Source organism: Chrysemys picta, chromosome 7 (assembly GCF_011386835.1).
Source record: "Chrysemys picta bellii isolate R12L10 chromosome 7, ASM1138683v2, whole genome shotgun sequence".
Taxonomy (NCBI): domain Eukaryota; kingdom Metazoa; phylum Chordata; order Testudines; family Emydidae; genus Chrysemys; species Chrysemys picta.
In genome coordinates, this window is record NC_088797.1 from 75030421 (window position 1) to 75318778 (window position 288358).

The window sequence follows — 288358 nt, forward strand, 5'->3', positions numbered from 1 at the left end:
TAACTTCCCCGACTGCAACATTAGTCCATCAGCACTCTCCATTTCTCAGTATTTTGAATTCAGCACCAGAAGTGCCTCTGGCTAGATAGCGTGCTCCAGAAAGTATGGATGATGCTGATTGGGTGGGAAAGAAATTAAGATGTAGAGTGAATATTACACTGACCTAAAATTATCCTTTTGGCTTTGATGGAACATCCTGGACAGTTTAGTTTTCTCTCAGATTAGAAGGATCCTGGGAATATAATGCTCTTAACAACTTCTTAACCATGTGCTATGTTACTTCAAATCTGTACAAGTAAATATAATCTTTATGCTGCACTCAACATTACATTGCAAGTGCCCTCACAGTATTCCCCTTCAAAGACCAAGTACATAAGGATACAGGAGATATTACTTCAAATTTTTCAGATGACTATATATAAATTAAATGAATTCTGTATCAACCGGTGAAAAAGCAGACAATAGTTTAACTACATTTTAAAAAAAATATGGAGGAACATACATTAAAGAACTGAGCTTGAATAGATTGCTCTCTGCTCCACCATTATTTAATTCTCCAGGATTTTAAGAAAAAAATCATCATAGATGTGATCACATGGATTGTCCTGGAAACATCTTGTTCTCTGAATTGAATACACTATGGTACAGTCAGAAAATGAACTTGAGAAAATCATCCTATAGTTACAAATATTCTCCATTTTCATGGCTGAAGTAGACTTTCTTGTAATGACAAGACATTCATTTGGTAGAGTTTGATCTACAAAACTGATATTTTCCCCCCAAAGATGAACACAATGCTTGTTTTCATTAAGACTTATTTATTTAAAAAAATGGGAAGTTATGCCCAACTACAGGACTTGCTGCTATATTTTCTTCCAGTTGTTTTGGCCAAATCCTGTTCACCTTTGCCATAAGTAGTAAAGTGAACAGGATTTGACATTTAGCTTCAATTTTCTGTACACAGGTATGATCAGGTTGTGTTTATTATCAGCAATGCATTTGAAGTCAAATCCCAAAACATGATCCTTAGAACAAAATGCCTGGAATAAGAGTTCACTATGAGCATTAACATCTTATAGTCAGAATCTGAGCAATTCCTGGAACAGACACATTACCTTTAGCTCTAAAGCCACAGGTATAAACAAAATAAAGGTGCTGAAATGCTATTCCAAGTCTCTTTATCAAGATTTCTTTTTCAATTTGCTCTTCAATGGATTTGGATGGACAGAAAGTACAACAGTTGGGAACTGCAGGGTTAAATCACCTGTGCCATAATGTATTAAATTACAAGGAATGCTGATGTTTCCTATTTGAACTATTAGCATAACTGTGAAGATGTTTTTACAGAGCCTGTGCACTAATCTTTTGTCAAATCCCAAATTCCCCACTAGTTCAGCTCCAACAGTACGAGCAGCAGCAGGAGCTTTAATGTAGGCTGGACTCTGAACGTGCACCAGTATTTAAGCACCATGTTGTCTAAGCCCACTCAGAGGAGATCTACCAGACCTCATGCTGAAAATGTTGGTGGCCAACAGTGCTTTATCTACTCTACAGCTTTCAGTATTACTACCACCTGTGGAGCTTAATTGGTAGCAGCAGCAGCAATAATGAGATTGGACAAAAAAAAAAGCCCAGTGGAGAGAAGGCCATACTTTCCAACTTGAGACTAAATTGCAGACTGCTTACTAGAGGCAAAACTTCCACTGAAATCTATAGAGTTTGGCCAGTATACATTCCTGGGATGTTATGTTACAGTTATGTTCCTGAAGCCTTGAAACTCATTCGTACATTTCTTTAATGTACAGCAGCAGTATGCATTTTGGACTCATGAAGATGTTAATAGCACAGTTTCTACACTACTTCCTATGACATACCCTCCACTGTTATCGCTTCCATACTTCAAAAGGCGCGCGCGCATACCCCTCCCCCCAACAGTTGCTGTTTTAATTTTTTTTTTTTTTTTTTTGTAGGATGGAAAGATTTCTTGCCCACTGATGCCTAAGTAATTATCATATCCTCGTTTAATTTCTATTGTGTGCACATTTATACACACCTACGTGCGTATATCTGTATATATTCTAGGTAGGGGATCATTGATATGCTGTTGTAAATCTAACAAATAGCTGAATTCCAGCAATATTACAAATCACTGCAGCAAACCTTGAGTAATTTTAGATACATCATCAAGTTTAAGAACTTGTTCACTGTTTTATATGATACTTGGGTCCTACTATAGCTTTTTAAGAACGTAAGTAAACAATCTGAACTTGTTCCCTCTGCTTCCTCTAGTTTTAATTTTGTTTCTCTTTTTTCCTTATCACTCAGCCCCTCTTTTCCCTTTCCCAGTCTAACTTCCTGTTATCCTGCTCTCCTCAGAGTGCCAACACCAGAAGAGTAGTTGTGAGTGCTGCTTTAATTTTTGCTTCCCCATAATCCTTGCAGTTTTTAAACTTTTACTTTTTATTTAAAACATATTTAAAATTGTGAAGTTTTTAAAGCTGCAGAAATTAAGAAGTGAAAATTAAAGGCAAAAAAGTACCATGGTAGTTTCAGGGATGGACTGGAACTGTTAGAATTTCCAATAAAATGGATAATTACAGGCTTTCCTAACATCATGCCCATGAGTTACATGGCTGTGGGTTTACTAGTAATCGCTTTATGCTGGAAATCGGTATATTTTATAGGTTCTCTTAAAGAAAGTTTTCACATAAACTGGTATTTATTGATTCCAAAGGATAACAAATATAGACCAAAATCTGCCGATGAACAAGACGACATGCAAATAGGATTTACAAAACAACTCTTTATATATGTGGATGGATGGGGTTTACATTGTATAAACAGAAAATCTCACCTCTGAAAGTTTGGTTTTAGGTTAGGAGAGTTTATAGGATTACAAATGCAGTATTATATACATTGATATTAAGTTAAGCCAGTCCATATTTTACACCCAGCAATTCAAACAATATATTAGAAGGAAAGGAAAAAATCCTCCTCATAAATTTTTATTTTAGTCATCAAAGCACAATCCTTTCTCATCTTCATCGGTGGAATCTGCATAGGATTCAAGGGTATTATATATGAAAGGGTAAAGCTTCACATCTGGTCCTGGAGTAGAACAGCTTCTGCATTCTTCATTATAATATCTGAGCAACAGCCTGTAAACATCCCCTTGAAAATGAAAAGAAATAAAACCAATGCACGTTTCTAAAATTACTGCATCATACTAGAAGTATGTATATATTCACAACCAACAACTGTGTACTGGGTACAGGCCAGAGGATCTGCATTTACATGGATTTCAATGGCAAGGAACATTGTTTAGGGGAAGTGAAGGGACAGCAGCTCTTATTTCAGTGTGTAGACTGGAAGTGCAGACCAAGAGGGACTGTGCCATAACCTGTGGTTTGCGAGCTATTTGAAAACAAGGGTTTGGGTCCCCCTCAACTTCAGTCCCTTGCACGAAATCCATTGCTTGCACAACTCCTTGCACAAAATTACCTGAGCTCTGAGCAAGGAGTGGTGAATTTCACAGTAACTGTATGTATATACACTTTCTAATTTTAAACAACAAAACCATTACAGAATGGGTTATTTTTTCAACTGGTTTGGAAAGACCTAAATTTAGAGTTCTGTTTCCCACAAAAAGTTAGAGACACTACTATCAGCAGGGCAATGAATGTAGCTTCTCCTGTACTGCGAGTCCCAATGACTTCAAATCTGGCTACTTAGGTGTATCAGGGCTTGTACGATAGGGATCATAATACCATATCAGAATAGTACGAGGGACAAAAATGTGGGTCTTATTTCAAGTTCTATTTAGAGCTCTGGCAGGCCTTTAGTTACCATAAACTACCTTATATGATGGCACATGTTTATTATCTACCACTTTTTCAGGAATAGCTTCTTGCATAGACCTTTAATGTTGAGGTTTCCTTTACTTAAATTCAGCACTTTTATGATCCTAGTGTCTACATTTCTTACTGTTCAACTTTCACTGGAAATGGATTTATTCCCCTTCGTATTTCACAGGGGAGGGAGATTGTTTTATGCTTACCTACAGTTTGGCCCTTTTCAGTGAGAAAGGTGTGCATGCTGTAAATATCTCTCATCAGCTCAGCATCTCCAAATGTAAAATAAACCACATCTCGCCCAGCCTCCGCAGCTGCAAGGATTTGTATTAAGGCTGCAGCACATAAATAAATACATAAATAATAATTAAAAAAATAGGTAAATATAGACAATTTATTATAGAAGTAGAGTAATTTGTGCTCTAAATTTAAGGTTGGGAGCTTTCACAACTAATAATCACACCATATAGTACTCTTCATCTGGAGATCTTAAAGCCCACTTTTTGTAAAATTGCAAGCATCATTCCACTTAAAACAAAATACAACCAGAAACTGACGCTCAAAGCAGGTTTTTTCATATGGAAAATAGGGAAAATACTTCCTTCTGAAGAGTAAAATGTGTAAGTATTCATGTTAAGAAACCTTACTTAGCTAGTAGTGTGATAGGCACTTTACGTATTATTTAATCACATGTTTAGCTCAATCAGCCTACAATGTTCCAAAGGCTGGATCTCTATCAACTGCTGAATCTATGGAGGGTTACCATTATTTCTTGTCTCTGGACATATACCTGTCTGAATGCTAATCTTTCCATTCACAATATCCGTCAGGGATATTATCCACTCTATGCTCACCAGTAGAAGGTGATGAAGAATTTTATGTTAAACAAAAATATGACCTAGGGAATTGTCCTTGCATTCACACCTGGCAGGGCAAAGCACACTAGTAAGGTATTCATTGTTCAACTAGGAGGAGGAATCTTTCCCATTTTATTTAATACAGACAAATTTAACATAGTATGCTCTTTAATCAAAGGGCCCTTTTAAACCCAGAACTAAATTATTCATTACACTCATCACATACACTATCAATCTCAATTTGGGGATGATATTTTAATTTAAATACTTAACCAACAGCCTATGGATTTGGAAACACTTCAGTAGTTCTGTTTTATAAAGGGCCTAATGAAGTAACCTGCATAAGAGAACTGAATCTAATGACTCTTCACATTTAGGCCAAATGAACTATGCAACTGCACGTTGCACTAGGAGCATGAGAAGGTACTCTGTAAACTGCTTTCCACCCAAGTTTTTACTTTTAATTGCTAAAAATCTGTAAATTTGACACTCATGAAAGCGAGGGACAAACAGCGGTGACTTCAGTCAGACTTCCCACCATGCAAGCCTTCCCTTTCCCTTCTCTCACCTCTGCTAGGGCCTGATCCATGTCCTTTGAAGCTAATGGAAAAAACCTCCCTTTGGTTTCTCACTTTATTTTTTTGAACAGATTTTTTCAGGTTAGAGAACTTTTTATAAAAACACTGATCTGGGTAGTTGAGAAGTACCTTACAAATAACATACCCCATTAAAATATATTTTCATAACACTATGAAGGTACTGAACATTTAGCATTTATTTTAGTTATCTCAGACCTTGCTCTTCCCTTTTAACTGGAACATACTGGAAAACTGGGTAAGTATTTTAAAACAATCAGGAAAGAATTCCTTTCTATACAAGAAGCATCACTTCAGATTATTCCCCCTAAATTAGCACAATGGAACCATGAATCCTAAATGAAACCTTTCGGCAGTACTGCAATATAGGATTATGATTTTCTATTAGATTTTTCTAAAGAAAAAACTAAGTTGGCCTGGATAAAGTGTTCCAGTAGGAATCTACAGAATTAAGGGCAGATCTGCTTCATGGAACTATAGAAAAGAGTGTACAGGCCAAACAGCTCTTGTGCAAAGAAATGTAGAGGACATGGGAACAACGCTGATGACTATGGCTGTTAGACTGTAGTAAGTCAGAGATCCACAGGATAATTGTATGCATATCCTTAACCCTTTCCAGTACATACAGTACATAAAATGAACAAAAGAAAATTAGAGAATGGAAGCATGCAAATCCTCTGTGAGAAAGAATCTCAGCATTATGTGCCACACAGTGCAGTTCAGAAAGATAAACAAACAAAGCCCACTTCACAATATTAAAGCAGAATTTTTTGAAGAAGACAAAAAAGGGGCATTTCTATGAACAGCCAATTCTGTGGTGACTTTAAATCAGTTATAGCCCCACCTCAGGCTGATCACGTTTGATACAAAGTAGAAATTAATCCAAATCAAAACCTTGCCTCCAAGCACCCCAATCTTTGGGAAGATTTAGATGTAGATCCAAACTTTGTAGCTCAGTTGTATCTCTAGCTGATAAACAGACCGATATTACCACATATGTGTACACAGCCAGATAAGCTCATCTTTTAAATATTCAAAATATCTATGCTCATAGCTTAAGATCACTGAAAAAAGTCACAAACAAGCTGAAAACTACTTCAAAAAGTCTTATTTAGCCAACATAGCATTCCTCTATTTATAACCGGGATAATTTTCTTTCTTTATACTGCAGTTTGCTGCGTTCTCAGGTCACTCACTGTGACCTTGATTCAGACTGTATTTTCAATACAATAGCTTTTCTTTAATGCGTGACACTCAATCATGCTGGAGTGTGATTAAGGCTTCTAGAACAAATGTACTATTTTGTTTTTAAAAAAATATAAAATAACCAAGTTGTCCTGAAACATCTGCAGAATCTCTTGGTAGAACATTTGGAGATGAAGACTATTTTCTTTTTTAATCATCTGTGAAAATGAATTCATATCTCAAACTCGAATCTTTGCATTTCTGAACACACATAAAAACACTGGTCAACACCAGACTAAAAAGGGTTATAAAAATACATATACAAAATATAGCCAAAAATGTCATATCAGTACACAAGATCCTCATTTCTAAAGTTGCTTTCTCACTGCCATATATTGTCAGATTTAAGACAGCCTGTAAAGTCTATAATATCAGTTTCTTTTAGTTAATGAAAACTACAGATGACATTGATAATCTTACATGTATATACTTCCTTCCATCATGAAGGATCCTAAAGCTCTTTACAAACTTTAACCAATAGACTTTTCCCCACCACTAAAAACTGAGCTACTATTGAGATAAAAACATTCCCAAATTTCATAGTGCAAATAATGGTATATAACATTTTAGAACAAGAGGAGAAAATATCTTTTGCACTTGAAATCATATAGGGAATTTGCCCAGGCAGAATGTAATAAGTAGTTTGAATTTGGCCAGGAATTACCACTTCAATTCTCAAAAAGAGAATCATGGGATTTTAAATGACCAGAAGTTGGTCAAGTTCATAGTTTTGCCCCATTTTTTATTCAAAAAGGCTGTTTTAATCCTTCAAGTATCATATCAGCACTGACTCAGGGGAAAAAAAAAATCACATACTGAATCATAATACCTCTTGTGCATCACCTAGCTGTTCCCTAATTCTACCAACCAAATACTGACACAGCCACATCAGGTTAGAGCCTGATCCAACTCTAATTGATGTCTTTCCACCAATTTCAGTGGATCAGCCCCGAAGTTTATAATATCTGATGGAAGCACAGCATAAGATTAGAGCAGCGGTTCTTAAACCGTGGGTCACGACTCCCTTTGAATGGGGTTGCCAGGGCTGGCTTAGACTTGCTGGGGCCCGGGGCCGAAGCCAAAGCCTGAGGGCTTCAGCCCTGGGTGGCAGGACTCAGGTTGCAGGCCCCTGCCAGGGGCTGAAGCCCTTGAGCTTCAGCTTTGCCCCCTCCCACCCAGAGTGGTGAGCTCAGGCTTTGCCCCCCCCCCCCCAGCGCAGTGGGGCTTGGGCGGGCTCAGGTTGTGAGGGTGGTGAAGTAATTTTTGTTGTCAGAAGGAGGTCGCGGTGCAGATTAGAGGATACATGTGTATATTCTGATCTATATTCTCAACACAGTACCAGCAGCAAAACTTGTTTTCAAATGGTACTAAATTGAGAATCTCAGCTCTGAAAAATCATAGATGAATACAGAAAGTAAGGCAAATTCCACCAGTAGGTAGAGAAAGTGGCTAGTTTTCTCTTGCCAGACTAGAGATAATTATAGCACTTGGCTTACTGGAGATCAGGTTATAAACATTTTCTAACATCAGAAGGCCACAATGTTAGTGAACAAAAGCCAAATAAAATTAAACTTCTGTGCATATATTGTAACTGAAGAAAAGCTTATTTATGCTTCATAACATAATTTATATTTGTTTAAACACACACTTAGAATTCTACCATGCCCTTATACTCTCACTCTCTCTGATGTCCTCCTCTAATTTTCATCTACTAAAACACTGGAGATTTTTTTTTTTTTTTTTATTAATGTAATGCTTCTCTCCTCAACAAATCTGCTGGGACAGTCCTGCTTAGCCATCCCCAGACTGGACCTCTGCATGACTAGAAGAAAGGTATTTTCAATAGAGGACCATCAATTGTAAAGTTCATGTCCACTGTTGGTCCAATCATGCCTTAGTCAAGCAATCATTATTTCTAGCAGAAACCCATACATTTTGGGATTACACTGGGATATTGCATTTCAGACTAAAAAGAGCTCTTATTCAAATTAAAACATTTATTAAAACTCCCTAACTTGAACTGTCTATCAAAGATGATCACAGATTGCAGCAGATTTGGCTCTTTGTATTGATGGCCTGAACCTGGTAATCTATTTTATTTAATGGAAAACAAAAAACAGTTGTCACGAAATCAATGAGCACGGAGTGAAAAATAGGCTCTCGCTGAGTAACACACATTTGGGAAAAAAACTAATGAAGCTGGCAGCCTGAAGATCATGATGCTTACATTTAGTTTCTAACATAACCACTTAAATATTCACTAGGCCATAGTTATAAAACTAACTTTTGAAAATATTTTTTCACCCCAAACACCTGACAATAAGCAGCAAAATATGCCAATTTCTGTTTAGATTTAAATTATGTTAAATTATAACTACGCAGAACTAGATTTGGGGATTTACTAATCCAGAATCCAAACAAGTGCTTGATTTGCAGGTACCCACAAAGTGGGAAGCAGTCACAAATTAATCCAGGACTTTGGGGTCTGCTACAGGCTGAGTGCCTTGATTAAGGACAGTGCAAGAGAAATTGAGGGATTTGGTTGCAAGGAAGGAGAAATTTAAGAGACTGCAGGTCCCAAGAATACATGTTGCCTTTTAGGAAGGCAGAGATCAGGAGGCATTTATAGAGGCTTCAAAGGAAGCTATGTTTTCTGTCCTTTTTTGAAGATATCAAATACGTTGCACTGGCAATTGGTACCCTGTGATGAGGCAGAACCGCCCCGCACCAGCCCTAGCAGCGTCAGGCTGGTAGCACTGACGGCGGAAGTCCCGCCCCGTACGTACTGAGCATGCTCCAAGTGCTCTGGGAGTATAAAAGGAGGGAGCCCAGCTTAGTCTGGGCTGGCAGCCGCAGGGGAAGGACCTGACTGGGAAGCGGGGAGGCCCGCAGGGAACCTGGAGACTCGTGGGAGACCTCAATGCGCAAGCCGGTAGGAAGCGACCCGTGGGTGGGGTGATGGACTGGTACCTTGCCCCCGGCAAGCGTCAGCATGTTTTGGCAGGGGAACTCCCCCCCCCGCCGCCCGAGCCAGGGGCAAGGTCCTACGCTGCGGTTAGGGCCGGAGGCTGGGACCCGATGGAGTGGGAGGGACTCTGGCCACTAGGCCATACTGCCCTGCAACCCGGGGTGACCCTAGAGACTCTGGCCACTAGGCCGCATAGCCCTGCACCCAGGGGTGATTCTATGGACTCTGGCCACTAGGCCATACTGCCCTGCAACCTGGGGTGACCCTAGAGACTCTGGCCACTAGGCTGCATAGCCCTGCACCCAGGGGCGATTCTATGGACTCTGGCCACTAGGCCATACTGCCCTGCAACCCGGGGTGACCCTAGAGACTCTGGCCACTAGGCCGCATTGCCCTGCACCCCGGGGCGATTCTATGGACTCAGGCCAACAGCCGTATTGCCCGGTAACCAAAGGCACATACCTTCACATACCCTCAAAGTGGTAGGGGACAAAATGGGGCATAAGTTCTCCTAGAATGAAACTCATTCTTATCAGCCAACAATCTCCAATATCATACTTAACATTGTACATCTTCAGAGTGCTATACAGACATTAACCCTTGTGTTGGGTAGATGGGCAGGTATCAACCCTGTTTTGCTCAGATTAGGAGTTTGCTTAAGGCAGGGGTGACTAATGCTTTTCCTGTAAAAATCGGTGCAAACATACACTGGATAAGCAAGAAAAGAATGAGAATAACTTGTAACAGATGGAAGAAACTGAGGGCGAGGCAAACTGTGCTTGCAAATAAATGCAGGCACTATTTTGCAACCAAAATTATTTGCGCCTGCATTTTAGGGTCATTTAGGTATCTAAGCACTCTACCTGCTTTGTGAGTACAACTAGGTAATTACAACAGCTTTGTGGGCCCATAAATAAAGGTCCACTTAAGATCGGGCTCAAAGTTTGGCCCAGAGAGGTTTGGCCCAAAGCCACAGAGTGTGCCAGTGGCAGCAACGATTTAAAACTCAAATTCTTGGCTCCCATTCCCATGCTCATTCCATTTGACCTTTCCTGTCACAATACAATTACACCCTCCTCCCACTATAATGTGCAAAATACATGAATTTAAGATGGTTAGTACTACTCCAGCCCTTGGCTAGCAGCAGTTTGCTATGAAAACTCATTTCAATTTTCGGGACTTTTAAAGAGGGAGGAATAAAAACTTATTTCCTTCTAAACCAAAGTGTCCAAGCACCTAAAATAGAAAACTTACTCCAACTTGACATTTGATTCATTCGGTCCTTAAAACATTGCTATTATTTACCTTTCAATCTGGAATCGCCACCAAAGGCACCACATCCCCAGTTTCCTGTGGCTACTGCTGAAAGATGCTGAGGGGGAACAGCAGGTCGAGCGAAGCCACAGTATGCCTGCAGGCAGACAAAAGGCACATCAGAGGAGGTTTTTGACAGTAGTTCTGATGCTATATTCTTAAGCTTAGTGTTAGATAACAGTAATCTGCATTTTTATTCTACTGTTTTCTGGTAACCTAAAATTCAATATATCTTCAGGCTGGCTTAAAAGTGAAAGTTAACACACTAGTTTGTTGGCAAATGAGCAACGATAGGCAATGGAAACATTTAAAGTGAAAATTAGATAGGAAAACAAAATCCTACTTATTTCCCCAGCACTAATGAGGAGCAGATGCCCTAGGTAAAATTCCAAGAATATCTGTAAAACAACACTTTACATATTTAAACGTAATGTGTACTTTATATTTAGTGAAAGCTCACTTGGTCCACTTGAAACCTTTCTGGAGAAATAGCCACTATGCTACAGTTTAACAAGAAAGAGGATACTTTGTACTCAGTTGAAACTGGAGGGCCTATTTAGGTAAATGGGAAATAATTTTTTGAATGGAATGTGGCTGAGACACTGGGATTAACCCTACTTGTATGGAAAATGCCATGGTCTCTTTAAATTACCATACTGGTCAGAGCCTAGTTTTCGTGTCTCATCTGAAAGCAGTACAGTACTAGGGGCTTCAGTTCAATATCTACTCAGACGGAAGAGTACCACCTCCCAAACTATTATGCAGGTTCCTTAGAGGGCTTCCATCCAAGCACAGGTATTTGTAGTTTTTCTGCATAATCCCCTTTATCCTATGCAACTCCTGCTGTCCTAGGCCCTGCATAATTGTCACCTTTCAAGGATAAGGAAGCATTTCATTTCTGGTTTTCACAAAACTAAAGGTTAGATTAGCTATAGGTTTAAAATGGTAGAATCCTTCCTTACTGTGCCTCTCTCATATACCAGTACTATAAAGTTAATACAAATTCTGTCCTTTTTATTTTTTAAGGTTTTTGTTTGTTTGTCTTTTGACCACCCAATTGTTTCTCATAAAGGTGTAAAATCTCTTCTCATCAGAATTTAGAGAGCATGACCAAAAAAGGACCAACTTGTGATTTGCCAGCTACCATAGCAATCAAAGACAAAAGAAACTCATCTGAGCCAAGGAAACAGAATGACCTTACAAGAAAAGGAGACAAATTTTCCCAGCACTAAATTAAATGTAATGAAGCATTTTTGTGATTGCTTGTGAAGTGAAAACTTGAAAAGCCTATCACTGATCCACACATGGAATATTATGAGACCATTACAGTAGGTTAAACCACTATGTAACAGCAGGACTAATTTGTCCCATGTTCTTTAAAGCCCTGAAAATAAAATACACAAAGCCATCTTAAAATACAGGTCTTATATAATATGAAGTGAGGGAAAGAGGGGAAAAACCTGATACACACTCACAAATCTTGGATAAAGTAAGATGCTCCTACAAAAGACCCAGGGGAGAAAAAGGGCAAATCTCTCCATGAAATTTTTACAAAGATAAAAAAATTATTGAACACATTGTCTGGTACGGATTAGTAAACATGGTTTTTTCGCCCCCAAGTAGTCTGTAAATTCTGACAGATATTAGTTATGATTTGGCAGTACACCATTATTCAAAGTTTACAACAGAGAGCTTACACAACAGTTCACAAATTACCTGTTCCATCAGATGCATGTGGCTTTTTAAAGTCTCTCTCAAGTCAGAAATATTGGTGTGCTCAATGACTGGAGCAGGTTTGTGAAAAATGACAGCACCTAGCAAACTATTACACAGCTGTGTGGAAAATAAACCTCCCCAGCTGAAAGAACTGGATCTGTAGTGGAAAAAGAGCCATTTTGTTTCTGTGTTTGGTTGTTTATTTGCGGGAAGGAGTGGGACATGTATTTTTGAAGTACACAGAGAGAATACACGGAGAACATAGAAACTGCCTTTATATTCTCTCTCACTCTCCTATCTAACAACAGATTGAAGCCTCCAGAAGTAGCAAACTGAGTGCCTGGAGTACCTCTCATTGCTCCACAATGACCCTTATAGCCAATATAAGAGTGGAACTGTCTTGGTCATAAAATATCTCAAATTTCTAAACAATGATAAGTGATGCTCTGCTGGAAATTAAAAAGATCAAGTTGCATCTTGATAATTAAGCTATAAAGTATCACCAGGAATAGACTATTATTAACTAGCACTATTCTCAAGAGAATCATGATGATAATGCAGTAGCCCTGTGTACTATCTTACTATTCCATTTCTTACATTGTGTATTTGCAAATCTTAATATTGAAATCAGGCACAATGGATGCCTTAAAATTCTAAACAGCTGATCTCGGACAACAATCAGTTTTTTCAGGGATGGGTTAAACCAGGTGTACAGCCAGTTATATTATAGTTATCTTAAGTTTGGTTAAAAAATAATGTATTTGCTTTATAGTTTGTGGCTAGTAAGCCGAAAAAGACCCTAATCAGCAAATAAAGGAAGGCTGTGAGAATAATTAGTAGTAGTAGTTGTAGTGTAGGAAGGATGTATGGTTCAAAAATAACTAATAAGCAGCAGTAGCAAGAAAAACTGCCTTAAAACCTTTTCTCTTCAAAAGAAACAAGCACAAACCTTCCCACTGTTCTGCTGGTAAGCAAGGAGATGGGAGTATACAAGAAAGGAAGGAAAAAAGCAAGGATAAACTGCTTCGAACTGGGCTTTTGCTACAGCTACCAAGTTAGCTGGTGGGTATAAAGAGAGCCATGAATCTGAAAGTTCTTTGTCAGACCCTACCTGATCATTCTGGAGCACACTAGGATGAGACGGTTTTCCCTCGGTCTGACCTGTTTTTAAATATACTGATCACATGCTTATGAATAATTTGTTACTTTATTGGTGTAGTGACTGCTTATCTTTAGGCTGTTAGATATGTTTTGAGCAATTGTATAAATACCATTTGTCCTTTGGACTTAATAAAGAAATTTATGGTTGAATTAGTGTTTGGTGATCTCCCATATTAATATTAATTTCAAATAATATGAATAATTCCAACACCATGAGTAGGTGTCAGTCCCAACAAACTGCCTCTTGGGAAAACTGACTGACAACTAACATCTGGTCCCACCGAGATAAGTGCAACTTAAAAAGGAGATACAATACCAACTTTTAAGAAAGGCTCCCTTTTAAAAGATAAAACCACTCCATTAAATATCTCTCTCAATTATTTCCTAATTCTTAATAATAGAATAGAAGTATAACAGAACTGCAGGAGTCAATGGATACTGATCCCTATCCTATGATGGGGTGCCATTCTTGCATAAACAGATATTTGATGGCCTAAATAAATGGTCTAATTAATTAAATCATAATACATTTTAGATAAGAAGAAATTGTAACCCTTATTGTTTGTTTCCACACCACACAAAAAATATAATTGACTGAAAACCAACGTAGACAAATACTGTTGTATACTCTAGCAATATGTTGTCTTCAGAAGGCATGGTGATTTCTAGTATGATTTAGTACAGAATTCCTCCTTACATTTGAGTTTACCTTACTTAATGGAATGTAAAATCTATTTCACTCAGCAGTTGGCTTAGCATTTTCCTCAGATATGATTAACCTGTTCATGTTGAACTACCGCTGCCTAACAGGAGTTCTAAACAGAAGAAAATGCATGCATTTATCCTAATATATGAAAGGATTTGCATCTATCAATATGATTGATAAGTTTAGTCTGATCTCAAATGCATTGGGGTGGGCGATTTAGTTTTCCAATTAAACTGTCACTGAAGTTTACTAAATTCATTTACTGTCTTTTTCAGGGCTTATTTCATTACCATCAGTGATGGAATGATGTGATATATGTTACTTTATACAGGAAACAGGTTTTTAAACTAAAATTAGTCTTGATTTTTTGGAAAAATTACCTTAAAAGTGGTATTTCCTTTTCAGTTGGAAGATTAATGAAAAGCTTCCTGTACTTGCTTGAATTTACTTACATATCTACAATAGGACCTGATCCTGAAATTTGCTGAATGCTTCAATTCCCACTGAAGTAAAATGGAAACTGAGGTTTCCCAGTACCTTTCACAGTAGGGCCTATACAGTACATATGTACACCTGCTAAAGATTAATTACAAGGCATAGAAATTAATGAAAAACCTGCCATGTTTATTAAAAAAAAAAAAAAAAGAGTTGCAGCTAAAGATACCGGTAGCAGGAAAGGTATACCAATAATGTAGAGTATCATCAGAATTCAACGTTTACTTGGTTTCTAGATGGGGCTAGGATCTGATCCATAATAAAGCAAGAGACTTCCCTCTCCAGTGTTTGATTGAAAATAGAAACTTAAGTTGGATACTCATTTAGAAGAGAAAAAATTAGTCCAGAATTTGGTCATGAATTAGAAACTGCGGGCAGGGGAAGGGGAGGACGGGGAAGAGAAGGAAATAATATCAGTATTAACCATCAATCTATAGAAATATGAGGTACTGTACTTTTTTTTGTTTGTTTCTTTAAAATCATAGGGTAGACTAGATTCATTACAGCTAACCAATCTTAAATATAAATTGCAGAAAATATTGGTAGTGGTAACTTTTTAGTTCTGGCCTTAGAATTTTTGAAAAACATTATTGGGAAGATTTGGACAGACCTATTAGTTTCCATTTAGAAAATTAAAAAATGTATGCCAAGACAGAAACCATTTTCCAACAAGCATTCTATCTGGCATGCTTAAGCTTTAATCTTACTATTGCAAAATATGAAGGATACCTATTATGAAATGATACTGCAATTAAACAAGATGTCCCCTTCAAAGGAGTTGCTGATGCTGCAAGAACGATGGGAAAGCATAACTCCAACATTAATGAAATGGCTGTAAATAATGGGCCTTAGAAGTTACTGGCCTTGTTGAGTTCTCTTCTAATTTTCTCAGGAACAAACTGATCAAGAAAACGTCTGAAGTGAAATGCATCGATAGCAACAATTTCAGTGCAGCGCCTCTGCCATTCATCCCTACATTGGGAAAAGGAGGACAGCAAAATTTTGTGTAGTCAATAATATATCGTCAAAGAAACAATTCCAAGAATTGAAGTGTGACTCAAAGCTTTATAACTCATTCAGCAGGTTAACTCTTTCAGTAAGCGAAGCTACAATTACCTGTTCTGAAATGCAAACATGGCGGAGATAATAGCACCACCTTATCTCGCACTGATGTGAAAATACATTCATTATGTCTGCGAAGCACTGATATCATGCTGATGAAGGCCATAAAAAAGCTCTTTCAATGTGTTACGATATTTTTGTACTGCAGACTCATAACTACACTGTAGAAGTTATGAGAGTATAAAATGGAGTCATAGGTAGCTGTGGCTTTTGGCACCTAACAAGGTAATGCTCAGCAGTGAAACAGTAAAATAAACTGTCATCTGATTTCAGAGTTAGCACCCTTTCTGAATAGATGCAATTTATGCCTCTCAGAACTACTGTTGCAAGCTGTACAGGCTAAGGAAGACAATACTGTTACAGTTTGCACCTGGTTCCTCTTTGAAAGGTTTTCTTTGGAACCATAACAGCTTTAAATTAATGAATAATTAGTTTATTACCTTAAACTATCCTGTTGCAAAGAATAGATTCTGTAGTAAATTGCCCCTGCCATAAAATATATGGGCCTTATCTATAACAAAGCACCTACATGCTTTCTAGCAGTTTTTAAAAACCCAATTGGTCAGATCTGTAAAAGAGAAGCTAAAAAGTGCCTCTGAGAGCCGCAGTTCAACATTCATGATACTTTCCTTACTCTTTTTTCAGAAATAAAGGCTAAGCTTTAATGGTAAAAATGATCTCAACTACTCAACAGTGAATGCATTACCTTGGGGTATCATCTTCATGGCTTCTCGCCCATCGGTATGTTTCTGCATAGCCTGTATAGTCACTGTACTGCTCAGTACCTGAAATAAATCATTTGTCATGTTAAACACGCAATTTGCAGATTTTTCTCTTCTTAATACATCACCTCCTCCAAGGAGTCTTCACTCCTCTGAATACATGTGCAACTTATGTTAATACTAATGGGAGCTACATATGAACATTACGAGGCAAACCAAACCCTATGTAATCAAGATGAGTCTCTTTTCGACAGGGGGTAGTAAGTGTCCAACACAGGCAGTCACAACTGCAAGTCTCTTTCACCTGTGTCCACAAGTCCTAACATACATTTAACTACCTGCAGTTCTCAGCCTCCCCAGTCCAGAGTGAAATTCAACAGGAAAGACACCAGGCTGATGGCTAAGGATGCAGATCTTGGGAGTAGCAAGTTATTTTTTGGGGGGGTGGGGGGGAGGAATGGAAGGACATGAGTTTTTCCAATAAACTATTTTTCCTTTTACTGGTAAATGTCTATTTAACAAAGATCAGATGCCTTACTGACAGGGTTTTTTTGTTTGAGACACAAATAAAGAAAATTAGCTTGCAAAATTTAGTAGAGAGAAAAGACTGAGAAAAGTGTCTGGTTAGCATTACTGTAATGCACTGACAGCGTTATTATAAGGAAGGGAGCTGTCATGCTTGATCAACACAGAAGACCAAAATAAGGGAGCATCATCTCTGTCACTTTTCTCTGTGATGGACATAGAATAGTTAACTGTTCTTTCATACGAGCAAGAATATTTTCCCGAATTTTAATAATCGGACAATGATTTCTAATCTATATTGTTCAAAAGGTCAGAAATTCCATGTCAAACTTTTATTTTATATATATATATATATATATATATATATATATATATATATATATATAAAAACAAGGTTTAACATATTAGAACCCATTTATATATAGTTCAACTCCTTAACATGACATGAAGAGGAGGTTACTCACCCTGTGCAGTAACTGACGTTCTTCGAGATGAGTGTCCCTGTGGGTGCTCCACTCTAGGTGTTTGTGCGTCCCTGCGCCTTCATTCGGAGACTTTTCGTAGCAGTATTCGTACTGGCCACACATGCGCAGAGGCTGCCCCCCGCAGTGAGTCTAGGATAATAGTGCGCATGCGTGGCCAATCTCCTCAGTTCCTTCTCTACAACGGAGGCTACCCCAACTCCAAAGTAGAGGGGAGGAGGGTGGGTAGTGGAGCACCCACAGGGACACTCATCTCGAAGAATGTCAGTTACTGCACAGGGTGAGTAACCTCCTCTTCTTCTTCGAGAGATGTCCCTGTGGGTGCTCCACTCTAGGTGACTTAAAAGCCGTGTATCTTAAGGAGGTAGGGACTTCGGATCTGATAGGAACGCCGTTGATAGTACAGCCCTGCCCAAACGTATATCAGATAGAGGGCCTTGAGTAAGGGCATAGTGTTTAACAAAAGTGTGCTCAGAGGACCAGGTAGCTGCTTTACAGATATCAGCCAGGGGAACTTTGCGTAAGAATGCTACAGAGGCAGCCATAGATCTAGTGGAGTGTGTTCTGATGCCGTCTGGAGGTGTAACTTTCTTCATCTGATAGCACAACCGGATGCACTGAGAAATCCAGTTCGAAAGTCTCTAGGTAGAAATAGGTGTACCTCTGGAACGCTCCGCAATGGAAACAAAAAGTCTGGAAGAATTTCTAAAAGGTTTGGTTCTATCCAAATAGAAGGACAAGGCCCTGCGTACATCTAGTGTATGCATTGAGGCTTCGAACGAGTTCGCATGTGGCTTCGGGAAAAAGGTTGGTAAGTGAATCGGCTCATTAATGTGGAACGAGGAGTGTACTTTAGGAAGAAAATTGGGGTGTAACCTGAGGGTAACCTTGTCTTTGAAAAATATCGTATATGGTGGGTCTGCCATAAGAGCTGCTATTTCTCCTGCCCGCCTGGCGGAGGTAATTGCCACTAAAAATGCTGTTTTCATCGAAAGGTGTAAAAGGGAACACGTGGCTAGGGGTTCAAATGGTTGTTGGGTTAGGCAAGAGAGAACTAGATGAAGGTCCCATGGGGTGGTGGGTGGTTTTATGTCTGGGTATAGGGTTTGGAGTCCCTTGAGGAAGCGCTTGGTGATAGGATGAGCAAATACGGAAGTACCCTCAATTTTGTCATGAAAAGTTGTAATAGCAGCTAAATGGACTCTGATGGAACTGGAAGAAAGGCCGGATTGCTTAAGGTCCAATAGGTAGTCAAGTATGAGCGGAAGAGGTGCTGACGTGGGACTAAGTTGTTTAGTTGAATACCAGTGTGTGAATCGTTTCCACTTACATAGATAGGTGGTGCGAGTAGATTGTGTTCTGCTATGCAGGAGCACTCTTTGAACTTGTTCAGAACAATCTAGTTCATTTTGGGAGAACCATGTAGGAACCATGCTTTGAGGTGGAGCATGGATAAGTTGGGGTGGAGAAAACGGCCGTGTTGTTGTGATAGGAGGTTCGGAATGAGAGGCAAAGGGATTGGTCGTCGAATGGACATTTTGGTGAGAAACGGAAACCAGGGCTGTCTGGGCCATGATGGGGAAATTAGGATCACTTTGGCTCCATCTGTTCATATTTTATCAGGACCCTGTTCAGAACCGGTATTGGGGGAAACGCATACAGTAAGTTTTGGTGCCATGGGATCATGAATGCGTCTCCCAGGGAATGTTTGCCTAGCCCTGCTCTGGAGCAAAAATTGGGACATTTCTTGTTTTTTGCAGTTGCAAAGAGGTCTATTACTGGGTAGCCCCAAATGCGGAATATGTCGCGAATGATGTGCTCGTTTAATTCCCATTTGTGATCCCATGGGAAACGTCTGCTTAGTTCGTCCGCTGTGGTATTCATCACTCCAGGAAGGTAGGCCGCTGATACCCGGATGTTGTTCGCAATGCACCAGTTCCAGAGTTTCATAGCCTCTGTGCACAGGGACTGGGATCGAGCTCCCCCCTGTCTGTTCACGTAGAACATGCATGCAATATTGTCTGTCATTATGCGTATGTGTTGGTTCTTGATCAGTGGTAGGAATTGACGGCACGCATTGCGAATGGCTCGAAGTTCTAGGACATTTATATGGAGAGAGGTCTCGGTTGAAGACCAAAGCCCCTGGGCTGTGTGGTGAGACATGTGTGCACCCCATCCTGTCAGAGATGCATCGGTCGTCAGTATGAGGGATGGAGCCTGCTGAAGAAAGGGGACTCCAGAGCAGAGGTTGGAGTGAATTGTCCACCACTGTAGAGAATCTTTGACTCGGGCAGGTATGGAGAGAGTCTTGTTTAGAGGGTGCACATTCGGTCTGTACACCGTGGCCAACCACGCTTGGAAGCACCTCATATATAGACGTGCATTTTGAACGACGGAGGTGCACGAGGCCATGTGACCTAGTATTTGTAGGCAATCCCGGACAGTCACCTGGGGACTGTTGCGAATCCTTGTGGCTAGTTGACTTATAGAATTGAAGCGAGCTGGTGGGAGAGATGCCAACCCCGTCCGGGAGTCGAGGTATGCCCCTATGAACCCTATTATGGGTGGGGTATAATGTGGATTTGTTTTTGTTTACTTGCAGGCCTAAAGATAGGAAACAATCGATGGTAAGCCGTATGGATCGGAGAGCTTCGTCGAACGTTGAAGCTTTGAGGAGGCAATCGTCTAGGTAAGGAAATATTACGACCCCTTGTTTTCTGAGGTAGGCTGTAACTACGGCTAGGATCTTGGAAAAAACACGGGGGGCCGTGGCCAGTCCGAAAGGGAGAACCCTGTATTGGAAATGTGTGGAGCCAAGAGTAAAGCGTAGGAATCGTCTGTGGGATGGGTGTATAGTCACATGAAAATAGGCATCCTGTAGGTCGAGGGCTGAAAACCAGTCGCCCTGCTCCAGCGCTGGGATTATAGTGGTGAGAGTGACCATCTTGAACTTTTGCTTTTTGACAAATTTGTTGAGCTGCCTGAGGTCGAGGATTGGTCGCCATCCCCCATTTTTCTTCTCTGTTAAGAAATAATGGGAGTAAAAACCCTTCCCTCTGTGTCGTTCTGGCACAGTTTCTACTGCTCCCAGTTGAAGGAGATGCTGCACTTCTTGGAAGAGTAGTTGCTCATGAGATGGGTCCCTGAAGAGGGACAGGGAAGGTGGGTGGGTGGGAGGGAGGGAGAGGAAGGGGATGGCGTATCCAATTGTAACTACCTCTATGACCCATTTGTCGGATGTAATTTTCTGCCATTGATGAGAGAATGGTCGTAGGCGGTGTCCAAAGATAGGTGTGCCAGCTGAAGTGGGAACGCTGTTTTCTAAACCCTCGACCAATGCTTCAAATCTGCCTATTAGTTGGAGGGGGTTGCAGCGCCCCTGTAGAATTAGGACGACGACGCTGGAATCTTGGTCTTTGGCGTCGTTGTTGCGGTTGTTGTTCCTGTGGTCTATAGGAGTGTTGTGAAAATGTGGGGTAGCGTGGTCGGTGATAAGGTTGATATCTATATTGTCGTCCTCTGGTCGCAGGTGGCTGGAGGCCTAGGGACCGGAGGGTTGCTCTTGCGTCCTTCATCGAATGCAGCATGTCGTTTGTGGTGGAGGCAAAAAGTTTTTCCCCATCGAAGGGAAGATCTTCAATGGTGCTCTGGACCTCTCGAGGGAAGAAGGAGGAAGAGAGCCATGAACCTCGTCGCATGACCACTGCTGTGGCGGTCGACCTTGCTGCAGTGTTAGCTACATCGAGGGCCGCTTGGAGAGCGGTGCGTGATATGGTTTGTCCCTCGGAAACCAGAGCTGTGAATTGTTGTTTCTTCTGTTCTGGGATGTGATCAATAAAATCCATGAATTTATTATAGTTTTTGTGGTCATATTTTGCAAGGACTGCGGTATAATTAGCTATGCGAAATTGTAGCGTCGAGGATGCATATACTTTACGGCCGAAGAGGTCCAGGCGTTTACTGTCCTTGTTGGCTGGGGTGGAGCGGGCGTACTGTTGTTTGGCCCTCTGGTTTGCTGCGTCCACTACCAATGAGTTTGGCGCTGGATGGGTAAAAAGGAATTCAGAGCCCTTTGAAGGAATGAAGTACTTCCTGTCCGCTTGTTTACAGGTAGGTAGGCTAGTGGCTGGATTCTGCCAGATGGATTTAGCGGGTTCTAAAAGGGCTATGTTGATTGGTAATGCCACTCTAGATGAAGAAGAGGGCTGCAAAATGTCTGTTAGTTCATGCCGTTGTTCAGTGACTTCCTCTAAGTTAATTTTCAAGTCACCTGCAGCTCTTTTAAAGAGGTCTTGGAATTTGGCATAGTCATCCGACGGGGTTGGAGGAAGGGGAAGTAAGGCTTCCTCAGGCGTTACGTCGGACTCTGCTGGAATAGGAGCAGGACTCAGTTGCTCCTGGGAGTGTGACGGTGCTGCCTGGTATCTTAGGTCACTGACAGGTCCGTCACGAGGCAGTGCTAAACCGGTGTTGCGCCTGGTCGAAGTGCCGTAGCGCATGTGTTCTCGGGGGTACGATGCCCATGGTGCCCAACATTGCCAAGGTGGTGGGTAGGGCATAGGTGTTGCCATCCAAGGGTTCACTCCCCATGGGGCAGGATACTGAGGACAGGCTGAGATAGTTTTTTTGTAACCCCTGTTGATCTGGGTCTGGGAGTCTTGAGAAGGAGAAAAAACTGCCTGTGGATCAGTTTCCTCCTCACTGGAGGAAGGTTGTTCTGATCCTGAATCCAGCATTGGAAAAAAACAGGCATTTATCAGGGGAGACTGCAGAATAGGTGAGACCAATAGATCTGCTGTCTGAGTGAATTGAAAAGGTGAGGCTCCTGCATGAGGTGAAAGCTGCGGAGGAGGAAGTTGCCCTGAGGGAACATTCCTCTGAGCAGTGGTTTTTCCTTTGATCTCCCTGTCAGCCTGTGCTGCGATTGCCGGTGCCGTGGTAGGTGCCGGGGGGACAACATCAGCCCGCACAGGATCAGGCAAGGCTGGGAATGTCGGCACCGTGTTCGTCTCGGTGCCGAACGGTGCCATAAACGAGGCAGGCAACTGAAAGCCTGAAGCCTCGGCACCGGAGCTTCGCGCAGCCGCCGCAGCCTGAGGCGGCTTTCGTGCGGTGCCTGAGGAGCCCGGCTCTTCACAAGTGCTGAGGCGAGGAAACACAGGCAGGGAAACTGTTGACCTGCCTGAGGCACTTTTGTGCCTCACCAACTTCTTTGCTGGCGAGGGCTGCCCCTTTTTTGTAGCTTTCTTCAGTTTTTTTGAAGCAGGGGGGCTGTGGCGGGCAGTAGAGCTGGAGTCGGCTCCTGGGTCTGAAACTGACTCGATAGACTTCTGCAGGAGGAGCAGTTTCAGTTTAAGCTCCCTGTCCTTTCGTGCCCTGGAACTGAGTTTGGTACAGTGGGCACATTTTTGGGAAATGTGTGTTTCCCCCAGGCATTTTATACAATGAGAGTGGCCATCAGAGAGCGGAATAGCATCCTTACAGGTAGAGCAGCGCTTAAAGCCTGTGGAGCCAGGCATGGTAGAAGCGGCTGCGGCAGAGAGAATTTTTTTTTTTTTTTAACAGATAAAAGAACTAATGAGCTACACTAACAAGAACTGACAACAAACTAACTACTAGAACAGGTAATAGTAACAAAGTGAGGGATTTCCTAACGAGTCTGCTGAGCTCCGTCTCAGGCCGGGGACGGTAGAGAAGGAACTGAGGAGATTGGCCACGCATGCGCACTATTATCCTAGACTCACTGCAGGGGGCAGCCTCTGCGCATGTGTGGCCAGTACGAGTACTGCTACGAAAAGTCTCCGAGTGAAGGCACAGGGACGCACCAACACCTAGAGTGGAGCACCCACAGGGACATCTCTCGAAGAAGAATTATTAATTCATTTAGACCAGGACCTACATGGGCAGTAGGTTCACAGGTACACAGACATTGAAACAAGTTGACTCGCATACATATTACAATGACAATAAAATATTCCGCTATTCAGAATACGTATTAAGCACCATTCACTGAAAGACTGGAATATACTCCTAATGAAGGAAACACAATAAGAGGAGGAAAATGAGATCTTAGGCCTGGTCTACACTGGGGGGAGGGGGGGGGAGGGAGAGGGGGAAATCAACCTAAAATACGCAACTTTAGCTACGAGAATAGCGTAGCTGCAGTCGACGTATCTTAGTTCGATTTACCTCGTGTCCTCACGGTGCAGAGTCGATTGCCGCGGCTCCCCCGTCGACTTTGCTTCCGCCTCTCACCAAGCTGGAGTTTAGCAGTCGACAGGAGAGCGATCGGGGATTGATTTATTGCATCTACACTACACGCAATAAATCGATCCCCGATATATCAATCGCTACCCGGCGGGTAGTGTAGACGTACCCCCAGAGAGAAGTACATTTTCACAGGGCAACATACATTTCTCTGAAAGAAAGTCTAGAAAATGCATGAAGGTGTAAGGGCCAGAATGAAGCAATTATTATTGCCCTGTGCCAGGAGTGGTGCAGAGCTGCATCGCCCCAACAGGAGCCTTTGGCATCTAGACTGCACACCTTAAAATCAATACATCTGGTCTAGGGCTGTCTTTCACTGGATGTTTGTCATCTTGGACCTCAGAGACCCCTGACTGCTACTCCCGCTATGCCCTTACCCCCTCTTGCACTCTGAGGGCACGTCTTCACTAGTAACGTTAAAGCGCTTCCAGCATTCAATGGCTTCCTCTTCCACACTGCCTGGTTGCCAGCAGGGGGTCACTGACAGCATAGAAGAGAGAGTTTCCCTGCTGTCAGTTCTGGCGCCTGGCCCCACCTCAGCTCAGAGCAGCTGGGAGCAAATTACAGAAAAAGTCCGTCTGATACCCTCAGTCTGGAGCTGGAGCATGCTCATTTCACTCTGGGGAGAAGGCAAATAAGCAGTCCAGATAGCAGACAAGACACCCTCTGCAAAATTTCAAATCACTGCTCCAAAGCATGGGGGCATTACAGCCTTTCAAGAAAAGGTCTCAAGAATTTTTTTTAACATGTGCAAAACAACATTTTTTCCTGGCTACTTTCTCTAAAATGACAATCTTTTTGGCTAGACTTTTTCAAAAAATCAGCCTGAGACAGACACCCCCATGGAAAATTTCAGCCCAAATGGTTAAAGTTTGTCAAAGTTATAAGCAATTGAACTGGGTCTTAAACGGTAAATGTTGGACAATCTTTATAATAGCCAGTATTACTAGCCCCGCCTATAATAAAGCCGCAGAAAATGAGATTACTAAGTAAACTGTAGTCCTCTATGCAGTTAGGTACATCAATTCACACTTGAGTACTTCCTTATATGAACTAGACCAGGGGTGGGCAAACGTTTTGGCCCAAGGGCCACATCTGGGTATGAAAATTGTATGGCAGGCCACGAATGCTCATGAAATTGGGGGTTGGGGTGCTGGGGGGGGGTGAGGGCTCCGGCGGGGGGGAGGGGGTGCAGGCTCTGGGGTGGGGCTGGGCATGAGGGTGCTCTGGGCTGGCACCGAGGAGTTCGGAGGGCGGAAGGGGGATGAGAGCTTGGGCAGGGGGTTGAGGCACGGGAGGGGGTCAGGGGTGCAGGCTCTGGGCAGCGCTTACCTCAAGCAGCGGCATGTCCCCCCTCCACCTCCTACACAAAGGTGCAGCCAGGCGGCTCTGCGTGCTGCCTCATCAGCAGGCCCCACCCCTGCAGCTCCCTTTGGCTGTGGTTCCCGGCCAATGGGCGCTGCGGGGGTGGCAATTAGGACAGGGGCAGCGTGCTGATCCCCCTGGCTATCCCTACGTGTAGGAGCCAGAGGGGGGACATGCCGCTGCTTCTGTGAGCCGTGTGGAGCAGGGCAAGCCCCTGACCCCACTCCCCGGCTGGGGCTTGAGGGCCGGATTGAAACATCTGGAGGGCCGGATGTGGCCCCCGGGCTGTAGTTTGCCCACCCCTGACCTACATTGTGATCCATCCATATACCCCCACATAAACAGAGCCCGGCAAATCCGCAGATATCCACTTTATATCTGCAGATGGATGGATGCGGATCCACATTTTATATCTAAAGCCCTGCAAATCTGCAGATATCTGCTTTATATCCTCAGATGTCCTCCTCCGTGGATGCGGATATCTGCGGATCATTTTTGTGAATCACGGATCAGATGCAGATACAAATTTTGTATCCACACAGGGGTCTATTCATAAGTACATTGTATGGCAATCAAGCCCACAATCCTGCCAAGCACTGAACCCTGCCCCCCAAATTAATTAGCCCCTTTCCTCCCCACAAACACACACTTAGAGGTACTACCTCCTCTCTTCCATTGGGCCATGCAAGTCCATAACGTGGGAGCACAAAGCACCCCTGACTTCTGTCGCCTCGGTGCCTCCAGCTCCAGCTGTGGAAGGTGCCCTTTCTGGCTGAGTATACGGCTTCAGCGACCCCTCGCTGTCATAGCTCCATTCAGGGAGAAATGACTCACCTCTGGCTTCACAAAGATTGTGAAGAGCACAGCAAGCCACAGTAATGAGGACAGTACTGATGACACTGTAGACACCGCCAACAAATTTTAATCTGCCTGATGCACATTCAACCATCATTCTACACCTGCTGAGAGTGTAATTAAACTGTTTTGCCAAGGCCTCTGAAATCAGGGTATGGTTTCATAAGCCAAGGAAAAAGAGGGTGTGTGAGGTCCCCCACAATCATGGTGGGGACAGTGACCCCATTTATGACAATGTCATTTGTTGAAAATAGTGTCCCAGACTGTCCATCTATAGTGTCCATAGACTCCCAATCGGTGAAAAACTCAGGCATCATGAACGTTTCCAATGCACCCACGTTGACATTCATAAATCAGCTTCTGTGGTCCACCAGTGCCTGCATAACAATGGAATAGTCCCCTTTCTGATTCATGTACTATGTGCTCCTTGACGAGGACAAACAATAGGTACACGAGTCCCATCAATGGCCCCAGAGCAGTTAGGAAACCCAATAGTCTCAAAGCTAGCAAATACTTCAGGAATATTTTTAATGCCTGCCACCTTGGGGTAAACCACATGCCTGATTGCCTCAGAAACCACCATCACCATTTTATCCACAGTCAACTTTCCAACACCAAACTGGTTGGCAACAGGCCCGTAGCAGTCTGGAGTAGCCAGCTTCTAGATAGTTATAGTGACCCGCTTCTGGACTGGCCAGGGTGACCTCATTCATGTCTCTTCATGCTGGAGGGAGGCAAGCCGCTCACAAATCTCCAAGAATGTTGCTTTCTTCATGTGAAAGCTCTGGACCCACTGCTGGTCATCCCAGGTCTGCATGACAACATGATCCCTACAGTCGGTGCTTATGGCCCTGCGCTAGAAGCAGCAGTCTATGTAGGGGGCATCAGCGGCTATGCCAAGTGTATTGAGCAGCATAAGGGAGTGCGAGTCTGCCATGCCAGGGTACTCCCCCTCCTCCATCATGGAATCAGTCAGGTACCTTTGATGGGTCAGAAAATGCTGTCAAAACGTCAACAAGTGCCTCACTGAAGCTTTGCCCATTTCTTGACACATGAGTGAAAGTGCAAGCAAGAGACGTTCTTCAAAGGCACCTCCTCCACGTTACTGACTCTTAGCTGGGAGCATACAGACCAAAATCACTCCTCAGCAGGCTGTGTTGGTAGGCTGTTCAAACATCCTGTAACATGCAGGGTAGGCAGTAAAGTTTTCCCATAGCGCATCACGGTGAAAGGGCTAGAGAAGTCACAATTCAGGAGAACACTAGGGACTCTGGGATACGATTGGTTTGACTCGGGTGTGCGTACTGCAGCGTGGATGCCAGAGCCCCAGGGTCAAGCCTGGGTTTGAAAGTCTTAAACTCAGGTTTAAGAATCAGTGTAGATGCTCAGGCCCAGGAGTTTCTCCCACAGGTCAGCTAACTCAAGTCCCATTAACCCTAGGCTTACACTGAAGTTTAGACAGCTCTTAAGAGTACGCATACCATTAAAAACACTAAGAGTCACAAATGCAAGTGAATCTGGCACAGACAGTGCATTCAGTCATTCATATACACACAAATGCACACAGAAAAGACATAGCTGTGTACAGTTTATAAAGTATTAAATACAAAAGACAAACCTTATTTTGAAACATACAGACTATCAGCTTTCAATACAGGCTCTTCTTGACTCGCTTAAAATTAATATTTATTGATATGCCTGGGGAAAATGTCTGCACAAACAACAAGAAAAGCAAATGAGAGCTGACAGCTCTGTCAGGACAGCCTAGGAAACCTTCAACTTTGAGAAGAACATGTTCCCTTCAGGTATAGCAGTTAGAAGGAAAGCACTGGGTTATCAGGAATGAGAAACTATACCATAACAGGATGGTTTAAAGAGTGTAGAAATATTAGTTTTGTTTTTTAAACGGTCATTTTCATTTGCTTTTTATGAAAATGCAACTTCTGATGACCAAAGTATGAAGAGATGAATTAATCATCAAGAGGCTCACAGAAATCACACAAAATTTAAACTCATGTCCCAGAAACCCAGCATTAATGAAAACCATTGATTTTCATAAATGAAACTCTGGAAAGATATCAGGCAAAAATTATTACTTGACAGGCAGTAGTCTCGCCTGTGACTCTCAGGCTTCCAAGCGGAGGTTGGAAAAAGAATCGGATCTGCAAACATTTCTGGAGAATTTCAGAGGCTACTTTATCTTCTGCCCTATTTTTTGGGTTAATTGATTAGCGTTTCCAACATCTGAATTCAAATGAAAGTATACATAATAGCACACTGCAGAACGCTAGGGAAAACAACAAGCAGAGAAATGCAGGAGGCTAATTTGCCATTTACAAAGCAGAAAACAACCAAGAAAACGAGAGCAAAGAAAGAAACAAAACATGTAGGCAGAGTGCCAAGATTCAGAGGACAAGCTACAAAATAAGATGAAAGTTGTGCTTATAAAAAAAGAGAAAAAAAAGAGATACAATGCAGTAGCAAAGAATATTTCTTTAGCACTTCTATGAATTACAGAAGTCGAGGAAAACTCTGCTTGCCATATGCTAGAGCCTCTAAAAAGAATTGTGTAGGTTACTAGAAACAACATAAGGACTCAGGATCTTACTATTCTTAAGATCTAGCCATGTAAATTAAATCACTGAGCTATAGTGGGAGGAGGAAAAGGGCATTGCCCCACCTTTCTTTCCCATAGTGTCTGAATGGAAGAGGATAGAACATCATACCCTCTGAGGGAAGAAGGTTAGTACCACTCGTAACCAGTAAAGCAGCAGAATAAGCAGCCTGTTTTTACTTTGGTTGAACATACTTGGTCTCACATGGTAAAGAGGCTGAATTCAGAGTATCAGGACTTGTTCACAATCTGAGTAGAAACCATAGTCTGTTAGCAGCAATCGTGGTATATAAGCCAAACAAGAAAACATAGTAGAAATATCTCACGGGAATCTCTAGCATTCCCTCTAACATTTCTGTAGGCAGACAATTCTCTGTGTGTTGAAGAACTACTTCGTTTGCATGACCAGTTTCATATTCATTACAGTGATGATCTCAACCAGATGTTGCACAATCAGAACAAATTTAATTTCTTTCCAATTTCTCAGACTCTTCTGCAAATTTGAGTAGCACAGTTACATCCATTAGGCCACTGCGTCAAGATGCATCATAAAAAAAATGTAATTTATCAGGAAGATAGTGGCATACAGTGCAGACTTGCCTAAGAACCAAGATGGAAGAACGCCAGGGATCAAATGAGGATGATGAAATGGCCATTTCCATTAAGGGAGCAGAACATCACAGATATTAATTAGGAGGCACTATAATAAAGTAAAGAGGATTGAAAAAAAAAATTGGGAGAATACTGGCTGAATGAAAAAGTCACACTTGTTTGACCCTAGCAACAAATGCTTGCATTTTTGAAGGTGAATGACTAGCTGCCCCACCATTTTGTTTACTGTATCCAGAGATGTAGACTTCTCTTGGGAGGACTCTTTCTTTACGATCTCTTTTAGTAACCTTAACCTGGAAGAGCTAACCCTTTCCGGAGGGGAAGTAATTTAGTGCTTTAATCTGGTTAGTGCCGAACACAGGGCATTCGACGGAGAATCTGAAACTCATATCACCTTACAGCAAATGTGTTACGGCACACGAACTATATTCTTGAAGATATTTGCCTACTGACACAACTGTATATAAGATAATCAAATTTAAAATGAGTAACAAAACAAAGCTTCAGAGTACAACAGAACCTGAAAAATGGACATTGTACTAAACTATCTTTTGTATGAGTACATTCTTTCATTAAGCATTCTTTCAGAGGGTTTTATCAAATATGTATTTAGATGTATTATAAACTGATAAAAAAAATGTATCACCTCTGGTCTGAATTAAAATTAAAGGGAAGCTGGGTTCCAGTAAACTGTAGACCCCTCACACAAACTTTGATTTCTTCTCTGCCCAGAAGAGATTCTTCCTTCCTTCCCCATCCCCAGATCCCCGACAGACTCATCTTCTACTCCTGAGCTGCCAGTCTACTTTTCCAATGATGCAGATCACCCAAGCCATCAGTTGAGCACATCATTATTGCGGGAAACCCTACATAGCTCAAAGCCCCAGCTCAGCCTTCCTTCAACTCTTTGGGGCTCAGAAACCGGATTTAATCGATCCTGGTTTGGTGCTAGAAACTGTATTAACATGAGTAACAGTAAACTCCAAATTCTAAAAGGTGTAAGAGATTGCACATTTCTGTAAACAGCCTCAAAACAACATATTCCAGGCACTGTGCAGACCCTGAGCATATTCTGTCTAAGTAACTTGCAAAATCAACAGTCTGAGAAGGACTTCTTGGATTGCCTGGTCTTGCTCTGCTCTTTGTGTTGATTGATTTTTTTCTTTTTGTGGTGACTATAAGCCAATTTCTTTCTTCAGACTGAGTTTTCAATCTCCCACTTTAATCAGGTTAAATGTAGCTGATTCCAGGAAGGAATTGGAAAACTGTTTTTTGACAAAATAGAAGTATTTGCTAATGGTAACTGATTGTGGCTTTTACTTACTGACTCTTCTTTGCAGTGCTCTTTAGTTAAATCTTAAAAATAGCCATGGAGACTGTTTAGGAGTCTCCAGAGACCGGTGTGTAATAAATGAGTTTTATTTCTCTTGTAGGCCTGCTGTTGGCCACTTTTTTAGTAGCTCATTCACAAAAATATTCTATGATGTATACTGGCCTTTTTCTCTGGAAATGCACAATGTGTTTTTTTAAAAACACATGCACTATGGTATCATTTTTAAACTTCAACTTGAAATATAAACCTAAGTGAAATATTTTCAAATCCACATTCAAATTTAAAAAAAAATTAAAAACATTGCAAACTATTAGTTCATTTTGTTTCCACTGCTCTTTGTCTCATACAGTGACAGATGAAGAAATTTGAGATTAGGCCATAAAAAAGAAATAGTAGTAGGGAAAAATATTGCAGGCTATAGATAGTTTGGTCTCTCCTACCAGTAATAATAAAAGCTGCATTATATTTAGTCCATGTCTAAGGCCTGGTCCACCTCCCTGTGAAGTCAATGGGAGCTGTTCAACAGACTTTAGTAAGAACCGAGACCCTAAATTAATAACTTAAGTATAAATATTCTCCTTTTATCCCTGATATCTTGGCCAATACAAATTTGGGAAACTATATTCCTGTATAGTTTTAGATCTATTTATGTATTCATATTGTGTTCTTCACAGGTATATTTAATCCAGAAAAACAGTTAACTCTTAAAGTCCTTTCCTAAATTGTTGCATACATTTCTGTGTGCTATTAAAACAACTCTGCAAACATTAAAACAGCTGTAATTTTCCAGCCCAGATGTAGCAGCACTTCAAACGACAGATGAAGTGAGGAGTGCTTTTAAAGACAGTGAAGTGCTTTGGACTCCTTCAGGATGAATGTTACAATTTCACTAAAAATATAAAGGCTTAATATGTAAAACACACCAGTTGTTAACAATCTGCATATCAGTTAATCATAGAATACCAGGGTTGCAAGGGACCTCAAGAGGTTATCTAGTCCAGTGGTTCTCAAACTTTTGTACTGGTGACCCCCCTCTGAGCTAGCCTCTGAGCATGACCCCGTTATAAATGAAAAACACTTTTTTATATATTTAAAAGCATTAAAAATGCTCGATGCAAAGTGGGGTTTGGGGTGGAGGCTGACAGATGCGACCCCCCCCCTCCATGTCATACCCTGGCGACCCCCTGAGGGGTCCCGCCCCCCTGATCTAGTCCAACCTCCTGTTCAAAGCAGGACCAATCCCCAACTAAATCATCTCAGCCAGGGCTTTGTCAAGCCTGACCTTAAAAATCTCTAAGGAAGGAGATTCCACCACCTCCCTAGCTAAACCATTCCAGTGCTTCACCACCCTCCTAGTGAAAAAGTTTTTCCTAATATCCAACCTAAACCTCCCCCACTGCAACTTGAGACCATTACTCCTTGTTCTGTCATCTGCTACCTCTGAGAACAATCTAGATCAATCCTCTTTGGAACCCCCTTTCAGGTAGTTGAAAGCAGCTATCAAATCCCCCCTCATTCTTCTCTTCTGCAGACTAAATAATCCCAGTTCCCTCAGCCTCTCCTCATAAATCATGTGCTCCAGCCCCCTAATCATTTTTGTTGCCCTCCGCTGGACTCTTTCCAATTTTTCCATATCCTTCTTGTAGTGTGGGGCCCAAAACTGGACACAGTACTCCAGATGAGGCCTCACCAATGCTGAATAGAGGGGAATGATCACATCCTTCAATCTCCTGGCAACGCTCCTACTTATACAGCCCAAAATGCCGTTAGCCTTCTTGGCAACAAGGGCACACTGTTGACTCATATGTTGAATCCTATGGATCTCCTAGATTTGCTAATAATGGAACCATCCTGATAAGTGCCACTCTGTTCTTGACCACAATACTAACAACCAAAAAAAGAGACTACCTCCAAAAGAAGCCATTTCACGTTTTACACTGGGCTCACTGATTTACTAAGATGGAACTTTGTGAGCACAGTGAATATTGTGTACATAACTGTGCAGTGTAGACATCTCCAATAACTACTAACTTCAATATCAAATCTTAGAATTTTAATTCAAGAAACCCACAGTAAACGGAGACATTATGTAGACTGAGTATTAATGTAGGTATTATAGCCAAGTTACAGCAGACCCTAAGAGGAATTTACAATCAGACCATTAGACTCAAAAGAGGTTTGCTTTTACTATAAAGCCTGTTCCTGAGTTATTTGAAGTCAGTGCGGTTTTTAGCATAAACTCACACTGGAACATAATTAGGCAATTAAACTCTTATCACAATAATTACTCATTTGAGAACTGTCTACAAAGAGCATTGCAGTGAGTGTGAAGACTAGGAGATAGGTACACAGGACGCTTTTACAATTTGTGATCTAAAAGAAAAATAGCATGAATAAATCAGGGTATGTATATGACTGTTGACAGTGCTTCAGCTTCTATGATGTTGGAGATGTCAATTGAAATTTCTTGGCACTACACTGATTCCATATATAATAGGAAGATAAGTATTTGAAACTTTCTGCACAGAGTTAACAAAGACTAACCTGTGATTATAAGACATTCATTGTGGTCCAGGACTTCAGTGATGAGCCGAGATACTATCAGCTCTGGATTGATTAAAAAACGAATTTCTTCTTGTACCAGTCCTGCACCAGTGACGCCACCTCCAACAAAACGATTTGCAAAATCAACCTAGTAGAAAAAATGTCCTAGATGATTACAGAATAGGCAAACATCTTTACATCCTTTCTTTAATAAGATAAATAAATTCAGCGTGAGATTCATCTTTCTGTTCAGCCTTTGTTTTGTTTGCCCACTTGCATTTAGAAATGCAACTAGCAGGACTGAGCCACCTTGCCCTCACTGCATATTAAGTGGTGGGGACCTTTGTCCAGCTTGTGAAAGAAAGTGAGTTGCCCCTGTTTAATTGCAAAGGTGGCTTGTCCAGCAGGCTGATAGGAAAGAGGTTGTTGCCCTCATAAAGATGCCTCGCCCCCCGGTTACCTTCTTCATCTAAGAAGCAGAAAGCAGTTAGTAGATCATGTGGGGTGGGGGTTTATTATTTGACAAAATGCTCACAGCCAAGATTCTTAAAAGGAACACTTTCTTTCCAGACATTTATTGGAGTAAAATATAGTTGTTGTTTCCATTTTTACATCCCTTTACAATTTTCCCATTCTATATTTTACAGAAGTTAGAAAAATCACACATTTTTACATATTTGGCCATCAGCTGCATGTCCTAAATCATTTATAGATTGGTAATGCAACTGTACCAGCAGTTCTCTACCTACAGAGATTCACTGTTAACTATGGCCGAAGACACTTGAATGGGATGAGATTTTTTGTTCAAATCAGACTGACACACTGTTTGAAATAGATAAGCTTTAAGCTCTTGGTTTTTTTTTTTTTTTTTTTTGCAGGAGTAGCATGTATTTCACTTTAAAAAAAGCCTCCATCCACAGAAATAAAGGTGGTGAACTAACACCTGTATATTAATCATGAGGTAGACTGTAAAGAAATTAAAAGTGATGGAATGGATAAAATAGAATCTATTTGGGTCAAAAGCACTTCAGGGAAAAAGGTTACCAGAGGTTCCTCTGGGTTAGTGCTTGGGGTATGCTATGGACCTCTCAGAATCTGATGTGGATATGGATAGAGACATCGTTAATATTTTTAATGAAATAAATATTACTGGGAATTGTGTGATTATGGGAGACTTTAATTTCCCAGATATAGACTGGAGAACAAATGCTATAATAATGGTAGGGTCCAGATTCTCCTGGATGCGACAGCCGACAGATTTCTCCACTGAATAGTCACCAAACAAACAAGAAGTGATGCCATTTTAGATTTAGTATTGGTGAGTAATGAGGATCTCATAGAAGAACTGGTTGCAAGGGACAACCTTGGTTCGAGCGATCATGAGCTAATTCAGTTTAAACTAAATGGAAAGATAAACAAAAACAGATCTACAACTAGGGTCCTTGATTTCAAAAGGGCAAACTTTCAAAAATTAAGGGAATTAGTTAGGGAAGTGGACTGAACTGAAGAACTCATGGACGTGAATGTGGAGGAGGCTTGGAATTACTTTAAATCAAGGTTGCAGAAGCTATCTGAAGTCTACATCCAAGCAAGGGAAAAAAATTCATAGGGAAGACCAAACTGGATGAGCAAGCATCTCAAACAGCTTACTAAGAGAAAGCAGAAAGCCAAAAGCCAATATGGAATGGAAGATAGGATGGATCAGAAAGGAAAGCTACCTTTTGGAGGTTAGAAAGTATATGGATAAAGTGAGAACTGCCAAAAGCCCAGCAGAGTTAGACCTTACAAAGGAAATTAAAACCAACAGTAAGGCTTTACAGCCGAATAAATAAAAAGAAAACAAGGAAAGAAGTGGGACTACTAAACACTGAGGATGGGGTGGAGATTAAAGATAATCTAGGCATGGTTTAACTTTGCCTCAGTTTTTAATAAGGATAATGAGGAGTTTAGAGGTTGTGGCAGAGTGGCAAATAGAAATGTTGATTTGGAAGAAGAACTTATCACATCTGAGGTAGAAGTCAAACTCAAACAGCTTAATGGGACCAAATCAGAGGGCCCAGATAATCTCCATCCAAGAATATTAAAGGAACTGGCGCATGAAATTGCAAGCCCTATTACAAGGATTTTTAATGAATCTGTAAACTCAGGGGTCATACCCTACAAATGGAGAATGGGTAATATATTACCTATTTTTAAGAAAGGGAAAAACAGTGATCTGGGAAACTACAGGCCTGTTAGTTTGACCTCAATTGTATGCAAGGTCTTGGAACAAATTTTGAAAGAGAAAGTAGTTAAGGACATAGAGATAAACAGTAATTGGGAGAAAATACAACATGATTTTACAAAAGGTAGATCGTGCCAGACCAACCTGATCTCTTTTTTTTGAGAAGATAACTGATTTTTTAGACAAAGGAAATGCAGTGGATCTAATCTACCTGGATTTCAGTAAAACATTAGATACAGTTCCACATGGGAAATTAGTTAAATTCAATAAAATGGGGATTAATATGAGAACTGAAAGGTGGATAAGGAACTGGTTAAAAGGGAGACTAGCATGGGTCATACTGAAAGGTGAATTATCAGGCTGAGAGATGTTACTAGTGGAATTCCCCAGGGATTGGTTTTGGGATTAATCTTATTTAACATTTTCATTAATGACTTTGGCGCAAAAAGTGGGAACTTGATAATAAAATTTGCAGATGACAAAAGTTGGGAGGTACTGCCAATATAAGATGAGACTCAGGGAGCTCAACTTAGTTGGCCTAACCAAAAGAAGGCTGAGGGGCGATATGATTGCTCTCTTTAAATACAAGCGGGGGATAAATACTAGGGAGGAGAAGAGTTATTTAACAGCCAATGTGGGCACAAGAACAAATGGATACAAACTGGCAATCAACAAGTTTAGGCTTGAAATTAGACAGGATTTCTAACCATCACAGGAGTGAAGTTCTGGAACAGCCTTCCAAGGGGAGCAGTAGGGGCAAAAAACCTAACTGGCTTCAAGACTAAGCTTGATAAGTTTATGGAGGGGATGGTATGATGAGACTGCCTACAATAGCATGTAACCCATCTGCAACTGCTAGTAGCAAATATCCCCGAAGGCCAGAGATGGGACACTAGATGGGGAAGGCTCTGAGTTGCAATAGAGAATTCTATCCCAGGTGTCTGGATGGTGGGTCTTGCCACTATTTGGGGTCAGGAAGGAATTTCCCCCCAGGTCAGATTGGCAGAGACCCTGGGGTTTTTTCACCTTCCTCTGCAGCATGGGGCACAGGTCACTTGCAGGTTTAAACTAGAGCAAATGGTGGGTTCTCTGTAACTGGAAGTCTTTAAATCATGATTTGAGGACTTCAGTAACTCAGCCACAGGTTATGAATCTATTACAGGTGTGGGTGGGAGAAGTTCTGTGGCCTGCAGTGTGCAGGTCAGACTGAATGATCATGATGGTCCCCCCCGTCCTTAAAGCCTATGAGTCTACATTATAAATTAGTGACCAGCATATAATTTATAGTTTTGTTCTTTTTATTAAAAAAAAAAGGATGCTATTTCATCCTAATCTTTCAAATGCCACTATATTTTTCCACATCTCTCTTAAGACAACTGAATTCATAATAGATAATAAGAGTTCAACCAAAATGAGAGGGTGGCAGAAGAAATAAATCCCCTTGGACCACAAACTCATATTAAGTGTCAAGTCTAAAGTGATTTTTAACCTCTAAAAGGCAAGGCTTTGAAACAACTAGCCAAAATAACAACAAATCCCTACTGAAACTTATGATGAAAATGTTGATAGACATTTAGCGGTTGAGGTGTTGCTAAAAGTGACTGTGGTATATAAAACTCAGATGAAAATTCTCCAAAATCTTTTGTCAGAGTTCTTAATCCAAGCAGAGGGATTACCTGCTCTGTTTATTCAGACTTAAAAAGCTAAATAGCTAGAAAAAGGGAAAATCACCACCCCTCAGGGTATATTTGTTTTAGCTGAGTGTAAATTTATACAATACATAAAAGGCATTATAAAAGTATCAGCATAATTTCCTCCTCCCTCCTGGGGTTACAGGATGGGTGACTAAGGAGAAGGAAGAAAAATTAATATTTCTGTGTAGTTTTTAAGTTTATCATCTCCATGCAGATTCTGGCTGCTCGGATTTAATGAAGGTACGAAGGGCTTCAAGGAGAAGAATTTTCCTCATGTTAAAATATCAGCAATCTACTTGTGGTGATGCTCTCACTTGAGACATAGGATATGCCGTGCTGGGTCACATCACTGGGTACAGTATCGTGTGCCTGCTTGTGGCTAATATTGGAACAGCACTAATGCCTACTGGTTAACAACTAAAATATCTTAGAGCTGCCTGGAATAACTAGTTAATTTACTATTATTGATAATTTGAAGAATAATAGTATTATGTGCATACTGCGGTAGCACGCAGAGACCCCCAGTCAGGATCAGGGGCCCATTGTCCTAGCTGCTGTACAAGCAAAAAGGTAGAACATGGTCTCTCCCTACTCTGAAGAGCTCAACAGTTTAAATTCAAGACAAGACAAAAAATAGGAGGGAGGTGAGGAGAGATAAGGGTAACACTAATAAGTTCATATGGTTACACAGGGAATTTATAGAAGTATAAATGTTTGGGAACCATCCTGTTGTGCATTTGTTAACCTAGCAAACCATTATCTTCTGTGCACTCTTAATATTTGCTGTCCCATAGAAAGAGTAACCCTGGGCACATACCTTTTTATATTTATATATTTCATCTCCCCCCTTCTACTTTGCATTATTGATTTCTGTTTATTATATTTTTATGTGTGTGTATATAGATGTACGTATATGCACACAAGATTTTATATACAGTAAACAGTGTGTACACACACACACACACACTGGATATTAGCCAGGATGGGCAGGGATGGTGTCCCTAGCCTCTGTTAGCAACAAGTTGGGAGTGGGCGACAGGGGATGGATCACTTGATGATTACCTGTTCTGTTCATTCCATCTGGGGCACCTGGCATTGGCCACTGTCGGAAGACAGGATACTGAGCTAGATAGTCCTTTGGTCTGACCCAATATGGCTGTTCTTATGTTCTTGCACAATTTTCATAATGCGCTCAGACAACAGATGTAATGATGCCCCCTTCTTCCTGGGAGGCCACTGGGGCCCGGAGGGTTTCCTAAACTCTGCAGGAATGCATCACTGCAGGTGTCAGGTGTGAATCAGCATGGAACAGCTGACAACCCTGGAGCCTCTGAGGCGATAAAGGCACCACCTCCCTAGCGCTGCTCCACAGGAGCAGGACAGACTTTCCAGACTCCATCTGGCCACTAGTGCTGGTAAGCAGGAGATGCTAGGACCTTTTTAAAGGGTCACTCCCCGTGGAAAATTCTGTGGAGGACTCCAAACCACATGGAGCTCCCCCGTTGAACACATTCCCAGATATTATCTAGCAACCTTGTAGTTCCAGTTACAAACTTTATGGATCTATTTTCTCCCCTAGGCAAGGACTGTATTTCCCCTTTTCAAGTGGGATTGCAAGAACTAAAAGCAACTTCAAATGACAGGATAATGTAAGTTGATAAAAAGGACAGAACACAAAGTTTTATACTAAACTCTAAAAGCTAAACTTGTCACCCCTTCAAACAAAACTAAATATTTCTTTATGGATATGGAGGAGACATTCTGCTTATCAATCAGTTTTAGCTGACTGGCTCTCAGACCAAAACAACTATGCTGGCAGCAGAAAGAGCCTCTTGAACTACTGAACTGGTCACCAGATGGGGCACAGCAACAGCTTTTAAAAAATAAACTGAAAACTGTGACACCCTGTCAAGATCATACCCTGGAAACTCCTCTCCTGTCAATCTTCAATCCATGTCTGAACTGAAGGACCTGAAGCTGTCCAGGTCTTGTGATTTTCTGTCAAATGGTTTTGGAAACAGGGACACATGTGAAAAACAAGGTGAGCTGGGGAATATTGACACTACTAAGGCTTTCAAAATGATCAGTTTTGTTGTTTCTTTTATCCGGTATAATATCACTACTTAAAAACAAAAACCAAGGAGGTATATGAATAGCTTTGCTAAACTACCCAGTCATCAAAAGCAGGGCCAAAAGCACAGCATAAAGCCATATTTTTATTAGACACTTACCTGTAGCATACCACGTCCATTGCTTTCTATAGTGCCCTCATATGTGACATACAATCTGGTCAGTTTTTTATGAGATCTATAATTTTAAAAATATATATAGATACAGTGTTACCTTACAGAGAATCAATTAACTACATCACCAAATGTAAAAGTCTCCATTATAAAAATCTGCAAAAAAATAAATGAACAAAATTATGTTCTCAGTTACATTAGTGTAAATCCAAAGTAACTCCATTGACTTCAATGAAAAAGCTTTGTTTGCTTTCCAAAGGGATACTCCAGATATACAACTAAGACCAGGATAATTTAGAGTAGAATTTGGCACAACGTGACAAAAGTCAGATATGAGTTAGGGAAGTGGGAGGTGAAGAAAATGAATACTCTGCATTTACATAGTACTTTCCATCCAATGATATCCGCTCCCTATGATCACATCAGTCAATCCTCACTACCACTTGGTGAATTGGGTTTTATTATTCTCATTTTATAGATGGTGAAACGGAAGTTAGGTTCCTCACCCAAGGCCACAGAACAAGAGAATAGCAGATCTGGGCTTAGAATTCTGATACTCCTAGATGTCGCTGAGTGCAGGGGCACCACCTGTGCCCCAGTACACAAAAGATTAACTATAGCTTCCCTTTTCCTTTCTGTTACACAGTAACTCATGTGAACAGCTACATAAGCAGGAATGCTGGAAAAACAGAAGAGAGGAATGTCTGTTGGAAAGCAGGGCTCCACACAGGTACTGAGGCTATGGCTACACTAGAGAGCTTACAGCGGCTGCAATAAACAATATGTGTAGCCACTCTAAGGCGACGGGAGAGAGCTTTCCCATCAGTTTAATTACTCCAGTCTCCATGAGTGGCGACAGTTCTGTTGGCAAGAAAGCTTCTCCCATAGACATAGTACTGTCCACACCAGCACTTAAATCGGCATAAATTATGTCACTTGGTGTGTGTGTGGCTAATTCACACCCCTGAGCAACATAATTTATGTTGATTTAAGCTGGAGTATAGCCATAGCCTGAGTGAACCCCACCTGGGGGGATCTTTTTGTTGTTGTTTTATGCTAATGGTAATTTATTTTGATCTATGCTGATAAAGATTTGCTGCTGTTGAAAAATCCTGTTGCTCGCTGCCATGTTATTTCTGCTGAACTACACTCTCCAGCTCACAACTACTCTTTGGGTTTTCACAAATTTGGACTTATTTTGATCAGAATGATCATTTTTGATCATTAATTTCCATCCAGAATTGTAAAATTAAAATAATCACTTAATTTTATGGATTGATCACCAGTATTGTGGACAGAATATTCTAATCTACCATATACTTTTAATAATAGTATTAAATCTTTTGACTTACTGAAGAAAGTCACTGACATTTAATCATAATATAATGGAATTTAAAAAAAAAAGAGAGAGGTTTAAATTAAGCTGTATTAGTTACAATCATCCATTAATAGATTTACAAGGGACATAAATCTACTCTCTACTTGAGCAGGATATTAAGAAACAGAATATTCTGTATGAGAAGCTAGTACATAAACTGATGTTCATTCATATCAGTGATGGCTTAGATTCCTCACTTTAACAAACAAGAAATAAAATGATGTTTCACCTTTCTGTTAAAAAAAAAAAAATTAGCCATTCAGCTCCCATTGAGATTAATGTGAAACATGTCTATATCCTCAATCACCAATTTTAAAACCTTTAATAGCATACAATTACATATTTTATACCCCTAAATAGTAGTTACACAGATAGAGCAAAGAAGCAGTATGTTAATATGACAAAATCATTTTACAGAACATTTAGACAGATTAGGAAAAATAATTTGGGGTCAGATCCTCATCTGAGTACATTGGCAAAGCACCAGTCAATGTCAATGGAGGTAAACTGATTTACACCAGCTGAAGATCTGACCCTTGACATATACAATTGTAAGGGTATGCAGTTTCCTGGAAGACTAGGAGAAGCATGTGTACTCTGTTATTACTAAACATGCATGAATTGATGTACTCTGAGACTTATAAAAAATGTTTTAGACCCCAAAATGCCAGCATCTTTTCTGCCCAGCACATATATACCTGTTTACTTCTGCAATTCAAGGATTCTGCATTCTGAATTGGCTCATCTTTTTTAAATGGTGGCTTAATTCTCCTTTGTCATACCTCAAAGTCTTTCTCAGTAATCATTGCATATTTATCCTGAAACCAGAGCAAGCTAAGTGCTTTTTCCTTACAATTCACTGTGCCACCATCACCTCAAGAAATCAATCTCTTTGCAAGAGACAGCACAAAATTACTCAAGCAGTGAGTGCCAAGGGAATGCAATGTCAGCTCCTAGCCTGAGTAACTACTTTCAATGGGATTACCTTCTAAAATAACTTTTGTTGTATGCCCTTTAGGGCTTGGGGATCCATTTATCATATACTAACTATAGTATATTTAAGAACTGGTAAAACTAACAAGAAATCCATGACATGCTATTTGCAAGACACAGTATCAGACCTTGTGTGTCTAACAAGGGTGCATCTTTTAGATTATAGTTAATATGCATTGTATAGCAAGTAACTTAAAAGTGAATGTACACACTAGTTATTTTAGCACATTTTAGGGATAGTAACTATTATAACTACTACAGTTATAAGATTTTTTTTTTTTTAATAAACACCAATTATTAAAGTAAGTCTAAAAAAAGAAAGAGCATGGAATAGCCAGTAATTCTACACTGTGCTATTTACAGTCTTGGATACAAATTTAATATATAATGTTAAATCTTAACTAGTATTTATATCTATAATCCTAAATCTACAGATTTTGATTCTAGGGTTACACACCTAATTCCCCAATTTCTTGCCTCTCTTCCCAGCCCCAAAACTCCAACATCCAAAAACTTCGCTTAAATCTAAAACTTCACATTCCCAGACAAGCAGCCACCATCTTACTTGGACTGTTTGCTGATGACATGGCACGAGCCAATGAAAAAGCTAACAAATCAAATTTTTCATGCTGGCTGTCAGCCATATTGCATCAGAGTTCCTGTCATTGCTGCTTCAGATGAACCATCACACCCAGGCTAACCTCATCCCCACATATATACTTGCAAATTTTCATGGAAATATCACTGTTTAAATATTCATTTAAATCATGAACAAACAAAATGAAATGAGGTAACTGAAGCACATAAATATGCTCAAGTTAGAAATTTATTTTACAAAATTTTAGCACTTTTGACAAAATTATCTACTTCTACGGAAGACTGAAACAACTCCCTTTTTGCTTTTGCATTGGTTCAGCTGATATTTTTTCTAGACTTGATGAATAAAAATAACAAAGATCCATACAAAATAGTGTCCCTTGTAATGATTAAGAGCCTGACCCAACTCCCAATGAAGTCACTAGGAGTCTATGACTTTATTGGGAGTTGCATAAGGCCTTAAGTCATCACAACCAAGTAAAACAATTACTCACACTGAGAGATGTGTTTAACTTACCTTTCCCAGTCTGGAAGGTCTTGAAGACTTTGTCTTGTAAACGTTACTAATCCAGTCGGTTCTATTTAAAAAAAATAACAAAAAAACAGTAAAACAAATTATTACCTGTATATTTCAAGTTTTAAAAGCTCACCACTTAAAATCATTCAGAAACTAAGGCTACAACACATGTGGTTCTTACTCAGGAACATTTAAAACCAATTTAAAATAAAAATGCTCGTTAAAATAAATGTTTGTTTCTCCTAAAAGGAAAACTTAAGTTTGATTTCCTCACTGACAGGGCCAGTGTTCAAACTGAAGGAAATATATATGATGATCAAACTTTCACCTCCTTGTCTCCACTTCTTTTTTACATCTATTTCTCTTTTTATCAGCCAGCAGAAGTAAAGTGGGGGTATGACATGTTGTTTCTCAGCTATTCCACTTAAACTTTAATCATCATCAGACTAGCTTGGTAGCTCAGGTGAGAGCAGAATGTGTTGCCATAGGAAAAAATCAGAGTTCAAGACGCTGAGCAGGCTTCAGTGAGCAGGTCATGAAGCACTACATGCTTGTAGTAGGGCAGCACCCTATGTTTTCAACCAAGAACCATAACTAATTAACATGAAGGACTGATGGATTCCAGAGGAAGGAAGTTCATTATCTCTTGAAGCATATGAGATAGGAAATAGGAAGATTCCTGGAGGTCTCCAGCCCTCAACAGAAAAAAAGATGTGTCACTAATAGATGCATATTATAAGAGATTACCTCTATTTCTGTGACTTCCTTTTATTTCACTAAAAATGTGTTTTAGTTGCAGCAACAAAAAAATCAGTTTTTGAATATTTGGAAGAAACTTATTTTATTCAATCTGTTCTTTGTCTAGAAAGAATTTCCCTGTTTTCTATGGAAAAGCATTCTTAGAGTAAGAGATTAGAAACTATTAGAGACAATGGTGGTGTCATCTCAATAAAAACATATTTTAAAACCTCTATTCTCTAAGAACTCTTACTTTTGTGCAAAGCATAACATATTCCTCAGAAAGTGTTAAATATTCCTGTAATACTGTTAGAAATTTTATGAGGCTATAAAGACTTTTACAAAAAAAAGGTTAGCTTAATTTTTTAGAGAGAAGGTCTTGTATTAATCAAGTGTTTCCCCACAAGGGTTCTGTGATATTATGGAGGTGACGTTTCACAAATTAAGCATACACTTTGAGTACTAAGCTTTGGTTTACATATACTCCAATGTATTCTGTTACAAGGAACTCAATTACTATTTATAATAAAAGGGCTGGGGAATTAAACATTTAATTTCCACTCATTTCCAGAGCTAAATTACTTCAGTCTTAAATCATTATACAGAGAGAAAAAAAAAAAGGGGGGGGGAAAAGAGAGACAGGGTCTGTTTGAAAGTGAAATACAAGTTACTAATTCAAGGAAGAACATTTGAGAATCCTATTAAATATTATTTGGAATTATATTGTAAAAAATTCAAATTAACCCGTTACATAGAACATAATCCCAACTGATTTTAAGTATATAGAAAGAGGCGGAGCAGCTGTATAACCTAGAAGTAAGAGGTTGCTGTAATTCAGTTTGCATGTAAACATCTTTTCACTCACGTGTAAAAATGCAATTACCTATACACAAAAAGTTACATGCATGGGTCACATTCTACTCTTGATCTGTGTGAATAACATCTATTGACATCAATGAGACTTTGGTGGGTATATTAAGGATAGGATGTGGTTCTACTAGTTTGCATGGTGGAAGAATAAGTCAAAAGAATGACTGAGTCAGATAAAACGGCAACCTTTTTTAGGCCCAAGTATGGAAGTAGTTTTTTAAATGCCATTTTGCACCTGAATACCTTAAAAATGTCTTTTTAAAAAAACCAATGCTTCTGACTTGGTATGAGTTAGTTATGAAGGAAAATTAGTATTCTTTACATGTTAGAACAAATGATTTTCTAAAATAAAGTTTTAAGAGTAGAAAACATCATGATGTTTATATGGAGTATGCCATCAGAAATTCTTTAACACCAGACCAAGATATGATACTTCAGATATAATTAAGATATATATTATATGAATGATTACTAAGGCTCCGTATTTGTCATGGAGGTCACAGAAGTCAGGGATTCTGCAGCAGCTGGTGTGGCTGACCCCAGGGCTACTCGAGCAACTGGCCCTGAGGCCAGTTGCTTGGGTGGCCTTGGGATAGCCACACCGTCCGCTGCTGGAGCAGCTCTGCAGCTAGCTGCTTGGATGGCCCTGCAGGCAGTCGCACCAGACGCTGCTGTGGCGGCCCCGGGCAGTGGCTGATGTGGCTGGCCCCGGGGACCACCTGAGCAGTAGTCCCAGGGGCGGCAGGAGCAGCCACAGCTCAGGGGCTCCCAGCAGTGATCCTGGGGCAGCCGGAGCTACCGCTAGCTGCCCAGGACTTTCCTCCCTTCTCCAGCAGTGGCCAGAGCTGCCACTGGCTGCCCAGGGCTTTCCTCCCCCCATCGATTTAATCAGAGGTATTTACGCTATAAGTCATGGACAGGTCACAGGCCGTGATTTTTTGTTTTTTGCCCTTGACTTGTCCATGACTTTTACTAAAAATACCCATGATTAAATCTCTGCCTTAATGATTATGCATACAACTAGAGCATCATAGGTACATGTTTATTACAATGAGTGCTCAGCCATATATATGTATTTTCACAAGTTTATGTGAATGTGCAACCCCATGACAATGTAAGAAGCTTCGATTAAGCACACTTGGTATATTAACTTGAATCTCAGATAGCTTATATAATCTTACTGGAGTGTCCAGCTACACAAATGCATTCTGAGCATCATCCTGCCAGGTGGCTGCATGCCTTAAAATCCAATTAAGTTCCACGGGAGTTGAGGGAGCCCAATATCTCGCTGGGTCGCTCATTTAGTGGGTTTATTTTAAACGCGGGTCAGCTCTCTTATGAGCTTTTGGGGGAAGAAGGGGATAGAAGTGTTTGGGGAAAAAATGAAAAAAGCTGCATTATTGCAATATCAGAGCTGAGATTTTGGATGCACTTAAGTCAGTAAATTCAAAGTTATAGTTCCCTGGAAACCATTATTTTGACAGAGAGTGTGTATTTATATGCTTCTAACTGCTGCTATGTGCGTGAGTGCTCTCTCTCTCTTTTTATGGACAAGAAAGAGAATGGCAGTTAGCAGCATATGGAATAATTAAGATAATATATATATTTCAATTACTGAATATTCTACTAACTGCCATGCTCTCGCATATTAGAGAAACAAAGTGGCTGAGGTAAAAATCTTTTATTGGACCAACTTCTGTTGGTGAGAGAGACAAGCTTTCGAGCCACACAGAGTTCTTCTTCAGGTGTGGGAAAGGTACTCCTAGCTGAAGAAGAGCTCTGTGTGGCTCAAAAGCTTGTCTTTCTTACCAACAGAATTTTATCGAATAAAAATTTTTACCTCACCTACTTTGTCTTTCTAATATCCTGGCACCGACACAGCTACAACTATACTGCATCCTCTCACATACACATACACAAAGTGTTAAAGTAAGTGTGTGTGAGAAAGAGAGAGCATGTGCATGGCAGTTAGCATCTTACATAATAATTCAACACTTTATATATTCTGTACCTCAGTGCAAAGCTACAGTTCCTGTGGGAACCAGTATTTTCAATTTCTTGACTTCTTTGTTCAAAACCTTCTCCATAACATTGTATTGCTACAGATTTTTCCATTTATTATACATTCTTTATGTGTTTGCTTTGCAGCTCAAACTAAGCTGCATTTTTCACAGCATTCAAAAGAAATGAACTAATAAGAGGATATACTTTTTTCTGTGACTCTTCTAAAGTAGCAGAAAAGGGTTTTAAGCTTCTCAGGCTTCCTTGGTGACCGCCCTTCAAACAATCTGAATAAAAAGAAAGATATAAAAGTGATTGAATTAGTTTCAATGGCACACAGAGTAATAATTAAGCTGTTTAATAACAGTGATCTGATTGGATTTTGAAAGTAATAGAGGCTTCTCTAGATGTTTAATAAGATAAAAGTGTCACACTCATTTAAGTTGAAAAGTAACATGGAAAACAAATGTGATTTCTCTGTTCAAAGAGGGCTGTAAATCAGAGGTTAGTTACATAATTTTCTCTCCTTATCAATTAGTACTACTTACACACTCTAGTTAAAATCCACTTTGCCTGCATAAAGCCCAAATACGTTAGCCTTAAGCAGATGAAGTAGAGAGACTGAGGAGAAAAAAAATCCATCCAACAACTAAGTGTCAGGTTCCAAGGCCCCTCCACAGCCATTATTCCAGTCTACAAGTTCGAAACCACAGACCTTCCACAGCATTTGTATGGGATGTGGATATACAGCCTTCCCCTGGCCTGCCCTCAGTGTTGTATTCACATGCTGGTCTATGCAGGCTGAGTGCAGAGACCTTTTCAGTAGCACCTTGGGGGCATGAGGCATACTTGCATGGTTGCTCAGCCAGTGGACAGCCTTGGGGAACCTCTACAGAGTTTAAGTGGTGCAGATAGCCTTGCACTGGCCCTCCAGAGTGGGGTTAATTTAATCCCACTAGTATTAAGTGGCTCAAACAAAAAATTATTTTGGTTGATTAATTAAATGCAAGAATACTACCATCCTTATTTTAAAGGGAAAAAAATCCTTAATGAGATAATGGTACACAACTAAAGCTTCAGATCTCCTTGTAATCTTCAGTCCTCCAAGCCACTAAACCTTTTAATATGTTATCAGTTTCCTTAGAAATAGGTGCCCTTAGAACTAGAAGTTCAGAGAAATCTGTTAAAAAACCTATAAATATATTTTTCTGTTTTTCCTCCACTTATCCTCCATTACATTATTATTTATATTGCAAAAGCACCCAAAATATACCAGGAGTTGTAAAGACATACAGGAAGACAGTCCCTGCCCCTAGAAACACCTCTAATTTTTCTCAGAGAAGTATTCCCCATAGATTTCAGTAGGACTATTCAGGTGAGAAAAGTTACATGTTTGTTTGCAGGATTGGGTCCTAAAATGACAAAAGGCAGATGACAAGTGAGGAAAAGGCATACAAAATACAAACAAAGTGGTCAAGGTAACAAAGGGCATATGTTTCACTAGTTCTTTTTCATTCTATTTGGTTTGTAATATACAGATCATCTACAACTACTCCTCAACATGGTTAGTTCCTTCAAAATGCAATACAATATACATAAACTACCCCAATTGCTCTAGCATTGGTAAGTTTATAACAGCAGCTTGTAAGAGGACAGTTGTGGATAACAAATCACTTACATGATAATAATTAAAAAGTAAGTTATCCTCAACTGCCAAACTAGCTACTCATCTATGCATGACTCACTCATTCCCTAACTTGGGTTAATTAGAACCACATGTCCCACTGCCTCCCACTCCTCAAATGCCCCCTTGTGCTACCATGGACCACAAAATGAAAGAAAGGACTAATATATAAAAGATAACATATGGAGATATACCTATCTCATAGAACTGGAAGGGACCCTGAAAGGTCATCAAGTCCAGCCCCCTGCCTTCACTAGCAGGACCAAGTACTGATTTTGCCCCAGATCCCTAAGTGGTCCTCTCAAGGATTGAATTCACAACCCTGGGTTTAAGGAGGCCAATGCTCAAACCACTGAGCTATCCCTCCCCACAGCAGAAGCCCTTGGGGCTTAAGATCTCATTTCTGAAAACCATTCTTAAAGTATAGCAAAATTGGTTGGGAATGGGAATGCAAAGTGATTGAAATAAACTCCTTATTTGCTTCTGGCAACCAGAATCTGCCATCTCCGTGTTTCCTTACTGCTAACTAAAAACTGGCACCAAGGCCAATGTTTGTTCCACAGAAAAGCTGGTAAAGCATTTCTTGGACAACAACCCCATCCTTACAAGACTAAATACACCATTTCATAAAGAGACAGATCTGAGCTCATGTACATCTACAAATTCAGAAAATGGCAAACCCAACACAAACTCAATATTTTAAATTAGAGATGAATTAACTCACCGAAATATTTTAAGAGACCATAAATTTGGGGAATTTTTTTTTATTTTTTTTGAGAACTGAAAAACCAGAAGTTTCCAATATGTCATTCTGTACCTGGAGCCACGTGGGTGGACACAGGGGCTTGTGCAGAATCCCATTGGAGTCAATCTGATTCCACACAAACACAATGGTCTACCCATACAGATCCAATAGCAGAACTGGGACCAATATTAGCACACACTTTGTCCCTTGCACTTAAAACGCAGAATTTAAAAGCAGCACAAATTATGGAGTCTACCTTCTTTTCTCCAAGCTCAGGATTGACAAATATTGATGGGAGAAGATTACAGTGATATTGTTATTACTTTGCTCGTCCATTTCAAAATTCTTTCATGAACTTAGTGCTCATGAAACGTACCAGACTGACAATCGTGGAAACTAGAATCTATCTGCAGAAGAGCTACAGCATGGGCAGCAGGAATGCAAGCTTCTATGTTATACCACTAATACTTTTGAACTCTGAATTGTAGAGATCACGTCTGGGGTGAAAAATTCATTTGCTTGTTATATCTATTCCAGGCTTGGGATGTCTGATGAGATTGCCAACAAGAACACCAATTAGTCCTATTTACAGGGATTTTGTAATGTTAACAAAAGAAACCTGTCCTCTGGGAATTGCAGCTGAAACTACTAACTCATTACATACTGGCTGCCTGGACTAGCAGATATTAAAGAGGGTTGGTTTTTGTTTTGTTACCGATCTGGACTGGACTGGCACTAGGAACTAAGAAGTGAAAAGCTGCAAATCCAAATCCCAATACCCTCAGCCATCCAACTCCTCCAGACAAAACTGAATTTTATCTACTTACACTTGTAATAATCATGTTAGGAATGAAAATAATGTAACATTGTCCTTCAGAAATTTCATTGCATGCGGAAGACACCACCAGCTACCCTTTCTTCTGGATTAAGAAACAAAACAAAACAAAACCAAGAAAAGCTCTACTTTAAATTACCTAGAGAGCTATTACTGACATATAGAAATCCATTTATGAAAATCTAAGTTATAAAAAGAAACTTCCATACTTTTAGCTATTAAGTGAATGCATTCTTTCAGTGTTAACCAAAATACTATTTTTACTGAATCATCTAGCTTCCAATAACCTGCACTTGTATTGCTTAATTTGGTTTCCTATAAAATGACATGGCATTGTTATTGGTAACACATAATGCAATTTGTCTGGAGGGAAGAACATAGGGGGCTTTGGAAGCAATATGCCTTGAGTAAGAAGTTCACTAAAAGATGTCAGATACAGTAGAAGCCCTTGGGGCTTAAGATCTCATTTCTGAAAACCATTCTTAAAGTATAGCAAAATTGGCTGGGAATGGGAATGCAATGTGACAGAATGTTATTCATCTACTTCCACATAGCGCAAAGACAATCCTGCTTCAAAAGCAGAAAGCTTTAGGTGAATTCAGCCTTCTAGTATTGAAATGGGTTAGATTTTTCATATTTAGAAAAGACTTACATAAGAACTATGTGAAGAGGGTGTATTCAATGTGAACAGATTAATTTTACTGGGAAATTATTATTCAATAAAAAAATTAATTGGGATGGGGGAAGAGAAGGGAAGGTTAGCCTCTAGTCCTGGTTTCACTAATCTGGGGGTTGGGGGGGGGGGAAAAGAGAAACCTGTAAACAAGGACTTCAGGAAAACAAATTTTACTTGTACCCTCCATTTTAAAATGGTGTTACTGCAGGCACTAATAAAGTACAGAGCTTGCAGAGCTAAGGAGGCAAGTTGAAGCAGCAAATCAAAGCAGCAAAATAAAAATAAATTAGGTATGTGTTAAAGGTTTTTCCTCTAAAACCTTGTAATTTTATTTTAATGTTTGTTCCCTTTATCTGAGACAGGGCAAGACTAATAATGCGCACACTAGTCTTTTTCTTCTTCTTCTTCAATTTAAATTGAAATAATGTTTCGGTTGCAAATAAATTTGTTAATCTCAACCAAATGTTCAATGGATGGCTGTCCACCTCACAAAGCCAACAATGATTCAGCATAACAGACAGCTCCTGTATAGAAAAAGCCAAGAACTGGAATAGCAGTCCTCAGTGTTGGCCTAACTTTCCCACTGAAGTAAATGGGATTTTTATCATTGATTTCAATGGAGTGGAGTTCAGGCCAACGCAGAACATCTTTTCAGAAGTATTTGGGTGGATTTCCTAAACATGAGAGACTTGCTAATCATCAAATGGACCCTTTTGGCCTTAGAATCTATGAACTGATTTCCTATTTCCTTCTCCCATTTCCAGTATTTTTTTCCATTCTTAAAGCAATGGAGAGTTATATTTACAATCAAGAAGTTCGTGTATATAAAATATTTTTTTCTTTGAGTTTCCAATCTAATTGTTTATATTTAAGATAAAGCCTTCATTATTAGAGCTTTTTTCCATGGCGATAAGTGGAAAAAAGGATTTCATGGGCAAAGGCTAGTTAGATGAGAATATAAATCAGTGCATCTCCCTAAGCCAGTGGTCCCATACTTACTTGTGAATAAAGATGTAACCCTGACACTAGCCCCAAATCCATGCCCACTCCAATCAGAATAATTCTGAATTCATCACAATTAATGTTGGTTCAAATCAAAGAGTTTCACAAAATGAAGTCTTGGAGTGGCAATTTAAGTGGGGGGGGAAAAAACCACGAGTGAAAATACTGGATGAATATGCTATGATTCATTTCATAATCTTGTAGGCTTATTATTAGTGAGTTTGTCAGTACAGATCTAAAATATGGTATAGCAGCCATACTTTTTTAAATCACTTAGCAATACAAAACATAGAATGAGAGAAACATTTTGGTTCTTTGCAATGTTGAGACAGTTAGGACAGGAAACTTCTATTCATCGGAGGCTCAAACATCTCTAGAAACTCAGAGCCTGATTCAAAGGCAATGGAAGTGAGTGAAAAGGTTCCTATTTTTTATAGTGGTCCTCGGATAAGCCCCTAAACCAGGGGTTGGAAACCTTTCAGAAGTGGTGTGCGGAGTCTTCATTTACTCACTCTAATTTAAGGTTTCGCATGCCAGTAATACATTAACGTTTTTAGACCGTCTTTCTATAAGTCTATAATATATAACTAAACTATTGTTGTATGTAAAGTAAATAAGGTTTTTAAAATGTTTAAGAAGCTTTATTTAAAATTAAAATTAAAATGCAGAGCCCCCCAGACCGGTGGCCAGGACCCGGGCAGTGTGAGTGACACTGAAAATCAGCTCGCGTGCCGCCTTTGGCACACATGCCATAGGTTGCCAACCTCTGCCCTAAACCCTTACGTTTATCAGTTTATGAAAATGCATCCAAATGTAATCTCAGTATGCAGTTTAGTTCATTTTTTTTTCACTGTCCAAAGATTAAATGATCAATTTAGAAGACTTCCAAACTGCATTAAAGTTGACCTGCATGCAGAAGGAAGGAACAGGGGAGGGAAGGAGATATATGCCTTATTTTTTTTTTTTGCAACATTGTGATGAATGAAGATCTGAAAGATTGTTGGGGTTTTAAAGTGTTTCACATTTAAAAAGAAATTACATTGCTGGAGGGTTCCTTGAATGACTACAGAACTAGCTGGATTATAATATCAAAAGCAAGCATGAAATCTTCATGAAAAAAACCCCAAACCAATGTACAAACAACCTTTTAGGCCTTCCCTATAAATTATAAAGCAGCAGGTCATTTTTATGGCTGTAAGCTTATTACCATAGTAATAGAGAGTGAGCGTTTCAACAGCACACACCATTGCCCTAACCAAGCTTCCACTGAAGTTGGGGGAGTTTTACAATGAACTTCAATTGGAATAGAATTATAGGACAATGATGAATGCCTCTGAAAATCCTGCCCAAAAATTTATTGGAGAGCTAAATCTCAAATTACATCTATATTAATATGTACACCCAAATCTTAACATACACTAAACAGTCTCAGTTTATTAATTAGTTTCCAAAAACAATTTAAATCCACCTACTTTTTCTTCCCACACCAGACTAGTCTGCAAGGTGCTCAAAAGGGCTGTAAGGTCAGCCACCTTCCACACATGACAAGCCAAAGGCCCTATTTTCAGAGGTGCAGAGATCCACATTTTCCCATTGACTTCAATCTGAGTTTTAGGTGCTTAGAACCTCTGAAAAAAAATAATCAGACCCTAGAGTTCATTCTCTGTCTGAGAACGCGAACCTATTCCAGAGCCAAGTTTTCAATTGCAAGAGCAGAGCTTTTTTTCCCTGAAGGCAGGGGATAGGAGATGGGCTAAAAACACACAAATATTTTCTCTAAATAAATACAACATTCACTACTCAGTCCAAACAACACATGAACAAATCATGTCTCAATTGTATGATGCATATCAGGGCTGGCTCTACTGTTTTTGCCGCCCCAAGCAGCGCACCGAATTGCCGCCGCAGAGGGCGGGGGAAGTCCGTGTGCCGTTAGGGCGGCACGCGCATTTCCGTAGCAGCGGCAATTCGGCGGCAGATTCTGGAAGACAGAAGCTGCCGCCGAATTGCCGCTGCGGGCAGCTGAACATAGAAGCTGCTGCTGAATTGCCGCCGCCACGGAAACGCGCGTGCCACCGTAACGCACACGGACGGCCCCCGCTGTCTGCGACGGCAATTCGGCACGCTGCTTGGGGCGGCAAAAACACACGGTCTGCCGCCCCTTGCAGATTGCCGCCCCAAGCACCTGCTTCGAATGCTGGTGCCTGGAGCCGGCCCTGATGCATATACACTTAAGTATCTTTCAAATCTCCAACATGGAGACAAAGCATTAATAGAAATTGCTAGAACACTGGGAAAACATGAAGACATTTGTACAACCACCTTGAGCATCAACTGTCTCTACACAGAACCAGAAATATCAAATATTAATTTAATGGTGAGGACTCATTAATATCTGTACTTGCTAACATGAAGCTTTAAGTGAATTGGTCAATATGCAACATTATGGAAACATTTATTTCAAATACAAAGTTTTGTAGTTTTAAAAAGAATAGGTTTAGTTACGGCATGATGCATATTAACTGGATTTTTTCTTGAGCTCTTTATGGCAAGATCACAAAAAAGCAATTCCCTGAGTGGAATGTAGATTATCAATTTACCAATATAAGAATCCAAGGCAAGAAACCATTAATACAAATTTTAAGAATTCATCCAACTAAACTGCACTGTAAATCAAACTCAAAGCACTGCAAGCCCCATTTTAAATTGAAGTAATTGATAAATTACTTGCAACTGCATATTTTCATCCAGTAAGCCACTTTTGCTTTGTGCAAGAATTCTGTCACACTGCCACACAGCTACTTCAATTTAGTGAGGAGACAGATGCAAAAAGTCTGCTGAGCTGACCACTGAGGCAACCTACGATTTATCTTTGACCTTCTAGCTTCTAAGCAAATGCAGCAGGATTGCTAATCAAATTGAAGCCCTTTATATTTAGGTATTCTGAGGAACCAAAGAACAGGCAGGAGTGAAGGTCAATAATAAAAGTAAGCAGACTTGTGGGAGCAATATAACAAGATATTCAGTTAACATTAGCAGCCAAACAAAATGTTCTTTCTGATTTAATCTTCAACTGTTTTCAGTGTTTATGTTCTGAATATAAATCCTACACTTGATAAGAAAAAACAAAAAATTACAGTGGTTATGTTCCAACTAGGGCTGTCAAGCAATTAAAAAAAATAATCGCGATTAATCGCACAAATAAAATGAATCATGATTAATAACAGTTAAACAATAATAGAATACCATTTATTTAAATATTTTTGGATGTTTTCTACATTTTTCAAATATGCTGATTTCAATTACAACACAGAACACAAAGTATACAGTGCTCACTTTACATTTATTTTTGATTATAAGTATTTGCACTGTAAAAAAAACAAAAACAACACAGCAAAAGGTTGATTTACTGTTTTGGTGGTTCAGTTCTGTAGTTTCCACATCGGAGTGTTGCTCTTTTAAAACTTCTGAAAGCATGCTCCACACCTTGTCCCTCTCTGCTTTTGGAAAGCACTTCAGATGCTTAAACCTTGGGTCAAATGCTGTAGCTATCTTTAGAAATCTCACATTGGTAGCTTCTTTGCGTTTTGTCAAATCTGCAGTGAAAGTGTCCTTAAAATGGACAACATGTGCTGGGTCATCATCCAAGATTACTATAACATGAAATATAGGGCAGAATGCGCGTAAAACAGAGCAGGGGACATACAATTCTCCCCCAAGGAGCTCAGTCACAAATTTAATTAACACTTTTTTTTTTTAAACGATCATCATCAACATGGAAGCATGTCCACTGGAATGGTGGCCGAAGCATGAAGGGGCATACGAATGTTTAGCATATCTGGCATATAAATACCTTGCAATGCCGGCTACAAAAGTGCCATGCAAATGCCTGTTCTCACTTTCTGGTGACATTGTAAACAAGAGGGCAGCATTATCATCTGTAAATGTAAATTTGTTTGTCTAAGGCCTTGGCTACACTTACCCGCTAGTTCGACGGCTGGAAATCGAACTTCTGGGTTCGACTTATCGCGTCTAGTCTGGACGCGATAAGTCGAACCCGGAAGTGCTCGCCGTCGACTGCGGTACTCCAGCTCGGCGAGAGGAGTACCGCGGAGTCGACGGGGGAGCCTGCCTGCCGAGTGTGGACCAAGGTAAGTTCGAACTAATTCGAACTAAGGTACTTCGAACTTCAGCTACGTTATTCACGTAGCTGAAGTTGCGTACCTTAGTTCGAATTAGGGGGGTAGTGTAGACCAAGCCTAAGTGATTGACTGAACAAGAAGTAGGACCGAGTGGACTTACATAGGCTCTGAAGTTTTACATTATTTTGTTTCTGAGTGCAGTTATGTAACAAAAAAATTACATTTGTAAGTTGCACTTTCACAACAAAGACAGTACTTGTCTGAGGTGAATTGAAAAATACTATTTCTTTTATCATTTTTACAGTGCAAATATTTATAATCAAAAACAAAATACACTTTGATTTCAATTACAACATATAACAAAATATATGAAAATGTAGAAAAACATCCAAAATATTTAATAAATTTCAATTGGTATTCTATTTTTTAACAGAGAGATTAAAATTGCGATTAATAAGGATTAATTTTTTGTTAATTGCATGAGCTAACTGCGATTAATCGACAGCCCTAGTTCCAATATATTAGTGTGCCACAAAAATATATAATATGACAGAGTACGTGGCGGGATAGCGATAGTGGTGAGGAGTATTTAAGATAAACAATTTCAATATTATATGGTTAGAAACAAAGAATATTTTAAAGACTGTCTTTAATTTTACACTTTGCTTAAAATTTTGATTTGACTGAAAAAAATGAAATCTCGTGATGTCGTTTTTAGTGTTTATTGTGTAATTACTTCTACATAGAATTTACAACTTTACAATTTGTTTACAAGTAAACTTCTCCCACACCATAACTGTTAGGTCTGCAAACTGCAGCCACAGTTCAGGAAAGTACTTAAAAATGTGCTCAATGCAAGCAGTGGACAAAGCAGGCGGCTGCCAAACAACGTTATAAGGGAGCACTGCGCAACTTTACAAGAGCATGTTCCCTAATTGATCAGCAACGTAACAATGAAACAGTGTTAACCGTAACGACTTTAAGTGAGGAGTTACTGTATCTTGGTTCAGTTTCCTGACATATTTTATAGACCTTTCATGGCAAAAATATTTGAAATATAGTGGGTCATCATGTCAATACAGGTATATTAAATGTTGTAACATTACATTATTTGCTACAAAAAACTGACAGGGCATGGATTTTGTCTAATGGAAAGAAGTTGAACCTTTGAAGTAAATGGTTCTGAAAATGTTGTCTGTTTCATCAAATCAGAACAAAATCATTTAATTTTGAAACTTGGAATTCAGGCAAAAACGGGGTCCAAATTCATAGATTTTTTTTTAAGGCCAGAAGGGACCCTTTTGATCATCTATTCCAATCTTACTTCCTATATAACAAAGGCCATAGAATTTCATCCAGTAATCTCTGCATCAAGATCATATCTTGTGGCTAATCTACAGTATATTTTTTAGAAAGATATCCAATATTCATTGGAGTAATGCAGATTCCACCACATCCAGAGGTGAAAGTAAGCCGGTCCAGTCTGTTGTACCGGCAAGAGCTGGTGCGCCGTACCAGACCGGCTTCCCCAGGCCGGCAATTTAAAGGGCCTGGGGCTCCCAGCAGCGGCCAGTGCCCCAGGCCCTTTAAATTACCACCAGAGCCCCACTGCCGGAGCCCCAGGCCCTTTAAATTGCCACCAGAGCCCCACTGCTGGAGCCCCTGGGTAGCGGAGGCGGACGGGAGCCCCAGGACTCGGGCGGTGATTTAAAGTGTCTGGGGCTCCATTGAGGTAGCGGCGGCCAGGAGCCCCGGGCCCTTTAAATCACCACCCAAGCCCCACTGCCAGAGCCCTGAGGTAGCAGTGGTGGGGCTCCAGCGGTGATTTAAAGGGCCAGGGCTCCCAGCTGCCGCTACCGCAGTGGAGACCCAGGCCCTTTAAATCTCTACCAGAGCCCTGAGCCCCGGGGTAGCAGCAGCAGCCAGGAGCCCCTGGGGTTCTGTTGGTGATTTAAAGGGCCCAGCGCTCTGCTGCAGTAGCGGTGCCTGGGAGCCCCGGGCCCTTTAAATCACCACCGGAGCCCCGGGGCGCCACCACTACCCCAGGGGCTCCGGTAGCGGGGTTCGGGCGGCGATTTAAAGGGCCCGGGGCTCTGGCTGCTGCGGGGAGCCCTGGGCTCTTTAAATCGCTGCCCGAGCCCCAGGGCTCCCAGCCACCTCTGCAGCTGGTAGCTCTGGGCATGATTTAAAGGCCCCACCTCTTGCAGTTGAGGCCACACCCCTTCCGGTTTAGGCCCCGCCCCTGCTCAGGTCTCAGGTGTACTGGTAAGTCCTTTAAGTTACTTTCACCCCTGACCACATCCCTTGGTAAATTGTTCCAGTGGTTAATTACCCTCATAGTTAGAAATTTGCATTTTATGGCAAGAATGGCACAAACATAAAATCTCAATATAAAATTTCCCATTCACAGATGCATGGTATTGATTGTAATTCCATGAGATTTACATGTATCCAAACACACCAGTTATGGTTCCAAACAACCTCAATCTGTAAAGTTATCAGACAGTGCAATTTAAATTCTGCAGTCAACCTTATTCATCAAGAAAAAAAATTGATCTCTGCTGATGCAGTTGAATATGAAATCAGATTACTCATGCTGTTTCCTGGATTTTAACATGCTCTCACAGTGGATGATGACATTTACTCCTGTCCAGAGGGTCAGCACATGGGGTATGTACCACCAAAGTCCTACTTAAGCCCTTAAAATGAGATTTAAAATATAGGACTTAAATGGCGCTGGCCATCTGCATAAAGATCCATTTCATCCTTTGAGAATAATATGTTATTGGGACAAAGAAAGCAGCCATGCACATAAGGAATATTCACTTTTCCATTTCAAAAATATCAAAGGATACAACACATCTTTAAGCAAAAGTTCATTTGAATGCGTAGGCTGACCAATTACTTGAAGCCCAAATAATAAACTATTAGTTTTCATAGTCCATCTTATTGGGTGGATCTGCTTAGGAGTTAAACTATTATGCTTGTATGTACTTCGTGAAGACTGATTTAAGTCTACATAGAAATACAAGGTGGGTTATATTGGACCAACTTCTGTTGGTGAGAGAGAGAAACTTTCGAGCCATATAGAGCTCTTCTGTGTGTTTCAAAAGCTTCTCTCTTTCACCAACAGTTGGTCCAATAGAAGATACTACCTCATCCACCTTGTCTCTCTAATACCCTAGGACCAACATGGCTACAATGACACTTAAGTCTACATAGGTATTAAGAGCCTTATTCTTTACTATGCTAAGCACACTCAGATCCTACTGATGTCACTGGGAGATGTGGACACTCCACTTCACAAGGCCCTAAGAGAAAAACCAGGGGTCAAATGGGAAAACACTAACAATTTATAGACTAGGCTAACTAGTGAGCATAGAAGCACTTGCTTTCAACTATCATTGCCTATTTCTTTGAACTATGCAACTTGATTTCCGGTTCTTCCTCCCGCCCCGTCCCCCTGCCCCCAACAGACTTGCTTAAGGAAAACAGAAGTGTTTTCTCTTTTCAAAACCATCTTTTCTTTCACTCATTAAAGATTTGTTAGACTTCAATTTGCATTGCTATAAACATTTGCCTGAAACCTTTCAATAAGTATTCTGTCACATCAATAACGTTATCTGACCTTTTCATTCAATTGTACTCCAAGCAACTTTAATCACATGCATCTCCAAGACCAGGGGTTCTCAACCTTTTTCCTTCCTGAGGCCCCCCCGCAACATGCTATAAAAACTCCACAGCCCACCTGTGTCACAATCGCAGGTTTTCTGCACATAAAAGTCAGGGACAGCATTATGGGGTAGCAAGCAGGGCATCGCCTGGGGCCTGATGCCACAGGAGCCACCGCAAAGCTACATTGCTCAGGCTTCGGCTTCAGCCTCGGGTGGCGGGGCAGAGTCTGGTCTTCAAACCCATGCGGCAGGGCTTCAGCTTTCTGCCCTGGGCCCTGCTGGGCGGCCCCCCCAACCTGCTCACAGCCCCCTAGGGGGCCTCGGACCCCGGTTGAGAACCACAGTCCAAGACCACATACGGTTGTAAGCTTTTTGTATCAAATGTTTGGGAAAGTCAGGAGAATCTCTCTACAGAGTATTTGCAGATTGCAATATTTCTTTATATCAGTGCAGCAATTACCTTTGAAATGTTTCAGGCTAATAATAAAAGCAGTTAATTAGTATAGTGTTATCATTCTAGTCACCCTTAGGCAATAGGAGTTTATTTTTTAAACAAATATTTTCTATTTACATTTTAACATATTTTGTGTTCCATCACAGATATTGATCAAGTTCTGTAAGATGAAATTGTGCTGGAATCAGTTATTGGTCAAAGCCATCATGAAGAACAAACAGCTACAATAAGTGTTTGCTACTGTTATTTATATTCCCATCATCAAGTGAAATGGTCTCCACAACATTCTACTAGGGCTTTTGTGGACAACAGTATGTTGGACAGCTCTGAAGTTAAGTGTCAACCACAGAGCATAGGATGGCAGTCTATAGAGATGTTTAGAAATGTAAAGAAATTTAGAATTGGAAATTCTAATCTCCAATAAAAAAGATAAAACACAGCCATACTTGCTAGCATATGTGTAAGTTCTAGAGCCACAGTAAACACTTAAAAAATGGGAACTACAAAATAATGTAGCTGAATAAAATATTTTAAAAAAGCATCCAAGTGATTTGTAAACCTAAGTCTCACTGAAAAATCAGGCTCCTAAATTTCTTAGAGTAAAATTTTCAGTAGTATTAATGTACAAGCTGATACAGATTTTAGTAAATCACCAATACAAGGTTTTTATGGAAAAACAGGTCTCAAATGGATTAATGATAAGAATGTTCTTTTACAGTGTCAAAATGTTACCCAACTAATTGATCTCTAATAATCCAGGTGATAATTCTGAGAAAACCTGTCATGATTCTGAGAAAACCAAGCAGACTGCAAATTATCACTCTTGTGGTAATGCAAGAGGAAATGCAATTATCTAACGATATTATGTTTTCTAGTGAGGAAAAACCTCAGAGCAGACTTATACAAGTCAAACACACAAGGCACTGTGAAATAAATAGATTTTGTGCTGCTGTATTTTTTTTTCCCAGTTAATTAAGTAAATCCCACCTTTCTACATTAAAACCTGTCTTCTATTCCTCTCTTTACATAGAAAGTAGCTTAGAGGTTTGGGATTCCCCTTGGCCTCCAAGAGAAGAAACATACTATACTTCAACAATTTAACCTCACAGACAATTTCTTCTCTTATTTACTGCAGACTATTAACTGTCATAGGTGTAAAATGCTGTCAACAAAACAGACAAAACCAGAGCACTGAACAACCTAATGCATAATTAGAAATTTATCTTTAAAACAAAGATTTTTTTCCACTAAGGTTTGAACATATATACATGGAGCAATGTAATTTTTGTTGGTCAATCCAATTGCAAACACTGCCCTCCCTTACTACACCCCCAAAGAAGAGGCATTTCTTATTTCTGGGTTTTTCCCATGTTGGGTAAGTAAACTGGATCAAAGAAAATAATAGCAGCTTATTTTTTTAAAGTTACTGGGGATCTTTTTTTTGTCTTAAGACCCTCAAATTTACACTAAGGAGCAAACCTTGCTCTTCCTGAAGTCAGAGGGAACTGTGGGAGCTTAGTAACTGAAAGTCAGGCTCTAGATCATAAGTTAGGCACCCAAAAATTGAGGCTTTCAAAATTAGTAGATACTTGAAAATTCTGGACTAAAGGGATGTCTACACAGAAAAGAAAGACCTGCGGCTCACCCAGGCCAGCCAACTCGGGCTGACGGGGCTTGGGTTGCAGAGGTGCTTCAGTGCTTTGTAGACTTCCGGGCTTGGGCTGGAGTCCGAGCTCTGGGACCCTCCCACAACGCAGGACCCTAGAGCCCAGGCTCCAACCCATGCCTGGAAGTCTACAAAGCAATGAAACAGCCCCACAGCCCAAGTCTCACAAGCCCGAGTCAGCTAGTATGGGCCAGCTGCAGGTGTCTAGCTGCTGTGAAGACATACTCTAAGTGACTTAACTCACTGTATCACCCTGGGTTATAGGAAAACCAGGAATAGAACCCAGAACTCAGTTTTTAAGCTTTAAGCATTAAACCAAATTCCCATTATCCAAATATTAGTTTGCTCTACTGATCATTATAAATAAAACGGATCAATATAGTTTTAGACTTTATTATAAAGAATACAAGACTTTTCATTTTAAAATTCAGACCAATTTTTATAACCCAAATTCACATGCGTATTTGTAAGTTGTACAGAAAATTACACATTTAAAAATAAACATTTCCATCCACAGTGAAGGTTAATAGAATACACAGCCACCCTCCTAAGGGGGCAAAAAAATACTTAAAAGCAATATTCAGTTCTTTGCAATGAAATGTTGATGGTTAGGAGGTAACTGGAGCCACTTTTTATAGAAACAATATATATTCCTATTCCCTAACCAGATCACCTCAAATACACTGGATAATTTACTCCACAGAGAATACTCAATGCTATGAAATTGATGTTGTTTATGGTAAGAGAATTGCATTATTGCTAAATCAGATTTCAGTTCCCCTGTATAAGTGTCTGTACAGTTTGTCCATTTCCTTTCCTATATTAAAAAAATCCATAAAAGATGCATATATCTTAACTAGTGTAAATTTTTTCCTATTTCCATTCACTAAAATAATTAGCTTAAAGATCCTGCCTGACATGGCTGGAGTTAAATTTAGGATACATATTGGCGGTATCAGTATTTTTATTGTCACTATTGAAAAAGTGCACCATAATTTAGATGCATTTTTTTATATAACTTCATTTTACCCTCTCACTTGTGTGTCAAAAAATCTCTAGGTGTATGCTGTGTATGTACTGCTTTAAAATATGAAACTGAAGCCTATGATCTGAGCTAAGCCTATTTATGACTGGGGGGCCATGCGCTTTTAATTTGCTTAGTCTCTTGTTACAGGAAAACGGGGAAGGAACTACTGTAGCAGCATACCATAGCTAAGAGTCAACAGCTGCTAGCAGATCAGAACCACATAAGTAAAGTGTATGAGCTCTTGACAAGCCACTCAACCCCTCTCACAGTTATCCGGAAAACTAATTTGAGAAGAAAGCTTATTTTACCTTCATAACCTGCTTCAAACTCCATTATATTTGGGCAGTTTTTAAATAAAATTAAGGGGCTTCCCAAAGTGTAGGAATTTAAGAGGCAAGTCTGATAACTCTCAATAGGAACAACAGGCAAACTCAACAGTATCACAATCACTACAAACCCTCGTGACAGAGACCATTCTCATCTACAATCCTCACACAAAAGTAGTGCAACTGAAGAACAAAAGGTTCAGCCATGCATGTTTTATTTCTTTATTTTACAAGAGAGTGAACGAGGAGGAATATTTTGTTCCCCAAAAGGTGCTAGATCAGGGTGAGCAAACTACGGCCCGTGGGCCAGAACCAGCCCCTCATGGCTTTGGATCCGGCCCACAGATTGCCACCGCCGTGGCGCCGCTCCCGGAAGTGGCCAGCACCACGTCCCTGTGGCCCCTGGGGGATTGGGGGGGGGGGAGGGAGAACAAAGGGCTCCACACGCTACCCTCTGCCCCAGGGGCCGCAGGGACATAGTGCCAGCCGCTTCCAGGAGCGGCGGCGCGGAGCAGCGGCAGGCAGGGAACCTGCCTTAGCAGTGTGGCGCCGCTGCCACCCCGGAGCTGCTCCAGGTAAGTGGCGCCAGGCCAGAGCCCACACCCCGAACCTCTCCTGCACCCCTCACCCCAATCCCCTGCACTGAGCCCCCTGCTGCACCCCTCCTGCACCCCAACCCCCTACTCTGATCCCCCTCCTGCACCCCAACCTCCTGCCCTGAGCCCCCTCCCGCACTCTGCACCCCAACCCCTGCACCCCAACCCCCTGCACTGAGCCCCCTGCTGCACCCCAAAACCCTGCCCTGAGCCCCCAAACCTCCCTCAGGCCCCTCCTGCACTCCACACCTCTCCTTGCACCCCAACCCCTTGCCCTGAGCCCCTTCCGGCACACCGCACCCCGTAAATACACACACACACACCACACTCCCTCCCTCCCGCACTCCAACCTCTTGCCTCAGTCCTGCGTGCAATTTCCCCACCCAGATGTGGCCCTCAGGCCAAAAAGTTTGCCCACCCCTGTGCTAGATAGATAAACCCTGGACACAACTCAGATTCTCTATCTAGTCACAAAACAGATACACCATGAGCAGAAGCAGCATATGTTTCTTCAGCTACCCTAACAATGTGCCTCAACTATGTTCTAGAAGGATCACCTTTAGGATTGAAAAATGCAGTTCATTCTCTAAGCACAGTCGGTGTTTGACCTCTCTGCAGAGTCTATCAACAAGGGTGTCACACAATAAACTTAATAACTATTTATTTTGTGATGGCATTTCAACCATAACACCTAAATTCCCCAATTGTCTCTCTTTAATTCAGACAAGTTAAAATGCATCTTTTCCATGTCAACTTCATCTCTCTCTCCCTTCTAAAATATTGCTTACAATATTTTTATTCACATTATGCTGCTTCTTTTCAAAACATTTAAAAACATTGTCCTAATTACAATTCTAAGGCAACATTTTAGCATTGTAATCCTAAAAGAGTCTTAGAGACAATTCCATTTTATCAGATATACTTCTAATTTATATATTATACTATTAACAACTTTAAAAGCCCACAAAGGCACATCCTTGCCAGGTTTAAAAGGGAATGTATTTAATCACATTGGCAAGTGTTTTACTACTTTGTTATATAATTACTTAATGGCCTCTCAGTTTGTAGGAGGAAGTACAATCTATATTTACATGAAAATGTTACAATGTACTATAAAATTAAGCACCACAAAGTCAAAGTTGTACTGACACATATATATTTATTTTAGGTGACAATAGCAAGAGTTGGATTGGAAAGGACAAAGTGTAAAATGGCTTATGTTACACTGACGTATAAGCAGTCTCCCTTCCAGATGACCATAAAGTTGTCAGCATGCACAAAAGCACTCAGGAAACTTGCCTTCATCACCACATAACAAGCAGTGGCACATTTGAGATGGTTTACAGGAAATAAAATAAATGGTACGTTCTCAATCTCTTGTACCAAGTATGGCTTGTTTGATAAAACAGATTGATAGCCTTGTCAAATCACAGTAGGCAAACAGTGACAATTTTTATTTAATATGTACATACCAAGTGTACCATTTCATTTTATTACCTGAAATGGCCAAGCTCTAGAGTGGAAAAGGGGGACATTTTCTGACAGCAGATTTAAAGTGTTTTAAATTAGACTTAATACCTTTCTCAGTTTAATCATCTATGAAGTACCAATTTTTAAATGTGTTTAAAATGAAGAGGTGAAAGGGGCATGGTTCATTCTGCAATTTGACATAAAAATGAAATCCACACAACTATGAGGGTACAGATCATTTTTACTTTGAAACAAAAGTCCATCATTGTTAACTATGAGGGATGGATACTGTGAGGTGCAGAGCACCATCAACTCCCATAGACTCCGGTGAGATACAAGATTGAATAGTAAATCATAGCATCAGGTCCTAAAATTAACAGGGTTGAAAAATACCTATATTTGGCCCATGATTCTATAGTCCTTTCCAAAACAATCACTGAGCATGTGCATACCTAGTCATTTCTTTGTAGAATAAAACAAATTAATAATAAAAGATTAGGAACATGACTGTTGTATGAAGTTAAAGACATTTGATTAAGAAATTTCTTATGCACGTGTATTTTTTACCTTAAGCTGCAAATTTTATTATTTAAAGATTTGGTAGGAAGAAAAATTTGCATAATACACATGTTGGGAAGACGGAAAGTCAGTTTAATTATGGAATAATGCATTTGTTAAAGAAAAAAATCACAAAAATTTGCTAGTATGCACACAATTATTCTGCTTCATTAAAGGAGTATAGTACATGAATTTCTACAAGCAATGGAAGTAATTCATTCAGTTATACAGAAAATAAAATGTAGTAGTTTCCACACAGTTTAAGTCTCGATGCCGTAGCATACTTCTGTGGGAAAGCAGGGTTGCTGAAGCAGAACAACTTCTAATATAGCGTTCTCTAACCACATTAGGAAAAAAGCCCCTAATATTCCTCAAAAGTGGAGTGCATTGTTATAACAATCACAAATTATGATTTTGGACACTGCCCAGTACATTCTGTACATATGCTGCCAGCTCGTGAATGCTTGTTTGTATTTTCGAGTCTTAGAGAATGTAATGGGACAAATTCTGTCCTAATTACAAGCATGCAATACCACTAATGGCTAAGGACATTTATTTTATTGCCCTTTCCTTCCTACCTTCAAAAACCAGGAAATGTGGAAAGAAGATGACATTGGCATTGAGGGTAGGAAGAAAACGGTGCAGACTCTGCCCTTTTCTTTCCCACCACTCCCCCTTTTCAAAATACAAACAGGGCCACCTTACAGTTAAAGGTGAGGTAGGAAACAGTGTTACTCCTCTCGGTCAGTTTCTCCCACTGCTCATTGTTGAATGCCTCCATCCTTCAATCTGCTTTTTGCATCCTTTCCTCTGCAGCTCTTACCTTATTAATCTTTCCCTGTCTCTGCAATATTTATTCACTCTCTCCTTATGCATTGTCAGCTGCTTCCCTCCACACCAGGTGCCCTTCCCCAGTCTATTCTTTACTGGTGCAAGGGAGATAGGAAGAAGAGTTCATGGTGGCCTAGGATATGACTACAACTGCAAGCAAATGGCTGCAGTACAGCTGATCTTTCTGTAGACATGTCACTCACAGCACTGCCTAGAGTAAGAGTGAGACAGCGACTCCATGTGGATTGGACTCTAATGCAATGGAGGAGTAGCTCAAGGACTTATGAAGGATTGCATACCCATGGTTCCACTATGTAATAGAACTAGTGGGGATAGTGGTGGGATACCTGTTCAGCCAGTTTGATGTTAATTGCACCAGCTTCAGTGGTCAAAATTTGCAAGTGTTTACAAAAACCATGACAAAACATGTTTTTTGTAAAAAAATCAACAGGGACTCTGATAAGCCCTGAGAACAAAGACAGTTCCACTTTTCAGGGACACTGTATGTTCTCTTCCTTTCCAAGCATAGCATCAGTAGCCTTGCATGTATGCAAGTAAGGGCAACATTCTGTCCTATGTAAATAAAGGGATTAGTTTGTTTTAGGGTATGACCTGAGCAGGAGGTTCGAGTGGTGATGAAACCATGTAGGAATTTATATTGGTTGATGGGCAGAGAGTTTAAAGAGAAAAACGAGGGGCAGGCATGGCATAGACCAATATAATATTTAACAAAAGGTGTGAATTAAAATCAATTTAATTATTTCAGTGCAAGTTTGAGCCCATGAAGGGGAGAATAAAGGCTTGTCTACACTCAGAATTCCACTGGTTTTAGCTAAAGGTGCAATTTTAACTGACATAGCTAAAACAGTGTACAAAAGGCTGTGTGGACACACTCAGTTTAAGTCAGATTTATTTCAGTTTCACTTAAGTCTACTAGGAACAGGTTGAAGCTAAAAAGTAGTAAGGCACTCTTTAATAACAATAATTATACCTAGCTCTTATATACAGGGCTGCTCAGAGGGGGGAGGTCAAGTGGGGCAATTTGCCCCAGGCCCTGGGCCCCACAGGGGCCCCCAGGAGTATGTCAGAGGCTCCCCTCCGCCCCCACCTTCCCACATCCCCGGGCGTCTCAGCTGGTAAGGGGGCAGGGCTGTGAGCTGCAGCTGAGCGGCGGGACCTCAGGTCCCACTGGAAACACCACGCCGCTGCAGCGCTGGACGTGGTGCACTCAGGCTCCGGGAGAGGGGGTAAGCGGCATGGTAAGGGGCCGGGGCCGGGCAACCCCCGACCCCATCCCCCCACAGCCCTGACCCCCAGCTCCGAGCCTGACACCCCCCGACCCCATTTCTCCTCAGCCCTGACCCCCAGCCTCGAGCCCAGCCCCTCTGAGCCGGACTCCCCCCGACCCCATCCCCCCACAGCCCTGACCCCAGCTCTGAGCCCAGCCCCTCTGAACCGGACACCCCCCACCCCATCCCCCCACAGCCCTGACCCCCAGTCCGAGCCCAGCTCCTCTGAGCCGGACACCCCCCTGACCGCATCTCCCCACAGCCCAGAGCCCAGTTCCCCACCCAGCCCTGGGCAACAGCAGCACCACCCATCCCCATCACCCAGCAACAGCCCATTATGTAATTGCAAATGTATACATACCATTAAAGCATTTAATGTTTTTAAATAATGTATTTAGTGTATTTTCAAATTATTACAAATTAATTTTTGAATGTATTTCATTAGTTATTTTTTACATTTCCAAATACATGTTACTATAGTATTGCAATTTTTTTTTAAATGGAAGGGCCCCCAAAATCGCTTTGCCCCAGGCCCCCTGAATCCTCTGGGCGGCCCTGCTTATATAGCACTTTTCATTAAGCTTATAAATGTTCATAAATAGAAATAAGAGTGTCCACACAGGGGGTTGCACTCATTTAATTAAACCAGTGCGTGTTTGTGAATAGATTGGGGTAGGTCAGCCTTGTTATCAAGCATTAACTTTTCATCCACGAGACCCTCATATTTCCCATGGATAATGTGATTAAATTGTTTCCTGTTTTTTCCTTATAATTTTAGGAGCAAGAAACCAACTACTGAATTGGTGTTAATTGCCTTTTAATGATGTGAAAGAAAAAACAGGATTCTCCCCTAAGCAACTACAATATTTTCCTTGAAGGGTCATCTGCTCCATTTATTCAAAAATGCCATACCTGTTGAAGTTAATGTCTGGATAACTAGAATACTCAGACTTCATCTTGGCATTGCGTCGTGGAAACGTGCAGAAAAAAGCATTGGCTAGAAAACTAGCGATCTGCTCTTGTGACATTGTGATGGAGTGATTCATCTTTTGTTTCAGTAAAGGTATTGGCTACCAGAAGGGAATGAAGAAAAAAAAAAAAGAGAGAGAGAAATAATTAGTTTAGCAATTCAAAAAAAAAAAAAAACAGGAGCACAAAATTACATTTGCTAAATTAGAGCAAGAGTAATTTAGGGCCATTGGTTGGTCCTTAAATCAGCAGCACCATTAAAGTCAAGGGTTGTTCAACTAAGATGATTGGGAACAAGCTTGTTTGACAAATAGCAGATTTCTAATCAGTAACAATAAGGCCAACAAAGCACAACTTATCAGAGAAAAAACAGACTCCAGAGGTGGAAACAGACGGAATGTAGTAGTAACCGGGCAATCTTAAAATCAAGAAAGATATATATTATATTTTATTTATTCCAGCAGCTGGATTCTAAAGTTATTCTTGTGGGTAGTTCACTACTGTCTCAGCAACTCTTGTCAGGCCTGACATACTCTCTTTACCCCACACATTGGTGTCATGAGCTGTATCTAAAAGGTGTTATGTAAGATATCTATACAAACTGGTAACATACTTGTCCCAAAATCATTGCATGGTGTATGTAAGAGGTGTATACAAAGGGTAATAAATACGTTCCAGAATTATGTTCTTAAAATGTATTTGGCAAGCAATGCTTAAGCTACAACTGTTCCAAAGAAATACAATTCTGATTGCTTGAATGTCTCCCCGCTGAAAAGTAGGCAAAATGTGACCAAAGACAAAGAAAAGCACATTGACGTGCAAGATAAACAAAGCCATCAGGAGAGCAAGTGGAGGGAGAGAGAACCATTTAACAATCTCAATGGGGGATGAAGACTGCACCCCAGGAAGCCTGCCTATCTCTTGAAGCAGAGTCAATGAACTTTGGAAAGATATAAGCAGAGAGAAAAGGCCATTTTGGCATTCTTCACCTGAAGGGACAAAGGAACTGAGCAGTTTGAGATCTATAAAGGGTCCTGGCCAGAGAGTCTGGTCAGCCATGCTGGAAAAGAAACTTGAGAAACACTTCTTTGAACAAGAAAGTCTAGTTTGTTGAATCAGGTTTTAGTCTTAGAAGTGTATTTTTACTTTTGTTTGTTTGTTTGTAACCTTTCATCCTTATTCCTTATACTTAGCACTATTCAATCCTCTGCCCTTTTTGTTAAATAAATTTGCTCTGCTTTAAAACAATTCAGTGCACTGTTTGAAGGGAAAGGAGTGTTAAACCCACTTAAGCTAACAGGCTGCAGTATACGGTCTCCTTAAAGGAGCAACAAATTTAAGAGACTAAAGAGAGTATTACAGGGAGATGTCTCTGGGGAAGTTTGTTACCTGCAAGGCAAGATTTGGACTGATAGAGTCCTGAAGTTTACTGGGAAGGCTGACAAGCTGGTGTGTCAGGGAGTTGTCACACTTCTTAGCAATAGCAAAACTCTCACCCGCTGAGGCGGTTAACACTAACTCTCAATTCTGGGAACCCCAGCATATTGTCACAATGCTGTCGCACAATTTAAAGAAAATGTATAATTACAGCAATCACCCATTTACAGCTGTAAAATGAGGGGACAAATGTCACCTTAACTATAAAAGATTTAATTACTCGACGATTTATTTTGACTCCCTCGTCCAATTTTGTGTTTTAGATAACTAGAAAAGACTCAAATATAATTTGAATTAAAGAACAAACACAAGAAGCCTCATTATTATTATATATTTATTTTATTACTGGCTTATCAATTTGAAAGCTTCCTTTCTGTCTCCCCACCCTATAAAATATGTGCAGTACATAAACTAGAATTTCTGTCTCTATGATATGCCTGAAGAGGAAAATGTTGGAGGGAGTGGAGGAGTTGGAAGGAACTTAGTTCACCATTTTCACTCCTGTGAGGAATCACTGTTAAAATCTTATTTGATCACAAGTGGAAATCAATTTGGAGAATCTCATTCTACATGGGCATCTGTCCACAGCACAAAAAGCAGTCCATGATATAAAAAGGACCAAACTTGGCAATACATTTACAGGACAAGACTAAAGTAAATTAGCAGAGCTGTGAATAGGCCTGGGATGAGATCAGGAATGACATGCACTGGCAAGAATGAATCGAGAAGGTTGTACAGAGCCTACTTACAGATTATCCACATTTGTAACTTGTGTGAGTAAACCTTCATTGACACCATTTGTTACCACTTATATTCGATCCACCTTAATCTCACAATTCCATGCAACGTCCTCAGGTTGAAGATGCCTCTCTCCAAAGAATTTACAAGTCCACATAATGAATGTTATGAAGACCAGGACACCATAATTAAAGATTTAATACTTTAAGGGAAGTATAATTAGCCAGAGTGGAATAGTAACTTTTTTTTTATTATTAAAATACCCCTAATGAAGACCAAAACAAAAAAGTTTGGGGGCCAGAAAATGAAAAGAAATACTGAAAATATGAGCCACCAACTTTCAAAGTTATCCATGAAAAACCAGAAAGTCTTAAGTAAAGACTAATAAAGAACAGTGTCTTACAAAGAATATTTCCCCCCCTCCCTACCTATAAGCTCACATCAAGCAAAACTAGCCTTTGGCATTGTCCAGTACAGTGGCAAAGCTGCACCACGGTAGCACGTCAGTGTAAACACTACCTACTCCGACAGGAAGGGTTCTTCTATCACTGTAGGTAATCCACCTCCCTGAGACGCAGCAGCAAGGTTGACAGAAGAATTCTTCTGTTGACATAGTGATGTCTATATGGGGACTTAGATCATCTTAACAACGCCACTCAGGACTGTGGATTTTTCACACCCCAGCCTACGTAGTTAAATCAACCTAATTTTCTAGTGTTCACCGTGTCTTTGAGTCCGCTCACTATTCTGACAAGGCACTTGCTCATTAGTAATGAAACATCTGTGGCCACTGAAGATGGTCCCTCCTTCTTATCTGAACACCAAACATGGCTTTTAAACTCATGGGAGTAATGTTAACAGATGCCCTAAGCATATTCTACAAGTTTTCCCTTCCACAAAATGTTCTATAGTGAACAGGAGAGAGCCCCATGGATGTCAACTAAAGAAGAGACTAAAAAGGGGCTATAGCCCAAAGCAGACTCTCCTTGCTGGCAGCTCCATTTGGGTGTTCTGCCAACAAATTAACAGGGGTCATACACTACAAAGAATCTTCAGTTTTATAATCATCATGAGCTGCATCTATGAGTTCTCTACAAGATCTGGAGAGGGGAGCAGGTTTCTGCCCCTTTATAGAAATAAATTATAGATTTAGGGAATGTCTATACTGCAGTCACAGGGTGTGACTACAATTTCAGTAGACACATACTATATTAAAGCTAGCTTGGGTCCTGGAGCAATGAAGACATGACAGCACATGTTTCAGCATGAGCTGTATGAGCCCAAGAACCTGAAGTGCACACTGTTGTGGCTTCACTACTTCAGGACCCAAGCTAACTAGATTAAAGTTAGCACAGGTATGTCTACTTGAACTGCCATCACACCCTGTGGCTGCAATACACACACACACTTAATGGAAGCATCTCTGAAAGGGTATCTTCTTTCCCTACTCCCTGCAAGCAACACACCTATAGTGAGAGGGAGATAGCTGGAAGTGTGAGGGGTGGTAAGTGCCGGAAGCTGGTCTTCATCCCAGCTGGCAGCTAGGCGGGACAGCCATTTTACTGGGAGGGCTGTAGGAATTCCAGAAGGCTTGAGTGGGTAAAAGGAGAGAACCAGGGTAAGCATATTGGAGCCACTGCAGAGACTGAAGGACAGAGAGATATATATAACAGCTTCCCTCTCCCTAAATTATTTAGCAATATGGAGCTGCAATAAGTGGGAAGTGGGTGTTTTTAATTTGTTTGGTGTGGGGAGGGTTGAGGGAGGTTGTCTCCTCTTGATAAATAAACCTACTGCAAAATGAGCACCCAGTTTGCACAGTGCAATTAGAAGTTTACACAAAGCTCAAAGGTGGACTATAACATTTATATAAAAACTAAGCTTTTAGTTATTACTGTTCATTATTTTATTAAATTCCACACCATTCAGTGAAAAAAATGCTTCCATTAGAACCACACCCATTTTTGCTTTGTGTTTCTTCCTCCTCTATTTTTCTGTTTTTCTCCCTCCTCCTGTCTTTCCTTTTTTCTTCAATGCACATTTCCCTCCTTGTGTTAATTTCCAGTTCTCATCTCCCACAAGCTTCACTCCCAAACTCTTCCCCATTCAGTCCATGAAAATGATCAGCAATTAAGTAGTTAATGCTGACATTTAAAGCATCATCACTAGGTGTTAGAGTTAACCAATCAATTAAATGAATGGGGGCGAGGGAGTCCACACTTCTCCAAGCTATTGTTTCAAGTTCTGTGCAAAGTGATCCATGTTTTCAATGTCTACTTTCTAACAATGAGAAACCAACTTTCCTCTTCCCCAGTAGAAGTTCAGATTCTACAGGATGTGAACATGCCATCTCTCTCTCTCTCTCTCTCTCTCACACACACACACACACACCCACCCCTGAATCCATGCCAGGGGCTCTATTTTTGACATTTCTGATTTAGAGTAAATATTCAGCATTAACTAGGAAATACTGTTGCAGAGCTATAAGAATGTCTTGAAAAGTTTTGTTAAAGAGGAGAAACTGTGTATTGCCAGAACAGAATGTGTTAGAATAAAAAGTATCAGAGATGTATCACTTTAGACAACACAAGAGAAAGCAAACCCTCAGATGTATGCAGCATTTTCACTAATGTATTAGCAGATCAATAATCTCTGCATTAAGTCCTTGGCTATCATTCTTAGTTTCTAAGGAGACCTCCAAAAAGGGGCACAGATTCCCATTCATCTCTAGTAAATTGACCATTTTGTATTTTTACTAATCTATTGGCATGTCTACTATAATATTAGGAAACTAAATTGGCCCTCATCTACCATTTTGGTTTGGTAACTTGACTTCAGGAGATGCAGATTTTGCAAAGCCACATTTTCATACGAGCAAAAGCAATTACATATCTGAAAATCAGGATGAAATTAATGCTCTTACATTTTAGAAACTGAAATCAAACTAGCAGACCCTGCTATCCTTTCATCATAGTTGACAGCATGAAAAATTTAACTGTGCATTAAAAGAAGTCTGAAAAATTTCCTTAATTGAGTTTTTCCCATAACACCCAAGGGATTTTATTTTAAGAACCACTTTTATATCTGATACAATATTACAAAATAAGTTAAAATTATTTAAGTAATGGGCTAGTAGCTATTGTAATAGTCATTTAAAAAAATAATCAAATGAAAATACATTTCTTCATCCCTTCTTCTAGCTCCTCCCTCCCAATTAAACAATTGTCATCTTTGCTTCTGGTTCTTCACAAATGCAACAAGAACAGCTTCAGTGGAGCTGGGTCATTATATTTTAGCACTAAGCTGTGAAGATAAATTTCCTGTGTGAACAGGTGCAATAAGTAAAATTATTGGACATACAACCCTAAGAGACATGTAGTAAATGAAATCTTCATTAAGAATGTTTTGATATATTTTTATAAAATGTGAAGTTATCTAAATTAAGTGATTATAAATTTAATCTCTCTTTTGGCCACAGGTTTTTCTTTCTCCATATATTCATCTGTCAATCTATATTAGGGCTTTGTAAGACTGGGTTATGATATCACAGAAGAAAAAAATGGAAGAAAAAGATTGAAAAATCCTGTTTCACAGAATTCAGTTTATCTATCTAAACTATACTGCTGTTGTAGATTAAGTCATTTCGGTGTATAAAACAGATTTCACTACTGCATCTTAAGTCAGCTACATCTAAACTCAAAGAGTGACCTAGAGATAGTATACAATGGTCAATAACTCATCTCTCAAATAGAAACATTTCAAGGCAGTAAAACTCCTTTAAAATATGCATAATTTAATCATCTTGGTGTCCTGTGCATGCTGTACTCACTTTTAAAAGCTTTGTAGCTGTCAGAAAAGTTCTTCCAGCCAAATGACTGGTAAAAAGATCAGAAAATATTTCAATTTTCTGCAATTGTGTCCTCTGTAAACATCCTCTTTAGCATAACTAAGCAGGGCAATGCTTTTCTATTCCAATACAACCCCCTTACTTTTGAAAAAACTATTTAAAAAGTTGAGACAGTCGTGCTTACAAATCAGAGGCTCTATCCTGCAAATGCTTACTCATCTAAATAGTCTTTACTCACAGTCCTATTGAGTTTGAGGTGACTATTCCCAGCAGTAAGCATTATACCAACTAAGAAGTGCCTGCAGGATTTGGCCCTATTACAATAAAGTAAAACATTCATGATCATTATTGAGAACAGTATATTCACAGATACTGTGGAGGTGTAAATATAATCATGTATTTTTATAAGCAAAGAAGAAAACCTTATCAGAAGCATTATTCACATGATTAAAATAGCTTTAAAAGTGGTTTCAAAGCCAAAAGGGTATAAATCCACTAAAATATTTTGAACGGGGGAATTAATTCAAAGTTTAAAAATTGCATGGTCATTTCATTAGAAAGAACAACAAGACATTCCAGTATATATAGAATTTTGATTGATGGCTTAAATTAAAGGTTCAGAAATGGGACAGTGAGTTTTTAATGTTCTTTTGTACCATTATGGATGTGTATTGTCCTCCCTGTTCCCTAGGCCTCAGCTAAATGTGACAGAACCACCACAGAGTTCAATAAGAAACATTACATGGCTATGTCATTTTGACCCCAGCGATTAGTTATAGTTTATATGAAATTAATCTGCCCTGGGGGGTTTACCTATCTGCGCTTACTTACCTGAGTGCAGATACTAGGAAGACAAAGTGCTAGCTTCACCATATCAGGCAAGATGGACTGGAACAAATGCTGAGACTCTGCATCTTCGAGCACCTACAAAAAGAAAGATTTCTTTTGCACCAAAAATAGGATTGATATTAACAAGATAAAGACTGCACAGGTCCACTTTTCACATTGGAAAATAGTTAACATTAGGCAAATTAATCTTAAAAACTATTTTGTTTAATAATTTCTGCATTCCTATAGCATCTGTCATCCAAAGTTTTCAATTAACTTTACAAACTAATTATCTTTCTCAATAATCTGTAAGGTACAGAGTAGGTAACCATTATCCATCCACTTATATGTATGATGGGAGGAGAGGTTAAGTGACTTGTCCAAGACAAAATAAGAAGTCAATGACAAGGTGAACATAGAATCCAATTAGCCACTAATTGCTCTCTAATTTAATAAAAGACAAGAAAATGGTTATCCAAAGACACTTTATAGAGTTAAATAATAAATTTACTAAGAAATAAGAGCCAAAGGATAGAGAGACCTAAGATGTATAGGCAAGGGAGAAGAGATGTTTCTAGCTGTAATTTAAAATGAAATGAAGAATTGCTGATGGAACATCCTTCCTGTTTCTCTCTCTCCAAAACCTCCCAACTGTCCTGGGTTTAGCTGGACGATCCTGCTTTGATCCCAAAAACCCTCTGTCCTGGTTGAAGTGAACAGTTCCTCCATTCAGGGCTGCCCAGGGGATGGAGTTTGCCCCGGACCCCCCTTTGAGAGGGGCCCCAAACCTAATGGTGGTGGTGTGACCTGGCACACAGGGTCTCACAGCACCACTCACATTTGGTCTGTCTGCTTCTCCATCTCCGCTTCTCCACCAAGGGTACGTCTATACTTACTTCCTGGTCCGGATGTAAGCGATCGATCTTCTGGGATTGATTTATCGCGTTTTGTCTAGACGCGAGAAATCGATCCCGGATTGATCCCAGAAGTGCTTGCCGTCGACGCCGGTACTCCAGCTCAGCGAGAGGAGTACGCAGCATCGACGGGGGAGCCTGCCTGCCGCGGCTGGACCCGCGGTAAGTTCAGACTAAGGTACTTCGAATTCAGCTACATTATTAACGTAGCTGAATTTGCATACCTTAGTCCGAAGTGGGGGGTTAGTGTGGACCAGGCCCAAATGTGATTGGTGTTGCAACCCCATGTGCTAGGTTGCAACATCAATCAGATCTTGCCAGTCTGCCCTTCCATCTCTATGTGGATGGACCAAACCTGAATGGTGCTGCATCCCGCTTTAGCCCCTTGAAATGTTGGGAGGTATATGTTCCAGAGGGAAAAAGCTTCAGAAGAGAAAAACTAACACTAGCTAGACTGTGTGGAAGCTTAAAGGGGGGGAGAGGGGGAAGAGAAAGCAGGGAAATCCCAGGAACTTTTCACTCAAGATAACCAATTCCCCAGTTGGCATAAACTGGTAAAGCTCAACTGAAGTCAATAGAGCTACACTAATTTACAGCAGCTGAGGATGTGGCCTACAATCTTTGAGGGGAAGAGGCAGGTCTGAATACATCTGGTAGTTATTCTCTGCTTTTTTTTGCTCAGCCACTCCATCCATGTACATTTTTATTCTAGTTTAACACAGGGTGCTGAAGGAATCTGAGAGCAAGATGGTTGGGTCCCTCCAGTAGGCAATTAAGATCATTACCTTCACCAACAACAATCCCCAAAATCTAGAGATCTAATATTCTATAGTTTTGAAGCCAAACTGTAAATTTATAACATCCAGAATTGCTTTCTAAATATTTTATATATTGTACACACCAAAAGTACGTATAGTAGATAGTGGACTTAATATGAAAAACACTGATGAGTGTTATTTACTTTAGACATGCATAAGAGTTCAAAGATTAAATAATCAAAAGTTACAAAGAAAATATTTCTTTAGTCATATATTCAGTGCTTTTCCTGCTTCAAGTGTTCATTATATGATTTCACTACACCGTCTCTTTGAAACTTTGCCGATAGATTTCTTGCAAAGGAGACACTTTAGCTTCCACTGTTCCACAATATACTGCTTTAGTTCTTCACCTTTGTGGCTCGTTTTCCCCCCCTTAATTTGGAGAAAACTGAAGGCAAAAGTTTTATTTCTACAGCAACTCTTATTTTAGAGTCTCCCTCACATCTTCATGTACAGGAGATATGAAGGAATGAATATAAGTGCTTGGGAAGTTAAAGGAACTTATGGAACAAACTGAATATGTGAAAGAAAGGAGGATAATACAACCTTAAAAAACACATAGTGTGGTTCTAGTTTATTATTTATAACTAGGTGAAAGTCCGTGCTGCCATTCAGGTGTAAATCTGTAAAGTGTAAAAAAGCCAAAAATGGCTGAAAACTTAAAAATTGGACATAAAAGTCCATGAATTCCAGTAATGATAATATTCTAGACAAAAAGAGCGCTCAACCATCCTTGAAGCTTTTTCCTTTGCTTTGCACTGACTCAGACATTCTAGGTTTCAGAGTGAGACACAGACAGAATGAAAATCCTGGAATCTTATAATAAGATGTTCATGAAAAAAAAAAACCCTATGATGTAGAGTTTTAAATTTCCATTTAACACCTTGAATTAAAGCTCTGGTTTTGCAAAGATAGTAGCAAGTCTGAGAAATCTGAAGGAAATTTGGCTGCAGTGGAGCAATTGAGCCCAAGCTATACATCATAATCTATTAACAATACAGTATATTTTCAGAAATGGGACATTTACTAATAAAAATTGAATAAGGCACTTATTTCTCCACAGTGGCTGGCTGTTGGCTGCATGTACATTTGCATTTTTCTGCAGTAAAAAACCTGGATATCAAAGATAACATCTAAAATCTAGTACCCTTCTATTTTAGCAGGAAACTTTAAAGATGGCTTGTACTCCCACAGCACAAACACCTCCAAGTAATAAGATAAACAAAAAAAGTGTTGCAAGCCTTGAATTTCAGACTTCAACCCATAAAATAAAATGAATACATATATAAATTAAATCTATTCAAAAGAAGACATTTAACCTTAAGTGTCTATCAGGCTGTCAAATTCTGATATTCTCTCCCCTTTGGGTAACACTTCCTGTCTTTTAAAACTGACACATGAATAGTGGCCGCCATGCTTTGCTGACTACCACAAACTATACAGTATCAGTTATCGGGTGACACACTATGGTACTGAACTTTGTCATAGCTGTCAACACTTCAACCTTTTGTTTATGCTCCTTTGCAAAAAAAAAAAAAAAAAAATGTAATGATAGTATGACACATATCCTTTCTGAAACAGAACCAAGGCCAGCAACTTCACAAGTCTGATGGCAAATGCATAATTAAATGAATATAAGTGCACATTTTAAACTCTGAAATTCTGCTTTCCTTTCTCCCTTTCTTTTCCCTCCTTATGCCCCTACAAGAGTATCTTCCTCTGTCTCTCTTACCTACCTATAAGTTTGATTAGGAATCCTCCTTGTACAAATCATGGGGCGAAATACTGACATTTATGCACAGGAGTACTTTCACTGGGACTACTCACGTGCATGGAATAAGTGTTACCAGCATCAGGACCTAAAGGCCTAGTCTTGCAGCACCTACACAGGTGAATAATGCCAATGATTATTTTAATGGAACTCATTTACCTGAGTAAGGGCTACAAGGCTGAGTGCTAAATCCACAAGCATGCCAAGGATCTCCCAACTTTTTCTCTAGGGATCATCATTGCTTTCAACCCTCTCCTTTTTACAAGGCAGAGTTCCCTAAATAGTTTTCATTATGGATGCACCGTGCTTTTTACCTAGAAAAGGGAGAGAAGGGGGGTGATGAAGGTACTTCCCCTTTTTCCCCAGCCCACACTAGATCTTCTCAATAACATTTCTTAACTAAACCATCAAGTTTTCAGGAGGAAATAAAACACGCTAATGGGACTGTTGCAGGATGCAGACCAAGAGCACACCCCCTTATGGCCTGCCAAGGCATTGCAAATACTGTGACTCAGTTTCTCTCCTAGTTTTACCAATAATTCTCTTGGCCATCAGCACAATTCCACTGCTGAGGTGACTTAACCCTCTGGCCAAGTCACAAGAACCCCTTCTGGGCTCTCAAAGTCCAAACACACACAAAAATCTTCCACCTTGGTCCCTAGGCACAGCCATTCCTTCCCGAGGGTCTGTCTTCTCGTCACCTTAATTCCAGCCCTTCCTTCCCAGGCTCAGCAACAAGACATCCAGGGCTCTATTCAGTTCAGTCTTCCCACTTACATAATGGGGACATTGGAGGGTGGGAGAGTGCAAATAGAGTGGCCCTACAAGTGGAACTGACACCCACCCTCTATGGGTTCCTGGCCTGGGGAACACTAAATAATTGGACTGATTGTCCCCCATAACCACTACTTGTCTTGCTTCTCTTTCCCAGGGTTTCTTCTATACTACCAGCCTTCCTGACTGCCCTCCTAATTCTTTATAGAGCACAGACTCCTAAGATTCCTCTCCCTGGAATTCCTCTCTACTTGGCTCTCTTCTCCTCTCACTGAGATACTGCCTTTATATCTCCCAGTGCACCCAGCTCCTAGTCATCTGATTGTCACATGACTTTATTCATTTCTTCCACCTGGGGACAGGGGGTAGGGCGGGTTCAGGTTTAGATGAACTCTAACCTCCTTACAGATCCACTCACTCTGTGCAGTGGCAATGAGAAAAAGTGATACAATACTTCAATTATAATATTGTGATCAGATTCAAATGATGAAAATCCTATTCTTCTTGAGTGCAGATGCCCAAATTTTGGAACATTAAGCCATGCTCATTTGTGGATACATTTACATTATTTCCTCTTTTTCTAACTTAAGGTACAGAAGCATAAAAATTGTTGCCAACATTTTTCTTGATAGGGAGAAATAAAGAACATTAGCAATAAAAACCTATAGTTGACCAGTTAGGTCCTTACTTTTTAAATATGTATTTACCCTTTGCGGCATCTTTTGGGCAACTGGATTTGAAACGAAGTTATATAACTGAAAGAAATCTATAGTATATTTTACCTATCAAAAATTTTGAAGGAATATTTAAAAAACTTTAAGATCTTTTTAGGAGGGTTTCATTTCCCAGGAAAGCTCCAGGGATTATTATTTACAAAACATTGGCTGCTATTTGCCAAATATAATTTGGTAATTTCATCAAGGTTTGTACCTGAACGGCTGACTAAATGACTATGACTTAGTGATGCAAATGGTTCAATGAGTTGTAGCAGAGGTAAGAGCTCCTGGCCAAGCATACTTGACTTGCAATTTAGCAAAATGAACATTTATACTGCAGCAAAAGAAGCTTGACTAAACACTGCCATAAGTAATGGCTGCTTGTCAATATAAACTGGTCCTCCAAATATAAACGAACAAATGTGCCTGACAGCCCAAATGAGAAGAGGTGGAGGTAGCATGTGGTGGTAGTGATGGTACGAAGTTTAAAATCTAAATCTGACAGCCCATCAAACCAAACAAATGAAACATACGAAACATGCACTTAGACAACTCTATCCATCACATAAGAAGGCCAAAAAGGCAAAAACAACATGCAGAGACAGCAATAGCTTAACATTTTCTACTTGGTTGTTTTCTCTTTCCCATATTAACTTGCTGTGACAGGATGCTGACTGACTGAACAACACTTCAGTAACAAAATGAATGCTTCCTTCAGACCTGATGAAATCTGTTTCCCAACTGTAATGTATTTTGGCCATTTTATTCTTTTCTGCTCCTCAAACTGCAGTGGTATTGTTTGCAAAAAAACATTTTTCCTGTTTTAAAACACATTTTTTCATATTTGGAATCAGTTTCCACAATAGTAGTTACTGTCATGACCTGCCTTTCCAGCTAAGCAGTTTCCCTAACTATCGTAACAGTAGATGCAATATAGATGGAGGTGGTAACCACCCTACCGCTGAAAAAATTATTGTGGATTTTATGTGACATTTTAATATTATTGCACCTGCATTCAACTTAAGGAGTTTTATGTTTAAATTTAGCAGACTATAATATTTCCCCCTAAACAAAATACCCTCAATATTCCTAGTGCCTAATAAAAATCAATATAATATTCATTTCTGGATTTTACGTCTCTCTAAATAAAATAAATAAGTAAATAAATAAAAGCACACACTCAGTAGCCACACATACATTCTGAAGCCAGCATCAGAGAGATTTTGAATCAATAATGTAGTTCCAAGAATGAACAAAAAATATGAATGAAGCAGATTTTATTCTTGTATTTACAAAGTAAAAGACTGAAATTCTGGGTTAAAAAAGTTTAATATGAATTTTACCCCCATAAAAGAAAGTCATTTGAATATTAAGTCACATTCATAAAATTCAGTCCCTTTTTGTGTATCGAAGGGATAAGGGCATGGAAAAGAAAATAAAGCAGAGCAATAATAATTAAAAGTAATACACATCTTTCCCATTTATGGAAGGGGCAATAAGTATTTAATTTGTCACAATCTTGTCCTGCTTATATCCATTCAAAATGCTGCTGCAAAGATCATTTTCTTAGCTCATCGCTTCGACCATGTCACTCCTCTTTGCAGCCCTTCACGAGTTCCCCTTTCTCCATTAGCTAAAATATACGCTGCTTGTCTTCATTTTCAAGCCCTATTCCCAAAGTTACCTAATCATGTCTCATATATTACTGAGATGCTGACTCTCGCCTCCCTTCAGCCAATGATGCCAACCTTCAACATGCACTTGTTAAGCTTCCAAAAGAGTACCTTTCTTGTGCTTCCGAAGAGTTCCTTGTATACATCTGTAAAGCTACCTCATTGTCCTCCTTCAAATACCTCCTTAAAACTATTCTTTGCAATGAAGCCTACAAAAAAACTTGAAAATGGTTACGCAGCTGGAGTCCTATGAGAACTGCCTATCACATTAACCAATACTGTCTCCTTGTTTTCTTGTGCTTCCCCTATCTATTGTCTTTTGTCTTATACTTCAGGCCCTACTTAACTTTCGATATAGCAGAAATTGCAGATTCACAATATTAGACTTCCACAATTTTGACAGTGGGAGCCCCCGCTCTCAGACCCAGGAGGCCGACAATGGGAGCCCCAGGCAGCTAACAGTGCAAAAATCGAGGAAAAGTAATAATGGACTTTTCCGCAATTTTCCATGGCTTGTCCACAACTCGGCTGCAATTGTTTGACAATCATTCTGCAGTTCAAGTTGGGCCTTACTTAGACTGTAATCCCTTTGGAGACATCGACCATCTTTTTGTTGTGTTTGTACAGCACCTAACACAGTTGGGTCCAGTCCATGACTGACAGTCCTAGGTGTTACCACAATATAAACAAAACAACAATTTTCTATCATATATAAATATTTTACCAGAAAGAAGAATAACCTCATCGATAACCATTCAGGACTCCCCAAGAGGCAGATGATAAATGCTAAAACAGAAGTGATTCAAAACACTGGGGATTCCTAAAAGTACTTGTGCCTATGAGTTTATTTGTAAGAACTAAAAAACATCAGACAAACTCTTTAAGTAAATTCTTATAAACTACATATTAATCTAATCTGTTCCTGGTTTGACTGAGAAGAGATCCTTAGGACACTTTATAAACAGTGATTTAACTCAAACTGCTGTCAGTATCACATAACCCTGGCTTCTTGATTGGGAGATGATTATGATTCCACTTTGACTGCATTGTGCCAGCACACACCTACACATTTTATTAATGGTTTGTGTCAGAGACTGATGCACAGATATGAGGGTGCAGTTCTCTAATAAGTATAGATATATATCCTTGTATCATGTAAAACAAACTATTAATCATTGTCTTTACCCAAAACACTGTAGAAAGCATGACAAGAAAGCCTACAGCCTGGCAACAAAAATACAGTAAGTGTTCAACAACACTTAAAGTAAGAATAAAAATAAAAGCCTAATGAACTTCCAACACTATAGGAAAACAAAACAAAAAACAGCCAAACAAATGAACTCTCTCCTCTCCCTTTTTAAGTTATTACATGAAACTAATTAAGTAGGAAACACACTCAGCTGTCAAATTCATCCCATTACTCAGATACTTTTCTGATGAGAAACCATAGGAAGGACAAAGTAATCTTTGGAGGGATGAGAAAAAAAATCACAACACAGGATTATACAGAGAATTTTATTTGAGAAAAAGAAATGTTTCTGACATTTATCAAAACCACAAACTGACACTTTGAAAAGAGAAAGGAAGACAGGTTACAAGAGAAGTTAATTCATTTTTGTTTAATTTTTTTGAAGGCTCATATGTGTCTCCTGCCAACTGAACCCTGAAATGCTCTCTCAGGTGTATCAACCTTGACAACTGCAGCCTCATTTTTACAGTTTTTCAAATTTTTAAATAAAGTCTAAATGGTTAATGAGAAATAATTATAAAAAGTACTAAATTTATTTTTAGGACTCATTTTAATGTCCTTTAAAAAAAAACAGTTTATATTTCACCACAATACTGGAAAGATACCATTTCCCTCATAGGTATGGACAGGATTATCATCATCGATTTGGGTGTGGGGAATGACATACTATACTTTTTACATCTCAGTAACTGGTCTACATCAGTAATGATTCAAAGTCATTGACATCTGAAGGTCACTTCCGTTAAATTACCGGCCATCTTTCTAGCTATGAAGGATTGTTCACATCAGTACTTTCCTTTGTCCAAGTGATGGGGCTTCCAACACTTACTTTGAGACTAGTCAAAAGCTTAACAGATTTCATCATCAGGCACTCTGATATTCAGTCTATATTCCCCACCACCACCACCACTGATTTTGGTTCCATTATCCTTAAAATGTTTAATGGCTTCTTTAATATATGGCCCATGAGTGGATACTAAATTTACTCAAGAAGCTTTTCTGTCATCATGAAATTGCGAGAGTAATTTTATGAGCACCAGCAATCATTTTATGAGCACCAGCAGAGCCCTATGAGTGAAGCCCAAGTAATTATGTACTACATTTGAAAGATACTGGATTGAAATCATGGAGTCCGAAGTCATTATCCGAATAAGTTGCAGCATGGGCAGCAGCAACAACGCAAGCTTCCCAACATTGACCATCCAATGTGCTCCAACCCTCACTAGAGCAGATCTCTATAAGTCAGCTTCCATTTCTACTCAAATATTTGACACGTGTACTACTGAAACTGCCAAGAAAGCTGAGATACATCCTCTCCCACTGGCAGGAATAGTAGGTTCAACCTATTACCCTTTTGACTGTAGAATCTCAGCAATAATACTGGCTACCAGACAAGCGTGGGCCAGTTTCTCTAGAAATGTTAAATTCTATTTCTTCTGACACATTCATGCTGTACTTGGGTCAATCGTTGTTGAAAACTGACAAGAAACCATTAATGGGTAGAGTGGATGGGTAAGGGGACAATTTGGGTGTCTCAGTTGATCGCAGAGATCAGTTTCTCCTATTCCAAGAACTCCAACACTGCAATCTATTTGGTCCAGCTGCATGACATTACCTGCAACTTACGCATCTCTTTAAGGACATTTGACCCTGATGTGCTTGGAAGGACCAGAGACTCCAGAATTATTGTTGTTGTGGTGAGAGCTTAGTAAGTTCACCCAACCAATTGGAGTCCATTATGTATTTAATACTTAGTCCTGCCTTGAGTGCAGGGGACTGGACTAGATGACCTCTCGAGGTCCCTTCCAGTTCTATGATTCTATAACTTACAGGCCCTAAAGACCCTCCCTAATTTAATTGCCTGCACCATGCCAGGAACAAAGATTTGTGTATATCCTTGAACACTAGCCAATGGGGAGGTGCCTTGCAAAACATTAAAAACTCTATCCAGCAGAGAATTAGATTTCATTGATACTGGTCCCCATATAGGTTACTGTGGACAGGCCTTGCCAAAACAGACTCCGGCTGGAAATGTGGGTTTCCTGCAGCCTGGCTCAAAAGTTTTGCAACTGATACAATTCTTTTGGCTAGAAGTAAATAGGAAGATTAATAAGATTATAGATATATCCTTAAAAATTACTTCCCAGCACCGTGTTTAGTAATTTATCCCTTCATCTTGGAAAATCTCCATCTCACAGAAAGCTTGGTTCTCCAGAGCAGTGCTTGAAACCAAACTACCACCTCACATCTGAGATACATTTGAAAAGATTTGCTCTAACTTTTTAGAAACTTTGATTGATCTCTATAAAATAGAAACCAATATATCACTTTTTTGCTTCCCCTCCTCCCTTTCTTTAACTACTTTGCTCTTTTGTCTTTATTCTCTGTTTTTCTCTCATGGGGGTGGGTGGAACCCAATAAAATAAAAATTTTTGAAAGGGTGTTAGAAAGCATTGTAATGGTGTAGTTTTTCAGAAGTCTACCAAGAACAGGCTTGACACCACAAACTTGATTTGTGGATGCCACGAAAAAGGCAATCTATATTAACAAATTTCATTCACTATTGACATGGTCCATTTTTGAAACAGTGTTCCCAGCTGCCAGCACTGGACACCTAACATGACAGAGAGCCCTCCTTGAACAATATCTCCAGTAATAAAGATGGCATGTGCCTAATCAGAACCTCTAACACTTGGTGCAAACTCACTGCCTTCAGTAAGTAGACAGCTCTTGGTAAGCAATTCTGTTGAGGATACTATAAGGAATAGAATCCAACTCACTTTCTAAGATGAAACAGCAGGAGTAAAAAAGCAATTAAAAACCTTCAGTTACAAGACTAAGCAGATAGGACTTTGAAGACAGACTGAAATATCTGTAAACGGCACGGCCATTTTCCCCACAGCCACTTTTCAAGGTAGCACTGCACTTCAAAGTTTTGAAAGATTTTACCTTTCAAAGTTTTTCAGTGGCACAACTACTCCTGACACCTATTATCTGGAGACACTATGAAATAAAGCAAGAAGAGGAATGTTCTGATGAAAGAGCATGTAGCTCACTCATTTGTGACAAGGAATTGCTGTGGATAATGGCATAGTTTTCATACAACCTAATGATTACAGTAAAATCTGCCTAAAGCAACCACTCAAAAGAGCTGACAAAAATCTGACTGATAAGCAGAGGTGGCTTTCAAATGAAGGTTGCATATATAGGTACCTTCAAATTAATTAGATATCTAATAGAAGCAGTCTCTTGCATAGTTTCACTGCATTTTAAAAATCTAAAATACACCTTTCCGTATGGCTCAATGCATATGTACAAACTTTATGCACACACAACATAATTATAACTCCACATCTGTTACAAGTGAATAGCCTAATTTCCTCCACACTCCACCTAAGGCAAATCTATTTCTATGCCAGGCTCATCACCATGGTGCCTGCATATGCCATTTTTAAATAATCAGATAGATATGGAAAAAAATCACCTACATGCCTGTAATTCAATCCTTATTGCTATTGTCTAAAATGTTTAGCCTCTACATTTTAAATCTGTACATTTCAGATAAATGCACTTCAATATTTGAGGTAACTTTTTTCAGTTCTTCACATATTAGAGATGTTTATAGTTTGTTCAGTATGAAGAAAAATTTATTTCTGCTACTCTGAACAGAAAACCCTCCAACGCACATTCACAAAACCATTTCAGTTTAGATTACTCTTTTTTAATCTGATGTAATGAAATTTTTTCAAAACATCTGGACTAAAATGAAATCCAGACTGGAGCAATGGATAGGTTATTTCAGGCCTTAGGACATGTTGTTTCTTGCTTAAAAAGCTTACATTTGTAGTGCTGACCTCTCTCAACAATACTTACTTCTGTTAGCACTGTCCAGCCAATTACAAAGATAACTTATCAAAAACCCAGTCATCAGTACAACAAGCCTGTACTTCAGATTTTCCTTTATTCTGGTTTCACTGATTACAGCGCTCATTTATTCAAGCAGTTGGTTCAAACAAAAAACATATCAAGGACTATTCCAGTCTTCCCTATGTGAAGGCCTGTAGTTATACAGAAAAGTAACAGCATGAACTCTCTCTCTCTCTCTCTCTCTCTCTATACACACACACACACACAAGTAAACAGACACTTAACTAATATTCGGTACATTTATCTTGCAAGAATGATTTATGTGTTCTTAATGATTTATGTGTTCAAAATTAGGGTATAGTCTAGAAAATAGGACTGCTGTCAGAAGTTCTAGGTTCTAACTAGACTCTGGTACTGAATGACCATGTGACCTTTAGGCTTGTTGTTTAACTTGAGTCTTCATTTCATCATCTGTAAAGTGAGGAATTTAACACTTGTATAAAGGATAAATGAGATGGGGGGGGGGCGGGGAGAGAATTAATTATTTAAGGTTTCTGAAGCTCTTGGTAATCTTCCAGTGAAAGACTATATAAGTATTCAGTATCAGGGGGTTGCCGTGTTAGTCTGTATCCACAAAAACAACAAGGAGTCCGGTGGCACCTTAAAGACTAACAGATTTATGCCCAAATAAATCTGTTAGTCTTTAAGGTGCCACCCGACTCCTTGTTGTTTTTATAGAAGTATTGTTATTACCTGGACAGGACTGTATTAATTTCATCCATATAAAGGAGGAAGCAGCTCACCGATATTTTTGACCAGACCATTCCTCTAACAGAAGAGCCATGCAAATTTGACCTTTGCTAGTCTGCATACCATCATCATTTGCACACAAGATTTGCTCCTTACTTCTAAAAGAGCTGATGGAGTGATGGCTACTAGTTGTTTAACATATTACTACTTAAACATCAGCACTTCTACAAAATATACTGTCACATGTACTAGTACATTATGTAGCAGTATAAATCAAATGAAACTATCCTTTATCAAATACATGAACAAAGTAAATTTAGTAATGCATTATCTTGGATTGTGTGTGTTTTTTGTCACTAAATTAGCCAACTCAGTAACAGGTTTCCCAGAAAGTGTGAATTCGCAAAGATCTACCTCAATAATAAAATTATGCCATACTTTACATTTGTAAATAATTCTGGAGTGCAAAATATTGAATAATGGAATCAGAGGCTCATTGCAGTGGGTTCCACCACAATGAACTTGAACTTACATGGAGTTTACACAGAAAACTAAAAGAAATCTTTTTACAAGCTTGTTGTAAACGAGTACTTTGTGCACATATCTGCATAAGTATTGCAAAGCCAAAATTTAGATATTGAGATCCGTGTAAATGCAAAATGTTTGCTAGTATGGTACAACATATGCTATAATTAAAACTGCTAATAAAGAACAAATATTAGTGAAGAAAAACATGTACAGTATTTGCAATAAAGCAATTAATTTTAATTCTTGAAAATAGGATGTAGGGCAATGATGTTCTAGTGAAAATTCACAGAGATTTGCATGTAGAGAAAGAAAACAAGGAACATTACACCATGACAGATCCATACTTTTCATAAAGATCCAGTCGCCAGAACTAAAAGATGAGCAGGTGAAGATTAAAAGAAAAAAGAACGAATTCTTTCTTCAATCTGAACGACCAGTAGGACAGGTCATTTGCTTCTGCTGCTACAGCTACTTAAAGATTTACCTATTTCCATTAACCTTTGACAAGTTATGCCATATTGTTTTAGTCTGACAGCTGACACACAGTTTTCTATAGATTTTACCAGAAATTATATAATGGTGCAGCCTTTGACTGATCCTAAAAATAAATTAAGAACAGCAGATTTTAGCATCTTAAAGCCAAAAAAAAGTACATCCGAGCTGCACAGGGTCAGGAAAGAGGGAGGACTGGTTTTATGGCATGATCCTCCTTTCCCTTGATTCCAAAGATTGAGCTCTGCAGCTGGGAAGGGACGGGCCAGAAGGTTAGCCCATATCTGGGGCAATGTCACTGTCCCCAGCCTCATAAAGAATACCCAAGTAAGTGATGAATGAGTCAACACTCATTTATGCAGCTTCCCCCGCACAAAAAAGGGAAACCCTATCATAGAGGAGGATTGGGAGCCATAGAGTCCCTCCTAAAGGAACTGTGTTTAAATGGAAACTGAGAGCAAGAATAGAGGCACCTGGTCTTGAACAAATTTCCTGAGACTCTAGGCATCAGGCACAGAAATCCTCCCTTCCTAATCTGCATAACCAAATCCAGGGCTTGCAAACAGCTGGTATGTGCCCATACACCATATTGGCATCTCTCTGAAAAACCATGAGTAGCAGCAAAATCTCATTTTTTTAAAAGGTTTCTAGCTTTTATAATTGCTAACTAAGCCTTAAAAATTTGAACTGAGTATAGCAGATGTGAGCCGTAGAGAGCCTGGAACAAGAGAGGTGTGAGCTGCCCACTCATCTCAACTCAGATGCCCAGTGATAGTAAACCATGTTGACATTTAAATTATTTCATTCCTCATAAGAAAGGAGAGGGTAGATCACAGGTTTTCTCCGTTTCTTGAGTGACATCATTTTGGTTCTAAAAGGGGCATTGGGGTGAACCCACCACTTCCCTTCTAAAACATCAAGAAGGAGCCCACCAAAACATGTACAAGCTCCACCAAGGGGAGCCAAGCTCAAGGAGTCTGAGCTACACTCATTTTGATTACTCACACGGGAGAAGTTTCATTTTTGTGGATGAGCTTAGAATAGTATCACCACCACTTCCACTCCCCACCTCAGTCTGACTGCTGGCCAGTTCCCACTTCTCATCTCTTTTCTCCTCAGAAAATCAGTCAGGAACTTCATGAGTCCAGACTTTCTATTTACAACCCCCTATGTAGGAATAACCTACAAAGGTTTCAATTTGTCTTTTAATGGCATGTTTAAATATGAACGTTTAACCCTTTTTTTTAACCGAATGATGTAACACAAACATCAATCCATTAAGTGTGCTTACTCAGTGCAACTAGACCAGGGGTAGGCAACCTATGGCACGCGTGCCAAAGGCGGCACACAAGCTGATTTTCAGTGGCACTCATACTGCCCTGATCCTGGCCACCAGTCCGGGGGGCTCTGCATTTTAATTTAAAATGAAGCTTCTTAAACATTTTAAAAACCTTATTTACTTTACATACAACAATAGTTTACTTATATATTATAGACTTATAGAAAGAGACCTTCTAAAAACGTTACAATGTATTACTGGCACATGAAACCTTAAATTAGAGTGAATAAATGAAGACTCGGCACACCACTTCTGAAAGGTTGCCGACCCCTGAACTAGACATTTGGAGGGTCCTGAAGTACATGTACTCATTGCCTACATGTATAGAATGACAAGACCACAGCAGACAACTGGTGTTTCACACTCCGCCCCACTCTGCAGTAGGTGATAAAGCAAGATATGATCACTGGGTCTTTTGGTTTTGATTCCTTCCTTTCATTTAAGTATAATAGGCAAGTAGATACTTATATTACTTAGCAGTGGATTTAGTCTGCAGCAAACTTTAGCAGTGGTGACACTTATTTTCTACTACTAAAAATCAAAATTTAAACCTGTAGATTTCCTTCTCAAGGAAGGAAGCCGATTCTGACTCCAGTCCTGACCTGTTTCACTAGCGGCTTTATTGTTAGTTTAAATACTGCTACTATGATTGCTCAGTTTTATACAGAGGCCAGAAGCCTCTGAGCTTGACAACTCTCCTGCACAATCAGTGTAACGAGAACTTACAACAAACTCTGTGCCAACTCTTCTGCTGGTTACTCTGGCAGAGTTCCAATGATTTTACTGAAGACTGGGTTCTGAAGCTGGAGAAAGCCTCCAATTTGTGAAATCAATGGAGCGCCAATTTGGCCCTCCTCGTTTAAATCTCTGCTACATTCTATATAACCAAAACTAAATTTGCAAGCTGGATTTTGTTTTCGCACTGGTCACTCCAACAGTTTGTACAATGGTGCCATGTCTATTTAAAATTCAAAAGTTTCTCCAACTCTTCAAAGAACAGCATAGTCACAGGCAACAAAAGAGCAATTCACAAAGCAGCATCAGCAGTATGCTTAAGCTCAAAAAGTTTAAAAATTGTAGGAAGTAACAAAGGATGTCTTTACAAGATATAACCCTCTTTGTCCTTTGAATTAACTTCCTGAGACAAAGCAGAAGCAATTGGAGGTGGAACCTTTCACAGATCTTGGGATTTGGCTCAGGCAATCCCTTGCCCACTCAGAGAATGACAATTTGAAGTGGGATGTAAATATACACCAAAGGAAAAAAAGTTACAAAAAAAATGAGACCATTAAATAAAACCCACTGATCTGTTGTCATATAGTCAAGCCCCACCACCATTAGGTTATCATCTCACCAGGGGACTGCAACAGCCCTAACCCCAGCAACATTCCCCCTTTCCACCGCCTACTCTTCACCCTTACTTTCATTGCCTACTTTTTCCTATCACTTCAGAACTTTTCCATTTCTATTCCTTGCCATTTGATTAGAGCCCAGCATGATTTTCAGGCAGCAAGAATTTCATGATCTAGATGACAATATTAGCAATGACATGCAAACAAATCACACACAAAGTTATCAGCCACTGTTCGAAAACAAAAGAAAACTGTGTGTCAATTCCATACACGTCAACAGAATTGTCCACCTAACAGATATCGATCCCAGGTAGCATCCATTAGGGACAAGTGAGCCATCTTGACTTAGCAGGAATTTTGTGCAATACTACTTACTTACATTTAAAAAACTTAAATTTTCATTTTAACTTAGTTTCTTACAAAATGTTTTAAGAAAATGTTCCTTATTTCTGGAATGTGAGTTTTGCATTCACATATTAATTGCATCCTGAAAGAGACTATTCCTAAAACAGTGTATGAGCTCCCTCTTGTGTTGGAAAAAACACTCGAGCTACTTGGAACATTTTGTCAAAACCAAAATGTTTCAAGGAGACTTGAGACACTAGGTGGATGAGGGAATATCTTTTATTGGACCAATTTTTGTTGGTGAGAGACAAGCATTCGAGCTTACACAGAACTCTTCTTCAGGTCATATTACCTCACCCACCTTGTCTCTCTAATATCCTGGTATCGACACGGCTACAACAATCACAGAGACCTATCAGTTTCAATGAAGTTTGTGTCAGGAAAGCTAAGAGAGGGAGACTGAAAGCTATAGCCTGGCGGCTAGGGGACCGGCTTGAGACTTGGGAGACCCCAGGAGTGATCTGGAATAAAAAATTCTGCTCTGAATCAGGCAAATCAGTAACTTGAATCTGAGCCTCCCACATCCCAGGCCAGTTCCCTAATCACCAATCCTCTCTTCCCCACTCACTTCCAAATCCAAAAGCTCATGTTTCAAGCCAAAAGTGGAAAATTCAACACAACTCCGGTGGCGGAGGGGGCGACATTCAAAAGATTTTCTTTTGATGTAGAACAAAATCAAATGTCAAAGCCTTGAAAGTTGCCACAAAATGAAATACCCATCCTCTGGCCAGCTCTAAAAACAAACGAACAAAAAACAAACAAACAGTCTCATTCTGAACACCTGCAGACACTCAATATGCAATTTATTTGGATTTAAACCACTTTCTTAGCCAGTGATATAGCAAAAAATACACAAGTTAAGAACATAAGAATGGGCCTACTGGGTCAGACCAAAGGTCCATCTAGCCCAGTATCCTGTCTTCCGACAGTGTCCAGTGCCCCAGAGGGAATCAACAGAACAGATAATCATCAAGTGATTCATCCCCTGTCACTCATTCCCAGCTTCTGGCAAACAGAGGCTAGGGACTCCATTCCTGTCCATCCTGGCTAATAGTCATTGATGGACCTATCCTCCATGAATTTATCTAGTTCTTTTTTGAACCCTGTTATGATTGGCCTTCACAACATCCTCTGGCAAGGAGTTTCACAGGTTGATTGTGCGTTGTGTGAAGAAATACTTCCTTTTATTTGTTTTAAACCTGCTGCCTATTAATTTCATTTGGTGACCCCTAGTTCTTGTGTTTGAGAAGTAGTAAACAACACTTCCTTATCTAATTTCTCTACACCAGTCATGATTTCATAGACCTCAATCATATCTTCCCTTAGCCGTCTCTTTTCCAAGCTGAAAAGTCCCAGTCTTATTAATCTCTCCTCATACGGAAGCCGTTCCATACCACTAATAATTTTTGTTGCCCTTTTCTGAACCTTTTCCAATTCTAATATATCTTTTTTGAGATGGGGCGACTACATCTGCACATAGTATTCAAGATGTGGGAGTACCATGGATTTATAAAGAGGCAACATGATATTTTCTCCGATTATCTATCCCTTTCTTAACGATTCCCAGCATTCTGTTCGCTTTTTTTGACTGCCACTGCACATTGAGTGGATGTTTTCAGAGAACTATTCACAATGACTCCAAGATCTCTTTCTTGAGTGGTAACAGCTAATTTAGACCCCATCATTTAATATGTATAGTTGGGGTTATGCTTTCCAATGTGCATTACTTTGCATTTATCAACATTAAATTTCATCTGCCATTTTGTTGCCCAGTCACCCAGTTTTGAGAGATCCTTTTGTGGCTCTTCATACTGTGCCTGGGTCTTGACTATCTTTAGGAATTTTGTATCATCTGCAAATTTTGCCACCTCACTATTTACCCCTTTTCCCAGATCATTTATGAATATGTTGAATAGGACTGGTCCCAGGACAGACCCCTAGGAGACACCACTATTTACTTCTCTCCAGTCTGAAAACTGACCATTTATACCTACCCTTTGTTTCCTATCTTTTAACCAGCTACCAATCCATGAGAGCACCTTCCCTCTTATCCAATGGCAGCTTACTTTGCGTAAGAGCCTTTGGTGAGGGACCTTGTCAAGGGCTTTCTGAAAATCTAAGTACACTATATCCACTGGATCCCCTTGGTCCACATGCTTGTTGACCCCCTCACATACTTCTAGTAGATTGGTGAGGTATGATTTCCCTTTACTAAAAACCATGTTGACTCTTCCTCAACAAATTATGTTCATCTATATGCCTGACAATATTGTTCTTTATTATCGTTTCAACCAGTTTGCCCGGTACTGAAGTCAGGTTTACAAGCCTTACACTTATGCCCCTGAAACCACAATTTAAGAGCTGTACATGACAAAACTGAATTAACTGCATATAAAAGTCAGTCAATTAATGACTTTTTACTTTCTGGTGGCTAGAAAATACAAAATATTCATCTTTGTTTTGTCTTAGATGTAGTTCAAAGCTGCTGTAGGAGGTTAAAAAATTTAAACTCTAAGGATCAAGTTTGTAAATAGTGTGATTAATATGACAAAGCAAAATAGTTTGTACTATATAAACCTAATGAAACATGCTCAGTGTGTATTAAAGCATGGCAGTATATCAAAACCAGACAGTGAATAAGCTGCCAAGAAAGGCTGTGGAATTACTATCACTGGGGATAATCAAAACTAGACTGTACACTACCCATCCATCAGAGTAGTTAAGGGATAATTAAATTGATCCTGCCAGAATGCAGGGGAATAATTCTAGGAGAAATGGCTAACACAAATTGTTTGATGTGCATATGGATGTGTTTAATTAATATTACAGAAAAGGGGTGTTTGTTTCTTCTAGTGGATATATTTTCCAGTTGAATGCTATGGGTTCAGTGACAGTTCACAAGTAGGGGCTGATGGAATACTGTCCAATATGTTAAAACTTGTATTTCTAAAGTTCTGTATTTGAACAGTTCAAATGAAACACGACTGGGCAGATGGTGCATACATGTACGGCCCTCCACACAGCAAAAGTCTTTTGGTACATAGGCAAGAAAAAGTGGCATTTGGGAGGAGGTGGGTACAACAACACAGACTTTAATCTATGTTGGCTCAAAACAGACTAACATGGCATTGAGCAATCAGGAGTAAGCCACAGAAAGAGGCCCTACACTGTATTTTTGAGGAGTCAGTGGCTGTAAGACTCTGGATTTCTAACACAGGAACATGGAAAGGCAACAATTGCTATTCCAGTCTCCAGGCTGGAGCAGAACAGCCACAGAGATAGTTTCTAGGTTGCCTCCCGCCCAAAAAATAAAATAATCCAACACTGCTTAGTCCTCCCACAAAGCCAGCAGGCTTTGTGCAAAAGAGGGAAGGGGGAAAGCACTAAATCTCCCCCTTTGTAAACAGTAACTCCCTTCAAAGCAAATATGTATTACACAGATGCATTGAAAGCGCAACCTATATCTGTACTTAACCTATGAAACAGTGCATGTCCAAAGAAGACACATACACCATCATGCAGCTCCATGGGCACCGCCTGCCTTAAAAAGCGTGGCACTCAAGGAGTGAAGATCCAAGGAATCAAAAGCAAAAGTTGTCACTTCTTCAGCTTATATCACAGTTCAGATTTCTTAGAATAGTACAAGTAATATATAGCAGTCTCAAATAAAATGCCGCAACTGTTTTAATAAAACACACACAAAATGTAAATGTCATGCTTCGTTAGGTCTAGCTCATCTTATCTAATGGCTCTGATTAGCTCCCTTGTGGTTTAAACAGTCCTTTTTAATTAAATTAGACTGAGCTGTAAAATAATGCAGGCTGTACTGATTAAAAAACCCTATGATTCATGCTGGGAAGGAGTCCAGAAAGAGTGAGAACTTCCATTAAATTTTAAATCTGAGATTCCAAAGCACAGAGAGAAAACAAACATCAGGTGGAATCTTGTAAAAGTATGTAATATATCTGCAGTACTGACTACATTCAAAATATCTGGTTTGCAGTCATGCCTGAGGCTGTAATAAGTCTAAAAGACCACAAAACTTGCAGAATACACACCTGAAAAAGCACATTTCGATACACAAAAGAATATATATATATCAATCTTAAGCATGATTAAAAGTCACACAAGACTGATATTTGATAACTTGCTTCCACAGCTTTACTCGCAAACAATATAAACAGCGCTCCAAGCATACATGTAAAAATCCAGTCTTTTTATTAGCATGTCTGTACTATATATCAGTTAATTGTCACACACATATATAATGCATAAAATAGTATTCTGTAGCCCCAATCCTGCTATTCTATAGTTCCAGTCAGTCCATTAAAGGCACCAGGATTCTTCCCACACTAGCATTGCAGAACCTTCTCCAGGATTAGGGGCTCAGAATGTTGTATAGGCTTTTTGTCAATGTGTGCTGATTGACTGATCTGCATTACTTGTCTTAGGCTTTGGTGACATGCATTTCATCCTGATAGTTGAGAAAACAGTCTTTCAAAGAAAAACACCACCGCTTTTTGTATTTAAAACTATTAATCAAATAAAGAACCTTAAGAGAAAATTAAACGTAAGTTTTAATGACAATAATTAGCTCTTATCTTATGCACTTAAAATTTACAGACGTGCCAGGCAAACATTACTTACACCTGTCTTTTTGGGAAAGTGAAATAACTTAAACAGTTAATAGGTCAGATTTCCTCTGAGCATGAAATCCAAGTTTATTTAAATTTATAAATGCCCTCACAGGAGCCTATTGCATAAGTATACAGAACACCAATAACATAATAATAATGGACTGATCATCCCACCTTAACAGAAATTGGGATAATAAAATAAATCCCATCCTTCGCCCACTCCAACACTTGATGGGAGAAAAAAGGCGGACTTTGCAGCATGCCCAGAAGCTTCGTATATTTGGGATGGCTCCAGAGAGTGGAAGACTGCTAGAGCAAGGTCCGAGGGCCTTCCTGAAGAGTCCCCAGATAGAATCCCCCTCCCATTTACAATAAGGAAGCTGTACCGCTATCACTGGTTTCAACTGTGATAGTATAGTACAGGAAGAGAAGCATTGAACAGGACCTTAGGCATGAAATGTTCAAGTAGTCATCACAAGAGACATAATAAGGATATTTATCTAAGCAAAATACTAAAACAGTGAATAAGTATGCCAAAATATTGCATTAATTATATAGTGAACTTTTTATGCTTGAAAGATATATTACCACACTTTAATTATCTAAAGTCAACTATGAGGTTTATAAGCAGCTTGATCACACATTCATTATCTTATAAACAATAGCACGTAGGTGCTGCTAAATGATTGCTTTAAAAACAAACAAAAAAATCAAATTTGATGTCCAGTTTATTAAAAGAAAAAATAAAATAATTCACCTGAGCTAGAACACCCAACAAAACAGAAACAGATATTAAGGAAACAGATGTCCCAATGGATTTACCCGGGGAAAATAAACATTGGATCCCCCAGTGACACATGAAAGGCAGCACTAAGTATCTCCTTCCAGTGCACATAGGTTAATTCAACAGTACATTGTTCCCCTTGCTAGTCCTACTCACTGTCAAGAGATATGTGCAAAAGTATATGCATATGCAAATGTATTTTTTGTTTCTGCTATCAAATCAGTGTTTCTCAGAGCTTTACATACGGCTAGAAATTGTAATTAAGTGTTAACTCTTACTCTGTAGGTCATCTGCCATTAAGAGAAATAAATAAGATAGAAATATTCAGGAATTCATACCACACAAGCATCTGTGTGCGTCTTTTAAAATTAGCCAGGGCTTTTATAAAATAATCTGAAAATAAAGTACAAAAATAAAGGCACCTTTATTCTTGATGGGTTGGAAAAACATCTTACTACACACTTTTCCAGATGGTCATATAATGCCAGCCATAACATAACAGATGTTTTATGCTTCAGTCCAAAATAATTAAAAAGAAACAATCTACATAACTTCTGAGGTTAGTATCTCAGCCTTTCATGCTTACATGTGCAATTAGTGCTGTGCCTCTCAAAAGCATTTTTGACTTCTTACAAAAAACATGAGTAAAAAATCATTCTAATTTCACCTTCAACATTTCACTATTTATGACTTGCTTTCTACCTTTCATTGTCTTTTTTTCTTTGCCCCTCACCCTACTGCTCCTTTTAACTGTACGATACTGCAAACAATTCCATTGGACAGGAGCATCCCTTGTGGATCAGTCAGGATGTAGAGGAAATGTAATTCCTACCATACCACTTTCTCCCCAGACCAAATATATACTTTAACATGGGTTCTACTTTCCCTCACCTCAAACCACAAAAAATTATTTTAGAACTGCAGCCTCCCCAAAAGAATCCAATACATAGATTAGGAAAAGTGTGTTATGCTCAAGATTTGTTTTAAAAGGTTTTAAAGATAAATCCAAAACACATTACATTTTTTCTTAGAAATCCAAATAAGGTAAATCCAGGAACGCTGTGAGGAAGAAAATCCTCTATTTGGAATCAGACAGTGTTAATTCAGGTTAACTGTTTTTTAGAAGCTGTCTGATATAGAGCATTATTTCAACAATGTAAATTTCACTTTCAAACGTACTAGGCATGCAATAAGTGGTAAAATCAAAAAGGACTGTCTTAAAACACAAGCTTCCAAAAGCACCCTGAATGCATTAGCACAGGCGACCTCCATTCTGTAATGTATTGTCACATATTCCTGTGAAAAATTGCCACATTAAGCATATTGATTCATTGAGAATATAAGTTATTAGGCAAGTGTTTTAGATTTAATTTAGTGGAACGCTACACAGGAGAGCCATAAAACAAAGCACATTAGTTTCTGCTGTTTTCAGCAGCTGGCGGAGAGGAAGACCAACATTAGCACTTAAAATGCAAAAAACACTAAATATTGCCACTTCAGCTCAGCACCATTTTCAATTTTCTAATCCTAGACAGAATGATAAATTGCAGTTAATATGTTCACCTTTACTTTATTCTGATAGAAATATGATTGAATCCATCACAACACACAGTCATCATTGTTTTATCTAGATAAATACTTCCTCCCTAATCCTTTTTCACTTTCTAACAACACATGAAACTGCTGAAGATTTCAACCTATTGCACTTTACAGAGTTTGGAAGGCTGGAGGGCAGTATTTTTATTTTTTAAATTCATCCACCCCTCCCTAAAAGACATCTGTATTTATAATATTAAACTAGCTATCAGGATCAGATAATAAGCCTACTATACTGATCCTACGCCACAGACCGGGATACAAGACAGCTCAGCTGACATACAAGCCACAATGAACCACAAAGAAAACTGCTGCTTATGTAGAATAAAATAGCTATTTTACATCCTTAAGACTTATTTATGTCTCTAAGGAGAAAACTTTGGGAGTTACTTAACTGCATGCCACTAGTTCTACTTATAGGAGGCTTACTTCCTATAAATTTCCTTGTTTTTCTGCATTTAAGCAAGTTCCTCTTAGCGCTGGTTGCCAGTATTCTTAAATAATGTAGATACTTATATTTTTTGTTATTGGTTTTACAACTGTGTAACGAATGTTGAGAATATAAGATACTCCCTATCTTGAAGAATTTAAATTATACTCTAAGTCAAATCCCACAACTATAAATGAGGAAGTATGAGGGTTAACTGCAATATCTAGTCCATGTAAACATGTATTCCTACATCCAAAAACTATACAATCTCAACATTTTTGCTTTAAAAAACTTAATACTTAGTAATACTCTAACACCTTTTAAGAAAAATCCTTCTATCCAAATAGATGTGAGCAAAAGAATACTAGAAATTCAAAAAAGAAAAGGGATTAAAAGACTAGGTGAATATGGCAGAAGAGAGACTACCTCTGTCAAAGATTGATTCAATAGAAAAAAAATAAAATAAAACCCACCATATTCCCTAGTTTGAAAGATTTAAAAAAAAAAAAAAAAAAAAAAAAGTTCTCTCTCTGTGTTAAACCTTACTAACCAGCAAAATATGTTTAGCAATGCCAGGCTAATAAACAACACATCCCTGCATTGGCCTTTCAGGACATCAGTTGTCAATGGCCTTAATCCCAGAATAAAGGTTGCCTGTGCAAACTTAAACTACCTCCATTGTATGTATGTATATATGTATTATAAACTCAAATTATAATCTGTTTTACAGGGCCCGAGTCATTCAGGGTGCAGAATGGACAATGAATGAGGAAGAAAGTTTCAAGTAGAGAAAAAAAGATGTTCTCTTGTGTTTAAAGCACTGGACTGGGACACAGCTGAGCTGGGACTCTGCTACTTTCATCAGACTTTCAATATGATGTTGGCCCAGTTTATGAAAAAATACACACTATGGGGTCAATTTAAGGTTGCACAAGGAACTTAAGTTCTGCCATTTCTTAACTTTCAAGTGCTTGACTTTGCAACCTTAACATTCTTATAAATGTATTTTATATATTCTCAATGAAGGCGCACACATATCTCGCAGAATCGTATCCATCTGCTTAGGGCCACCAAGTCGTAAGCTCTTGCTCCTGTCCAAGGTCCACAACTAGACTACGTAATTTACCCTATAAGAGACCAAGAATAGTCAATTCAAAAATACTTGGGTATTTTTTATGAGGGCACCACCATGCCACATAGATCTGATCACTTAAAACACATTTCAGGCTACATATTGTACTCCCATGCACTTTTCTACAAAGTAACCATCATCCCCATCTTTTACTGTTATTTAACTGCAACAAATGATCTCCAAAAATTAAGTTGCTGTATACAGGTTGAGCTGACAGAATTATAAAATGTCAATGGACCACCTGTGCATTATCATTCTGATAGCCAACAGGGGAAGTCCCTTTAGACCTTGCCCTCATTTATCACTCAGCCTTTGGCATTAGCAACACTTTTGGCAAACTAGAACTTTGAAACTTTCCCACACAAGAATGAGACACTGGGCCACATACAGGAATCTGTTTCTAAACCAGTTTAAAAAGCCAAAAGGGCTTTAATATTTAAAAACACTCATCCAAAGGTTTAATAACTGTCTTAATAAGTATTGTTGTTACAAGGAAAATTAATTTGGATTTTACATTTAAAAATTTAAAGAATTACCCTGTATTTTGACCATATAACTCAATTAAGAAAATCACAAGCAGATGCACAAGACAAGGAGATATATATATACACGATAGCATGAAACAAACTAGTGGGTGAGGTGCACCGAGCACACACAAGATGCATCGGGAGATTGCAACGCCAACATTCTTTAGAATAATATTGTTAAATATTTGTTATATACAGATATGGTCTAAAAGTTACACCCAGATACGAACGGGCCCCAATGTGCCATTACAGCAGACAGGACTATCCAGAAGACAATAGTGGAATGCAGTTAGAATTGTGGAGGCTCAGCTCTTCTGCAAATCAGACTGTACATGACTTGGGCCAGGTCTACACTAACCCCCTAATTCGAACTAAGGTACGGAACTTCAGCTACGTGAATAACGTAGCTAAAGTTCGAAGTACCTTAGTTCGAACTTACCTTGGTCCACACTCGGCAGGCAAGCTCCCCCGTTGACTCCGCGGTACTCCTCTCGCCGAGCTGGAGTACCGCAGTCGAGGGCGAGCACTTCCGGGTTCGACTTATCGCGTCCAGACTAGACGCGATAAGTCGAACCCAGAAGTTCGATCGCTCGCCGCCGAACTACCGGGTAAGTGTAGCCAAGGCCTTGGTTAAAAACACACAGAAAGTAAGCAGTGGCTGTGAATGAAAACAAAGGTTCTTGTCTCAGTCTCCAGCTCTAACGAAAAATCACAATTTTATACTTTTTTGTGACCACTGTTCAGCAAAATATTTCCTCTTCTTAGTCAAGTGACTCGCCACCCTCTGGACTTTTATTACTACAGCTAGTTTTGCTTTCATCCCATTGTCTCAAATGGACTTAGTAAATAGGAGAAAGCATCAGTCATCAGTAAAACTAAGTGCTAGCTCCCAAAGTCCATAGGTTCAAACTCTGCACTTCATTCCAGTTGGCATGTTTAGGTCAATCTGCAATCATCTCCACTGAGTGCCCACAGAAGCTCAGCTTTTCATTCAATAGCTCATGTGTTCTGGTACTGCAAAGTAAGCAAAAGAAGAGGTTTTGATAATTTATGGAACCTTTCAAAGTTTTCATGTTCCTTATTCCAAAACTGATTTAAAATAATTTCTCTATCTAAAATATATAGGGGTTTTTGTTTACAGTGTTGTTGTAGCTGTTTTGGTCCCCGGATATTAGAGACACAAGGTGGATGAGGTAATATAATTTACTGGACCAACCTCTCATAGTAAGAGACAAGCTTTTGAGCTTACTCACAGTTCTTCTTCAGACTTGTAAGCTCAAAAGCTTGAATCTTTAACCATAAGATGTTGGTCCAATAAACTATATTACCTCATTCACCTATGTTTTTGGGGGAATTCAACATTTTAACATATATGAATACATGCATTTCCATGAAGTGATTTAGTTATTAAAGGAATGGGAAAGTTAGAAAGTTTGGAGAGAGAAATTTCCCTGTTCCCTAGCTCTAGACATTTAATTTCTGAACCAGGGTATAGATTTATTCCCTTCTTGTACATTGTGATTTTCATTATTCATTGTTTAATATACCAACACACACTATTCAAGCCTGGTGTGCAGCTCAGACTTTGGTACAGCTTTCCTCAATTTCTCTGGGAATCTCAAATAAATCACTGTTACTGTGTGACAAACTGCCTTCCGGCCTTTGGACGGATTAACGCCCACTGTAGTTTATTTCCCTATTGTTCCTATTTTCTCCAGTAGCAGCTTACTGTCTCTGGCTGATGATCTCTCAGTCTGATCATCCACAGTTGTTTTTTTTTAAACTCCCACAGCATCACTTGAATGCGTTATGACAAGCTCAGAAACAATTGTAGCTATGCAGTATCAGTTTCAAACATTCAAGTGTATTCTTCAATAGTACTTTTGATAAAAAACATTGGGGATTGAAACAGGGTGATACCGGCCCTTTCAGAAGGAAGAGGCCAGGTCATCTGTAACAGGTTAGCTGACCCCAGTTGGGCTTTAAAGGAAGGCACGTGGGCCATATATTTGGGTAGAGACAAAGTGAAGGAGTCAGTCAGAAAAAGGGCAGCTGAGAGCTGCCAGAGACCAGGAGACTGCAGGAACTCCCTGAAGGAAGCTATAGGTTTCTGGGGGAAGGCTGACAGGAGAGACGTAAGAGGGGTTTGATGACTGACCACTTAGGATGGAGAGCTAGGGCTAATGGCTGAAAGCAAGAGAAGGCATTGCCTGCTGACTTTAAAGCGGGAGAGCCATGGCCAGAAAGGGATGAACGCAAGAAAGCAGTAGAAGGGTTTGTCAGCTGACCTCCCCAAGCCAGACAGCCAGGGCTAAAGAGCTGGAGAGGGATGAAGACAAGAAACATAGCAGAGGGAGTTGCTGGCTGACTCCCAAGCTGGAGTTGAAGGCCAAAGAGGGATGATGGGAAATAAGCAGCAGAGGAGCTTACCTGATGGCCTGTCTGAAATGAGAGGTTAATGGAACAGGGGAAGTCATGCATGCTTCCTGGATGAGGATGAACTTCCAGCAGAGAGGCTTTGGAGGGGGGAGAGGCGAGTGTGTTCTCCACTGGGAAGAACAGGGTTACATTCCTGCTGGGATAGCTGTCCTGGCACTACGTCAGTAGAAGACTAATGAAAGACCCAGGTGTGGTAGAACACATTGGAGTGTGATATGTGCCAAATCAATGGACTAGAAGTCATGGAATTTTTGAAGAACTATATACACCATGGACAAGTAATAGATGATGTTTTAAGCCTTTAGTCCATAACAAAATTGCACTAGATTTGGTAATAAACTGGCCCCAATGAGGATATTAGTGAGTAAAGAAAGCTTGTACGGAGTTGCAGATGACTAAAGGAGGGAAACTAAGGCAAGTAGGGTTGCCCTATGTCAGGGGTTTTCCCACCCCTTTTTTATAAGTTGTTACATTTGTTGAAATATTATATTGTTTGACAATATTATAGGGAGCATCTTCAACAGACCAGATTAATTTCTGGTGGTGCTGCCAAGGTCGCAAGCCCAGAGTGGTGGAAAGCCCACCAGGAGCAAGAAAGCAAAAAAAAATACCCACAACAACTGCTAAGCTAGTGGCGTGAAAGCTAGCCAATGCAGCCCCAAAAGCAGATGAAGTAGGACTAGGAGGGAGCAGCTCCAGAGAGGCCTGAAGACAGACTGATTCAGCACCTCTTCCAGACAAACTTGACAAGGAGGGCTCTCTATGAAACCATAAGCAGTTTTTATAGCTGCCCTCCTGCAGCAGTGCCACCGCCATGTTGTCCCAGAACCAAATTCCACTCCAATCCAGCTGTCCCTATGAGCACAAGAGAGACATTACAAAGAACAGCCTGCTTTCCCACACAGATCAGTTGATTACATGTTTTTACACATATGTACTGTATGAACTTACAAAAAAGCAAACACATGAATTATGAAGAAAACTACTAAACACCAATTGTGTAAAACCACAGCTACTTTTGGATACTTACTGTTTCTCCTATGAAATTTTTGCTTGTGCACATGTAAAAATTGGTCAACAAAATAAATTTTCTTCTATATTTTATAGTAAAGCAGGCATATTTCAAATTTCCTGGCATATCTTTGTAATGACTACCAAAAACTTCCCAACAAATCCATACTGGGGGGGAGGGGGGGAAGAGAGGGGGATAGCTCAGTGGTTAGAGCATTGGCCTACTAAACCCAGGGTTGAGAGTTCAATTCTTAAGGGGGCCATTTAGGGATCTGAGGCAAAAATCTGTCTGGGGATTAGTCCTGCTTGGAGCAGGAGGTTGGACTAGTTGACCACCTAAGGTCCCTTCCAACCCTGATATTCTATGATTTTATATTAAAAATTCTTCTTTCTTTATAAAAATTTTTATAATTATAACATTCAATACAAATCAAATTCAATTTCAACCATACCTGAATTACCTACTGGAGAAGCCCCTGGCTGGAGACCCATGCATTATTTTTATCACCAAAACAAAGATAGTCTTGTGTATTTTCCAAATACATTTCTTCCTCTCTTTGCAACTCAGAACCTGTCTTTTGTGGAGCTCTTAAACTCAAGATACAAACCCTTTCTTTGTAGTCTATTTAAGTTCTTGTACTGCCTTCATCAACATGGCATCTGAGCACTTTGCAGAAGTGCATTAAGCAATGTTACTAGCATCTGTCACCTGAAGCTCTTTCCCGCCCATCCTCTTGCCAGGGGGAAAGTTTGAAGATAGAGCAATTGCCCCAGCTTCACAAGGGTTTGTCTAAAGTTGAAAATCAAGACCTCCCATACCTTAAAAGAAAAATATACTGCTAGACTTATAACCAGTCTGCGTGTCAGGGAATGACACTGGGGAGAAACATAAAAATAACGAGTTTCTTTTTAATATAATGTTTCTTTACGAAAACACAATAGAGTTTACTAACAAATCTGGCAGCATATCAGGATGATCACAGGTTTTTTCCTGGAAGTAAAAGGTTCAGGAATGCTCTAAAACTTCTGAGCTAGTCATGCAAAATCTAGAATGAAGCAAAAGCCTAGTATGCACTAACCACTGTAGCTACTATTGCCAACCAAAGTATTACATTAGGGCCAATTATAGATATGGGCAGCTTGTGATTCTTGATAGAAGAGAAAATGAAACAAAAAAAGTTACACAAGATATATAGTAAATATAGCCAGAATTCATTGAATTATCTTTTACATTTTCGTTTTTGAAGTAAACTTTCTTTACCTTATCACAGAAGTCAGTAAGAGCAGTAAAGTCCCACTTCTTGGCATAAGCAACATTATATCTCAATATAGCCTCCTATAGAAGAAAAACACACATACTGGAATAATAAATACAGATCCTTGGTTGGCATATGACAATTCACTGAAGTTTATCTTTTTGAAGAAACAGCACCATCTACTGGCAGAAAAGTATCTTAATACACAACAAACTTGCTATCTTAGGGCCTTACCTGCAGGCTTTATATAGGCAAAAAACGCCTCTTGTAATTGACAGGGACTTTTGCCTGTATAGGGGACTAGAGAATCAGAAGCATAGCAGGGTTAAGCAGAACAATTAACACAGAAACAAGGACCAGGCCTAAACAATCTTACCAGAAATAATTCCAAGCAAAATGGCTTAGTTCTTAATTTACAATATTCTCTCTTTCTCTCTCTGTATCTGACTTTCTTTAAGACCTCTTTTTGTCTAATTTAACTCTTTTTTTTTATTAAAACAAAGAACAATGTTTTAAAATATCAATTTTACACTGCTTCAAGAAATTGGTGAGCCTCAAAACACACGCTAGGAATTGTTGACAAAAAATAATTTAATAGTTGCTATGTCATTCATGAAACATACAAAAACTGAGCATTTTCTTTAGTCATCACAGGGCATAGAGGCTTTTTTTTTTTTAAAGTTGTTTTTAAAAAAAGGTTTAAAGCCTTCCCAGCCACCTGAATTTTTGTGAAATAGAAATAGAGGCAGGAATTCCTGGCAGCCCTGAGCTCCAACAGCTTGATGTGAAGATTGGTTTTCTGAGCTGTCCATTTGCCTTGAGGCATAAGAGCATTGAGATGAGTTCCCCATCCCAACAGCGATGCATTTGTTGTTAAAGTCAGTGATCTAATTGGGCAACAGAAGAGAATGCCCATGCAGATGTTGAATTGATCTTTCCACCAACCCAGGGAGTTCCTCACTTATAGAGGAACAGTCACCTGTCTGTCCAAAGGTGTTTCTGACTTGAGGCATAGCCTTACATGATTGGTCACAAAAGTGCAAGCTGTTATGTATCGCAGGAGCTGAAGACAGTTCCTTATAAATGTTCAAGAATTCCCCTGAATTGTCCATATCAAATCTGACAAGGTTATGAACATGTCTAAGGAAGGGTAGGCCCTGGCTGTTGACAAATCCACAGAAGCCCCTATAAACAATCTTCCTTGTGGGGATTAACAGGGATTTCCTTACTTTTAGCTAAAGACCCAACTCTTGGAAAAGAGCAAAGGCCAGGAGGCTGGAGGACAGCACTGCTTCATAGGAATGGCCCTTGGAAGACCAGGATTGCCTCTGTCAGAGGTCAACAGCCACTATCACCATGACCTTGGAGAACAGCCTTGGGACAGAGTAGATACTGAAGGGAAGTACTTTGGTTTTCAGCCCTCGACCTACAAGATGCCTATTCCCATATAATGATAGACCCTTCGCACAGGAAATATTTATGAATCACTATAGACCAGGATCATTTCCAATCTCCCTTCTCCAGTGAAGTAATTATAGCTGCCAGAACCGCCATCCTGAACTTCTGAGGCTTTACAAACTTGTTTAGAAGTCTTAGATCAAAGATCAGTCTCTGCCCTCCATCCTCCTTTCGTATGAGGAAATACTTAAGAGTAAAACCTCTTGCCCCTCTGAGGGGTAAGGACTGGCTCTATTGCTCCTAAACAGAGGGGTTCACCTTCCATCTTAATAAAAGCTCATGAAAGGCGTCCCTAAAGAGGAATGGGGAAGGGGAATTGAAAGGAGGGTGTGACGTACAATGATCTAGTGTGATGTTGTGACCTCAATAGCCCACTTGTCTGTAGTAATTCGCCTCCAGGCATGCTGGAAATCAGAAAGGCAGTCCCCAAAGAGAGGGTGGAGGGCAAAGAGTTGCAACTGTAAAACCAGAGACGCAGGAGGATCCCAACCCTCAACCAGCTTTCAAAATTGTTGCTTAGGAGATGGTTGAGTGGTCATGGAGGACAGGTGGGCTGTCCTTTTTCTCTGAAACATACGTCTTTTCCTGCGGGGTTCGGTGGACCTATGAAATCCAGAGAACTGATCAGGGATCTCCAGGCAGTTTGTGACCTACTAAACTATTTCTTAGTAGGTGTATATATGCCCAGGGAATATGGCTCCAGAGTCCTTCAGTGTATGCAAGGACTCATCTGTGGTCCCCAAGAAAAGCTCACAATCATTGAAAGGGAGGGCTGCAACAGTTTTCAGTACTTCTCTTGGAAATCTCAAGAGCTGGAGCCATCATGCCCTGTGCATAACTACCACCATGGAGATGGACCTGGCAGCAGTGTCCACAGCAACTAAGGATGTTCGAAGAAAGGTTCTGGCCAATAATTGACCCTCTGAAATAGGGAGCAATTCAAGTCTATGTTCCTATGCCATGTGTTAAATAAAAACCATCAATTTATTATAGTTTCTGAAACAGACTGCCTGATAGTTCATGATCCTGAACTGCAGGATTGCTGATGAATAGGACTTCTGTCTAAAAAAGATCAAGTCTCTTATGGTCCTTGTCATGTGTAATAGACATGGAGAAGTGCTGCCTGCCCTACTTGTTTACTGCATCCACTACTAGGGAGTTTGGTGAAGTGTGGGAGAAAAAGAAATCAGAGTCCTTAGGAGGAATATTTTATTTTTTGTCTGTCCTTTTACACATGGGTGGAATAGTAGGTGTTTGCCATACAATCTTAGCAGGATCCAGGAGTGCCTCACTGATAGGTAATGCCACCTGGAGGGTGTTGTTGACAGAAGAATACCTAACAGCTTATGATGTGTTGTGAATCCCTGACCTCTTCAAGTGGAATTTGAAGAGTGTCAGCTTTATGAGGTCTTCAAATTGCCAAAAATCAGTAGCCATGGAAGACGGTGGAGGCAAAATTGCTTCGCCTGGAGAAGAGGATGAAATTGGTGTTTGAGGGTGATTTCTGTATCTGCCCTCGACTCCTGTTCCTAAAAAGTGTCATTCCTGGGGTGGGGAGATGGCTGGTTGAGGAGGAGGACAGGACTGAACAACCCTACTCTCCCTTTGAAACGGCAGTCGTGGTCTGGAGAATTGCTGTCAGTAAGCAGACCAGGGATCCTAGTATGCCCATTGAGGGGGCCCATACAGGAGGGGGGGGTAGGATACAGGGTTAGTTTCATCACCCTCGATGACGGTTGCACTTTTCCCTATGATTGTCAAAGAGTGGGTTCCTGACAGTTTATGTTGGGGAACCCTGGATTCAAATAGAAGAGACCAACCAGAAGTCCCCTTCATCCTCCTCAACATTGTCCGATGGAGGAGCATAGAAAAGGATGGAGAATCCTGCGGTACCAAGGGACAACAGTCTGGAGACAGAGGTCTCAGTACTGAGAGGCACTCAGTATCCAAAAGGAACTGGGATTCCAGCTCATATGTTATGGATAGGGCTCTACCAAATTCACGGTCCACTTTGGCCAATTTCATGGTCATAGGATTTTAAAAATAGTAAATTTCACAATTTCAGCTATTTAAATCTGAAATTTCACGGTGTTGTAATTGTAGGGATCCTGACCCAAAAAGGAGTTGGGGGGGTCGCAAGGTTATTGTAGGGGGGTTGTGGTACTGCTACCCTTACCTCTTCACTTCTGCCGGTGGCAGCACTGCCCAGCTTTGAAGGCAGAGCCACTGCCTGCAGAAGTGGGGAAGTAAAGATGGCATGGCATAGTATTGCCACACTTACTTCTGTGCTGCTGCCTGCGGAGCTGGGCCCTCAGTCAGCAGCCGCCACTCTCCGGCCACCCAGCTCTGAAGGCAGCAGCGCAGAAGCAAGGGTGGCATGGTATGGTATTGCCACACTTACTTCTGTGCTGCTGCTGTCAGGGCGCTGCCTTCAGAGCTGGGCACCTGGCCAACAGCCACCACTCTGTCCGCCCAGCTCTGAAGGTAGCGCAGAAGTAAGGTGGCAATACCATGACCCCCCCTAAAATAACCTTGCGACCCCGCTGCAACTTCCTTTTGGGTCAGGACCCCCAATTTGAGAAACCCTGGTTTACCCTGTACTATACAGATTTCATGGGGGAGAAGCACACAAAAGACCAGATACCATGGTGGGAGACCAGATTTCACGGTCCGTGATGCATTTTTCATGGCCATGAATTTGGTAGGGCCGTAGTTATGGGCAAGTCCCTCACATATCTGAACTCTTGTGGTACCGATTAGGAAAAAGGAAACGAGGGCGGTTTTTCCACGCATCCATCTATAGCTTCAGTGTCCAGCACAACGAGGCATATGGCGTACATGAAGGCTCAATGAGTACTGCTACTGGAAAAATCTCCAATCAAGGGCTTGAGAAGCAAATGTGCAAGGATTAGGGAACCTGTACCAATGTGGTAGCCATGGACATGGTAGCCAAAGCTGACAATAACATCGATGGCAGGCATACCAATGTAGACACTGATGGAGTCTGGCACCATTTCTTGCTCAGTACCGAGGGTGCCAAATGGGTAGGTGCTGACATAGGCCTGGACCTGACAGTACCGGACCATGGCGTTTATGCTTGCCCTCCTTCTCCATGGTAGAAGGTACCAAAGCCTTGTCAGAGCCATGTCTCTCCCTCGAGCTCCAGGGCTTTCTGACTCCACCGGTACCGGATGAGGAGTCTTTCAACTCAATGGTACCAAGCCAAGAGATCAAGGCTTTGGAGACTTTAGCTCTTCAAAGGGGACTGGGATTTTCAGGAGCAGGCTCTTTCAGATGAGAGTCCACACTCCGTTTTTTTAGAAGCCCTTTCAAAAGCCTTCAACAACATCCACTTCTTAAGGGGAGCCTGTGCCAAGGTAGAAGGGGCCCTGGATCTGCCTGGACACAGATGTACGGGGGGGATCTCCTGACCTGACTCAGACACTGAAGTGAGCACTAAACCATTAACAGTCTGAGCTTAATCTTCTTGTTCTTCACTATCCTCACCTTGAGGAATAGGCAGAAATTGCACTCCCCAAACAATGGATACGCTTAGAGTGGCTATTGCTCACAGGTATTGCTCTCGGAAGGAAAGGCAACATTTGAAGCCTGGAGAGCCAGGCATGTCCTGCCAGAAAGACAAGGCTCCCCAAGGAAAAAGAGAAAAGGGGGGGGAAGAAACCCATCCCCTCACTGCTAACACTTACTAAGTAACTGCAACTACTACTAACAATGACCTACGCTCACAAAACTTAAGCTAGAAATAGAATTTGAAATAACCAAGGCATGCTGAAGGAGTGCACGCTAGAGCTCCATCTGAGGAGAAAAAGGAAATGAGGGCGGTTTTTCCACGCATCCATCTATAGCTTCAGTGTCCGGCACAACGAGGCATATGGCGTACATGAAGGCTCAATGAGTACTGCTACTGGAAAAATCTCCAATCAAGGGCTTGAGAAGCAAATGCGCAAGGAGGAATGTTTGGGGAAGTTACAGTGCATCTTGCCGAGGAAAAGGCACTAGAGAAAATATTTATGAGAATTTAGAAGAAAACCACTTAAGTCTCTTACTCATTTTCAGTATATCCATTTGCATCTGCAAACTCTTACACAAGGCCTGCTACTAGTGAGTGAAAAGCAATTCAGAGTGTTAAAAATGCCATGCTGCTCACTGAGGACTCAAGAGTGGAATCTGCTCTCTGCTTGGTCCAAAATAGCCCAAATTTGGGGACCATCTTGGTATTCTGCATATGTCCTCTGTTGACTGGGGTTTTGGAGAGGGCTGAAGACGTGCTTCCTACAACAATGAAGGGGAAGAAAGGAATTTTTGTAGGTAGCTGATGACATGTTGAAATTATTATTTAACACTGCTGGGATTTTATTGTGTTATGGCATCTAGAGACTTGAACTAGCGTCTTTATTATGATTTAAATAAATACAAATAACCGCATTAAAAAGAGAAACTGCCTGGTCTGTGTTGTGGACCTACCTCATAAAAAACAAACCAGAAAATGAAGAAAGGCACACACACACACACACACACACAAGCTAAATCTGACCTAAATACTAATTTTTCCAGCTTTCTTTCATGTTCGAATGGTCTAGCCTATTAAAACAATTAGATGGTAGGTTAAGATTCTGTATTCAAATTTCAAACCCATGGGCAGGTAGGATTGTTTCTTTTTAAATTGCTAAATCAAAAGTTCCTTTAAAAAGGAAAAACAAAACAAAAAACAAAAAGTGACTTAAGGATAATGCTATTAGGCATTTATCGTGTTTAACCGGGTAGTGAGGAAAACAGCTCTGCTACTACACTACATAAAGGGACACCATCATTTAAAAAAAAAAAAATTATCACATTCCCGCCTGCTATGTTTCTTTACACTAATGTTATCAAACACACCTAAGGGAACAAAGTGATTAGAGAAAAATATCTATTTTTACAGGATCTATACTTTGTGAATTTGACAGCACATTTTGCAGAATGAGTTTCACATTTCCCCCTGTATGGTCACTTTCTTCAGTTGTTTATGTGGGTCCATCCCTCAGCAGAGGAAAAGAAAGAAAGAAAGAAAACCGGGATTGGCAAGGGCACTCCTAGACAGGACCTGAAACTGCTTATAACTCAAATAAATTGACTTTATTTTAGATTGCCGGCCTTACCTTCAAATCATGTGAGTTGGTGAACTTGTTAAGTAGTGCAGTCTGGATTAGCTCCCATCGGCTTCCAGCAGTCCTATCACCATTCTTTAAAAAATAAAATAAAAACACGAACAAAGCAAAGAAATCTGAAAACACTTCAGCTAATAAAATTGTATTCGACCCCCCAAGTCAAAAAGCATGTAGCAGTAAAATATTCAGTGTCATTGACTGTATACCACAGTACAATTGTAGAGGGGAGAAAAGGAAAAGAGGTTCTCTATTTGCCTACATTTAGAAAGAACTTATTCTTGGAGCACTTGTGTAATTTGCTAATTAAGGTCTCAAATCACACTGCATTTTGCTTTAAAGAGTTTTTTTTTTTAAATTAGGTCATTTGTTAAATGATATATCAAGTGCTCTCCTTCATACTAACCACACTCTTTCCTATACTACCCATCAGCCATAAATAATGCATTAACGGTCCTTAATGCAGGAAATGGTTGACCAAAACATTATTAAAGGAGACCACTGTTGGAGGAAGTGAGCTTAATAGCTGAAGATCCTCCACCAGAAACAGTCTGCCTCTAGACCCAAAGGTTGCACATCCATGAACAGTAGGCAAAAGTGCCTCTCATGCTCTCAACCACCAAAATGGTAAAGTGGCAAAGAGAAAGTCCCTAAATGAGCCAAGTCCCAAACCATGTAGGGCTTTACAGATTACAAACACCACCGTCAATCACACTCAGAATCAGAGGGGAAGCCAATAAAATTCACAAAAACAGAGGTATTCTATGCTCATTATACTAGGCAAGGAAAAGTGGTATGATCAAAGCAGTAGGAGACAAAATTGTTAGCAAAGATCTAGACCATATTGAAATGGAGGTGAGAAATGGGGGAGTTATAATTAGCAAGAAGAGAGAGATGACCAAGACTTTAACAAAGGTTTCTGCAGTAAGGATAAAGTGGATATTTGATTATGACATAATATGGCTAGAGTTATAAAATCCCCCCAAAAAAATCTCCTTTCACACTCAGAATATTAATTCAACAATTCATACTTCAAAAGCAGTAATTTTCTTTTACTACAGATAGGGGGATTAAGGTACAGAAAGTCTGACTCATTCTTCCACATACTCAAATTAAGGCCATATGCCTAAAGAGAGAAAAAGATATTGGGAAAAACTCCAATGCTTACTCTGTGGAAACAGGCAATTTTCATGAGACTGGTATGAGAGGGCTGAACAAGATAGTTTACCTCTTCAGAGTCATGCTAATGCTCTTGTCTAAGTGGCACCATAGGGTTTTCATGAATCCTTTTCCTATGAAGCACCAATTCATCAGTTATTAATTTTTCAGCTGCAGCAAAAATACTACAGCTGAGAAAGTCAAAAAGCCTTTAGGCTGTAAAGGTGTGCACCAGCTGTCAAGAGGCAATACAATTTGGTCTCCACACAGGTAAATCTCCAAAAATGTGTTTACCTATAACTAAGGGATCTCAATCACAAGTCTCCCAAGTGGTAACATGATACTCGTATCAAAAAATCTTTAACCTAGCAAGACTAGGCCATTTATGGTTTAGCCAGTAATATAATAAAGAAGATACACTTGAAACCTCTGAAGACTGAATACATGCACACTGAGTGACAAACTATAACTGAACCAATCATTCTGCAAGGTGTAATGATCATCCCCAATAGGATCAGGGGGGAAAAAATGGTGTCTCCTTTTTTCCACGCCCAACCTGCCCCTCTTTTTCCTTACCATGTATAGTATTCATCACACAGATTGCTAAATGAATTATTGGCTGGCAGAAGAGTTCTCTTCTTCCGTCTGAAGTTTAGCTACCAGACCAGATAGACCAGTGTTCTAATTCAGTATGGCAAACTGAACATCTAAAACTATAGCAGAAGGCAGGGTCACAACTCCTTATTGTATCTGTCTCAGTTTTATTGCCCAAACTTTCATTCATATTTGTAAGGAAATTTTTTTTGTCTTACCTCATCCTCTACAGGGTATAAGTTTTGTTCTGAACAGGGCATTTTAACATGTTTATTATCCCACAAATCTTTATAATGAGTTGGAAAAGGTTTTGGCACCTCTCCTTCCCTCAATAGATCTACCTGCAACAGAGAATAGAAAGAAAATTCATGCTATGCAAAGTGCTTGTGAAACCTACATAAACAATAAGAAACAGAAATCCTCATAAAAAGTGAATGCACAGCCAAATTTTGGCCACAAATCCTTTTCCACACGTTCCATCAAGTTTAACAGCAACTATACCCAAACATCTCAGAGCAGGCAATGGCCCATATTATATAGTCTTAGACATAACTCTTACCGCAGTAGTGTACACATAGGCAGTCAACCTAAGTTACACAACTCCAGCTAGTGAATAACGACGTAGTGGAGTCGACGTAGCTTAGGTCGACTTACTGTGGTGTTGACTCCGTGCTGGGTCGATGGAGACACTCTTCCATCGACTTACCTTACTCTTCTCGTTCCCAGTGGAGTACCAGGGTCGATCAGAGAATGCTCTGCCGTCAATTTAGCAGGTCCTTCACCAGACCTGTTAAATCAACCCCCGGTGCATCAATCCAGCAGGAGTGTAGACATAGTCTCAGATACTCACATGCTTGTGTAACACTGCTCCTGCCTGGGCTGTCTGTGAGGATTGAACCCAGGACCTCTGGATCTAAAACAGAGTGCAGCTACTGCTTGAGCTAAAGCACCTGGTCAATTAGGTCAGCAGTAGACAACTCGAACTTCTCTAGTCTAGTCACCAGAAGGGGACAAAAAGCCACACTGTGCTGGTGTGGGTTATACTTGTTTTCAGTCTAAGACACTAGGATATTAGAGTAACAAAACAATCATTTTGGTGGAGAAGACACTTTCATTACAAGATGATCATTTTCAGGTATTTATATAACATTTTCTGAAATTATTTCTTTTTGGGCTGTAAGAGCATACTTCCCCCTTTAAGAGGCAGGCTTGAGCCTACAACCAAGACAGCCTGGGTGTAATAAAGGAAGCCCCTGCCCACCTTAGGGCTTGGTAATCTAAACAGGAACAGGAAACTGAGCAGGAGGAATGGGTCTAGAAGCCATCCAGGCTGCAAAGGATAGTAGTCTCTTCCTCACTCTCCAGAGGGCTAGCCTAACCCAGCCAGAGGATTTCTTTGTGAACTTTTAGTTTGGAAATTCTGAAACAGGGTCATCCGGTAAGGGCCTATGAACTTCTGTTATAAATGCTCCCTCCCCAAGACCTTATTAAAGGGGATATACGTATGTTGTTTCAGCTTACCCTTGTTTGGTTTCTTTACAGTGGATTTACTGATGGATACGGTTGGAAACATTAAGGCAGGGTGTATCTGCTGTACATACCCAGTCACAAGGGGCACACAGGGGAAGTACACACCATTTACAGGTGAAAAGCTACTCATTTTTATACACAGCCCAAAAGTGGATTTTTTATTCTAAAAAATTGTACAATTTAGTTTGGCTTTTTTTGAGCCATTAAAACTCAGAAAATTATTTTTTTGTGTGCTTTTACAAAACGTATTATATACTGTTCTGCTTTCTAATAACTCAAACATGGATATATTTAAAAAACTCCAGGCATAGCACATTTGTAATTCTCCATGCTGGTATTAATGGGAGAGCTTCTATGGCCTGTGTTATTCAGGAGGTTAGAGTATATGATCATAATGGTTCCTTCTAGCCTAACATTCTAAAATATAAAAATAAATATAAAATAAAGTGTCATCAATTTAACTTTTACTGCACTTTGAAATAAATGTAATATATGCAATCATTCCAATGTCTGATCACCTGCTAGGGATTTTTTTCCTCTAAAAATAAAAAATACTGAAAGCTATTCTGAGCCAATATAGCTGGAAATTTACATATACGAAAGTCACACAATTATGGTTCCAAATGTAGCCATATTTATGTGCATGAACAACACACTATTATTGCACATGGGGATAACTAGTTGTGGATACAGTGGGAACCATATTTAAAATTCCTGACTTTTCTGATAGTAAATTCTATTTATAACATTGCATTAACATTTGAACACCTTATAGACCACATGCCTTTTAAGCAACACGTAAGTCAAATAAATGTCAGTTTATTGAGAATGAATGTGATTTTCTTTAGCTGTGCTTTTGTGACATGCTGCCAGTTTATCATATATTTCACTTTAAAAATTATTTTACTGTACATAAGAGCGAGAGAGAGAGACAGACACACACATATATGTGCCAGGTTAGTATGGGATGCAAGGCTAAGATTCCTTTAGACTCCTCTTCACTCATTCACTTTTATCTTTTATCCCTTGAGTCAAAAATGGAGAAATTTTGAAAACAGAAAACATCGACCAATTCTGGCTACAGATATACATGCTGCAGCTCCCAAAACTTGAAGTCAAATGGTGAGGCACAAACCTATCTAAAAGAAAAGTTTGTCCCATAAGGGCCAGAATCAAAATCTTAATCATATTTCTGAAGTCCTACTCAACCAAATTATAAGACCGCTGTATCACAGAAGGCAAGTCATCTTTAAGCATATTAGATACTCTAGGTAGCTTCCTGAGAAGTCAAAAGTTTCCACAATCAGGAAAGCTGCAAAACTGATAAATGGCAGGATATCAGTCTTATGCCATCAATTTAATAAGAAGGTTGTGTTTTCAAATATTATTTTGAATCATCATACTCTGATGGTCACTGTGTGATTGGTTGATGGTCTCAAATGAGGAAGACGAGCCCCACACATAGGCATTCTCCTCATCTCTTCAATAGGTGTCCCAAACCATTTCTTATTAGTTGGAAGTGAAGGTGGGATATATTTAGGAATCTTCCTTCCTGGCCTTTGGTGTTTGAATTCACAAGGTTCTTTCCTGCTGTTAAAATAAAAGGAATACATTGAAGCACATCTTATTTACAGTGGAATACTCTACAGCTAAATTTATGTATTAACATTAGATTTCAAACTAAATTTGTGTCACTTTAGCAGTTTCTTTTCTAAAATCCTTTTTAACTGCATCTAAAACACAGCAAAAGTTGAATCCAGAAACACCTTGTTTTCAGCAACATGCACTTTTCCATAGTGTTCAACAGCAGAAAAGCCATTCTCAAAACTGCTCCAAATATTGTAAACTTTATGGAATGGAACACAATCCTTAGCCAGATGCTTTGGTCCCATTATGGTCCCCATTAACAGGAGTCTCTAAGTATCAGTTTAATCATTAACTGTACATGTTCAATGCAATATTCTATTTATACATGATGAAAAGTACTTTTACCATATGAACCCATCAGGACACTGTAGCGGATAACAGCTTTCTCAAGATGACATTTACCCGTACCACCAGCTCCCCAGACACTACCGGGAGAATGGAACATATTGACTTCTAAGTCAGTAGTTTGAACAGCCTTTATATTTGTCCTCAAACAGCAGAAAAACAGTTCCAGTGTATTCCACCTGTATAGTATGGCTTAAGCAGACATTGTAGAGACCTGGTACAAATCACCAGCTGTAGAACTTCAGAGTGATTATAGATCTCAGTATAACATACAAGCAATATCCTATCTGAATACAAAAAAGGTATCAAAGTGAAGGCACAGACTTAAATCAGAAGTAGAGATGGATATTCAGAAGTGTTTGAGCATTCACAGCTGACATTAAAATTAATGGGAGCAGCAAATGCTCTTACTCATTTCAAAATCCAGCTTTGACTTTCTCCTTATATAGTCATTTACAGGTAATGATTTACACCCACTTTGCATGTGCGTAAGTAACTAGACAAGCTGTAGGGCAATAGTGAATTGGGCCTAACACACAAGGAAAGATTATAGAAACAAGCCCAAATTTTGTTCTCTGTTACACTGGCATTACTTCAGACTTACACAGGTAATTTAGAACAATAATTTAACTCGATTTCTTGAAGCTGGCAGGGGCTAAACTAACCAAAGAGGCTCCACAAACAAGACTCATTTTGTTGAACACTTCATTATTTATTAACTCAGTGCCCAGAAGTCTGCTCAGTGCCCAACAGATAAAAGAGATAGTGTCCTGAAGCTTTGTTTGAATCTAGATTTACTAATTATAACTATAATAAATTATATATAATATATACATTAACTTGTGAGGACATTCCCCTTGTGCAAGACTTATTTGTTACGGCAAGGTGAGCATCTCTACCAGACTATACACTGAAATACAGACTATCCAGAGGTTTCTGTGCTAACCTATTTCATATAAAATCAACAGTTGTAATGGATGGATGGCCATTTATTCCATGTTCTCATTAAAATCTGGTGTACTCATTCATTATCAGCCACTGAGGCAAAAAAAAAAAAAAATCCCAGTTTGAACTTTCTTCAGAAGTCAAAAGATCAGCATAACAATTTTGACAAACTATATTACTAATTTCTTCTGTTAGATTAGACCTCCAAGAAATTAACTAGTTCTGTTTATCAGATTTTAGCCAAGGAAATTGTTACAAATAAGCAAATGCTACCCGAAGAATGGATTCCATATCTAGTAACTTGAATCAAAGACTAAGTACAGAAAATTTCAGAAGTTTGAGAAAGTCCTGAAAAGTAAGGACATGTCTACACTGAGAGGTAGAGTAAAATAGAAACCGGGACTCAACTTTAAGTACAATGTGTACCATGAAGTATTGACACTATAATAAAAGTGTGCACACAGTTGTTAGATACATACTGAAGAGCCAAGCCAGAAAGCAAAGTCTTGAATTATACCTCTACCCTGATATAACGCTGTCCTCGGGAGCCAAAAAATCTTACCGCGTTATAGGTGAATCCTCATGATATCGAACTTGCTTTGATCCGCCAGAGTGCGCAGCCCTGCCCCACCCCGGAGCGCTGCTTTACCACGTTATATTTGAATTCCTGTTATATCGGGTTGCATTATATCGGGGTAGAGGTGCATATTATTACTCAGTAAAAAAGTCAGAAGATGCCAAGTATTCTGTTTCCACAGAATAGGCATAGCATACAATACTCTAGTGAAGCAAGGTTACTGCTGCTTAAAAAATTAAGAGCTACTTGATTAAAAACTTACATTTCTAGTTGCACAAGTGATTTTTACCAATTGCTGCTCTTTGCTATTGAGAACAGATGCAGTGCCACTGGCAAAGATGTAGCTTAATACCTAGCTATAACAGAATATGTCATATAGTCAAGCAAAAAACACTTCTCTGAACACAAATTGTTAGTTTGTCCACTTTGTTACTCAGAATTTACACTGGTGAAACTGAAATCAGAATCTGGCCCAAATTCATTCACTGTCCTCTCTGATCTAATTTCAACACAGTGTACAAAAATCTTTTGGTTAAAGGGATCTGTTCTTCCCTCAACTCCATTAATGCCAATGGGAGTTATCTGCACTTGTTAAGGAGAAACAGATTCTTTTGAAAATACTGAATTTCTATCACATTCTGTCTTTCATGTCTGTTGTCAGTGCAAGATACACATTGGAATTAATAGCACATTTATGACACAACCCTGCAGAATGCAAATTCACAGACCAATTGTTTACTTTGTTTTCCATTTCCTTCTTACTTTTTAAATTCTACAAGTAATAAAAAATTAGATCCATATGATGAAATAATTATGGCAATACACCATCAGCTCTGTCCTGTAAGTTTTCAGCATTCATTTGCACATCTTGAGGATAGCTAAAAACCCAATTACTACAGACCTGAGCAATAAATGGGCATACTACTAATACAGCTTTTAAAAAAAATTAGAGCTGTGGAAATAACATTTACTTTGGGAACATATGAAAGTACAATTCATTGTTTGAAGTAGAGACCAGATTAAGAAGGATATGCTGCAATTCCACTTAGCCAGAATTGCTGAACAGCAAACTCAACAAGTCTCTCTCTATAATTTACTAACACAGTTCAGTAACCCTAAAGGTTTGAAAAATTGCTATACAAATAGCCACTGCTCCAACCTCTTTGTGTCTGCATGAGATCCATTCGCCTTCACAACCTACTACTTCTCCAAATGTTACTTTATGAACAAGAGAATTTCAAGTAGGCAGCTATTTCTGAAGAAATTGATTTATGGCCAGAATACCCATGACTCTCATATTCAGTTTCTTTTTTTAATAGAAAAAAATATTGATTAAAGGTCATTTTAGACAACATTGTTCAAGATTTCAGCTCTCCTATATTTTTAGCCACAGCATAACACCGGAATGCTGCATTCTGCAAGTACTTTTCTAAAAGAATAGAGAATATGTCCCCACATAAAGTGAAGAGTTTGCAACCTATATGTCTTATCAGGGACCAGTCTCTGCACAATGAACACCCTCAACTCACACTGATTTCAATAAGGAGGCGCAGATGCCCACTACTTCTTCAACTCAGACCCCACTACCATGAGAAATAAAGACAGAGCCATCAGTCTTTGAATTTCAATTTTTGTAACTTTGGATCTGAAACTCAAATACTTCTTTTAAAAATGTAGTTCTTTCATCCTTAGCAGTGACTGGATGACTAGCAAAGAACATCATTGTAAATAGGGAAGGAGCGGAGGCTAAAATGGGGGGGGAAGGGGAGAAATAAGTTAAGAATTACTGGGGGCTTGTCTACACTTACAGCGCTGCACCAGTGCAGCTGCGCTGTTGTAGCACTTAGTGGATTTTCCATACCCCTCAGCAACACAGTTATATCAGCATAAGTTTGCAGTGTAGCCCAGGGCTTAGAAAAGTTAGATGTCTTCAAGTCGGCTGGGCCTGATGTAATACAGCCTAGAATACTTAGGAATTGGCTGAAGAGATCTCTCAGCCATTAGTTATCTTTGAGAATTCATGGAAGAGAGGAGAGAACTGGAAAAGGGCAAGTACAGTATCTATAAAAAGGGGAATAAGGACAACCCAGGTAATTATAGACCAGTCAGCTTAACTTGGTTGTCTAGAAAGATAATGGAGCAAACAATCAATTTGTAGGCACCTAGAACAAAATAAGGTAGTAACAGTCAACATGGATTTGTAAAGAACAATTCATGTCAAACCAACCTAATAGTCTTCTGACTGGATAAGCAGCCTTGTGTATGGGGGTGGGGAGAAGCACTAGATGTCATACATCTTGACTTTAAAAAGGCTTTTGATACTGTCTCATATGACCTCCTCAAAAACAAACTAGAGAAATATAACCTAGACAAATCTATTATAAAGAGTGTACACCTCTTTGAGGCAGCTTGTGTTTTTGCTGTATTTTTATAGCACCTAGCACAATGATGTCTTGATCCATGACTAGGACTTCTATGCTTTATGGTAATACAAACAAAAAACAAACAGCAAGCACCATCATCACTACATTTCCCAATTATGAATATCTTTCTCAATGTTTTCTGGAATGAAATTTTCCATATTGGTTTCAACCCAAAGGTGGATATTTTGGTAAGTTTGAGCAAAACTAAGTCAGGTTTGTTTGTTTGTTTTTTTAGCTGAATAATGTAAGCACTGAAAAAACAAATAAAAAAAAAAAAGCTCCCTTCCCCCATGTATTCTGATTGAATTTTGTAGCTTCTGCCTTCTTTGCATTAGACGAATGCACATACAAAAATCGATCTTTTTTTTTTTAATATTGATCATTGACAAAGGAACAAATGAAGTTTGAAGGAAATCTTCTTGATCAGTGGCTTACATTCTTTACCCAAAAACACCTCAAAAATAGATTATCAGTGTATTTAAGGATTGGTCCACTGGATCTCTTTAAAAGCAGATAAGAGCTACTAAATTGTATTAGACTGTGTTATAGCTCAGTAGGCCAGATTCATCCTTGCTATAAATCTATTGACTTCAATGGAATTACATTAGGAATTTAATTTGATCCTATGATCATACTAATTCGTTAGAAAGAAAAATTTCACTTGTATTCAAGCTCATATGTAACAGTCAGAAGTCATTCAACAATTCACAGTACTCATTTGCCAAGATATATCAAAAGAAAATACGTACCACCTCTTTATTTTAGAAGAACCCTGCTATTACAATTTACTAAACAATGAATAGTAAAGCTATTCTTTGTCACAGATGTCCTGTGCCATCATGTGTTTCCATGTATTAAAATCTAATTATTCTAAACAATTTCTTGACAAGATATACAAAGAAGCACTTTCCATTACTCTGGCTTTAGAAGGTCAGTATTAATTCATGACCTTAATATTTCTTCTGTGTTCTAGAAATGGCACAAGACAAGCTGTTATTGTGTAACCTTGAAATAAGGTTATATAAATATTTTTGAAATTATCTGCTGTTTTTATAGCAATGGTTTCTTCACTTTTACGTAAATTTTGCAAATCTGCTTAGAGGATAATAAAACAACTACTGTGTTATTACTGAAGAGAAATATATTTAAAAGGGAAAGAAGGAAGAGGACAAACAAAGGTTACCTTTTCTCCTCTGTTCTGGGTATCCTCATGAAATGGGCAGTGATTTTCGAGTCCTTCTTCCCACAGTGTTTTGCACCTTTGCATTCTGATGAAAGAGTGGGAGAGATCCCATATGACTTCGTATGCAATTCATCCTCTTTGACAGAGTCATCCGTCCCCTCAAAATGGAGGTTATATCGAGCACCTTCACAACATTTGGAAGAAAACGGTGACCTTCTCAACTCTGGGTCAGCATTCCCTCGCTGAAACCTGGAAGATTTGCTTGCAGCTTTTGATGTGTCAACATCCTCTTGCTCATCAAGAAATTGACTTGTTTCTTCATCAGCTTCTGAGCCCTGGCAGCTATTCTTGGAATTATCTACATCCATTGGTGACTCCGGTTCACTCTCTTTCTCAAAAGCATGCGAATCACCTGAACTACTTTGATATTTGTTCAGTTTTCCTGGACCTCTGATATCAGATACACAAGTATCACTGCAAACATCTGAAAGTGGGCTTTCTGGAACTACATCCACCTCATTTTGCTCACTAGTCACACAGACTACATGGACAGGATTGCAGCTCTTTAGCTGCTGTGGATTACATGAAGTTACTTTTCCTTCTGTTTCACTGTCTTTCAATGGATATTTTGTATTTGCCATCTTCACAGACCTGCCTGATGATAATTTCCTGTGAGTCCAATTGTCACTATTTTCTTCACTACCTCTGTGAACCTGCTTGCCAGTTTTCTGCATGTGATCAATATTGGCATTTTTAAACTGATCTCCAGACCCGGTCCCTTTAACAGGCTCTATGTCTGATGACTGATCTCTGCATGGCCCCTCTGCCTCCCATTTACACAGGTTGCCAGTCTGAGGCAGATTTACAAGTTTTGTACTCATTTCCACAGATTTTGTTGGATAGCTTTGTGGACAAATATTCTCTAGCTTTTTAACATCATGCTCACACAAGTTATCCTTTTTAACAGAAGTCATCTTGGGATCTGCTCCCGTGCTATTAGTTTTGCTCTGCAAACTGTGGAAGAAAAGATTTGAAAAGCTGGGTTTAACCGTTTCTTGAAAAATGAAATTCTTATTTGTAGATTTAAAGGCCAGAGGGACTACTACAACCATGTAAGACAAACCACAGAATTTTACCCCAGTAACATCAGCAGTAAAGTCCAATAACTTACAGCTAAACTAGAGTATATCTTTTAAAAAGATAACATGTCTCCTGTTAAAGGTTCAAAGTGAGATGATGAATTAGTTACTTCTCTCAGTCATCTGTTCCAGTGGTTGATTATCCTCACAGTTAAAATGTCACATCTTACTTCCAATTAAATTTTTCTATCTTCACTTTCCAGCCACTGAATCTTGTTATGCCTTTTCTGCCATCTTAAAGACCCTCATAAATGAGGTCTCTTTTCTGTCAATATAGGTCATTCGAGGCCATGATCAACTCATCTCTTAACCGTGTTTTTGATCATCTAAATACAATATGATTTAACTAGCTCAACTGAAGCTATGTTTCCCAGACCTCAAATCATTTTTGTAGCTTCTCTCTGAACATTCAGCAATTTTTCTACACATGTTTAAAAGTATGGACACCAGAACTGGACATAATAATTTAGTTATTTTCTCACCAATGTCATATATACCTCTACTCCTACTCCACATGCATCCAGTTTATACATTTATGCATAATAATTCTTGGATGTAGCAGTCCTAAACAGTCTGCATTTTAATAAAAAGTGATATTTACTAAACGTGTTATTTTACAGCTAAGTTAGTTCTAGACTAAATATTACAGTAAGAGTGAACAGAGACATGATCTGCTGATTAAATATCAGGTCTGTGATTCAAAAGATTTAGTTTATATTCCCAGCATGCACCCAAGCAGCAATGAGCAAGTCACTTCACCTTTCTGTGCCTACATGTACTCATCTGTAAATCTGTATAAAAATACATATCTATAGCAAAGAGACGGTGTAAAACTAAATAAATGTTCATACAGAACTTTAAGATCTTCATATAGAAGGTTCTATTATAGAATTGTCTATAAGTAACATAGATCAAATGTTAGACAGTAGTTTGTTAGGTTTTTCCTTAATCTTTCATCATCTAAAAGATAAAAAAGGGAAATTACTGATTGTTAAAGTTTATAAACTCTTTGACTAAACTCATTTTGATAAGCTACTGAAAGTCAGCAACCCCCTCAATAAATGATAATATTCTGCTGTTCTTAGAAGATACTATGGATGAATAAATGGATTACTTGTTGCATACTATGAACTAAGCAATCCAAATCAACAGGATAAATGGGCCACTGCTCAAGACCTGACACTGAAAGCGCAGAAGCTACAAGAACACTAGTTACAACTAAAAAGAGTTTGGTGGCTTTCATCTTACAATATTCACATCTACATCCATTAATCTGTATACCTATATCAGTTTCTCTACTCATTGAGCACTGCTTTACCGCGTTATATCTGAATTCATGTTATATCGGGGTAGAGGTGTATTTGTAATAGTGATACTGTCACACCAGCCTATGAATAAGTTTATGAAAGCAAGATTGGGCATTCATACTCAGCAAGGAGAGTATGCTCCAAACTAAACCCATATGTGAATAGCTACAACTTGATCACAGTCAATGGAGATGCACCACCTTATATCAGAACTGAATATGATCCTAAAAGCTGTAGGAACAGCAAAACTATTTGCTGAAAACATGTCAGGGGTCAGCAACCGGCGGCACGCGAGCCGATTTTTAGTGGCACTCTGCTGCCAGCCAGGGTCCCGGCTGCCGGCCCCACTCAGCCCACTGCCGGCCTGGATGAATGGAACTCCAGGCCGGCAGCAGGCTGAGCGGGGCCGGCAGCTGAGACCCCGTCTGGCAGGAGCCGTCAGAAAGAAGGGGTCCCAGCCTCTGGCCCCGTTCAGCCCACTGCAAATCTGGAGTCCTGGCCACTGGCCCCCTGTCAGCTGGCTGCCGGCCTGGGATACCAGCTGCCAGCCCCACTCACCTCACTGCACTATTATTTACTTTACATACAACAATAGTTTAGTTATATAATCTAGACTTATAGAGAGAGACCTTCTAAAAATGTTAAAATGCATTACTGGCACATTAAACCTTAAATTACAGTGAATAAATGAAATCTTGGCACCCCACTTCTGAAAGGTTGCCAATCCCTGCTCTATGTTATACCAAAATGAAAGCAGAGCCGTATCTACAATAGTCCTACTTCTATTCCGGAATAAAATGATTATGTTAGTAAATTATAATAAATCTTCTGACACAAATCCTCTTTAGAGACCGTTAAAAGAATTGTTCCATTAATTAAAAAAAAAAAAAAAAAAATCTTTCAAGCAGTTTATAGTATAGCTTTTACCTCTTTAACTCAGTTGTCTTGGGTCCTTTATTCTCCATCCAAGTGGTAATTGTCCTTTGTTTGTAAACTGAAAAACCACAATATGTATATTAGGACACAAATTGCAATATTACCAAAAACTATGACGTTTACATTTTGTATCAGCTACAAGTAAAACATCTAAATTAAGTTTTCATTACCATAACTGCTTCAGGCATCATCCAGACTAATGATGCAATATTACATCACATAGATTTCACATCTGTAATTAGTTCTTGTATTCCCTATAAACTCCAGTTTTGCTTTTAGGATACAGTCACAGGTTTCTTTCCTCCCCATCCCAGGATTATCTGCAAAGCAGGGTAAGTGCATTGGCTACTTAGTATTCACAATGAATACAAAGTAATTGGCTGGACTCAATGGAATGGGTTGGAAAATTACCTTACCCATACTGCGGCTCTTGATGTATTCACTTCTCAGACATGAATATTAGATGCTTCTGTATTTTTAGCTATTGATGCCAACATACACCTTTAGTATATGGGAAAAAGACACGCTCTGGATCCTTACATAGCAAAATGAAGATAGTCAGTCTTGCTTCTCTTCTGCCACCACTGCTCCAAATAAAACTGTATTGATCAGTGACTAGGTTTAGTCTACTCTTGAAAATTATATTGGCATAGCTCTGTCTATCAGGGGTATAAAAAACCACATAGCTATGGCGTAGAAAATTACATAGCTATGCCGACATAATCCCCAAAGCAGACAGCTACATTGAGAGAAGAGAGTTTCTGACAACTCAGTTAACATTTTGAGGGAGGCCTACCCCAACAGGAAAACCTCTTCTGTCAGTGCAGGCTGCGTCTACTATATGGGGCTATGCTGACACAATCTATGTCGTGCACACATACCCATAAGCAGTGAACACTGACAGATACATTCTAGCCACTGAACTTTCAGAATGTGTGGGGCAGGGAGTGAAGTCAAGAAGGGGTGGAACAAGATCCCCAACACCCCCACTAAGTTGAACTTCCCTTGCTCTTCATACAATTTTAGTATCATATTATACTTGACTGATAAAGCCAATTTGTAAACATTGTACAATGAAACTTGGGCCTTGTAATACTGAGAGTATTAAAAATGAGCTGGAGCAGCTTTAGTTTATGCACTCAGTCATTCCAAAGTTCAAAATAGAGAATGCATGTAACTTGCTCATTTCTTTTTTCCTTTGTGAACATGCAACCCACGCATCCTTTCATACCAGAAAATTTCTTGAAATGTATGTCCAGTTTTAGGAGGGACAGAATTTAAAATTTGTACTTTCAAGTGTATGTAACTGAATGCTACCATTTTTATTGTTATTTTATATTTTACATTTTAGTATTATGCAGGTAAGATAGCACATAAGGAAAGGTAGAAGAGAATCTGTCTTATTAACCAAAATCTTCCAACAAAAATCAGATTTCTAAATCAGAAGTAGAATTTTAAGTTCAAAATATATTAAGGTAATTGACAATCTATATATTTGTCCTAACTGGATTGCTGCTGAAAAGCCCCAAATATGATGGTACAACCCAGCAAGACTTAAATCTTCACCTCGATACAATCCACTGCATAAAGCATTTAGCTGAAGCCTTTTAACTAACTGGGCTACTCCAGTAAACAATCTGAAGTTCTGGAGGAATAAAAACCTGCAGAGCAGCCAAGAAACTCGCAAGTTGCAAGTCACAAAGTTCTTAATTTGTTGGGGTGTAGTACTTTCCCTCCTCTGGCTTCATTTCTACTTTGTCTGTATCCCTGTCTTTTTCTTTTCATTCACCTCTACAACAACCAAATCTCATCACTGCAATGGCCTCCAATGTTTAAATCGGACAGTCATTACTTCCTATAATCCCCATGGATGAACATGATTTGGATGATCAGATCTGGATGAACATGAGAAACTTTTGGCTATTTAAACAGATGAATTCCTTATAATTTAACATAACATTTCTCTCCATCAAATTCATCATGCAGATAGCACTTTAAATATTTGAAAACTGATCAGTTTTCTGACTAGGTTAACTGATACTCTCAATGTACATCTAGCAAAACTATTTTATGAAAGATTATAAAAAGTATCAAATCTTAGCAAGTCTAACTCCATGAAAAAAGGGGGAAATTAACTGTTTCTATAGGCAAGATGGTGAGAAGTAGGGAGTAGTAGTGAAGACACCATTTGCCCTGTTTATTTAAAGTACACCGCTACCTCGATATAACGTGACCCGATATAACACAAATTCGGATATAACACAGTAAAGCAGTGGGGGGGGGGTGGCGCTGCGCACTTGGATCACAGCAAGTTCAAAATAACATGGTTTCACCTATAAAGCGGTAAGATTTTTTGGCTCCCGAAGACAGCGTTATATCGAGGTAGAGGTGTACATGAAAGCAAACAAAACAATCAGAAGATCCGAAGAAGTGGGCTGTAGTCCACGAAAGCTTATGCTCTAATAAATTTGTTAGTCTCTAAGGTGCCACAAGTACTCCTGTTCTTCTTTTTGCGGATACAGACTAACACGGCTGTTACTCTGATACTTGTCTCTGTGCACTTAGTACAATCTTGGCTTCTCCGATGGACATGGGGGTGGGGGAAATCACAGTTACACACACATACAGGGAAAGGCTTCTCCCCCCCACCCCAAGTCAAACAGGAGACGAAAAACAGCCACAGAAAGAGATACACAGAAGAAGGTTAAAAGGAGGCGGGTGGCACAAACCTTTGTTCCCCACCGTGGCTGCCAAGCTTTGGCTATTACCGCTGCTTCTGGGCCCTCGTTCCCGGGGGGGAGGGGCAGGAGGCGGAGGCTGCAGTGTCCCTTTTCTGTCCAAGGAAGGGGGCTGCTCTTCCTCCGAGCCGCGGCTGGAGGACGCGGGGGGGCCCAACCTGACTCTCTTCCTGGGGGTTTCACACTCAGCCCCTGCACTCATGCTTAGGAGACCCCCCCGCTCCGCGCACCCCCAAACGCGCTGCGGCGCTGGGCTCACCAGGGAGAAGAGGCAGCCCCCAAAGGAGAGACGGCAGGGGTCCTTCCCCTCCACATCCTCCTGCTGCCGAAGGCGCGTGGAGGGGCGGGAGCAGCTCGCCTGGCTCTCCCGCACCCCAAACCTTCCGGGAGCAGTAAGCGGACAAGGAACAGGGCCCCAACTGGGGGCTGGACTCAGGCCAATGGGGGAGCAGGGGCCGCGGCCACACACCTCAAAATGTCTCCCCCTCTCCCCATAGCAACAGTTCCTCTGCCGCCCCGCCTCCTTGGACCGTAAAGCAACACGTCCCGGTCCGTCGTAAAGCGGAACAGGAGACGTGAAAGCTGCGGCGCTAAGTACTCGCTTTACGGCAGCAGTAGCAGCGGGCGAGGGAGGGGGCGCTGGGGAGGTTGTTCGTTGACTCGGTCAGGGCCAGGCCCTGTCCAAAGGCGGCTACATGGAGGGCGGCGGTGGCAACTCGAAGGGCTCAGGCCTCGGCGGCCTGTTCGGTGCTGGAGGAGCCGGGGGCCCGGGCTATTCCCACGCGGACCTGGCCGGGGTGCCGTGTGAGTATCCGCCGGCCGGGCCGGGCCCGGCCTCCTGCCCTTCCCGCCACGCTCGGCCGGGGGCTCCCGCAGCCCGTGCGCCCAGCGGAGCTCCCCCTCCCCCCGCTCTTATATCCCCGGGGACGGGCGGGACTCGAGGCCACGGGGCAGAACCGGGGCACGCGGGCGGGGATAGAGGAGGGCTCTAGTAAGGGGGAAATGGGGAAGCTGGCGGCGCAGTAACCGCGAGAACATCCGCAGTAACCCTCCCGCGGGGGGGCGCGCGCCCGCACCGGTACCTGAAACTGACTCGAGCCCTGAGAAGCAGCTAGCACCAGTCACGCGGGTTGCACGGGTACCGGGCGGGGTGAGCTGTCCTCTGCGGAATCCGAGCCTTGTGCAATCGCAGAGGAGCCAGTGCTTGTGTAGGGGGGGCGTCAAGAGCCGGCACGCAATCGAGGGTGTGAGCTGAGGCCCTGGCCACTTTGACTATCTCTGTGTTTCCATCCGCTATTACTAGCGTGATGCCTGAGCGGGTGGCCAGTATTTATTCATATAAGCTGCTTTTGGCACAGAAACATGAGTGATCACATCTTTGCTGGGAATGATAAGTAGATAAGGGGGCCTTGCTTAGTTTAAGAAAAATTTCAGCTTGAGCTGATCTATACAAAACTTTATATATAGTTGAATGAATTTGACAGTTAACTATGACTTAAGCAATTGGCTCTATAGTACACTTTTAATTACTTGTTTTAGGGAGTCCACAGGTTGATTTTTGGACAAAATATCATCCTGCCCATCTCAGCCTGGCTGTAGATTTAAAGAATAAAATAAATTTGTAACTTTTGCACTTAAGAATAATCTATACAACTTGTACCAGTCTGTCTATAGATAAATTGATTTACAAAAAATGTTTACAAAGGTAGGTAAGTATCATCATCCCATTTCACAGATGGGGAAATGGAGGCAGAAGTTAAGTGACTTTCTAAGGTCACACCGTATGTCAGTGGTGGAGTAGAGAATAGAACCCAGGTTTCCCAATAACCACTTCCTTGATCATGGTGTTTGTCTCCTCCGTGTCATGCAGTATATTATTACTGTAAAAATGTGTATGTACTAGAGATATCAAATAATAGTGATGACAGTTTTAATTAACTGAAACATGGATTTTAAATGACAGGATCAAAATAACTACTACCCTCTTTCCTCAACCATCTTCCCATCCCCGTTTCTGCCTCAGTCTTGGAGCTATTGCTCATACTGATTTCAGTAACAAAGTTCTTTTTCTTCCTCATTCAGTAACTGGAATGAGCCCTTTGTCTCCTTATTTAAGTGTGGATCCCAGATATTTAATACAGGTAAGAAGCATGTTTCTATTTTGATCCTATTAAGTCAGTTATCTTAAATGAGTCACTGTTTCCCTTGTGTAGAGCTGCTTTTCCTAAAGTAAAGAGGTCTGATTTTTCTCTTCTATATCAGCGACAAATTGAACTAAGCAGAAAACTTAAAACTTAATATGGTTCCATACAAATTTTATACTATTGATCACTTGAAGTCTGAGAACTGAGTTTCAGCACAGTACTTAGTACAACTTCTTGATGTCATAGTGCCTGAGAGGAGAAATCCAGTTTAGGGACAGAGTGTGAATTAGTCCAAATTAGAAATGGAATTTCTAGAATCTTAAGTCATGCTTCCTTCCAGGTCAAGATCTAGTACCCCACAAGGGATGTATCAGTTGTGAAACTGATACTACACTTAATCATTGCCCTTTGCTGGATCCTACACCCAAGAGGAGAGAGCACCTACATCAGAATTAGTTTAGTTTAAAAGTATAAAATAACTCACAGCTGACTTATGAAACAATAGTGTTTATAAGAAAAATGTTTTGGGAATATCCAAATATTTTAGTGTACAAGGGCAGTGTAGACTTGATGTCACCTCAAAATGCTCAACTGAGTACAACATACTTCTCAATTAAAACCACTAATATTACTAAATTAAATATAACTTTAAGAAAGCAGGATTATTTTTAAGATAAAAATTGTCTGCAAAATTAATCTTGCAGAAAGTTAACATAAGAATGGCCATACTGGGTCAGACCAAAGGTCCATTAAGCCCAGTATCCTGTCTTTGGACAGTAGCCAGGTGCTTCAGAGGGAATGAACAGAACAGGTAATCATCATCAAGTGATCCATCCCCTGTTGCCCATTCCCAGCTTTGCTATTATATTTAATCTGCCCGAGATCTAGGTAATATGCAAATTCTGTAGACCATCAGAAGATAAAATCAAACTAAACAATTACAGAAAACCTCATTTGCTTCCCAGTTTCATCCAGTTGTATTAAATATGGCAAAAATATCCCAAAGAAGATAGCTGCTTCTTTATGTCCTCAGTTTTGAACAGATGTTTAGTACAAATAGCTTGTAGTATGATCTTAATAAAGACACTTTGTCACATCTAAAATATCTAGGAGCTTTGCTGGGTCAGGGGAGGGAACTGCTACTTAAGGAAATCTGTTTGGCTAAACAAGTACAGCAGTATGTGTTACTCTTCTGATCTAGCACCGGTCTTTTATTTTGCATGCGTGTTAACACGTGCTCACTCTTAAGATAGCAAAAGTAACAACTCTCTTCAAAAGAGCTTCCATTCAGTGAGTTTGGGAATTGCAAAGATTTCAGGAGGCACACAATAAATGTTCTGTAACCTCAGTGGTGAATCAAACTTAATTTAAGTAAGAGAAAACAGCACTTGTATTCTATTCAAAGATTGTATTTAAAAGTAAAAACCTGTACTGTATAAACCAATAGAAATAGTACTTGACTTCTTACTTCCTCTTCATCTGTTATATCGACATATCTAGGGTAGTCAGTCATCTTGAATTTGGAAAATCCTAGAAGTCTTTACACCTACTGCCAGGCCCACGACTGGCAGATTTGCCTTGGTTATCTGCTCCTGGGGGAATTCTGCGCCACTGTGGATGTGCAGAATTCATGTACCCTACATATTTCCTTGCTTCCCCACAGAAAAATTACTTTGACAGGGAAGCCACAAGAGCAGTCATGCGACTCTCCCCAGCAGTATGTTTTGGGTGCCCAGGGCAGCTGGCAGAGAGGTAAATCACTGTGGGGCAGGGGTTGGGACTGGGGAAGACCCGGCTGGTGGCTCCTACCCTGTCCTGGGCTCAACTGCTAGTCCTAGCTGGGCTGGGGAGGATAGGAATTCCTCTTCCCCTGCACAGCATCCAGGGCTGGGTCAGACCCACCCCCAGATTTCTCCCCAGGCTTCAGGAAGCTCTGAAAACTCCCTCTTCCCTGCACCCATTGCTCCTCAGCTGCAGGGGGAGGGATCGCTGTATGGGGAGTTGCTCCCCCATCCGCCTATCCCCCATGCATCCAGACCCTCTCCTACCTAGATTCTCCTGCCAAGCCTCACTACACTCAGAACTTCTCTGCAGAGCCCCAGTCCCCCTGCACCACCTCTACGAGCCACCTGCACCAGGATCCCCACCCCACTGAGTCCCACTCCCCCAGCATCTGGGCCTCTACACCCAGACCCCCCTGCTGAGCCCCAACCACCTTCACCTGGACCCCCCTGCAGCGTCCCTTTATCATTGCACCCAGAACCCCCCACCACCCTTGTGCACCTGGATCCCCCACTGAGCCACCTACATCCAGATTGCCCCACACAGAACCCACATGTGGATCCCTCCCTACACTAAGTCCCTCCACACTTGGATCCTGCCTGCTCACACCTGGTGCCCCTGGCACAGAGGGGCAGGGTCCTGGGGTGTTTCTGGGGCAGGCCCGGTCCTTGCACTGTGTCAGGGTTGGATGCAGCCTCACCGCTGAGCCAGTGTCTGGGGAGGGGGAAGCTGCAGAGTGATCTCCCACCTCTATGTAGCCAGTAGCCTGTGCTCCCCAAAGCTATGCTGGAGCCGCCACATTTATTTGACAAATAAAATTTGCAGAATTTTAAATTTTTGCGCATATTTATTTTTTTGGTGCATAATTTTTAATTTTTTGGTGCAGAATGCCCTCAGGAGTAGTTATCAGTCGATATTGTGTTGCAGAAACTCACTTCAGAAAACTCAATTCAAAGTGTTGATGCAAAGATTCAGAAAAGAAGGAAGAAATGTTTTCTTCAGATGTCTTCTTCTCTCCCCTTTCCCTTGAAAAGTAAGGATTCTACACTGACTTCCTTAGTTCTCAACAAATGTTGTTGCTTTGATATAACAAACAATATTAATTGAGAGAGTAGCAGCATGAATCCACTGGATTGGTGCTATGCCCCCAGCTTTGGAACAGTGTCTTGGAGGAATCCCTTCAGTATGCCAGACTCCCCAAGGAGGCTCATTCTTCCTTCAGAGTAAGCCACCGGGCTCACCACCTCCTAAGACTGAACATCTGTGGCTCCAGCACTCATGTTTCACGCTGTGAGCTCTGTTCAGCAAATCCAACTGCGATAGACTCCTGGTAGAGACTTGTATATTCAGGGATTAACACACCTCACCAAGCATCTGCAGTGACCCTCAAATGGCATTGTCAAAGCAGTAGGGTTTATTAGTCAACTGGAACACAGCATAGGAAGCTCTTGGGGAGGGATAGCTCAGTGGTTTGAGCATTGGCCTGCTAAACCCAGGGTTGTGAGTTCAATCCTTGAGGGGGCCACTTAGGGATCTGGGGCAATCCGTACTTGGTCCTGCTAGTGAAGGCAGGGGGCATAGTGAGCCCCATGCTCAGACTCTGGGCTTGTCTGCACTGGCAATTTACAGGGCTGCAACTTTCTCATGCAGGGGTGTGAAAAAACACACCCCTGAGTACAGCACGTTTCAGCACTGTAAAGCACCAGTGTAGACAGTGCACCAGTGCTGGGAACTATGCCCCTTGTGGGGGTGGGTTTTTTAGAGCACTGGGAGAGCTCTCTCCCAGCGCTCTGCTGCAGCAGCGCTTTAGCGTTGCCAGTTTAGACTAGCCCTCTGTGTCTCTCTCTGTCTGACCTTGATCTGTTCCCAGGTGAGAGCCCAGACTCCTTTCAGCAGCTAGCTCTTATCCTCTCACTTCACACCTTCTCGGTCCTTTGTTCTCAAGATGGGGGATTTTGCTCAGCTTTCCTATTGAGAGGTGGGAAGATCCATTTCCCTCTGGGTTATTGGTTGCTAGGTGTTAACATCCTGGTGATTTGGCTTTGCCATTGTCTTTCCAGATTCTCTATTGATAAAGGCTCTGCCTGACCAATCTTTTTTTAAACGATCCATTCAAACTCAGGGTATGTCTTCACTACCCGCCGATACGGCGGGTAGCAATCGATTTATCTGGGATCGATATATCGCGTCTCGTTAAGACGCGATATATCGATCCCCGAACGCGCTCACCATCGACTCCGGAACTCCACCAGAGCGAGCGGCGGTAGCGCAGTCTACGGGGGAGCCGCGGCCATCGATCCCGCGCCGTGTGGACCCCAGGTAATTCGACCCAAAATACTTCGACTTCAGCTACACTATTCACGTAGCTGAAGTTGCGTATCTTGGATCAATCCTCTCCCCCCATCCCCCCCCAGTGTAGACCAGCTCTCAGACAGGTAGGCATATTCATACCCATCTCTTAGGCTATGGCTACACTGGTGCTTTACAGCGCTGCAACTTTCTTGCTCAGGGGTATGAAAAAACACCCCCGTAAGTGCAGCAAGTTACAGCGCTGTAAAGCGCCAATGTAAACAGTGCACCAGCGCTGGGCTGTAAACTAATCCCTTGTAGAGGTGGAGTACCTGCAGTGCTGGGAGAGCGACCACACTCGCACTTCAAAGCGCTGCTGCGGGAGCGCTCCCGCGGCAGCGCTTTGAAGTTTCGAGTGTAGCCACAGCCTTAGCCTGCCCTGAGAGCAAACAGTTCTCTTTCCACCACTGGGTAGCCAGCACAATATAGGGGAAACCGAGATACGCATAGGATTAATAAAAATATTATAGAAGATTCCCACTTTGTTACAAGTAGAAGCTAGCCTACCCTAACTCTAAAGTAAAAGACCATACTTCATTTAGATATTCAGAAAGCAAAGTTAAAACATATAAACTGCAGCAAAATAAAAGATTTTTACTAAAATATTTATGCTGAGAGCAGAATGAACATTTGGAAATCTCAGAAAAGTAGCATCTAAGCAACTGCACTAAACAAACACCATCACCTCACATGGCCAAAAAGGGGAGAGGGAGGGAAAAATCACAATTCAAAACCCAGAGAGCGCGTTGGTTATTTGGCATCTGCAATTTGGATGCCTTTGACTTCATGTCAGTATAGATACTGGGTCAGCACCAGTTTAAAAAAAATTAATTGAAAAGCTCTGAATAAAGCTTAACTTTGCTATGGATGAAAGTTTGTCAATTTTCCACTTTCATTGTAGATATTTTATTTACTGAAATTTGATTAACTATGAGCTGTTGCAGGAAGAGATTACAGGACAACATTGTTACAGCAGTAGTACACCAGGGATATTTTCTAGTATGATCTTGACAAACTAGCACGCTGCATCTTCTCTACTCTTTTGTATCATTTTGTTCTTCAGTTCTTATAACGCAGAACTAAAACTGAAGGATTATGGAGACTGCCTTTTCTAAAATACCACAAAAATTAAGTGAATGCAGTATGATCTGAGATTGTAGAAAACCTAGACAATATGCTTTGTTTATAAACTATAAAGTTGAGTGCCAGGATATTGCTTACCTCTTTAGACCATTCTTAATTCAGCCACAAACTGATGCAGCTTGCTGCCCACTAATGTCCTCTTCATCTGAATTATTATATTAAAAATCAGTAGGCTGGGCCTAGCCTCTGAGCTTACAGGTAGGTTTATTGAAACTATATTTCAAGATAATTGGTTAAATATTCTACAATACCAGTATGGCAAATTAATAATGGCTAACATGCCTAATTGCTTAAGAAATGAGAGCCTACAGACAATATAACTACTCTTAAAAATTAGTAGGGAAAAATGAATTTGCTGGCCTCTTAAACACACTTATACTATTTAGGTGTCATGGTGTATGAGTGTGGCTATCTTTCATTTTGTAATTCATAGTGCGCTTAATAACATGACTCAGAATTTTCTAGAATTCTAGCTGTTAGATGCCACATCTACTGTCTAGAGTGAAGAAGGAAACTTCTACCTTAAAGAAAATCTTACCACAGAAAATATAAATTACCAAGGAATATGCAATATTGACTCACAAAAAATACAGAACTGTGAAACTACAATTTTCCTTTTTCAAATGTTAATTGGATATAGGGTAGATATTGTGCTAGACTTGTAAACTGCATAACAAATTATATAAAAAAAAATCTATCTTCTGAATTCTTTTATTATTGATGTGCGTGCTCCAGAGAAGCAGCTGTCATGTTGTTTTCTTCTTCCATCTCACCTTGGCAGGTCTGCATGATAAAGCCAAACAAATGCTGTAATTGACCTACCTACACCCACATTTTGGCCAGGGCCGGCTCTAGGGTTTTGGTCGCCCCAAGCAGCCAAACAAAAAAACAAAACAAAAAAGCTGCAATCGCGATCTGCGGCAGCAATTTGTCAGGAGGTCCTTTGCTCCGAGCAGGAGTGAGGGACCGTCTGCCGAACAGCCGGATGTGCCGCCCCTCTCCGAAGTGGGCGCCCCAAGCACCTGCTTGGTAAGCTGGTGCCTGGAGCCGGCCCTGATTTTGGAATTACAATTGGTTGCCATTGATGTACAGCAGATTCATCTGGAAAGATAATCAGAAACACCACTGTGGAAAGACTTGTGGATTTCTTTGTGCATCACTCTTTGTACATTTTTAATGCTTAACCACCAATAGCTTTGTATTCCTTGCCCCTTAGCATCCTCAGAATAGATCTCTTATACTGCTCTAAGAGATTCTTTATAGTAACTATAAAAGTAGTAGAAAAAGAAAATGAACGCTGTATTATGTTGGTATGCATTTAATCGGAGAATGCATAGGTGCTTTCAGAGGCATAAGTAATAAACATCGTACAAATGATTAATGAATGCATACTGAGTTTCTTGACTTTTTCACTTCATATTGAGTTAGCTGGAAATACTAGTCTAGGAAGAGAATCTCATCCACTTGCATATTTAAAATATCCCTTTTTTAGAATTTGTAACTAATCTATTCCATCTGAATACTTTTCTGTAACATAATTCGTGAGAAGCAAGAGTATTACTGATTTTTTTCCTCTGTGGTGTTCAGCAGCATTTATGTAGAAGTGTTTTTTGTTTTTTAACCTTAGTACTCTGGTCAAGTGAAAAAATTATTTTAGTTAAGCCAACAGAGAGAATTTGAGATGTGTCTGAAACCATGCCTATTTGGAAAGTACAAATGTCTAAACATTTACCTTTTCTTCTGTTTCAGGATTCAGATGAGTTTATCTTACCTACAGGAGCGAACAAAACTCGGGGAAGGTTTGAGCTGGCCTTTTTTACCATTGGAGGGTGTTGTATGACAGGTATATGGGACTATTTACTGTATATCTTAATGCAAGATTGATGTTACTGTATTAAATCCCAAGTACATGAGACACAATAAAACTGAAGAGATGTTGTCCTATAGTTTTTGTTTGTTTGTTTGTTTTTTTCCCCCTGCAGACTGTATATGTATTGACATATGCAATGGCTACCTGACTGTTGTCTGTAGACTTACAAGATTGGGAATGAATGTGTTTGTCCATTTACTGTATTGTTGATAAAGTAATGGCTAGTGTTATGATTCACTAGGCGCTGCATTTGGTGCACTGAATGGTCTGCGGCTGGGATTGAAGGAGACACACAGCATGGCCTGGTCCAAACCTAGAAATGTACAGTAAGTATATAAATGTACCCACAAATGTATATTTTCACCCCATCATTATTAGAATGGCTCAAAGCTAACTTTGAATATATTACAATAACAAAACTAAAGTACATTTGCTTCTTCTGTGGGGCAAGTTGTACAAAGAGTAAATACAGTATTAGGTTAATTGAGTTGTGAAATGTCTTGGTTAATCTGTTAAGTGCTGATTTTACTTTTTTAATGAGCTTTGGTGGTGGGGTTTGACCCTTCTCAAAGGGGTATGGAAAGAGAATAAGTGAAGCATTAATCATTCCCTGGATGCTTATTGAAAACCCACCTATTTGTTTGTTTTTCCTCTTATTTGGAACAGAGTACTCTTTCTTCAGTACTCCCAGCCTTTGCAGGATCAGGCAGGGAGAGAGTTAGGCTATGTCTACACTACAGAGACTATGTTAACATAGCTATGCTGGCATAGCGCCCAAGTGTAGAGACAGCCTATGTCAAAAGGAGCAGTTTTTCTTCCGGTGTAGGAACACCACCACTCCAAGTGATGTTGTCTATGTAGACAGAAGTGCTCTTCAGTCAGCATAGCTGCATCTATGCTGGGATTTTTATTGGCATAATTATGTTGGTCAGGGATATGTCTTTTTTCACCCTCCTGACAGACGTAGCTGTCCCAATATAAGTTTAAGTGTAGACCAGCCTCAGAATAGAATCAGTCTCCATGCCAGCACAGAAAGCAAACAGCTGAGTCCACCTAGATTATTTTTTTTTCTGCGGGGCAGGAGGAAGTTCCACTGTGGGAAAGTCCAAGGCACAAAATTTGTTCTGGGGTGCTGTTACTCCTAAGATCCCTAGCACTCATCTCACCTTACAGTGTGGCACATGCTATATTCTTTCCAAGTCTCTAAATTAAACTCCAGAGGGAGGGGGAGCCTGCACGCCGAGTCCTCATTCCTCCCCCTCCCTCCCCTGCCTCCTGCCCGCAGCAATCAGAAGTTTTGCGGGCAGGAGCGATGGGGGAGGAGCTCCCCCTCCCTCACGTTGCAAGCCAGCTGATTGCCCCAGGCTTGAGGGAGGGTGGAGGAGCGAGGACCCAGCGTGGGAAGTAAGCGGGGGAAGAGGTGGGAGGGGAGAAGAGGCAGGTCAAGGATAGGAGCTTGGGGGAAAGGGGGAGAGTGGGTGGGTTGAGGGTTGAGCCCCCCCGCCCCTGGTGCTTGCAGAGTAGGGGAAGCTGCCGCTGCTGCGCAACATGCTTCTAGCCTACAGCATCTTCAGTCTCCTTGCCTGCCTCATCTCCAGTGCCAGTGGGCTGTGCCTGTGTAGGATAAGGCAGGGGCACCTCCCAACTATAGTACAGTACCTATATTAAATTGCTTGTTTAAAATGTATACAATGCCTTTTGTCTGGCAAAAAAAAAATTTCCCTGGAACCTAATCCCCCCTATTTACATTAATTCTTATGGGGAAATTGGATTCACTTAACATCATTTCACTTTGTCACATTTTTCAGGAACATAACTACAACATTAAGTGAGGAGTTACTGTATTGAAAAACGTAATTTTAAGTTGGCTATAGTACCTCTTCTTGAAATTAAGTCATCTGTGGGAGGAAATTAGCACTCACTAGTGATTACCCCCCCCCCCATTGACTGCTCATGTTTGAGCATTGTTTGTGTATTCTTTTCCTTCTTCCTCCAGTGTATAAAATGAAAACATATAAACCACATATCCTATAGTATAAATCTAAAGTTATTTTCATAATGTTTTAGAAAAGTCTAAATTTATCTAAATGATTGGTTTTTAGATACATTTTCCTTACTTTATAGATTGGGGGGGAGGAGGGCACAGTGAGCAAACTGAGGCAAGAAAATTATTTACTTTTCTTAATTGAGACTGTCATATGAAAAACTTTTACCAAGTTGAGCCAGTAGAGGGCAACAGACACACAGACTCCACCTAAGTTTGTCCTTTTATGCAAGTCCAGTGAAATAGTGTGCTCAGTTTCACCCTTTCATATTCAGCGGCAAGGGTAGACACTCCTCACATTTCTCTTTTATAAGCTGAAACTTAGTTTCATTTTGTTACATCCCCTTCAAACTACATTTTCTATTAGGTAATCACTAAGATTAAGATTCTGTCACAGATATTTTTTAGAAAAAGTCAGGGACCGGTCACGGGCAATAAAAAAAAAATTCACAGAAGCCTGTCCCTGACTTTTACTAAAAATCCCCGAGGGGACGGGGGAACTAACAGTTGGAGCACTGCCAGGGGCTGACTTCTGGTAGCTGCTCCAGCCACGCCACAGCTCAGATGGGCTGACCACTCCGTAAGAAGTCACAGAGGTCCTGGACAGTCATGGAATCCATGACCTCCGTGATAATCGTATCCTTAATAATCACCATCACAAAGAATGTGAATGAACTTTTGAAAGATGTCAGAAATATCTTCTATTACTAACGTATGCCAGGAGCTTCTGTCTGTTTCTCAGGCAACAGTCCTCTCCCACTGAAGTTGATGGAAGTTTTGACACTAGTGTCATTAGGAGCAGGACTAAGCCTGATGCCTCTGATGACTTTACACTGAAAGGTCTTTGCTTAATTTAATCTTGCTAAAATCAAATTTAATTGCTGCCAATCACTGTTTGAATGAACTACAAAGGCTTTTTCATAAATTTCTGTTCTTTGCCTGTAGTTTATTAATCTCTCTTTATACTGTTATCTGGTTATAACATAGACTTAAATCAAAACCATACCTTATTTATGAAAGGGGCTCAACGTTTACCAGATCCTTATTAGTCAGAGGTAGATATGAAAGGTTCAGAGAGCAATCTTAGCTGCTGATCAGGGGGAGAGTTCGTAGGGTTTCTACAAGTTGGTTATACCTGGAGCCAGCTTAAAATTTTATTTTTTTGTATCAGATTCTGAGGTGATAGGGTCTGAGAAAACCGAAACTTCATTCGTTTGCTGAAAGGGAGACTTTTCTTAAGCTTAGGCTACATCTACACAACAGCCAGGATCAACGCTCTGAGATCGATCCACCAGCGGTCAATTTAGCGGGTCTAGTAAAGACCCGCCAAATCGACTGCAGATCGCTCTCCAGTTGACCCCTGTATTCTATCCCCAACGAGACGAGTAAGGTAAGTCAATGGGAGAGTTTCTCCCATTGGCTCCCCGCGGTACAGACCCCATGGTAACTCAACCTAAGCTACGTCGACTCCAGCTATGTTATTCACGTAGCTGGAGTTTGGTAGCAAAGGTCAACTTACTGCAGTAGTGTAGACATAGCCTTAGAAAGTAATCCTGGTGTTCTGCCCAGTTTTTCTTGTTAGTAACAATGGCTGCATCATTCAAGCCTGTTGGAGGTATTATATGGTGCATAATGGCTGTTGTATCTAGCTACATAATCACAGCCGTCCGAATGCATACCACACTAATTTCCAAAGATTGTTGTATTAACTATCATGAAGAAATGTCACTCGTACTTACAAGATTTTTTTTTTCAATTTTGAGAGCCTTGGTATGTTCTGTGTGGCTGGTTTGCAGCTACTGTATATTGACAGTCATGATTTTCACTGGAAAGAGCACAAATTACCCAGTGCAACTAATATTGCTATAACTAAGCTAGCAAGTCACTCACAGCTGTAGTATACTAGTATTTTGAAACTGAGAAGTTGGATTACTTGGAGAGATACGAGCCAGATGGATGGGAATTGGAAGAAAGCTATTTTCCATTTTGTTTAGGACTTGACAGGGGCAAATACTTGAACAGTAACTCCTCACTTAAAGTCGTCCCAGTTAATATTGTTTTGTTGCTGATCTATTAGGGAACATGCTTGTGTAAAGTTGTGCAATGCTCCCTTCTAACATTGTTTGGCAGCCGCCTGCTTTGTCCACTGCTTGCAGGAAGAGCAGCCTGGTGGAGCTAGCTGGTGAGTGGTTGGAACCAGGGTGGACCGGCAGCCCCCCATCAGCTCCCCTAAGTTCCCTGTGCAGCAACTTCCCAGCAGGCTAGCAGTTGCAACTGTCCCTCCCCCCACTGCCATGTGCTGCTCCTGCTCTCTGCTTTGGAGCTGAGACTCCTGCTTGCTGTGTGTGTGGAGGGGGGGGCTAATGTCAGGGTGTTCCCCTGCTCCTGCACCTCGCTTACCCATCTTCCATAGAGCAAGGGAGACACACAACAGAGGGAGCTTCCAGGAAGCTGCAGTCTGGTCTCAGCTTGCTGTTCTAATTAACATGGCAGTGTACTTCTGACACCACTCTTCATACTTAAAGGGGAAACGCGCCCCACACATACACGGTGTGTGTCTCTGTCTGCCCTCCCTCCTTTCCTGCTGCCTTGTAGAGTGAGAGAGTTAACCCTTGAGGGCTCGGCCAATTGCTAGTTCATCATTTAGCAGTAAGGCATTCCCTGGAAAATATCCCACCCTCTGACTCCTCCACCTCAAACAAGCTTCACAATCATCATCACTGTGTACCAGTATTAAATTGTTTAAAATTTATACTGTGTGTGTGTGTGTGTGTGTATATATATATATATATATATACACACACACACACACACACACACACACACGCACACATCATCTTTTGTCTGGTGAAAAAAATTTCCCTGGAACCGAACCGAACCGAACCCCCTCATTGACATTAATTCTTATGGGGAAAATTGGATTCGCTGAACATAGTTTCGCTTAAAGTCGCATTTTTCAGTAACATAACTACAACGTTAAGTGAAGAGTTACTGTACTCAGTATTGAGTGGCTAGTTTTTCATTTGTAGCATTCAAGGTAGAAATGACGCAGCAAGAGAAAAAAGTATTGGCTTCCTTGTCTAATTTCCTCATCTCATCCCCACTTCTTAAGTCATTAGGGGAGTCTAAGGCTATGTCAACACTACAGTCCTTACAGCTGTACCACTGCAGCTGTGTCACTATAAGGTCTCCTGAGTAGCCGTTCTATGCCAGCGGGAGAGCTAATTAAAACATTCCTAATGAGCGACAGTAACTACACCAAGAGCTTCTCCTGCGACATGGCACTGAAGCTTATTTCTGTCAGGGAGGTGGGGTTTTTTTTTTCCACATCCCTGACTGATAAAATTTTTACTGTCAAAAGTGCTAGTATAGACAAAGCCTAATATATCTTATGTGACTAGAAGAGGATTATTATGGTATCATTTGGAAGCATTCTAGTACAGTGTTTTTCAAACCGGGGGTTGTGACCCAGTACTGGGTTGCGGCACGTAAGGCACTAGGTCACCTTGCTCCAGTCAGCACCGCCGACCGGGGTGTTAAAAGTACCGTCGATGATGCTGCCCAGCTAAGGCAGGCTAGTGCCTACCTTTTCCAACACCGTACTGTGCCCCAGAAGCAGCCAGCAGCAGGTCCGGCTTCTAAGCAGGGAGGGCCATGGGGCTCCGCGCACTGCCCGTACTCCAAGCACCAGCTCCGCACTCCTGTTAGCCGGAAACCAGCTAATGGGAGCTGAGGGGAGGCAGTATCTGCGGGCGAGAGTTGTGCGGAGCTGCTTGCGCGCCTCTGCCTAGGAGTTGGACCTGCTGCTGGCTGTTTCTGGGGTGCAGCATGCTCCACGGTGCCAGGACAGGCTGGAAGCCTGCCTCTGCACCCCGGCTGCACTGCTGACTGGGAGCCACCGGAGGTAAGTCTGTGCCCCAGCCCTGAGCCCCCCCAAACCTGGAACCCCTTCCTGCGCCCCAACCCCCTCATCCCCAGCCCCACCCTAGAGCCTGCACAACCATCCCAAAGCCCTGTCCCTCTCCCGCACCCTGTCCTAGCCCTGAGGACCCCCAAACCTCTAATCCCTTTCTGCACCCCAAACTCCTCATCCCCAGCCCAGAGCCCTGAACCCCAACTCCCAGCCCAGAGCCCTCTCCCACAACCTGAACCCCTCATTCCTGCAGCCCGCACCCCTGCACCCCAACCCTCTGAGCCCCCCCCAACCCGTAATCCCTTTCTGCACCCCAAGCCCCTCATTCCCAGCCCAAAGCCCTGACCCCCTCCCAAACCCCAGCTCCCAGCCCAGAGCCCCTTCCCACACCCCAAACTCCTCATCCCCAGCTCCGTTGGGTCACGGGCATCAACAATTCTCTTCAACTGGGTCCACAGGAAAAAAGTTTGAAAACCACTGCTCTAGTAGATGGTCATTTTCCATTTGACTGTCATTTTGCGTTTCCCAGAAGTGGAAAGCAGCATCTTTAAGTAAAGAAACAATGTTTTGAACTGAACAGCAGCACCAGAGGTCAAACCTAAGAACCTGTTTTAAACAGTTTCCAGACATGAGGACTGGCATCAGGGATGCATCATTTAAACTTGAGGCGGGCTTGTAGGAAGTCATATACATGTCTCTCTAGAAAAAAAAAAAAAAAGTTTTAAGAATACATGATCTCCTCTGATGAGGGACAGGGCTCTGGGATGGTTGTGCAGGCTCTAGGGTGGGGCTGGGGATGAGGGAAATGGTCCTCATACTATAGTTATTACTATACTAAATATATAGAATTAAATGTGTATTCCATTGTGCTTAGTACCATGCAATCCTCATCTTGATTGGGGCCCATAGGCACCTGATTAATAAATAAGGTATTTAAGTTTTATTAAACAATGCTTTTTTTTTTTTTTTTTAAATCTTCAGAATTTTAAATATGGTGACAAGGCAAGGAGCTCTATGGGCCAACACTCTGGGATCCTTGGGTAAGTCAAACTGTTATCTTAAACTAAACAATGTACAAAGGGTTTGAAGCAAATTAAAACACCTTTGGTTTCTTGGCATAGTAAATGAGTTGATGTAGCCTATGGCTAAATTTTTCAGTCAGAGCTGGTGATTTTGGGTCTCAACTTTAAGACATCTAAAAGGCCCAGTTTTTCAGAAAGTGGTGCTCTGCACTGCCTGAAAACTAGGCCCCTTTCAGGTGTCTGAAGTTGGGCACCCAAATTCTCTAGTCCTCTGATCAGAGAGACGTTTGTAGAATTAACTTGAACTTATTCTCTCAGCCTTCCATGTGTATTATGACAACTGCTTAGTCATTAGTCACCATTTTTTCTGTCTCTGAAAAATAAAGCAAACATAAAGTGAGAGAAATTTGAAAGTCCAAAATGGATTTTGAAGACCAAATAGCTAACAATGTAAAAATAACCAACTAAAGGGGGTTGTTTTAATATATCAGAAGTAAGAAGACTGAACAAAAATCAGTGGGCCTGCTGGATCAACAGGAGTAATTAAGGACAATAGACATCCTAAAAAGATTTCTTTGTATCTGTCTCTCTAGCATTGTAGATAGCAAATGAAATTCAGTGTTGCTAAATGCAAAGTAGTAATGCACATTGGAGGGACATATATAGATTAGTTAATTTAGAACCCTGTATGGTGCAAAACTATCTCAGCCCAAGAAAGGGATTTAGGTGGTGGTGTAGGAAGCTCAGTGAAGACCTCCGCTTCAGCGCAACTGTAGTTAAAAAAGCTAACAAGATGTTAGGATGCATAAGGAATGGGATGGTGAGTAATAAAATAATGCTTTTATATAAATCAATGGTGCACCCTCATCTGGAATACTGTGTACAGTATTGGCCATCCAGTTTCTTAGGATATGTCTGCACTGCAGCTTGGAGCGATCCTCCTAACCCCGGGTAAATAGACTCAAGCTAGCAGGGCTCAGGCTGCAACTCAGGTTCTCAAGCGCACACAACCCCCTAAACTTGAAAGCCTGAGCTGTAATGTCCACATTGCTATTTTTAGCCTGCTATCACAAGGCTGTCTTACCCAGCTGAGAGGCTTACTCCCAGCTGCAGTGTAGACATACCCTGAAAGGACATTGCATAACTAAAAGGACTCCAGAGGAGAACAACAAGAATGATCAAGGGCCTCAAGAGAGATTGAAAAGATTGGGGTTGTTTACCTTAGAAATAAGACTAAAGTTGGGACATGATAAAAGTTGATAAAATTAGTGGTCTAGAAAAGGTAGATCAGGAACTTCTGTTCTCCCTGTTTCACACAAGAACAAGGGGGTATTCAATTAAATTGAAAGGTAGGAAATTAAAAAAAAAAACTGATCAAAGGGATTACTTTTCACAGAATGTGTAATTAAACTATGGAATTTGACGCCAAGAATTTAAGATTCTAAAAGGATTGGATAATTTTACAGATATCCAGAGTTATAATTTACACCAATTTTTGGAAGAGATATTGAACCTTAGGCTTAAATCCTGAAGCACATCTGTAACCATTAGAAATCTGGATGACACAATGTGGGGAGCAGATTATCCCACATCTGGTACTGGCCACTGTCACACAGGATACTGGACTAGATGAACCTTGGGTCTTTTCCATTATGGCAGTTCTTTTTTAGGTTTACCTATTACCTGATTATAAAACGAAAACAATATAGATAAAAACACGTCTGAAAAAGGTGCTGCATGTTGCAGTTCAAGGTTCCAGTGTGATAAGTGATATATTAACAGATTCTTCACAGCTGTGTTTGTTTTCTTGAGTAATCTTCCTTCAGTGTTTGTTATATTGGCATGCATTCTAGTTTGCAAATTTCATCTAGAACATGACCTTCCTATTTAGCATATTATAGCCCTTAAGGGTGCCAAGCAGGACATGAGTTGGTTCTGGCTTCTCCTGTGCTAGGTGCTGTAGAAGCTCCATGCTTTTTCTCCATTTGGAGTGCTTTGTGTGTGTCAAAAATAAGGAGCAACCCTCTCCTCTTCCACCTTGCTGTTTTGTGTTAATTTTCAAGAGTCTCTGCTAAACAGAGATGGTTCCGTAATGTTACAGTTGTCCATTCATGGAGTGATCCATTTTGAAGGATTCTGTTGAACAAGATTTTTTTTCTCTAATACTGCACATTTAAGGCCAGATTAATATCCTTGCTCATATTCAGTAGCATTTTAAGTGTGGTGGGTTTTGGAGGAGTAAAGTACAATCATGTGAGCAAAGGTATCATAATCTGGCTTTTAGAGCAGCAAGAATAACTAACAGTATTGTATCTATATTGTTTTGAGTGATATGAAGTTCTTTACTCGTCTTTGCCCTATATGAAGATTCTAGATGCTGTTACGTTATACCAGGGATTAGTTTGTTTGCTGGTTTGGGCTCATGCACCTATACTATGAGTTCATAGATTCCCTTTTGCCACGGAGACAGTCCCTCAGACTGATGCTTTCCTGTTAACTAAGTGTGTAAGGTGGTGCAACACTTCAGCTTTAGGGACAAAATTATTATATGCAGACAGAAACAGAGCTTATAGTGCAGTTGAAAATTCTGAGAATCCTAATTTAGAATGAGGATAGACATAGATATCCTCCTTATAGAATAGAAGTGAGGTAATGTTAAAGACTGAAAAGGCATTAATAGCAGGAGTAAAGGGAAGTTGCAAAGACTCCACCAGAAATGGAAAAATATGAATGTAAGCTCAGGAGGGATAGCTTTGACGGCTGCATTGAGACCAGAATCAAAGGCCTGGTTAATCTTATCTCTTCTAGAACATGGATGGCAAGGTAATTTGGTGCAAATATTTTGATATTTTACCAATAACTTTAATTCCTCTTCCAGCATTGCTTTACAGCGCATTTGGAGTCATCGTAGAGAAAACACGAGGTGCCGAAGATGACCTGAACACAGTAGCTGCTGGGACCATGACAGGAATGTTGTACAAATGCACAGGTAGACTGAGAAGATAATATAAATATTTTTGCCAAAGATATGTAAAGCATGAATGTAAACTTGGGTTTTTAAAGTGCAGTTCTGCTCTGAAGAGTGACTATATAAAAAGGGCATATTTGTACTCAGCAAAGTTGTTTCCACAGATACAACTCTGAGCACACACAGGACTTTAGTGTCAACCAACACAGCAAAGAATGTGAGCGGTTTTATTCCTTCATATATATTAGATTTGTTAAAAGCCTCTAAAGACAATGTGGTACACAGGTGGCACTCAAGGCATAGTTTGGCTTGCAGAATCTATCAGTGCTGATGTGTGAGAATGAAAGAAACCATATGGAGTTTGTAGGACTGGAAAATTGCCTATGTAAACTGGGTAAATTTAACTCGGAAATCATTTAAACAAATATGAATCTCCACAGTGCTGTTTTTAAAGTCACTTTTCAGAGTAGACTTACACTTAAGAATTAGAGGATTTAGGATTTAAAAAGTATGGGAATGTTTATGGTGGAAGAATACATTCTGTGATATAGTAGATTCACAACCACTTAATTACATGTATTGTTATAATAATAACCCTAAAATCTCTGGTGCCTGTTAAGGCAAAATGAGGATACACTCAGTCTTTGGCCTCAGCCACCTGAGAAGTAAAGATTGTTTAAGGGAACAAAGTGTTTGAGGGGGTCTGACCTATAAAATTCTATTAGATAGACATACAGTACAAACTATTGTAGGTCTGGTTTTGGATTCCATCTTCACAAAAAAAGATGACTCCTTAAATCAGCTGTTTCTTGCTCCAGCATAAGTAACAGCGGTACCCCCACCCCCCCTCGATATGCCCTTCCAACTTGACAGTTAACCACTGATGATTACTCTCTGGGGACAGTTTTCCAACCAGTTATGCACCCACCTTATAGTAGCTCCATCTAGGCTATATTTCCCTAGTTTGTTTATGAGAAGATCACGCAAGACCGTATCAGAAGACTTACTAAAAATCAAGATATACCACATCTCTTTCGCCCCCCCCCCCCCCGCCCCAATCCACAAGGCTTGTTACATCTGTGTTGACATTACCATTACAGTACAACCCTAAGTACATATTGTTTATAATAGTAACCAAACCATTTCAAAGAAAAATGAAATTCTACAAAAATGAAAACCTAAGAATTTTAAGTAGCCTTTTTCCTTAAGGCAACAGGGAATTTGGTATTGTAATTAGGAGGGTTATAAAATCACATTAGTAAACAATTAGTATATTGTAGGAGGTAAATTTTGGGAATATAATTACATCACCCTTTGTAGAGACCTTATACTGTTTCTTGGGTAACTTGTTTCCTAAGCCAGTAGGACTTTGAGTCAAACACCACTATGAATTGCACACTGACAGTGAGCATTGGAAGATGAAGGGATATTTCCTGCAGGAAGCACCACTAAGCAGGCAGGCTGGCATATTTTACACTAGCAGAAGTTTCACATTGTTTTTCAAGTGTAAAGCCATAAGAATGACCATAGTGAGTGAGACCAATGGTTCATCTAGCCCAATCTCCTGTCTTCTGATAGTGACCAATGCCAGATGCTTCAAAGGGAATGAACAGCACAATTATCAAGTGATCCATCCTGTCATCCAGTCCCAGCATTTGGCAGTCAGACGTTTAGGGATACCCAGAGCATGGGACTGTACCTCTGGCTATCCTGGCTAATAGCCATTGATGGACCTATCCTCCATGAATTTATCTAATTCTTTTTTTAGTCCAGTTATATTTTTGTTCTTCACAACATCCCTAGGCAACAACTTTCATAGGTTGACTGGGCACTGTGTGAAGAAGTACTTCCTTTGGTTTGTTTTAAACCTGCTCTACCTATTTATTTCATCAGGTGATCCCTGATTCGTATGTTGTGTGAAGGGGTAAACAACACTTCCTTATTCATTTTCTCCACACGATTCATGATTTTATAAACCTTTATCCATAGCCCCTCTCAGTCATCTCATGGAGAGTGCATTGCTTTAATCCAATCTTGGGGTGGCACAGGCATAGATAACTTGTAAGGTCACCTAGTCTTTCCCTTGCCAAGACAGGATTGTTCCTGCAGTATATCTTCAGTGTACTGATTTTCTTTAAAAAAAAAATACATACACACGCCCACACACCCACCCAGTATATACTCTTTCATTAGCCCGTTCGTTTATAAGCTGACCCCCCAAGATGGTTTGGTAAAAATATCCATAACTGTATGACCCTTTCATAAGACGACCCTATATTTCAGGGGCTGGCAAACTTTGGCTCCTGGCCCATTAGGGTAAGCCGCTAGCGGACCTGGACATTTTGTTTACCTGGAGCGTCTGCAGGCACGGAGCCCCTCAGCTCCCAGTGTCCGCAGTTTGCCGTTCCCAGCCAATGGGAGCTGCAGGAAGTGGTGCGCCACAGGGAGCTGAGGGGCTCCATGCCTGCAGACACTCCAGGTAAACAAAACGCCAGTGTATTAGATATTCAATTAAATGATTCCATAGAGTTTAAAATCATCATATTTTGGTGTAGACCCATTTATAAGCCAACCCCTGCTCTTTGATGCGTCACTTTTTTACCAAAAATATTCGGCTTATGAATGAGTATATACATTATATATTACTAAAAGGCAAATAGGAAGAAAAAAATGTTGTATTCCTTTAACTTCTAATGTCCAAAGCTACTGAGCTAATGGCAGTGTAGATAATGGTTTGCCTCTGTTCACAGCACTGTATGTACCAATATATCACTTCAGGCAATTTTTCTGTACTTTGTTACATATGAAATGCCACATGCAAAAACCCCTAAGAACAATTGGGATATTAAACTCCGTTGGAGCTAGTTAAGTACAGTATTAACTGCTACACTATAGGTGTGATTGAAACTTTCCAAGGTTTATGATAAGTTTTGATTCCTTAAGTGAGAACATCACAGATGATATTCACACTTGTTGAAGGGAATGATTTCCATCTTCACTTTCTAGGCTCTACATAGCTCTGACTCTTTCCCCTTCTCCCCCCCAGCAGTGCATGGATGTAGCACTGTGACTAAATATCAGTGGTAGTCTTGCAGGATTGAAAATTTCTGTGTCTGCATTATGAAGTTTGCTTATTGACTGGATTTTTAAAACTGCATTGACTTAGCTTTTGATGAGGGGAAAACTGGTCAGAAATAGCTCACGGGAAGGCCATTGTTGGCATCTAGTGCATTATGCTGCTACTTAGAAAACTGATTCCCCAAGCTAACCCTTGATCTCACATTTTGCCCCTTATGAATGTTTTAAATGCACGTACAAAGATGTCACAAGATTAGAATAGGGAACTATGTTGCAACAAAGTCCTTTGCAGAATTTAGCTATTCCACACGGTCTAGATTAGCAAATGTTTAGAAATGACTACGCAACAAAATAAATTGAACTTTGGCCAAAGAGTGCATGGTTCCACTCTGGAAAAAGTTATCTAAGCTTTTCTGTTTATGCTGTGGCATGAAGCTTAAGTGCTGTGATTAGAGATATTTTACAACTGGAGCTAGTTCCGTGCAGTATTAACTGCTACACTACTCTTGCAGCTTGTTGGGACACATTTTGAGATCACACTTTACACGGAATGTTCTAAGTAGACAGTTAGTGATACACAAAAGGAAATCCTCTCCTGTTCCTTTTACCAGTATTATAAGGAGCAGGAGAATTGTTGGGAAAACGCTCTAGGTCATCAGGGAGCATATGCTGCTCAGTTATAGACTGACTCCTCCTCCCCCCTCCGCCCCTTGTTGCCTGCCAAAAGTGGTCTTGTAAACTGATTTATAATCTCAGAAAAAGACAGGTCAACACTTCCTTCTTCCTGTTCTCCCCCCCCACCCCCCTTGGGTTGCACGATGTCATCATAGTTTGCAGAGAAGTGGTTTAAATGAGTTCAAATTCAAAGTCTCACTTCTGTATAAACATTCCAAAGCAAAAAAGCCCATAAACATAGTCAGGTGGTGGGTCTCTTTCCGCGCTCCTCCGTTTAAAAATCTACCTATTGGGTGTTTTGCCACTTATAAATAGGCAGAAATAAGAACTGATCTGTTGTGGTCAGAATTACTGCTGTGGATGTTCTGATGCATACTGTGACAGGTTAGATCACAGTACCCCCCTTGGGAGCTGCCAACTGATGTGCCAAGACTAATTCTGCCCCTACTTTCCTGTCCCGTCAGCTTAGGACTTCAGTGCCCTGCCTGGTTTGAGCCAGACTCGCTAGCCTGCTGCAAACCCAGACCCAGGTCTACAAAAAGAACAGGAGTACTTGTGGCACCTTAGACACTAACAAATTTATGTGAGCATAAGCTTTCATGGGTTACACTCCACTTCATTGTATGCATAGAATGGAACATATAGTAAGGAGATGTATATACACATATAGAGAACATGAAAAAGTGGGAATTGTCCTACCAACTCTAAGAGGCTAATTAATTAAGAGAAAAAAACTTTTGTAGTGATAATCAAGATAGCCCATTACAGACAGTTTGACAAGAGGTGTGAAAATACTTAACATGGAGAAATAGATTCAACATGTGTAATGGCTCAGCCATTCCCAGTCTCCATTCAAGCCTAACTTGATGGTGTCTAATATGCATATTAATTCCAGTTCAGCAGTTTCTCGTTGGAGTCTGTTTTTGAAGCTTTTCTGTTGCAAAATTGCCACCTTTTAGTCTATTACTGAGCGGCCAGAGAGGTTGAAGTGTTCTCCTACTGGTTTTTGAATGTTATGATTCCTGATGTCAGATTTGTGTCCATTTATTCTTTTGCGTAGAGACTGTCTGGTTTAGCCAATGTACATGGCAGAGGGGCATTGCTGGCACATATCACATTGGTAGATGTGCAGGTGAACTAGCCCCTGATGGTGTGGCTGATGTGATTAGGTCCTATGATGATGTCACTTGAATAGATATGTGGACAGAGTTGGCAACGGGCTTTGTTGCAAGGATAGGTTCCTGGGTTAGTGTTTTTGTTCTGTGGTATGTGGTTGCATATCCCCTAACAGCTGTAGGCTTACCTGAAAGCAGCTAACAGAAGTGTTCTTGTCTTTAACACTCAGATGCCCAACACCTAATGGGGTCTAAACCCAAATAAACCCTGTGTAAGCTTTATACAGGGTAAACTCATAAATTGTTCGCCCTCTATAACATGGATAGAGAGAGATGCACAGCTGTTTGCCTCCCCAGGTATTAATACATACTGAGTTAATTAATAAGTAAAAATCATTTTATTAAATACAGAAAGTAGGATTTAAGTGGTTTCAAGTAGTAACAGACAAAACAAAGTGAATTACCAAGCAAAATAAAATAAACACGCAAGTCTATGTCTAATACAGTAATACAATGGAGTACAGATAAGATCTCACCCTCAAAGATGTTTCAGTACGTTTCTTTCACAGACTGGATGCCTTCCTAGTCTGGGCACAATCCTTTCCCCTGGTACAGCCCTTGTTCCAGCTCAGGTAGTAGCTAGAGGATTTCTCATGATGGCTGCCCCCCTTTGTTCTGTTCCACCCACTTATATATCTTTTGCATAAGGCGGGAATCCTTTGTCCCTCTGGGTTCCCACCCCTCCTCACTGGAAAAGCACCACATTAAAGATGGATTCCAGTTCAGGTGATATGATCACATGTCACTGTAAGACCCCAGCCTGACTCACAGGAAGGCTTGCCTGCAAACAGAGCTATCCACAGTCAGTTGTCCTGGTTGATGGGAGCCATCAAGATTCCAAACCACCATTAATTGCCCACACTTTGCATAATTACAATAGGCCCTCTGAGTTATTTCATATTTCTAGTTTTAGATACAAGAGTGATACATTTATAGAAATAGGATGAACACACTCAGTAGATTGTAAGGTATCATTACAAAGCTTATAAAGACACCTTTTGCATGAAGCATATTACGGTTACATTATATTCACTCATTAGCAAATTTTTATAAAATCATATAGACTGCAACATCGCACATACATGTTCAGACTCAAGCTTATATTGACCCTATCTCTGTGTGGGCTCATTCATTCAGCAACATTTCTTTTGATTCAAAAACAAGGGTCACTGAAAACTTCAGTCAAGCTTAAAACAAGTTTGGCAGTTTTCAATTTACCTGTTTAGCTATAAAAGCAAAGCTCTTTGCACAGTGAATTGAGTCAGCGGGAAACTTAACCTTTAACATAAAACATGAGCCGAGTTTGTAAATGACTTTCCTTTCCCCTCCGTATGTCTTAGTGTATTTAGCTTTTTCTTTTGGGGAGGCAGCAAGGAGACCACTAACATTTGGGAAAGGGACTCTTTCCATGTATACGTACACCTCCTAGTACAATGGGGCTGTGATCCTGATTAGAGTCTCTGGATCCTAAATCTATTGCAATAAATATATATTAATTTGTTGCAATCAGGAGGTCCATACATGTTAATAGCTAAAATGGACCAGTCATCATTTTAGAAATACAGGACACAACCCTGAAAGTCAACAAATCTTAAATTCATTAAACAGGACTAATCACTTTATTGCTACCAATACAAAGTCTGACCAGGCTAGATCTAGAGAGTAATTTGGTGTAGTTGTAATGGGCAGAAGTTCAGGCAAACTGGTCTAGCTGTAAAAGAAGCCACACAGACAAACCACAAGACAGTGAGCCCTGCAAACTGCAGCCCAATTTGTTAGTTTCCTTGATCCAAGTCTTTTTTTTTTTTTTTTTTTTTTTAATGTATCTGCTAGGAAGTAGAGGTTCTCTTGTTTAATCCATTATGTTTCTTCAGGGAGAAACCCTTGAGGTATTTTGCAACCTGCTGCAGATACAGGCTCTGTGATATCTTGCTTGTCTTCAGAACATACATAAAATTTATTGTAGAAGATTTTGCTTCCTAGCTGTAAATTGAAATCCATTCAGATACTTTAGAAATATAGTGAACAACCAGTGTGGTCTGCCTTCTTTATAGTGTCAGCATCTTGGATGCCACCTTGAGATGAGTTCTAAATGAATAAACTCAACCGAATTAGGTTGTGGACAGATTCACTCTTAATCATGCTTTGATCCAACAGATGTTCCACATCTGGTACAAGAAGGGAAGGGTATTTTTCACAAGGGAGGAGGTTCAAATACAACCCATTCAGGGGTTAAACAGTTGCCTCTGATTTATGCCTGATCTGTTGCTACTTGAGAGAACTAAGCAATGTAAAATAGAGCACCTACTCAGTTTCACTGCTGCTTGCTGGGTTCTGAATATCACCAGTGGAAACACAGGAGCTAACAGACTCAGGAAGATAGCACCGCATTGGTTAATATATAGAAGGTGATGTTAACAACCATGCAGGGGCTGTAAAGTGGTTTTTTATTTTATTTTTTTTTTTAAATGAAAATTTAGTTTCTTTAGAAAATGAAGTCTGTCTCCCTTCCACCACTGCCACCAAACAAGGAGTTTCCTAGTTTCAAGTGCTGTAGCTGTGCTGTTGTAGTGTAGATACTTCCTATACTGACATAAGGGGTTTTCCCATTGATGTAGGTAATCCAGCTACAGTGAGGAGGGAGGTCAACCTAGCTGCATTGCATTGTATAGGGTGTGAAATTGTTCACAGCCCTGAGAGATGTAACTAGGTCAACCTAAGGCTGTGTCTACACTAGCACTTTTGTCAGTAAAACTTGTCGGTCAGGGGAGTGGGGAAAAACCCTCCCTGACCAATGTAAGTTTCACCGACAAAAGCGCTGATGCAGACAGCGCTGTGCCAAGTCCACACAGAGCGGCTACATGGGAGACCTTACAGCAGCACATCTGCAGTGGTATGGCTGTGCTGCTGTAAGGTCTGTCGTGTGGACATAGCCTGTGTTTTAAGTATAGACCATGCCTTAGCGTCTGGCTACAGCAGTCTGAAATCGGAGCTGCTTCTCTAGAACAGTTCATTTCTTCACCTCTGCTTTCCCTCAGTAATTTCTATACTGACGGGCCTTTGCTACCCTGGAAACTTTTAAAAACTCCCAGGGGCAGTAGTGACCTTTTAGAAAATGTTCCTAGCATAGACCTACATTTAACTACACAAATGTGGGTTTTTGTTTTTGTTTTTAAATGAAAAGCAGTGGGCTAGATTCAGAGATGCCAATTAACTACTGCTTCATTTTAAGTCTGTGGGAGGTGAAGGTGCTTATCACCTCTGGAAATCAGGCCCTTTAAAGCTATTTCTTCTACAGGCTGCAAAAGAAAAAAAGATTCTCTCTCATTCTAAGTTCTTGGGAGGCAGATACTGGAAGCCATGAAATATTTAGATTTAACTATCTGCCTTGTTCTACTTGACATATTTTCTTGACATATTTCTTCGGATATGCATCCGAAGAAGTGGGCTGTAGTCCACGAAAGCTTATGCTCTGATAAATTTGTTAGTCTCTAAGGTGCCACAAGTACTCCTGTTCTTCTTTTTGACATATTTTGTATGTCTAGATTTCAGGCTTAGTGTTTTTAATGTCTACCTTTTAAGGTAATAGGCAGCAGTTATCAATGTTGGCATTTTCTTTTCTTCAGCTCCTGACCCCTAGTTTTCTTTTTTTAAACTTTCAGGAAATGAGGAATTAATGTTGCCTGAAACTCCTATATCTATTTGTCAGTGAAAACAATAGGCTAAAAATGTGCCTGTCCAGCTCTTTCAGCTTGAGCACATAATTTCCCCTGCTCTGTCAGCTCCACTTTTTGTGAAGAGGCAGTGAATTGGTATGAGAGTTGTGCTCTGAGTGCTGCAAGTATGCTGTACAATAAAATATAAGATGAACTGGGACAGAATGAGTGGTATGGTAAGCAGACAGGATTCTTTTGATAAGCTGTATCAAGCTAAAAGTATACATCAGACAACAGCTCATCTAACTTAAGGCATGGGAAATGTATCCTTAGAAACTTTGGCAATTTCCTTAAATAACTTTTGTTACTTGGCTATCCTTTAAAGATACGGTTTAATAGGATTCTAGCAAATTAAGCCCCTTTTTTGACTCTTTCAGCCTCACCTTGCACATGTCAACGTGAGATAATTGCATAACTATGTATGTCTGATGGGGTGTGCCACAGCAACTTGCTATCAAGAGTAGCAGAAAGTGATTGTAGGGGAGGAGTGGGAATTCAGCCTATCACTTAGTTTGCACCCTGGGGATGGGGGTGGGGTGATTTCTAAGCAAGGTCATCAGGTCAGAACACTTCGCATTTCCTGCCCAGTAACTTAGTTTTGTTTGGTGAAACTACAGTTTGCTGGCTAGAGCAGAGCAGGAAGGGTTTAACGTCTTACTCAAATACAAGTCTACCCACTTGGTGGAGTGGGAGAATAAACCTTTAGCATTGCGCTCCTGTGTATGTGAATGCTTTGGATAGAGAGGCAAATTGCACCAAACAAGTAAGCGTGAAATTGCAGAACTCAATAGTGATATCTGGAGGCTTAAGTATGCCCAGTTCCTGTGCTTTCCAGTTAACAGGAAGGCTCATTGTACAAACCATATGTATCACTTTCCATTACATGAAACAAGCTGTTCTGCTGAAACATACTCTAAATCTTTCAGCAAAGTACAAGGGGCACCAAGCTGCCCAAAAATACCCACTCTGCACTGAAGCATGTGGTGGTTAGAGGATTGTAAAAGCTTGTGTGCGGCTTCGTTACTCAACTGCCTGACCTGCCTATATGAAAACTTTGGCGCTGCCTCAGATGCTCTAAGCAGTACATTACCATGAGAATTGGAGTCCAAACCTGCACAAAAAAATAGCTAGACATGGCAAGTGACTCATGGCAACAACCAAATAAAATGTCTGTCTTTAAATAAATAGCTTCCTACTGTCAGAAATCAGCTCAGACCCTCTTGCAACCTCCCTCAATTGGGAGAATGAGATTTTTAGAAAGAGGAGTTACACTGTGGTTTAGCTTCTGTAGTATTTGTTCCGTGAATAGGTGAAACCTTGCAATGTCCTTTCATCTGCCTTTACACCTAACTGGTTAACGCCTTCCCTTGTTTATTCTCCATGGCAAATCCTTTCCCACAGCATAAGCTAAGGTTTCATTTGAGTTTTTCCCTAGGATGGGGGAGGTTGGGGGATATTGTTCTTTCCCCGAGATGATTATTTTTGCACAAATTTCCTGTCAGCTCTTTACCTCCTCTTGTGTTATGTACCCAAGACAAATTTTCAAAAATAGGAGTCGCTCCTAAATCCTGTTTTAGGTCAATAAGGATAACTTTTAATGCTGCTGAGCATTCGGCACCTCCCAAAGACTTCATAGGGAGCTGCTGGGGGCTCAGTACTTATTTAGGAGCCTAACTAGAATTGAGTTCTTGACCCACTTACAAACAAGAGATCTTGTAGCTAGGTAAGCACAGCTCGTCTGGCTGCAAAGTTATAGAAGGTAGGACTGGAAGTAAGGTTGGGTCACCGGTTATCCCTTCTGCTGTTTCCTTGTTTTATTACATGCCTAGGCCAATGCAAATAGATTTAAGACATAGTAGCTTCAGAGGGATTCTGCTTAATCTTAAAGCTCAAATAATGCCTCAATCTAGGTGAAACTAACAATTTGTCCCACTAAAAGTAACCTACAAAACCTTGAGCAGTTTAGGGGGAGACAGCTAATGACCTAGGAGGAACTAAATATCAGAGGGGTGGCCATGTTAGTCTGTACCATAAAAACAAAAAGGAGTCCAGTGGCACCTTAAAGACTAACATTTATTTGGGCATAAGCTTTCGTGGGTAAAAAAAACCACTTCTTCAGACGCATGGAGTGAAAACTCCATGCGTCTGAAGAAGTGGGGTTTTTTTACCCACAAAAGCTTAGTTTTATTTGTGCATCTTAGTCTTTAAGATGCCACCGGACTCCTTGTTGTTCTAGGAGGAACTGATTAATTGGTACAGATTACCGTGATACACATTCCTTTTTCTGTTTAAGGCTGAAGAATTTGTGAAATTCCCCTTGTACTTCTGCTAATTCCCATCTAGCAGGCAGTTCATATCTAGCTCTAAAACTGAAAGTGATCTATTTCTAAATGTCAGACTTGGTCTCTCACTTGGCTTGCTCCTGGTAAACACGGAAGGTTCCAATACTTAGTTTTCCCAACAGTTTACGGTCATGGTCCCTAATACCATTGCATGTACAGTGTGTTCCTGGAATTGTGCCAGGAAGCTTTAAGGTACTAGATATTGGAAACTGCAGAAGTCTCCATTTTACTGTTAGAATTCAGCTTTTGCCTGTCCAACTGTGATTAACAGAGCAGGGTGTTAAATAGGGCATAGAACTGAAATGCTAACTGTCAAATGACTGAAAACTTCATCTGATTATATTATGACCATTGAGTAGCTAAACCCACGTTTTACCATTAATAGAAATTTTTTACAAGAAACTTGGCATAGGAGAGTCAATGGTTTTATTATATTTCTGTGTTACTATGTGGTGGCTAGATAAATTGTTTTTTCATTGCTTTTTCTTTGATCTCAACTGCCTGATACTAGTGAGAGTAGGGTGACCAGATGTTCTGATTTTTATAGGGACAGTCCCGATTTTTGGGTCTTTTTCTTATATAGGCTCCTATTACCCTCCCACCCCCGTCCTGATTTTTCACACTTGGTGTCTGGTCACCCTAAGTGAGAGTGAAGTAAGTCAATTCAGTGATCCCCTCAAATGCTTGATGACTGATCCTATTTCCCCAATTTATTCCAAATTACCAAAATTAGCTAAACTTTAAAAACCTAGATGCAGTCTTGTTTAACTCTCAATTTCTAATTAAAGGACTAGGGCCAGATATAAAGAAGTTCTGTTGCAGAAGTTCACATCTGTTTTTGCTGTTGTTTGCTTGTTCCCTCACCTATCTATCTCCTAGAACTGGAAGGGACCTTGAAAGGTCATTGAGTCCAGTCCCCTTTTTGCCCCAGATCCCTAAATGGCCCCCTCAAGGATTGAGCTCACAACAACCCTGGGTTTAGCAGGCTAATGCTCAAACCACTGAGCTATCTCTTCCCCACTTCCCCCTTAGTTACCTTATTTGACAGACAGGATTAGGATTTCAGGTGAGCTAGAATAAACATGAGATTAATTCTAAAGCAGCAAAGGTCTCATCTGCATATCAACATCCAGTCATAAGGACAAGAGAAATATATAGAAGAAATGACCTATGGAGAGTTTGTTTGCTTCAAAAGCTCTTTACCATCCGTTTAAAATAAGTAGCGCTAATAACAGTTGTATGGGCAGTTATACTAACAGAATTAAAGTTATAATGGGTCTTTCTGAGTCTATCATACAGTCTAGTAAAACTACAAGTACTCTTTGGGAGAGCTTTGCTTTCATGAATAAGCTTAGACTTTAAAGGGGGAAAAGATGCAGTTACATAGAACATGTTGGATTTGAGATCCTCTTAGATTAAATGATGGCTAGCCAATTGCTCTAACTAAATACTTTCCCTGGGTATTATTTAATGCTATTTATTCTTCTTTTCCAGGTGGAGTGCGTGGAATAGCACGAGGAGGCCTTGCAGGCTTGATGCTTACTGGCCTCTATGCTCTCTATAACAACTGGGAGCATATGAAGGGCTCAGTACAACGACAATCCCTCTGAGCAGGGTCATGAGGACTGACTATAGGACATTTATGTAGTTCACCAATCAAATTGATTGCAAAATCTGTCTGGTGATGTCCCTTCATATTTTATCTACAATTAGTGTGAAACTGAATGGAAGCTATTGTACTGTGAGGAAGTTCATTGACACCATTTACCAGGACTGGCACATTTCTTCTAGCCAGCAGACTACTGGAGGCAGCAGTACCTGTTGGATCTGCAAATGATTACAATGTGGCCATTAACTTCTCCTCAAAAGGCACAGATTGTCTCCCCAGCATCTCACTTTCTACTAGCCCTGGACATAAGCTCCAAGATCTGGTCCCCTAACTTGGCTCACGTAGACAGTGCTATGCCACCAGGTTCATTCGGTTATTTGTGTACTATGATTGTGCTACTTTCTAGCCAATAAAGTTTGAATCCCTAGAGCTAACTGCTGCAGTTCTAACATAAATAAAAATGGTTTTGTAAGCCAATGTTAATTCAGCTGGAGCAAGGTGGAGTTTGTCATTAGCAGTTAGCACAAGCCTTGCCTTGTGCTCATGGTAAAAGCACAGTGAAAACTGTTAATAGGTATATCAAGCAGTAAATAGAAGCATGGTACGAATGTGCTTTTTCTAAGCGGTCTTCTTTTACCCTGATAAGGCAAAGAAACACGTAGAGTCCAGTGGTTTTTGTTTGATTATAAAATAGTTTTGTTCAGGAACATGTCTGTGGTAAAAATTGAGGGCCGTGGTAATTTTTCAAGAAATGCTGAATGACAATGCCATAACCCCCCCAATGTCCATCACTAAGTACAGTAATTTTGTCAAGTGTCCGCTGCCGTGCCACATGGTGATGCCAACCCCTGGTTTTGTTTGATGGGGCAATGTGATTAGGTCACAGAAGGACAATGCATAGGAATTAGTGGAATAGAAAAGCCACAGGCCAATTGGCTCCTGCTGCTAGATAAATGGTATGGTGATAGTTTTAAAGGGGGGGGGGGGGGTAATTGACTGGGTGTTGTATTTGTTTCTATTACAAATAGAGGGACTCATTTCTTCATGCAGGCTGTGGCGGGGATGGACAGCGATCGGTGTTGTTGCAGAATATTTTCTCACTATTAAAACAGATGTGTGCTCCAGAATTAAGATGATGAGGAAACTGGTTTGATCAGTAAATTGAAACCAAGCAACAGAACATCACTGTTTAGAAAGCAGTTTCTGTTAAACCATCTATTTCAATCTGGTAAAAATGTTTCTATGGAGTCAAGCAGGATAATGTTCATGCTTTTTGAAGAATTCTAAGCCTTTGTTATCAGTAAAAGACAGTTTCTCTGAGAACAGTCTTCACTACACCCACACTGAGAAGCATGGGCCTGATTCTCTTCTCAGTTACACTAAAGTAAATCTGTGAGGTAACACTAGTGTGGAAAGGGGAATCATCCCTCGTATGAGCAGAACTTACAACTGGAATAGTGGATTCCTTACATTACTATACATTTACTGGTTACAAAAAATGTTGCAGGAACAGCTGCAGTCTACACTTAACGTCAGATGCTTACAAGTGAGTATATGTGTCAGTAAGCCACACTACAGAAGTGCATATTAATCCAGGGCATTTACAAATCCCAATATAGGACTAGGATTTTATTCCAACACACTTCCTTCTCTCCAAACTAAACCCTCTGCTTTCTCTTAACCCCATCCTCTGGCTGTTGAGATAGTTTGTCTACAGGAAGCCTCTTTACCACAGTAGGGCTCTTGCATAGTGCCAGGAAGTTATAACACAGAGAGTTGGCTCTCAGTGAAAAAGTAGTTGCTGTGAGTGGAAAGCATGGGAGGAGAATCACTGTAGGCAGCAGTCTTCTAGTTCTTCCTCTGGTGATTCTCCTACCTACCTTTACTGATAACTTTGCTGTAGCTACTCCCTGCTTCACATCCATCTGAGACCTAGTCAATTTCCTCAGGATTAAAACAAAACCCCCTATGCTATGGCAGTAAACCAGGATGAAAAAGGTATGGTAAAAGGTGACTTGAAGATACTGTGTTGTGTAGTAGCTTTCCCCCCCCCTTTTTTTTTTAATAAAGTAGAGCTTGTGAATTAGTAAGCACCCCTTTGTACTGTTTGAAAACAAGAGAATCTCAAAAGCTTCCTCCTCACTTATACAACCCCTGTGAAAGAGGTAGCTTTAAAAAAAATACTCCCAGTTGAAACAGGAGTTCTGCATCCCAGTTCATACCTCAATCCAATGAGAGCAACAAAAGCAGGAAGCAGCCTCTCCTAGCTTGACTTTACCTTATCTTCTTTCTACAAGAGGAGATGAAAGGATGTGGCTTTTCACAGGAGTTTCTTCCCTTGAAAAGGGAGCCTTGCTTTGCCCCATAGCAAAGGTCTTTAGGACTAGCTTTTATCTAGATAGCTAACAAGCCTTATAATTGACACCAATTAACCTAAATTATCAGTCATTAGAGCACAGTACCAAGCAGGTGTTTAATACCAATGTACAACTGGCTCTAGCTGAGAGCCACAGAGCTCTGCTACTGGAGCTATTTTGTGTTTTTCCTTCTTAATAAATACAGAGTAGAGTGAAAAGGAAGAGTAGCTGCTGCTGCTGCTTCTCCCTAATTGCTCCTTTGTGATAGTGTATAAAGGAAATTTGAAATTTTGGGAGTGTTTTGCTTGAAAAATAAATATCAGGAATGTAAAGTTTCACATTTTGCTGGAGATTTTTTCAGGACTGAAATGTAAGCTCACAGATCTTAACTACAACAGAACAGGTTGTGAGGCTTTAACAAACAGCTGGACTCCTCCAGGAGCAGAGGGGCATGCAAGTTTGATAGCTGAAAAAGTTTTGAAAGCAAGTGAAAATAGTTCCCCTCAATTAGATTTCAGCTGCTTGATTTGTGATACCCTACTCTCTATCCAGTTAACTGGAATCCTCTTCCCCCCCAAAAAATTAAGACAAGGCCTCTTGTCTCCTTTGCAGGTCACCTGTAATTCATTAGATGCAAAATTAGTTACTAGCCTATATGATGTTCAAATTCACTAATGCCTTAAGGCCATAATTAAAGGCTAGATTGACTATAAATAATTTGGAGATATACCGGTCTCATAGAGCTGGAAGGGACCTTGAAAGGTCATCCAGTCCAGCCCCCTGCCTTCACAGCAGGACCAAGGACCATCCCCGACAGATTTTTGCCCAACATCCCTAAATGCCCCCCTTAAGGATTGAACTCACAATGCTGGGTTTAGCAGGCCTATTCTCAAACCACTGATCTATCCCTCTAGTAAATCTAGCCTGCAAAAAGTCTCAAACTACCTTGAAGTAGTGTCCCCACTAAAGCAAAGTAGGCTTGGGAGTTTAATTAATCAAACATACTGGAAAGGTAAAGGCTTCGTATAAAATACAGGCCCTGAGCCTTGACAAGGAGAGTAGTGGAAAGCAAGTGGTTTTATAGCAGCTCAAGCTGAATTCAAGGCAATGGTTTTAAACTGGTCACATGATTAAAGGTGGGAGATGGCTGGTAAGTGGAAAGGCAGGTGGGGGAAAACAAAAGCTTGGTTAGAGTGAAAAGGAAAAGGCCTAGAATCAGATGGCAGGCTCAGGGGGTTTAAAAGCAGATGAGGCCTGCTCTGTAGAAGGTGGTCATGGCAGTCCTTGTTTATCTTCTCTTTGTCAAAGCTGTTTTGTCCTTTTGAAAGAAGCTAATAATGCGGTCTACTTTTACTCTCCATCATAACTGAGAATGTGCAGAGCTGCCATCCCATGAGCAAGCAGCTCTCCATACTCTAATCAGTTTAAGAACATTTACTTCAGCAGATTACATTTGGAATTTCCAGCCCCATAGTTTCTGGTGGAGGCAGAGTGCTTTTCTGAACCATAGGGGTATGTACATGAAAGCAGTGAAGGTGCTAACACTCCTAGCCTCTGGGCACTTGTAACTGTCAGCCCAGCTTCTCCTTGCACTAAAATGTGAGGAGGTGCAGAATGATACCCCTTTTCAAAGGCCAGGTCATTGCAAAAGATTGGACTGTGCTTCACAGCTTCTCTAGTCAAAGAGAAGGGAATTCTCACTTCAATCTATTCTGCAGGGAAGTTTAAAAGATTTGTACAGTGACTTTACAGAAGTGGGATTTAGTACATCAATACACATGCAATTTCTAGACAGCTTAATAAGCAAAATGCAGAAAACTGCCCTGTGGCTTGCATTTTTACTCATCCCCAAGGAAGGTTTAACCTATAAACATAAGAGGCATCCCTCAGCTACGTCTTTTAAACTAATGGATTTCAAAGGTCTTGTCTATACTGAGGATTTGCTAATATCAGACAAGCAGGGCTGACTATACCAGTGAAAGTTGCAGCTTATAGCATTTACTCTGTCTACACTAGGGCTTTTCAGGACGGAATTCTAGTCATTGGAGTACATGCAATGTAGACAAAGCCTCAGTAACCTTGTCTACAGCAGTGTTCTGAGTTCCATGAACCTGAGCTGCATCTTATATGAAAGATGGCTTACTTGCTGCGTGCTGATTAGAGTGGGTGGCCAGTAGATAGCCATCTTTATAAACAACTGATAAAGTAGCAGGGAGGTGAGCACCCTCTGAAATGCATTTGTAAACAGGGGGGGGGGCCCTAGAACAGATACACTCTCTCTCCCCCCCCCCCCCCCCCCGCCCCTTACAGCACCAGAAAGGACCTTCCAGTAGTACTCTTGAGGAGGCATTTGTTGCTGTTGCTGTGCCTCTTCTAAGTAGCTTCTGTATTAAAGAGCACCCACGTAGCCTACTGGATAGTCCCATATCAGTCAAAGGACAATATGCAAATTTGAAATGTTTGTGTTTAGAGCCTCAAAAGGATGAGGGTGGAGCCTGTAGGGAACAGTGAAATAATTCTAAATTACAGAAAGCTGAACAAAGTTTATAAAATTCCCCAAATACAGCTTTCCACAAAGAAATAAAAACCACCACACCCACTTTTGGCTGCAATATTTTTTAATGGAAAAGACTAATCAACACTTTACATAAATATTTATTAGTATTAACTAAATTAGGGTTCTGTGAAAAGCAAATGAATACACACCCAGAAAGTTTTAAGGGCATAATGAATTGAATATGAAGTTAGCACTCATTAACTTAGGTTAAAAGGATTATAAAGGTGAGTTGCACATCAGACATCATCAAATTCAACTGCTAATCAAAATAGGCTATCATTGGAGTTAGTCATAGTGTAGTCTTTCCATGCAGCAACAGGCAATATGGTCCGGCAAAAGCTGAAGTTCAAAAAACACTTTCTGATTTCAGTAGACAGCTCAAACTATTAAAAGAAAAGGTCTTAAGTGGTCTGCTAATCTAAAGCCCTTATAGAGTCTATTTTCAGTGTGCAAAGGGCCAAGATTTTTTCATAAATCAGTTCACAGGCTATCTGAACATAGTGGTACACACAAATACTTTCATACTGTGTAGCACCAGGCAAGTGGTATTAAGTTTCAGTCCTTGGAACAAGATTTTCTTTCTGCACTGAAAAGCTGAGGCCATTTTTACGCCAGACAAACTTTAAGAAAACGTTATCTAAAAATCATCAGAAAAAAGTTAATGAAAATGAACAGGGGAAATTAACTGTGCAGATATTAAATAACTTTGCTAATTCTTCATGCAAGCTAGAAAACCTACTGCCCATTTGCACCTAGTACACCAATGGTTTCAGACAACTTATGCAGTTTCATAAGGGTTTAATAAAATGTTGTATACTAAAGGAGGTATATTCATGCTATGTCCACTGCTACAGTGATCAAAATTAATCTGACCCCACTTCCCAACTCTGATACCAAGGTGATAGTTACCTTAACTATCTAAAACAGATTGAAAAGGTGGTGGGATCCATGAGGTCACCAGCTGGAAAACGTATTGAACAGGATTACATCATATTAGGAGGCTCTCAAGCATCCAAAGTTCCATTTTTGTTAAGCATTCTGAGAGGTTTCCATTTATAATTGTATTGGTCTATGAATTAGACAAGGAAACAGGACTACCAGCAGTTTATACAATATAAGTTAACTGCCAATTAGTCTAAAAATAGACATCTTTGAGTCACTTTTTTGTACACCAAATTGTTTTAGTAAAATTGTAATTGTTACCTCATTAAATGCGGGGCACCTACTAGCTTCAGAGTGTATTGATTCACAAAGACTAACAGCTCTGAAAAGACTGTCAGTTCAAAAGCAATTTAAAAAGATCTGGGCCAAATCTGTCTCAGTTCTCACTAGCTGAAGATCTCATTCAAAGGAAAAATTTGACAGGAAGGTCTTCCTTTAAAAACACATCTAAGAGTTCTCATCTTGTGTCAGGGGCCAAAAACAATACATTTCTTTCAAAAACTAGAATACGTTTAACAGCCTTGGGCTGAGTTGTACATAGGATGCAAGCAACAACTGCCATCCTTCAAAGGTTAACAAAAATTTGCTTCCAACTAAGGAATAAGCTATCTTGAAAAAGATGGAATCCTTCTCAAGATAAAGTTCTAGAATTTGAAGGGCAACCTTTTGGGCAAGGAAACTGCAACACTATATAGTACAGTCCAAGCACCAGAGATGCAGATTTCACAGCGAAGACATTTTATTTTACAATTGCTCTGAGCTTCAACATGCTTGAAGTGACAACCCATAAAAGAAGCTTCACATAGGCCCATGAAAGATACGATCTTACAAATGCCTATTGTGTCAGTGTGCGTATATTCAGCAGGCCTGCTATATTCAGGAGTCATTTATAACACAAAGGCATTTTCTGCACCATAACTCAGTTACCTATAATTATAGTTTGTTTTTTAGCTAAAGCAGACTAGTCAGACACAAACACAATTATTCAGCAGACTGCAATGACATAGTATGTATGTGTGGCAATCAGCAGGAAGGTGACGTGGTTCTAATGCTTCAGGTTCTTCACTTCTAGAACAAAACAATTCAAAATGCAGAGTTATTTTATTTTGTTCTTTGGTAAAACAAAGTAACACTCTGTGAGAGAAGCGCGTACAAAAGGGATGTTGAAAATGCTTCACATAAAGATACTGCTTCTGAGGCTGAGTTTCTTGGTACTGATAGGTTTCTGTTCTGTAATTCACCATAAACCATACAAAGATTCAATATTTAATATCAATTTACTTAACAGTGGGAATGATTCCCTCAACCTCCCCTGGCAGAAGAGGATGAGGGAAAGAACAATGGAGGACCAGGAGGGGTACGAATGGAGAAGAGGGAATAGGTTAAGCTGCTAAAGATAGATATAGAAAGGAAATCATATGTTGCTTTTAACATTTAAATGTAGATATCTTCAAGGATTATAGAATGCACAACTGTGTTTATTAGCAATGCATTTGTGTAATTGATTAATCTTACCTGTAAAGGAGTCTGGTACAGCCACTTTTCTCTATCTCCATTCAGTTTCATACAGGCAAAAAGTTCACAAACTGTAGGTAGGCCATAGTCCTGAAAAAGGGGACATAATTAAGGACATTCAAAATGCATCTAAGTTAGTTTTCCTGTGTGTCAGCAATCTTTTAAAGGGGTCAGATCAAAGAAAGTTACATCTAATATTTCTTATGAGATGAATCTTGGCTATATTTGCTTTACAAAGTTTGTTGGATTTCAATACTGAGATCTGTTTTATTTCAGCACTCTTAAAATAGTGGTTGAGCATTGAGGATTGCTGTAAACACAGGGCAAGCAGTAACACTGGTAATTATACTGTCTTAACACATTATCTAGGAACAAACATTAAAAACTATGCTCACTTGTGCCTTCTTGCGTAGAAGCCATTTATCTTCCACTGGAGGCTGGTTGACATTTTCTATATTCTTTGAAGACAACATCCAACTGTTGACATTCAGAGGAAGGTGGAATGGGGCCAGGAGGTCTAGAAAGGGACTCTTGAAGCTAACTTCTGCTTTCTCCTGGTTTGCCTTTTCTTCTGTGCTTGCTGCTTTGTGCACTGATTTGGCTAGCCAGGTTGTCAATGGACTCTCAAGCAATGCTTTTAGAGGTTCTACAACCTTCACTGAACTATCCAATTTCACTGTGGTAGTAGCTCTCTCCTCTGGAAGCTGCCTGGAGGGATGAAGCCAGATGTTGACAGCAGATTTAGGCTTCTCAGGCTCAGGGTTCACCACCGGTATCTGGTTTCCTGGCATGCCATTTTTATCCTTCCCCTCTTTCTTCAGGAGCCACTTACACAGAGCTTCCTTTTCACAGCTGTTATCACACACACACTCTGAAAAGCTAGTGCATGGCTCATTAGCTTTGCACACATCTTCCACTTTAAATGGAGTCTGGGGGTGCTGCAGAAGCCAGACATTGGTAGATACCGTGGGTGATTTCTTCACATCCTGATGCTCATTCAGGCACTTAAGATTTCCAAGGTTTTCTATTTCTACACTCTTGGCCTGACTGCCATGACAGTTAGTACAGGAGTCAGCTTTGGGAAGCCAATCATTTATGTTATATTCCTCCCTAAAAGGTTTAAACACACATTTCCATTTCTCTTCTGAGGCACTACTTCCATTTTCTGGGTGAGAAGGAGTAAGCAGCCAATCAGAAATGTCCATCTCTTCTTGCTCAAGGAACTCCAATTGATCCATCTTTTCAGTGGAAAAGAAGGAGCCGCTGGTGGAATAGGCGCTCTTGTGCTTATGGGAATCTGTTTTTTCAGAAGTTTCTTCTCTTTGCTGATTCTGCAGAAGCCAGTTTTCCAAATCTTTCAGATTTCCCCAGGCTTCCTCAAAATAACAGACTTTGGAAGAGTTTAAATCCTTAACAAACAAAAAAAATACTGTTTGTATAGTGACAGCTCAGAATATTTTGAGAATCAAGCAAGATGTAACAAGGGTAAGGCAGAGATGCAAGGAAAGTATAATGGATGTGCTCCCCACCCTTCCAATTTCAACTGCAGCATACCACCACATTCCTCTTTAATACATCTTATTTAGTATGTGAAGAGCATACCTGGCTGGTCTCTGGCACATGCTTTTTCATAAGCCAGTCCTCAGGGTTGATGCTGGGAGCATATGGAGCCTGGCAATTGCTAGCAGACTTGCTTCCAAGTAGCCAGTCACTGAGTGGGGAACCTAACGTCCCAGACAATAGTTTCTTCTAAAAAAGAACATAGGGTCTCCATGTTATAAAAATAACTATTTCATTGTGGAGGCAATTTACAGAGAACCTCAGAATGTACAGTGTGTCCAATGTATGCCAATATTTATTAACCAAAAGAAGAACCACAGAAGTCCCTTCTCACACCATCTTCTCAAAAGCCTCACAGTCATCTATGTGGCAGAAAACCAGCTTACTGCTGTGTGGTTTGCTTTTCCAATTGTTTCGAATTACACCTCTACCCCGATATAACACGAATTCGGATATCATGCGGTAAAGCAGTGCTCCAGGGGGTAGGGCTGCACACTCCAGTGGATCAAAGCAAGTTCGATACAACGCGGTTTCACCTATAACACGGTAAGATTTTTTGGCTCCCGAGGACAGCGTTATATTGGGGTAGAGGTGTATCTAGAAACTAGATTGGAAACAGTTATGTGTGTAAAATTAATCGGTACGACCCACAGTAGTTCTGGGTCCTGTAAACACTGCAGCACTTTTGACTGTACAGTCTGTCAATCTACATGAAAAATACCTTGAACACAGCTGCATCTTTGTGCTGGACCCAACATGGTGCCTCCCAGCTGAACTGTTGCAATACAACTGGAATGGTTCCAAATCCCTGTCTGGCACACTTAGGACTCGACTCCATTTATCCTCTAGCATTTGGACTAGAAGAGCCAAGCTGGAGCCACCCCATTCCACCCCCATGGACAAATTAACCCAGGTTCATATTTAAGGAGCTGATGTAAGGGAAGATGGCAAAAGGAAACTAGAACATCCTCCCCAATAGGCATACTCAATTGCCACATTATTACTGGATACTCAAACTGCAATACCTTAACAACTGCCATAAAAATTACCAGTTAGGAAAGCTGAGAGATAACAAGATTATGCTTATACTATCTTTAGTCAAATCCTATTTTCAGAAGACAAATATTCATTTTACCTGTTCATGTTGGGCCAGCGTGCAGTTCTGCACTGACATCCAAGGGGAGGCATTTTCTGTCTCAGGAGTTTGCTATTTAAAAAAAAAAAGTATGAACAATAATCACTTTCCTCATTTTTAAAACTCAACTCAATTTAATTAAAAAACAAATGTTTAAACATTAAGACTATAATGAAGCAGCATTAAAAGCACAGTTACAACTGGTAAACTCCTTTTATACCCTGGAAACTTCAAGGTTACTGAACGGTGGGGGCGGATGGGGGGAGGAGAGAAGCCTTCAAAATAAAGATGTTATGGCAAATTTCAGTGTAGAGCAATTAAGCAGAATTATTTCTGCTTTTATAAAGTTAAATGCTCCCAGAGGCTGGGGCATGTACTTTTTCCATCGATATTGCCTACAACTGGCATCCGCTAAAGAAAGTCCCCACATTAAATTCCAACTGCTACAACAAAAAGCAAGAACACATACCCGCCGCCCTCCACCAGTCACCCTAACCTTCCAATCAACCTCTGCCAAAAAACATACCTGTATGTTAATAAAATGCAGGTATACTTTAACGAGGCTGCTGCACAAAGCTTTACATATAGACTGACTCCAAATGTAGCTGAGGAGATACTTTTGAAACTGACTTCTTGACATAGCTTGGGTTTTGTTATTGCTGCATATAAATATCACATCCCTCCCATGTGATCATAATTTATCTGATCAAGGAGTTCTACACTTTCTGAAGTTGAAATATGCAATGATTATTAGATTATGTGTCTAAAGCTGTAAAAATATTTGTGTATGTTTTATATTTCAACTAAAGATTTAAAATGAAACCAGTTGAATAAATGATGAGGGATCTGCAGACTCCCTCTCCCCTTAAAAATATCTGAATCAAGTACTTTCAACAGTGATCCTACTAGAAAAGCCTTGGTACTCACCATTGTTTTAATTGAGCCAAACGACGTGATGGCCTGGCGAAGGAAAGATGTATCAGCCTCAAAGTTCAGGTTGGAAGACTCTTCTGGTTTGAGGGTCAGACTGCCTAGTCTAAAAGAATTAAGGAGATCTTTAATAAAAAATAAAGTTCACCCATAAGTTCAGTTAAACCCTTCGCTAGCTTTAAGCTTGTAAAACTGAGCCAATATTTGTATAAAGGCTTTTAATTGGCTCTGCTGCAAACAGCCAAAAATGTGAACTAATTTGATTGATTTAGCTTTTTACACAAAAATAAAAAGATATGTCCACCCAAGGTTCTATGCAGTAAAAACAGAAAAAAGTGAAATATCCAGCAAAACACTTACTCTCCCCACTTACTCTTCCTCCCAAATCAAATGACATCAAACCTTAACCTCTGTAGTAACCTGCACAAATAGTTGTGCTTGCATTACAACTGATGGTATCCTGACTTCTCTTTAAAGGATCAATTTAAAAATCTTACACTGAGATTTTCAAAGCAATCCTGGGTATTTAGCCATACTCGTCTTCTATCCGAGACTGTTTTGAAAATCTCACCAATAATTTTTTTTTTTAGGAATTACCGAAAATAGCTCTTAGTAAAGTATTATACATACGTCATAAAAGCTAACTATGTACAAAAGATGGTCTACAGACATTATGACCAGAAAACAGTTTAAATTCAATGTAAAGTCAAAATGAATAGCACTCATTTATTCAGATTATGTAATATTTTTACCTCTCCAGGCACACAGAAATCTGATTGACTAGGTCATTACTATGGGGGTGTTCCAGTTGGTGGATAAGACAATTGAACTGTCCCAGCAACTATATGAAAAATAAAACATTATTATTGCCTTAGCTCCAGTAAAGGCATCACATGTTCAAATTCATACTCTTATACTTGACACAGGATATACCTGTTCAAGATTTGTACTTTACCATGAAAATATACTAGCAAGACCAGTGTATTTGAAAGGGCCAATATAGCTAAACTGAGTTAAACACACAAATCTTACCCAGTAGAGTTGGTATGTTTGCTGTTGCAAGGTCTCCTCTTTGAGCTGCTGAATGAGATCTACCTGTTCAAGCAGCCAAACTTCACGACTGCGCAGACATTCCATATGACGACTTATGCAGCTGTGAATCTGAGCTTTGACCTGCAAGATAAATACCAGCTCCATTTAGTATTTCTGGAATGTCTGCTGAGTAGTTCAAACCAGAACATGCCCAATGTGTTGTGGGTTGTTGTTGGTTTTTTTTTTTTTTTGGGGGGGGGGGAAGGGAAGGAGGGGGAAGAAAGAAAAAGAGAGAAAACCCACCCACTGAAATTAAATACTAATATTTTTGTACTAAACGTAATCACCTCAAACCATAACCTGAAATTTCTTTGTTCACAGAACACACCGAAGTCACCAACCTTCACACGTCACAACATACAATTCACACACAACTCGCTGGGTTAAGAAAGCTAATGCTATTGTACACAAGTCTGAGTATTCTTTAGGACAAATGCAGTTTCAATGATTAACAACAAACTTTCACAAAAGTCAAATGTGGCTACCCAATTCCACAGACAGATAATATTAAATAGTAATATTTGTCATTTATGCATACTACAGTAACACCCAGAGTCCCTTGTCAGAATCTGGGCACCACCATGTATCACAGACAACCAAAGGCAGTGGGGATAGGGGAGAAAATATATTGTGACACAAACAGACATTAGCTTTCAACCACCTTCCTCTCACCCCATAAAATACATTTAATCTACAAATACAAACCATTTTGAAATCTATGTCATTGCACGTTTATTCATCAAAGACGTGGGCTTTTACTCAACATACTTACCAGTTACCCCACTTCAACTGAAGGAGTACCCAAACACAAGACCACTCCCATTGAAGGAGTACCCAAACACAAAGGAATATCAGTTTATTAAAACAGCTGTTCTACTACATATTATTTATAGCACCTTTATATCTTTCAGTTTAAAGAAGTTATTTCCAGCAGCATAAATAGTGAATCACTAAAAAAATCCCATTACAAATAAGAAACTATTAATAAAACCCAGAGACTAACACAAAACATATGCCAGTGAGATGTTGAGGTTTTTATTTTACCTGGTGAGGTTAGCAATACTCAAATGCTTACGTTTTGTAAGGATTATAGTTGAGTAACAGTGAGATAATGGTTAGGACTCTGTGTCTGTCATGGATTCCATGACATTCTGCGACCTGACTTTCCACGATGTCCGTCACTTCTGCAGCAGCCAGTGTGGCTGACCCCTGGCCTGCCCAAGCAGGTGGCCCCGGGGCCAGCCTCACCGGCCGCTGCGTTACAGTGCTGGAGCAGCGCTGCAGCCAGCCGCTTGGGCAGCCCTGCAGCAAGCCCTGGGCGGCTGGCCCTGGGGACCGCCCGAGCAGGGGCCTGTGCGGCTGGAATGGGTGCTGCTGGCCCACCTCCCAAGGCTCCCTCCCACCCCCCAGATTTAGTCAGGGGTATTTATAGCATGAACAGGTCACGGGCCATGAATTTTTGTTCGTTGCCTGTGACCTGTCCATGACTTTTACTAAAAATACCCATGACTAAATTGTAGCCTTAATAATGGTGCTTCTAGGACAGATTGCTTATTGTTTCAGAAGACCAAGTATCTTGCAGAACTACCAATCAAAACTGTGGTCAAAGACTGGCAAAACATTAGACTTTTAAAAAGTATATTTTAAATACCTCTCTCCAGTTGACTTCAATTTGCTGTTCAGCCTTGACAATTCCAGCAATAGCGGTCTCCAAGTCTTTCTTAGCTTGAAGGCACTTTACAAGGGGCTCCTTACTGCAGGAGCTTCCACTCCTATCCTGCGGTGGGCTCATTCTTGACAGTGTTCCTAAACCACAAGGAAATTTTGTTTTAACAACAGTGAAACTTAAATATTTCCAAAAGTCCCTGAAAAGATAAGAATGAGGAGGGCATATTCTGAATAGTCATCTGCATCTGCTATCTCAGGAATACTAATTTGTTATTGAAAACACATTTGAAATGTAATTTTTCTAAAGGTCAAGAGACCAAATACTAAAAAAAACTGGTATAAGAAAGTAATGTCCAGTAACACTGTGGACAGCGTGCCTGAATATACCAATCTTTGCCTTGGTTGTCTTCTCTGTTTACTTTTGGTACACAGCAATTTGCAATATCTGATGTGCTACAGAAAGCAAGTTGTCTGGAAAAATATTAATGAGGAGGTCACATCAAGGTCTTGCGATTCTTCTGGGTAATTTTTCAGCATAGTAATCTATCCACACTAACAATATAAAAAGAATATCAACATGCTGTAAACTTCCTCATTAGATTTCTGTTTTCCAATGCTTTTAAACTTTTTTCTAGCTAAGGAAGCCATGGAGGATGGGAGAGGTCTCAGAGGACTGGAGAAGGGAAAATATACCACCTTTAAAAAGGGGAACAAAGAGGACCCAGGGGCTTACAGACCCATCAGCCTAACTTCGATACCTGGAAAGAACTCAAACAAATTATTAAATAATCAACTTGTAAACAACTAGAGGATAACAGTGTTATAAGAAATAGCCAGCATGGATCTGTCAAGAAGAAATCATGCCAAACCAACCTAATTTCCTTCTTTGACAGGGTTACTGGGCTAGCAGGTAGGGGCAAAGCTGTAGACTTGATAAAGCTTGACTGTATTAAGACTTTTGACACAGTCACATATGATATTCTTGTAAGCTAGCTAGAGAAACGTGGTCTAGATGAAATTACTATAAGATGGGTGCATAACTAATTGAAAGACCATACTCAAGGAATAATTAAAACTGGGAGGACTTATGTATTGGGGACCCGCAGGGGTCTATCCTCGGTCCGATAATATTCAATACTTTCATTAACAATTTAGATAATGGAGTGGAGAGTATGCTTTTAAAATTTACAGATGACACCGAAGTGAGAGGGTTCACAAGCACTTTGGAAGACCAGAATTTGGAAGGACCTTGACAAATTGGAGAATTAGTCTGAAATGAACAAGACAAAATTCAATGAATGCAAAGTACTATACTTAGGAAGGAAATATTAAATGCAGATACAAAATGGGGAATGACTGGCTAGGCAGAAAAGAAAAAGATCTGGGGGTTATAGAGGATCACAAATTAAATATGAGTAAGGCTACAATTTTGTCACGGACAGGTCACGGGCAATTAACAAAAATTCATGAAAACGTGACCTGTCCCTGACTTTTACTAAAAATGTCCATGACAAGAAGGGGGAGGGAGGAGGGTCCAGCACCCTGCCCTGCTGCTGGCTGGGAGCTGCAGCCTCTGCCCCATGGCTGGGAGGGACTCCCACCTGTGGTGGCTGGGATCCCCTACCGCTTGCAGCAGCTAGGGAGCTGCACGGGTCCCCTGCATCCACGGGAACTGGGGAGCTGCTGGGGGACCCCCCTCGCCTCCCGCGGCAGTTGTGGAGCTAATGGGAGGATTCTTGGTGGCCAGGAAGCTGACGGAGGACTCTTGGCCACCACGGGAGGTGGGGGTACCCTGCAGCTCCCAGCAGCTGCGGGCTGAAGTCACGGAGGTCTCCGGAAATCACAAATTCAGTGACTTCCGTGACCAAATTGTAGCCTTAAATATAAGCCAACCTGATGCTGTTGCAAAAAAGGCTAATGTAACTCTGGAGTGAACTAACAGGAGTGTTGTTTGTAAGACACAAAAGGTAAATGTGCACTCTACTTGGCACCGATGAGGCTTCAGCTGGAATAATGTGTCCAGTTCTGGGTGACGCACATTATGTCTTTATGTAAGACCCTTTGTTTTTCTGGGGATAGGAGGAGGAAACTTTCTGTCACTGGTGAAGCTGAACCTATGTTTACAGCATTAGGGAATTTTTAGAAAATGCTGTACTCTGAGAGGCCTAATTTAGAACAAGAGCTAACAGATTCTTCAGACCTGTGCTATAAAACATGAGATTCACTTCAAAAGACTATCAGAAGAGTGCAGTATCTCTGGCCTTCTCTTGATTAGGAAAAGTGGTCAAGTCTAGGCTGAGTTTAGGTAGGAAATGTTAGCAAAGCCCAACTACATCCTACCTTTTTGCTAGTCAGTTCAAACCCTAAATGAGGCACAGAACTACTCTGAAAGGTATGATTCCCTGCCTCCACTCACAACAGTTACCGCAGTGAGAATTCTGTTTGAAAGACTGAACTACACTGCTTCCAATACACATTTTTTTAAAATAAGACTAGTTTCCTCTTCTATCCCCCAAAACACAAAGGGTCTTACATAGATGTAAATAAGGAAACTCAAGACCTTTACACCAATGCAAATTTTCTTACAATAGAATGATAAACTATAAAATAATCTAGCAATACATTTTCTTTCAGACTTCCTAATATGTGTCAGTTACACCATCAGACTCTCTTTGATAAGATGATATAAGTATAACGAAGTCTCATTACCAAGAGGTCTGAATGAGTCATGTTACACAAGCTCAGGGCTTGTCTACACTGGCAATTTACAGTGCTGCAACTTTCTCACTCAGGGGTGTGAAAAAACACCCCCCTGAGCACAGCAAGTTTCAGCACTGTAAAGCACTAGCGTAGACAGTGCACCAGTGCAGGGAGCCGCGCTCCCAGCACTGGTAGCTACGCCCCTCATGGGGGTGGGTTTTTTAGAGCGCTGGGAGAGCTCTCTCCCAGCACTCTGCTGCGACCACACAATCCACGTTAAAGCACTGTTGCGGCAGCGCTTTAGCGTTGCCAGTGTAGACTAGCCCTCAGACTCCTCAGTGAATTTGACTCAAAACTTCTAGAAGTCACCCACAAACTGTATGTGTACAGGCTGCTCAGTTTCAACATATCCTCAAATGAAGAGAGCTAAGATGCAATCTTTCTGCAGAAAGTTCTATACATAAACATTTTGTAAGCCAGGCAGAAGGTTAACATTATTAGAATTCTGCAATGCATGAAGATCTGTACCACATTTACAGAAATTGTATCACAGTATTTTTGCCTGATGGGAGTGATTACTTATTACCCAAGAATTTCAGTTCCTCTGTGGACTTCAGTCAGTGCTGCAGAATGTAAGTTTCACTGTAAATATATTTTAAATCTGTGAAAATAAGTCTTTAGTAATAATATCACATGAAAATGCAGGAAACCACCATGAATGAAAGGAAGAACAAACAGAACAAAACCCAAACACAAATATATGCATTCTCCAGAGTGGTGTTGTATGGTGTGTTTGGTTTTCTCCCCATGGAAAAGGGTAGAAGCAATATTTTGTATGTAATATCAAAGATCACATCACAAGTTGTGAAGTAATTTCATCCAATATCTCCTCCTCTTGAGAAACATATGATCATATTCAAGCTAGAACTAGAAGAGTACTTTAATTCCTTTTTTTAAATGTATGTAAGTCTCCACCAAATTACTCAGGATGCAGAGGGCCAACCTACCTTGTCTCTATTTTTGCTTGAATATTATATATTTAATTCTAATATTAACTCAATTCATTTACATGTTCAATAAGTTTGTAAAACAAATCCTTCTTCTTGCTACAGTGATTTTCAGTCCAAGAGAAGCCTAAGTGCATCATTTCCTTTTAATTTTAAAGTTCAGAGGACACTGCTAAATTTTATTTTTAATTACTTAAAAAAAATTCTGATGCAGCCTCCTCTAAATGTGTCCTGACTTCTCTTTTTAAGTTTCTTTTTGAAGAGTTTTCTGCTCCCCTGCTAATATTAAGCAGCACCTTTTGGGTGAGCCAAGAACAAACTAACATGGTTGATTCTCTTCCCTTTCCTTTCTTGAATGATCCTTCCTGCTGCTAGGGTAAACTCCCTCTTGCAGAGCCTGGAAAAGACTGGTTTCAGAGTAGCAGCCGTGTTAGTCTGTATCCGCAAAAAGAAGAACAGGAGTACTTGTGGCACCTTAGAGACTAACAAATTTATTAGAGCATAAGCTTTTCGTGGACTACAGCATCCGAAGAAGTGGGCTGTAGTCCACGAAAGCTTATGCTCTAATAAATCTGTTAGTCTCTAAGGTGCCACAAGTACTCCTGTTCTTCTTTTTTCTGGAAAAGACTGTGCATGTGAGCCCATCCCCCAGGCACTACATAAGAGCAATGGTGCTACTGCATAAGATGGAAGCATAACTGACCAACAAAACAATGACACTGGTTATATATTAAGTGCTGTTAAATGCACCTACTAACCAGTTACAGTAATTTTACCTACCAATTGTGACAATAGCAGTCACAATTTTTCAGAAGATAGTGTGATTTTTTTAAAAGTTAATTTTGCAGTGTTATAGTTTGTATAAATAATAGTGAGCTTGAAGAGATGGTGAAAATTACACTGGTTTTGCACATCTACTCAATGCAAAACCATTACAAGTTACAACATTTTGCAACTTACATATTTTAGAAGAGTAAAATTGACAATAGATGTGTCAGTTTCATGGTTGGCATTCACTGTCAATTTTGCTACCTTTTAGGAAAAAGCAGCCAAAGCACTGAAAGGGTTGTAACTGGACCTCCCTGTCTCCCATCAACACCATCTAGCTTTCATACACTAACTGATTTAGCACTCTATGTCCAGAACGTTTTGTAAGCACCATATATAGCATCTTTCAAAATATTTTAAAACTAAACCACACACACACACACACACACACACACACACACACACACAGTACTAATGAAATGCAGCCACCTCTGGAGTGAGGCAGCTATTTCATACCCATAAAAAGAACAGGAGTACTTGTGGCACCTTAGAGACTAACAAATTTATTAGAGCATAAGCTTTCGTGGACTACAGCCCACTTCTTTGGATGCATAGTTCATCACCCTGACCAGTGGCAGAGCTGAAAGCTGTAGCATAGGCAGGCCTCCTGTATTTTACTATAGTGGTAAAATACAGGAGGCCTGCCTATGCTACAGCTTTCAATTCAAGTCACTCAATTCAAGTCACTCAATTCATGTCACTTTCAATTCATCTCTACTCTACCAAGCTACAACCCATCAAATATTATGGGTATATTACAAACTGTGAAGACACAAATAGTATACCAAAAATGTGGAGTTGTAGGGAATTTCTGGTCAAGGACATTCACAATGAGTGCCACTGGATCTTTCACACCTTCTTGTAGCAGTAAGAGCCTCAGTTTTTAACATTCTCATACAATAACTGCAGTTAATTCTAAAGAATGAAGGGCTCAATTAATTATCCTGGTATTTAAGGGCTTGTCTCCATGGGACACTTAGGAAAGTTAAACCAAAGTTACTAAAGTTGTGAATCCGAAGAAGTGGGCTGTAGTCCACGAAAGCTTATGCTCTAATAAATTTGTTAGTCTCTAAGGTGCCACAAGTACTCCTGTTCTTTTTTTAAAGTTGTGAAGGTAATGCATATAAATTAAAGGACATTATCACTCCCTACCCCCATGCTCTCATTCAAAAGTAAAGGTGCCTTAGTTCACTGTAGCTTATGCTCTTTCTGCTCCAAGTAGCTGTTAAAGATCCAATGGCACTCTTCACAAACGTTCCTAGCCAAAAATTCCCTAGCTTAAGCTACAGCAAACTAAGGCCACTTTAGTAGGATATATTTGCCACTGTCTCAGTTGTATATCATAGGTACAAAGCCACTAAGCTGTTTTACACATTTTATGTTTCAAAACTTTGCAATTAGTATTTTTAATCTAGAATGTCTTTAAATATATGTATAGAAGACTGTTGATGTGAAACTGATCAGGGAAAAGAGTCTGTACATCTTACAACTTGTACAATGAAAGCCCCTACATTAGTTAAAACTACACTTTCTTCATCCTGCATTTCTATCCAATGACAGAAATAGTTCAGCAGTGACTCTGGTTATTAACAAGCTTTTAGTGTTTTCTCTTTCAGCATCCACTGATTTATACAGCTTTCTAGGACTCACCCAAAACCTCTTTTAAACAAAATTGCAATCTTGTTCCAAATGCATATCTGCTCAGGAATGCACCAAACAGTTTCTAGTGCAGAGGCAGAAACACATGAATTCTTCATACAAAAGAATGCAATTAAATTTTCTTCTAAAAAAAAGAAGAAGAAGTCTGGAAACCAAAGACTTTGCTTGTGTCTAAGTTATTAGTCCCAGACGTGTTTAATGTTCTCATTATCGTCCTATTCTGAATATAACAAACACAACATACTAACAGAAATTCATGCGATCACAAGTCCCTGTGGTAAATATTTTATGCAAATCTTTAAACCATACACCCATACCATTGACTTTATGTCACATCCCCGCAGTCTGAAAGCCAAGCCTGCTTATCCTACCTGTTTACTGTTCGCCTTGTCTTCCCGTGCGACGATCCCAGGTTCTCGCGGCCTTGTGTAGCCCCTGCAAATTTATCAGCTGTGAGCACTGAGCAGACTTTGGAAGCTGCCAGCGCAGTTTACTTCCTTAAGCCCATCCCTCGAGCCCCACGTGGCCAGGGCAGCCACAGCCGATACTCAGTCTTGCACGTCTTCATAGAGAGGAGGGGTTTACGGGTGCATCAAACAGAGAAACGCCTGGAAACAACCGTGGCTGCAGAGAGCTCTGACTGGCCGGAACGCTCATGCACAGAAACCCGAGGGAGGCTACAGCATAAAGCTGGGAGAAGAGGCCGGATTGCTAATACTGAGAGAGCGGGGGACTCAGGGAGGGTTTTGTGTTTTTTAAGATTTAATAGAAGTTTTATTAAAATAAGCTTCTAGGGAAGTGGAGTTTGTTAGGCTCTTTGCATGGTTGCTGCACAGAAAGAACACAGCTCTGCTGCTGAACACATGATGTCCGCTCCCCCACTTTACGCTTACGGACTTTAGTCTTCTAACCTCTGTCCAACAGGACAATGCAAAGGGGAAAGGCCACTTTAGGGGGTCTTAGAAAACTGCAAGTATGGCACATGTTAGTCTCCAAACAATCCCCTTTTGGAAATTAAAAGATGGAATTTTGTTTGCCAAACCTGCACACTCAGCTTAGGGCTGAGCATGCAATCTGTGTATGTAGTTTAGCTAACAAATATGGATCCATTTTCTCAGAAAGATCTGTAATTTAGCTCTTCAACCAAATCTTCCACACTTTACATAAGAGACAATCTGTCCACATCAAAATCTTACTATTCTATTCAGCAAGGACAAAAATAATCGGCATGAGATCTTGGACCTTATGACAGCTATTATCCTCATACCATTCATGTACTATTCCAAGGCAACCCATTACTCTCAATAACAAACCCATGAAGTAAGTTTCTCCTAGGACAACTTTGCTTTTAGAATACTGTGCACTAGTTAATAATGCACACACCATACTAAGACACCTAGAGACGTAGTATGCACAAGTATGGTCCAATTATTTTAATATGTGCCTAGTTTACAATGATTATTTTCAAACCACTGAAGTAACTGACTGTCAGCTGAATGGGATTAATGTTTTAAGATGTTTTGATATTATCCTTGCTCGTTTCAGGGAGTGGGTGTAAAATGCATAATTAGAAAATTCTATGTTTTAGTGTATGATTAACACCCATCTATTGATAATTATTTAGACACGGTTAAACTGATAAAAAGAATTCAAGTGCCTAGAGTGTATGGCAAATCTGGTTAATTGGTACATAAAAGACCCTCCCTATAACTCCAACCCATTTTGTAAAAAAAGAGTTATACTGAAGTGCTTTCTTGGATGCAGTTCCTGGAACAATTTTATAAAACACATAATATACACACACAGCTAACTAGCATTAGCCAGAAGCCTACATACCTAAGCTATGAAAATATTTTCTCTCATTGTTCTTTACAGTAATGATTCCTCTGGACAATCTTAGTAAATACCAACAATTACTGTATTTAGAAAACAAATAATCTATTGCTTTCAGAATATAAATATAGGACTAAAAAAATACATCCAGGAATCTTTTGAGCCAGAATTTTAAATGTATGGGTAAATATCTACTTCACCCTTCCAAGTGAATAATTCAAAATGTAACAAATTTTTTCTATCATTAATTCTCAGATGGATTTGAGATGTGCTAAATTAAGATTTTTCCAAACAGGGAACAAATCTCAGATAAACTACGCTCTTCTTGTATTAAAGTCATCTGAAGTTCTCCAAATACTCCTCCAGGACCAGAGACCTTTTGGAATTAAAAAAAAAATAGTTCTTTGAGCAGTAAGTACAGTTAGGAATGTACTGGTACTGACTGCCTCCAGGTAATACCCACTTAACCAACACACTACTCCACTGTAATGGCTCCTACTTAAACACAATAATAATACCTAGCTCTTGTATAGTGCTTTTCATCAGTAAATCTCAAAGTTTAATGTGCTTATCCTCACACCACCACTGTGAAATGGGGAAGTATTATTAATTATTATCCCCAAGAAGGACCAAATAAATTTAGAAAATCAACTTCTTATTAAGGTCCAATATCACAGAAAATGGGTAATGTCATTACATTTCTATTGCATGTTTTGACAGGAATTAATTCTTATATCAAAAGATTAAAATCTCATGTCATAGGGAGTACTCAAAAACTACCTTAGACTATTTAAAAAGCAGTCCACATTAGCTAGGAAAGTATCTGAAATGCTTAGGCTCTACTCGGCAATACAGGCGGTCAATTAGCTCATTCTAGGTTTAATAAGATTCTTTCCTAGCAAATGCATTTTAGTATCCACTTGTCAGTTTAAACCACAAAACCAGAAAGTGCTGTAATACATCCCACTATTTTGTCACAAATCTCTTCACTGGATGTGACAACGTGTGTTATATACTAAAAAGATACATAAAATATACTCAATGAGCATGTGGTTAGTAGCCCCTTTTACTTGTTGGGATGCAAGGAATAAAAAGCTGTAAACAACAATAGTCTCGTATAAGCTTTTCACTACTGTCAGTTTTCATTGATACCCTGGGTCTTTCGCACAGCAAGTGGGCAGAGGGGAGAAAAAAAAAGGAAAATGTGCCACAAAAATTGGCAAGGCAGGATTGGAGGCAGATATAGCATCTGTTACTATTTTTGTAAATTGATGTTAACACTAAGTAATGATTTTGTTTCCCAGCACCAGAACACACTGCTAAAGGCTTCAGAAAAGGAGTGTTTTACTAAGAACTCCTCTGCATGACTAACCAACAGAGTTAAAACTTGTCAGGTACAAAATGAAGACCATAATGCATAGCCTCAAGGTGATACAGTAACTCCTCACATAACTGTCCCGGTTAACGTTGTTACGTTGCTGATCTACTGTATTAGGGAACAAGTTTGTTTAATATCGTGCAATACTCCCTTATAACAGCGTTTGCCAGCTGCCTGCTTTATCCACTGCTTGCAGGATTCTCTGTAAGAGTAGCCCCTCCTTGTGGGGATTAGAACCGGGGGGGGGGGGGGGGGGGGGGGGGGGGGGGTGGAGCAGGGCAGCAGCCCTCCTCCCCCATCAGCTCTCCTAAATTCCCTGTAAGGTATGTGGCTCAACAGCTGCCCAGCAGCAGTTCAGGTGGCCCTCAGCCCACTGCCCTGCTGCTCCTGCCCTGCCCTGCCTTCTACTGCTCCCAGGAGCTTCCTGCTTGCTGGGGGAGGAGGGAAGAGGGATGCTGATATCAAGAAGTCCCCCTGCTCCTCCCCCGCTCCATACCCCCTCTCCAAAAAGGGGAGAAGGGGGACAGGGTTCAGGAACAGAAAGGAGGGAGCTAGCTGTTGCTTCCTGTCTGAACTGGCTGAGCTGCTTAAAAGGGCAACTTAAACGGGGTTCAGCGTACTTAAAGGGGCAATGCACGTCTTTCTCGCACTCCCCAGCACTTTGGAAAGTCAGCACCTGTGCAGCCGTGCATGTGCTGTCAGGAGGAGGGAATGGTGCGCTCCAGCTGGATAGCTTAGGCTCATCATCATGTTCAGTTTCCGCAGGGAAGTATTTGCAGCTACTGCCCTGCATCTATTATGTTTCCTCCCTCCTACCTCAGTTCATGCTGCCTTGTAGAGTGTGAGGCTACATTAACAACAGCATATTAACCCTTGATGGCTCAGCCGAGTGCTAGTTCATCATTTAGCAGCAAGGCATTCCCTGGGAAATATTCCACCCTCTTACTCCACCACCTCAACCAAGCTTCATAATCATTCATTGCTGTGTACAATATTAAACTGTTTGTTTAAAATTGTTTAAAACTTATACTGTATATGTATATAATGTCTTCTGTCTGCCAAAAAAAAATTCCCTGGAACCTAACCCCCCCCCCCCATTTACATTAATTCTTATGGGGAAATTGGATTCGCTTAACATCGTTTTGCATAAAGTAGCATTTTTTAGGATCATAACTACAACGCTAAGTGAGGAGTTACTGTATGTCAGAATTTTCAGTGCTCAAACTGAGACCTTTTCCCTACCTCCCTAAAAGATTACTTTCTATATTCCTCAGCTCTTGCATTTCTATTTTTTGGTCCAAATGCTCAGGGACTAAAGAATACTTTTGGTATAATGAAAAAGATCATATGCCGGGGGGACGGAGGGGCAGATACAACAGAATAATGGTTGTACAAGCTTTTCATCTGTAACAGCATCATCTGAATTACTGCTTATATAGATTGTTTTCATACATTTCAAATGCAGACTGGGTCAGAAACACCCATAAAACTGGTAATTTCTAAACATTAATTACCAAGTTAAGAGAACTTTTGGACACAAAAAACTTATTCTTGACAGAGTCTATCTATATTAGTAAAATTACTTCTTGTTGACTATGGTTGTCGCTAACTGGTCACCGTAATGATCCAAATGAGCTACCATTGTAAACTGTTTAGGTTGCTAATGCTTGTCTATATTAAAAGACTGAGACGTTTCCCATTATAGTACCAATGAATCATGGTTCTCCTAAAGTACCTATCACAGAATGCAGGCCCCACAAATCCTCTTAACAGATGGAGAAGTGCTGTAGCAAAATGTAAAGTGTAATCCCTATTATAAGCATTTTTCAATCTAAAATAGCATGCATTTAATAAAACTTGGTGTCAGCATTCCCCTTCTCCAAAACACAGGTCTTTGTTGTATGCTGTACCTTATAAAACAGAAGCCATACATAGTTACAGAAGCTGCAGTAGGCTCAAAACAAGAGAGGAATCTGGAATTACCACCTTAATGAACAACAACAAAAAATGCTTCACATAATGCACTTTGCAAAACTGGAGATTAGATGTGCTCTTTATCTACCCATGCCATTTTGGAATTGTATCAAGTGAACTTTGTTGCTGCACTTCCATCCACATTAACACTGGAATAGTTCAGACTGAACCAGTTACACCTCTACCCCGATATAACACGAATTCGAATATAACGCAGTAAAGCAGTGCTCCGGGGAGCGCGGGGCTGTGCACTCCGGTGGATCAAAGCAAGTTCGATATAACGCGGTTTCACCTATAACGCGGTAAGATTTTTTGGCTCCCGAGGACAGCGTTATATCAGGGTAGAGGTGTATAAGATTTGCTCAGAGTTAATGCAGTAATATCAATACACACTTGAGAACATTACAAACATTAGTGTGGAAAGTGTTTTAAATGTGTTCTAGATGTTTGAAATGGTTCTTTTAAGTGTTGGAAGTCTGTAATCTAGTTGGGACACAAAAGTTCAGCACCCTTCTTAAAGCCTGATTGTGGTTTTATGGCATTTAAATTAAAAGTAAAAGTACAGTACAGTCCCATTTACACGCGAATCCGCTTAAAGTGCAGCAGTGCCATGTCTCCCAGTGCTACCTATTTAACATGCGAGATTCATTAACATGCGGTACAGGAACTTGCTATGTAGTACTATAGATTTGCTCACTAACTCACTGACACAGAAATCGACAGGAAGTGCAGAGTGGAAATGTGTTGTACGTCTTTACCGATATTGGTAAAGACGTGTCATTGTCACGCTAGAGATATATATAATATATACATTAGTACTCTAGTTATATAGTAATACAGTATATATACTACATTAGAAAATTTTAACGGTAGGCCTAATATAATGGCAGAGAGCAAGCGTCAGCGTTCCTATACTGTAGAAGAAAAGCTAACTGCAATAGATGGAGTAAATAGCGGAGAAACCCAGGCCAAAGTTTCAAAAGATATTGGGATTGCAGAATCTACTCGCCGAGGATGGCTAAAGAACTAATCTAAACTGAATGGCTTTGTACGAAATATCAGTTCTGCCACAGGGCAGAAGTGAAAACGTGTGCACTATTCAGCAAAACCCACAATAGACAAAGCCATGTGCACGTGGTTTGCTCAGGAAAGGCTGAAAGGAATGATGCTAAGTGGGCCAATTCTTCAAGCCCAAGCGACAAAATTTGGAAATTTAACGGGGGATGAATCATTCCAAGCCAGCAAGGGGTTTATAAGTCGTTTTAAAAAGCGTGATGGCATAGCACAGGTATCGATTTCTGGAGAAAGCCGATCAGCCGATAAATCAGCCGCGAAGGCGTTTCCCACCGAGTTACAATCTATTTTACAAAATGAAGACTACCACGAAGAACAACTTTATAATTGTGATGAAACAGCTTTATTTGCAAAACTGCTACCTGATGAGACTTTAGCCTTTAATTACGAGACACAGAAAACAGCTGGATTTAAAAAGATAAAAGATTGTGTGACTCTTCTTTTTAGTAGTAATAAGATGGGCAGCCATAAGCTTAGTGATCAATGGCTCCATGTCTAGTTGGCAGCCGGTTTCAAGTGGAGTGCCCCAAGGGTCGGTCCTGGGGCCGGTTTTGTTTAATATCTTTATTAATGATCTGGAGGATGGTGTGGACTGCACTCTCAGCAAGTTTGCAGATGACACTAAACTAGGAGGCGTGGTAGATACACTAGAGGGTAGGGATCGGATACAGAGGGACCTAGACAAATTAGAGGATTGGGCAGAAAAAAACCTGATGAGGTTCAACAAGAACAAGTGCAGAGTCCTGCACTTAGGACGGAAGAATCCCATGCACTGCTACAGACTAGGGACCGAATGGCTAGGTAGCAGTTCTGCTGAAAAGGACCTAGGGGTCACAGTGGACGAGAAGCTGGATATGAGTCAACAGTGTGCTCTTGTTGCCAAGAAGGCTAACGGCATTTTGGGCTGTATAAGTAGGGGCATTGCCAGCAGATCGAGGAACGTGATCGTTCCCCTTTATTCGACATTGGTGAGGCCTCATCTGGAATACTGTGTCCAGTTTTGGGCCCCACACTACAAGAAGGATGTGGAAAAATTGGAAAGAGTCCAGCGGAGGGCAACAAAAATGATTAGGGGGCTGGAGCACATGACTTATGAGGAGAGGCTGAGAGAACTGGGATTGTTTAGTCTCCAGAAGAGAAGAATGAGGGGGGATTTGATAGCAGCCTTCAACTACCTGAAGGGGGGTTCCAAAGAGGATGGAGCTCAGCTGTTCTCAGTGGTGGCAGATGACAGAACAAGGACAATGGTCTCAAGTTGCAGTGGGGGAGGTCCAGGTTGGATATCAGGAAAAACTATTTCACTAGGAGGGTGGTGAAACACTGGAATGCGTTACCTAGGGAGGTGGTGGAGTCTCCTTCCTTGGAGGTTTTTGAGGCCCGGCTTGACAAAGCCCTGGCTGGGATGATTTAGCTGGGAATTGGTCCTGCTTTGAGCAGGGGGTTGGACTAGATGACCTCTTGAGGTCCCTTCCAACTCTGATATTCTATGATTCTATACCCCTCTTCTCACTGGCTGTTTTCATAACCCTCGCTGCTTTAATCACCTCAATAGAGCCAAACTGCCAGTAATATACGCTAACAGCAAAAATGCTTGGATGACAAGACGCATTTTCGACGACTGGTTCCACAACAGCTTTGTTCCAGCTGTTCGTAAGCATCTGCGGTCGAAGAAACTCGAAGCCAAAGCACTTTTGCTACTTAGCAATTGTCCAGCCCATCCTCCAGCCGAATCACTGGTATCGAGAGATGGAAAAATTCGAGTGCTATACCTACCATTCAACACAACATCAAAAATTCAACCTTTAGACCAGGGCAGAATTTTAAAAACAATTATTGACGGGAGCTGATTTCAGCGATCGTGTCATGCACATCTTCAGGCATTTCCGAATTCCTGAAACAGTTAAACATGAAGGAAATTATTTATTTCGTTAAAAAAAGCTTGGGACGGAGTAAAACGAACGTCCATTGAAAACTACTGGATGAAGGCTCTCGGTGATGCCTCTTCTGTCAAAGACAGGTCAGACTCGGAAAACTCCAGCAGTGGCACTGATTCAGAGCCAGACTTTGAAGGATTTTCAGAAGATGTCCTACAAACACGCATGCAAACAAAAGAGGATAAAAGTAAACTTCTCTTTCAAATGATAAAAGATTTTAGTTTGGATACGTCGCCGGAAATCATTACCGAGTGGCTGGAGATGGATGAAGATTGCCCGACTTCAGAATTTCTGTCTGAGGAAGAAATATTATCAGGCTGCGAGCCTACGTCGGACCGCAAAAGTGATGGCGAGAATTCTAATAATGCAGGCCTAAATGACAATGATGACGATGATGAGGATGTCGTTGAAAAGGTCAAAATTTCGCCCACAGAAGCCCTTAGTGCTGTAGAAACTATTGTAAGATTTATGGAGGAGCAAAATGCGGAAAATATCGAAAACATTCATCTGCGGCAAATGACAGACTTCATAAGAGAGAAAAAAATGTGAGCATGAAAGAGCAGAAAATAACAGCGTTTTTTTCTAAGTGAATCATAGACACTTTTTTCAGCATGGCCCTCTTAACCCACGGTCATGACAGCTTGATCCCCGACATCCACGCGTAAATGGGTCTGTACAGTAAACCTTTTTCAGTACCCCCCCCCAGAGGGGTAACTGTTGTTTATACTTATTATTAGCATGCAGTGTTATTGTAGTCATGTCTTACTCCTGGAACAATTCTGCATCGCTTCACACATGCAGAATTCATGTGCTGCTCAGAATTTTTTTTTTTTCCTCAGCAGAAAATTAATTCTGCCAAGAAGTGCTGCAGTTACACCTTTTGGCCACCAGGGGCCACTGTGAACATAAGAACCGCTATACTGGGTCAGACCAAAGGTCTATCTAGCCCAGTATCCTGTCTTCCAACAGTGGCCAATACCAGGTGCTTCAGAGGGAATGTACAGAATAGGTACTCATCAAGTGATCCATCCCCTGTCGCCCATTCGCAGCTTCTGGCAAACAGAGGCTAGGGCAACCCCTGCCCATTCTGGCTAACAGCCATTGGTGGACCTATCCTCTATGAATTCATCTAGTTCTTTTTTTAACCCTGTTATAGTCTTGGCCTTCACAACATCCTCTGGCAAAGAGTTCCACGGGTTGACTGTGCTTTATATGAAGAAATACTTCCTTTTGTTTGTTTTAAATCTGCTGCCTGTTAATTTCATTTGGTAACCCCTAATTCTTGTGTTATGAGTAGGAATAAATGACACTTCCTTATTTACTTTCTCCACACCAGTGATGATCTTATAGACCTCTATCATATCCCCCCTTAGTTGTCTCTTTTCCAAGCTAAAAAGTCCCAGTCTTATTTATCTTTCCTCTTATGGAAGCTGTTCCATACCCCTAATTATTTTTGTTGCCCTTTTCTGAATCTTTTCCAATTTCAATGTATCATTTTTGAGATGGGGCAACCACATCTGCACGCAGTATTCAAGATGTGGGCGTACCATGGATTTATATAGAGGCAATATGATATCTTGTCTTATTAGCTATCCCTTTCTTAATGATCCACAACATTCTTTTTTGACTGCCGCTGCACACTGAGTGGATGTTTTCAGAGAACTATCCACAGTAACTCCAATATCTCTTTCTTGAGCGGTAACAGCTAATTTAGACCCTACCATTTTATACATATAGTTGGGATGTTTTCCAATGTGCATTACTTTGCATTTATCAACATTGAATTTCATCTGCCATTTTGTTGCCCAGTCACCCAGTTTGGCACCAGAACAGAGAATAGCTGCTCCTAGGTGGAACAGCCCCAGCTGCGGCTAGGGAAGAGCAGAGGCTGCATTCCTCACATCTCCCTGCCAGTGGGGTCAGGTCAGGAGGCATGGGATATGCGGGGACAGACAGCGTGGGGAACATGGAGCTGCTGGGGTGTCACAGACTGGGGTTCAGAAGGGCTAGTGGGGGACAGACTGGGACAGGGGCTGAATAGCAGTGGGGGTGCAGGGACCCCACCGGCCCATCTCGCCCGCCCCATCGGGGAGGTGGAGCATGAACGTACGGAGACAGGCAGAAGAGGGTGGCTGAGTGGGGGTGCAGGAACACATGGGGATGGGGGAAGAGGGTGGCTGACTGAGAGGCTGGGGTCACCCAGGGTCTGCATGGAAGAGGCTCCCTAAAAATCCCTTTCCCCAACAAACTAAAAAAAAATGTTCCATACTTCTCCCACCCACACCTAACAACCCTCCAAGTTCACTCTCAGTTTCCTTCCAAGCAATTACTTCCCTCTCCCTCAGCTCCTCCGATACCCCAGCTCCCCCACGCCTTTGCACTGCTTCTGAGGGGTGCAGGAAATACATTTCTGTATTGTAGTTTAAATGAATTATTACTCAAAGTTCTGTATTAACATGCCTAGTAAGGAATCTATTTGTCAAAAAACTTTTTCTGAATCTTTTGTTTTTATCTGGATTGTTACAGACATACTTGCTAACAGGTATTTTGAAATAAATTACCAAAATAATTGAAACGTGTGACTATACTGTGATATTTTGACAAATAAAATTTGCTGAATTTTAAAATACGGGGGTACACAGAAGTCTTCCAAGGGGCACATCAACTCAGCTAGATATTTGCCTAGTTTTACAAAAGGCTACGTAAAAAGCACCAGGAAAGTCAGTACAAACTAAAACTTCATACAGACTTGTTTATACAGCTCTATATACCATACATTGAAATTCCAAAACAATATTTATATTTTATTGATTTTATAATTATATGGTAACAATAAGAAAATAAGCAATTTTTCAGTAATAGTCTTCTGTGACACTTTTGTGTTTTCAATGTCTGACTTTGTAAGCAAGTAATTTTTAAGTGGGGTGAAACTTGGGAGTATGCAAGACAAATCAGACTCCTGAAAGGCAGCAAAGAGTCCTGTGGCACCTTATAGACTAACAGACGTATTGGAGCATGAGATTTTGTGGGTGATGCATCCGACGAAGTGGGTATTCACCCACAAAAGCTCATGCTCCAATAAATCTGTTAGTCTATAAGGTGCCACAGGACTCTCTGCTGCTTTTACAGATCCAGACTAACCCGGCTACCCCTCTGATACTTGACTCCTGAAAGGGGTACAGTAGCCTAGAGAGGCCGAGAACCACTGATGTTGATTGCGGTAACCCCCAGCATGTGCTCTTCAAACAGAGGAAGCCCATCTGTAGGCGCTGTCCTAAAGTCCTCCCGCACCCTCTGCCCCCACTCCACTCGCTGCCCCTGGCAGTCTCTCCTCCCCAACGTGGACAGGCAGCATCTCTCCGCCCGGCTGCCCCACGCGTTACAGGAGTCACTGTCACCCGCCGTGACGCAGCCCCGGGGGTAGCGCGGCCCGGAGCGGCCGCCCGCCCGTCAGTTACCGGCGCGCAAAGGGCGGGGGAAAGCTCCGTGTGCCCAGGCCGGAGCGGCGGCGCTGCGGTCCCTCCACGGCGCACACGGAGGCTGAGCCGGGCCGGCCGGGACGCGAGGCAGGGCCTCGGCTCTGGGCGAGCACGAGCCGGCGGGGTTTCCGCAGCGGGTGAGCGCAGGCGCGGGGAGGGGTACCGTGTCCCGGTGCGCTCCGCACTTACCGGGCTGGGGGCGGGAGGGGTCCCAGAGTCGCAGCGGTTTGACCTCACGGCCTGGAGGCTCAGCGAAAAACGGGAGCGGGGAAGCGAGCGGCTACTCTCGCGAGAACTGTGCCCGTCCTGAAGCCTCGCGTGGAGTAGTGTGCGTGTGCTGACCCGTAGCGGCAGAGAGGTGCCACTACCAGGGCGGGCACCTTGCCAGCCCGAGTTTCCGGCTGAGCTAGAACTGGGTCTGCGCATGCTCAAAACCCCTGCCCCTCCCGCGCCGCTTAGCGAGGGGGGGCAATGGGAGAGGGGGACTGGCCGAGGACGGCGGCCGCCCGCGGGGGGGCGGGGTTGCCTGCTGCAGGGCAGGTGGCAGGAGCTGGTGCTGCTGAGCACCCTGAGGGCCGGGCCAGGGCATGGCACACGAGCCGCTGACGTTAGACTTACCGGTCTGTAATTGCCGGGATCACCTCTAGAGCCCTTTTTAAATATTGGCGTTACATTAGCTAGCTTCCAGTCATTGGGTGCAGAAGCCGATTTAAAGGACAGTTACAAACCATCGTTAATAGTTCCGCAACTTCACGTTTGAGTTCTTTCAGAACTCTTGGGTGAATGCCATCTGGTCCCGGTGACTTGTTACTGTTAAGTTTACCAATTAATTCCAAAACCTCCTCTAATGTCAGACCCCCTGAGAGAGCAAGACTAACCTAATCCTAGGCTGGGGCTGCAGAGAGAGGTTGGGTTCTGTTGGCCTGGCAGCGTAGCGCCTGTGGGGTGTGCTCGGGTCGCCCTGGGGCTAGAAATATCCATTTTTTTTCTTTGCGTGAGAACCTCAGTTTTCACATATCACGGGACTCCCGCAGCTGGGGCTTCAGGAACACACACACACACACACACACCCTTCGCTGGCATGAGACGAGCTAGCACCCCTACACACTTTCATACATGGGTTTGTGGGGGGGGGCATCAAAAGAATTCCTTGGCAGGTTTTTGGCATCCAAAAAAGAAAGAAAAATCCCAACTCAGTGCCCTAGGGCTCCTGGCATATGGGACACAAATGGAACTGGCAGCAGTGACCAGGAGAAAGCCCAGAAATGTCTTCGTCACTAACGTTGCTTTTGCATGGCTGTCGAGTGGCCAGGATCTCATTTGACTGCCCCATCATGTTTGTCTGCATCTCAGCCAGGATCTCATCTGGCTGAATTGTGGGCAAGAGCTGTAGCTCTCTCATCTCTACAGTTTGCTTTTGTGCATAGCATCTGACTGAGCCTCAGGGACTGACGGAGGGGGACCTGAGAAGGGATCAGGCATGCTGCAATGAGTGTGGGGGAGGGGGGAGCAGGTGGCGCAGCCCTACAGACAGCTCCCAAACCACAGCAAGTTTGGTCTAAGGCAGAGCTGTCAGACTGTCTCAAAGTAGGCCACAGCTTGAGGCATAGAACTCTATGACCACTTACCTGCCAGTGCCAAGCCTCCCCAGCTACCCATCAGCACCAAGTCTCCTCTCCCATTCGCTATTGTCCAACCTTTCCAACCACAAGCACCCAGCCTTGCCACCCCTCCCAGTCGCCCTCATCCAGACTGCCTTACCTTATTTTTCTGTCCCCAGCCCACAATGCACTGCCCATCTTGCTTTTTCACTCCCCTTCACCATCCAACAGCATCCCCATGGCAACTGCAGCACATACTTGGGTAGAAAAGTACCTTATTCAGAAATTTTTCACTAGCAAATTTTTCACTGGGTAGCTCCAGGTTCCAAGGGCAACTCCCCCATCCTCTCTGTCCACTGGTGGAGGAAGACTGGCTGTTTCCTCATACTTGTTTCAAGCTGATTTTTCAGGCCTTCATGCAAGAATACGCTGGATGCCTGTAGAAGTCACTGTGACTTGCCAGCTTTCTGTGACCCATCAATTGAGAACTACTACTGATTTAAAGAATAGATGCAGAGATGCGGGGGGGGGGCAGAACTGTTTCACCTCCTACCCCCTCAAGGAAACCCATCTCCCCCTAAACAACAGCATAGATAAAGGTCTGAACAATATCTCACCACTCCCTTTTCACTGCAGTGATGTTAATTTGCTTACTGGATGAGACTATATAAAGATTAATGTTTTAAAGCAGAAAAAGTCAAAGCTACACCCAGAGCTGGAGACCAAGCACTTTGCAGAAACACCTCCATTGTCTTACTGCTTTCTCCCCAACCTCCATTCACCTCTCCCCATCTTTTAATTATTTTAGAAGGAGCTTGCTCTCGCTCTGCAAAGCAACTTCAAGCCTATGCCCCATATATTATGGAAGGATAAATGTTTTCAAGTTTCTTAATTAAGAAAATTGTAATATGGTAGCTCATCAAATCCCCATAATAGCTACAGGGCTCCTTTACTTAAGCACTGAACAAATCACCTGGCAAGGGACACTGAACTGTTAAGTATCCTGAATTTCTTTTTAAAGGATGTCCAATAATTTGTTGTTGCCTAGTGCAGCCTTCAGTATTGTCTGGTGTACAGCCTATTCCTTTTGATCAGCACTTGCAGAAGAGAATAGAGGCATGGAGAATTTAGTGTTTGGGGTCTAAGAAGAAAAAATTTCAGAAAGAAGATGGGGGACTGAGAAAGGAAAGACACAAGATGAGAAGGGAAAGTGTCTATGAAAGACAGCTAACAGAACTGTACACCACTGAAAATTTAACCTAGTGATCTGGTACTCAGGAAAGGGGAAACAAGTGAAGGGTACAGCAGATTCATCTATCTTGCCCTCTGCAAAGAGCCTAATTAACCTCAAAATTAGAAATGAAGACATTAATTTATTTATTTAAAATATTTTTATTTTTTTCCCGCTTAAGTTGTATTTCATGTCTTTACAAAAAGAAGTCCCGGATTCTGGTTGCTTCAATCCAGGAAATGTAAGCAGAAGTCCTCGTAAAAACACTGGGTTTGTTCTCCACTTTGCATCCAATAGGCCCAAAGCTAACTACACCATGCACTTCCCACTTTTGTCTTCTAATCTGGCAAACCAGTGGTCCACCTGAATCTCCCTGAAAGAAACAACCATTAGATGGGACTTGTAATTGCAGGAAATTGCTATATATGCCAATCACTTTGTGCTCTTTAATAGCTCTATTAACAAACAGAACCAATCAGACTTTTTGCATGCTACATAATGCATAAAACACACCTAGATCTATTTTTAATGGGTGTCATTAAGGTATAGAAAAGGATGTAGAGCTACACTGCAGTTCTTAGCTCTGAGGCATCTTGCGGTAAAGTCTCCACTTACAAGAAGTGAGGAAAGCACCATATTTTAGCACAGAGGTTCTCAGACTTTTGTACTGGTGACCCCTTTCACATAGAAAGCCTCTGGGTGTGACCACCCTTATACATTAAAAACACTTTTTTATATATTTATCACCATTATAAATGCTGGAGGCAAAGCTGGGTTTGGGTGGAGGCTGACCGCTCATGACCCCCCATGTAATAACCTTGCAACCCCCTTAGGGGTCCTGACCCCCAGTTTGAGAACCCCTGTTTTAGCAGGATACTCTTGATGAGATTTAGCTGTCAGGTGAGAGTCCTCTTTAGGATTACCTAAACTCCACATGGGTCACATGAACAGCATTTTCTGCCAAGCACATAAGGATATTAGATGCAGACTGAGTCAGCTCCTTGTTCTTTAAAGCTGTCTAATCATTTATTGGATTAAGAGGGTGGATGATTCAAAGATGAAGTAACTGTATACAGTGTGTTTCATCTCTTAAACCATAGGTCTGGATCAAGGCTAGGTTGGTCATTACTAACATCTGATGGGTGTTCAGTGGCCCACATGAAGTGAATTAGTGGTCTTGATCAGATTCCTACTAGAAAAAAGTACAGATCACAAAAACCATTTCAGCTGACACTAATATGCCCTATGGTTGGGCAGTCATAGCAGAGAGGTCAAGAACTGCATAGGCCAGGGGTGGGCATACTTTTTGGCCCAAGGGCTCTGGTGGGGAAATTGCATGCAGGGCCATGAATGTAGGGCTGGGGCAAGGGGTTGGGGTGCAGGAGGGAGTGCAGGGTGTGGGAGGGGGTGTGGTGTGCAGGAAAGGGCTCAGGGCAAAGGAGGGGTGCGATGGGGCTCAGGGCAGGGGTGCAGGGAGGAGTGTAGGAACGGGCTTAGGGCATAGGGTTGGGCTGCAGGAAGGGTGCGGGATGTGGCAGGGGGCTCAGGGCAGGGGGTTGGGGTGCAGGGGGAGTGCGAGGTGCTGCAGGGGGTTGGGGTGCAGGCAGGGTGCAGCAGGGGGCTCAGGGCAGGGAGTTGGGATGCAGGGTGCAGGAGGGGTTCAGGGTATGGGCTCCGGCCCAGTGCCGCTTACCTGGAGCGGCTCCGGGGTAGCAGCAGCACGCATCGGGGCCAGGGCAGGCTCCCTGCCTGCCTGCCTGCCCTGGCCCCGCGCTGCTCCCGGAAGCAGATGGCACCAGATGGCACCGTCCCTGCGGCCCCTGGGGGAGGGTGGGGCAGAGGGCTCCGCGCGCTGCTCTCGCCTGTGGGTACCTCCCCCGAAGCTCCCATTGGCCACAGGAGTTTCAGGGGAGGTACCCACAGGCGAGGGAAGCGCGCGGAGCCCTCTGCCTCCTCTTCCCCAGGAGCTGCAAGGACATGGTGCCAGCTGCTTCCAGGAGCGGTGCGGGGCCTGCGGCGCCACGGGGGTGGCAATCCCACGGGCCGGATCCAAAGCTCTGATGGGCCGGATCTGGCCCATGGGCCTTAGTTTGCCCACTCCTGGCATAAGTCAATGAGCCAATTACTTTAGTAATTCTTGAAGGGATGCATCCAGAGAGGATAAAGGGTATGTTGACAGCACTGTGTAGGGAAGTTTGCACTACAGCTGCTTGTGCTGTAGCTGATCTATGGGAAGTACAAAGAACTTCAGTATCCAGGGCTACCAATCAGTCACTTTTCACAAGCACTAAAAATTAACACTCCCCAAGTCTTCCCACATCCAAAATTAAAATAATGTTTTAATTCCCCTAAATAATGCCTGACCAAAAATCATCATAAAATATATTAAATAATATATTCCTAGAAATTGCCTGGGAATTGGTACATATCTTTCACTCATTATAATACAAAGAGGTGGAAAAGTTAAATACCTTTAATTAGACTAGTCAAAAAGTGATAATACACAAGCTTTTGACAAGAGATTCCTTTGCAGCAGTTTGGGGCATTTTTAGCAACCTTTTCTCTAAGGATATATACAGCTATGAACATTTTTCCATATACTGCAATGGGCTTAAAATAATCTCTTCCCGATTCTCACTCCCACTCCTTCCCCCCCGCCCCCTTCCTACTATTGAAATCAGGATACAGGACTAATTCTGAAAATCAGGACGATTTCCTGTAATTTGAGGCCTTTGACAATCCTAATCTGTACCACTGCTTTAAAACTATTTCTCTCCAATTGGATGAGGGATGTCCAAACTTTGTCCTACTAAGTACCATGTTTAATCATCTTAATTGCTTTTAACAGAGAAGCTACTGATTTAATGATGCCAATTTTCTGTTGAGAAAACAGCTGTGATTTCTCCTCGGTAAATAAATGTATTTAACAGGCAAAACAACAACAATAAACAGCCTTTATCCTGAACATGGAAGTATGCCCCTTGAAACTACACTTCCTAGCATGCAGTGTGGACCCTTGCATATGGAGATGTATAATTGTCACAGGCCACACACACTTCCCTTTAAAGACAGGGGCAGCAACAGGCCGTTTTTTAGAAAGCTACAAACTATGTTAACTACCCCTGTACTGAACAGCCTGATGTTTTCATTCATAGTTGGAATTAACAGCTGATATTTGTACCTGACAAGCAGCAGGAGGCTCCCCAATGTCCATGAATCCAGCACAGAGCATTGACTGCCGAACTCTGTCTCCCCAGAACTTCTTTAGGCGACATGTACTGTAATCTATGACTGGTAACTTGGCCTGGTTCAAAACCTCAGACAAAGCCAGGTTTTCTTTCCCACCTTAAACAGATAAAATAGATGAGAAAAGGGAACATGAAAAACATTTCCATTCTAAATATGAACATTTCAAGTGACATGGAATGCAATTTAACAGTATTCATGTACAAGTTACAAGAACTTGGGTCTACCATGTTCCAGATTAAAAGATTCCTACCATTCTATTTTTGTTTCCGATTTGTTAATTCTGATTTTGTTTGTTTGTTTTAAATAGTCAGATGTGTGTGTGTCTATTCCACAAGTATAGTCAACTATGAAACTGCATTTCCCCACAATGTATTGTCACAGTTTGCAGCTGGGAAAAAGGATCCAACTATTCATTCATCCCTGGGCAGGGTCATGGTATGTTGGCAGGGCAGTAGAGGGAGGTTTGTACTGCTGCCTGTCCATGTTTTATCTGTTTTGCAGATAAGGAGACGTCAGCCTCCAGGACTAAAGAGTCTGGCACTTTTCATGGGCATTAGTTAGAATATAAACTCTTTGGGGCAAGGATTGTATCACAGATGTTTGTACAGTGCTTAACACAATGGGGCTGTAATACAGATTGGAACCTCAAATGTGCTCCCCAAATATAAAATAAATAAATACATATGTACATTAACATGAAAACAGGGAAGAACCTCAGAATAAAATCTGAATGGTTGTTGAAAGATTTAGCTGTGCAAGTATTCAGATATGTGGTAGCACGGGCACTAACTGTTACCATATGTCACATACGCTCTTTGGGGCAGGGACTGGTCTGTGTTTATACAGTACCTAGGGTTCTTGTCCTTAACTGGGACTCCTAGGTGCTATGGTTATACTGTTATAACAGTAACATTTAAAAGAATAAGTCAGTCACCTATTTCAGGAAGTGCTGTTATACTAGGTACTTGCACTTCAGAAGCAATGGAAGCTATTTGGTTTTCTTGTGCCCCAGCACATAGGAAGGCATCCTGCCTATATTGCTATGTGTTTTTAAAAGAAGCCTCCTCTATATCATTGGAATTTCAAAGAGTAACTGGCTAAAAGTTGGTCTCTGATAGGCATGCACCTTCCACAGACTGGTGAAGTCTAACCCCTGAACTCATGCTACGAGAAGCACTCAAAAGTACCTCTTGTGTCCCCCCATCCAGTCACCCAACAGAATTGTCCTGGACGAAGAGTGCTGTCTCTCTTAGGCAGGCAGGCATAGTGAATAAAATGGTTTGTTAAAATGTCTTCTACAGGCTTGACCAAGGCAATGTCATAATCCAGCTCGTTTAGGTGAGGGTAGCGGAAACGCTCATGCCGATAAATTTGCTTCACACGGTAGACTCGCTCTGTGGATTCGGTACGATTAAGGTTATGCTTGCCCAAGAGAATTCGCCAATTTGCTGCATCTTCTACCTTTCCTCTAAAAAATTAAAATAACATAGGGTCTCATTATGTTGAACCTAATGCACTCTTTTTAATGATTTTTTTCCACCTATTATGTGCAATACTCCCCACACTCACATAATTGACCAGAAGGCTGTTTACCCCAAACTAGCACAACAGTTATATCAAACGTTGTGAGTTTAAAATGACATTGTTTAGAAGTGCAAAATGGTAGCCTGCTGAAATGAGTGAAGGTGTGTTTATGATGAAAAATGAGATCCTGCCATAAAAGTAGATTAGAAATTAGTTTAGAGGGTTCTGCTGACACCATAAACGTAAAGAGCAGCTTGCCTAGTGTTTAACAGCAGCAAAGATACAGTTTGACTCTTCACTGCAGGAGGAAACAATGCATCATTATTTACAGCAGGCCTCCATATACAGTGGGAATAAACATATTATAGATGTTTAGGAGGTATCTATAAAATACAACAATAAAAAGCAGGTTTAGAGGCTTAGTGCACTTGTCCTTCACCTTTGTACATTGCACATGAATGTATAACAAGGTTTTGCCTCAAAGATTCAGTACCATTTCTAGTTGATTGGGAAAAAGGAATGAATTTTATACATTTCTTTAGGGTAAAATGCATTCCTCCTGAGTAAATGTGCTTTATACCAGAAGCTTCGGCTCTGATTCAGCAAAGTATTTTTTGGGACTATTCCTGTGCTTAAAGATAGGTACATGCTTAAGTACCTTGCTGAGTTGAGGCCTAAATGAGGATTGGGGAGAATGGAATTAATTCCCTGACTGCTCTAATTATGGGCAGGACATAGGACTTGTAGCTTTACATGGGATTTCTAGCTACTGAATCTGTCAAGCTTTGCCACTGTGCAGCTTAAGTGGCATGACGAGCTTTACACAGGGTCTTTGAAATAGGGTGAATTTTAACCTTACACCAAATTACATACTGGCAAGGAGGTTGACCAGATATTTTTCAGAAAGTTTGAAGTTTTCTTAGTTAGACTGTAACTTATTGAATGGTTGGAATGACTTGTTGAACAAGATCAATTGCATTAGTTTCTATTGTTACTTGTTTTACACTGTACTTCACCTGCATAGTTTCTCTATACTGTATAAACTAAAAACTACATTACAATTACTTTAAAAGGGGAGTTACCAAATGTGTGACACATTCACAGATTATTATCATGCATGGTACAAGAAAAGGAACACTAAATACAAAGAAAGTTTACCAAGTACAGAAAATAACTGCTGTCTGTATCATTATATGAAAGAATAATAGTGGTTTTTTGTTTGTTCAAAAACAAGTGTGGAATATTGATCGCAGAAAGCAAGACAGTTTAAGAACTGGGTAAATCCATATTTGTTTGATTTTATTCCTTCTTGCAATGGTATATTTCTCAATCCAAGTAATAAAACTAGAAGTTCTTTTGACCTCATTTATATGCTTTCTTTCAAAATATTTTCCTAAGCAATACACCATGGTTATCATCTTTTGCATTTTGATGGTTTTTTCTTTTTCTATTAACACCCTAATTTCTAGGTTATGTTCCCAAGTTTATATTCCTGGGGGAATTCTGCACCACTGCGCAATGCAGAATTTTGCAGAAATTAACATGCGCACAGAATTTCCTTTGCCCCACAGAAATAGGCTGCAGTGCCGCTAGCCACCACTAGGGCTGCTGGACCTGGCAGTGCCCAGCTCACACATAGAAGACACTGCTGTGGGGGAGAGGGAGAGAGCTAGAGGGTTCCTAGCAATTGCAGTTCCCAGCATGCCGTGAGGGAAGGAGAGAGCAGTGCGCAGGAAACTCCATGAAAACCTGGGACAGAGCATCAGGCTGTTTCTCCCTCTGGATCCCTGGGCTTTAGGGGGTAGGGAGGCAAGTGTCTGGACTAGGGAGCCCCACAGCTGGGCTCTGGGCAGGAGGGGGTTCGGATGTATTGGCTGGGGGGGCCCTGCGGCTACGCTCTGAGGGGGAGGGGTTGTGGGTTACCATCCCCCACCCCCTCAGCTGGGCTATGGTGGGTGGAGAAGGGGACAGAGAAACAGGAACTGGGTTGTCATAGGGTTTCTTTACTCCTGGGGGAATTTTTGTGTGTCTGTATTGTTACAGACATACCTGCTGACAGGTATTTTGAAATAAATTGTCAAAATAATTGAAACTGGCGTGATTATGTAGTGTTATTTTGACAAATAAAATTTGCAGAATTTTAAAATATTGTGCGCAGAATTTTTATTTTTTTGGCATAGAATGTCCCAGGAGTAAGTTTAAGAACCACCCCACTAGTGTGCACAATTTCCCTTGATCAATTTCTATCAGTCTTTCTGATGTGTCTCTTTTCATGGTGGCTCTGAGTCACAATGGCTGAAGTACAGAATACATCTAATTCTGCACTTATTTCTCCTTTTAGTGGTAATAAGTTTACAAAAATATATTCCATAACCTCCAAGAACTCAAGCAAAAACTGCAAATGTAAAACTCACTTCTGGAAGCAGTGGGCAGCAGTGAGAACCCAGCTTTTGTGAATGAGAGTCCCTCCACAAACATGAATAAATTTGCTATTTGTTCTAGTCCAAACCTAGAAAGAAAAATAAAGTTAGAAAATAATAGAAATGTATGTCAGAGGAGATTTCATTCTTGGGCACGTGAAAGGAATGGATGAACTAATGGTGGTGTAATAGTGCCCTCTACTGAGCAATATGTGTTACTAGCAGTTGTGGAAGAAATCTATTTATCCCAGCATTCTTTTTTCTGCGTGTAAAATGATGCTAAAGAATTGTTAAGAAAGACCTGTCTGCTAATGCCATTGTGGAATAAAGATGGGGTAGTGAAAACCACTGTTAACTAATAAGCAATAATTATGGAGATATTTGTATGTCCAGACTGCCAAGCCATTTTACTACTGTAATTTGGTCTTGTCTAGCATTGAGGCCAGCCCTATTGCCCCACCCCTCAAGTCTATTCAAAACGTTATTGCAAGGATCATTTACCTTGTTTGTTGTTCTCATCACATCTCCCTCCTCTTTGCATCTCCCTATTGGTTCCTCTTCCAACATTGCAGTAAACACATGGAGGGTAACAACATTAATATGGAAGACAAGGATGGAAGAATCTTGCACTGAAGACTCCTTTGTTTTGTTTGTGAATCCTAACACAGCTAGTTATCTCTCATTTTATTTAAACCATAGGATATTATGTTACTTTTAACTTAATTTGCCCGTGCATGTTATCGATTTCTACGTCCAAATTATCAGATGTCAGCCGCACTTCAATTATTGATTCTTTATATATGCATCCCATTCTCTTCCCTGACCGAGTTTTCTCCTGCAGAAATATAATCTACTTTGATGGCCAAGAAAAATGTATCAGTGGTGGAAAGTAGAGGACTATCTGAGTTAGAGGTTCTGGAGAAACCAGTTTATAAAAGACTCCTTCTGGATGAATGAGAACATGGTCTCCATTTTTTATCTTGGTGGAATAATTCAGTCACATACCAATCTACTTTGTTTAGATACAAAACAGATGATATTACTAATGATGAAAATGTGTTGCTGTCTTGAAGTTCTGTATTTTCACCAATGTCATACAGAGATACCCTCCATCCCTTTTCTTTCTATTTCATCCTTTTTGCCTGCATCTGTAATCAAGTCTTCATTATTTTCTATGAAATTATTTTCCCATGAAGCTGCTATACAATTCTTGGTTTTAGAATTTATTTTGAAAGTGACCAGTCCTCCTACTATTAAATATACAGGGCCATTAAAGAGAGTTGGTTTGAGGGGGATTGGGGTGGCTAAAACCTAAATTAAATGTGCTTCCACCAACTTTTTGGAAAGTATACTTCAATTCAGGTTTGATGGCTACATATTGTAGCTCACAAATATTTTACAACCATAAGAAACTCCTTATATTATATATAAAATTATATAAATAGTTCTTAGACCACAATCCCTTTATTAAAAGCTATGTGAAAAGCATACTTTACATACATTTTACCACTGACTTCAGTAGGAGAAGCATGTGGCACAATATAGAGACACAAGTTACAGTCACTTGCTTGGTTGCACACACACTCTTAATAACTGTATTATTGACGTCAATAAAAATGTTGTATTGAGGAAGGACAGCTAGGTTTGTTCCTCTGTCTAAAGGTCATTGTTACCTGTAATGAGACTTGCCAAGGCCAAGAATGTGGCCTTACTTCGTTGCCCGATATAATCCTCTCCACTGTGTTTGGTTGAAAATATGGAACACCACAGTTTGTTGGCCAATCTAAAATATACAGATAAATAAAGGAAGTCTACAAGATCATATTCTAACAGTAGTAGGCTGATTCTGGAAAGATGGAGCATACAACTCAAACATGCAGAGAATTTGGAAAAATGGGGTAAAATGACAGTCATTAACAATGTACTGTATTCACCAGCCTTGTGTTCATATTACTCTTTTTTGTACAATTATGCATGCATGTATAGGAATAGTAAAAAAGTTAATGGATTTTAAAACTTCAAATAGATCAATAAATACATGGAAGAGTTTATTGTGTGAGCTTATTAGTTTATACACCCACACCTGCTATTTTCAAATGTCTATGACTACTTTGCTTTTGGGACACCCAATTCCTTTTGCTTCTTAATTTACAGATGATTGTTTCTCTGGAATGTGTGATCACTTTCTGTTTGACTACTTTGGAGATACAGTAGCTTATTGTGAGAAGATTTTCAGATGTTTTACTGGTTTTGTGTTACATATCATTAACTGGACACATTCTTGTGAATTTGCACTCAGATACCTCAAGCTGCATCTTTCAGAAACTTCATATTTACCATGGATGCACCCAGCAATAGGGACCAATGCCCTTGACAGGTTTGAAGAAATGTGAATTAAAAGTACGAAGTTGGGTGTTTAAAAATAGCCCACCCTACATCAGGAGCCTGATCCTCCAATCTCTAGTCACACAATTGGTTCCATTGTGTAAATCAGATGCATCCCTCAAACAATCTTGCCAGGTGTCAGTCCCGCAATTGGAGTCTCCAAGACTTCCCTTTTAAAATGGGGCTTTCAAAATATTAACAGAAATGGCAACTTCTGACCTAGGAGCAGAAGAAAATGACTTATTTGGGCTTTTAGGTGGGGTTGCTGAACACTTGACCAAAGAAATCTCCATGGAACCCAAATAGCTCCTTCTAATTTGACCCGAGGTGCCCGTTTCATCTCATGGTATTAATTAATACTATTATTATCTGGTTTTTGTTTTTTTGCCAGTTTCTAGAGAGCAGCCATTAGGGTTTGGTATCATTAACAGCCAACAGTGTTATGGCACTAATAAAGTCATATTTATAATAGATTTCTTGCAGATGCAGAGAAAGGGGAACATTTGGCAACAGAGAGCACTATTAAGCAGGAAAGGAACGAGCTTTATCAAACAAGTTTAAGCGTGTGCACAGGATCTGCTGAATTAAAACCACTGGCTAATGGCATTAGCCTGTTTAATAGTTTTTTCAAAAAACAGAGATCATGTAGTGTCAACTTACCGATGTTCAGGAATTTGGGATGACGAGCATTCTGGAGTGAAGATGCTTGTGCTAAGGAAAGCACTAACAGCAGCATAAGCAAACCGTCTATCATCATTGCCAAGAACTTGATCAGACGAGTGAAGAAGAGAGACTGAATTTTTGTACTGCAGCACAATTGTCATTACTGAACATGACACTGGAGGGACAGGACCATAAACGCCACTGCTTGTTGTTACTTTCATGATAAATACAGTAAAACAATGCAGGACAGATCAAAACACCAAGGTCTGGATGGTTCTGCCTGTGGTTAGCATTCTTGTTATGACTGGTTGTGGGAGGGTGGTTCTCATCAGCAGTTTTACCCTGGAAGGTACAAACTAAACAGGCATTTCTGCAAGGTACTGTTGTATGTTTAGGGAATTTTGATCCAACATCCACTTTATGATTAATGATTTACAATCTCAAATGAAGGAAGCCATTGAATTTTTATTACTTGATAAAAATGAGTGGCAGATCCAACCACTGAGCATCAGATGGGGCTAGGGAACCTATTTTCTATGAAGTAACACAAACACACTTTAATTCATTGAAAGCGCTTGACCCAGATTCATTAAATTACGCTACCTTTAACCGCATAGGGGACAAAATCTCTTCTTATGAGGCTGAACAGCTTTCAACACCATGTGGTTAATTGTTGCTGGGGTTGCTTTTTTGCCAGTAAGAAAACAGTATGTGGTTGGAAGAGGGTTAAGATTTGTTGGCATCATTTCCTCATTCGTGTTTATTCCCTTCCTTTTTAAAATTCCCTTGAAATGTTGTTTGAGCAATGTATTCTGTCATATATGGAAGGCTGATAATAAGATAGATGGCATCTGTTTAGGTCACATATTAGTTGGGATTAATGCTTCTAAAGACTTACAGACTGCAGCTTAGTACTCTGCTATCTGAATGCATTGACCCTTCTGTATGTGATGACTGTAAGCTCAAGACCCAGCATTTCTAGAGCTTTAGAGAGGCAGAAACTGTACATTTGAATAACTGCAGCAAAGCCTTTGAGTGTGTTTCTTGATCTGATACAGACAAGAGTTAAATGTGTGATGAGATTGGACATCCAGCACTTCCCCGGAGAGGATGTTCCACAGTCTATCAGCTCTAACCATAAGAAAGCTTTTTCTAATATTCAACCTAAGTTTTTCTTTTATTAATTAAGTCCCGTTATTCTTTGGGGCTTTCTTTTCCTAACAGGGGCTTCAGTTCTGCAAGCCCATGTCAGCCCTGAAAGGGGGTGACAGGAAGAGGAAATGAACCAGTTGTACAGTACTCCCCAATGGCAGTTGGAATCTCTCTAGGCCAGGAGGCTGAATCTCTCATTTTATAAAGTGGTGGTGATGGTGAGGAGAACATTCATTCTTAAAACAACCAGTGTCTTTAGCTGCAAGACTGACATTTCATCTTTCCAAACAAGAAAAACACATAGATCTTGTTCATCTACAAATTACACTCTCCATGCAAAATGAACACACATCCCGTTACCTTTCTGCCCCATTGCAGAGCTAGCCTATTTAGAATCTCCAGTTCAACACAGGGGGCTAGACAACACTACTCATTTTCATTGTCTGTAGTGATACAAGGGTGTGCGGTAGTTACAGGCATACTGAAAAAACAAGGGCTCTGCCCAGAGACACTTACAATCACCAGTTTCTTATCCTCAAATGATTAGATGGATCTAGCAACATGAACTATTAAGGGGGTGAGACTTTGAAAAGATGTGGGTCAGACATTGGTTTTTAATTGATCCCTTCATTTCAAAACTATTTTACTGAAGAAAGTGAAAAAAAATGTATTTTTAAACCAAATAAACCCCATCATCTCTATCTTCCTACCCAAGAAAGCAGGACATAAATGACTGGTGTTATGAAGAGTTCTGTATGGTTATTTAGCCCACACTGTAAGGGTTTACTGAAAGGATTGATTTCCATCTAATAAACCATTCTTCTCCCACCCCTTTTGTCCAATTAACAATACTACTTAACACTAATATAGGATTTTTCATTTTCAAAGAGCTTTGAAACCATGAATTAATCACCTCAACATGGCTGCAAGGAACAGTTGCAAGTATTACCTTCACAGTTGGGAAAACTCATGAGAGCAGTGTCTTGCCCAAGTCACAGAGAACATAAGGGTCAGTTCCAAGACTAGAACTCAGGAATTTCTGGCTCCCAATCTTGTAGTAAGACTGAGTGTCTACACTATGAAATTAGGTCAAATTTATAGAAGTCGATTTTTTAGGAAGCAATTTTATACAGTCGATTGGGTGTGTCCCCAATAAGCGCATTAAGTCGGCAGAGTGCGTCCATATTACTGAGGCTAGCATCGACTTTTGGAGCGTCGACACTGTTAATGCATCTTACAACTCAGTTGTTTTCGAAGTGTAGACCTGCCCAAAGTAATATTGGACTTCAAGTGCCTGAAAGTGCACTGATTTCATCGGAGCTATGCCAATTTACACCAACCACGAATCTTGCTCTAAGTTTGTAACTCCTATGAATGTTTCCCTCTTTTTATTTCTCCTTCAGAGGACAGCACTCTCAACTCAGATGCACTGGCCAGGTAGACAGGAAAAGCCCCGCGAACTTTTGAATTTCATTTCCTGTTTGGCCAGTGTGGCGAGCTGATCAGCACAGGTGACCATGAGAGTGCTGTCCAGAGCAGTCACAATGGAGCACTCTAGGATAGCTCCCAGAGGCCAATACTGTCGAATTGCATCCACACTACCCCAAATTCGACCCGGCTATGTTGATTTCAGCGCTAATCCCCTCGTCAGGGAGGAGTACAGAAATAGATTTTTAAGAGCCCTTTAAGTCGACAAAAATGGCTTCGTCGTGTGGACAGGTGCAGGGTTAAATCGATCTAACGCTGCTAAATTCGACCTAAACTCATAGTGTAGACCAGGGCTAAGTAAAATTTAGCTGCACCCTCCCCCAAACTGTTTTTCCTACAAAGAACTACATGACTTTGTTCTATAAGTCTGTTGCATCTTACGCACATTTAACATGCACAATTTCAGCTTTACGCGATTGGAAAAACAAAACAAAAACAAAGAGAAAAACAACAATTTTAATACTGTACCTGTAGTGCAGGTGATTCTGCCCGCCATTACACTCAATGTAATTTTGACTATACGCCATTTTCGCTTTACGCGCTGACTACGGAACGTAACCCCAGTGTAAGATGCGACAGACCTGTAATTTTAACAAGGAACAACTTTCTGTCCCACCAAGGACCCCTTACCGGCAGATCACTATTTGCTTGGATTTACAAAAAAGCTAAATAATTGTCTGAGTAAGATGTTTTGTACTTGGGCCTGTCACCACAGAAGTGATCCTTTCTTATTGCTTCAGATTATAAGAAGGGCAGGAAGAAATGCCTCCCCAAACACATACGGCTTTGAACAACTGGCTAGTTGCCTTATAGGGAGTAGGGATTCTTTTCCTCTGAAGCACCAGCAATTAGTTACACTGGGAGGCAGAATACCAGGTTCTATTGAGTTCATTGCCAGTTTGCATTCTTTCACATGAAGGCAAGTGGAGCCTCTGGGGATGAAAATTTTTATCTTGGCGTCCTGGAAGTTACACATGCAGATCCTGGTGAACCAAGATCAGAGTATATGGTTTATAATTCCAGGGACAGATTAAAAAAGATCAACAGGAATATTTTTTATTTTTATTATTTTAGTAAGTGCTGGTGTTATTTGTTGTCTCTCAAAAAAACTGGAGCCTGGTTAGTGCTCATGAAAGTCTTGGAGATCAAAGAACTCCAACCAAGAACAGGTACAGCACAGATGGTTATTTTGCAAGTTTCTTCTTCACTGCTCAGCCCAATGCATCTCTAATGCTGATCTTCAGGGGCCACTTTCAATAGGTGAGAGAGGGGCTAATTCAGTTCTTGGCCTCTTCTCCAAGACTGCAAACAGCAGATTTAATGATATTGATACTTGTTTATTGGTAACTGGACTAAGATAACTCATTTCACACACGCTACCTAATAAACACCCATGACAGGTAATACCTATTCTCAGTCAACACCAATTTGGGCTAGATCTGAACCAGTGACTTAGAAGGGAACAGCTTTATAACTTACACTTTAAGCAAGCTGTGAGCCATCCAGAATCCATGTGTTCAGATACTAGTTGGTCCTTCTAGTGCTAAGTTATGATGCTCTAAAATGTATTAATTAGCCACTATTACTTTGTGACTAGGAGCTATTTTGATAGTTCCAACATGCCCTTCTCCCCAGCATCTAGACAGGTTAGCACCAATTGTTATCCAGAGTAGCATCTTCTGGTTTTTGGAACATAAATTTGGTGCCAATTCTCTTTCAAAAGCTGTTAAATTTTAAATGCAGACAAGCCTGAATCTACAGCATTCCAAGTCATTAGAACTCAGAAGTTAAAAACTACAGTTCTGTCTCTGATAAATCTAACCCCAGTTCCATGAACATTCACAACAATAATTTTGTACAGTGCTCAAAAACTGAAAAGATTCAATTAACGTGTTACCTGAAAGGCATTTAGATTCAAAATGCCAAAAGTAACTTTCCAAAGACCACATCCAAAGTGAACCCAAAATTCTGTGCTATGATGCCTTTAAAAAAAGAGGCAGTTGTCATATTTCATCCACAGAGTTAATATTCAGATGAATATTTTAGTTTTCCTAAATCCCCATTAAAAATCTCTTCTATTTTAATCCTTTCCAAAAGCAAAGGAAATCCTCAGCGGCACACACTATATTTATTAACAAGCCACAGTGACTCAATTAGAAGCCTAAAGACCTGAAATGCCCAAAATAAGGGAGCATCTGTTTTTTTTTTTTGATTAGCAAGACATTGACCTGATTGCCTTGCTATCCTTCCCCTTCATTTGCTGTTTATTTTTCTTCTACACTGATAATCAGATATTGGTACTGTAGTAGCAAATCTGTGCCAGTACTGTACTATAGGTTTATTCACTGCAGTGGTTTATATAACCTAGTAGTTGTAGTACTAGCTTCTACACTGTATAGCAGCCTACCATTGTTTAAGAGACATTGAGCCTAATTGGTCTCTTCTTCTGCTTACAATTCCCTTCTAATCAATACCAATACTATTTTAGGACTTATTACAATTATTTTGAAAAAATTACAGTGATCAGAACTATCCCGTTATTTTTAAATGATTTCCCAGAATTTTTCTGTACACACATACACACACACACACACACACCAATTTTGGGAAGAGGGGATCCTACAGTTCACATGGCAAATCAATCAGCTGGAAATTTTAACCTTATAGTTTAAGTTGCATTACATTAAAAGCAAATGAACAGCAACCTGACTTTAGGAACATGTTTCACTCCAGTCAAATGAGGATACGAGGTTGGTGGAGGGCAAGTTGCCCAGGATGGCCCCTCCGCTAGTGTACTGTACACATCCAAATGGGCATCCCTGTGACTATATATTTATCACTTATGCAATTTAAAAAAAAAATCACAATTCAATGTAGATGCACATCCAGAAATCACTAAAAATTACATTTAATGTCAGGAAACCAAACTGACCACTTATAATCTGTAATATAGACACAGTATGACAGACTAGCCTGAGATACTTTTTTTGTGTCGTGTTTGTAAGAAAGAGCTATTCAGGATAAAATTCACATTACATGAGTCATTCATGATTCAATAGGTATCTTTGGTAATATTGTACATTTATGTCTTAGTTACATTGCAAGCACTAAGTCCTTTGGATACTTATGTAATTCATTATAACTATATAGACTAATTTAAGTGATATTGCAGTAGTGTCTTCTATCTATACATTGTCTGTGACATATGTGATGTATAGAATGAAGTCAGACTAGCAGAATTGAAGTTACTCTGCACATTTATATTACAGATCACTCTTATTCATTAACTATATAGCAATTACAGTGTCATTAATATTATGCCCTTTATATATTACTAAAGTGGTATTTATGTCTCTGTAAAGTCTAAAATGCAATTAAGTTATAGTTTTTAAAAACAGCATACTATTTCCCCAAAGAGTTTCAATGTAATAGGATTTTAAGGAATGTAAGTTGTATTTTTAAAAAGTTTTCCTAACTGTAAATTATTAAAGTACAAAGTACAATAACATTACCTTAAAAGATCTCTCTTTTAGAAAAAAAAAATCTATCATTGCTTGTAATACACAAGAACTGAATAGTACTATAGAAAACAAAAAAGTCAAGGAGCTACAAATATACAAGGCTTCTGCTTTCTCAGGTAATAGATCTCCTTGGAGTTTCTTGTTGAGTTCTCAGGTAATAGATCTCCTTGGAGTTTCTTATTTTATGTCAACTCACAGTTTCCCACCCTATTCTAAAGTGACTGGATTGTCCACACTAGCTGCGTTAAGTCTTAAGATTCAATGTTTATTTACAAGACAGTTTAAATGTTGCAGGCATGTAGCTATGTTCACTCCACAACAGTACTGGAACGGGCACAGCAGCTTGGGTGTCTCAGAGAGTGCATCATTGTTCTAAATGGCCTTTTCTTTGCCTCTTTAGCTGGAGGTGACTCCTCAGTACTTTTCCTAGAGAGCTCTATAGGCTCTGTCTGGAATTGTTCTATTTGAATTTCAAGATGTTTTTGAATGGCTAATCCAAGAACTTCTGGGTCCACGGCTGCCCCATATACTTCCCATGTCATCCCTTCATCATCCCATCTCACTTCACGTACCGGAGACTTTGGGGCCTCTTGGTCATGTTCTAAATTAACCTCTGGGAACACATGAGAGTGACCTTCAGCTACAACAGATGGGCTTGTGGCCACAGACTTGCATTCCATTGTTGAAATGGTTTGTACCTCTGCATCTTTGCACTCAAGAGGAGATCTCAGTTCTTTGGTTAAGTCATTCATAGAGGTCATAGTCCATGTGTCTTTAGTCTTCATTATCATGTCTGCACACTGCTGGTCATGCAACACAATGTAAGAAGCCTTCATTTCCTGTTGAGCTCTGCTCTGTTGAACGCAGTGCTGAGCATGTGACAGATGTTCCCCAGGAACACTACAGCATTTCAGGATTCGCTTTGCATCCAGACCTGATTCACTAACAGATGACACCAGTTTAGGAAAGGTCATCATATCTGAAGTAGGCAAGGACTGACAATATCCAGGAGTTACCTGTTCTCTTCCCGAATCACTAACTGAGCATACCAACCTTGGAACAAGTTGAAGAGATGGTATTGGCAAAGAATGGCAATAGGCAGAAACAGTGCCATCTATCTTCATAGCAGAATCCTGCCTTGCACTGCAGGGTAGGGCAGTGCTGTTGTGAATTGTCATCACTGTGGGAGAGTATATACTGCTTGATACATTATTGTAAGTCATGCCACCTTGACTAAGCCCAATTGATTGACTGCACATTGTCCTGTTTGGGAAACCACTTCCTGGCATGTGTGGTCCTAGAACAGCAGTGTGAAATGTTCCAGGATCTGTATAAATGGTTGTGTTATGTGTTATACCGCCACTGTCAAAGCTGTTTGTGGGCACTTTTTGGTCTCTATGTGAAGTGGGAATCTGAGTCACCCAGTTTTGATAGTTAGGAGTATTTTCATATGTTCCAGAGCCATATCTCGGTCTTTGGAAAGACGTGTTATGCATTGGTGTATCATAATTACTGCTAGAAGAACTTATAATAGAGTGTGTGGCACTGGTTTCCATGTGGGCGACAGAACTCTGCTGCTTGCAACTGCATGTTAGGTCAGAATGGCTTCTTTGGACTGCAGCTTCCAGTCCTTCCATTCTATTCATACTTTGCTGGTGTGTATCACAGACTGAAGAAATGTTCTCAACAGTGCTACTCTTGACATGCATCTTACTGTCCTTTCCTTCCAGGGATACTGGAGTCTGGTCAACAGTCAGGAAGCAGTTTGTAGTCGTAGCTCTGTTCTGCACATTATCACCTGGTGACTGATCACTCGTTGTTCTGACAGCCGACGAACTTTCCACCATTCCAGACTGTGTGGAAGACCATTCAGAACTAGGGGTACTTCCAACATTGTTCTTGCTCACCTGTGTTTGGCAGACAGTACTACTGAGGCTCTTCTTGAGATCTTGCTTGTTGCTCTGTCTTTCATCAGAACTCACTTGCCCAGTGCATGCCAGACTTGAGGAGCTCTTAGACAGAGGGTGGCTGTTTAGATTCAGGGGACGGTGGCAAACAGAATTTAGTGTTTCCTGATGGGAATGGGTTTGGACCTGGTGGCTGTTGGCTGCCATGGCAAATAAGAGACCTGCAGGAAGGAAAGAGACTTTAAAAACAATTCAAGAAGGAATATGTAATTAGCGATACTCAAAATCAGGAAATACTCATCATCCCTATGGAGCCACTGCTTAGGCTTCCCTTGCTTTTTATAGTCAAGAGCATGTGCCTCCAGAGATCAAAGTACAACATCTTTCTTTATCCTCAAGTGGATCAGCTTGTTTTTACCATTAAGATTGTTATACAAAGGATTTTTTCCCAAAATTGGGTTTGTACTTCATGATACAGAATGAGTTTTTACACATTATGAGTAAGTATCAGCAATGTCAAGTCTCTCCTGAATTTACTGAAAAACACTTTTTACGGTGTCCAGAGACAGGCACTGTGACCGCCCACAACTTAACTGAAGGGAAGGCACATTTTTAAACAAAGATGAACACTCAGGAGAAAAGTTATTAGGAACCTAAGTTAAACAGGTGGTGTCACAAACAAAAAACAAAAATGTTTTCAACAGTCTGACTAAAAATTCTTTCCTCTCACAGCTGTTCAGCTTTTAGTTCCTTGTGATGTCATAATTTTCACAAATTATCCAGTCATCGAGTCTTAAAGCTTAAATTGGATTTAAATTTCTAAATTGAAAAAAAAATCTACTCTCTCTCCCCCCTCCCCCAAACAAGCAGAAAATCCTTTCAAGCCTTATTTATATATTGTTTTAAAAAAGTGAAAGAGGAGACTAATCAGGTGGCTTTCCCACTCTGCCGCTAGCAGTACACACAAACACACATGGCATATGGTCTAAATTTATCCCTTTCCTGGCAGTTACCTTAACACACTCACACCCACCCACCCAACCACAATTCAGATTATTGCTGGGTTTCCCCTGCTATTTATCCTACCACAGAGAGACAGTCATGGCCATTTAAACTTCAAGGTTGCAGTTATAGGATCCACCAGGTGAGTTAGCAGAAGAGCTCTAACAAGGCCAATTCAAGGGGTGAACTTCTTGTCAACTGTTGGGAATGGGCCACATCCACCCTGATTGAATTGGCCTTGTTAACACTGACCCGCCTCCCCCACTTGGTAAGGCAACTCCCATAGAATCATAGAATATCAGGGTTGGAAGGGACCTCAGGAGGTCATCTAGTCCAACCCCCTGCTTAAAGCAGGACCAATCCCCAGACAGATTTTTGCCCCAGATCCCTAAATGGCCACCTCAAGGATTGAACTCCCAACCCTGGGTTTAGGAGGCCAATGCTCAAACCACTGAGCTATCCCTCCCCTACATTGTTTCATGTGCTGTATATTTATACCTGCCTACTGTATTTTTCACTCCATGCATCTGATGAAGTGGGTTTTAGCCTACGAACGCTCTAAGGTGCCACAAGGACTCCTCGTTGTTTTTGCTGATACAGACTAACACGGCTACCCCTCTGAAACCAGAAGATCTCTGCATCTCAGAACAGGGTTTCCTTTTGCAAATTGCCTTAAGAACCCAGAAGTTCATATTAATTGTTGAAGCTAATATCCAACAGCAAGGAGGAAAATACTCATTTTCAAATGAAATATTACAACTCTTCTGTCTTTGACAAGAGAACTAGCTAACTTCTGTTAAGAACATACTTGCTTCTACTGCCTGGTATATAATTATTTGACCCTATGACCTCTACAAATGTTTATATTTATGTTACTATTTCCTCATTTAGGAGAAACTGTAATAGTAACAGTCTTATTTTTAACCAGATTTAACAGGCCCCTAAGTAGCTTCTTCCAGTGGCTCTCTTTTTAATGTCACTTATTCTATTCTCCTGCTGTTGCAACATCTTGCATTGACTATTTGGTCTATTCACCTTCCCTCCTCTCACCAGACACTTTGATGTATAATTGAAGTGAAATTATTTGAACAGCTTTCTTCAACAACAGAGCACACTCCATTTTTCATTTTTTAAAATCTTCTACCCAACCAACACATAGTTAAATCAAGCTGCAGCATTTAATTTATTAGCATGCATTTAAGTGGCCAGCTCAAATAATACTAAGTAATTTTTTATATAGAAGTACAGATGAAAGTGTTTCTAAATTTCATGCCTCAGGACTTCAGGGGATTTTCAGTAGAGGTCCAGAAGGCAATATTTCCCCCCACTCAATGTATTTCAGGTTTGTTTCCCCGTCCATCCTCTGAAGCATCAAAAAGGGCCATGGCTGGGGATGGGACACTGAAAAGGGCAGGCTGGAACTCTGAGAGGATACTGAGAATTCTCTCACTCAGATGTTGGCTGGTGGATCTTTCTTACATGCTCAGTCAGCTCAGACTTGTACTGATCACCATTTTTGGAGTCAGGGAGGAACTCTGCCCCAGATCAGATTGGCAGGAACTTGGAGGGGGTTTTGTCTTTCTCTGTAGCGTGGGGCATTGGTTGCTTGCTAGGATAATCAGGGTGCAGCTCACCAAATCAATTGCTTGCCATTGCAGCAGCCTCTCGGGCATGTGTGTCCCTTGGTTTTTCCTATTCTCTACTGTAGCATACAATATTTTAGTCTCCTGAAGGCTGTAATACTGAGTCTAATCCAGGTTTTTGGGCTCCACACTGGGTAACTGGGTGGGGATTAACGGCCTGTGATGTCCAGGAGGTCAGACTAGATGATCTGGCAGTCCCTTCTGACCTTAACCTTTGTGACTATGTAAGTCCCAATGTTTTTAAGAACTTTTAAGCAAATGCACACTGCATATTCTGGCTTTGCAGCAAGAAAGCATTCACAAATACATGATTCAAGCCATTAGAATGCATTTCAAAGAAGAACTTTAATTCTTGGGACAAGAAAGCTAGATGTAACTGATAAGTTCATCACACAAGAACAAAACTATGCTGTAAATAGATCAAAATACTCTGTTCATCTCTCCAGGAAATTGCCCAATCCCTGAACAGAAGGTGAGGGCATCTAATACAGCCACCTTTCTTCTGGCTGGCAAAGGAGGAGGAGCGTAACAGGAATAAGTTCATGTGCTTACATGGTTCCCAATCATTTACATATTGGGGTTTTAAAAGATCTTTTAAATGTCAATTTTAAGATGTTTGGGGAAGGGACTGCCCCGGTGTATGTACACAGTAGCTAGCACAACTGGAGAGTTGGGCTTTTCTAACTGTTCTTCTTGGTGTCCTGTAATACAAATAAATAATTGCCTATTATTTTCATATTTTGTTTGCTTGTATCCCCCAATTCTATACAGACTAATGCCCCACTAATTAGCAGGATTAATTCCTTTCATATATATAATATTAATAAATGTAAACTGTCCCCTCAGATGATGCAGCCGGAAACACATGGGGCTGGGACACTACTGGAGCCCCAAGGGCTCCCCCACTCTCTCTGCTGCTGTCCAAGGATGAAATAACAGTGGAGAAAGTCCACTGATCAGTTATGGAGTCCATGCTCCACTGTCCTGCTGTCTGGACTGTGAGACCTGCCTGTTGCTTAACCCCTACTCAGTCACCCTTCTCTCCCACACCCAACGGTTAGTCTCCCAACTTCAGAGAAAAGCTCATACACCAGGTTGCTGAGGGCATTAACCAGTGCTGCTGAATGCGGGGTGGCAAGGGCTGCAGGGGCCATGAACCCCTGGAGTCCTGGTTCCACAGAGATGTAAAGTCCTCAGGTAACTGCCTCTACCTAACCCCAGTGCTATACCCTTCATACTCTGATCATCTATGACAGCAACATGATGTTCCCAATGACAAATCTGCTACAAAAACAACATGTGATAGGTACTGGAGTGCACAGTCAGAAGGGAATGACGGACAACAACCACTTGCTGTCAGCATGAATAACTCATTCTGTACAACTCTACTGCTACCCCATAACTGAAAGTGTTTAGAAAATCCCATTCAGAAAGCACTTGAGAAGTGAAGCAAGTAGGGTGACCAGATGTCCCGATTTTGGGGTCTTTTTCTTATATAGGCTCCTATTACCCCCCACCCCCGGTCCCGATTTTTCACACTCACTGTCTGGTCACCCTAGAAGCAAGTGATAGGAATGAGACCTAGTTTTTAAACACACTTCACTGGTCCAGCTCTCTCACAATGCACACATGGGCCCAGTCCTGTGTACAGATACACCAGCTAGCATATCTTTCCAAATGTACTCTAAATGAAGTGAATAGGATTAAATGCCAGAGTACAACTGTATGCATGGGCATAACCGATTGCAAGGTCAGAGCTTTAGATTTAAACTGTTAGGGCAGGGATCTTGTCTTCCTACACATCTGTAAAGACCCTAAGACACCATTGGTGCTAACCCAGGGGTGGGCAAACTACAGCCTGCGGGCTGGATCCGACCCCTCAGGGCTTTGTATCCGGCCAGCAGCACCGCCAGCACCACGTCCCTGTGGCCCTGGGCGGGGGGGGGGGGGGGGAGGGGGGAGAGGGCTTCATGCATTGCCCTTGCCTCCAGGCACCCCCCACACACACCGCTCCTATTGTCCGGGAACGGGGAACCGCAGCCAATGGGAGCTTCGGGGGAGGTACCTGGAGGTGTGGCAAGGGCAGTGCATGCAGAGCCCTCCGCCCCCCTCTTCCCCAGGGGCTGCAGCGCTTCCTGGAGCAGTGTGGGGACAGGGACAGGGCAGGCAGGCAGGCAGGGAGCCTGCCCTGGCCTAAGTGTGCCCCGCTGCCAACCCGGAGCCGCTTGAGGTAAGCGGCGCCGGACCGGAGCCCGAACCCCTCCTGTACCCCACCCCCCAACTCCCTGGCCTAAGCCCCCTGCCTGCACCTTGCACCCCTCCTACACCCCAACCCCCTGCCCTGATCCCCCTGGTGTACCCCACACCCCTCCTGCACCTCAACCCCCTGCCCTCAGCCCCCTCGTTTACCACACACCCCTCCTTCACCCCAACCCCCTGCCCTGAGCTCCCTGCTGCTCCCTGCACCCCTGTGCACCCAACCCCCTGCCTTGAGCCCCCTGCCGCACCCCACATCCCTCCTGCACCCCAACCCCCTTCCCTGAGCCCCCCCATACACCCCACACCCCTCCTCTGCCCCAATCCCTTGCCCTGAGCCCCTTCCTGCACATCACACCCCTTCCCACACCCCAACGCCCTGTCCTGCATACAATTTCCCCACCCAGATATGTCCCTCGGCCCAAAAAATTTGCCCACCCGTGCTAACCAATATTTCACAATGGCCATTTCTTCAGCTACAGGATCTATAAGTCTCAGATGAGAGGAAGTCTCCAATACAGCAAAGAGAAGGTAGAGATATAGGACTGATCCTACTCCCATTGAAGTCTATAGGAATTTTTCCAGGGACACAACTCATGAAACTTGTAAGACTTGGGAGGTAACGATCTGTTAACACATCAAAGTATGAACAAAACTTTTTACATTACAGTAAACAGTACAACAGAGCCTGAGGGGGGATTTGAATGTCAAATTCAGGTGCAGAATCACTAATATGGCAGAAACACTTTTACATGAACTTATGATCTGTTGCCATAACAACATCAGCTGAAAACTTCAAAGATTAAGTTTTCAATAGAATTCCAAAAAGGAACAACTACTTTATAAAATCGTGTTCGTCTCCCTTGATGCTATCCACACGTACAGATAATTTTAAACAGAACTACACTGAGTAACTGAACACCAGTGGATTAGGAAGCCAACCTCACATCTGTGGTTATTTCACTCTGTGGACAGCAAGTAAATTATTGCTTTACTGACTTAGCATTCTAAACTTGGTTATTGTTCAGATACATGTATATTCAATTCTGATACAGGATAAATATTGCTCTTGGTACCCAGAACCATAGGACCTCAAAATAATGGAAACAGTCACTTTATTATTCCTTAAATAAAAAAAAATAAAAATGATTATACAAAAAGGGAAATTCCCTAACAATAACTTTAAGATAGAGTTAAGGATGGTAAAAGATATACCTTCCAACAAGATGAACAAACCTCTATTAGAGCAATATACTTTACAAACATATTCCCCTCACCCCCACCACTCTCAGGAAATTCAAAGGAAAGTTTCCACAAACATCCTCATCTTTTCCCCCAATTCCACACCCTCTTTCTATCTGTAGATCCTATTCTCCTTGGTCCTTTGTAATAATCCATGAGCAATCACCCACCCACCAAATACTGGCCATAGCTTGAGTTCTCTTTCAGTCCATACACTCTATATAAGCCAGAATTGAGATATGTATGTCTGAGTTGATAATTAATATTTAGCTCTTACAAGGCACGTTCACCCATAGATCTCAAAGCACCTTACGAAAGAGAAGAAACATCATTATTTCCATTTGTAAAATGAGGAACTGAGGATCCGTGATGTGAAGCGGCTTTCCCATGGTCACATGGCAAGTGAACAGTACACTGTTGTGTTATTTACACTATGATATACCTTTATTCCCAAGTGGAGGCAAGGGATGCTCACTCCTGCTTCTTAACCTTCCCTCTACTACCCTCCATCTTTCCTTCTAACAATCAGACCTGCCAACACTATGGGTTTCTGACCCTCCTGTAGGCGGATGGGGGAAACCCAGTCATTCTACAGAGAAATCGCACATTCTCAGTAAACAAGAGAATGGGGAAGTACAGCCAGTCAATGCTGCTGCATATGCTGAGGAGCTGCCTCCTCCTCCTTCCCTCTGTCACTAACCCATACACAAAAGGCTGGGAGCACTACTGAAGCACCCAGCCCTTTCATCTCAGAGCTTCCTGAAGTGTAGACATGGGGCAGGGAGGTAGGTGCAGAACTAATTAAATGGCACTCCTGGGGATGGGTCTGCCATGCCATCAGGCAGTACTTTACACAAACTTAAAATGAAATGGCTTTGCATCACAAGGGATTGGCAGGTATGTAATTCAGATCACACACACTCACCCTCCCTCCAAAACTCTACATTCTAGCGACTAGCCTACAAAATGCTGCAGACTTGAACCTCCAAAGTCCAGAAAAACCCATCATCATCTCTCCATACCCTGTGTCCTTATGGCATAGAGGCACCACTCTATATACGTTTCATCCTTCCAAAATACACCAGAGAGATTCTCTTCCACATACTGGGTTACGTGCAGTGTACCTACAAATTCTCCTTTTGAAGAGGGGAAAGGAGTGGGCACGCATCCCAGCAATTATACCAAAATGTATATCTTCATAAAGGCCATACTGGTGTCATGAGAATGGTATGTATAAAAATGTGGATCACTGCTAAAGTAATTTACATAGTCAATGGGGCACATTTACATTTTGTGAAGAAGCAGATCAGAAACTCGGATACACATATAGAGCATGGATAGGGATAAAGGTAGAGTGAAAGCTGGGGAACCTGAAGATCTGAAGTCCCTTTCTTTCAGTGTGTGGAGGGAGGAAATTGCTTTGTTTTATTTTAAAATCAACAAAACACCCGAGAGGTTCATTCTATTTAAAGATAGCTAGATTGTTTACATAGACTTTATGTGAAAGATTTTAGTTCGAAAACATGAAGATGTCTGCACTTGGATACATGAACAAGAAAGCATGCCATTTGAGGTAGATATGTTATGGGCATATACAAAATTGTTAGACAAGCACAGAAAGGATTAGGATAGAAATGGAATTAACATCCACTATTTTTGGCTTAGCTTCAGATGGCTGCATGAGGGGATCTAGGATGCTTTCACTAATTCCACTGAACTACTTTACTTGAAAGCAACAAATTTGTGTGTTTTGCTATGACTTATGATTAAAGTTGTGACCTATTTAATGCATTAGTAAATTTAGTATAAGGATATTACATTTTGTGCATTTTACTAGTTGAGATTTAGTGACAAATTACTATGCCTAAATGAAGTCCTCAATTTTTTTTTATATTTCATGCATATGTTTTCAATTACAATTTTGAAAACAGAACATAAATGGATACAATGCAAAACAATCCATAAAACCATGTTGGCATCTGGATCAAGTTTTCAAAGCAAGTGGCATTACATATGCACAATACCAGCAATAATCTTTCTACATAGACTTGTTAGTACTATTCATTTTGCAAGTGATAATTTTGATGAAGACAAAACTTTGTCTTTCTTCCATGGTTTGAATCAGTTACCTGACACCTACTAACTCCAGGATAATCCTACTAGGCAAAGTACAAAATTCCTACATCCCCATGCACCCCAAAGCCACGTGCATCTGTAATTTAAATAAATTAAATATTTGTGTTTCATTTGCTATTGCTTAACTATAACCTTGCCAATCAATTTTCAGGTTAATTTTTTTAAAACATAATTTATCACTTGGGCTGACCAAATAACAGTAAAATATATTTGTCAATGAGTTTTACACGTATGTCAAATAGTATATACACCAAAAATTATTTGAGCAGTTACAAAGCTGGATGAATATCAGTCAGATCCATTAAAAAATGCCACCCACCTGCATCAACAGGTGGGGGAAACTGATGGGGGGACAGTCCCAGTAGCGATGCGGAGAAGCACTTGCCAAGGAACAATAGCTTCCCATGGGAGTCTCTGGCACTCATTGACCAGCTGGGGGAGAGGAGTGCTGACTGGCCAGCATTCCCCAGTTCCCAAGATTTAGCCCAGCACAGAGGCCATGTGGAGCCTCTTTCAGTTCTATTCCAGCAGCCCACCCTACCCCCCCAAACTAGGAATGGGAACCTGGCCTGACAGATGCTGCGGGTCTAGCCAATCGTCTGTTCGGGGGGGTCAGGAAGGAATTTTTTCTTCCATGGACCAAATTGGCGGAGGACCAGGGAGTTTTTTGCCTTCTTCACAGCACCTGCAAGCAACAAGCGGTTAACTAGGAACACACATGTTACCTAACTGAGGTACTGGGGTGGTGTTGCTTATTTGTCACAACTTGCGGCTGGCTTTCAGTGTGGTTGAGAGAATAAAATGAACAGTTCTCAGAGGTAAAAGACCTGGGATTTTGGTGATGGGCCTTGGGGTTATATGCTAGGGTGAGACCTTGTGGCCCTCATGGGCCGAGGTCCCCAATCCTGCTACATCCTCTGTCCCCCTCATGGAGGGAAGGGTGCTAGGTAGGATTCAGAGAGAGCTGAGTCCTGATGGAGCTGAGGAGAGCTTACCCCACATTGTGGGTTATATATTAAAGAGCCATGGAACCCTAGCACCAGTTATGGGTTAAATGGGATAGAGCCCTGTAACACCTACATTGAAACCCATTAAATGCCTAGCATAGGCAAGTATGGGTAGTGAGCGGGTAGTACTCTTGTGCTAGATGTTTAATAAAATTTGTGGGCTACCACTTAATTCCATGTGTGTATCGGTCTTCATTTTGCCAGTTTTTCCACGTCAATTTACTCAATACTATTAAACCAACCCCTCAATTGCTTTTGTTATAGCTCCCTCCTTTCCTGGCTTCACTACACATTATCTTTTCCATAACAGATGATAGTGTATTTTTTCCTTGTCCCTCACTTATAGGGTCACTGTCCAGGGACAACACGCAGGTGAGAAACCAACGAGTGCCCCCAAGCTGGTGGAGAAGAGGAAGAGATTCTTCCCATGGTACTACTCTTTACCATTTTCTTACCCAGTGCTTGCTTCAGCAGCTCTTCAGAGTTTTCACAAGCATTAATGATTCTTGTCAGTTTTCCTACTTCCCACAGGGGGTTCTAGTAGTAGGAGTGAAAATTAGTAAGAGCAGTTTTCAGTTTGCTATGGCTTTGGAAAGCTATGAGGAGCAGCAGGTGCTGTTTGTCTGCAAATCTGGGAAGACAATACTGCATCAGTGGGTCCCATCTCTGCACATGCCCAACTTCAAACAAAGTCAATAAAGAGAAAATATCTGACATACAATATTTGTTGATCTAGCTGCTTTTATAGCTCCATCATCCTAGCATCCAAGTGCCTATTAGCATTCTCATAACTGCGGTAATGGAGAGCAAACCAGTTTCTCAACTCTCGTCTGTTTATAAATAGCACAAAAGTTTTAGTGTCAGAGCTTAATAGCTCTTTGAGTAGTTAGCTCTCTTCTCCCTTGAAAAATTGCTGTGTCTCAATTCATATATTGCATTGTTAAAGACATTAATAGACTCTTCTGGGATGCTTGTCACTATGATATCTGGACACCTCACAACAGCCCTGTGAGATAGGGAAGTATTATTGTGCACATTGTAGAGGAACTAAAACAGAAATTAAGCTGCAATTGTATAAACGCTTGCACTGGGGCTTCACTGTCATGCAGTCAATGACATCATTGATTCTACACACACCGATGATGCTAACCATGTGAATTACTGTTTGCAAGATTGGGACCTAAAGAAAATTTATTTTCCCTAGTGCTAAGTTCATGATTTAGAAAGCCCACCCAAAATCTGATTTACCCTATGTTTCATCCACTTATTGCAATGGCACTTTTAAGAAAGGGACACTATCTTGTTAAAATCTGAACTAATAATAGATTTGTGTGTGCCACTAATTGCACGTTAGATGATAAAAGAGAAAGTTTTTAAAAAAAAACTTAAACCACTGATACTGTTTGTTTTTTTCATCTTACTCATTGTATAATTAGAGAGACTTATTTTCATTTTCTGGTTCTCATGAAGTAACACTGTGTAGCACTATTGGAATGGCTAAATGCTGCAGGAAAATATTTAGGTTCAGACAAAATAAAACCAATTTTACTGGAATATACTTTAAGCAATGGAAATTATTCCTTTAAAAAATACACTCTAGATTTTAGCCTTTAAGTCAACCCAACAGCATCCTTCTAACTAATTGAATATGTACATAACACAATGTCTAATGTTCTGTACAGCATATACACACAAGTTTGTTACAGTAGCTGATTTCAGGTCTAGATTTGATTTGATTTGATTTTAGACTGTAACCCTGAAAAATACTCTCCAGCCCAAAGAACAATGATTATTTTTAGTTACTTGGCTTCGCAATCCCATCATTCTTATACCAAGTCTGTGCAACAGCCACAACTGGCATGAAACCTCACATTACACAAATTAAATCAATAATCTCTTATCCCGTGAAAAGGAATTTGAATGATTACCTGACTCATTGAATTCTGCAGAACTTCCCATTAAACAGAATTCTACTACCGTCTGTGACAATGCACTATGTCTACCATTTCCTGCCACAAAAATGGGTGAGACACACAATTCTCACCAGATGGCAGTAATCTTGAAAGATCACTCCAGAAATTGTACCACTTTTGATCCATCCAGGGCTGCCGGGCGGGGGGGAGGAAGTGGGGCAATTTGCCCCAGGCCCCGGGCCTCGCAGGGGCCCCGCGCGAGCCCTGGCCCGGCGGTGGTCTGGGTCTTCAGCAGCATTTCGACAGCGGGTCCTTCAGTGCTGCAGAAGACGCGGAGCGACTGAAGGGCTCCCGCCGCCAAAGTGCTGCCGAAGACCCGGACCACTGCTGGTTGAGCACAAGAGCCGCAGCTCCCCCGCTTTGCCCAAGGCCCCCTGAATCCTATGGGTGGCCCTGCCATGTTCTCTGCATTTCACACTGAAACATTTGATTATGGGGATCCACATATTTTGTACTAAGTTTCTAAATAGTATTAAGACTGAATATATATCTTGCTCTCTCTCTCTCCAAACACACTTCATCTATGATAGTGATAACCTTGGGATAAATTGCATTCATCATGCATGTTTGGTTGCCTCACCTGCACTTTGTCCCCTAGTCCATCTCTGTCAGAAAATATTCCAAATCTTATCATGAAGTCTATGGCATTCTAAGCTTCTAACAATTTTTTATAAAATCTGTCCCTAACACTTTTTATTGTCCCCTCCCCTACCAAAATATGGATTCGCTCCTCAAATTACATTGATACTAAACAAGTCAAATTCAGTTCTAGAGTAAGGGTTTAAAGTGCAATATACTCTGAAGAATGACTATATATAAACAGCACCATCTTGCTCAAAAAATCTGACTGTCAATACACACAGCTCATGTGCTGAGCTCTGACTGCTCTCTTTACTCTCGTTGACATTGCAGAGCCGACATAGCTAAGAGAACCAAACATTCTTTTCCATTTAAAACACTATTGTTTTCTAAGTTATAATCAATCACACCTGTGAAACCCTACTGAAGTGAGTAGGGCTGTATCAGTGTTACTAAACGTTTAATTTGACCGCAGCACCTTTATTATGGTAATAGTGTATGAGATGCAAAAACCCATGTGGGGATTGGGGTTAACATGTTAACGGAACACATTTGAAACAGAAGTACTCAAAGACATAACATACAGCCCTCTATTGTCATCAGCATAGTGTCACTTATCTGTCTTTCAAATATTGACCCACTCTGAGAACAAACTATCAGGGTTAGAAACAGGAACTTTCCACCAACAGAAAGCCAAGAATCTTTCTTTGCTAATAGAATGAGATTTGTTTGGGGGCTTGGGAATACACACACATAAGATACTGGACTTTTTAGAACACAACATACATAGAAAAGCTATTTTAGATCATTCCTAAGCTGCCTTTATTGCATTTTGTTTTGGGATGGGAGTTTTAAAAGAACTCAGTGTTGGCCTAATGCTCCTGCCACCGAAGCGGAGATTTTTACCACAACTTCCAGAGACAAGAGTTAGGTCAACACTGTGCCCTTTGGAAGTTCCCTCCCTTAGTTATTCCAAGATACCATACAGCTGGATATCTAATACTAAGAGAGCCTCTCTTTATGGATGGAGAGATGTGATGAATAGGACAGAAACAGAAAAAAAAAAACTTTTTTTGTACATTGTGACTTATACAGAAAATATGGTGCAATATAAAGGTTTGATACTAGTATATATGGAAAGGGTATGCTGACTAGAGATGTATGGATGTTTCCATTTCCTCCAGTAGGTGAAGGAAGCCTTGTGAAACAAGTGAAAGTGCATAAAAGTTATATAACGGATTGTGTTTTAATCTTAGGGCAGAATCAATCTATTATTTTACAACGCTGTTATCTAGAAATCCGCAGCAGCTTTATTTAGCTAGTTATGTCACCCTGGTAGTGACTGATAGTTAGCTGTGCTCATTTTTAAACTCATTGTTGCTCTGTAAATTGGAAAAGTGTGCTGCTAACATTAAGTTCTCAAAAACAGATTAAATAGATACATTATGAATTCTCTGCAGAATTTGGCAGGAGGCAAGGAGAGAGTGCATTACAGATTCAACACAATCTCGTAAAAATTCCTACACATTTCCAGTATCCCTAGTGATTACTTTTCATATTCTATATCAATAACTTTTTGTGGATTATTTATTCTACATAAATGTAATGTTCAACACAAAAACTGGCTATAATTCACATAATTAGAGAAAGAATAATGATGGCAGAGCCTACAACCTATTATAACAAATCCAGACAGCATTGGTTATGGGCATATGCTTGTAATGCGCATTCCTCTCCTCCAACTATTCTTAAAATCAGTCAGGAAAGTGGTATTTTATGAAGACCTTACAGCAGTGGTTCCCAAACTTGTTCCGCCACTTGTGCAGGGAAAGCCCCTGGTGGGCCGGGCCGGTTTGTTTACCTGCCGCGTCCGCAGGTTCGGCCGATCGCGGCTCCCAGTGGCCGTGGTTCGCTGCTCCAGGCCAATGGGAGCTGCTGGAAGAGGTGGCCAGTACGTCCCTTGGCCCGCGCCGCTTCCAGCAGCTCCCATTGGCCTGGAGTGACGAACCGCAGCCCCTGGGAGCTGTGATTGGCCGCCAAACCTGCGGACATGGCAGGTAAACAAACCGGCCCGGCCCGCTAGGGGCTTTTCCTGCACAAGCGGCGGAACAAGTTTGAGAACCACCGCCTTACAGCAATGGATTGTTGTAAAATTTTGCTCCATGCCTTCAAAATCAGCCCCTGATTACAGAGTAAATCTGTTAAAATTAGAACCATCCTTGCCACAAACGGAGAATATATACCTGGGAAATGAAAAGAAAGAGTTCTATAATAGATCTAGGCCAAGATTTTCAAAATGATGAATAATTTTGGGTCCCCAACTGGAGACAAGTTAAAGGGACCTGATTTTTAGAGGTTGGGTGCTCAGGAATTTCTGAAAATCAGGCACTTGTAAGGTGTCTCAACTTGGCAGGGCCGGCTCCAGGCACCAGCCTGGCAAGCAGGTGCTTGGGGCGGCTGCTCCGGAGAGGGGCGGCACGTCCAGGTATTCGGCGGCAATTCGGCGGACGGTCCCTCACTCCCGCTGGGAGCAAAGGACCTCCCGCCGAATTGCCGCCGCAGATCGCAATCGCAGCTTTTTTTTTTTTTTGGCTTCTTGGGGTGGCCAAAACCCTGGAGCCGGCCCTGAAACTTGGGCACCTAAAAATTACTAGTTAGTTTTTAAAATCTTGATTCCATTTTGTGTCAGCATTTATTAAAATATATTATGAAAGGCTTCATAAAGTCTGTCAATAGATCGTGCACAGCACTACAACTTCAGGGCACCGAACTCTTCTTTAACACCAGGACAGATGTATGTATGTTTTATACCAAGAGGGCGGTGTGATTTTAATTTACTTATAAGATTTATTCCAGTAGAAGGCTGCTATATCTAGGCTCTTAACTCTATTTAAGCCTATTACAGACACCCTGACAGTAACCTGCAAATTCCCTGACATACTGCTCAGGAAGAATTGCCTGAGAGAGGCTACAATTGTTATTAATGATATCATATGGCAAACATTCAAGAACTTTCATTGCAATCCAAGTGGCAGCAGCTGTGATCAGTTACTGACTGCATGGGGGGGAAATACCGTACATCAATATTAGAAGTGCAGAGTGCATCTTCATTACAAAGTTCTGTTGTAGTCACCATTGATAGAAAACTACTATACTTAAATGTCTAAAGAGATTCCCTTTTTCAAATATCTGACATTCCTTTATTTTAGAGCTGGGTGGATTAAGCAATTAAAATAAGGAGATAACAAAAATAAATCAGTATGAACTGATTTATCGTATCCTGAAATCATATAATAAAAGTTTGCCCATTTTTAACCATACTCATATTTACAGTTACACAAGATAAGGAGGATCTATCTGAGGATTTACATTCTAATATTATGAGGCCTGGTAGCAATTTCCCCTCTCAAAAGAAACTGGTCATTAGCTGTAATGATTAGCATCCATTACTGCCAGGGGATCAAAACCCCTAAAAGGCATTGACAAAACAGGATTAGCTATAGTAAAAAGCTTAGAGGCTCAGGTGCCTGGGACAAGGGCCTCTTGGGCAGGGGAAATTAAAGAGAGGAGACACTGGTGAGGAATTTAGGGAGTCTCTGGATCACAGATGATCTCATACACGAATTTTCTTTGACAAGGCTTTCCCAAGTTCTGTAAGCAACCAGGACACATAGGTACCTGAGATGGTTGCAGAACTGGGCTAGAGATCCCAATTTTTAAATATTTAAGAACTTTTAAAAACAATCATAATTTAGGCTTTCACATACCGTATGGCACTTTGCACCGACTGTGCTAGCCACAGCTATAAGTTGGTAGTCCCTCTCTTTTAAATGCTTTGGCTCCTCTTAATAATACCCCTGATTATCAGACATAGGTCATCAAGTGGAGTGGATAAACAATGTCACATGCATGTAATGAACACATACTGAGTAGGCACTTCAATAAATAGGATTATTTTCAACTGTGCTAATTTGTAATACAAGTTCATCATTCTCAGTTATCTCAACTATCACTTTGCCCTGTAGTTCTGCAGAATCGGCACATGGCCAGTTCTGCAACTGATGGTCACTGTTTTGATTAATCAACCATATCATCCAGAATTAACAATAGCAAAGACACTAAAAAACTAAACCCACAAAACAAGAGAGTTTTGGAAGGACAGAAAACCCTTCATGTTTTGAGGCATAAACTAGCCTCTAATGAGAGTTGGGAAGAAATGTTCCCCAGGCACAGTTTATTCCATAGCTGCTTGTCCCAGCATTTCTTGCACCTTGCTCCAATGCAGCTACTACTTGCCATTGTGTGAGGCAGGATAATAGGCTAGACGGGCCAACCAGTATGATCTGGTACAACGTTTACTATGTTCCTATCCATTTTGCCTGTTTTTCCTCTGTGATCATTATGGGAGTGCAAGAAAAAACAAGTGCCCCACATTAGAGTTCTTTGCACAGAGCAAGAATGTTATAAAGGCACTCGATGAGTGCAATACAAAAGCCTAGTAAGTAACATATAAGTAAGCTGATCAGCCGCATCTGTTACTTCTTATCAGCTATACAAGGGTTAACTCCAAGCAAGCTTGGTATGATTTCCAACACTAGCCTCCTGTTCCTCAGCCTGGCTAAAGTGTGGAATGTCAGACAGACATCTTGCTTACCCACTGACAGAGCATCAAAGGAAGAAGCAGGAGAGCCTGAGTCATTCTATATCAAGTGAAGAAGTGTCTGGGAATACTCCAGGCTCCAGCAAGAGTCTCTCTCCTCCGACTGACTCCCCAAAACAATGACATATCAGGGAAACCCTGCTTATAGTTTTACCTTGCCATGACGTAACATGAAAATAGTTATTTTGTGGAAAAAATGAATGGGTTTCTATATTTACTGAGTTAATAAAAATATGCAATCAAATCAGGAAGACAAGTTCCCATAGTTCATTTGTGCACAGTAAGAAAAATTCAGGACGCAACCCATTTAGACTTTGAGGTTCCAAAAGTTGATTAAAGTTACTCTAAGTACCAACATGGAGCAAAAAGAAAATAGATTTTAAAATTATGAAAAGGGATGAGGATTGTGCAGTGATTAGAGAAAGGAAATGGAAGCCAGGACTACGGTTTCTATCTCCATGTCTGGATCACTGACTCACTGTGCGACCTTGAACAAGTCACCCACTCTCCGTGAAACTCAGCTTACCTATCTGTAACATGGGGATAAGATAAATACATCACGGTGGTTTCGCAAGGCTTAATGTATGGTTGCAAAACACTTTGAAATCCTTGGATGAAGGATGTTAGGAGACAAGTATTTTTATCTTTTTTAAAAAAAGTACCTTGCTTGAAATAATTCAGTAGTTTCTTCCTTATAATGAACTTTCTGCCACATTCACAGAAAACTATCTGATCAGAAATGGTTAAATTCTATTCACTCCTTACACAAGCATCAGTGCAAACCATCCCCTTCCTCAGACTCCCAGTGTTAGGTCAGAGTGGTTAATCCAAAGGATTTCAAATAGGTAAAGCAAGGATTAGCTGAACAGTAATATTGTTTCATCATAGATGACAATTTCTCCAATAAGAAAATGCCAGTTTAAAAAACAGTTGTCTTCAAATGCCTTTCCCATCAGATGCCACAGAATAAGCATTTTACTTACTGCTGGGACTGACTTTTTAAAACAAACAAACAAAAAACTTTTATCTGTGCTGGAATAACCTTGTTCCAGCAAATAAACCAGAGGCAGGATCTACTTGCTGTACATCATAATTATACTTGAATATAGGTCAGTTTTATGCTGCTTGCACCCTATTTCATAGCTACATCCTCACTTGGTGACATGTAGCACTCCTGTTCAAGTATGCAAGGGTTTACCACGAACACACACACTGGTACAAAGGGTGAACTATGATGTAATATTTTATCATAATTTGAGTCATGCTGAATTTATTGTCCATAAGAACAGTGCTGTGGAAAATCATCAGAATCTGGAGACTTACTTATAGAGATTCACTCACTTACTAGCTTTTATTCTAATATGCTAAACTCTTCACAAGTACCGATAGCATGGCAGTAGCAGTACCTTTCTGCACTGGCAGAGACTGAGCAATCTCTGCCCAGAGGGGAGAAGTGAGTGTGCATCTGTGCAAGGGAATGTTAAACTGGTTTGAAAAGGAGTTATAAGAATAGTTATGTAAATATAGTTTAGTCTACCCAATTGATGTGCAGTATCATTCAAAGGGTTCATTCCTTTGAAATGTTGTGAGTCACATGAAGTGACCTAACTATGTAAGTGTCTATGCTGCAAGATGTAAGTCACCCACTACATTGATACAATAACTCCACCTCCACGAGAGGCATAGTGCTTAGGTCAATGTAGTTAGGGCAACGCAGGGTCCGTGTAGACACTGCGTTACTTACATCACCTGTTGTCTGTCAGCCCTGAGCAGGGCTGACAGCTGGAGCCCTACCTCCACCCCTCCCTGGCTCTGACAGCCCAAGCTGTCAACCATGCCGGGCTCAAGCTGTCAGTGTCCCACTTCAGTCGGTGGAAGCGCTCCTGGTGAGGATGTGCACCACCGACAGAAGGAGCACGTGTGGATATGAACCACCCACTATAATTAGTGCAGTGGCTGTATGTCGACTTAACTTAAGTTGACTTAATTTTGTAATATAGAGAAGCCCTAAGGCTCATTTGAGCTCCTAAGAACATAAAGGTTTTACTCTTTGGCTTAACTCAACTAGAACTACAACAATTTGACCTTTTCAGATGGGGTACATATCCAAACAGAGTAGGTATTGTATGCCTCTTACTTATGATTACTTTGAGTTCTTGTAATTAGATTTATTTGGGAAATTACTGTGGACCATTTTCAGAGACAAGAACAATTAATCTGTTCTCCCAGAACAGAGAGAAGAAGGCAGTAGCGTAGCTAGGGGGGTGCAGGGGAAGCAGCTGCTTCCCCTCAGCACATTTTCCAAAAGCGGCACCTTAGTTAGGGGTTACCATGGCGCCAGCAGGCGGGGCCCATGCTCCGCTCTGAAGCTTGGCCTGCCGGACCGGCGCTGGGCTCCTGCAGGCAAGCGGGGGCAGCACAGCCAGAGGAGCCATGGGAAGGGGGCAGCATGGCCGGAGGAGCCATGGGGGGTGCCGCGGGGGTGGCACGGCACGGCCGGAGAAGCCATGGGGGAGTTACGGGGGTGGCACGGCACGGCCGGAGGAGCCATGGGGGGGAAGGTGCGGCACAGCTGGAGGAGCCAGCCGGGGGGGGGGTGGCGCGGAGCGGCCGGAGGAGGAGCCAAAGGGGCGTGGCAAGAGGAGGAGCCAAGGGGGGTGCCTTTTTAATGTTTGCTCCCCCTGCTCTTAGAACCTGGCTACGCCACTGGAAGAGGGGATGAAAAAATGTTTGTAGTGGACCATTTAGCTGAAGCTGTGGGATGGAAGAGTGTCCATCCTCAAAATATCCTACAAAAGACTGCCTGCAATCAATCAAGAGCACTGAAAAAGCCTGAACGACAAGGTGTGGCAACAACTGGAGACCATAATTTGCAAGCATGGTATCAGCATTGTTCACAGGATGTCTACTGAGGAGAAGCTACTGTATTTTAGGGATAAATATATCTCCCATTCTGTGGGAACAGGTGTGTTTCTCCACTGCTTGGCTGATCTAAAGACAATGGCTTATCTCAATTGATTGTTCAGTCAGTTACAGAATCCTCCACTTCTTTATTACCATCTGTTATTAACATCAGAAAAGCAAATTATGAAGCATAATGACAGAAAGTGTTATGAGCCCTAAAGAAATTCATTCCAGCTCATGAAGATTAAACATTTCAAAATTAACATCAGCTTGGGTAAAAGAAGATACCTTGCCCACCTTTATTATATCAAATAATTATAGGTGACCATCTGAAGCATCTGCTATTAAGCACTGCTGGTGACAAGATACTGTTCCAGAGGAAAACTGGTCTATTCCACTATCACAATTCTTTGGATTTTAAGCTATTTGAACTAGAATTTTTTTGTCTCCTTAATTTTGGGCCTTTGTCCAACATTTGGACAATGGCATGTTTGCCATTCATGATTTTATGTTGCTTCTTACCCCTAATGCTAAAATGGGATAATCTATACATGGGTTATTAACATTTTGTTTCATAAGTTAATTTTTTTTTCTTTTGTTGGTAGAATTTGCACCACTTGTTGAAAAGGGTTAAGACCACAACCCCTAGATAATGCATTAACCAGAGAACTTCCCCCCTACATTCTACATTAAGGTCAAGTCAACGCACACAAAAACAGTAAAGTCTAAGTGTGTCTTCCCAATTTGTCAGTCACACCCCAAAACCATATAGTTTGTTACTTCCATTATATTATGGACTTCAGTGCGATGATAGTCCAAATAATTCAGCAAGACAACTTTCAGGATACCACAACATAGTGCATCAGGTATCAAAACCTCTCTTTGAAAACAAGTGCTTTAAGAACTAAAGAACGGGGAGAAGGACACAAATAGGAAAAGTCTTTTCCTCTGACAGAATTTAAAAAATCCATTAAAGATACAGTACATTCACCCTACCCTAGACACATGTTTTGCAGAAAATGATGAGCAAAGATATCTTTTAGAGTAGGGTGCCATTTTAAAAGTAACAAAAAATATCATGGTGGGGTTGCACATTTATCATCTCTGATTTCCAGGTCAAAAGTTGCTTAGCAGATAAGTAAAAAGATGTGATCCTGCCAATTCAAAACGGGCAAGCTAGGTTCTTTCAGTACCATGCATTACTGATAGTAAAAGATTCTGCAGGCCAAATGAAGGCCTTATTTACCTTCATTCAACCCCATTCCATTCAGTTGATTACACAGGTGTAGAGTCACTGGAGTTTAATTGGTAAACATTTTGCACAAGGAGGAAGATTCCAGCTCATTCCTCTGTGCTGTTAGTGCTACAGCACAAACAGGAGTAACGCCATCTGTCTGAGCAGATGTGACTTTAAATACACACAAAGAAACATACTGGTTGAGTAAGAAGGTGCTATTTTTACAGTCCCTTTTCAATGCAGAACTGCGCTTTAAACCAAAGCACTAATAGTTAACGAGTATGCTCATAGCATTGCTCAGGCTGAGATGTCTGCTGGTGTCAACCTCATTTACACTTAGCTTGTCCCCAGTCCCATTTCCTAATTGAGTAAGGGATTACTTAAAACAGGTTCACAACATGGCTTCTGTTTAATTAATAGATGTTTCTGTTGCTGAAGGAGCTCCTTCTGAATGGAATTTTTCTAAGATCTAGCAATTTAAAAACAAATCGAAAACATTCTTCCTAGGTAATTCTTCGCTTAGAGCTGCACGCAATAGTGTTTCTAGATTAGGTTAATTTAGTCGTTTTAACTCAGCCTTAAGAATTATGGCATCAGTGGTCTCAGCCGAAGCGTGGTTTAACATCTTTCCACTCCACTGCCCCTTCAACATATCCCTCCCCATTCTCAAAAACAGTTGAGGTCACAGAAGTGTAAAATCAATGGTTGTTGGTTTTAGACAATTTTCTTGTTAAAAATATAGCTTGTCACTGAAATGACTCTTGTAAAAAAACAAAAATAATATTTAGAGTTCATTGGGGATTCAAACCTTTCAGAATTTGCAAATTAAGTAGAACAGCTGAGCTACCAGGAAAAAACAAAAGCCCCTTTCACATAACTGGCACAGATTTGCTGTAATGTATGCAAGATTTATACATACTCCTTTATGGTATACATCATAATAGCTTCAAAAGAACCAGCAGTGTACACTGTGAATCTACATTAGGACAGCTACATAAGATTAGTCACATGTTTCAGTCTAACAGAAGTATAGGGAGCATAAGCTTTCGTGGGTAAGAACCTCACTTCTTCAGATGCAAAAAAAAAAAAAGAAGTGAGGTTCTCATGCCATGTATTATATAACATTTTGTAATGTTCAAGCACAAGAAGGTGGCCTTAGACTAAAGTTTTAGCTTTATCTCTGGAATCTCCCTGCTGTAGTGGATTTAAGTGATGCTTTACATGTTGTGACTATAAGAGGTTTTGTTTTTAAGATTCTAACTACAGGGAACGGCAGCTGAGAATGCAACCTGTTTACAAAAAAAAAAAAAAAAAGGAGTTATCAGAAAGGGAAAGAGGAGGAAACCCTTTGCTGTTCTGCACAGAACTAACCCAGCATGCAGACAGGTGTAATATCATCTCATTAATGCACCAAATGCCTCTGCCCATCTGGACATTTTAAAGCTACACCTGATTTGTGCTATTTTATCATCGCTGCTAACAGAGGCGAAATTAAGCTTTAAACTGTACAGCGTGATAAGGAAGATTATTTATATTGCCTACTTTGACGCCTCGCCCCCCCGCCCCCGCCCAGCTCTTATTTTTCAAATTGATTTTGATTATTTGAAAACAAAAACTTAGCTTACTATAAAAAGAGTAAATATGTTTCTGATGCTTTAACCTGGCACTATTATCTAATGAATGAATAATCTTATTAATAAGCACAAATAAAAAGCCCAAGGACATTATGTACAAGTGATTGCTCTTAATGTTTAAGCATTTGTATGCAATTATCAAATAAGAAATTAAACCTTAGCTATAATTCCCCTGAGAGTAGTAACAAAATACATCCTAATGAAAAGAACACACAGACCTTAAAAAAGTCAACAAAAGCCAGAACATAAAAATTAAAAATTAAAAAGACACTTCTTAAATCCTGTTTTGTCTTATTGCAGAGGTCTTTGACCATTGGGCAAACTGTTGCCCTAATCCTGAAAATGTTTACCCACATGATTAACTTCCAGTGGGATTACACAAGTGCTTAAAGTTAAGTTTATGCCTAAGTGTTCACAGGCTCAGGACCTTAACCATCACCTTTGCAGGTAGGCACAATACAAAAACTGGAGTTTTGCATCAAATGGTTACTTTGTTTAATACATAGATTATTGACAAATAGATTTTTTTTCTATTTACAGTATATGTTCTGCCTTGTTTATGTACCTCCCCATGTTTTAAAAAAATAAGTTCTTATACAATGACTCTCTCTTCCCAGTCAATATTTCATGTGTAATCCTCTAAATAAAAATAACCTGCTTGTTTCTCTTCATCTCTTTCCCCTAATCCATAAAATGCACTGAGTACAAGTTTTTAATTTTAACATGGGAACTTATGAGCTAGATGATGCACACAAAACACAATTCCCTATTGCAGTCTCGGACTTCAACACAGCAAAATAATTGCCCCCCATTTGAATTTTGTTAAATCAATTTGTACCTGGCTTGAGACTTTTGCAAACCAGGTTACAGCTCAGAGCAAATTTTTAGTCAGTCATTCTAAACAGCTGAAGACAAAAAATACCACTGAAGCTGTGATGGATCCTTTACCTAGGGCAGCAGCGGAGAAAATAAAGCCGATAACATCATTTAGAACAATAGTATAATGCAAGTGTGGAGCAGTGATTTTTTTCAGGTTGCATTTGCTGTTGTGTGCTAATTTGCTGACAGCATCAAAAATGTATGCGATGACCACGTGGTACAGTGCTGGGAATGTTGTTCTCTGATGGAATATTACAGCAAAAACACCCAAGAAATAAGAGTTAGTAAAACCACTATACGACTTATCTCCTCTTCCTTTTAGCAGAGCTTTTTTGGTATCAGAACAGCAAAACACACAGAAGAGAGTTGGATACAGCAGCTGAGCATCCCTACAACCCAAAGTGTTGGGGGGAGAAACACCTAATATATTTATTTTCTTTTAAAATCTCTACAAAATACCATAGAACACACAGAGATTAAAGGACAAAAGACACACATTTTAATAAGATCTTTCAGGCATTTAGCATGGAAAGAGAATCACCTTTTGCAGAGCTGGATGAGATCTGTTTAAAACTCGAAACAAATACCACCTCTGAGAGGTCCTCCTCTCTTTTTGGGAAAAAAATAAAACTCTGAAGATTAATTACTATTTCAGTTTTAATCACTGGATTTTAGGTCTCCCTCCCAGAGTCCAGCTATCATCAGCCCCCAGCACAATACTCACAGAACTCTGGGTCTGTCTCTTTGCAGCTCCTCTCACTTCCATACAATTTGCTTTGTTATTCTCCAAGACATGCCTTTAAAATGAAAAGATCTCATTGTAATAGAAGAAGATAAGAGAACATGTACCTCCTGTGGTCCTTACCTTCCCCCTACTCAGAGAGGTTTTACATCCAGCTTGCCAGTCCAGGTTACCTGGGGATGGGGGGGATTTCAAAAGATGCTCAGTAATTAAATGAGAAAACCAAAGCCATGAGAGTTTAGGTTTCCTCTGGAAACTCAGATTGCTCCTCCTCCTGTTGGTAACAAGGTGTGCGCAGGGGGAGAGAGGAGTGGGGAGTGAAGACCATCAAAACAAATGGAGAAGGGATTAAGGGATGCAGTTTCCTTTGCCTCTACAGGTGACGCCTCTTCCTGCCCCCTCCTCCCCCCCCCCGACTAAAGAAGAAACAAAATGGAGCCTGGGAGGGAGGGAGAGAGATAATCCTGCTGCTTCATCTGATTAGAGAGACTGGGCCTGTGCAGAGCTAGCAACTCAGCAAAGGATAAGGAAGCATGGAGAGGGGAAAGAGAGGGGGTCAGAAGGAGGAGCAGATGGTGGTGGGGGCGTCACAAAAGAGGAGGAGGAGCAGGGGGGAAATAAGGTGGGGAGGGAAGAGAGGAGAATAAGGTGGGAGGGGGAGGAGAGACTACAGTGATGGTTGTGAGAGCGATGTGGCAAAGTGTGAGTACCCGGGCACAGAGGGACTGCTGCTATCTGGGGCATTATTGCTCCCTCTTCTCACACAGGCTGGAAAATATGAGTGGGAAACACCTGCTGCTTCCATGTCTCTAAAGGCTGTAAAGAAGGAAATACACAGCAGCTTTGCATATATGGATTAGAAACAGGAATCTCCTGGTAAATTCAGAGGAGTAGCATCTGCTTGGGTTGAATAGGAGGAAGAGGACAAGGGATGTCCGGCTGGCCCAATGGACATTCTGGCTTTACTATTCCTCCCACCCCTAGGGCTAACTCCCCTAAGAAGTTGGGGAAAAGAGGTCTGGTGAATTTTAGTTTAATTTGAAACTCGTAATTATCAGGGCCTCAAAAAGAACCACAAAAATAGGGCCCAACCGTGGCCAACACAGTGAATAAACTAGTCAGCAATGGATAGAATGGGCAAAAATCAAAATGATTTTTCTATCACAAAGTTATTTTCTAGAGGTCATTTTCACGTTGTGGAAAAATCTTCATTGAACCAAAGTGGTTTAAAAGTAGACGTTTATCAGCATTGGAACTGCCAAAATATAACCAGGCACATGAAGTGTAGCCTCTAGCTTGCAAGAGTCCATAAGAAAATGCACAAAACCCAGCCCTTGATATTGCAAAAATACGTAAGTGAACAATATCCAACCATCCAGTCACAACACTCAGACTCAACATTGCAAAACACATATGGTAAGAAAACACTTATAAAACCTAGCTCCATACTGTCAAAGTGCATGCAAAAGCCACACAATATCAGCTGTAAAACTAATATAAGAACGCACATCCCAGCGTCAACATTGCAAACACCCACAAAGACATTCAATTCTAGAAGTCTGGGGGATGTTTTGGATAAACATGCTGAACTTGAGATACTTAGCCAAAGTCTCTCTCTCTCTCATTCTCCCCTCTTCACAAAGGCCCCCCCATCTGCAAAAGGCTTCCCCTTATCTGAAGCTGTTTTTTTGACACTCAGGTCAAAGACTGCCCTCTCTGGTGATTTCAGAAAGCAGCCATCAAGCCTGTTGCTCTCTCTGTTGTCTAGACTCTAGGGAACGCTGACCTGCTCCAAACCCACTACTAAGAAGCACCAGTAAATAAGGGGAAATTCAAGATAGCCCAGTGGAAGTGTGCAATATTGGGGAAGAGGTGTTTTGGCAGCAGGTTGGGTGGAGGGGGCAGGAAGAGAAACAGATGGAGAAACAAGAATTAGTATGGTGGATGGGTCGCTTACACCCAGTTGGGCTGAACAGTAACGAGGCAATGGGAAGGGAGTACTCTGATGGTGGATGAAGAAAGGAAGGATAAACCAAGGCAAGTAGGTGGGAGATGTCTCTGGTGAGGGAATTTGAAGCAGTGAAGGGAAGGAGGTTGTGTGAGATCTCTGTGATAAGAGGGGAAGGTGGTGTATCTCTAGGAGAAACAAGATAGTGCAAGAAGTGGACACTATCCAGGTTTCTTTGACTGGTATCGTGCCCGTTTATCTGGCACCACTCCTGTCCCTGCATTTTTTATTTTTCCTGTGTAATTAGGTGGCTTCTATTTTGTTGTGGCCTGTCCCCTCTCTCCCTCCTCACCCATGAGACTGGCTGGATATGTGGTAAAGGAAGGGGCAGCAGGAAGAAAGGTGGGAAGGTTTCTGGTGGAGGGTACTCCATGGCCTGTTTTGTTTGTCCTGGTCATGAATGTGTTAATTTATTTCCTGTTTCATATTGACATCATAAGCTCTCTTTATATCTAAGCTCTCATATAAAACCCTCATCACCACTCTTATCTCAGTCTGGCTGGGAGGGGGGGAGCAGACTCAGTTTCTGACGCTTCCTCTTCCTCGGAAAGAGATGAATATGGCAGGGGAGGGGGCTCTCTCTGAGCCTTCAAAGCTGGGCTTTACTGGCAAAATAAGGTGATTATCTGCGTGCTTCCAGGCAAATTCTCTCCCCACACATAGGAATTGACCTCAGGCTGTGAAGTTGTAGGGCAGTAGCTGCTGTTGTGCTGCATGTCAAGGATTAATAATTTTGCTTTATTAAGCAACAATCTTTTGGCTTCTGTAAAGCATTTTTTATCTGCAATGTTTATTGGAGCAATAAACCAAAACAGGTATTTATAGCAGGCTGCTGGGGCTCACCTCAGGGATGTGCCGAGGCAGGAGGCCAAAGCTCACCAAACCAGCATGGTCCAGAATGTCCCCTTCAGTGTGCCGAGGGGGAGGGCAGGGATGCTCTGTGGGCAGTTCTGCCCTTGTCTGTATGGGTGGGGGAGGGGACAGGGCATGCCACTGCCACTAAAGTTTCCCCTTCACTCTTTGCCCCCAGCAAGAGACCCTCGGCCGAGCTGCCAAAGGTGGAGAGGCTGTACTCAAAGGTATTGTTCCTTGGTAACTGTGGGTATACCAGCAGCATTCCATTGGTGCTACTGGGCAGGTATCGGGGAACTCAATGACACCCTGGCTTCTGCAAACCCCCACTCTCCATGCTCTGTGAGGCTGGGAGCAATCGCCCCTTCCAAACTCTACAATCGCCCAAACCTTAGAGGGAACAATATACAGAAAACTCTGTGAGGCATATCTTAAAGCATTTCTTTCCTCTCAGGCCCTCTGCAGGAGGGGGTATTTGGCCTTCTAGTTTTTGTTTTGGATTTGCTCAGGAACACTGATACCCCAAACTGTTAACTGTTTGCATTCAAAGTACAAAATACAGATTATTTTGGATACTAAAGGATTCTGGCAACTTCTGACTTTTTTTTTTTTAATAATTATATTTCCATGAGTATCAAAATGCTCTCTTCTACCTCAGTCTCCACGACAATCTCCATGGCCCTCAGCTATTCAGCAGCAGAAAAAATGAGAAAGAAGAAAACTCACTGGTTGATGGGGTGATATGTGTTCTGAGAGAGAGACCCAAAACCAAAAAATATCCCTGAGCCTATGTCACTGCCATAAAGAGTGGCAAAGAGACTATTTTGAGGTATTATGGGATTAAAGTAGTGGTTAGGCTTTACAGTGGCCAGTCACACAGGTGTGAATTTCACCTAGTAGCTCAGTAATGCATACCCTTATTGGCACAAAGAACAATTTATTGTTGATCACATATGCCTCTTTACTTTTACATTGAATGAGAACAAAAATCATTTTAAAATCCAATTTGGGACAGTTTATTCAATGTATCTTTGTTAAAATAGTTCACAGTGGAAGGAGAACTGAATATAAAACATTATATACTTACTTAGATCAGAGAACCTTTGGACAGGGACCATCTTTTTGTTCTCTGTTTGTACAACACCTAGCACCATGGGGTCCTGATCCATGACTGGGGTGCTATTTAAAAAAAAAACAAAAAAAAAACACCTTATAATTGTGGGTCTCTGGATTCCTCAGATGCTTTGGACTATATTCAAACCTAGCATGAGTTTGTGGCAGGGTTTGGGCGAAACACAGGGTCTGGGCAGGGGGTGAGAAGCTTCACAGGATTGTGTTTTGCTTAAATTCAATCTCTCTGGGGTTTAAGGTTTATTTTTACAGGGTTCTTGTGAAATAAAATTATTGCACTGTTGCCAGCTCTCAGGATATTTGGAGTTTTTCTTAGAGCCCAAGTTCCTGGAATCATTTTATGACATAAGAATCTCAGCGGTGTTGGCTGGTTTATAAAGTAAGTTTCTAGCCCTTAGTGCAGCGAACAAAAGCTTCAAAATTTAACTCCTGAAGGTTCAGATGGCAGAAGGTAAAAAGAACCCAACATGTATTATTTCAAAAATGTCATGATTTAAAACCAGTCTCGTCATTTTGGGGGGGCTGACTCACGCTGTTTGAACATGTGGATGGCAATACTGAGCGCAGCTAAAATCCTTAAACTCCGACTCCAGAACTATCTGTAAAACACAAAACCAATATAAACAAACAGAGCAGCTCTTCTGATTCTAGAACACCCCCATCCTGACTTCAAGCCAGTACTTCCTACCTCCCAGCCTGACTAGGCTCAGCTGGAAGTGCCTCTCTCAGTTGACTCGGAAAACTCAGCTTGGATTTCACTCACAGAAGCCCCACCTCTGCTGTGTAGCAAGGCAGGCTCTCCCGTTATGGGAGCCGCAGGGGTGTGAAGTATCATGGCTGCAGGCTCTCCTAAAGAAGGTTCAGGAAGGCTTTTACTTGCCGTCACATGATTCTATTCCATTTAAACCGATGAAGTTGCACCTGCAACCAGGCTGCCTGTAGCCAGCACCAAGAGGCCGCCTTTCCCCTAATGTATTTTTACAATCTGTTGTATTCTATGAAAATAATGTAGCCCTCCAGGAAGATATGCCATTTTGTAGGTTACATTGTTCATTTCCTTGAATTACATCTGCCACAGGCAATTGGGATCAAATCCAAGGTGTCCATATTTAAGAATTTATACTGTAAGTTTTTAAAGGATTAGATTGTGCTATGAATAAATCTAAAGCAATCTCAGCCATCATGACACAACTTAACACAACACAACCTAATGCACCTCTATCTTAGAAATCAAAGTAAAATGTTATTACACATAACACCAGTTAGAAGTAGAGCCCAGATTTGCAAAGTTTGACTTATGCAGTTATTTGCAAACAATGAATTTGTGCATGCAAAAATAGCCTGTGTGTGTACAAATAAGGTATGCATGCATGCACAGCAGGTATTTGTATGCCTACAGCTGGCATTTGTATGCCTAGAGCAGGCATTTGTAGCATCTGCAAATAATTGCATGCTTTTAACTTTGAAAATTTGGGATCATTTGAATTTGTAGATCCAGCAGGGACTTCAAATCTGACATATAAAATACTTACATTTTAAGAAACTTTTTTGACATAGGAATTTTACAAATAAATCGGTAACATTATCTGACAAATGGAATAAACAATTTCATAGTTAATTTTTATTTCAATTACAAGACTATGTTCATGCTTAGCAATAATTTTAATAGTAGAATTCATTTGAGTTTATATTGATTTTCTACTTATGGAGGTGATGGCCACTTGTAGACAAGAATGATTAATTAGGAAGATGTAAATAGGCCAACTCTGATAGTACTGTAAGTCTAGTTATTGTGGGGGTCTGACTGCGACCCTTAGAGCACCGCAGTGCCAGATGGCATAGAGCTCCCTGATATGTAGCAGCGTGTCTCAGATGGCCTGAACAGCTTAGTACACCTCACATACTGTTATCAATATTTAGCCAAAAAGTGGCATGTAATACAGCATTGGAAAACTAATAACTCACTGATCATTAATATTCTTGTATGTATAGTTAACTTACAAAGAATTATATAGATGTGCTGGTCATATGTGACCAAAATGTGTTTAAACCAAGCATCTCAGGGGAAACAGATAAACAGGTTTTTCCAGACAAAGGAAAAGGGCTGACACCTCAAGCCAGCTGTGGCCAAGGACAGTGCACTATTCATTTGTATTGGAAACTGCAGGAAGATCATCATTTGCACTGTAAATATCACAAGCACGTGAGAAGCCTTATGGTGCTACAGCCAGCAGGGAAAAGAACCTTTGTCTGAAGATACACTTCAGAAGAATACATTTCAAAGGTTTCCTGGACTATAAAGAGAGGGGGAGAGAACACCAAAGTTATCCTTCAGCTGAGGGGACGAAGAAACTGAGCTGTGTTTGGATTCTGGCTAAGGATTAACCAGCCATGCTGGAAGAATGACTATAGTGAAAAAAATTTTAAACAAAATATTCTAGTTTATTAGGTTGAGTTTCAGTCTAAGTACCATATTTTCTTTGTTTGTAACCATTTCTATCCCTGTTACTTCTACTTGGTATCACTTTAGCCTATGTCCTTTTGTTAATAAGCTTGTTTTATTTTTACTACAATCCAACTCAGTTCTGTGACTGAAGGGAAGGGTGTGTTAACCCCAGTTAAATTAACAGGCTGCTGGGTGCTGTCTCTTTAAAGGAGCAGCAAAGATTATAATGTTTTGTGAGTGCTACAGTAAGAGGGGCTGTGCACTGCAGAAAGACATTTTGGGGGGAGAAGTCAAGGCTAGAAGAGTTGTTGAGGTCCCCATTGCAAAGAGTAACTGGGTGGAGGGAGCCAGGGTGTGACCTGCATGCTTGTATGCTGGTTGTTGGTGTCAGGGCTGTGAGCCACAGCAGCGTAGCATTCTTGGCATGCAGAGTTCAAGGCAGGTGTTGACTGAACCCCTTAATGGCCTGGATGAACCCCAAAGTGTCATACTGATGTGTTAAAAAAAAGATGTGACATCAAAACCAAACAATAGAATTTTAGCCATGTTAGCATCCCCTAAACCATGCATGAACTGCCCAGTATAATATACAAGGCTTAATTTTAAAATAAATCTGCAGCTCTGGACCACTCTCTCATATCCAGGAGTTCCCGGAGTCCTGTTTTACTTTTCTGACTTCCCAGCAGGGATGCACTAAGCCGATAAAGGCCTCAGGTTGAGCATTTGCATCACAGCATCATGATGATAGTGTAGTGCAGGGGTGGGCAAACGTTTTGGCCCGAGGGCCACATCTTGGAATAGAAATTGTATGGTGGGCCATGAATGTTCACAAAATTGGGGTTGGGGTACGGGAGAGGTGAGCGCTCTCATTGAGGGTGCGGGCTCTGGGGTGGGACCAGAAATGAGGAGTTCAGGGTGTGGGAGGGGGTTCCAGGCTGGGGCGGGGAAGTGGGGTGCAGGTTCCGGCTGGGGGTGCAGGCTCTGGGGTGGGGCAGGGGATGAGGAGTTTGGGGTGTAGGAGGGTGCTCTGGGCTGGGACCGAGGGGTTTAGAGCATGGGAAGGGGATCAGGGATGGGGCAGGGGGTTGGAGTGCAGGAAGGGATGCAGGCTCCGTCTGCGGGTGTGGGCTCTGGGGTGGGGCTGGGGATGAGGGGTTTAGGGTGCAGAAGGGTGCTCCAGGCTGGGATCAAGGGGTTCAGAGGGTGGAAGGGGGATCAGGCCTGGAGCAGGGGATTGGGGCTCAGGGGGGCAGACTCCGGGTGGCACTTATCTCAAGCGGCTCCCAGAAGCAGCGGTATTTCCCTTCTATGGCTCCTATGCGGAGACGTGGCCGTCCGCAGGCACCGCCCCTGCAGCTCCCATTGGTTGCGGGGCAGCGCTTGGGGTGGAGGCAGCATGCAGAACGGAGATCCCTGGCTGCCCCACGTGTAGGAGCCGGAGGGGGGCCATGCTGCCCCTTCCAGGAGCCGCGTGGAGCAGCCCCCGACCCTGCTCCCCAGCTGGCGCACCGGAGCAGGGCAAGCCCCAGACCCCGCTCCCCACCGGGAGCTCGAGGGTCAGATTAAAATGGCTGGCAGGCCGCATCCAACCCACAGGCTGTAGTTTGCCCACCCCTGGTGTAGTGTCATGATGTTGTGACATATGACAGAACAGCTGTGCTCCAGTGTCGCTCAGTACACAGGCCTGGACCACACTGCATCTACACCAAACCTCCTACTGTTCCCAGTATTATGTTCCATTAAGAATCTGAGAAGCTATGGATTTCTCTTTTTGCAGCACATCTGCCATTTCAGCACAAAGATGCATCTGATTAGTAAAATATGAAATAGTTTTAGCAGGTGGAATAAAATTGGAGCTTTCTGACTTGATGCCAGTGACTTCACATTCATGTTTACAACATCTAGAAGAAAATATGCAGTTCTGACCTCTCTAGGGTTGCCAATTTTGGTGGGATGAATTCCTGGAGGTTTTATCACATGGCATAATATTTAATTAAAGATTAATCTTTAATTCCTGGTGACTCCAGGACAATCCTGGAGGGTTGGCCACCCAGACCTCTCTCTTCATTTCTATGTGGTAATTTCATTTTATACCAACAACAAGAGCTCTGGGAAGTGCATTTCAAGGTGGTATTTGCACTCTAGGGATGGTTAAAATCATCCAAGCCATCAGTGTCTTGGTTATAACAGCACCTGATTTATAAAGACCCAAGACTGGAAAGACTTACGTGTCTTACTGCTTGAATTTGTCTGATTATAATACATCTGAACAATTATGACCAGTAATCACTCTATGGTTGAAAAGCAGTAATAGGCTTACTCCATAAGCACTCAAACATATCCAGTATAAGGAAGGTCAATAATAAAAGAAAACTAATTTGTAACATGCAAAGATTTGTTTGCATTTATGCCTTGCAAGATTTAGCGCGTTTAGCTCTGAAGCGTGATAGCACAGAACAGTTTGTCAGACTCATTTTGGGCATTTTCACCTAAAAAGCAGCAGCACCGTTATTTTTTCATTTCTTCCTTCTGGGAGAAGACGACTGCTGGTTAGATGGCCTAATTGTTTCAAGTATAGTCTATGAATTAAGCCTCTATTCTGTAATTTTATTTTTCTGTGAACAAAGAAGGTAGATGATTCCTGTGGTCTTTTTTTCATCTGTTGGTTCCATAAAGTCATTACTGAATTCTGGCAGGCTTTATAGATTCGGCTTCCCTGGGAATAATGTTATAACAGTATTATCATCACTTCTTTCAAGGAGCAGCATGGGTGTGGTGTTCTTTTCTTTGGGAAATTAATCTTTTTGAAAGCCTTCAGGCTTTTTAGTACTGTGGAGATTGGTATTTTTGAGCCATGTCACCTCCTTCCTCTATCACCCTGGATTTAAAAGCAGCTTTTCCAGCTAAACAGACTAGTTCTTCTGCTTCCATTCAGCCTATGCAGTTTGCAGTGGGGCTGCTGATTCAGTTAATCTTTTAGGGTAAACATTTCAAAGACTTAGCAAATTACAAGACAGCGCAGCTGATTTTTCACCAAGCAAATGGGGAAATGGTTGATTACAATGTGTTCTTGTTTACCTTTTCTTTTTAATCGAGTTTTTGTATAAACCAAATTTTTCCTAGTGTGAAGCACATCTTAATCGAGAGATTGTCTCATGGCCATCTCCTCCCTCATTTCACCTTCACCCAGATCTCTTCCCCTCACATGCACCATCGCCAGACTATCTGCCCTCCCATCCACAATTGCATAATGTTCCTGTGGCAAACACAGCAATAGTTTGCATGGAAAAATATTAGGACAGTATTACAGTATTTAGGTATTTTTAAGCCGCCTTTAGTGCAATAAGTATTTTGTCCTTTTTGAGAAGTTAATCACACTGTCTACTTTTGCTCTTTGTTTCATTGCCCCCCTTCCATCTGTTTTGTTTCTCTTCAGTGGAAACCAGGTTAGTCAGCACCATGTAACCAGGCACTGCTCAAAAGAGCACAATTTGGAAAACTCTCATCTACACAATGAAATTAAAAATTACACACCTCAAGATCACCTTAAAAATTCTTCATTGTTTACGTCTTATACACCAAGACATTCCTGCAAAACGGGGATTGGGCACCTTTCAATAACACACATTAATGCACATCATAAATCTCTTGAATTTCTTTTCTTAAAGTTGTGATTCAGGAAATATTTTTTGTCTCTGGACCACACTTCATAAAATAAAATAATAATAATAATAGAGCTGTTAAGTATGATTTTGGAGGTAAGAGTAAGGGGTATATTCCCCATCATATTCACAGAGTGTGTTGGAAAGACAGTGACTCCAGGGACCTGCTCCTGATCTCAATGATGTAAATGGCAAAACTCCCACTGACTTCAATAGGAGTTGGATTAGGCCCTAACTACCAGAGGGAGAAAGGCATAAGGAAAAGGTTGTGCAATGCTGCTGTCACAAGCAATGAGGTAGGGAGGTGGAAAGCAATATTAAGTGCTTTGTGAGTACAGTGGGCATGGCTGACTGAAATCAAACTCCCATGTCTACATGCATGTTTTCGTTTTTCTCTTTTAACAGCAGATGGCCAGATTCTGCCCCTGTATGTGTAAACAAGACTCATCCTGAAGTCAATAAGAGCTCTATGTATGTGACTAATCACTGAATTTGGCTCAAAGGTAGCACTCCTAGCAATGCCTCTAGTTAAGGTTGCCTAATACTTTTCATGGTAAGGCCCTGTTTTTAATTATTTACAGCTTTGCCAAATTTTAACTGTTTAGGCTGAAATTTGCCATGCTTGGTGTGTGCCTCAGGCTCCTTATATTATTGTTATTATTAAGTTTCAGCAAACACAATTCAACCATTTTCTAGAACACGGTTTGGGGGAAACATGGTGTCTTGTCCATGTTAAAATAATTTGAATTTGTAGAATGGTTTCATTGAGAAACTCTAGCATCTCCATGTTTTGGAGCAGGGACATGAAATGTGGCTAGGAGGGAGGGTTACCTTGTTGTCAGAAATGCTGTTCCTGTGAAATTCCACCCAAACCTGGCCATATTATAGCTTCTGAAAAATCACAGTTTGTTATAAAGACTGAGAACATTATTTTCCAAAGATTCCATATGCATTGATCATGCTCCATTCCCACACAGCTCCTATGTACTAATTAGCTTATACATAGGTCCATCCATACACTTCAGGCCATTTTGATTAAAAATCTGGAATGATACAAAATTAACGTGCCACACATTAAATGGATTTAAAACTAGCTAACTGATAGGGAATCATCATTGAACAGGTGTGTTTCTAGTGGGGATCAGTTCTTGGTCTTATGCTAGTTAACATTTTTATTAATGACTTGGAAGAAAACCTAAAATCATTGCTGATAAAGTCTGCAGATGACACAAAGATTGGCAGAATGGTAAAATCATGAAAACAGGTCACTGATCCAGAGAGATCTGGATTGCCTGGTAAACTGGATGCAAGCAAGCAATATGCATAATGTGGCCAAATCTAAAGTTATACATCTAGGGAGAAAGAATGTAGGCCATATTTATAGAATGGGGGTCTCTAATCTGGGAAGCAGGGCCTCTGATAAAGTCTTGGAGAATCTTGGGGACAATCAGCTGAACATGAGCTCCCGGTGCAACACTGTGGCAAAATGAGCTAATGCGATCCTGGAATAGATAAACAGGCGAATCTCAAGTATGGGTAGAGAGATAATATGACCTCTGTTCTTAGCACTTCTGCTATCACTGCTGGAATACCATGTCCAGTTCTGGAGTTCACAATTCAAGAAAGATTTTGACAAATTGGAGTGGGTTCAGAGAAGACCCACAAGAATGATTAAAAGATTAGAAAATGTGGCTTACATTGATAGACTCAAGGAGCTCAATCTATTTAGCTTAACAAAGAGAAGGGTAAGGGGTGATTTGATCACAGTTTATAATTACTTATGTGGGAAAAATATTTGATAATGGGCTCTTCAGTCTAGCAGACAAAAGTAGAACAAAGTCCAATGGATGAAAGATGAAGCTCAGCAAATTCAGACTGGAAATAAGCTGCAGATTTTAATAGAGTAATTAACCATTGAAACAATTTACGAAGGGTCTTGGCGGATTCTCCATCACCATCAATTTTTAAAACAAGACAATGTTTTTTCGAAAAGATTTGCTCTAGTTCAAGCAGGAATTAATTCAGGAAAGTCCTACAGCCTGAGTTATACAGGAGGTCCGACAAGATGATCACAATGGTCCCTCCTGGGTTTGGAATCTATAAATCTCAATACAAGTCACTGACTGCTCTGATCTGGGGATGCAGGCTCTGAAGATAACTTCCCCTGCATTTTCCACATGCTGCTGTAGTGTCAGGCACCAGAATTGACTAGGGCAGGGGTAGGCAACCTATGGCACGCGTGCCAAAGGTGGCATGCAAGCTGATTTTCAGTGGCACTCACACTGCCCTGGTCCTGGCCACCGGTCCAGGGGGGAGGGGTTTGCATTTTAATTTAATTTTAAATGAAGCTTATTAAACATTTTAAAAACCTTATTTACTTTACATACAACAATAGTTTAGTTATATATTATAGACTTATAGAAAGAGACCGTCTAAAAATGTTAAAATGTATTACTGGCACGCGAAACCTTAAATTAGAGTGAATAAATGAAGACTCGGCACACCACTTCTGAAAGGTTGCTGACCCCTGGACTAGGGAGACTGTCTTCTGTGCTCTCAGTGCTCCCCCTGCTGGTACCCAGGCAGCATGGAGGAGAAGGAGGATGCAGCCTGACTTAAATGCAGAGGGATGAGAAGTAGGTGGGGGACAGAGATATGCTGGCAGCAACAGGAGTGGCTGGTAACAGGTACAGGAGCTGGGAGCAGTGGATAGTACCTGAAGGTAACAGGACAGGAGTGGGTGGGCATAAGAGCAGTGTGGGATGGGGCACGCTAGATGAACAGGAGCAGAGAGGCCTATAACCACTAGAGAACACTCCCTTCCAGAACCTAGAATTGAAACCAGGATTCCTGAGTTTCAGCATTCCTCTGCTGTCTAGCAATTAGCTGTGAAACCCACAGGCAAAGTGTATATATGTCTCATTCTCCCCTGTAGTGGCTGCTCCACACAGAAGACAACTCAGGAATTGGTGGCAATAGTAGGCAGCTATCTCAAGTGATGGAGGTCTGTCCTGTGGAGCTAAAGGTCCGAACCCTCCTGATGACCCGAGCTGGAGGTTAATTTGGTTCCAGCAGGGATGGAATTTCAGTTCATCTTTAAAAAAATACCTGAGGAAATTACATAAAAAAATACTACCAAAAATAAAAAATAAAAATAAGGTTGCCAAATCCAGCATAAAAATAAGGACATGCCAGACTTAAGGATGCCTGTGCAACCTTAATTCAGCACCTGTGTCCCAAGGCACTATTATATAGTCTTTTGTTACATGCGCACATACTATTTTTTCCACATGATCCCAGCCTTATTTACTCAACAGTTTGGGTGGGAATCAGAATTCTGTAGTATATGCCAGTATTGTCTATAGGACCACTGTCTTGTTTAGTGCAGAAGTTGGAAGGTGTGTAGTGAATGAGGTAGGGGACCGCAGAAAGAAAAAAGGATAGTCTCCTGGCTGAAGAAGTTGATTGCCATTCTGGAGCATCATATTCTATTCTGGCCTCTTCCAAAAAGTTCCGTGTAATGCTGGGCAAGCCATTTAAACCAAACCTTTCACAGGTGGCTGCTAATTGTTTAGTCTTCATTTTTCTGCATACCCAGCTTAATACACTGGGATATGAGTTGCAGAAGCACTGAGCACTCACAGGTGTGACTGAAGTCAATTGAAGTTATGCTGAGAACATATAACATGCTATAAATATGCTAAATACTCTGAAAAATCAGGCCCTAGGTACAGGACTGACCTTAAGGACAGGTGATCAGGGCAGTTGCCAAATCACTCTGCTAGTTTCCTTTTTTGTTTGTTTCTTTTTATTTGGCTGCTTGTGGGGTACCAAAAATATTTTTCACCCTGGAAGGAAAAACACCTCCGACCCATGTTCTTCAGCTCCAAAAACACAGGGTCAAATTCTCCTCTCAGCTACACTGATGCAACTTCACTGAATTCAAGGAGGTTGCTCCAGTGTAAATGAGAAGAGAATGTTGCCCTCAATCTTCCCCTGAGAAGTGGACACTTGACATTTTTGGGCTTAGTCTTTCTGTGCTTCAGCTCCAATCTGTAAAAATGTGGGATAATGATTAAAAAAAGACGTATGGGTCTAGTTAACCTTAACTTGGTGTAAACACTGCAGCCTTGAAGCACTATTTAGTATAATAGTGTGCTTTTAAAAATATATGTGCGCAGCCCTAATGAGGGTTCTGTTTACTTCTTTGACATGGAATATTTCCAAATAATGCAGCCTACAGTACATTTAGAGGAATGGCCCCTGCTCGGATGAAATACAGAATAAATGCTATACAGCCAGTATGTCTGGGTAGCAGTTCACATTTGCAAAGGCAGAGTAATGGTACTATATGTTAGATATAAGATGCAGAAATAAGAGCTATAAAATAGTACAGATGGTTTGAACAAAAACCGGAGCAAGGAATATAGTGATACATCAAGCGCATACCCTGCCAAAGATAGTTCAGTAGGATGGAATCTGAGCTCCATGCTGGCTCTGTCTGCAATAATCTGCAGGGTTGACTCTGTGACAGATTGAAGTCCAATCATGGTGTTTATGCAACTAAATCTTGTTCTAATCTATCAGATTTATGTAACCTCTACTCATGGACATAATGACTCAGATTTCAGGAGCATAAAAAAAACAACCCTTCTCTTTTCTTCTTTGCCAAATAAACGAAATACATGGCAACATCAAATCATGTGGGAGACTACTCCTTTCACCTTGGAAAACAGTAAGTTTGAAGAAAAAAATTTAATGATGCAAGTAACAGAAAAAAACGGTTACTTACCTTTCGTAACTGCTCATGTCCATTCCAATTAGGTGTGCGCATGCCGTGTGTACAATTTAAGCATTAAAATCAGCAAATGCTTTCATTCACACACACATACCCACCCCGCCCCAAAAGGTTCTGCAGTTGGATCTTATAGTTACTAGTCTTTAGTGTTGCTCCAGCTGAAACTGCACACGAGGGAGGGGAGCTGGGTCTCTGTTGAACGTGTTTGAAGCTCCGATGTTGATGCAGAACGAACCCAAAGTCCCATGGCAATACACCCTTCTTTTATAGTAATAAGTTTCCATACAAGCCTATGGACCTTGCTGTGTCACACCAGTGCTGTCAATCACGAGGTACTCAAGGTTGTTCTTAAATCAGCATTATTTTGAGTAAAGCCTTTGCTTTAGGGTCATCAATCTGCCATCTGGGTGATTCTGATATTAAAGTTAGTGCCTCTCGACTCCTCCATTCCCTCTTGACCATCCGGCCCAGCTGTCTCTTCTCAGTTAATCAATATACCATATATTTTTCACTCACACACCAAACAGTAAATAAGGAAATAATTTCAGCCATAAAACTTCTATTCTTCTAAGAACAAACATTAACTTAATTAGCAAAGAATAAACTCAGAACAATTTCTTCTTACTAATTCAAGGCTACAATTTCTTTTTACTAATTCAAAGCTAGCAAAATGGAGTATAAAGCAAAATAAGCAAAAAGGAGTACAATTTACTTGAGACAATTTTTCCCTATTAGGCTTTTGGCTTACAGTAGCGTAATGCAAGGTAAAAGTATGTATAGATGATCAAGTCGCAGCTCTGCAGAGCTCTTCCATTGGAACAAGGGGCAAGGAATGCCACTGATGATGCCTGAGCTCTTGTGGAGTGTGCTGTAAGCAGAAGAGCTGGTACCTTCACCAGATCATAGCATGCCCAGACACAGGATGTGATCCATGACAAAATCCTTTGGGAGGAGACTGGAAGCCCCTTCATTCTATCTGCTACTGCGACAAACTGCTGAATGGACTTCTGAAACGGTTTCATGTGCTTGATATAGAAGGCTAATGCCTGAACATCCAATGAATGAAGTTTTTGCTCCCTGCTGCTTGCGTGCGACTTAGGGTAGAAAACTGGAAGGAAGATATCCTGGTTAACATGGAACTGGGAGACAACCTTAGGGAGAAAAGCGGGATGCGGTCTGAATTGGACCTTGTCCTTAAAGAACATGGTGTAAGGAGGCGCAGATGTTAGGGCCTTGAGCTCAGATACCCTCCTGGCCAACGTTATCACTACCAGGAATGCCACCTTATATGGGAAGTACAGCAAAGAACATGTCACCGAGGGTTCAAAGGGTGGCCCCATTAACCTGGAAAGGACCAAGTTAAGGTCCCAGGCCGGGATCGACTGTTGTACATGAGGGTATAGTCTGTCAAGACTTTTTAGGAAACGACTCACCAAGGAGTTGGTAAAGACCCACTGGCCCTCCACACCTGGGTGGAAGACAGAGATGGTGGTGAACTGTACCTTTATTCATAGGCGCTGACTCCATGGGTGCTCTGGGGCTGGAGCAGCCACAGGGAAAAATTGGTGGGTGCTCTGCACCCACCGGCAGCTCCCCACCCCGCCCCATCCCAGGTCACCTCCGCTCCGCCTCCTCCCCTAAACGCGCCTTCCCCGCTTCTCCCCCTAACTCCCAGGCTTCCCGCTGTGAAACAGCTGTTTCGCAGCAGCAACACTAGGAGGGGGGGGGAGAGGGGGAATGTGGCATGCTCAGGGAAGAGGCAGGGCTGGGGCAGGGATTTGGGGAAGGGGTCCAATAGGGGCAGGGAGGGGGCGGAGATTTTGGGGAAGGGGTTGGAATGGGGGCGGGTGGGGCAGGAGGGGTCGAGCACCCACCGGTGCTGGGAAAAGTTGGCGCCTATGTCTTTATTGATATGGAAAGCCATTGCTTTTTGAGGTGGAGGAGGTAGTCTAATATCATGGGTATCGACGAACGCATTGGAGACAAGAGATATTGGGATGACCAAATCATAAATCTTTTCCATTTGGCTAGGTAGGTAGCCCTAGTGGAGGGTTTCCTACTACCCAGGAGGACTTCTCTGACCAGACTCAAACAGGCGATCTCCATTGGGTTCAACCATGGAACTTCCACGCCATGAAGTGAAACAACTCAAAGTTTGGGTCCTGGAGATGGTGGTGATCCTGAGTTATCACGTCTGGGAAGAGTGGTAAGGTGATTGGGTTGTCCACGGACGTTTCCAGGAGAGACGTGTACCAGTGCTGGCGGAGCCAGCCTGGAGCTATCAATATCACCGAGGCCTTGTCCTTTCAAACTTCGAGGAGCACCTTGTGAATGAGAGGTATGGGAGGAAATGCGTACAAGAGGTGTCCCTTCCAGGCAAAGAGAAACGCATCTGCGATGGAGCCCGGGCTGTGATTCAGGAAGGAGCAGAATGATAGGACTTCCTGTTGTGCTGCGTGTGGAACAAGTCTATCTGGGGAAACCCCCACTGTTGGAGATGGTAATCGTGACATCCAGGCGTAGGGACCACTTGTAGCCATGAAAAGACCTGCTGAGATAGTCTGCCAACTATACTGTACTCCGGGGAGGTATGACGCCTCCAGGTGTATTGAGTGAGATATGCAAAAATCCCAGTCTGAGGGCTTCCCGGCACAGGGGAGAGGAGCATACGCCCCCAATCTGTTTATATAAAACATTGCTGTTGTATTGTCCATCATGACCAATATACATTTCCTTTCCAAATGAACTTGGAATGTCTGGCATGCCAGACGGACTTCTCTCAGCTCTCTGATGTTGATGTGAAGTGAGAGCTCTGCTGGGGACCAGAGGCCCTGAATCCTGAGGCCTCCCAGGTGGGCACCCCACCCCAACGCAGACGCATGCATCACCAGCAAGAGGGTTGGTTGTGGTCTGGCAAAGGGAGCATCTGCACACACCTCCTGCGGGTTGAGCCACCATATGAGGAAGTTGAGGACCAGACGAGGAGGAGGGATGATCTTGTCTAGACTGTCCTGAACTGGCTGATACACCGACACCAGCCATGCCTGAAGAGGCCAGAGTCTCTGTCTGGCATGCTGTACTACATAGGTACGAGCGGCCATGTGTCCCAGAAGCTTCAGGCAATTCCTTGTTGTGGTAGTAGGGAACTGCCTAAGACTTCGTATGATGTCACACAGGGACCAGAAATATAACTCCAGGAGGTACACCCTTCCCTGTGTAGGGTCCAATACCGCCCCTATAAACTTTATCCGCTGAATGGGGGTTAGGGTTGAGTTTTGTACATTCAGTCAAAGGCCCAGGTCATCGAAAGTAGCCCTTATGAAACTCACTTGTGCCTCCACTTGCGCCCTCGAGCCGCCCTTGATTAGCTAGACGTCAAGGTATGGAAACACCTGTACCTGATGCTGGCATAGGAATGCAGCCACAACTGCCATGCACTTGATAAACACTCGAAGAGCCGCTGACAGACCGAACGGAAGGACTGTGAACTGATAATTGTGGTTCACCATGAACCTGAGGTACCTCCTGTGAGACGGCATTATTGAAATATGAAAGTAAGCCCCCTTCAAATTGAGGGCGATATATCAGTCCCCTAGATCAAAGGAAGGGATAATGGAGGCCAAAGAGACCATGTAGAACTTCAGTTTCGAACTTGTTGAGATCTTGCAGGTCTAGGATAGGTCTGAGGCCGCCTTTGGCTTTCGGTATTAGGAAATACCAGGAATAGAACCCCCTGCCCTTCAGCGCTTGAGGAACCTCTTCCACTGCCCCCAGTATTAGGAGCGAGTGCACCTCCTGCACAAGGAGTTGCTTGTGAGAAGGGACCCTGAAGAGGGATGAGGAGGGGGGTGGAAGAGAGGGAGAACTGGAGGGAGTATCCCCTTTCTACCGTGCAAAGTACCCAGGGTAGAAAGGGGACAGTTGGCACAAGAAGATGAGGTGGGATGGATCCACAGTTCAGACTGGTGCATCACCCCCGGGTGAACCTTCAAAAGTTCTACTTCTGGCCAGAGAACTGTTTCTCTTGACCCGAACCCTGGCCTGACGAAGGGGCTTAAAATGTTTCCGTTCGGTAGCCAGAGTGTGGAGGCCAACGGACTTGAGGGTGGCCCTCGAGTCCTTAAGGTTATGAAGTTGTGAGTCAGTTTTTTCTGAAAAGAGGGCCAAACCCTCGAAGGGGAGGTCCTGAATAGTTTGTTGTACATCGTATGGGAGCCCTGAAACCTGTAGCCAGGAGCTCCTTCCCATGGCTCTCCCCAAGGCCATAGTGTGGGTGGCCACATCCACCACGTCAAGGGCAGCTTGTGGTGAAGCTTGGGCAATGAGCTTGCCCTCCTCTACTAAGGAGGAAAACTCTACCCTAGAGTCCTCTGGCAACAGCTCTGCAGGAGTTGTAATTATACCTGCTAAGGATGGCCTGATGGTTTGATATTCAGAGCTGGAGCCCTCCAGTGAAGTAGATTTTCCTCCCAAAGAGGTCCAGCTTTTTAGCCTCACGTTTTTTTGGGGAGGGCCCCTGGTAGCCTTGGCACTCCTGCTCATTTGCCGTGGTTACCACAAAGGAGTCTGGTGGAGGATAAGTATAGAGGTGCTCGAACCCCTTAGAGAGAAGGAAGTACTTTCGTTCATTCCTCTTTGCCATTGGTAGTAAGGAGGAGGAGGTCTGCCACAATGTTTTGGTGGCATCATTAATAGTTTTGATAAGTGGCAGAGCAATACGGGAGGGACCAGAGGGGGCGAGGATGTCCACCATGGGATCTGATCTCAACGACCTCCTCCACCTGGATCCCCAGATTCTGCCCCACCCTCCTCAGTTGTTGCTGGAGCATTCCGCTGTCTTTCAGGGAAGGGGCCGTCGATGTTCCCGCCACCGCCTCATCGGGCAAGGATGAGGCCCTAGCTAGGAGCAGGCACTGTTCCCTGCCCTTGGCACCAGGGGATCTCGCAGCACCCGGTCTTCCTGTGTAGTCGGTGCCGCAGCCGGCGCAGTCAGTGCCGATGCAATCGGTGCCTGGGCCAGTGTGGTGGGTGCTGGCATGGTCAGGGCCAGCACAATCGCTTGGTCCTGCTAATATGCCAGAGGTACATACGATGCCGAGGCCACCGATGCAGACCTGGAGTAGGACCTCTGATTCTGACCCTGGCCCTGGTAGAATGCCCAGGGGGTCCACAATGGCCACTGGGAAGGAGTCTGCCACTGAACAGGCCACAGTCCTGGATGAGGCTGCTGTCCGTGCCTGCCCAACCTGGATCTCCTGCTTCTCCTAGACCAGTAGGACTCCTCTTCTGACTATGAGGACTCTGTGTAGGAAGACCATGGAGGAGCGGTGCCCGTCAGTGCAGGAGACTAGTGCCAGGAACTCGGGGACCGGTGCGGCTCCCCATGTGAGCATTGGTGGAGGCCATTGGCGAGCATTGGCCAAGGGGACGGCGACCGACGTGGCATAATCACAGTCTTGCCCCGGATGGCACCCAGGGTCTCACGGGTGCTGCTGAGACCAATGTAGGAGACCTATCCCGCCTTGGAGGGGAAGGCGGTGCAGTGAGGGCGATGAGGTCCTTGGCCGCCTTAAATGCCTCCGGCATGGATGGCAACTGTAGGTCGCGGCTCTCCCAGATAGGGGAGTGTTGTGGGCCCAGACTCGACGAGAGCCTAGTAGGTGGAGCCAAACTCACGTGACCCAACGTGGGTCTCACGGTAGCAGGCTCCTTGTGTGTCAGTCTGGATGTAGGGGAGCGGCCCCTTTCAGGTCTCCTCTTCTTATGGGGAACCGGGGATTGGGAACGGTGCCGCCCACTGACATGCAATGAACACCTATGAGTGGAGCCTATACGGTGCCAAAGGTCTCTGGCAGAGTCCTTCCTCAGGACTGACTCATGTGCCACCGGTGCTGGCACACTGCGCACCGAGGACAAGGTGCTCGGCGTCGGCTCTGCCGATCCGGGGTCTGATTGCGGACGGAGAGCAGCCTCCATCAGAAGGAGCTGAGGCGCTGATCCCTCGCCTTCTGAGTCCTCGGACAGAATCCCCTGCAGATCTCGCAGCGCTCTTTTTGGTGGCTTTCCCCCAAACGCTTCAGATGGGAAATGTGAGGGTTACTCCTGGGCATAGACTTGCCACATGCCACACAGGGCTTAAAGCCCAGGGACTGAGGCATGCCTCGGTACCGGGGAAACAAAAAGAAAAGGGGGGGGGTCGGTACGCCCAAATGAAACTTATACCAAACTATATGATACTAATTGTTAACTACTAAGTATATATACAAAGTTCAAAGATCAAAGACTGCTAAGAGAGACGTTTGCTGAGGCAAGAGATACAAGCTAACCGTCACAGGTGGTAAGAAGGAACTGAAGTGGTGGCGGGTTGGCAGGGCCCAATATTCAGCGTCATTAAGGCGCGACCCCAGGGGGTGCCCGGGCCGACACGAGGGTACAGCTAGGGGAAAAACCTTCCGGCTGCCGTGCACGTGGTGTGTGCACACCTAATTGGAATTGACATGAGCAATCACTGGAAGAAGAAAGTCTATTTCTCATTAAACCAAAGTTATAAAATGGGTGGGATAGTGCTGGTGTTGCGGCTAGCATCCTGCACCCCCATAGCATAGGATTTGAGCCCCAGTCCATGATACCCTGAGAAAGACTAAGAGTGCTATGTTGAGCTCCTGGGAGGGAAAGGGCATTTTATGGCACTGAGGTGTTACCTTTCTGATGAAAGTGAGGTGATGATGTGTATCAAAAGGAGTCTCATCCACTTCTGAGCTTGGGGAATGTAGAGTGGCCTTTCCATTGTTTTTTTCCACATTAGATTATCTACACATACCTCTTAAAGTGCGGAATAAGCAGCAGCAGAAGTCTTTTACAACATGACAGTTCCTGTGCAGGTGACTGCTCTCTGCTATGTGTTGAATCAATCTCTCTATAGGCTGAGCTCATAGAGCTGTTCCATTAGTTTATTGCTTCCTAGTGAGAGGGCAGTCTACACTGGCAACACTAACCCCTCCCTCCACCTCCACGAGGGGCATAGCTCCCAGCGCAGCTCCCAGCACTGGTGCACTGTCTACACTGGTGCTTTACAGCACTGAAACTTGCTGTGCTTGGGGGTGGGGGGACGGGGTTTCACACCCCTGAGCGAGAAAGTTGGAGCACTGTAAATTGCCAGTGTAGACAAGCAGGGCCGGCTTTAAGCCGATTCGGCCGATTCCCCGGAATGGGGCCCCGCGCCTAAGAGGGCCCCGCAACGCCCTGGGCTGCCGGCGGAGCGGAAAAAAAAAAAAAAAAAAAAAGGCCGCGTCCTGCTTCTCCCCCCTCCCTCCAGTGCTTGCGCCACCATACAGCTGATCAGCGCAAGCCTGGGAGGGAGGGGTGAGGAGGAGGAATGCGGCGTGCTTGGGGAAGACGCGGGGCCAGGGCGGGGATTTGGGGAGGGATCCAATGGGGCAGTGAGGGGGCGGGGCCAGGGGGGTGCGAGACAATTCGCATCCAGGCGTGGGGCCCCGCACCTGCTAAAGCCGGCCCTGTAGACAAGCCCTAAGATTCAGGGTCACATTCTCTTCTCTTTTGGAGAAACCTCACTGAATTCAATGGCATTGTATCAGTGTAGTTGAGAGGAGAATTTGACCCTGTGTTTTTGGAGCTGAAGAACGTGGGTCTAATTCCATTCTCAACTACACACATACAAAGTCCCTTGGGTAGCACAGAGGTAACAGAGTGGAATTTGGTCACATGAGGTAGATTTCCTGCTATGCCAGCTGCATTCAGTTAGCTGATACTTGGGATGGGTGGGTCTGTGGATCCTAATAAGGTCTTTTTAAATAAGAGGTAATATTTGCAATGCTCCTAATAATAATAAAAACAGTAGAAGAGAAAAGGGAAAAAAGATAGAAAATTATATCTAATTAAAAAGCTTTAAAACGCTTTCTATGAGAGATCTGTGGATACTTCATTCAGTGGGAACTGTGGACCAAATTCTTTCATTAGTTGCCACTTTGCAACCCCACTGGACTCAAGGGAGCAGAATTTGGTCCAAGATCTTTATCAATCCAGTACATTTTTGAAGTTACTTTAATACTCATGAAAGATGACATGAAAGATTAACAGATGCATAATCTCAGGTCTCCACTTTACACACACAGCAGATTCTGTATAGAGCAATAAGTATCAATACAAACTTCCCCACATTGCCCCGCCAATATGACTCAGCCCCAGTGCATTCTGCATTTGGTAACAGACTGTCTAAATTTGTTTGGAAAGATTCCTCTGTGCCCTGTTTGTAATCTCAGGGTTTTCATGGCAGAGTATATACTGGGTTCAATTAGTGAACCTGTTTCTTTATCCCACCACGGCAGAGCCACAAATTTAAATTCCCGGAGTTCCTTTCTCCCCAGTGTTTATGTATTAACCCAGTATGTACTTGTGGAGAAGGGTCTATATGCTAAGATGAAACTGTATGGCATAAGATATTGTTTTAGAATAAGTGTTAAGCAAAATTGTATGTTGGGGTAAGTTGTTGAATGAAGGCCAAAAGAACACACACTGCTGGGTGTACGGAGACACAGAACTTGGACTCCTGCATGGAAGTTCTACCCAGACTGTTTGGAATTTAGGGGAGGTTGAATCTGAAGGGTCATCAGTTGGTTCCTGAGGAGCAGGATCACACAGCAGAGAGCTACGCTGTGATCAGGGAGGGGAGCGCTGCCAGGCTCTTACCAAATTAAGCTTTCCCTCTGGGAGTAAGGATTAGAAGGGTACTGAATGCTGCTGTTAACTTTACTTTGGTTAAATGAAAGTTTAGTATTTTCTGAAACCTAGATGTCAGCAGCACAGTCAATCAGTGGGTTTTGAAGAGTTGTGTCTGGCCCTCGAAACAGAGTTAGGAAAAGCAGTCTGGATCACCCAATATACACAGACAGGCATCCTGAGGGGAAGATTAGAGGCTGTACTAGCAACCAGAGACACCAGTGTTGAACAAGGTGTGTGCCCAGGCAGGGGCAGAGAGTGACAGTTTCTTGTCCATTTTTTGAGGTGCCCAGCCACTGAGACACACAACTTATTGGCCCCCGTACAACTTCCTCTGCAAGGAAAACTTTTCATTGGTACCTTTATATCAATGGAAAGAAAAAGGACTTCCCTGTGTAAAAATTGGTAATGAAGAGTCCCCTAAATGTTAATTATAAAAGAATCATTGTTTTAAAGGATTTCTGTGTAGGAAGGGTCCAATTACACTGAAACAATTAAAAGTATCCAACAGCTATTCAGAGTAGCAGCCGTGTTAGTCTGTATCCGCAAAAAGAAGAACAGGAGTACTTGTGGCACCTTAGAGACTAACAAATTTATTAGAGCATAAGCTTTCTCTAATAAATTTGTTAGTCTCTAAGGTGCCACAAGTACTCCTGTTCTTCTTCCAACAGCTATTCTTACCATACACTGGACTAGAGATATATTTAAGGCAGTAAAATTACACCAGGTTTCAGTCTGTTAAAAAAGCATCTATCACTTTTTACCTTGGTGAAGAATGTATTGCTTATAGTTATAATCAAAGGGGTACATATACCAGCTATAGTGAAGCCAGGAATACCCAGGGAGCAATAAATGAATATGACAGGTGTGCCTAGTATGTTATTTCTGTCTGATCAGCATAGAACCCCTGGCTGAGTCCAAAATCCATTGAAATCAGTGGAAATTTTGGTTCTCAACCAGGGATGTGTGTAATTGCATACAGAAAACGAGACTAAAATTGCATACAGAAAATGAGGCTAGGTCTACACTGGCGGGGGGGGGGGGAATCGATTTAAGATACGCAAATTCAGCTATGCGAATAGCGTAGCTGAATTTGACATATCCAATCCGACTTACCCCGCTGTGAGGACAGCGGCAAATCAACCTCCACGGCTCTCCCGTTGATGGCGCTTACTCCTACCTAGACTGGTGGAGTACGCGCGTCGATTCGGGGATCGATTGTCGCGTCCCAACGAGACGTGATAATTCGATCCCCGAGAGATCGATTTCTACCCGCCGATCCAAGCGGGTAGTGAAGACAAGCCCTGAGAAAGTAAGCAATTTTTTCAGTAATAGCGTGCTGTGACACCTTTGTATTTTCATGTCTGATTTTGTAAGCAAGTAGTTTTGAAGTGAGGTGAAACTTGGGGTATGCAAATCAGACTCCTGAAGGGGGTACAGGAGTCTGGAAAGGTTGAGAACTGCTGGTTAAATATAACTGACCTGCTAGATAGCATCATGTACATTTGACGTGCTGTGCAAAATAAATGTCATCTATCCAGGATGTCTTTACTGTTTGTTGCCAGTTTGAGAACTGGCCTCTTTACAAAGTTCCTTTGCACATTCATCTTGTCTTCTGTCAGATTTTACTGGATCATTTATTCTGGCAGAGATGATAAATGGGCACAGCAAATTAGTCATTTCCTCAACTCTGAGACAATTTGGCAAAGCCAAAATCCAGCAGAGGGAGCCAGAGAATTGCAACTGGCCTGTAATCACACAGCAGTTTCACAAAGGGAAAGGAATCATCAGCTCAAATGAAATAAATATTTGGATATATGAAAAGTGTTTTGACTTCCAGGGTTTGATTTTCATAGATCTGAGACCTAATGTTCAAATGCATCTTTGTATGGACAATTACACTCCTATTTTTTACACAAATGCATGTGATGGCATTTGGAAATCTGGCAATTGTGCATACAGAAGGATGTTTTGATCCATGCACAGTTGAAGTAATGCATTGGTAAAGTGATGCACAAATACTCATACCTCTCAGTCTTCAGACTGATGAAAATCAGGCCATCAACACCTTATTCTGATTGTATATGTTCCCAGTAACAAAGACTCACTGGGCTGAATTCTGCCCTCAGGTATACCCATGCAGCCACAGTGATTCCCGGGGGTTGCACCAGAGCCAGTTATGGGTGTAACTGGGCAGAACTCGGCTCACTGCATTTGTTAGTATTTAGCATTTTATTTTATTATAACTGAACTTTCCTAGTATCCTATTCAATCAAATCGCATGGGGGCACACTTGCATACAGACTCACAAAATGACGGAATGGTCCTGTGGTCACAGTCAGTCAGGAAGGCACATTCAATGGGATTCCACAACCTCCCTGGGAAGTCTGTTCCCTTCAGTCTTCTTTTCTCAAGACTAAACAGGCCCAATTTTTTTAACCTTTCCTTACAGGTCCAGTTTTCTAAACATTTTTTCATTTTTGTTGCTCTCCTCGGCACTCTCTGCAGTTCGTCCACATCTTTCCTAAAGTATGGTGCCCAGACCTGGACACTGAACTCTAGCTGAGGCCTCATCAGTGCTGAGTAAAGTGGGACAATTACCTCACTTGTCTTACATACAGCACTCCTATTAATACATCCCAGGATAATATTAACCTTTTTTGCAACTGCATCAATTTGTGATCCACTATAACCCTCAGATGCTGTTCAGCAATACTACCACCTAGCCAGTTATTCCCCATTTTGTAGTTGTACATTTGATTTTTTCTTCCTAACTTAGTAGCTCTTTGCACTTGTCTTTATTGAATATCTTGTTGATTTCAAACCAATTCTCCAATTTGTCAAGGTCACTTTGAATTCTAATCCTATCCTCCAAAGTGCTTGCAGCCCCTTCCCAAATTGGTGTCATTCAAAACTTTTATAGGCATTCTCTCAACTTTTCAAGTCATTAATGATAATATTGTATAGTACCAGACAAGACTGACCCATCTGGGACCCCACTAGATACATTTCCACTATTTGGCAGTGAACCATTGAAAATTACTTTTTGAGTACAGTCTTTCAACCAGTTCTACACCCATTTTATCATAATTTCATCTGAACTATATTTCCCTAGTTTGCTTATGAGCGTGTCACGTGAGACTCTGTCAAAAGCCTTACTAAAATCAAGATACACCATGTCCACTGCTTTCCCCCATCCACTAGGCTAGTACTGTGTCAAAGAAGGAAATTAGGTTGGTTTGGCATGATTGGCTCTTGACAAATCTATGCTGGCTATTACTTATAGCCCTATTATCCTCTTGGTGCTTACAAACTGATTATTTAAGAATTTATCCCAGTATCTTTCCTGGTTTTGAAGTTAAGCTGATTGGTCTATAATTCCCTGGATCCTCCTTTTTCCTCTTTTTAAAGATAGGTACCGTGTTTGCCCTTCTTCAGTCCCCTGGGACCTCACCCATCCTCCATGAGTTCTTAAAGACAATTGCTAATGATTCCAAGATTGCTTCAGCTAGTTCCTTAAGTACCTTAGGGTGAATGTCATCAGGCCCTGCCAACTTGAATACACCTAACTTATCTAAACATACTTTAGCTTGTTCTTTCCCTCGTTTGACTTGTGTTTCTTCTCCCTTGTTGTTAATATTAATTGGGTTGAGTATCTGGTCACCATTAACCGTTTTAGTTAAGATTGACGAAAAATAGGTATTAAACACCTCAGACTTATTGATGATTTCAGTTATTAGCTCTTCACCACTAAGTAGAGGACCTACACTTTTCTTCATCTTTCTCTTGCTCCTAATGTATTTAAAGAAACTCTTCTTACTGCCTTTTATGTCCCTCGATAAAAATAACTCATTTTGTGCCTTAGCTTTTCTGATTTTGTCCCTACTTGCTTGTGCTTTTTTTTCCCCCATACTCCTCCTTAGCAATTTGTCCACTTTGCCACTTTTTGTGGATTTCCTTTTTTATTTTCAGGTCATTAAAGAATGCCTAATGGAACCATGTTGGCCCTTTCCTATTCCTCCTATCTTTCCTTAGCATCAGATAGTTTGCAGTTGTGCCTTTAAATATTGTTTCCTAGACAAACTACCAATTCTCCTGAACTTAGTTATCCCTTAGATTTTCTTTCCATGGGACCATACCTACTAGTACTCAGAGTTTGCTGAAGTCTGCTTTCTGAAGTCCATTGTCCTTATTCTGCTGGTCTCAGACTTTCCTTTTCTAAGAATTATGAAATCTATCATTTCACCCAAATTCCCTTCCACCTTCAGATTCACGACAATTCCTCCCTGTTGTTCAGAATCAAGTCTAAAATGACTGTCCCCCAGGTTACTCCCTGCAGTTTCTGAAACAAAAAGTTGTCCCCAATACATTCCAAGAACTTATTGGAAATTTTTGTATTTTGCCATATTACTTTTCCAATGGATGTCTGGGTAGTTAAAGTCCCCCAGGACTGCCAGGTCTTGTGTTTTGGATATTTCTTGTATTTGTTCTATAAATGCTTTATCCACCTCCTCTTCCTGATTTAGTGGTCTAGAGTAGACTCCCACCATGATGTCACCCCTATTTTCCCCCTATTATCTTTTGCCCAGAGACTTAACTGGTCTGCCTCTCTTCTCCTTCTGGACCTTAGAACAAGGTGTATACTCTTGAGTACAATGCAACAAAACTTCCCTTTTTTCCCTGCCTGTCCTTCTAGCTATACCCCTCTCTACACCAGGAGGAAGGTCCTGTGGTGAGAATAAGAAGGTGTTTGGAGGAGGCCATGGGGAAGTAGCCCAGGGAGTTGTAGCTGTCATGCAGCTGTTACAGGAGGCACTATAGACAGCTGCAGTCCACAGGGCCCTGGGCTGGAACCCGGAGTAGAGGGTGGGCCCGGGTTCCCCCCAAACCTCCCAATTGACCTGGACTATGGGTTCTTCCAGAGGGGAAGGTCTCTGGGCTGTTCCCCAACCCACATGGTGAATCTCTGAGGCAAGAAAATCCGCCAATAAGTGCAGGACCCACCAAGATAGAGGAGGAACTTTGTCACACAGCATTCTTTGTTTTTAGGCACAAACTACTTTTAAGTAAGTGCAAAGATGAAGTTTTCACACAATCTGGATTAGGGTTACCATATGTCCGGATTTTCCCGGACATGTCTGGCTTTTTGGTCCTCAGATCCCTGTCCGGGAGGAATTTCCAAAAAGCCAAACATGTCCGGGAAAATAGGGAGTCATGGTAAGGGGACCCTGAGTGCGAGTGGCTGCAGCAAAACTTACAACTCCCGCGATCTGCTGATCTGCTGGGGCACAGAGGTGGCGGGCGGCATCCGAGCACGCAGCTGCCTCCTCCCCGGGCTCCAACTTTCCCGGCTCCCACCGCTCTCCACCACAGTGGGGGCCAAAGCAACTTCCCCAGCGCAGCAGCAGCCGGAGCCTGGGGGGCGGGAGGGCAGGGGAGAATGCAGGGTGCTCAGGGGAGAGGGCGGAGTTGGGGCGGGGACTTTGGGGAAGGGGTTGGAATGGAGGCGGGGAAGGGCCGGAGTTGGGGCGGTGCCCCGTGGAGTGTCCTCTTTTTTCAGTGTTGAAATATGGTAACCCTAGTCTGGATTCTCTAACTGGAAAACAGTTTGAGATAAATTTGAGAGGCACAAAGTTTCTTCATGTCACCATGAAGCAGGTAATATTCTTCAAAAGACTACAAAGAAAGTTGGTGACATGCTAAATTTTCAGTACTCTCTGAAAAGAAAACAGGCAGGGCCATCCTTAGGCATACTCAGCATACGTGGCTGCGTAGGGCACCCGAAAATTTGGGGCACCCCTGGGTCTTAGTGTCCATTCTCCCGCCTCTTCCTATCCCTGTTCTGACCCTTCCTGCAGACTCCCACTACAGCTGGCTGCTGCAGCCTGGTGAGTCTTCCTCTGGAGGGGATCTAGTACTTAAAAGTGAAAAAGCCTCCAGCCTGCCAGACCAATTAGCACAACACTGAAACTGTTAAAAAGCCATTCAAGTGGTAATGAAGCCATTTAACAGGCATTTGCCAACCCCCAGTTTCTGAATTTACTGACAAAAACAGTTGTGCATTACTGTAATATTTATTCAGAACATGTTAATCTACAGGATCTTAGTTTAAAATTGACTTTAAAAATATTTCATTAGTGTGTTGCTGAAGATTATAAAATCACATCTTTAAAAAATCCTTGCATAGATTTTTAGATGCACAATCTGAGTATTCATCTTTAGCTTTAAATGCTTGGATCTTCAGACATATAGTTTTTTAAATAAATCCTTCAAAAGGCCACCCTTATCTAAAATACACATGCAAGCCCGGGCTGCCATCAGGCATAGGGGCACCAGTTTAATAATACTGCATAGGGCCCCATAAATCCTAAGGATGGCCCTGAAAACAGGAAGATACTAATGAAAATACTAAGCAGCACACATCAACTTACCAGACAAAGACTTGCACTGTGAGGCCATTATACTGAAGAAGCTGAACATACGCCCGTAAGTAGAGAGGTTTTACAAAAGGTAGATTGTGCCAACCCAACCTCTTTCTTTGGGCAGGTCTACACTATGGGGCTCAATTGACCCAAGTTACGCAACTCCAGCTACGTGAATAACGTATCTGGAGTCGACGTAGCTTAGGTCGACCTTTTGCGGTGTTTACACTGTGCTGGGTCTATGGGAGAAACTCTCCTGTCGACTTACCTTATGCTTCTCATTCCGGTGGAGTACCGGAGTTGACAGGAGAGTGATCAGCAGTCGATTTAGAGGGTCTTCACTAGACTTGCTACATCGACCCCCGGTGGATCGATCGCCATGCGTCGATCCCCCGGTAAGTGGGGAAAAGCCCTTTGTGAAGTTACCTGACTTTTTTAGACAATAGAAATGCAGTAGCTCTAATCTACCTGGATTTCAGTAAGGTATTCGAAAGAGCAGGCAGTCCAGAATAGTAGGGATCTTGGCACTTTCTGGGAGTATCTGATGATGTTAGCACCAGATAGAAAATCTTTTGCATTTTGCTCTGTAGCATTTCCTCATGGAATCTTTCCTACTATTGGTAAGGATAGATTGTACTTCCTCTAAGCATGACTTTTCTAGGCCTGTTATCCATCCAAATACTATGTTGTTAGATGGAGGGGTGCTGGGTTAGGGTGTTTGATCATGCCTCTGCCCTGAGTCAGTAGGTCTAGGAAAAGCTAAATATGGATGCATAGTTATGAGGACATCTAGAGAACGCTAAGGAACAAACCAGAACTGCCTGGGACACCATGGAACAATCAGGATAGCAAGTTGTCTGTCTTGGTTGATCTTCTTCAGGACTTGAGGTAAGAGAGGAATGGGCAGAAATGCATACATCAGGTGTCCTGACAATTGAACTAGAAATGAATCCTCTCTAGAGTTGTGGCTTTGATCTGCCCTAGAGCAGTGAGCTGGGCATTTCTTGTTCCATTGAGATGCAAAGAGATCCCAAGATAGCAATCCCCACTGCAGCAAATCATGCAATTCCCACTCATGGTCTCTGTGTCATGACCAGGGCTTGGGCTATCTGGCCTACTGATCAGAGCTGTGGCAGTCAGGCCTAGCAGTCAGGAACAGCACCAAAGATCAGAGTCAGAGCCAGGATCAGGAGCCAGGAGTCAAAGCCAAGGGTCAGAGCCAGGGTCAGGAGTCTGAGAGTGAGCCAAGAGGTAGTCTGTTGCTGCAGCTGATGGGAAAGTCCATCTTGCTGCACAGGCACTTACTGGAACTCCTCCTGGATTTATATAGGGCCCCTGGACCATTCAGAAGCCATGAAGGAAGCTCTCAGTCTGGCCTCCAACATGTTACTTCCTGTAGTGTTTATCTCCAGAGGGTCTATGTGATAACGCATATGGCCCTATCACAGCTGTTGTGTAGTGGTGTGGAGGTGTTGGCTGTCCTGCACCCCAGAAACTTGGGTTTTAAGCAGAACCTCACACTCTGAAAAAGCGGCTGTCAACATGTTGTGCACCCGTGGAAGATGCACTGCTGAGAGAGTGATCTGGTGGCAAATGCACCAGTTCCAGAGATTGACAGCCTCTCTGCAAAGAGGGGTGGCCCTTGCTCCCCTGCGTTTGTTAATATGAATGTTATATGGTTCCAAGCCTGGGAAAAATAAGTTAGGAAGCCACCATATGGGGTGCAGGAGTCCTGAACAGGAAAATGTGGCAGGGTGGCTAATTTGCACCTCTCCAACGTCCCATCAAAAGGATTTCTTGGTGGGAGACTGGGGGTGGAAGGAGAATGAAGGGGAGCATTATGTTTACTATGCTGAATTCTCTGGCATAGCTCATAAGCCCTTTCATGGTAGAATGGTGGAGGAGCTGATCAGAGTCTGTAGAGGTGAGTCTTGGGATATTTCCTCCATAGTGCTAGGGCATGGATACCTACTGAGTAAAGGGTTGCTAGAGTCTTTGAGGGAATATAATGATTCATCTCTCCATTCACTGAATGTTATTTCCCTCAAAAGGAGATTCTCCAGAGTGGATTACTTCTTAGGGAAATTTGGAAGATTGGTGCCACAAAGGCCATCTCATGACTATGGAAGTTGCCACCAAGTGGGAGGCTGTATCTGCTGCATCCACTGAGGCCTAGAGCGCTGATCTAGCTAGAAATTTATTTTATCGATAATTGCTTGGAACTAAAATCTTTCTTGAGGGAATTTATTGGTGAAGTCCAAGGACTTACTGTAATTAATACAATCATATTACAATATTAAATCTTGGTAATTCATTATGCGGAATGGCAAGCTCGACAAAGTGAAGTTCTTTCTCCCAAAGGGATGTGAACGTTTGGCCTTCTTGTCAGTGAGCATAGGCCTGGGGTGGTGTTGCTTGTTCCTTTTGGTGACAGCCTGCACCACTAAAGAATTCGGAGTGGGTGTGAGAATAAGTATTCTGCCCCCTTAGATGGCATGAAATATTTCTTTCATTCTCTTCAGATTGGGAGCACAAATGGCTGGAGTACCCCAGATCATCTTGGCTAGTTCTAAGATGACCTTATTAATTGGCAGTGCCCTCTTACTAGGACCAGCTCTCTGGAGGATACCCAGTACCTTATTAGAGGTGTCTTGTACTTCCGCCAGGGGGATCAGGAGCGTATCTATGATTCTTCTCAGGAGGTCCCAGAACTGCCTGTAGCCATCAGGTGGTGACTGTGAGGCTGGTGCAACCAACACATCTGGGGGAAATGATGATGACCTTGCCAAGGTGAGTGGTTCTGGCTGGTCAGGTTGTTGCTCTTCCTCAGTTTGTTCCTGAGAGGGTTGAGGTTCTTCCCTGTGTGAGGAAGCTTGTATTGACTCCTGATGTGACCATATAGATGTGGGATGTTGCATATATGGATCCCAGAGACCCTAGTAAGGCCATTGCAAAGGTTGTAGGGAAAATGGGGTACGACTGATCCCAAGGTGGGAGTCCCTTGTAAAAGAAAGGGAAGGTGCCCATAAGTTCTGGGAGCTGACCTCCCCGTCTTAGAGGTGTGGTGAAAATCTCCCACTGATTCTGGACTCAAAGGAAAAGGAGACTTCTATGTCAACACGTAGTGCCATCAGTACTGTTGGTCTTATTATGCCTCGACTGGTTGATAGTATTGGTGAGTGGTGAACTAATGGTCTAGGGACATCCCTGGTTAGGACTGGATCCAACCACATTACTACACAGATCTGGAATCACCAATGTCCTCCAGGGCAGTGTATCTAGGCCCTGATACTGGAGAGTGGACTGGGATTTTCTGTCCCTTGGTGGTACCAGAGGTAATGGCTTCAGAATCAGTGACTCCTTCTCTTGCTGTGTTGGTACTGATAGTGTAGGAGGCATCTGCTACCTTCTTTCCCTCGCTGGTACCAAGGATAGTACCGTGCGCCTTTGGCTTGGGATTGTTTCAGGGCACTCCTGCCTTTCAGTGCTAGGAAACTGGTACTGTGCTCATTGTGAGCTCCGGACACTCTTGCACCCAAGTTAGAGCGTGTGGGAGAGGATGGCTTCTTTTAGAGGAGGACTTGGAGGAGCATTTCTCATGTTTCTTGTAAGAGTGTTTGCTCTTACCTTCCTTATGTTTTTGTTTGGAAGAATCTTTAGTCCCCAGACCAGAGACCACCGTGCTGTGAGGTGAGCTTCTTGGTTCCTCTGCCCATCGTACAGGGGGGTCTGATAGGCCAGGATCAGACTGAGGCCTCATTGCATAGTCCATCAGGAACCTTCTAAGCCTGTACTCATGGGCTTGATGGGTTTGGCTAGGAAAAGACCAGCAGATATTGCACTGAGAGGGGATATGAGCTTCCCTGATATAATAGAGGCACATGTCGTTGTTGTCACTGATCAGAAAAGCCTGGAAGAAGGCCACGCAGATATTGAATCCTGGCATTCTGCGCATACTAGGCAAGCCGTACAGTGGGTGTTTATTCTGGGAGCAAACCCATCAGAAAAGTTTAAAGTTGGAGATAGTCAGTATGCCTGAGCTTCCAAGGAAGAGAAAAGGTCCCAAGAAAATACAAATGGGGACAGGTGAAACCAGCTACCCAAATTCAGCAAAGGAATTTTATGAATATATCTACTTCAAAGTAACTGATTTTAAAATGTCCAGTATAACAGAGAAGCTACAAAATCTTAAAACTGTCATAATTATTCCAAACAACATAAATGCAAGTTCAAGATATCCTTCAATGGTATAGTCCTGATTTCAGCCATGACTGCCTGAATACTCAGCTTCATCTCTTGCAAGCCAGTTGTCAGCTTACAGGAAAAATGTGAAAGCCAGTTCAGAAATATCTCAGTTCACTCAGCCAAACTAAACATTAGCTGTTTTCTGAAGTGATGAAGTTTATAAAAATAATGTTGATGGTACCCGCAACCAATCTTATAAATAAGCATACTTGACTTCAGTTCACAATGCTCACCCTACGTTTGCAAATATCTGCAATGCTTGAGACACATCTCCCTGATTTGGAGGCTTGTAATTAAACTCAGAACTTTTTTAAATACAATATTTTGCACATCTCTACTAAATATAGCAGCAACTGCTGGAGTTCTCATTAATACAATCTAAACTGACCAGAGAAGCACCTGAATAATATGTTTCAAACCCAACAAATCCTCCAACAAAACCAGGATTGGCATCTCTGAAACTTCCAATTTAAAAAACAAGAAGGAATTTCAAAAATTCTTTTCAGCCTTCTTTATACATCATACAAAGCAAAATAAAGTCCCAGGCTCAAGTTTTTAAAAATATATTTTGGATCACCTTTAAGAGAACTGTTTACTGCATTAATTCACATTGCTGAGCAATATTAGAGGCTGCCAGTAGGTGGCACTATTGTTCCTAGTATCAGAGAAGTAGCCGTGTTAGTCTGTATCCACAAAAACGAGGAGTCCGGACGCACCTTAAAGACTAATAGATTTATTTGGGCATAAGCTTCTTTAAGGTGCCACCGGACTCCCTGTTCCTGTAAGTTTTATGATAAAACTATATACGAGAAAGGTGAAGAGATAAAAAAACTTCTCAAGTCAGCAGCAGCTATGACATGTGAGCCAAATTCTGCCCCCATTTTACCACTTCACTGAGTTACACTTTCAGATCAGGAGGCACATTACAGTTACACTGAAAAGGTTTGCAATAAAGCTCTAGAGGGGTCTAATTAGAGAAAATAAATGAATTACTGTCTGTGATGGACTCAGAGGGGGGCATACTAGTGCCAGATAGAAATGGAATGGGCTTAAAAAAAATCTATCCACTCTCTGTGCCAGTTGTGGCAATATGTGTGCACTCCTGCAGAAGAGAGACTGATACAGCCAAGTGCCAAGGCCTGTGCAGGTGAACAAAACATTCTACCAGCCTGCCACAGCATTCCCAGGGCTTCAGACAAGATGTCAAAGCAGGGCCCCGTGCCTCTCTAATCCTTCCTCTTGCAACCTCATGCTCTCTCCCTTTTCTCTCTTCTTATTCTTTCTGTCTATCTAGATCGCTCTTATATTGGTGTCTATCACTGAAATATCAGAGTGCTTTTTCTTTCATCCACCTTGTTCCTGCCTCTCTCTTCCCTTCTGTCACTGTCGGCAGGATTTGTCCCTCTGTGTAATTTTGTTTGGAGTGTGTTCTGAATTCAGATCTGAGAGGCTTACAAGTACTTAGAGATAAGTCAAATTCAGCAATAAAACTGGCAAAAAACAAGGCTGACAGGCTCACCCCCTTTAGGATTTCCCTGCTTTCCCTATTTATCAGCCTTCATTTTGAAGTGTGAGGAGCTGCTGCCTCCTGGAATAAGTTCCACTGAGGAATATTTTGCAAATCTGTCTTGTCCCATAAAAACTTTATTTTCTAGTACATTCAAGTATCTGAAACCTAGTTAAGTCATAAATGCCAATATAAGGCAAGTAGCAGTTTGAAATTCTTATCTCAGTTACACTACTATAAATCTGGAGTAACTCAAATGGTCAACCAATCTATAAAATAAGAATAACTACTCCACACTTCTGTTGTGATGCTTAAATACAAGTAATGGTGCAAAGCTTGGAAACCTTGGAATGAAAATACTATAGAAACATTAAAGTATTTGTATTTCATCCATTTATAATTACACTTAGGCCTTCTCTCTTGGCGTAGTAATCTATTTATTGTACTCAGTGTGCAAATCACTGTTCCACCCCTCCAGATCCTGTTAATTGGACAACTCTCTGGATGATTCACCAGCTTCAACAAAACCTGTCTTAGTCAGTACCATTTTTAATTGGAAAAATCTACCTTTTTCTTGAGCTCATTAGCTTAGTGTGCTAATTATGTGAAAGTCAAAACTCATGAACTGTGGGAGGCAGGAGAAGAGAGGAAGTATATTAAAATACTTTGCTATTTCAGTAAGTCCTGTGGTTTGTATTTATTCTCCGGTTGAGACCAGTTTTAACTGAGACTGGCATTTCTTGTAAAGGTGTCATTAATAATTCCAAAATTATAAATGAAATATAGTAGGTGTTAGGTTTTAGACAGACACTGCCAACTTGAAAGCTCATCAATTATAAGAGATAGGTAGTATCTAAAAATAGCTTTGCGTCCCTTAGATCATTCTACCAATTTTGTGTTTTTACAACCATATATTTTAAAAATAGGTCTCTTCCGCCTTATTGCTGTGATGACACAACAGGGGAAAGTGATTATACAGGGGAAACAGAGAGTCTGAATATAAACACAATGTTGTCAAATACACAAAGCTGAACTGAAAGCACAAGCATAAAGCAGAAACTGAAAAACAGAGACAAATTTTCTCTTTGGTGTAAATTGTAACAACAATATAGGCAAAGCTATTCAGACAGAAGTGTAACCTAAATTGATGGTGTCCCTTTACAGAGACATTGACAAGTTGAAAGGTATTTTTTAAACTGCCTTTTTTAAGAAAACTCTGTTTTCTAATAGAGTGCCCTTTAAATAGCATGTTTTGACTTCTTAAAAAAAATCCTTAAAAATAATTCTAATACTTTTCCAGTTCCCCTACTGATGTTTAGAATGATCTTTGGGGCAAGTCTGAGAGCAGGGCCACCAAACAGGTCCAAGCTCTCTTCTACCACATTTCTCTGTGTACATGCCTGCCTTCTTCCTGTTCAGTTGCAGCTTTGTAGCAGCTGTTATAGGTGAGCCTTTGCCAGAGCAGCACAAGAGTGATGTCATCATTCTAGTGCATGAGACAGGAAGAGCAACTCACCATTAACAAAACCCTGACACTGCCTAGATATGAAGCAGTGTCAGTGGCACAAAGTGTGTTGTCAACTCTCACAATTTTGAGAGTCTTGCGATAATTGGTATTTCCTCAGCTCCTAGTGTCATGTTATTTTGTTAGAATCTCAACTTTTTCTTTTGTTAAAGGTTGGGGGGACATTTCTAATCCTCATTTTTGCAAAGAAAAGCTTGAAAAAAATGACCTGAATTTGCAAGGAAGTTTCAAATACCAGAATGCAAAGAAAAAAACAACATCATCAAAGTATTGGGTTTTTTTAAATCTTCTGGGCTCTGACATGGTTTTGAATGTAAACATTGTAAATATCATGAAAAAAAGGAGAAAAATATGTTTCCCTCCCGTTAGTTTGCTATAACAAAGTCATTTCAATTGTTACCTTGAATAATAACAGCAGGTGCAGCCATTTGTAGATGAAAATGAGATTTTCACATGGACGCTATGCCTTTAAACTCTTAGATTTTGCTATTAGACGCTAGACCTTGATCTTTGTAGCAGAAATATTATTTATTATTTTTACAGCACCTAAGAATGTGCTAGGAACCCTACAGAACATCTACAAAACACTATCCCTGCCCCCAACAGCATACAAGGGTAATTGGAATTACATTTTGCTCCTTTTTTTTTCCTTTTTTTTTTTTTTAAAGAGAGAAACTTCCGTTTTCAGACGTCTTTATTTTTCATCCTACCATAGGTCATCAATGCAAGTGAGTAAATACTCCAGCATGAATTTGGAAACAAAGAGCATTGGCAACTTTAATCCTGAGGAATGTTCAAATCAGCCAACTGGAGAGAAACAATGGGCCAAATTCTACCTTTGACACATATATATTACTCTAACTGAAATAAATTGGGTTGTCTGCCTGTTTGAGAGGCAGAATTTAGCCCTCTGTACTGAACTCTCCCCGGAGGCATTTCTAGTTTCCCGATATGCTAACAGGATTTCTGTGCAAGTGTGAAAAGGAGCGGATGGGCAGTTTCCTGTGGTTAAACCCAATGCTACGGTATGCTTTAAGACCAAGAGAAAAATAGCTTTCAGATTCTAGATGGAAGTAGTTAGGGCCACAGCCAGACACAGAGGATGGGGGGGGGCAGAGAGACACCCCATGGACATCTGCCCCCTTTCCCATGGAGTAGCAGTGGGGCCCTCTTTTGCCAGGAGGGGGAAGTGGTCCAGAACACACCTCCAGATGCTTTTGGTGGGCAGTATATGTGTTGGTTTGTTTATTTTACCTTCTCCAAGCACAGTGAGACCAAATGGTCACTTAGGGTGACCAGATAGCAAGTGTGAAAAATCAGGACAGAGGGTGAGGAGTAATAGGAGCCCATATAAAAAGAGCCTTAAATACTGGGACTGTCCCTATAAAATCTGGACATCTGGTCACCCTAGTTTTACCACAGGCTGTACAGGGTGAGAGCAGGAACTTTGTGGTAAATAAGGGCTGTGAAGGAATTTGATTGTCAACTGGCTAGACAGGAGGACAGGAAGGAGTGTCTATGTGAGTGGAAAGTGTGGGACACGGTGCTGAAACTTTTGATACATTACTTTTTTGCTGCTTATCTATTTGAGTTTAGATTACCAAGGTCATTAGGAAGGGAACCATCTTTTATTCTGTTTGTGTACAGTGCCTGGTGCAATGAGGTCCTAACTAGGCTCTCTAGGTATTACCAAAATACAAACAATAAGTAACAATACAAGTACACAGTACTGTTGACTGTTAGAACTTTTTCTCATTTAATCATGAGAATTAACATTTTTGAATTCTTGACAGTCAAGAAAATTTCTCAAACAACCAAATTTTGGCCAGTCCTACCTTGTCTTAAAATCCTGGAGAAATGTGGGATTAGTTAAAATTCACCATATTGACTGGCTGAGGTCATCTGCTTTGTAATGTATAAGCTGCATAGGTATAGCAAGCTGTATATAGTGTAACAGAAAAGTAAACTTATGCTAAAATATTCTAGTGCTTTTCATCCTGAACTTTCACAAAATGCATCACACACACACACAGGTGGAGCTTTACACTTCATTGAATTGCAACTTCCTCAGATGTGGATTTCAGTAACTATTTAATGCAATACCACAAGGACTGATTACAACAGGAATTGAAGAAAACCACTTTACCTAATTGAAACAACAGAGGCAATTAAAGGAAGCCGAGTGCAATTACCCAAATTGTAAGACAGAAGAGAGTTAACAGTCGGCTTCCTACAAAAAGTTGCATAAAGCCTTTAATGATTAGTTTGCAAAGAAACACCCACTGCGCTGAATATTGCAGAGTTCTGGGTTTTGTTGCGATTGTTTTTTGACGTTCTAGCCTTGGCAGGTTGGAGTGTGCTTAGATAGCTTGGCTGGTTCGACAGATGTGGTGAGGGGTCTCTTTACCTACAAGGTGAAGCTAGGGTAGTGAGGAAGGTAATATACTAAAGTTACATTTATACCACATGGGGTCTATAGAATCCTAAATTAGACATCACATTGATATATAGTATCTACAGAATTCAACTCAACCTTATCTATGGAGCTGTGTCCACTGCCTCCATAATCTATCTCAATGGTATAATTCATGTTGATTAGAGAAGACATCACACTGAGAAGTGTTTAGAATCATTCCTTAGGATGAACGCACTCAAGAGGTAACATCTGAAAGAGGTGAGCGTGGTGATATTTTCATGCATACCTCAGGTGGCACAGGAACATGAGACTCAATCACTGGCAGTTCAACATCGTCTGTGTGGCTGTGACCACACCCCTTTCCTACACAGATGATATAAGGATCCAGAGGCAATAAAATTCTACATCTATATTTATGATGTTTGTGAATGCTATTACATAACAGGTGACCATATATATCAGAAATACTGGTATGAAAAATAGCAGTAAACACCTCTTATTCTAAATATATAAGGGAAGGCTTAATAGTACAATATTGATCCATAAAGAAGGGTGCAGTGAGGAACAAGGATATATTAAATTGCTTTCCAAAATGTAATTGTTGGCATAAATGGACTCCTTTCTGATAAAGATTGAATGAGGTGGTAAGGGTTTTAAATAAGCTTATTCCCACAAGCCATTAGTTGTTTATATTGTTTCCCATAGAATTATAGCTTCATAGTAGACAATATAGTTCAGGCTGAAGATAGGATGCATTTCCATTTTAAGCCTCTATTCAGTCACTTGATTTTTTTTGGGGGGTGGGGAATAAAATAATTACAAAACTGGGCCATCATCACTCCCTGTGCTATTTGAATACACAAAGGGAGCAGATCTGCTGAGTGAGAAGAAACTTGGTCTGCCTGTCTATCTATGGTACTTATATGGCCCCCATTACTGTAGTATCTGAGCATCTTACAATCCTCATTTATTTATGCTCAGTAACTTGTCCAGTGTCACACAGGAAGTCTGCAGTGGAGTAGAGAACGGAACCTGGGTCTCTCAAACCTCAGGCTAGCATCCTAACACCTGGAGCCTCCCACTGTTCTTTTCTTCCTCTGAGTCTCCATAGGGAGAGAGGAGACATTCCTTCAAATGTGTTGCCCCATCCAGCTGTCTCTCTCATTCCTAGCCACTTGCTCTCTTTAAAACTTCCTTTTTCTCTGCAGCCTGAAAGCTGCATTTTGAGGAGGATATAAATGGTATGGTTAATTAAGAACATCAGAATGGCCATACTGGGTCAGACCAATGGTCCATCTAGTCCGGTATCCTGTCTTCTGGCAGTGGCCAGTGCTAGCGGCTTCAGAGGGAGTGAACAGAAGAGGGCAATTATTGAAAGATCCATCCCCTGCAGTCCAGTGCCAACTTGTGGCAGTCAGAAGTTCATGGACACCCAGAACATATGATTGCATCCCTGACCATCTTGGCTAATAACCCTTTATCCTCCATGAACTTTTCTAATTCTTTTTTGAATCCAGTTATACTTTTGGCCTTCACACAATGTACAGTCACAACCTATGGAACTCATTACCATGGATCATCATGAAGAAGTACTTCCTTATGTTTGTTTTAAATCTGCTATTAATTGAATTAGGTGACCCCTAGTTCATGTGTTACGTGAAGGGGTAAATAATACTTTCTTCTTCACTTTCTCCTTACCATTCATGATTTTATAGACCTCTATCACATCCCCTCTTAGTTGTCTCTTTTCCAACCTGAAAAGTCCCAGTCTTATTAATCTCTCATATGGAAGCTGTTCCATACGTTAATCATTTTTGTTGCTCTTCTCTGTACCTTTTCCAGTTCTAATACATATTTTTTGAGATGGGGCAACCAAAACTACATGCAGTATTCAAGGTGTAGGCATACCATGGATTTGAACTACGGCAATATATTTTCTGTTTTATTGTTTATCCCTTTCCTAATGGTTTCTAACATTCTGTTAGCTTTTTTTTTTTAAACTGCTGCTGCACATTGAGCAGATGTTTTCAGAGAACTATCCACAAGGACTCCAAGATCTTTCTTGAGAGGTAACAGCTAATTTAGACTCCATAATTTTATATGTATAGTTGAGATTATGTTTTCCAATTTGCATTACTTTGCATTTATTAACACTGAATTTCTGCCATTTTGTTGCCGAGTTACCCAGCTTGGTGATATCCCTTTGTAACTCTTCACAGTCTGCTTTGGACTTGTATATATTTTGTAACCTGGTATTCCTGTATCTCACTAATTTTTCATCCTTCCACCAAGTTTCTGTGATGCCTATTATATCAATATTCTCATTTTAATACCAGGCACTCAAGTTCACTCATCTTAGTATTTAGACTTCTAGCATCCGTATTCAAGCACTTATAAAATTTGTCAATATTCAGTTGTTTGCTGTCATGTGATGTTATTGAATGGGACTCTTTCATTTTCAGTTCTTACTGTACTTTATCAACTTCTCTCTTCTAGGATATAGCGTATCCCCTTTAATTAATCCTCCCCTAAATGATGTCTCTGTCTGAAGTGTGTTCTCCTCTACATCTGTTGGCTTTCCCTCTGCCCTTAGTTTAAAAACTCCTCTACCACCTTTTTAATTTTACATGTCAACAATCTGGTTCCATCTTGGTTTAGGTGGAGATCATCCATCCTGTATAGACTCCTCCTTTCCCAAAAGATTCTCCAGTTCCTAATAAGCCAGAATCCCTTTTTCTGTTAGGAAGAAAAATTGATATCACCCCATTGATATATCAGATTTGCTGACATCACCCGGATCTTGTTTTGTGAGTCACCCAGATTTTGCTTTATGAATACACGTTGCGATTGGCTTGGGATTTTTTTTTTGTCCCAAGATTACAATGTACACAAATACCAATACATAGCAATCAAGGATACAAAAATATAGCAAAACACACATACCTGCCCTGGATGCCAAGTTGTTTTGGTAATGGTTATTTGCTAAAAGGTAAAATGGAAAGAGGAAAAAAAAACAGACAGAAAGGTATGAGATGGCCACAAAGTATGGAGGGAATTAAACCTACTAATATAGTAGGGTATGCAAAGAAAGAACCCGCTCCATGAAAGCAGATGTACACATGGATGACTGCCCATCCCTAGGCATCTATGCTGGTCCTATCCTCACACTGGCAGCATGGTTCCAGTAGGAACCATGTTGCACTGACTGGGATCCCTGTAACTGCTCAGTAGCAGTCCACGGAGGATTGTAGCAGTCCAAGAGTCCACGAAGCAGTCCAATGCTTCAACCAGCAGTAACTCCCATTAGGATATCAGCTAATATTTCTGTTGGTTGAGGAGGGGACAGTAGCATGGGAAGCTGTCAGTCCTCTGCAATCCCCACACAATTCCAAACGTTGAGGAGTCTCAACCCTGCAATGCTCAGCAGAAAGGCTTCTACAAGTGTACGGGGAAAGGGGCACGATACCGTGGTGATGGCATTCCACATCCCTGCCAGGTAAACAGCAAGAAGTCTGCTCATGAACTGGGGGACCTCTAGCCCAAATCCAGAATAATTATGAATCCACTGTAGAAATAAGTATAGCAGAAACAACTGACAGAGAGAGAAAATCACTTTTGTCAAATAAATACATTCAGTAACTAGCAACATGTGAGAAGGTGGAGATGAAATATACATGAGAGATAAATGGCTTTATATTTAAAGGTGACCTGAAATACTATCTCCCTGCTGGAAAATTCCTATACAAAATAATTAGAGTGCTAAGCCAATCTAGCTAAGAATTACAGCAAGAAATTTTAAGTGTTATGAAGATGGATTCAAACATTCTATAGAAAGGATTTTATTCTAATGAAGTCTAATAGGATTTTAGAGTAAATTTTATTGAACCAGATTCATTTAATTTCATTAGAACCTTATTAACGTCTATAAGTATTAAGAAGCCAATTTTTAAAAAAGTATATGAGAGCGTGTGGCGCAGTATGTACACCCCAACCCCGTTTGGGGTGCACTGATATAGCGGTTACAGTGCTGCCCAATGGCTAGAGTCAAAGCATTGGCCCTTGGGTTCTGGGCTGTGTGGCCTATTGGCTCGAGACAATATGGCTGCCTGTGAGCACTGGGCAGTGTCACCTAATGGCCAGAGTCAATAGAATGGCCTTTGAGTAAAGGCCTAGCAGACAGAGTTTATATAGCAATCCTCGAGTGCAGGGCAGTGTGGCCAAGAGACCGGGGTCAATATGGCGACCCTCAAGTGCAGGGCAGCGTGGCCTAGTGGTCAGAGTCAATAGCATGGCCCTCAAGTGCAGGGCAGCGCAGCCTAATGGACAGATCAAGTGGCCGTCACCAAAGGGGTGGCGGCCAGGGTAGGGAGACCTGGGCCTATCCAACTCCATCAAGTCCCAACCAAGGGCCCCAAGAGTGACGGAGTGATCTGCCATTGGGTCAGTGAGGAATCCAACTGCAACACGCAGACCTTACATAGGTGGGAGATACCACTCACTCCACCTCCCTGCGTCAATTCCTGAAGCTGCAGTCCATATGACATCGGGGTCTCCACGGCACAGGTAACTCCCTGGGACTCCGACTCCGACTCTAGCCAGTCAGCTGTAGGCAACAGGTCTTCAGTCTGTGTCTTGGGATCTCTGGCACCCGCAGGCAAGGGCTGTAATAGCGCCTGGGCTGGAGCCTCCACTATAGACTTCCTCCACCCATAGTGTGTGATTAACCCTTTCCTGCCTGGTGTGGAGTATGCACACCCCGTCAGAGAGCCCAAGTTGTGAACAGGACACATGCAAAAAGTACAAATACAGTCTAAAATTAGACTGAAAATCTTGGTAGTTACCATAGTCTGAGTTCAGGAGTTCTCCTAAAACAGCCAACATCACTCAAAGATGTAAAAAAGAAGGGAGCCGCATTCCTTACAGTGCTTAAGGTTTTATTAGTAATGGCATCCGCTGCTGTAGGAGAAAGACAGAATCTTGACTTCCATGACTTGACAGGTAAGTGAAAGAAGAATTGAATTTTGTTTTCAAATATACTCCTTTATAATTTTTAAGTTCACACATATATTTTGTTAATGAATTGGAGTCTGTGTATATTTATTACACACAAAATCAACATGAAAAGAACAGTATTAAGGCTGCAAAGTCAAGCCACAAAAAAGTTAGGAAATCCCAGAGTTAATTACCTTAATCTGCCCCTGCGTGTATATGCATTATGATACAATATTTAACAATATGATCACATACTATTTTTCCACAGGAATCTTCAGATATTTTAGCTGCTGAAATCTAAGAAGTCTCTACTGAGCATGAACAATCTGCAATTTTACTATAACTTGGTCAAATGTGGGTGGATTTTCAGAGATGACAAAAGGCCTGACAGAGAGCCCTCCCCCACTGCTAAATTTCAAGTTCCTGTTCCAAAGCATGGGGCACTAAAGTGTTTCAAAAGAAAAGATTGCTGGAAGTTTCTGACATGGCAAAACAATGTGTTTTTCCATAGCCTTGTTACTAGAAACAGCTGGACCATTTTGGCTGTGGAAGACACCTAGCCTGAAAAAATTCAGCCCAAATGATTAAAGGTTGACAAAAATATCAGCAAGTGAAAATGGGGTCTTATAATGGGAAACCTTAATAATAGATGGTGCTACCAGCCCTGCCTATAATGGTCATTATGAAAATTATAATGGTGCCCAGAGATCCCAGTCAGGATTGCCTTCTTCATCCTTGTGCTAGTCACTGCACAAACAAATATGAAGGCATGGCGTAGGATTTTCAAAAGTGCCTACGTGAATTAGGAGCACAAGTCTCATTGACTTTCAGTGGGACTTATACTCCTCATTTAGATTATTTTGAATATCCCACTCTCATTCCATGCCCTGAAGAGCTCACAATCTATAAACCATTACATTTCACCCAGTAGTGTAGTTGATGGTAAACACAGGTAAACAGAGTTTACCCACTTCTGCATTGGGAAATATAAAGTTTACACACTTCTTTATTTTAATCACTACACCACTGAGTTCACCTTTAATAAGGAAGTAGAAGTTGCCAGTCCAAATCCAGTGTCAGTGGTAGGAAAGCTAGGCTGTTTCATCTATGTGAAATTAATTGGAGGCTTGAGTCTTATTTGAAACCTCTGATCACCCCTGGATTTCTTTCAACCTTGCTGTTTTCCACCTTTATCTCCCTCCCCAATGAATAGCCACGTTTCAGTTATTTTTCCTCTAGATGAGGTACTTGACTTTTCCAACATGAATCCTATTTTTTTTATTTATGCTCATGCTTCCAATCTATCCCCTTTGTACTATTTCTTTGTCCCCACTGGTATTCAGAACTCCTCCCGATTTAGTATCAACTGTAGATTTCATTAATATGCAGTTTACTCTCTCTTCTAGCCCATTTATGTAGATGTTAAATGAGAACAGAACTCTGCTCTCAACAGCCTGCAGGGAGCCCCTTCAGGACATGTCTGAGGCATATAGGTGGGGGGGCGTCATGAGAAAGTTTGCTCTCCTGCTGTCTTTGCCATAGCTGCCCAGTGGATAAGGAGGAGACTTAATTCACCTTCAACTTTGCTAAATACACTACAATAAATGCATTGTCCTTTATGGGGCTTAAAACAAGTGAACCAGCCTATCAAGGTTTACACTTTAGAAATGTATAAATAGTTGATAATTCTTGCATAGTACTTTGCACATCTATAGCACTAAGACACAATACTTCCTACTGTCCTTTGCAAAGATCCGTAACTCCCATTTTAACACGGAGGAAACTGAAGCAAAGAGGTGAAGCGCTATGCCCACAGCAAGTCAGTGGCAGAATCCCACTCCCCTGCCTCTCAGGCTGGCGCGGTAACCGCTGCAGTCCGCCTCCCAGAGAAAAACCTTGGTTCGAATGTCAGGCTTGCCACAGTCCCTGCCCTGAAGTTTGATCCCTATTCAACTAAGCTGGGTTTCGAACGAGCACTTCAAGGTCTTGCACTGCCTCAGTGCAGAGGGCATCGCTCTGCAGGCAGAAAACTCCTTTTTAATAACGTGCTGTAACAACACTAGATACCTGTACAGTTAAATACACTCGGACTACGGCTGTTTTCTTAGCTGAACAAACATCGCTCTGATAAAGCCCGGCGTGACTTTCCCAGCAGAAGGCAGGAACCAGGAACCTCCCCTCCCACCAACTCCTCCAGCCGAAGAGCACAGCTTCAAGGACCAGGAAGCCAATAAAGGAAGCGGCTTGGTGTTGGTGCTTTTATTGTACGGATGCTATAAACCTCAGGGGTGGGCAGGAGGGGCTGACTGCAGAGCCTGCTCCATTGTCCCTGCCCAGCCTCCAGTTGCAGGCAGATCCCTGCAGCCCTTTAAATACCGAGCAGCTCCCCTGTGACTAGAGGAGGAGCAGGCTGGGCAGCAGGAGCGAGGGAAGCAGCGGCCAGTTGGCCAAGGACTCGCTGCCTCCCGCTCCCTAATCTCCGGCTGCTGCCTGGGAGCACAAGATGCACGTGGGGAAAAAGTCACCAGCTGGCACCTGAGAACTTGGGGCCCTGCTAGTGCTGCTGGGGGGCAGGGAGCCCGTGCACCCCGTCGCGGGAAGGGCAGACAAGGAGCTGATCGCCCTGCCGGGGACTGGGGGAGATGGGGGAGAGCCTGTGAATTTGAGGGACAAAGGATCCAGCCGAGCAGCTGAGGCCCCAAGACCCATGTCTGGTAAGTGCCGGGGTTGGCCTGTAGGGGCCCAGGGCATCCCGCAGCGAGGGGGGTGTGGGGAATGGGGCCCAATCCAAGGGGAGCCAATCAGGTGTAACTTGGGGCTCAGATCTCTGCCGGCCCCACACCTAGGCCAGTGTCCTTGGAACAAATGTGTACAGTGGGGGTGCTGAAAGCCATTGAACTAAGCTGTAAACCCTGTATATGATGGAAACTACTTCAAGCCAGCGGGTGTAGCAATACCCCCTACACCCCTAGTTCCAGCAGCCCTGTCCCTGGGGAGGTCAGTGTGGCACTGGACACTTAGCTGCCCAAGCACCGAGGAGAGAGTGATGCCTGGTATGGGGAGGGGGGCACACAGACACAGCTGTTCTCCCCCCTTCACCTCCCCCTCCCTAATGTCTCAGGGGACTGGATACCAAACCATTACCAGCTGTTCATCAGCCAGGAGAGGGGACATGTCAGTACATGGCTAGGTCCCCTCCAGCACCCCCATGCCTGCATCAATCTCATCCTTGCTCTTCTCTGATATAGGTTCCTGTGAACCCAATCTGACCTGAAATTTCCCTCCTTTTCAAAAATCCAGCCCCTCTCCACACTGCTCCTCTGATAAACCACTTTCTAAACTTCCTGAGTTGCTGAAATCTCCAGGTTGCTTCTGTGCTGGGGCGGGGGGCGGGGGGGTGACCTGCTCCATCCTGCTAACATGCTCCTTAAATAAATAACAGAATAATAAACACTTTAGGAAAGTTTAGTTATGGATCCAAAGCAGAACTTTGCAGCTCCAGCCCATCTCTAGTAGCACACGTGAACATGAACCACTATACAGTTATTCAGCTCTCCCCCAGAACCCCAGCTATGAAGCACCATCCCTCTAATTCTCAGGTCTCCCACTTGATTTTTATTATATGCCCTTGGTGATTGCTTTCCTATCAAATAATTGCTTAGAGTCTGTTGTATGTAATGCATGTAAGGCAGAGAGAGCAAGCAAATAAGGAAATGTAAAAGCTGATAGATGTTTCAGAAAACACTCTGCACTTTTCTGTCATAAAGGTTTATGCTAAGACAAATGTGTAAACTATAATGAGAATGAAGAGAAAATACATTGCAGATCTGAGACTTGTGTATGAATTAAAATTTGTGAGGCAGTGCTGCCGGACTATATAACCACAATAGAATTTATTTGGTATGGTATCGGTATGGTCATTTCTCAGGCTGCAGATTTACCAGAGAGTGGTGGGAAGGATGGGGAGTGGTAGGAGGAGAAAGCTTATATATACAGTTACTTTTGCAAACAAGAGACTCTAAGCCTGAGAGAGACAGAAAATCCACCGATCAAAATAGTGTGTGTGTGCTAAAATCAAGGGCAGTATCTTACACATGTTGATAGCTCATCCTTGCAAAGCAAGAGGTTGGAGGAGATTAACTGAATGTTCTAACTGGTTCTTTCCATCTCTAACTCCTATGCTCTATATCATACATAGAGTACACCAATTTCTCATGAACATAGGTAGTTATTTAATCATACAAACATTTTTCTTCTTATACACAACCAATCACACCTATTTTAATGGCTGTCTTTCTGATTTATACTGCACTGTATCCTCCTAATCTATTGGCTACTGCTGTTGGTTTAAACAGATACGGCAAACTGCTTTAAAAGGACAATAAGCCAAATTCTGCTTTAGATACGGGGTGTGAATTCTAAGAAGCTCTGTTGAACCCAATAAAATTCCTGTTGATTTACCCAAATATGAATAAAAGATGGATTTGCTGTCAATGGGTGGGGTAAGTGGATCAGAAATGTTTAATGATGTGATTCAACAGTGAACAAATTAATCTCACTGAATTTGCGCAAATGTTAAGAGCTCATTCTCTTTGGATTTACTTCAGTGCATTCCATGGATGGCTGTTGTAGTTACACCACAACACCTGTTGGTTTATTGTCACTGATGGTTGTGTGGATAAGGCTGCGTGGCAGGCTACGTAAGCAGAACACAGGATAGTTGGAAAGGGAGTAAGTGCCCAGAAATGGAGAGAAGGAAATATGTTGAAAACAAATAAATAGCAAAGAAGATAAATGGGTTAAGCTTTTATGGCCCTTGAAATGCTTGCCTTTCTTTAATATACATACATCAGAGTGGAGAATAAAACCATCAACCATACAAACATTTGCAGTGCAGATATTACACCTGTGGAACTATTTCATTTTTACCAGTGCTCATTTTATCATGGAATTTAGCTAAAAGACTTACCTTCATTAGACACTTCTCACTCTGCTCTTCAAAAAGCAATGGATGAAGATTTGTACATTAGCCAGTATTACCTGCATGAGTGTTTCAGTGGAAGTTTATGAGTATGCTCTCTAAGACTAACAGGTAATGTGCATCTACAGAAGTTCTTTGCTCAAGAGTGAATTTCTGAGTTGCCAGTTTCTCCAAACGTCAAAGTTATGCAACAGTTAAGAAATTAGGTTACCAGTTTAGCACACCCAGACATTCAAGAATAATATTAATCCACAGCAAACAGGCAAATGAGTTTCCTGTTTCCCAGAGCAATTATTACAATCATAGGCTGGATATGTTTTGGTTTCTAGACACACTATCTTCAGATTACAAGAAAAAGATGACATTCATTGTTCTGAAAAACTGAAAAGGTTGAGAGGAGGGGGAAGATATAAAAGCAGATTAAAAAATAAAGAAACAAAAAAGAAGTATGGTCACAACCTTTATTTAATCACACAGAGATCAGACTAGATGATCTAATGGTGCTTTCTGGCCCGAAAAATCTTTGATTGAATAGTTTTTGCTGGTATTACCATGCAGGCTGCTGATTAAATACAGCTTCTTTACCACACCTCAGGAGGAGATAAAGAAGAGCAGGGAATTCATAAATAACATGAATGTGTGAAGTATATCGGAGGTATCACTACCAGAGAACCATTTATATACTTTATACTATTTGGTCACTTGAAAATCTGAACAAATATGTTATAAAATATCAGGGCTGGAAGGGACCTCAGGAGGTCATCTAGTCCAACCCCCTGCTCAAAGCAGGGCCAATCCCCAGACAGATTTTTGCCACAGATCCCTAAGTGGCCCCCTTAAGGATTGAATTTACAACCCTAGGTTTAGCAGGCCAATGCTCAAACCACTGAGCTATTTTATCCAGTATTAGTTACTGAGAGCAGACTGTGCTTGATGCTGTACAAATAAGACAGGATTACTTTTCCTCCCATCAGAAAAAGAGTTTAGAATCTAGTTCAGAACTTCAAATACAGCCAGAACAATTCAGAAAATAGAGAGAAGCCTGGTTTCAAATACCACCAAACTCTGGGAAAGTTCAGCTCCAGATCTAGATTTTGTGGCTCCAGCCCATGTGACCCCAAAACATATCACCAGGGGATAGCATGA

General features: G+C 41.3%; 6 protein-coding genes across 25 annotated transcripts in view; 2 read left to right on the forward strand and 4 right to left on the reverse strand.

The window, feature by feature from the left end:
• Positions 1 to 2783: 2783 nt before the first annotated feature.
• Positions 2784 to 130308, reverse strand: PARG (poly(ADP-ribose) glycohydrolase). 13 transcript variants are annotated; one of them, XR_010589214.1, is made up of 18 exons: positions 129264 to 129397; positions 126258 to 126324; positions 122885 to 123898; positions 117168 to 117354; positions 114453 to 114575; positions 112477 to 112560; positions 105865 to 105939; positions 75403 to 75495; positions 68493 to 68650; positions 46813 to 46892; positions 42997 to 43057; positions 39500 to 39575; positions 33351 to 33498; positions 16738 to 16816; positions 15639 to 15881; positions 10823 to 10928; positions 4058 to 4186; positions 2784 to 3171 (listed from the first exon to the last, which is right to left on the reverse strand). XR_010589214.1 is itself a non-coding variant. In XM_042854672.2 (18 exons), the coding sequence occupies exons 2-18, from the start codon at positions 126293 to 126295 to the stop codon at positions 3011 to 3013; spliced, it is 2721 nt and encodes a 906-aa protein (XP_042710606.2). In that variant the 5' UTR covers positions 126296 to 126324; positions 130087 to 130308; the 3' UTR covers positions 2784 to 3010. The 13 variants fall into 13 exon arrangements, 10 of the variants coding, with proteins under 10 accessions (XP_042710606.2, XP_065407877.1, XP_065407878.1 ...); XR_010589213.1 differs by lacking the exon at positions 129264 to 129397 and adding an exon at positions 128996 to 129206 and having other exon boundaries at positions 117168 to 117351; XR_010589212.1 differs by lacking the exon at positions 129264 to 129397 and adding an exon at positions 128996 to 129206.
• TIMM23B (translocase of inner mitochondrial membrane 23 homolog B) lies at positions 129674 to 161321 on the forward strand. The gene is made up of 7 exons (XM_005294011.4): positions 129674 to 129808; positions 131087 to 131145; positions 138172 to 138265; positions 138534 to 138618; positions 145231 to 145289; positions 148150 to 148260; positions 160720 to 161321. The coding sequence occupies exons 1-7, from the start codon at positions 129700 to 129702 to the stop codon at positions 160833 to 160835; spliced, it is 633 nt and encodes a 210-aa protein (XP_005294068.1). The 5' UTR covers positions 129674 to 129699; the 3' UTR covers positions 160836 to 161321.
• Positions 161322 to 165791: 4470 nt separating this feature from the next.
• Positions 165792 to 192878, reverse strand: NCOA4 (nuclear receptor coactivator 4). Of its 6 annotated transcripts, none has more exons than XM_005294003.4 (11): positions 192646 to 192865; positions 181156 to 181219; positions 174574 to 174728; positions 172863 to 173003; positions 172583 to 172671; positions 171828 to 171936; positions 170901 to 170972; positions 169808 to 169954; positions 168601 to 169614; positions 168206 to 168295; positions 165792 to 167758 (listed from the first exon to the last, which is right to left on the reverse strand). In XM_005294003.4, the coding sequence occupies exons 3-11, from the start codon at positions 174712 to 174714 to the stop codon at positions 167753 to 167755; spliced, it is 1809 nt and encodes a 602-aa protein (XP_005294060.2). In that variant the 5' UTR covers positions 174715 to 174728; positions 181156 to 181219; positions 192646 to 192865; the 3' UTR covers positions 165792 to 167752. The 6 variants fall into 6 exon arrangements, with proteins under 6 accessions (XP_005294060.2, XP_042710610.2, XP_065407882.1 ...); XM_042854676.2 differs by having other exon boundaries at positions 165792 to 167920; positions 192646 to 192786; XM_065551810.1 differs by having other exon boundaries at positions 181102 to 181219; positions 192646 to 192785.
• Positions 192879 to 195446: 2568 nt separating this feature from the next.
• Positions 195447 to 205747, reverse strand: LOC101951603 (elastase-1-like). Its single transcript, XM_065551812.1, has 6 exons — positions 205527 to 205747; positions 204155 to 204264; positions 202476 to 202570; positions 199725 to 200005; positions 198470 to 198633; positions 195447 to 195661 (listed from the first exon to the last, which is right to left on the reverse strand). The coding sequence occupies exons 1-6, from the start codon at positions 205621 to 205623 to the stop codon at positions 195485 to 195487; spliced, it is 924 nt and encodes a 307-aa protein (XP_065407884.1). The 5' UTR covers positions 205624 to 205747; the 3' UTR covers positions 195447 to 195484.
• Positions 205748 to 211061: 5314 nt separating this feature from the next.
• Positions 211062 to 242331, reverse strand: GPRIN2 (G protein regulated inducer of neurite outgrowth 2). 2 transcript variants are annotated; one of them, XM_065551813.1, is made up of 5 exons: positions 242171 to 242331; positions 242014 to 242081; positions 241439 to 241530; positions 237474 to 237546; positions 211062 to 213818 (listed from the first exon to the last, which is right to left on the reverse strand). In XM_065551813.1, exon 5 carries the CDS (start codon positions 213802 to 213804, stop codon positions 211999 to 212001), a length of 1806 nt encoding a protein of 601 aa, XP_065407885.1. In that variant the 5' UTR covers positions 213805 to 213818; positions 237474 to 237546; positions 241439 to 241530; positions 242014 to 242081; positions 242171 to 242331; the 3' UTR covers positions 211062 to 211998. The 2 variants fall into 2 exon arrangements, with proteins under 2 accessions (XP_065407885.1, XP_065407886.1); XM_065551814.1 differs by lacking the exons at positions 237474 to 237546; positions 241439 to 241530; positions 242014 to 242081; positions 242171 to 242331 and adding an exon at positions 237615 to 237880.
• Positions 242332 to 284492: 42161 nt separating this feature from the next.
• The window catches only part of SYT15 (synaptotagmin 15), an 18066-nt gene continuing 14200 nt past the window's right edge, over positions 284493 to 288358 (forward strand). The window contains exon 1 of one of the 2 annotated variants that reach the window (XM_005294001.5): positions 284493 to 284945. In XM_005294001.5, the coding sequence (XP_005294058.1) occupies positions 284939 to 284945 (7 nt within the window). In that variant the 5' untranslated portion in view covers positions 284493 to 284938. The remainder of the gene's footprint in view (positions 284946 to 288358) is intronic. The other variant, XM_065551815.1, reaches the window with a different exon arrangement.

Coding starts and splice junctions, on each gene's coding strand:
- TIMM23B (XM_005294011.4), top strand. CDS start 129,700: ATGGAGGGCGGCGGTGGCAACTCGAAGGGCTCAGGCCTCGGCGGCCTG. Junction 129,809..131,086: donor GGACCTGGCCGGGGTGCCGT/GTGAGTATCCGC, acceptor TTCCTCATTCAG/TAACTGGAATGAGCCCTTTG. Junction 138,619..145,230: donor TCCAAACCTAGAAATGTACA/GTAAGTATATAA, acceptor TTAAATCTTCAG/AATTTTAAATATGGTGACAA.
- NCOA4 (XM_042854677.2), bottom strand. CDS start 174,714: ATGAGCCCACCGCAGGATAGGAGTGGAAGCTCCTGCAGTAAGGAGCCC. Junction 172,672..172,862: donor AAACATACCAACTCTACTGG/GTAAGATTTGTG, acceptor TTTTTCATATAG/TTGCTGGGACAGTTCAATTG. Junction 169,955..170,900: donor CGCTGGCCCAACATGAACAG/GTAAAATGAATA, acceptor GTTCTTTTTTAG/AAGAAACTATTGTCTGGGAC.
- PARG (XM_005294007.5), bottom strand. CDS start 129,206: ATGAGTGCAGGGGCTGAGTGTGAAACCCCCAGGAAGAGAGTCAGGTTG. Junction 126,325..128,995: donor AGCCACGGTGGGGAACAAAG/GTTTGTGCCACC, acceptor GTGGTTTTTCAG/TTTACAAACAAAGGACAATT. Junction 123,899..126,257: donor AAGACAACTGAGTTAAAGAG/GTAAAAGCTATA, acceptor TTTCTTCCACAG/TTTGCAGAGCAAAACTAATA.
- GPRIN2 (XM_065551813.1), bottom strand. CDS start 213,804: ATGGCAGCCAACAGCCACCAGGTCCAAACCCATTCCCATCAGGAAACA.
- LOC101951603 (XM_065551812.1), bottom strand. CDS start 205,623: ATGATGATAGACGGTTTGCTTATGCTGCTGTTAGTGCTTTCCTTAGCA. Junction 204,265..205,526: donor TCCCAAATTCCTGAACATCG/GTAAGTTGACAC, acceptor TGTATATTTTAG/ATTGGCCAACAAACTGTGGT. Junction 202,571..204,154: donor CTTGGCAAGTCTCATTACAG/GTAACAATGACC, acceptor TTTTCTTTCTAG/GTTTGGACTAGAACAAATAG.